At 33.8% G+C, this 288,358-nt stretch overlaps 2 protein-coding genes across 3 annotated transcripts; one reads left to right on the top strand and one right to left on the bottom strand.

Annotated features, from left to right (window-relative positions):
* Positions 1–74,169: 74,169 nt before the first annotated feature.
* Positions 74,170–191,469, bottom strand: LOC111413261 (araucan). Of its 2 annotated transcripts, XM_071197857.1 has the most exons (8): positions 190,848–191,469; positions 173,237–173,278; positions 107,051–107,386; positions 88,510–88,625; positions 78,774–79,087; positions 75,536–76,136; positions 74,913–74,985; positions 74,170–74,259 (listed from the first exon to the last, which is right to left on the bottom strand). In XM_071197857.1, exons 1-7 carry the CDS (start codon positions 191,139–191,141, stop codon positions 74,946–74,948), a joined length of 1,743 nt encoding a protein of 580 aa, XP_071053958.1. In that variant the 5' UTR covers positions 191,142–191,469; the 3' UTR covers positions 74,170–74,259; positions 74,913–74,945. The 2 variants fall into 2 exon arrangements, with proteins under 2 accessions (XP_071053958.1, XP_022899933.1); XM_023044165.2 differs by lacking the exons at positions 173,237–173,278; positions 190,848–191,469 and adding an exon at positions 115,975–116,372.
* Positions 191,470–212,317: 20,848 nt separating this feature from the next.
* LOC139430654 (ankyrin repeat domain family member sosondowah) lies at positions 212,318–287,918 on the top strand. Its single transcript, XM_071197847.1, has 5 exons — positions 212,318–212,459; positions 226,926–227,515; positions 242,205–242,240; positions 242,743–242,847; positions 287,813–287,918. Exons 1-5 carry the CDS (start codon positions 212,336–212,338, stop codon positions 287,879–287,881), a joined length of 924 nt encoding a protein of 307 aa, XP_071053948.1. The 5' UTR covers positions 212,318–212,335; the 3' UTR covers positions 287,882–287,918.
* The last annotated feature ends 440 nt before the right edge of the window (positions 287,919–288,358 follow it).

The following is a 288,358-nucleotide window of genomic DNA, read 5'->3' as shown; positions in this document are numbered from 1 at the left end:
CCATAGCCAAATGATGTTGATAATACGGAGCAAGGTTTTTCAGGATTAACTTCAGTTTCACGGACTCACGCAACGCATGACCAGCCTGTTCCAACCGCTCGAAAAACACATTCATGACGGCTAAATACATGCCAATCGACTCACTCACACCTTGTGTACGTTGCCTAATTTCCTCGAAAAGTCGTTCCTCGTAATCGAAGGGCTGAAATTCCTCACGCAAAAGCTCGACCAATTCTTTCCAGTCGGAAACGCGCTTACGTGTAGACTGATACCACACCAAGGCCCTGCCACTAAATAAATCATACGCAGAAGCGAACAATTCACCCGCACAAACATTCCTAGCCACTCGAAGCTCCTCCACCTGAGATAAAAATGCACTGAGGGACAACCCCGAAGAAGAACCATCAAAAGTTAAACCCCATTTGGCCACCAGTATCGATTTCCTAGCTGGCGTAACCATCACACCAGAAGCACCACCTGAAACGTTTCGAGAATCAGTATCGTCGTCGTCGGAACCAGAACCTTCAGAACTCGTTGGCAATTCAATCAGCGAGAGATCCAAGACCCCACCAACTGCTGACGTACTACGTACGGAAACCGCTTTCGCTCGAGAATCCAGATCCGCTCGAAGCTTATGAAATTTAACCAATAATTGAGTTCGAGATGTTTTCTCGGTGTTCAAGGCCGGACGTGATCGCTCAATCCGCCCAATGTAATGCACCAACTGAGCAGCTAACCTCCTGTAAGACGGCGAAGACTTAAGATCAGCGAAGTCAGCCACCAACGGTCTAATTTCATCGTAACCCTCATTAAGAGCCTGTAAATCAACATCAAAAGAAAACGGGTGAGCGGGGTAATCCATTTTCCGTCCAGTTTTCTCCAAGGAAATCATACTTCTCAGCACACCACGCATCTCTTTCACCGTGGCGACATCACTCACACCCCTTACAGCAAGCTCGTACGTTAACATAGACTGAGTCAAACGGGAAATATCTAAGGGCTTTGCCATGGCTCCTGTGTGAAAAAATAACAAAACCTCTACAAAGGAAAATCAACAAATAGATTTCCGGTGCTTTCCCCGAAATACCAAAAGAACAATCGTCCACCTGAAAGAACGCTATCAAAAAAAAAATTGTACCTGCAAAAGTGGCCCAAATGGCCCCCAAAAAAAATGATATCGCCCCACGTTGGGCGCCAAAAATTGTGACGACTTATGAACACAAAAAAAAAAGGAACGATACAGTCGATTAGCAATTTAATAACTAACGCAGGTCCTCGGCCGGCCCAGTGAAGACGGGTAGGGTTATTTATAAGGCGCCACACAGTTAACCCTGCGTTGTCCACGAACTGTGACGTGAGGTGATAAAATGATGCTATCGACACAAGTGGACACAAACACAAAAAAAAATAACAAAACACAAAAAAAAAGTTCGAGATATTTTAAGTTGCAAAAAAAAAAAAATATTTATTCGGTAAAAAAAAAAATAATAATAATGTAAATAAAAAAATATTATTATGATATACGTAAGAAAAAAAATGTTGTTGTCCAACGAACGTGAAGCAACAAAAAAGGAAACGAATTGTTGGCGTACCAAAAAAAAAATTGTAATAAATGACCAAAACAACTACGCAAAAAGAAAATAATAAATTGAATTGAATTACGCGTACGACCCGTACCCCTGATATCAGTGTGGCGTCGAGAAAGAAAATAAAAAAAACTAATTCGTGAAACAAAAAAAAGTACGCCAAAATTTTACAATAAAAAAATTATTTTGTTTGAATTAACAGACAACAATACTGAATATTCTCAATCTATGATAATTTTATAATATAATAAAATATATTTAATTAATTTAAATGATTTAGATTTTAATGAATTTAATTTAAATTGTACTAATTAATTGAACAAAAGCTCACCGGGAAGCGGTATATAACAAAAAAAAAAAAACGTTTAGGTCTGACCTTGTCTTGACCACATGTAGACGATCCAAGCAAATTCTTCCAGCTCCAGCGACAATCTCCTCCGATTCAGGGAAAGGAAAACTTAATAGGTGGTGGCAATGCAACCTCGACCAAAATCCTCAAGGAAGAACCCCTCCGAAAAGGTAGAACTTCGAAAATGGATTGAAAATCTCACAAAATAACCAAACTTCTGTCTCGAAAATGTTACAGAAAGGTTGCCAAAATTTATGCTCTTCAATTAAAACCTTAAATGAACACGAGGAAATTAGAAAAGAGAAAAAAAAAAGTAGAAAGGATGGAAAAATAAGATAAAAAAAAAATGATGATAATAGTTTAATTAATTCGGTGGTAAAAGGATGTATGTTTGAATAAATGAAGGTATGAATGTGTAAGGGAAAATATAAAATGTATTCAATAAAAATATCTTACCTCAGATCTTCGAGGTTTAGTCAGAAAACTTAGAAAAGTTTCAAAATACGGTTTAATCCGGAGTAATCCGATAATTGGACGTGCAAAAACGTTACCAATAAGTTGCACAACACGTAGATGAATCCCAAAAATTTGGATTAGGAACCAATCACCACGCGAAAAATTCAAAATGGCTTTACCAAAAATCCTAACTCTACGTGCGTACACGTACTGATCTAACTTGAAAAGAGGAAGAGAAAATCTTACACAGACGATAAATATCCTCAAAAATTCACAAAAAATTGATACTTGCTCACAAGCAAGAATAACGAAAGAATTAACACCATCTTTTAGGGGAAACGAAGAAGTAAAATAAGTTTAGAGGAAAATAAATTGAAAATGAAAAAGGAAAATTATGAAAGGAGATCTTCGGAGAATTGTCGCTGAAAAAGAAAAATTAATTAAACAAAAATTCAACAAAATAAACAAAAATAAACAAAATAAATCATCGCGAAATTTATGCAACTCAAAATACTCGATAACAAAATAAAATATCTAACCCAAAATAAAATTAAAACGAAGAATTAGGAAAGTAAAGGTTAAACACTCAAATGAAACATTAAGGAAAAATACAACCGTAACAGTATGTATGCGTGGAGTGCGTAATTTTTACGCGCGCAGTTTAGGCACCAGTGGGCACCTTGTGCATTCTCCCTTGGAGGCTCGAGGTGGTATGAGAAGATATCGTTAGGTTAAACACATGTATAAAAAATCATCAGTTGTGACACCATATCAACGATCTTGTCATTGCAAGTTTCTGGCATAACCAAAACACTAATTTTTATTGCTGGACAAGTTTTAATTTCTTGGAAATATTGAATGGTCAATATAGTCTGTGCCCTACCAGTTGTACATTCATAGTCAGATGGGTGGCGATACTATAAAATTACTTATAAGTACTTTTTTAGCCCATCAATCATTAGACTTTAAATATCAGCATCTTTATTTATACCATGTGGGAAATGTTGTAGTTTGTCAGGGCAAGCCCACAGGGTCGACTGGCTAGAGTTCAATGTTGAACAATCAATGGCAGGGCTAGTCCAATGCCTGGAATTTCTTAATTGCGAAGTTGTCTGATGACTTGGTCATATTGTTACCAAAGGACGATAGTGTTGAATGCTGACATTAATATAGCTTGAATCTTCATTTTGGTTTGTCTAACAAAGTACTCATGAGTAGTCTTTCAAAAATTTTTGTGTTTCGATGACACAAATTTACCAGAAATGTCTTCGTCGTCCTCATTTTAAACTACTTTTGGCTCAGTTGCAAGTTTTGCCATTCTTGACATGGTACTTGTGGCTTCTTGCAACTACGAATCAACATCATCTGGTTTCAGCCTTTTACCTTTACCTTATTGCTGTTTATTTGGGATTAAATTTAATGTTATAATACTGTCTTAATGTTATAACAGTAGTAAATCTGTTTGAATTGAAGTATTAAGAACATCATTGACCGACATCTCGTTTCGCTACAAAAAAGAAGAAATCATTAGACATAGAAATAGTAGAAGAAAAAATAATAATATGAATTTTGTTATAGGTGCCTCAAAGTGAAAAAGAATTGGGAGGGCCCATGAATATGAAAAAATGCCAAAGATGGCATGGCCATCATCATACATTATAATAAACTAATTCTTTGTACAAAATTTCAACAATTTTTGAATTTTTTCAAAATGTTTTCCCGCCAAGTTTTGTAAGGCTCGGTTATATCGTCATCATTTTAACTCGAAAGTTTTAACATTATACGTTGAAATTCTCAATACTTCATCAATGTCATTTTCAACATTGATCAACTTCATACATTTTTATAAAACTTTAATTTAATCATTACTATCATTATTTAATCTATGTAATCATTACTGTCTGCGAATAACCGATACTATTAATACACTTATTGATTTGCAAAATAAATAATATATTTATAAAATACCAATCTTTAAAAGATCCATTTTTTTTCATACAAAGAGTTAACGGACTTCACCAACTCACCAATCCGACGTGAACGAAAAGCGTACCTCACGTTTCTGTTTGATAAAAAGGATTCTCGCAGGCTTTGGGATGCCTTTAGAACGGTTGGTATTTCTGGTAATAAAGGAAAGTCTGTCCCACCGTCGCGCGTCGGTGAGAGAGGCAAACGGTATAAATAATTACTTTCTTTCATCTCAAAATCAATTTGTTTGCAACCCTGACTTATTGTAACTTGCACTTTTATAGCAGTGGTAGACTATCGACAATAACTGACGAGCTTGCTGTTTGAGAGAGAGGTGCTTCGGACACTGAATCGAATTATAACAGGTGGTGTTGATAATGGTGGAATAACAAGGCAAATGTTCCTACTAAGTTAAATGTTCCTGTCGTATTGCCCTATGTTTGTCATATAGTAAACATTTACATTGGGAATTCTATATTTCCTGATCAATGGTACACTTGTAGTTAATGTTGGTAAGATTTAGATTAGTATTTTACCAATATTTTCTAAAGATATAGAAAGAATCGTATTGACTGGCTTATAGGAATTACTTTTCAATCGGGCTTCCGTTCTAGGTTGAGTTACACGATGGCTTTTTTGAGTATCAGTGATAATGTTCTTTGTGGAATTGATAATAGATTGGTCATTATACTTGTTCTTCTTGATTTTTCTAAAGCGTTCGATACCTTGTATGACCCGCTAATGGTTGCAATCCTTCACTATACTGGATTATCGCAATGTGCACTTAAACTTATGCAGAACTATCTTTGGAACCAATCATAGTAAGGAACTTTTAATGGAGTGTTATCTGTACAGGGTAGTATCATGTCAGGTTTTCGATTTACAATTCTCTGGAGCGTTGTAAAGCCCATATGTATGTTGATGTATGATATTCAGCTTCATTACATATTTCCTACTTCAAATTTTGCCACAGCCCAATACAATGTAAACGTTGACGTTCGAGCGTTGGTGGATAAGGCGTACAAGCACTGCTTAACTGTTAATCCTACGAATTCATCGGTTTGGTGACCGGGGAGTATTGAGCGAGATCATTGACACTTTGAATGTACGGATTGGCTCTGATATTTTGCAAGTTCTTGAGAGGTCGAAGAATCTTAATGTTACTATTGATAGCGATTTAAGATTTGGATCACAAACTGGTAATCTTCTGCGTCGTGCATATGCAACCTGAAAAATACTTTATAATAGTAGACTCTTATTGGAACAGAAACTCCGGATACGTTTATGTGATGAGTTGGTTCTCTCAATCTTTAATTATGTTTTGTACGGACCGTCCATTAGAACAAGGATACAAAGAGTTCAAAATGCTTCTTTACGCTTTGTCTACGGCATTTGAACGTATCAGAGAATCTCACACACAATAACATTTTTGATTTTCTAATTTCAATCTTTTTGCCATCGTTGTTTAGGTCATTCAATAGTTATTAACAGGTTGACTGCCACTGGTATTTTTATTGCCTTGCCAAAATTATTTCGTGTACGTATGTGGTACACGTAGGTACTCAACCTAAAACACTTCAAATATGTGATGCTCCTAGAAAGATACACATTCAACATTTTTTTTATAAGGGGAAATGAATTCTGTGGGCCTCACGGAGTATTCTGGTGAGTTCAGCAATTGGCACAACAAGTACAAGAGATTATTAAAAAATATATTACAAGGTATGTACCTTTTTCTAACAGACTTTCTGTTAATTGTACGCTGTTATACCAATTATCAACATAGAGTGTTCTGCCAAAATTTAAATAGACACGGATATCCCTTGCAATACTTTCTTCTCGGCATACAATTTATATTGCAGGGTGTAGACATTTTAAAAATCTTGCCTTCTATTCTGTAAACATTGCGTGATTGAAAGACGACCATTTCAGGAATAAGCGTTTGATTAAATTTCGTAACAATTAAATCAATTAGGTGTTGTACCTTATAAAGTCTGTCACCGATAGGAGCTATGTAATAGGAGATATGTAAATATACCTCATGGCCTCAAAGACAATACTGAAAACAGAATACAGTGGCTTGCATAAACCAACGTATGTGTACCAGAAACGGTGCAAACTATATAAAAGAGCAATGTGAAACAGCTGACCATATGGGAATGCTGACTTAGTTCTTTATATAGCGTTGCATGTACAGTAATACATTCTTGTTGTCTTTTTTGTTTACTTATCTATGTACTATTAAGTTACGTTGTTATTCTCTTTTGCTGTAATGTTTCGATTTAATAAATATTATTTTTAAATTAATCTCCAAAACCAGCCACGTAATATTAAATAAATCTATAAGCAGTACAAACAACACATTGTCAGATTAAATGGCATCATGTTTTCAAACATTGTTTCTGAAAAGGGGTGGCAGTTTTCTATGTCATTTTAATTCTAAGCTTGATTTAAAAAAAATTAATTTTTTGATGATTTATACAGGGTGAGTCAGAAAGAATGGGAAATCCGAATACCGGAGATACTAGACACCAAAATGATGATTTAACGTAACATCTCTTATACAACTGTCAGTGGTTTTCGAGACATAGGGTGTTGAAAGTTAAATTCTTATTTCGAGATTTCTTGATAATTTTGAAGGTTTTTGTACTATTTACATAAAATTTTGTAGTTTTATGTTTTCGAGCATGAGAAATACGAATTTGAAACTTGTTTTGTTATTGCTCGTAGAGGGCGCTTGATACACGCTGCTCGTTTGATAAATCAAATCATAAGTTTTTTGGCTCGATAGCTACGACCAATAAGAGCTGCAAATCACAAAGAGCGTTCAATTTTACATAAAAAAGGTACTCTTATTGAAATTCTCTAAGTCTATCGGTTTTCGAATTATTTACTTTTAAATGTATTTTTTCTTCTAAAATATCTATTTTTTAACATAAGCAAAGTTGGGTTATTTTTCCGCTTATGTTTCGACAATTGCCTGTTAATTGTCAACATTGATCTAATTTCCGTGTGCAATAATCATTTTTACCAACAATAAAGTTATTACCAAATTTGAAAATGCCACGACAGAATGAGTTTTTTAATAGTGAGAAATCCAGATTTAAGTCCACTGGATTTTTGAAAATGGTCACAATAATCTATTGTTATTAATTAATTGTTATTGTTATCGATTATTAACGTTACTAATTGCTATAGTTACTGTGTGTTATTGATTTTAAATGTTAGCCTTAAAATTACTTTGAAACAATTAAAAGCAGATAACTTGGAAATCAGTAAACTTAGACAATGTAAGTAAGAGTACGTTTTTTGAGCAGAATTGAAAACTCCTTCAGATTTCTGGTTCTAATTCACCATATCTCAACTGACAAAATAATCATGACTTGATATCTCAAATGTGCAGTGTGTATCTAGCGCCCTCTACGAGTAATCACAAAACAAATATCAAATTCGTATTTCTCATGCTCGAAAACATTTAACTACCAAATTTTATGTTAATAGTACAAAAACCTTCAAAATTATCAAGAAATTTCGAAATAAAAATTTAACTTTCAACACCCTGTGTATTAAAAACCATCGACATTTGTAGAAGACATGTTAAGTTAAATCGTCATATTTTGGTATCTGGTGTTTCCGGTGTTCGGATTTCCCGTTCTTTCTGACTCACCTTGTATATTACGCCTCATCAATTAAGATAAACATTTATTTAATATTATTTATGTAATTGTAACGTGTTTTAATGATGAATTATAACGTACAACTTTATGCCTGGGGTCATAATTAAGTAAACTATTGCCCTAAGTATTTCTGGCATCTCCCATTATTAACCAGTCAAACATAACGTGTGTGCTCCGTTCGGCGCTTAACGTTGTCGTGTGTATTGATAAATTATGCCTACCCGGGAAGATAATTAATGCCTGTTTTGACTACAATGCGAGGGCAGAAATATTCGATTTCATTAATTATCGTTCAAGGATTGCTCCTTGAACGTTTGGCTTAAGCACTACATACAGTGTTGATCAAAATTTCTCAACTCAACTTATAAATAAGCTTACAATCTTACAAGAATTTTTGTGGAAGTGAGTATATTAATAAAAATAAATAAAATAAACTTTTGTTAAGTTGCGTATAGACTGGGAGCGTTACGTAGCGCAACATTTCTTATTAATCAACACGGTGCCGCCACCTATGGAGAAAATTGCACACCGCATGACTCCCAGACAGCGCTAATAAACAAAAACACCTCGATGGCCGGCCGAGCAGGCAATTGTCCACGCCGCCTTATAAGTAAAGGTGCTTAGCGCACTTGTTGACGGCGCAGACGCAAACCAATCGCGGTTCGGCGAAGTGATCACGTGAGCCGCGGTAGGTGGGAAATCGGACGCGGATTTCTCCGGATTTATTGCACCCGGGGAGTCCGGGGCCGGCACGTTCGTAAGACCAGTCCGCATTGTTTTCTCAGCTAGTCGCTACGCGCGGTCGTGGCGCTCATTAACCGCCATTTTTTCCCACGGCGACAAAATGGTGGCACGGCATTCGAACTTTCTAAATCAAGAAAGCCTCGGCTTCGCAGTAATCAACGGCAACTTGTTAATTAATTTCATGTAAGGTTTGTCCGCTTGCCTTATTCGTTGAGAAATGCAATGTGTTTCATTTAGAAATAGGATATAGAAAGGTTAATTGCTATTAGATCTACAAGGAGGTTTTACCACGAAGTTTCAAGTTTTCCTCTTATTCTTTTTCTTTTTTTTTCTCTAATTTCCTTTTTTTAAGGTCGATCGGTTAAGCGACACCGATCTTTTTAGAACAAACTTAATGTAACTTTAGCAGTTCATTTTTCTATTCAAGTCGGTATGTCATTCTTCGGCCTCCTCTTTAACGATGCGGACGATAGATTTTACGATCGACGATAAATCAGAAACGGTAATAAACATTCGGGAAACGTCAGGCACGTAAGGAATCGAAAAGGAAGGAGGCGACACAGTTAAAAATTTCTTCTTTTAACGTTCCCAAATATTTCTTAAAGTCTCCGCGTCAAAGACGCGGCCCCGTCAGAGTATTCTCCAAAAACATTTTAACGACTAATTAAGCCCAATTAAGAGTGGGCGCGACAAAAATGAAACGACCAGTTTACACACCGTCAACGACTAATAAATTTTTACGATACTTCTCATCAAAGGATTTTCAATTTATCATTGAACTTTTAACATGTACAGGAAATAGTTTAGTATTATGAGTTTTAAGAGAACAAAATCTTTTTTTATTTTAATTGTTTTTTTTAACACAAAAACCTTAAAAGTATTAGTGTCCAATTCCGGTCCTGTTTCGTTGGGGACTCAGAAAAAAATCTTGGGTGGTCCGAGATTGTGAACCAAAAAAAAGCACACGACACATTGAGTGCCCTTTGCATCCCATAACCGATACAATTAATAGTTTCTTTTTTTTTGTGTTAGTTGACACGATAAGGAAATGGCGTTCGTTCTTGCGTTTTCCCGGTTGTTTGGAGTTGTACATTAGCTATATGGGACCGTAAACGCGTTACTGAAAAGCGTTAATTTTTATTGCCCATTAATCGAGAGTTGCCTCGACAACAGGTAATTTCCAAACGCCCACACCTGGTGTTCGTTAGGTATACTATACGTGATCCTGTGGAACGAGCGTGTCCGAGAACAATGGTCACCGTGCGTTGTTCATGAGGAATGTCACGAGCTGATTGCGCGGGCGCACGTTCATTAAGCGTTCGATTTGAATGACTGAGTTTAAAGTGTCAATGTTTAGGTTGTAAACGGCCGGTGTAAGTTTACACGAACGTTACACGGCAAATACCGTTCAACTTAAAACAATATTAAACTTACTCCATGAACAGTTTCCTTTCGAATGAAGGATGAAGGAAGTGGGTTTAAAATTACATAACTTCAAATGACTTCGCATGAATTATTTCATTCGATTTCTTAAGGTCCATAAAAACGTCAGTTTACATTTACAGGAGAATTTATTTTATTATCTGGTTACATCTGACGTACACTATGACCGGGCTGGGTCAAAAAATAATGAATACACAACGAGAAATTTTATAACGACACATAAATAACGGAATATGTACAGTAATATTACCTCAATTTGTTTATGTCACCGCGATGAAAATATCAATGGATTGCTGTGCTGAGGGTGTGAATCATGTATACGTTCATACGTTTTAGATAGAGTGTATAGACGTGATTGACAAGACAAATAGGATAGTATTACCACATGTTTATTTTTTTATTTATTCGCGGTTGAACAGTGGACAATAAATTTTGAAACAAATTTGTTAGAATTAATCAATCATGGTTTTATACAGATGAATACTAAATCAATTTTTTATAGCAATAAAATAATCGTTGATTGTAACTATCTAATTGTAATTTATCTTTTTGCATTAATTCTAGAATCATTTGTATCACTAATAACTATAAATTGATATTTGCATGTTATATCAGATGTTGATTAGAATAATTTAATCGAAAGAATAGGTACTAGAAATATGCCTTATGTGGTAGATTTTGGTGCTGTAAATAAGATGATATTATCGCTGTATAAGTATTAGGACACTGCAACGAGGCTGATTCTCAAGATGAAAGTTTTTTTTCTATATCACCCGCGGAAAAAAAAACGATTTCACAGATTTTAATACAATTCCTAAACATTTGCTGCATCATTTCAGAAAAACAGTATTCGTGTTACCATTTTGCCATGGTCTAATTATAAAATTGTCACCCGATTAGATGTTATTTTGAAAATGATGCTGATATTGCTAATACTTTCAATTCATACTTCCTCAATATAGCAAATAATTCAATAGATAATTTATCTCAATTTGATTTATCAGATGTGATACCCCGCAATCCAGATTCCTTGTTTATTTTTCCTACTACTCAAGAAGAAGTTTTTACTGTGATCTCACAACTTAAATCTAAACGAAGTGCGGGCGATGACACATTCAGTTCGTTTACAATTAAAAAGATTGCACATGAGCTATCGAGGCCACTCTGCGTAATTATTAACAAAATATTTCTTGAAGGTTATGTTCCATTAGCTTTTAAGAGTGCGATTATAATTCCGATACATAAAAAAGGTCGCGAAAAGATGTAGAGAATTACAGACCAATTGCGCTTATCACAATTTTTGCAAAGATTTTCGAAAATATTGTTTCCCATCGAGTTAATGACTTTCTAGTGAGGCACAATATTTTATCTCAATCTCAGTTTGGATTCAGGGGGGTAGAAGTGCTTCATCGACTGTCGCGGAATTATCAAAATACATATATCAGGGCCTTGATGACTCATTATGTACTATGGCCGTGTTCTTGGACCTGTGGAAGGCGTTTGATACAGTTGATCACAAAATATTACTAGCCAAACTTGAACATTACGGAGTTAGAGGGTTGTCCCTCAAATTGTTCGAGTCTTACCTGCAAAATCGATCACAAAAAGTAACAGTAAATGCCTGTTTTAGTTTACCGGGACATTTAACTTGCGGCGTTCCCTAGGGCACGGTTCATGGCCCAATGTTATTTATTATTTATATTAATGACCGATTGGAGCTCAATTTAAGTAGTAACTGATATCTTAAGCAGACGATATGGTCTTGGTATTCAAAAATATGTCTTGGCCAAACTTATTTTCATTGGCAGAATTTTGCTAAGATGGCTTGAAAGCAATAAACTAACCCTTAACTTAGCAAAAACGAACTTTATAACCTTCTCTACATACAATAGTACACAACCGTCATTGGACGGTATTGTGATGCATGCTGATTCATGCCAGTCAATTGATTGCCATTGTTCAAAGATTCATAAAGTAAGATCTGTAAGATATCTTGGTGTGACACTGGACCAAAATTGCAGGTGGGATGAGCACGTCGACAATGTCTGTAAAAAATTAAGATCGGTGATGTTTTAATGAAAAAATTATGGTCGCACGTCCCACGCACATTTTTAAGATTATACTATTTTGCGACAGCTGGTATTATTGGTTGAGGAGGAGGGAAATATATACATTGCAAAAGCTAATATTAAAAGTTCTGCTTAATGTGAGTGTGAGGTTCCCCTCGAATGAAGTCTTTAAGAAATCGAATGTCATGTCAGTATACATAATTTATATCCAATCTATTCTACAGTATATATTAAAATCACCGACCACTATGCGGAGTGTTGATCATGGGCACCATATTAGATCGAAGATTCGTATGAACATTCAACCGGCAAGGGGTTCTAAAACGATCGGTCAAAAGTGCTTCATGTTCTATGCACCAAAAATATGTAACTTGAACAAGAGTTTTATATCAGTACATTACCAGTTTATGAGCTCGCAAAACACCAACTTTGTTGTGAGGGAATGGTTAAAAACCTTAACGAATATTAAGTTAAGGCAAATTAAGTGATATTCTACAATAGCATTCCCTGTAATTATTTTATAATTGTTTTGTCTTATTTTTCATATGTAAGTGTTTTCTTCAATTTCTTTTAATTGCTGCTTATGGATAAATATGAGTATACTACAATCCCTGAGTTAAAGTAAATTGTAAGCCTGTAGGTCACTAATTATTGTAAATTTTTCGAAAAACCACTCACAATTTTGTTCGGCATAATTAGTGGTGTGTTCTCAGTTTACGGACGGTCAACATGGTTGAGGTATAATTGCTTCATAATTTGACTGTGTGAATGCTGGGATATTACCTTTAATATTGTTTCCTTAATTATTTAGTTATACTTATTTGTTTGATTTGAACTATTTTAAATTAGTGAATTTCTTTTTATTTTGATGTGTATTATATGGAAAACAATAAAGTTTATAATTATTATTATTAAGCAGTCTTCGTGTAGGTTTACTTTTTGAAGACAGTCCACAAAATGTTTTGCGATTATATGTGCAACATCTTGACTTACTATTGGTCAATCCAGTACACGGAAAAGCTATTTGGAATGTTTGAATTGGAAATTTCATGGCAATTTATCAATGCAGCTTCTCAGTCTGTTCTTGTAGATAGTACAGTTTCAAAAGTAACTATTATACTTGTTATACTTAATCATACTTGTTGCTTGCGACGGGTGCCCACCTTATGATTTTGTCAACACATTACACCGTATCGGTCATAAACGACCATTCAACTTAAGACGTATAATTTATGACTTAAAGTGATTAAGGTTGCAAATGACCTTTGCTTAATTAGGCGAAGACATAGATTCACTGCCCTAACTATAGCGCAAGTCACAATTTGTTGGTCACCTTTGGTAACAAATTTATAGAGGTTATTATAAATTTAGCAGAGGTCAAGATTGATTATCAATTTTGGTACTTTGAAGACATTTAACCCGAAAATTAGAAATATTTGGTTTTATGATTTCTAGACTATAATTACAAATACTGCACAACTCAATGCTTATTACTTTCTGAGTTCGTCATATCTTCTATTTAACATATTCATCATATGTTTAAAGTTTTAAGAGCGCTTTCATATTTCTTAACAGAACACTTAGGAGAACCTTCTTGTGTCATGTCTAATTAAAATAGAATAAGGTGAACAAGAACCGATTAATATCGAACAATGTTTGAAATTCCTACATCATCATTTTAGATGATATCTAAATGAAGGCTTAATCTGAAACGCTGAGTAAAATATGCCAAGAAAAATAATTCTTAGAAGGGCTTAAAATACCGCAATGGAATAATGCTGTCAAAATATCAAAAGAAATCCAGACTGAAAAACTGTTATGTACCTAAAAATAGAACAGCATCGAAGAACCAGGCGGTGTTGTTACATTACAACATACAAATATCTCTTACCGAGAACAAGGGTGACAATGTTAAATCAGCTACATAAGAGAAAGTAAAGGCTAAATAGAAAGCTATTAACCTGAAGAAAGGCTTTCAATACAATTGATACAGTCAATACACAGTTGGATTGCGTTATACTTACCAATCTGTTCACTAATTCTTACGTATTCACCTTCTTTTCTTGGCTATCGTAAATAATGTACAAATAGTAGATTTAGAGACGATGAACGCTGGTTTACTGTCAATTCCAGTTTTTCTCATCGACTGTCTCATTGTCAGTTCCACCGGTGTGACTAACCTCTTAGATCAAAGTAACTCTGTTGTTAGAACTGATTGAATTTGTTTCTTTCAATCATTAACCAGAGCAAAAACCGTTTTAACAGCAAAGAGCAGTTTGGATGACAGTAAACACCTGCTCCAAAACCTCTGGTCGTTTTTGTACCGTCTGTATCATATAGCGAGTTCCAAGAAGGATTTGTTATAAATCCAAGTTTGTCTCTGCGGAAGCAAAACTTTGACTAGTGGTAGTGTTCTCGTCAAGTCCATTGGCAATGATAGAACCGCATCAGAAAAAATCTCGCATAGATATCCGTCACTGAAATTTTTTATTCGTGGAAAACTAGAACATATATGCCAAGCAAAACGTTAGTAACCCATTATTATAAAGATTTTAGAGTTAGAAGTTTAAAGAAAACTTTAAAGACTTTGGCAACTCAGCGAAAAAATCTAAAGAGGTAAAATGTCACCAAGTAAGCAGAGAATAATAGAAATGGATTGACAAAAGAGCTTTACACATTATGCGTTATCGACGTGGCGCCGTGCATATTCTAAACCTGATTTTGATCTTGGTTACAATTCGAGCTACTGGATTCGCACTGATAAGAAAATAATCTTGTTGACTTCAGACTTGCAAAACTCTCGAATGTATAGAACTGATATAACTTTGCATCGTTCAGACCACAATGATGAATCCCTCAAGTCTCCACTTTTCTCTATCCTTCTAAAGATATCTTCTGTTTCCTTTTCTTTAACTTCTTTATCTATTATATCGCCTCCCATTTGGCATTCTTTGGTATGTCCGTAACAACATAGTTGGTTTACTTTTATATCGTCTATTACTCCCATAACCTTGCGGATTCTGTTGTTGATGATCCTATCCATTTTCAAATTGCCCGCCGCTCTTCGTCAGTAATTCACTTCTGTTGACTTCAGTGTTTTCTCCGCTTTTTCTATAAGTGGCCATTCGTCACTACTATATGTAGTTTATACTCTTTACAGTCTTTACTATCGTGTTATAGATTTGATGCTTATTCCTACTTGATATGTCTTTATCCCAAAATACGCTATTCATCACAGCTATTGCTTTTCTGCCTTTGTGTTCCCAAATATTTGTACTTGCTACTATCATCCCACGCACATATAAGCCTTTCTTGTATATTAACTACACATACTTTTAAGCCTATTCAATGTGTTTCTCTATAAGCTCTCTAGTCATATATTCCAATCTTGTTGGTCATATGCGATTAGTATTTGGTCGTCTACGAAACATAGTGTGTAGAATGTGCCCGTCATTGCTGTACATCTGTAATTATCGCAGATTTTGTGGGCCTCCCTTTTTATGGACAGTGGATATAAAGGCGTTGTTCCATTCTTCTGGAATTGGTTTACCTTTAAGGCAGTTTTGAAATAATGTGCTTAATGTGTGAAGTTGTTGCTGGAATGTTACCGGTGCTTTCTTATTTTTTGATGATTTACATACTTGAATCTTTCCTTAGTTCTCTCTAACTTTTTTTTGTGCCCGTTCCTTTTTCGTATTTCCTCTGGAACTATATTTGCTCTTAACGAGTGGTGGTCACTACCACATGTTGCTCCTCTATAAGCTCTAAGGTCTGTAAATTTAAATTGGTTTTGTTGTTTCTCGTTGTTATATGTAGGCTATTATGGACTTCAGATTCGTGTATCCTGCTTGTATCCAAGTATATTTTTGTAGGTTACGATGTGAGTAAAATATTTTGTATTTTAAGATTATTCTGTAATTAGCCTGCTGCCTTTGTTGTTTACCATTTCTTCTCCATATTGGCCTACCATTTTATCATGTTGTTTTTCATCGGTTTAATTCTACAGAGTTAAGTTCATCTCGCTCATTCGCTCATTTATTTGTTCTCATGTTGTTATATATCTTCTAAACTCTTTACATAATAGCATGGGCAATCAATTTGTTGTATTAGTTTTGAGAGTACTTCATATATTTTTGTTGAGAGTCAAGTCATCCTTACAAAACAACATTGGCAACAACTTTATGGTACTCGCCAAGGTATAGTCTGCGATTGTACATTTCATCTTTCGGGAACATCGATATTGTGATATGTTAAAGATCGTCTTTAGATATAAATAGAATAAACTTGATTATATGGACAATATTTGGTTTCAACAAGGTGGAGTAAAAAACTACACTGTTCACTACACAATAACATGTTCGGTGGTTGAATTTTGTTGGGAAGTGACGTCGGTTGGCTTGAGTGAATTTAAACCAAATTGATTTTTTCGTAAAATATGTTCATATATAAAATAAAATTGTCTTTTAAATAAAAATTTGTCAAATTATAAGATGTAGCTATTGCCATTTAAGATTTTTTAAGAATGTTAATGTTAAAAGTTCGTCTTAAATTGATTTTTCATGCTTGTATCTTTCGTATCTTTCTTGTAGTTTATACTTTCAACTGCTTTAAAAATTGTGTTTTTTGATTTTCTTTGATTCTATAGAATTGTAATGTAGAGGACATTATCGTTTCCAGCAACAATTATTTTTAATTGTAAAGAAATGTATTTGAAATGATCCATTTATAATATCTTCTCACTAAAATACTTATGTTTATAATAATCAAGTTCTTTCAACCAATTCGACTTTAAATTTAAGATAAAAAATTCTTATTTTCTTTGATAAGTTCTAAATAATACAAGGATGAGTACATGGGTCAATTGAGGTAGAATCGTTTCGAGTATTAAGCGTACAACCATTTACAGATAATATTACCTAATAGCGATTACTCTCCTGGTCAAACAAGGCCCGGTAATCTACAAGTCCGATTTCGGGCCGTGTAAAACATCCTTTCGATTTTATAACCTGAAACGTTTTTACTCTTTTCAACTGCCGGCATTGGAGATACGAAAATTAAGGACGGCACCGCCGCTAATGGACCTCGTCTTTTGATCGTTACGCGGAAGATACTTTTACGAATGCATAATCATTTAGTAATAATTAAAGAGAGTCTGTTTTTAGAAGGTTTATAAGTTGTTTATAGAATAAATTGACAAAAAATGTTTCTGTCGTATTTTGCATAAATAATGAACTGGTATAACTTGTTTACTTCATTTCTAAATAGAACACACGGAAGGTACCCAAAAAAGTGTTAAAAGTGTGAAGCGGTATGTGGAGCAGGATGTGGGCGTCGCCGACGAATACTTTGTTGCGACACGCAGACGTTGTCTAACACACTCTAGTGATTAACATATTTTGTACGAACATTAGTTCACTTCGCCATGACAAGAGTGCAAAATTACTGTAAATTTGTCCGGGCTTCTGCCAGAACGTTGTCAGCGCTCACGTTGGACGCCAATTTTCCGGAGTGTTTATTTAAGTAAAAATATTTCAGCCGCGGCAATCCTAGAGCTTAACTTTACAACGCGACGAATAGTTTAGCAGCTTTCCAACGAACACACAGCGTCGTTTATTCTCCTATATACACGTGTATACACGACATGTTTTATTTCCGAAACGAATTACAATTTGATTTTTTAAGATACCAAGCCAAGAATTCTGTTTAAATAATGAAATTTAACAAACTTTAACAAATCTGTTTTTATTGTGTCTAATAAATTCGTTATAATGGGACAATCAGAGTTTGGATGAACGAAAAAGGTCCAATCCCGTTCATAGTCCACGTTGATACCAGTTTATTCTCAGGACCACAAACCCCCAGGTAAAATTTGTGGTTGGCGCCAGACGTTGCGGACTAATGAAGGTCCGGTAATCCGACTCCGGGCTGGTTCCGGTTATTATGGCTGCTGGACCGCGACAATCATAAACTGTGGACAGTGAAAAGGTGAAGTGTAACCGGAGTGCGGACCAACACGAGGCATCGTACCCATAATCTCGACGTTTATTGCTTGGTTTTTTGTTATTCTACTAAAAACGTCGACCTTCCATGCAATTTGCTCCGGGATTCCCGAAACGATTTTCGAATTTCCATCACGTTTTAGCGAGCTTTTCCCTGAAAATTGTTTTGAAAGAAAGAACAAGGCATGTGTTGGCCAAGAGGTGTTGTAACTGAAACTATTTGCATGAAAACGACTTATGCATACAAAAGGTTATTTCTGAATATTTTGTGTAAACGTTACGATACTGCAAATTAGCAGTTGATGACGAGATGATTCGCATTCATTATTTTCATTATAGCAGCTATTAACCTTTAAACAACAAGGCGTCATTTTCCCCATAAGTTTAACGTACCCGAATATAACTAACCGTACTAAACTGGCCGTTTAATACGCACACTAAATCACGATGCCTTCTTATAAATAGCAATGATGAACTCAACTTATAGAACATAAGAAAACTATAAAGTCAATCACAAATTTTTATTGCTCTTCAAATTAACTATTAACACCGGAATTCACGACATCAACTAATCTATTTAAGAACCACGTCTAAACGAGCATTTGAAAATTAGGTGTAAGCAGATCCCTTCGTACACCAAAATACTTTGACGTCGTGTTGATGCGCCAATTTATACTCGTCTAGTAGATACTCCTTTGGTGCTAGCATAGACGAGAGCGTCTTGTGCAAATTTATTTGGAAACCTCGGACGTCCTGGCAAACAGCCATTACTCACGGTCGCGGCCAGTCCGCCAGCGCCATTAACCAAGCGAACGCTTATAAATAACACCGCTGGGTTCGCACAATTTCATAATGACCCCGAATTGAAATATGGCTGTGCCTACGGTAAACGTTTCGATGTTTATAAACCGGCCAGCAATAAAATTACAATTTATATTTGAGCGTAAGTGGGCCGTCTCTGAAGACTTGAGTCGGTGTAGCTCATTCGTTTTAACGCACACATGCGACTTTTTATCTTAACATTTTTTTAATGGAAACGATAAAAGTGGGATAAGGAAGGTGGTAAGATAGTGTAAAAATCAATCTTTAATGATTGAAAATAAAATATATTGATAAAGAATTGTTTATACAAACTAATGTTTAGATGTTATATTATACACATATTGATTATATCAATTAAAAAATTTAATTTACCCATTGCTAACTGTTAAGGATGCACTTTGTAGATGAGAGGTTAAATGTTGGACTTAAATCTTAATTAAGAATCCGTCTTAATACCCAAGTTCCTAGTTTCATTAACGAAGTGGCATTTAAACCAACGAACATTTATAATCTGGAGTTTTTCACGCTCAAAATTGGATCATCAGAGTCAAGATTCACGCGCAATAAGTCCGTCCAGATTATTAAATGACATGGTCGAATGTCCAATCTGAAGGCTTAGACCCCTCGCGATGGGATGCCTTAAACTTTATTTAATATTTCATATTTATTACTTAGATTACCTCAATTGTAGTCTTTAGAGGATCATCCTATGTGAAGGCTCTTTTCATTCGTTTTTTTGTAATTTTTTGGCGAACTAATTAAACATACAACTGCGAACTTTTCACCACATATTTATTCATATTTTAAAGCCACTTTACAATTTTTGCAGCCCGAAATCATCGCTCACTGCTGAAGGACTCACTTAGCCACTCATTTTTAAGAAATAGTGTTTTGTGGTGACCACGATTGACGGCAATGTAATCTGTAAAGTATGAACTAATTTTTGAACTAATTGTAAGATTAGTAAAAAATATTGGAAATTCTTTGTGACTTTTTCATCACATAAAAAAGAAACGGCTTGACGAATCAAAATTATGCAGGCTACGGCGAATCTGTTCAATTCTGTAACTTCTAGCAAACATCTCCTAGATTTACTTTGTTCCAAAATATTCATTATCAATATTTAAGTGAAAAAATATTTTAAATATCACTTTTTTGACTCAATGAAACTTCATTTGGTCAAATTTGTCGACGAGGTTGATTTCAATGTCGTAATTTTTGATACCTTTTAGACCTTACTATTAACCATCAAGTGGTAACATTGCTTGAATCATTAAAGTTGAATGGAACATGTATGTACAAAAGAGTTAACTTAATTCATGAACCTAACAATTACACAAGATAACCGAGACTGATGTACGTTAAGTATAGCCGAAGGTTTATTACCGATCTTTAAATATCATCTGTCATTGGCTTCATTACAATTCAAGCTATTTATAATAATTCTCTTTTTAAAGTTGTAATACGAGAAGTGAGTAGAATTTCTAGATCTCTTAAATTCAGTCCTCGCTATTTTGGCTAAAGAAGCGGCGAAATCCACGGAATGTTCCATGGAATATTAGTCAGACGTGCTTAAAATTTCAAAGAAATAGAGAGAGTTAATTGTTGCCATAATAAAAAGAAGAAAATAGGCAGCAATATCATGTACAGGCAGGATTCCCTTAATATCCATTACAATGAGCGATAATATAAATCATCATGGCATCGTTTCTAACTTGAAATGAGACTGAACGAGTACAGAAGCCTCAATTCACCAACTTCAAACAAGAAATCGAAAGATTGAATTAACGATGGAACGAAAACTTTAGTATTCCCCACAACATCAGTGTTGCGAATGGGTTTATCAATAATCCTGCTAGAGCAAGTAAAGCTAAAAGAAAGGAGAAGAGGAATATATCGATATTGAAGACTCCTAGGAAACCAAGTGGAAAAATAATAGAAGAAGTGTCAATGCTATAGACGTAACTGTTTAATTTTAAATAAGGGCTGAAAGTTCATAACTGTCTCCTCAACAATCACCTCGGCTTTGTGTCAAATTTCTTCATAGAGACCCACTTCATTCCCCAACGATCGATGATACCGCGTATTGATCCACGCTGACATTTTTGCTGCATACAAAATACATTGGGTAACCTATTTTGAAGTCAATCGTCAACAAAAGTGATGAGTTTATCTACTCTGCTTCTGACATAGAATTGTCAAAAACATAGACATAGAAGTCAACTACTATTATTAAAACAACTGTCATAGGTATTATCTCCACATTCCTTAGCAGTACATAAATATATTACGGAAGGACTATTTCCAAGTAAAATAAAGCTTCCAATATTCATTCCCGAGAGTCATAACGCTGATCATAAATGCATCGTAATAAATTGCCCAATTCAAATGGGTTTGCAGCATTTGCTGAATAAGCTTAACATTTGTAAGGTACATGATCTACAAGATACTGAAATCATACCTTAATGACCGAAGACAATGTGTAATCAAACACTCTTCATCTAAGACACTAGCGGACGAGCATAGCAATGTTTTGTTCAGGTTTATGTGTGTCGACTACATTGTGTCAGGATAGAATCAGTTGCATCGCTTAATTAGGAAAAATCTTACAATCTTTGTTTTGAGCTTAATATAAAGTCGTGTAGATTGATGTCATCAATTGCAATGCCTCTGCTTAGTACAACAATTGACTTTTTACATAAAAAACAGCAATGTTCAGGATAGATTTGATTTGATGTAGTATTAATATTTCTCGGTTAACCAGAAATCGCCTGCATGTAAAACCCTGTTATATGTTGATCACTATTAGGTTAATATAATCTTAAACACAGCGTTTTGGCAGCAAGCTACCTCGGGTTATTTATTCAAAATCATATGTTCATATTCTCGTTCTATAAATGGAGTCAGAGTAGTATCATATATTACTAGGAAAGATGATCCAGAGTAGTATCAGTTGCAGCGACTCGGTCGCATGCCACCTCGGCTTAATTACATAAAATTATATATTCACATTCTCGTTCAATATATTGTCGAAGAAGTAGCAATTGTTTCACAGCTACACTTAAATGGAGAATGTGTTATTTCGCCTAATTAAATAGAAAAGTTGCAACGTATTTTTTAATTGGTAATCCTAATCAAGCAATTAGAAGAAACAGAATCAAATAGAATCCTAAACACTTTGCTCTGAATTTACTCGAGGCAATCTGCTGCTGAGGAGTTGCAATGTAATTTGACACACTTTAGTTTTTCTCAACAATGGTCTTAACAAAAATTACAAGTAGGCAAAAAATTGTAAAGCTTTTTCTTCGTCCGGAAAAGTAGAACCTGCATATTTTACATTGCCAGATAGTTATTGCTCTAGCAACATCTGCTCGATGTGCTTTATTTCTAAATCAAGAAAATGGAAAAATACAGAGCAAGAACTTTTCATTGGAATGAATTTACCCACGAATTTCATATTGATATCTTTAACATGTTTTAGGCTTGAGGATTATAAACCTTTAAGTAGAAACACTTCTGCAATCGTAGAAATTAGATGAAACAATTTTTTCTTTGGGTATATTGATTCAACGATGTTTATCTTTTTCCATAGACAAGGAATGAAAACGATTTTCATATTATTTATATTAAAAGGCATATAATCGATCAAAGTCGGGATTTCATGTGGGATGTGTTCTTGGTATTTATCACAAAATCAAACGAATAAACACGTCGATTTTATCTAGAGAAGTTAATTTATATAAGTAGGAAGGCTTTCACGGCCGGTGTTAATTAAACTAAAACTAGAACTAACACTAGACCTAGACCCTGAAACTTTCGGGTTAAGCCGTGCGTCTTTTGAAAAAGTATTTGACGTTCCGGATGCTATGTCGCAACCTTCATCAGAAATAAGTTCGATGTGATACAAACAAGTTTATCACTGTAAGAAGAATATAAATTTCTTGCAATCCTCTGAACAAAATAAATGGATTAATTTTAAAGGTTGCATAAAATATTTGTTTTTCTCCGTTGGTAGCTGAATATTGCCAGAAAAAGTATTAAATGTAACCAGTATCGTTATAAAATGAAAAACCACTATCAAGTACAACTGATTCTGCGAATTCTTAAACTTTCAACGTTTTCGATATTTAATCTTTAATCTTACGAACACAACACAAGTATAGTCATAAGTAGAGCATTGCATAACATAAATTTTAAACAATACATATTTATTGAGATATAATCGTTTATTAGAATACATTCAATTTATTCAAATAAACTCTCTCCTTATAATAAGAATATGAGATTGTAGACGTTCGAATAATTCTATTTTGAGAATATGTGTTACTCGCAATACCCGTATTTGGACAATGTCCGAATTTTTTACCTACAACGCGTTGTGGATAAGTTTAAATGATTACAATGCGTTCTGAGTAATTTCTTCAGTCATTGAGTAGCGGAAGATACTCACAGCGGTACTTTTTAGCCCGTTTTGGTTTACTCATTAGCCGAAATTAACCATTTTTGCGCATTGTGGACACCAAAAAGTATCCACATCGCGTTGTGAGTATTTCACGATTGCTCACAACGTGTTGTGGCTCTTCAATATTTAACACCATTCGATTGTGGACATTTTCAGCCAATAAACATCCCAGGCTAACAGTAATGAATATCTATATGTATAGTGTAGACATATAAATTGTTTTTTTTAAATTTATTATTGCTTAATTAACCAATTGCATTTTATAAAGCCTTGCTTTGATTCCGATGAAATCATTGCTTCTTGTCGAACTGTCACTTTCTTGTTCGAGACATTAGTTACATTTATAAACTTATTAGGAGCTAGTTAAAATTCATTTCTTGAATATAACTTATTCAGCGTACCGTTATTAGTCGCAATGGAAAATATATTTGGATGAACTTCTTCCGTTATAACAGCTAATATATTTCGTTGGTATAATTATTCACAGGTAGATCTCATATTTTGAACTATCAAGACCATTTAACAACGTTTTTAGTACAGCGTCTACTAAAAACAAAGACTACTGAGGAAGTAGCAGATGTCATTTTGGATATATTTTGCTTACTTGGAGCTCCTAACATTCTTCACAGTGATAATGGCTGTGAACGACTAACCACATCTGGAATGTCTATCAAAATATTGTCTCCGACAGAGACTGGTGGAAATTTCTTGTTTGAATTCTCGATAATTTTTCTTCCTTGTTCCTCTAACTCGAGTTTACAACTTTTTCGAGAACTACTAATCGCTTTTTTATTAGCACAAAGGTGACTTAAAGGTATATCGGATGCCGGTACAGAAGCACATCCTAAATGAAAAAGTTCAGCGCACTCAAAGGAAGATATTTCTTCATTATATTCCTTACTGCAAAACTGGTGATAAATTTTCATTGGTGTCTTTGTCTGCTACATTCTCTATGTTTGATTCGACATTTTGGTTAATTTTACTTAAATGCTCTTCAAGTTCTTCTTCGGTCGTTAAATTTTGAACTATATCACTTGGTAAGCATGAATTCAGAAGTCCAATTTTTTGTGCAATTCCAAACAAAGCTTCGTACGGGCTTCTTTTTATTCCACTGTGATAACTCGAAATATTTCGAACTTTGAACAAATCGAAGACCAGATGACCAACTCGTCGAATTATTATCTCTCATCCAAGCCACCAAACTGTTACGGACATCTTGGTTAGCTTGTTCAACAGAGCATTGGCTTGGAATGTTGTGGTTTTCCGTGTACAATCTTAATGCCATTCCATTTAATGGCTAACTGTTTTATTAGCTGAATCAAAATACTCGCTTAGAGGAAAAATAAACTCAAGTATCGAAATAAAATTAAATTATCTAAAATTTGTCACCTTATTCGAGAATTCACGGCCATTGTCACTATAAAGAATGTTAGATGCTCCAATTAAGCAAAATATATCCAAAATGACATCTGCTACTTCTTCAGTAGTCTTTGTTTTTAATGGACGCAGTATTATAAACTTTGTTGAATGATCTGGATAGTTCAAAATATGAGATCTATCTGTGAATAATTATACCAATCATCTATTTAAACTATTTTCGTTATAGCAATTATTTTATTAGATTTTTTACCAAATTAATTTAAAAGTTACATGGGAAGATAGGTTAATTGAGTTAAAAAGCAAAATATAATTACACATTTATTTACTTACTTGATCGTGAATTGAATTCAGATATCACCATTGGTTTCACGACAGCTCGTGTTCATTTTGCTTTCTTCTTCAGCGCATAACATTCACAGAGGCTTAAATAGATATCAATAATTTGTCGTTTTATGTTACAATATTTCCGATTTATTTCTACTCCCATCGCTTTTTTGTTTTTATGACATAATTTTTTATGTGTAGAGTCTAAAATGTCAAATACTTCCTCGATTCTACAAAAGTATTTTAGTTCTTGATCTAGATCTTGAGAACATAAAGCTATTCTGCCTCTTTTATTTGATTTAATATTGTATTATAATGGTCATCGATCATTAAAGATGACCTGTCACCTTTAGCATTCAACATTTCACGTATTGCAGTATCAAATTTTGCTTGCATCGCTATTATATTTACCAATGTTAAGCTCAGAATAACAAAACAGCAGAAACGCGCACTGTAACGGCAAACGACTGCAAAAATGTTTAGAAATAATTTTGCTAGCTGCAAAATGAACGCAATCGATTGTGGGTGAACATCGAATAGCCACAACACGTTGTGAGCAACCGTGAAATACTCACAACGCGTTGTGGATAATTTTTGGTGTGCACAACGTGTTTTGAGTAAACGTTAAATACTCACAACGTGTTGTAGGTACTTTTTGGTGACCATAATACGCAAAATTGGTTAATTTCGGCTATTGAGTAAACCTAAAATCTCCTCAATGACCGAAGAAATTGAATTCATTTAAGCTTACCTACAACGAGTTGTAGGTAAAAATCTCGGATAATGTCTGAATTCGGGTATTGCGAGTAACATATGCAAAGATCAAATAATACAAGATTACGAAAAAGACTAATAATACTTAATGATACTTAATAACTCATTCACTGGTGTTTAATTTCATAATTTATGTAAATTATTTAGTTACATAGATTATTTTCCGATTTAAAGTTTATGTCAAAGGAGCACACAAAAATTCAAGGAATTAATAAAACCAAGAAAGTATATAAACTCAAACATAATTCAGAAATTATTTTAAAATGTACCAAAAAATAAATAAATATTGAACCCTCCGGTATAGAGGATTATAGTGAGTTCTGTGTGGAAAACTGCCGGATCCCCGGACCCCGGAGTCGCGCTTCATTTGTTTTGCGGCCCGTCATCTATCTAGTACAGATCGGACCGCGATATAGCGGACGTTTTAATGGCCAAACCGTGTCTCGGCCCGGTATTAAGCAAAACAAAAACGACACATCAATTAGGCAGGTTTTGGACACTACGGGTCCGGACCCGGCTTTTTCCTCCGGACATGGTGACGCGTCGGCGGATTGCCCGGTACATCTCTGTGCGTCCAAGGGACGAACGAAATTTGTGAGTTTGTGTTCGTGTCGATTCCAATCCCATCGTACCCCCGGCGTATGCGAAACTGTGGACAATTTTACGAAACAAAACAGAGACACCAAAAAGTTAACAATCTTAAAATTCTAAAAGAAGTGCATTAAAACCTTTTTTTCGTTATTTTATTTTATACTATTAGATGTTATATGATTATCTAAAAGGGCTTTTTTTTTGTTTGGATATAAAGAACGAAAATATTGATTTGAAATATAGAGGGTGTTTAATCAAGTGTTATGAAGTATTAATATGTTTGATGTGAGTTAATATGTTCTGGTTGAAGTACGTTTGGGTACTTCTGGCGTTCACATTGTCCTCCCCAGTTTTAGAGAGCGTATATTCCCACACGAATAAAAAGCCACTCGGAAATTTATTTTTGCTTTCTCCCATATACAGAGAGCGGGGCTCAGAGCGTGCTTTTTTGTATGGCGTGGGGTGTACTGAGAAAGAATTATGCGATCGCTGTTTTTAGGTGTGTTTTGTGGAAAAAACACGCCACATTGTGCTAAATCTATCATCCAAGTTACCCGGCTTTTGCGGCTACATTAATATCCCTAACAAGCAATTTCTTTTTCGATAAAATCTGGCGAGACTTCAGAACTTAAAACAACAATTTTATTTATTTTCTTTATAAATCAGACCTCCCATGTGTGTGTAAGTGATAGGGCGATCAAAAACTTCTTAAAAGCAAACCCCATTAAAAATATCATTCACACATGTTAAATTTATTGCGATATTATCGCGGGCGTTCATAAACGTTATGGGCGTGTGGAACGCGCTGCGTACCAAGTGGGAGCGGTTCTCGTGCTTTACTGCCAATATTAACGTATAGCTTGGGGGTTCGTAAAAGAAAAACGATCGTTTCTACACGGCCTGATATCGTGGCTAGCTTTAGGTAACATTTAATTTGACGTTTCTGGTCATATAATATAAAAACTTGCCAGGTTATAAACGACGTATTAAGGTCTTAGTACATTACGATATACTATACGGGGTGAATAGTAAAAATGTCATAAATAAATCAACTGTAAGAAATAATTACATACATTACCCATCAGAAAATGTAGTGATTTATAAAATTTAATAAAATGTTATGTTTTTCTACAAGAACAAGTGAGATGAGGTTTTCCGCGATGAAAATCAACCGGGTACCCGCGTATTTTAGGGTATGATTGATGCGTGAGACGTCAGCGTACCAACGCCCAAGCGGAGAAACCGGTGATAAATCGTTGTTATAATTGATTTTCGCATAATTATTCACGATCCGGCGCGCATCTGTGCATTGACGTACGTCGAACGAGGGTCCCGTTATAAACGCCAGAAACAACTGTTTTAAGAAGAGCGGGTCCCGATGACAGCACCGTTTCAAAATTCATAAGGACGGGGGAAAATACCATACATCAACGTGTCCGAATGCAAACGATGTGCTAACGGAAACTAAACGGGCGTTAGATTACTCGAACATCTCGACTATTTTTCAACAAAACACTTCATTTTTGAAACTTCCTTTCATCTATTTATGTCTAGTTTATCTCATTTTAGAAACATATATTTGAAAACATTATATTTGGGCGTTTTCAGATGCACAGCTAAACCCGGAACTTTCTAGTTCTGGATGTAGTATTAGTTTTCGTTTCAGTTGTTAATCAGCGTCAGGTTATTGTATATTTTTTTTTGAACTAAAAGTAGAATAAGCACTGGACCTAACCTAGAACTAGAACTAAGCGGGTTTCTTCAGTCTTAAGTCTTGGCCGTCTTAACAGACAACCCGAATGTTTCTAGTTCTAGATCTAGTGTTAGTTCTAGTGCTAGTGTTAGCTCTAGTTTTAGCTGTTATTCAGCGGTAAATTCTTCTATATTTTTATTGAACTAAAAGTAGACCTAACAGGAGATCTAGAACGAGAACCATTTGGGTTTAGCCGCCTTGAAAGATGGTCGGCTTCTTGAGTCAATTCTAGTACTAGTGTTAGTTCTAGTTTTAGTTCAATACATTAATTATAATGAAAGTAGTAATTATTGTGTAAATAATACTACTTTCTACTATACATAAATGGGTTAACTTATATGGATTTAATATAAAAAAGTAAATACATAATAAAATTCGGATAATAATCTTTAAGGTTAATAACTTCTAACTAACACCACGCCGTTCTATTGTTCTGCGGTTGTAAGCGGGTGCAATGGAGGTTAAATTTGTAAGTTTACAGAAACACAGAGAAAAATATCTGTAGTAAGAAGAATTTCACAACATCATTTAAGTATAAGATTTTGACCAGGACAAGACTTCATCCAAATTTCGAGATACATAGCTTACAAATATTGTAAAATGCACTGAAACTGGTTTAAATTATAAGTACGAAGGCTTTCACGGCCGATATTAATTAAACTAACACTAGCACTATCACAAGAACTAACACTAGACCTAGAACTAAAATCTTTCGGGTTAAGCCGTGCGTTTTTTGAAATAATGTTTGACGTTTCGGATGCCATGTTGCAACCTTCTTCAGAAACAAGTTCGAAGTAACACTGCACTTTTGTTTCTGCATTATTTAATTGCATTATTTAAATAAATTATTAATCGTATATTGTACAAAGCTACAAAAAAAAATCATAACAGTTTAACAACAATACATACATTAAATACAAGTTATTAAAACGAAAATAAGGAAAGCTACTAATTATTTGCCTCGCACAACCGCCGTGCAACAATTCAGGAACAACGACCTAATCTTCCATTGTCACCCTGACACAAAAGAAAAAGAAAAAATAAAATATACAAAATAAAAAGATTCGATAATACTAATAATAAAATTAACAGTAATTCTAATTCACATTCCGATTACTTAAATTAATCTACCATCAGATACAAATAAGAGAAAAAGAGAAATGCGCATATGTAAATTTTACAGACTTAATGTAAAGATATCAAAACTGAAAAAAAAACAAAAATGCCAGACCGCCAAATAACCACCCAGTGCTACCACCTAAAAGCGTCGCCCAAAACATTCAAATATCGTCCCTGATTGATAATATAATCAAAGTTTAACTTTCGAGCAGTCCATCATATCCTAAGCTCGACAGGCAACTCATTGTATGATTTGTATACATTAATTTATTATAAAATAAGAAAGTATGAAGTTGGCTTCTATTACCTATTGACAACCAGACCGCTTCAGTTACTTTATGGGTTGTAGAATCGTATTGTTTTTGTCTTGAGCAGCAATATATTCCTCAGGTTTAAAATAATAATATAGCTGAGTATCATCAGCATACATATGAAACTCATTTAATTTAATGCCTTTAAAAATAAGTGAAGTGTATAAGGTATACAAGAGTGGCGCGATTATTGAACCCTATGGAACACCATGCTCTACCACCTAGGAGCAGACAACTTATTATCAATTTGAACAGCTTGGCAGCGATCATTTAGGTAAACTACTAAGGAGTTGCCATCCAGACTTATTCAGACCAAAGTATTATAAACTTTTTAACAACATTATGTGGTTAACCGTACCAAACGCCTTACTATAATCCAACAGCATCATTATTGTAATATCGTCCCTCTTTGTAGCCTCCATAATGTCGTCCGTAACAGCCAACATTGTCGCAAAAAAAAAACATATTCCACAGACTAAGTAGGTCTGTGGAGTATGTTTTTTTTTGGCCAAAATAAAGAATTAACATATGTGACATTTAGCAATGAACCAACGTTTCTTATTTTTAATAATATATTATTCGATAAAGATTGCGCATTGTTAACTCTCAAAATTGAGATAATATAATCATTGTTGCTCATTGTGTGTAATGTACTAATATCACTAATATTTAATGGAATACTTAAGAAGATGAAAGAGCCAATTAAGTCAATCAACAGGCTACCCTAGGAATAGAAAACTCTGATTGTACATGCACCAACAGCATCAAGGGTCTGCAACTTATCATAAGCCCAATTAACTTACCTTCAAACTAGCTTACGAAAGAGCTAACATAAGCACCGTTGTCCCTTTATAGAGACCATCTAAGACGAAAGCACATGTAAACTTGTAGAGATCGATGACAGTCAGCATCGACCTAAATTTGAATGGAAAGTTACAATGAGGATACAATGAGAAAAAAGCACATTATCAGATATCTCCAGCTACATCCAAAACAAAAGATGTACTTTCTACTCTTTTCAGAAAGCTGGGAGACTTTGCGACTGGAAAAGTTTGAAAGACGAAGAACTATTTCTAATTGAAGGTACTTCATAAGAATGGGTATATATCGAGGAAAGACCCAAGGATCAACAAGGAGAAGAAGTAACAGATAAGAGAGACGGTTAGTAATCACCTTCCTGTTCCAAGGTTGACCACTACCTGATGGAGCACAAACATTTTCAAAAACGATATAAAATGCTAAAACAGTTACTATTACCAGAGAATGCCTGGAGAGGCTAAAGAAACTATGAACAATAACGATAGAGAGTATGATACATAATATTACTGGACTCAATGAAGGTTTCCCCCAATCACATTAATATTTAGTTAGTAAGATATCCATTACTAACATTTCCACTGCGGCGCAAAGCATTAATTGAATAAGTTTCTAGATCTGCTTTAATTTCTGACACATTAAAAATTTTGGAAATATGTGTTAAATTTATATTTTAATGTTATTTTCATTTTTTCTTAATCACTAAACAAAATTTTAAAAATCAGAACCAAGGTAATGATATTTTCTTCTCATTCACCGAACATCGACAAGCATGATGAATACACGGCTTTAATTTATTCATGAGTTGGATCTGTATTAAGTAAAGATCATTTGGTAAAATCTTCCTTAAAGTTAATAGACACAGCTTCAATTGCTGTCTATTATTTGCTTCATACTAACATCTTCATAATTTGCGAAGTAAGTTTGATCAATTTGAAAATATTGTTCTCGAGTAAGTCAAGTATTCATGATGAAATGGCAAAACATTTTTAGTAGTAATTAGCTAAGAATTGTCATTTTCTGTTCTAGAATCAGTATTAGCCTAAACAGGGTTGGGCATTTTTGCACTACGACTAAATTGCACTACCACTCTCTATTCAGTGGTAGTTAAACCGCAAAATTCATTATTACTGAAAATTTTGTGATAGTGAAAAAGAATTGCATTATCACTAAACTTTTAGTGAAACATGTTAACTAAATACATTTCAATTTATATTTTATGTCCGATATTAGTTATCAACAAGTTTTTTGATAAAAATGCTTCTTGGTGTATAGGCGGTGTAATTATACGATTAAACGATGTCATTAAGCCAATCTAGCGAAATAAATCACGACTACTTTTTTAAACGACTTTTCCACGACTTTGGAATACATTTCCTTATACAGTCTCAGCTTATATGTATAGTCTTACTTTTATTCTTCAAGAAGCAGTGTTATGTTACTGAAAAATCTTATTACTAAAGGTTTTCACTATCACTAAATATTTAGTGGTAGTCCAATTTTTTTCACTATCACTAAAGATTTAGTGATGATGAAATTCGTGTTTTAACTACCACTGAAAAAGTAGTGGTAGTGAAACGCTTATTACATTTCTTTTTTAGTGCATTATGCCCAACCCTGAGCCTAAACACAACTTGCAATAGTTGTAGGTAACTGTTACAATTTATATATGTATAAAATAACACATTTCTCGCAAATAGCCTTTCCCAACAACCTATAAAATATGATTGTTGAAAAAACACTGAGAAATCACTGGGGGGAAAATAAACACAGCACAAAAATACACGCGCCGCTCCACTTTGCACACACAACCAAATCTTCAGCCCCTGTAGAGTATTCTGGTAGAGGTATTACAGAAATATTCCTTTTTGCTGCTACAAGGACTCTTCCTCCATCATACTTAAAAGAGTCCGAAAAATTTGTATCTCTCCTGTAGATAATATAATCGCTGCAAAGTATCTCCCCATCATAGATTGAGCGTTCAAGTTCTTTTCCGTGAGACAAATCAGATCATATAAAAAGTGCATCGAGACCACGAACGTTCTCGGATAGCGGATACTATTAATTATAATGAAATTAAAGTTTTTGCAAGATAGTTTCGGGTTTGATTACAAAAACCTTCGCGTGATCATTTTGCCGTACATGGATAACACAATTTCTCAGGCATATATATTTGTACTCCTTTACTCGATAAGCACCTTTTGTGGATTTGAACAACTCAGCATTATTAGACGTAAAAAGCTCGTTGACGAACAACCTATTGGCAATATTCGGTATGTTTAAACCATTACGCTCGTTTCCGTTGTTTTTGCAATAAGTTGTGTAAGCTGTCAAAAATTGGTCTCGGGACAAAAACTTAACGGTTATATTATTATGGCTTGTATTAGCCGCCACACCCAAAACACAAAACTCTTCAAAATATCATTTGAGTCAAATAATCATTTCCTCGAGTTATGTTGAGAAACAAAATAGTTATAAAATCGTAGGAAGCCAAGTCTGGTGAAAGTCATCATAGTTGAAAGTCATCATAGTTGTCTTCATTGAAGCAGAATCGTCTGGAAAATCTCTTTTTTTTAATATTTATGGTTTGGTCTTCAGCGTATACTAATGAATTTAAGTTCAATTAACAATAATAACTGGACATACACATTTTTACCGATTTTGCTTAAAAATGTACAAACGTTACTTTGAAATTGAGAGTCGTATCTACTTATATCAGTCACTTCTTTTATGAACAACAAATAAAGTAGAAATTTTGAGCTTTTATAATATATATTATTAAATAATTATTATATTTATAACACAATATTTTATCTACGACTGCTTGGATAAGTCATCATTACCACTCTCATTTGAGTTACGTAATGAAGTTTATTACCGTACTGATTTCATTACGTATCGCATTTTTAGCCCAATTAGAACAGACTTAATTTATTGAAACGAAAATGCCAGACATAAAGTTTCGATTGATATATAAAACATTAAAATCCGTCAAACCGTTCTCTAATTATAGTCGATTTAGTTTAAATTAATTTTTTTATATTGGGGGCTAGACTTTCGGGCGTTCATATGTGCATAAACAACGAGCCGAACACGGTGTCATTCCGAGGGCTGTACAATGTTAACGGGAGAGAATTGAAATCGGGCATTTTGTGGTTTCGATAGAAGAAACTATGACGAATCGAATGAAGTATAGATCTTGATCATCGGGTACATCGTTTGCGAGTTATTACCACTTAAAAAAAGTAATTTTTCTGTTATTTTCGTGTACCTTCGCATTATTTTGGGGTTTTAGTGGAATTCGAAAGAGATTTCGAATCGGAAGATCATTTCGTCTTTCGAATTGCCAAAGATTAAGCTTTCGAATGAGACATTGCTTATCGAAATCGGTTGACTGGTTCTCTTGTTATAATCAAAATACTATACATGTAAAATCCTATCTAATTGGGGGCTAACTTCGCATAAGTTTATTTCAGATGAGTAAATATGTTATTGATACTGACATTAATTCAAAATTGTCAACAATCATTTAAAAATATTTTTATAAGTGTCAAAATAAACCTTTTTAAAGAAATTGATTTTTAAGTAATTTTTAGCAGTCGTAGATAAAATGTTGTATATCACACATGGGCTAGAGCATAATTACAGTACTCGTGTGATTAAACGATTCGGTCTACGACGTTATGTTTCTAGCCCACTTGTAATATAAATAACTATTATTTAAAAAGATTATTGGAAATTGACTTTTTGAATACACCTTGTAAATATAATGCTTATGTGTGACCGTCGATATCAAATTAAGTTTTATAGCTTAACGTCCGGTATATACGTACCGATATTCCGAAGTTTATCATAAAACGGCGGACAACAGTTTATAACTCACTTAAGCGGGTGCTTTAGTGCGTTCTTATATTGAAAGCGTATTATTGATAATAGAATCGGCGTATGGACGTCGTTAACTTTTTACTCCGAACCGCTTACACGCTCGTATTGTGTAGTTTTGCGACGGCGAGTTATGTATTTGCCCGGTTTTATAGGAGGTAGTTTTACGCCAATCGTTCGCGTATCGCTCGTTTACTATTCAATGCCGCATTAATTGAAGTGTTTATCGTGGTATTAAATAAATTAACGCAAACCGAACGACGTCACGTGACACTTTAACGATATTGTACTGTTTGTTACATATTTTAAACGCAATCGTTATTTTACAAGCACGTTCACGTTTTTTATTTATACCTTTATATTTTTTTAATTATATTCTTTTTATTTTTCTCTCCAATCTTGTAAATGCCGGGATTTAAAAAAAAGACAGAAAATATTTACCGGCGAGACGATAGCAACAAACCGCTCAGCAACAAACTTTTTCCTTTATATTTCCACCTACTTCTAGGGCCCATATCTTCGTTATCTAGAAAGATAGCGAAAAACTAACCACACGGTTGGAAAGCTTGGACTTTTCTATATCTTAAACCATGTTTTCGTCCGCCGATATATTAATAATAATAAGACCAGAAAAAAATAAGAAACGACACACTGCATTTAAATCACCCTAAAATTGCTCCACTTAGGCTGTGTGCAGCCGTTATCAACCTATCGATAGCCTACAGACAACCTGCAGGTAGCAGAACGCAATCACTTCTTATCCTAACTTTCTTATTTGATGAAGGAAAAATTGGGACAAAGTATTACCCGAGAGAGAATCCTAACTTCATTTCATGTTGACAGATAATTTTTCATTCACTCTTAATTTATTTAAAATCATTTAAAAACATATACATAAGTACGAAGGCTTTTACGGCCGGTGTTAATAAAATGTTTGACGTGTCGGATGTCATATTGCAACCTTCTTCAGATAACCAGTTTGAAGCGAACCCGAAAGTTTCTAGTTCTAGGTCTACTGTTAGTTCTAGTGATAGTGCTAGTGTTAGTTCTAGTTTTAGTTTTACGTTTAGAAACATGTTAAACTGTTCAAAACGGAAAGATTATTTCATGTTACACCTATATTATCAGAATCTGAAATTGTGTTTTGATGGTTTTGAATCTGGTAACTTTCAATCAATTTAAAAAACGCGTATGCTAATGCGTAAGCGAAGTGCGTCGCACACCCTTGGAAAGAGCAGAAAATTTCCCATAAGATGAATATAGTTGTAGAGTTTTCTCCCTGTCAAATAGGAAAGTTATTAGTGCAAGAAATATTTGCGTGTTTTCTTCGGTAGGGGCTTTTTCAGGTGCGTTTTTTTTACAGACTCCGACAGATATTGACGGACGAAAACTCGGAATAAGATAGTCCAAGGTCGGCTCTTGCCGAATATGTAAACCATTTATTGAATTTCGATCTGATAACGGCTGCACAAGGCTGTGAAGTTTGGTAATTTTGAGGTAAATTGAATGCAGCGCGCCGTTTCTTATTTTTTCATGCTCTTATTATCAACATATCGGCGGACGAAAACTCGGTTTATAATAGAGAAAAGACCAAGCTTTCCAACCGTGTACTTAGTTTTTCGCTATCTTTCTAGATAACAAAGATATGGGCCCTAGAAGTAGGTGGAAATATAAAGGAAAAAGTTTGTTGCTGAGCGGTTTGTTGCTATCGTCTCGCCGGTAAAATATTTTACTTTTTTGTTATAAAACTTACCGCAGACGTAATTTAATTATGGAAACTACTCTTTCGAGAGGCAAAAGAAACTCCTTGAAAGTGTAGAAAATGATTTATTTCTTCCCAAGGGGGATTGTTGAAAACTCAACTCATACTAAGGGTACACCGTCGTAAACAAATAAGACAACTATCTTGAGCAACATTTTTGATTGGATTTAACAATCCGGATTAATATAAAAATATTTGTAAATTTAATCAAAATTTACAATCATCATTAATTTCCTCCAATTCTTACTCTTCCATTGTAACAATTTTTAATTTTTATTTTATATTCAATTTAACACAGTTAAAAAAATTAACGTGATTTAATCGATCTTTAAAAAGTCGTATCTCAAGAACGGATTGAAATATCTTCATGAAATAATAAGGATTTTGAAGCAAATTTAATTGATATTTAACTTGTACAAAATAATTTCTTCACTCCTATAAATCTTAGCATTATGATTTATTGAATGCCATTATGTATATGAAGTAATTATGGAAATTAGATTCTAAACGAATAAATTAAAAAAAAAGTCATAGCTCAAGAACTAATTGAGCTATCGCAATAAAATAAGTTCCATTTTAAGTTACACTTCATAAAGATTCTATACGTCGAGAACCCTAATCACAACAAATCCATCAATCTTTAAACAATCGTATCTCAAGACCGGATCGAGAAATCATTATGGTGTATTAAGTTATTAGAAATAAATTTAATTAATGTTTAAGTTGTTAATAACCATTTCTTTACTCCTATAAATCTGTAGTAATTAAGGTTGTGTTAAAAAAATGAACTTTATGATGGCATATCTCAGGAAGTACTGGAGATATCGCAATAAAATAAGATCCGTTAAAAAACTCGTACATTCTTTAATAAATTCTGACGATTTCATAATAGTAAATTTACGAAATAATTTTTTATGACTTTTTAAAAAATTATGAGAAATATCTCTCTTTATTTATAAAAAACCTCATTAAAAAATAAGTACATAAAAGTGATTCATCAACAGTTTAAATTTCTTTAGAATTGTATTGAACATCTGTGACTTTAATCTCAATATTGAATAGAACTGTCTATGAGCAGTGACAGGAGAAAAAATATTTTGCAAATGGGGATGGGTATTGGAAAGATAGCCAAAGAAGAGACATGGATACTTAAATTAGGTTGTCCTCCTATTTAGTAACACTGGGTCATCACTCTTTGTCAGATCGGCTATTATTATGGTTCGAAAGCAGGCCACGAAGCCCTGGACAGGACGATCCGTGTATTTACACAGAATATCTCTGTTGACAAACATTTTCCAAGCAAAATTTCATGGTGGCCTCGCAGCCAGAGGTCCGCAGGTTCGCACGGTTGTAACTGACCCTTTCAAAAGACGGAGGTCCGTCTCTTCCTGCCACGTCCGTTTGGACGGACATATTTATTAGTTTTGACCAAAAAATTGTGGGTGGCGCTCCTCTTAATGTCCAAAGCCGCTACTGGAACGTAGACGTTAAAAAGGCAAAAAAGGAACACTTGTTTCTATTTTTGTACCCTTTTGTTTCGCGATCGTTCTTTTGTGAGACGACGTGAAATTGACTAAGAAAAGGAAGTGATGGAATTAGGGCAACTTTCTACGGCGCAACTTTTTGACCAATTTGTTACAGTGGGTATTGTTAAGCGATGTTAGTCCCTCATGGTTATTAACAAGACTACAGTAGTTATTGTTGGTTAAGTTGCGGTTAACATTTGGGTTCGAGCAGTCCAATAGCGATTTTACGGTTTGGTAGAAGGTATTGAAAAAAACTGGGTCAAATTTGCTTAAGGGCTACTGTAAATTTGTTGTACGGATTAGTTTTGGCACTCTAAGAAAATTTATGGTTTACTACTGTAATTGAATTTTTTTTACTTGGTATCCTAAATAAATAAATCTTGCATGTCGTGTCATACTTCAAAACTTGTCGCAATTAGTTGATGTATCGTAGTCTGCTTCAATTTCAATCAGAATCGACCAGATACACAGAAACCATTACCTAGGTCTCTGAAATATGTTATCAAACCACAATTACCGATTCCATTAATTACCGTCCTATGCCATTAGTTGTTGGTTGATCGATGGGATTGGAAAAGGCAACGAAGCAAGTGACGTATTAGGTGCAATGGGGTGCCCACGACTCTTTAAAGATGATATATAAACGTACGCCCGCTATCAATCTATCGGAGGGTTCGATAGGAAGGGACTCTTCCGTTCGACGACGCTGTTGCCCGCAGTAAGACGGCAGTGGCGTGCGGTGCCCTTTTAGAGAGTCGAAGGGGTATTCGGGGGGCTCCGGTGCACGCCAACAATTATACGGGAATAAACAAAGTGATGTCTCCGTGTTTTATTTCCCCCATTGTTTCATTGTTTGTGTGCGCGCTCGTGAGACGCCTGGCGGGGGCCCCTCGTGATTTATCGGGGCACGTGGGGAATGCAGCCGGCGCCACTGGGGGGGCGCCCCCGGGTTCCCCCCGCAGCCCGGCACGGTTATTGTATTTTGTCCGTCGTCGCCGCCGCCTAACCGTGTACCGACTGCGCGAGACGACCGACTATTTCGGAATTTCTATTGTTTTGCGTGATGGTGAGCTCTTGCACGTACGTCGACGATGACACGGGGCGACTATTTTCGCATGCGCCGCGTGCGCGCACCCCGATGATTGGACGCCAATGTTTTGACCGGCGCTTGTTTCGGATACACGTGGATTGAATTTTAAAACTTCTTTATAATCGTTCCAATTACACAGAGTTGTTCTTTGGTATCCACAAGATTGAACTTTAAAGTCAACCACTTTAAACTGGCTCATGATTCATTTGCCTTTTTTATTTCATTTTTTACATTTCAAGTGTATATGAAAAATGTTAAAGATTTATTTAACTTTTATGACTTTAACTGAAAAGGAATTTTTCTTGTTAAGCCTAATTCCATGACATTACATACATTTTTTTTAACATAATAATAATTTTTGTGGTAAATCCACGAAATGTTATTTTTGAGGCGAAGTTAAACAACAACATATTCCTCGTAATATGGTTTTGGTTATACAGTCATCGTATAAATTACTATTTTATTTCGTTCGTCAGTATTCAGATTAGCAATAAACTTCGCAATTCTTTGAAAATCTCAAGAAGTTATTCTGCAACATGTCGATCCTTAGATTACATCCTTAAAATTCATCCTGAAATTATATCGATTGTCAGATGAGATTTTTTTGAAATATGGGGAAACACAGCAATTCAGTACTAGGTAAGCACCAAACAGTACGGTTTTGAACGTCATTTACTAATATAAATAAGAGCTAAATTCAGAAATGTTAATGTCAATTTTAGCAATAAAAGGCTATTATAACACAAGCTACAACTATAGAACGCATACTATTGATAACAATCAATTTTTAATTTTTAGAAGCTTCAGAAGTGTATGTTCTTAGTAGTGGTAGAACGGATATCCGGAAACTATCCGGTATCCGGCCTATCCGGCAATTTTCCGCTTTGGCCGGATATTAAAAATCTGCACCGTTCACAGGAATTAGTATCTCTATTAGGTATTGGACACTGCAGAAAATAATCAAGTTCAACCCTAATAGGGCTTTTTTCATTGAATACAACTTTTTTTATATCAGGTTTGTCATTAGCAACCTCATTGTAACAATCCCAATACGATATATAAAATCTCTTGTTGCAGTTTCGTCTAGTTTTCTTCTCTTCGCGTGTAATTCATCATCATATTCATTACTAACAGAACTGTCGCTGTTATCACTTTCGATTATTAATTAAAGTATCCTCTTTTTAATGCAAAAAGCCGTTTTGAAAAATCATTTTCAGTTCTTGAGAAATAAATTTTTGAAGTAAGCGACAATTTTTTCGAAATTTGCAATTTTCGCCGACTAACCTTTAAAACTTCGTATAAAATCCAGTTCTTGGAATATGAGTATGAAAATTTCCCAAAGTGTTAATAAAAGTGTCCTCTTTCCAATGAACCAACACGTCTTGAAAAATAACTTTTTGTTTTTGAGAAAACAATATTTAAAGTTTTGATAAAATTTTCGATGTTGCAATTTTCATAAAATTCATTTCTTAAAGGATCCTTGTGGAAATATCACCAATTATTAATTAAAGTATCCTCTTTTTAATACAAAAAGCCTTTTTGACAAAACCACTTTCAGTTCTTGAGAAAAAAAATTTTGAAGTAATCAACAATTTTTTCGAATTTTGCAATTTTCGCCGATTAAATTTTAATAATTCGTATAAAATCGATTTCTTGGAATATGAGTTTGAAAATTCCCCAAAATGTTAATAAAAGTGTCCTCTTTCCAATGAACTAACCGGTTTTGAAAAATAAGTTTTAGTTTTTGAGAAAACAATATGTGTAGAGTTGATAAAATTTTCGATGTTGCAATTTTCATCGATAACTTTCAAAATTTCCTATAAAATTAATTTCTTGAAGAGTCCTTGTGGAAATATCACCAATTATTAATAAAAGTATCCTCTTTTTAATACAAAAAGCCGTTTCGAAAAATCACTTTTAGTTCTTGAGAAATAAATTTTTGAAATAATCGACAATTTTTTCGAATTTTGCAATTTTCGCCGATTAAATTTTAATAATTCATATAAAATCGATTTCTTGGAATATGAGTATGAAAATTTCCCAAAATGTTAATAAAAGCGTCCTCTTCCCAATGAACCAAACCGTTTTGAAAAATAACTTTTAGTTTTTAGAAAACAATATTTAAAGTTTTGATAAAATTTTCAATGTTGCAATTTTCATCGATAACTTTCAAAATTTCCTATAAAATTAATTTCTTGCAGGATCCTTGTGGAAATATCACCAATTATTAATTAAAGTATAGTAGTTGCTTCGTTAGTTAAATCAGCATCAAAAAAATTCATTTAAGTATCTTGGATCCAAATAAGTTGACATATCTTATCAACTTTCTTATTAATTTCATTTTTATTCAAAAATCGCAATAATGTTTGCCACATTATTGCACATTATACTATAGGGTATCACTTCAGAAATGCACCAAAAATTATAACCATAATGGCCGGATAGATATGCCGGATAACCGGATATCTAACCGGATACTATCCATTCCATCACTAGTTCGTAGGTTGCTCAGAAAATAGACTAGTTTTCTGAATAAGTACACCATTTTTTGTAAATTACGTAATCAGACATTTACATCTTCATGACATCAGTTAAGCAACCATTATGTGATCGTCAGAAGACTGTCTTTACGCTTCCCAAACGTCTATATTTTCTAAAAGCAGCCTCAGGATACAGATATACACTTTGATAATTTATGGAATTAAAATGGTGATGATAATCTCATCGTATAAAATCGTCTATGATAATATCAAATATGAAGCGATACACTGCTTAATCTAAGCGTCAAACATGCAAAATCTGCAAGCAATCGAAAAGAATTTCTTTTCTTTTTAAAGAAGAACTAGAAATTGTGCACCTTCTGGCTAGTTATAAACCAAAAAAGTGAAATCAACATTGTCAAATATCAAAATTGCGGGCCGGAAGTACCACCAATTGCACATCAAAGCTGTGATAGCGTACCAATTAAAGCCATTATATAAATTAAAAATCAACGATTTATGTATTGTACATGGTTGCCAAAATAAACGTGCAAGGTACTGTATCTCGAAAACTACTCATTGTAGACTTGCGGTAAAAAATGGAATAACTAAAGTGGCTAAGAGAAAGTCCTGGAAATTATTAAAATGCGAGTTTTCTCGAAATTTCGTTATATTAACATAAAAATAGGTATATGTCTTTAAAGCGTATACATATAAATTACGTTTTTTTTGTTAAAACACTTTTTGCCCTATCTACAAATCCTACCTTATTTATAGTGAATGTAAGTTAGTGCATCGGCACTAGAGAGCATTTTTTAATATTACAATAGATATTGTGAATTTTCTTAGAAAAAAAGCAACAAAATAAAGCCCAAATAAACCTTAAATATCGGTAAAAAAAGATTTTATGAGAAAATTCAATGGATTTCGATCAGTTTTTTTATGTGCCTTAGTTTAGGATATACTTCACCTCACTTTTGAGACCATTCCTCATTCTAGTGTTTTTTAGTCCATTTAGAAGCGAAAATTTGGCATATTGACAAAAATTAACATAATTTTAAACACATAATAATTGCAAAACTAACTACTACTAATAACCCTAAAGAAATATCTTGAACTTCTAAAAATTTGTTTAATGCCTCCTTAAATACTCAAATTGCCACCCATCACATTCTATCCATTGCTGGAGTCTCTCTTACGTAGAAAAAACGTACATAGGTTGTGAATGGCATTCCAAATTCTATTTTCTATGTCTTCTCTGGGTGTAGGTGGAGTATGAAACACCATTACTCACCCCATAAATAAATATTCAAACAAGTTAAGTGTGGGGATCTGGCTGGCCATGGAAATAGGTCTCCTCTTTCGTTTCATCGCTGTTGAATCACTGAGCTTACCATCCAGTTGTAAGAACAAATTTTGCCGTGTTTCCAAGATCTTCTAACAAAATCAGTAATTGATTGGTCAAAACTATTAAATTTTTTCATTAAATCTTCTTTCACCGATATTTTAGGTTAGGAACATGATATCGAGGCGCGGCTTTCACTAGCTTATTTGGCCTTCATTTTGCTATTTTTTCATGAAAAAGGTAATACCAATAGGTTTAACTTTTCTAAGGAATCTCATAATTTCTATTGTAATATCGTAAAATGCCCTCTAGTAGCTACATACCAAATCACAATCACCACAGATAAGGTAGGATTTGTAGTCCAAGAAAAGCTCTTTTCAATGTCACCAAGCTTATTAAATTCCGTTCAGCAATTTTGAATTTTGACCATTTTATTTTTAAAGATAGAGTACCGCAAGTCTCTACAAGGAGTAGTTTCCGAGATACAGTACTTTGCACGCTTATTTGACTACCCTGTACATATAAAAATTACTGCGTTTAAATATTATAATTGAAGCCTGAGAACTAACTATGAACAAAATTTTAAAAAGAAAGTTAGGTATAAATATATACAGTTGAGGAAATCTTATAAAAGTCCAACAAACTGTATTATTTTTCTCAAGAATATGAATACATTGCAATTTAGTTATTTTTAATTGAAGTATGGCAACAATAATTTAAATGTCCACGTTGAAAGGATTTTGAAATAGCTTGATGTTTGCAAATGCATTAAAATCAGAAAAACCAGATTCAAACTTGTGTTTCAAAGCACATAAAACTTCAATTGCAATATCTATAGAAAATTACGTCTTGTCTCATTGACAAAAAAACTTGGCAACTATCGAAATGGTCAAATCATTTTTTGTTTTAATTGTGATTCGAACAGAATCGAATTTTTTTGTCGAAGAGACAAATATGTATATAAAGCTGGTAGAAGCTTGGTAGAAATTAATGTTGTTCATATGCTGAGGTTTTTCAGAATAAAAAGTACTTTCCATATGCATTATAGTTCGCCCAATTGACGACTCTATATTAGGAAAGTTTGGGTAACCTCTCAAAGCTCAAAATATCTTATAAAAACTCATTTTCTTTTATTGTTAGTAAACTATACAATGTAAAATTTTATTGTTGATACTAAACGCACAAACAATGGTTTTAAAAAAATACATTTTCGACATTTTTGAAAATATCCCCTCCGTTTTCCTACACTTATTAATTTTCATTTATTGCTCAAATACAGTGTAACACCTGAACAGTATCAGAAATGTCGTTTTTCAAACAATTACGATTAGATATTTTCAGCTAATAGTTTGAATATTTCTACTTTTTCTGAACGTAACTTTTGCTACTGTAATTTGGCACACATTTATTAATGGACTTGTGCATTACAATCCTTCATATTTTTCTGACAATATAGTCCCTGTATATTTGTTGTAATTGCTTCCATAGTTTGTATCATAATCGCGTTTAATATTGTAATCTTTTAAACAAATATAACCTCATTGCAAATGATGCATAACAATTTGATTCAATCATAAAATCTGAAACTCCACAAAAACCCAGCACTCATCTGTCTATTTCTCGTTTTCTTTAAATGTCGAAAACATTAGCACATATTTATTTACAGTGTCAATAAGGGACGTCGCTTTAACCTACTTGGAATGTCAGCACTGCTAAACTAAAATCTTGGGGAATCTTAAGATCGATATTGGTAAATCCCCTGAAATGAAGTATGATCTTTGGGAATCCCCACTATCACTATGTATGCATATTTATATTGCAAAGATTACAAAGTAAAAAAAACCTTGCTGACTATTTATCTCTAATATTTGGGGTTTCCCAATAATTATTTAATAAATACACGCAATAAATATAAATTTCAACATAGATAAAATAATATTTATTTATTATTTTAATAGCCTCAATATCAAATTACCATCTGGTGTAAATACCAAACAATTAGCTATAGGTATCTAAGAAATTACCTAAGCTTTTCTAAACGACAATCAATTAAGCCATTTGGTGCCATAAAATAAGTGTAAACACACATGTCGACGATAATGACCAGCAAAAATACTTACTTTTCTTACGGCTAGGCCTTTAGACAAGTTGTACGGTGTTCGGTGTCCCCGCGGTAAAAGCCAATACGGTTAATTGAGTCTTGTCAGAATGATAAGTTATTGCAGCGTTAGAAAACGACAATAAGTAATTGCCTTCTTGGTTGGGATTTCCGTACACGGTGACATGTGGACAGCAGTACGGTCGACCCGATGGTGTCCTTTTTCCAGTAATCCTCTGACCACCCTAACGGATATTTTACCCCAACTTTTACTATAGCTTTTGTTATGTATGAACTGGTAAATGGAAACTCAAATTTCATGGTTGGGATTATTTGTTGATTAAATATAATAATAATGAGAGTAATGCTTTATTGATATTAACGAACCGTAGAACCGAACGTTTTGAATAATTAATTAGATACACCGGATTGCTATCTGTTGCTAGCTTTAGAGTGGACGTTATATAAAATGTCCTGACAGGTGCGATAGATTTAACGTGAAAATTTATGCAATTATAAGTTTTAAACTGAACCGTGTGATGGACCGACAGCTGACAGCTGTTGATTTATTAAATTTATCGATAAGCTAATTGACTTAATGTTCTGCTTCATCGGATAATATTACCGTTTTTTATGCAACGTTTTAGTATCGTTGAAAAAATTACGAAAGTATATCTTGTTAAATTGGATAAAAATTAAATTTACAAAAAAAAAGAAAGCTTTCGTTAATCGTGTTTGCAAAACTTGTTCGAGGTTTTTTTATCCATAACATAATAAATAATCAACAATCACACTATTCCATTCCCAGTGTATTATTTCAGAACGCGGGCAAAGTGAAAGCACAAAACCACTTTACCAATTGTCAAAATCGATGTGTTTAAAAACGGCCCCGGGGCTAATTGAATATTTTATCTCGCAGCTTTCATCTCCCCATTTAACTGTTTATGTCATCGGCGCTAGACCTATCTTCGATCTGAGGCTTTTCAATTTATATTTGTTCCCGGGGACTGGGTGATTAATGACTTTTTATCTAATTCGAACCCGTAGATAATGCTTAAGTGGCGCAGGTAGAACATAATGGCCATTACACAATTACCTACGCGGTTATTTATGTTATACGCGTTTAGTTTTCTTTCGTATAATGATATCACCGCATCACTGTAACCGGTCACGATTCGTAAATGGATTACTGAAAAGTCTTTTTGGCAAATTAATGATCTACTATAACTGTGTCTAACATTTTTCGAAACTATACCACCTACCGTTCTTTTAAAGTACGGTATAATCTCGATATAACGGATATATTAAATTATTAGTATATTTATGTTAGCGCTCAGAGATAGAATTCAACAAGAGTTATTCTCCAAGTTGCTTTATTCCATGTTCATAGATAATTTCGGGGTATTCCCCGAGTTGTCTATACGATGTATAAATCAAGGTCGATAGTTCCAGTTTTAATTGTTATTCAGTGCTAGATTGAAGTTCTTCTTGTTGTCAAGTGTTAGATTCGCACAGGTTAGTATCCTACTGGAAATGAGTAGACTTTCGGAAATATATCCTGATTTTAGCTGTTTCAATCTACAATATTGTGGTTTTTTTTTTTAGAAATGTGTGTTAACAGCACACTCGAACATCAACCATTGCTGGAAGGTTTACAACAGATTCTGTCAACAATTCAGATTCTGCAAATTTAACTACGAATTTTTGATTATGAAGTCAGTAATTCTGCTAATGCAGAAAATAGTGACTGGCAGATGTTAGAATACTTAGTTACGGATGATGGACAACTAAATTTAGTTAGTGAAGTTCCTAATTCTAACGAAAGCGTGCATAGCAGTATTTCATTACCAAGTATTACCTCATGTAGTGAAGAAATTACTACTATTTCTTTACATAAAAATCCAACTTCCATAGCTACTACGACTGCAATGACACCAAAACTTTTCAAGAATACTTTACATACAAGAAAAACTAAAGGTAATACAGCTATTACGAATTTTGTTGATACTCTGGATAATCATGAAGAAATAGAATTAAATAAGTCTATCTTAAATCTTTCATTTAGTGTTGTTGAGTCGCCACATTTTAAAAATTTAGTAAACAAGTTGCTGGACAATATTTATAAACAGAGCATAACTGAAGCTTTTATTTTTGTTACAAGTGAATTTGCTATGATTATTGATGGATGGAAAATACGTTCAGTAATACAAAAAAAAACAGTTGTTTGTGTGATGCATAATGGAACTTTCAGGAACAGGTGAGAAATTTTCCGAAATAGTAATTTCTGCCATCAAATTAGCCAAAGAAACTTTCAATGCGAAAGTATATGCCATTGTATCAGATAATGCTTCTGCAATGGCGAAAATGGGTGTTAAAACATGTTGTCTGGCACAGCACTTGCAGAAATCATACAGCTAACTTACTTCTAAAAAGTGTACTTCATAAAATTCTAACAGATAACGTTACAAGCATTTTACTGGAGTTCAAAAATATTGATCTGGAAAGAAAAATTATTGAAGAAGGTGGTCATAGGATGAAATTACCTTGGCGAATCTCGTTGATGCTCCTATAGGGATGCTTATGTTTCAGTTTAAAAAAACTCCCTATGTGAAAGCTGTTGCTGCCGATGTAAAAGGAAAACCTTTAAAATCTGTATCAAATATATACAATGCAGAATTCATAGAAAACGTTAAAATCTATATACAACTACTAGATCTCATCTACAAATTTATTAACACTTGCCAAAGTGCATCGTGCTCTAGTGCTGATTCCGCTAAAGAATGGTTAAACTTGGAAATTCCTGAGGAATATCAAGAGTAGTGATGGAACGGGTTATCCGGCATATCTATCCGGCCATTATGGTTATAATTTCTGGTGCATTTCTGAGGTGATACCCTATATTGCCACATTATTGCGATATTTGAAATAAAATGAAATTAATAAGAAAGCTGATAAGATCTGTCAACTTATTTAGATCCAAGATACAAAATGAACTTTTATGATACTGATTTAACTAACGAAGCAACTCTAAAAAGAGGACACTTTAATTCATAATTGGTGATATTTCCACAAGGATCCTTCAAGAAATGAATTTTATAGTGGATTTTAAAAGTAATCGATGAAAATTGCAACATCGAAAATTTTATCAAAACTTCAAATTTTGTTTTCTTAAAAAGTATGAGCTATTTTTCAAAACGGGTTGGTTCATTGGAAAGAAGACCCCTTTATTAACACTTTGAGAAATTTTCATACTCATATTCCAAGAACAGGATTTTATACGAATTTTTAAAACTTAATCGGCGAAAATTGCAAAATTCGAAAAAATTGTCGATTATTACAAAAATTTATTTCTCAAGAACTAAAAGTGATTTTTCAAAATGGCTTTTTGCATTAAAAAGAGGATCCTTCAAGAAATGAATTTTATAGCGAATTTTCAAAGTTATCGATGAAAATTGCAACATCGAAAATTCTATCAAAACTTCAATTATTGTTTTTTCAAAAACTATAAGCTATTTTTCAAAACGGGTTGGTTCATTGGAAAGAAGACACTTTTATTATCACTTTGGGAAAATTTCCAACTCATATTCCAAGAAATGGATTTTATACGAATTTTTAAAACTTAATCTGCGAAAATTGCAAAATTCGAAAAAATTGTCGATCATTTCAAAAATTTATTCCTCAAAAACTAAAAGCGGTGTTTCAAACGGCTTGTTGCATTAAAAAGAGGATATTTTAATTAATAATTGGTGATATTTCCACAAGGATCCTTTAAGAAATGAATTTTATAGCGAAGTTTGAATGTTATCGATGAAAATTGCAACATCGAAATTTTTATCAAAACTTCAAACATTGTTTTCTCAAAAACTAAAAGTTATTTTTCAAAACGGGTTAGTTCATTAGAAAGAGGACACTTTTATTACCACTTTGTGAAATTTTCAAACTTATATTCCAAGAAATGGATTTTATACGAATTTTTAAAACTTAATCGGCGAAAATTGCAAAATTCGAAAAAATTGTCGATCATTTCAAAAATTTATTTCTCAAAAACTAAAAGCGATTTTTCCAAACGGCTTATTACATTAAAAAGAGGATATTTTAATTAATAGTTGGTGATATTTCCAGAAGGATGCTTGAAGAAATGAATTTTATAGCGAATTTTGAAGGTTATCGATGAAAATTGCAACATCGAAAATTTTATCAATACTTCAAATATTGTTTTCTCAAAAACTAAAAGCTATTTTTCAAAACGGGTTGGTTCATTGGAAAGAAGACACTTTTATTACCACTTTGGGAAATTTTCTTACTCATATTCCAAGAACTGGATTTTATACGATTTTTTAATACTTAATAGGCGAAAAGTGCAAAATTCGAAAAAATTATCGATCATTTCAAAAATGTATTTCTCAAAAACTGAAAGTGATTTTTCAAAACAGCCTGTTGCATTAAAAAGAGGGTACTTTAATTAATAATCGAATGTGATAACAGCGATAGATCTGTTAGTAATGAATGTGATGATGAATTACAAGCGAAGAGAAGAAAACTAGACGAAACTGCAACAAGAGATTTTATATATCGTATTGGGATTGTTAAAATGACGTTGCTAATGACAAAACCTGGTATAAATAAAGTTGTATTCCATGCAAAAAGTCCTATTGGGGTTGAACTTGATTATTATCTGCAGTGTCCAACACCTAAAAGAGATACTAATTCCTGTGAATGGTGAAGTACTAAGTAATAGGTAATAGGTTTTTAATATATTTACTAAATATATTTTATATATCCGGTATCCGGCCGGATAGTCAAGAGATAATCAAGAGCAATTTCGAGACGAACTAAACTACTTACATCCTGCACCCGATTACGCTAATAAAAAATTGTTAACTGAGTAAGTCCGCAAAATTAATCTATTTTTATTAAAGAATTTGAATGCTGAAAGTATTTTCCAAATTCTTTTAGAAAAGGGAATTTTTAAACAGCTTGTGTGCTTTCTAAATTTTTAAACTTGAAAGAGTTTTTTCTAAATGGTCACTCATACACTAAGTTTAACTAGACAAACTTTTGAAAGGTTGAAAAAATAATGAACGTTTATTACAACCTAAATCTTCATGCATCATATAAATATCGACGATGATAACAATTTCGAAAAATGAAGTATTAAGAATATGAACAATATTTGAGTTAATGTTTAATTTATTAATAAATATAATACAACCGAGTTAAAAATAATTAAATCCAGTAATAAAACATATACAAAATACAACACCTTGTCGCAATGAAAATTATTACCTTCATTAAGTTCCATACACGTTTCATATCATATCAACATATTTTAGGTCTACATGTTCTACTCGATGTAGGAAAAGTCAGTGTAGAAAATTGTTATTATTTAAAATATCGCGTATTTTACATCAGAAACTAGAATAGATAGAAAATGCTAGCGTTAGATCTAGTTTTAGTTGTTATTCAGCGCTAGATTGTTGTTTATTTTTATTGAATTAAAAGTAGAACTAACTAATAAAGTTACGTGTGAATAGCTGTTCGAATTACTGTGCATTAAAATTATTCATTCAAATTTTTCATATAACAAACTATATTAATCCGTTATATCGAGGTTTTACTGTATAGTTTGTTATCGTTTAATATTATGATTTGTGGTTGGTCATATTAAGTTTATTTAGAAAATAAAAAATTAATTTTATCGTAAAAGAAAAGGTTAAATGAGTGTTTTATAGTTGGAATGAATTTTGATAGTGTTTATTTTAGTCGTGACGGTTTGGGCTAAATCTTAATTTGACCCCGGCTCACGGTTACCATTGACATTTTACGTATTTTATGGCTTATTTTAGAACAGGCCTCGTGCTGTAACCGTAGGTGGACATAGGGGGGCCCCATCTGCAGGGGGGCACTTCCTTCCTACCGCAGGGGGCCCACTACAGGATTCTAAGAAGAATGCCATACCCAGCCGTGTCACTACTGAGAGCCTTCTGCCAACAAGCGCCGGTTACCAGCATGCACCAGGCTTAACCTATGCCATACGACCAGGCACCATGTCACTATTGTTACCGTGATCTAGTAATGATCATCGTAGCGGCCAAAGGAATTTGTGAGTTATGATCGCTTATAAACCTCGGCGCCAACTTGATTCAACCCGTTGAAAAATCTTTCGTGTAAGCTCTATAACACAAACTAGTACGGAACACTTTATGGTTGGCACGAGACGTTTAGAGTGGGTTTAGAGGTGGTGTTTTAAGCAATTATGACACCCGTGATAATTGATCTGTTAAAATAAGTTTAAGAGGCTTTTAAAGAAGGTGCGAATAGTAATTATATCTGTATAAAAAGTCGGTTTTTACTCAAAAGAATTATATAAAAAATTGTGTTATTTAAATAAGGTTTATATCGGATATCTAATAAATTGAAAATCCCCATCTTCCGAGAAGCCGTTCGAGTAATTTATTTTAATGTCCACCCTGTAAACTCGCCGGGCTATCAATTGTGTTCCTGATACACGGCGCAGTCGGCGGCGACCGTCATAATAATTATACATCCTGGTTATGATAGCGCTGACTGATTCACAACACACCATGGCACCCAAGTTCTCGGGTCCCGCAACAAACATAAACGCTTGAATAGGAATATAGCCATCAACGGTATCGTTTTATGGGATGTTAATATTCGTTCCACTACCCGGATAACACTCCATTCCATTCTATGATAAGTTACGTTAAAACCTAATAAATCTATTACATTGTGCTTTCATAAGATTTTTTTTTAAATACATTTCTTATTTATTTATTCGTTTACTTCTTGGGGGATTTCTAATAAGACGTTAGCAACCTATTTCTTTTCTCGGTATTGAGCTATTAGTATTGGGAACAACAGGATGCCACAAAGGAAATCGTCCCAAACGCACTATGATGTCGGGTAGACCACACAGATTTACACTGTAACAATGGGACGCTGCGAGGACCATTTCGAAGAAGTGAGTTGTGAGCAACAGTTGTATTCGTGACAGATTAACAAATTGCATAGGTCCAAAGATGGTACAAAAGTGTAACAGTCAAGGAAAAAAGGGATGTCTGACTCTTGTCAAAATGTTTCTTTTTGGGAGGATCCTCGCTTTTGTATTCCAACAACACAATAGGTTAAATGTTAAAATATCTCGACTTTACTAACTGTATCTATCTATCGATTTTATGTTGATGTATAATTTATAAATAAACAAATAAATTAAATCTAGTAACAGAACAAATGAAGAACCTAAGAGGGTCGGTTAATAAATCTCGAAACCATGCTGTTGATGGGATCTTTTTTCTTAGGATTAAATGCGCAACCGATAAACAAACTGCGGATGGGTCGCCGTGACTGCAGGAAAGGCTTCTGAGTTTCTCGTGCCAGAGAACCATAAACACTTTGGAGCTGTCAGCCAGTAGTTCCATGGCACTCTACAGCAGTCATACTGCGTCGTACGTTTGGACACGCGAAAGTAAGAAAATACTACCTATTCACAAAGCTATAATTCTTATCCTTAAAGCTTGTCTTGGAAACGCATTTGATTTTAATCCATACCCCGGCGGCCATTTTACCCATATTTACATATCACATCGATAAAATCATTCATTTAATCAGTAATAGATAATATAATCTTATCTGGGGAGTAGGAGGAGTTTAAAAAAAGAAAATGTAAACACGAACAAAATCGTTTACTGTAACCTAAGAATTTTTTAGTGCACAACTAATTTTAAAACGCCAAAAGAACCATATCTCAAGTAGTGACTCGTGTTTTCGAAACAAGTACCACTTCATTCTTTTTTTATAGAAAATATCAAGACGTGCGAACAGCTATTTTGCAATAAATAAAACACTTAAGTGGTTAGGTAAAATAAGTACTATTTACTGCTGTATTATTAATGGGAAAAAAATAGAAAGAACATTTTATCATAAAATTGAATAGAATTATCGTTTAACTAGGTACTCAAACATTTTTATTTGTCTGATAGAGTTATAATGTTGATTCAATGACTGTAAAAGTTACTTTCGAACTATTGAATGAACCCCGTTTTGAAACGTCCTGTAGCGTAGCTAACACAGAACAAATTCAAAGCTCATTGTTCCTTTCTTCTTAACCTCGTAAAAACAGCGGCTCAACAGGCGGTTTAAAATTCTTTAAAACGTCACCTTTAATGAACCGGATGGTTCTTTCTTTTATTTGTACAAGGTTATGTACTTTTTAAATTTCTATTTTTTTAAATTTTTTAGTATAAAATAAATAGAAGTACGAAATCTACTTTTATTAAACAGATTGATTTAGCTCAAAAATTTAAATCAAAAGTATGATTTTATTAATTAAAAGTAATATATTACACAACTCACTTTTTATATACAATTAAAACAGAAATCTACATTGACAAAATCAGATTTGAAAGCGGATTTGGTAATTCTCCCAATGTTAATCTGTGTTTTGTCCTTAGCGTCAAGGTTTAGCCACATAAATAAACACTGAAGAGAATGACTTGATACATTGACATGAAAGGTCTATCTTCAGAAATAATAAAGTTCCAGCAGATAACTTGGAAATACTAAAAAAGGGAGTTGAGATTGATTGAACCTGAAAGAGAGATCATTAGAATAAGACCGCAAAACCATAACTGCGAATAAACAAAAATAGATGAAGTATTTGAACTTAGCAAAGAGATTGAGATTTTAATACAGCATTAAAAGATCTGGAAGTGCAGCAATAAGCTATTTGGTGAAACCAGGTAACTGTTATTATAGCAGGACATAATTTGGGCATTATGATGCCAGAATTTCCAACAATGTAACGATGACATAGTGGCAATGTCCACAATTACAGGATTTAGAAGTTAAAGTAGGTTCATAAAATTATGATAAATTGTTTTGTGCCAATCATACAGAATGTAACTCTTTTATCCAGATATATGACTGCAAAAATCAGTTACTATCATCAGTTGAGAAGGTACATGTGTTCAACAAATTACCAAACAAAGCACAGAAGAAGTGCAGAAAAGCAGCTAATTGATATAGGAAACGATTAATGATAGATACGGTTATTAGTAACAACGCTTTCTTCTTTGGCCATACAACATTCCTGTATACAGCATACATTAATTACATGAAGGTCGCACTACTGATTAACAGAAGTGTTGAAGATAGGTTCTACATAATATAAAAGTACCAAAACCAAACACAACTTTACTCCAGATTCAGCTTAGAACCTTATGGTCAATACCAAAGTAAAAACTAATTAATATAGTAAATTAAATAATTGTTTTCTCTTGACCATTTAATTAAATAATAGATCAGTAAAATATAAAAATTCCCGAACTTGTCAAAATGGCTTTATTTGCACAAGATTAACATACAAATAGTCAGATTCGAATACAGCATGAACAAAAATACTATGTGGGAGAACGGTAACATCTCTTATGAACTATCTATAATATTCCAGATATACACCCTGATAAATTAGCTGACACCAAGTGCCAAGAATGCTACAATCGTATTATCCTGGATTTTTTACGGATGGCAACAAAATATGTTTCCTTGTCTTCGTAAGAGTTAGCACAGGATAGATAGGCATCCTATTGGTGCTGTCTGCTCCTCCTATTCGGTATTTTCTTGGCAAGCTACTAACTTGAAGACACTAATTCCCTCTGGCAAAGTATCACCCTATCATTTTTGCATAATATGACAGAGTATTTCGGAACGAACACTCCTGACATAGCATTTTCAGTACACATCCGACTGTAATTCTGAAAAACCATAGAGCTTAGTACCGCAAACGTAATTCTGGATCATCTCCTATTATTAGAAATGCTTATGAATATTCTTAAATATACGGATGATATACGGTTTTTGTATCCTCTATCAAGAATGATGTACCAGCTAATGCACCATCTTGAATGATGACCACCGTCTTGAATAGATTTCCTCGAGTCTAGATTCAAGTAGTTAATCGTTTCGCATTCATAATGACTTGTATGGTTAAGGAATTGATGAAGACATCGCCTATATTCCTAAAAATCCAGTTGGCCCTATTTTTGACCTCCCAAAGTTTGCAAATGACCTTTCGAAGAAAGCATCGAGTATTTCTCTTCAAAACAATCATCACATAAATCGAATAGAAAAATAATATCAAGGAAGAGAACGAGACGCTGTTAACACCGTAAATGTAAGCTAATTTGATGCAAATTGTAAAGTTGTACAGTTATATTACTGTCATCTAGTAGAATCCCCAGCGAGTGAACCTATCGAATTTTACAGACCTCTATGGTTTACATACAAACCAGAAACTGAAGAATGATGCTATAAAGGTAGAAATTTCTCAAATGCAATAATAAATTTTTGACCTCATTCCATCGGCGTTAGACATAAACAGATTTTGAATCAGATGTATAGAAATTAATAAATTATTTACTACAGACTGAAACTAGACTAAACAATGTTTTGAGTAATTCTAGTGATGAACGACAACCTAAGGAAGTTATGATTGAGAATATCGATTGTTCATGAATGTAATGGTTTAAGTGTCAATGAATAATTTCTAACACAACAATAAATGTCAGTAATGCCACAAATTCTTAATAATAATAATAAGTTTATTTTAAAAAGGTACACTAATACAAAACAAAAATATATAAGATTAGGCATTAGAACTATTAAAGACTGTTAAATTATTAAAACAGTAATATGCAAATCAAATTATTAATTTTGAATAATTTGAACACTTCTCTTTTTACAAATATAACGATAAATCACACAGGATTTATCTATAACAGTTTCGAGATAACTACAAAAATTCCCCCATTTCAGGTTAGAGATAAACTTTTCAATCTTGATACAAAAATAACGATTGTGTTTCCATCTACCTTTTAACTTAAAAATTTATCTAGTTAGACTAACATTAAAGAATGGTTTAAGTAAGTGGTTCACACTAAACACAAATATATCAGTAAAAGTTATGCTACATACTTAAACAAGTAGGTATATGAAGGATTCAAGCGTAGATAAGATCTAAATTTGGGATCAGGTTCAATTCATTTCGAAGTTCATTCTTTATTTTTTTATTTATTTTCACCGTTGCAGAAAATCCAGTTGACAAAGGTAAGTTAGTCATCAAAGGGATTAGGCACATCAAAGTGTTTTTGTTTTCTTTTTTTGTAAACTCTATTTTTAAGTCTCCATCGTAATATAATTCTATTAAAGATTTAATTTCGTAGATAAACAACTTGTTTGGGATTCATTTTGAACAAATAATCTTCCTTAAAATAGTTTTGTTTGTTCTATATTGCCAACAAAATTATCTTCTATGTTTATGTTGTATTCAGTCGATTTGTCTTTGAAACAGCATTTACGTTAAACGGATTGCAAACTAATGTTCAGAAACATTCATCTCAAAATTTGATGCAACTGATATAACATTTGAATATGGTCACTGGTAATTACAATTTTGAAAGTTAAACCCTCCACTGATTCTATAATTTATTATATAATTCACGCAAGAGAAAACGTAGTAAAATGTGGGCTACGACTAAGCTTTTTTATAAAACCAAATAATGATTAAAATAATAAATAATTAAGTAAAATTGATAATAAACTATAACATTTAGAAGAAGTTAAATTTAAGAGTCGTAATAACACATTTTTTTATAAATAAAAGTAGCTTAAATAACAAATTTTATTCTTAACAATATTGTTTTTTTTTACAATTTTGCTCTCAAATGCACAAATATCGAAATCAAAAAGGTGAAAATTAGATGAAATATGTGATATTTTGTTGGTGCAGCACGAGATTCGGAACGATTTAGACGAAAAAATTCAGTACAAAAATTGCAATAAATTTTATTTTTAACAGTATAACTTTATTACACTTTTGCTCTCAAATGCATAAATATCGAGAAAATTCTAATAGGTGAAAATTAGATGAAATCGTGGTTTTACATCTTGTTTCTTGTATTAGAAAAAAAGTTGTAGTATAAAAGTTGTAACAAACTTCATTCTTAATATGTTGACATTTAAAACCTTATTACAAGACATCAACTGGGCACCCATATACTCAAAAACAAATACAGCGGAAATTTGTTTTACAATATTCCATAAATATATTATGAAATGCTTTCAAAGTGCGTTCCCTGAGAAGGAAGTTAAAAAATCTGCAAGGGGTACAAATCTAAAATGGAAAACAAAAAACAAAGAACAATAAAAAAATAAATAAGACGTCTCGCACATAGCAATTGAAGTCACGAAAGATAGTCGTTTAAAAGAACTATACAAAATATTAAAAAGTATATAAACCAGTCTGATAACAAAATTTTGGCGACCTGGAAACTTGTCAAACAAGAAACTGGAAAATCCAGGAAAACACCGGGCTGTATCAAAACACTCTTCGACCAGCTGTGTTGATGCAATCAGTTTGGACAACTCGATAAGCTCGGCGATGGAGTCACTAGGTGAAGTAAGAGAGGGATTATCGTCGCTCTAATATCATACATTATGCTTATTCACATGACCATTTAAGTAAAAAGTGCACTCATCACTGAAGCAAATGTTTTTACTAAATTTGGATTCGCAATGATCATTTCGGTCATAGTTTCGCAAAATTCTAGTCGTCGTCGTAATCGCCCTCGCTAAGTTCTTGCAATATCTGTATCTTGTAAGGGCGACATTTGTGCAGCTTTGTCGCAACCTGACGCAAAGAACTGGTTGACTTCATGGTAAAATTTCCAATTACGTCCATCTCGCCAGTTCATATACTACCTTATTAATAGAATATGAACCTATATACAGCCTTTTCTTGATCTCTACCGATTCAGTTGCTTCAAATGTTTGCATAAGTTCGCGAATGTATGCTTATTTGGATGTCTTTGATTAAAAACTCTCGCTGTGGCACGAGCACATTGCTGGACACCATAAATGTAAAGTAAAGTGGATCTATTTTTGGAAATTTTCAATTTCCTTTTAGTTTCTGCAATATCTCAAGCAGATCGTTGTCCAAAAATCAGCCTGTATTGGATTTACAAACGAAAACTAACCAATTACATAAATATCGAACCATATACGGCAAAATAAGATGCGATTGGATCGATTAAAAAATGATGTAAACTATTATTGTGTTCAATTGTTTAATGTTTTACACAGCCAAGAGAGAGAGCTATCTCCAAACGTTCTTTTAAGGCGCCTAAAAAAGTTCCTAATTGATAAGGCTTAGTTTGATATTGAAGAGCTTTTGGCTAATCCGACAGGGACAGTTAGACTAGCGGACTCGCCTGTCTAGAATTGTCTTTAAGTTCTGACTCTGCATTTCTATGTTTTACTTAGATTAGATTTATGTCTATATGCTACATATTACGGAGACACCTGCATACCAATTGGTTTGGCATAAATAATTATTATTATTACAGTAGTTCATCGTTCACAAGTTAAAACCACCTAAAGATCATTGAAATTCAAAAGAATTTTCGAATCAGGCATTTCTTTTGTATTGACTTTTGTATTAAGCTTTTGAATGATATATTGTTCATCGAAATCGGTTGAGGGGTTCTTTTATTATAACATGTCAAATCCTATCTAATTGGGAGCTAATTTATTAGCTCACCATCAAACTTTGACATATGATAACTAATCCAATTACCAAAAAAAAAAAAGTTAGTGAACATATGTCCTATGTCAATTATTTACGAAATTATAACACGTTAAAGTTATAATTTTTATATCATAATTAACTGCAACATTTTTTTTAAACACATAAATATTACAAATATTGTTCAAAATAGCCTCCTTCTGCTAGAATCCATGCTTCACAACGACGAATTAAAGAGTTCTTCAGCCGAATTAAAAAGTCTGGTTAATTTCTTATTTCAGTAGCAGCCATTTGTATTCTGTTTAATAACTGTTAATAACACAATTTGTTTCATATGACCCCATAAGTAGAAATCCAATGGATTAAGGTCGGGGGATCTAGGTGGCCAAGCAAATGGACCATTATTATCAATCCGCTTGTTTGGAAAATATTGGTTTAATCACTCGACAACTACTCTTCCGCGATGAGGTGGGGCACCATCGTGCTGGTACCACATAGTTTGAATTAAATTAATATATATATCTTCAAGTAAATCAAAAAGTGTATTGTTCAAAAAAATCTATAATTTACAGCGTCCAAACGTCCATCAAGTACATGCAAACCTAGTAAATTGTTGTTAAATATTTCACCCCAAACGTTGATGCTGAAACGTTGTTGAAATTTCCTTGGTCTAATCGCATGCTGATTTTGTAATTATTTATACCATCTCGTGTAAAACATGATTCATCTGTCCAGAGAACATTTGAAATGAAGTCATTATTTTGGGCATGTTGTTGCAATAACTATTTACAAAATGCTAACCGTTGCTGATTATCTCCTAGCTGTAGAGCTTGAACATTTTGTTTACGATACAGATGAAGGACTTCGCGGTGTGCTATTCTTCGAGTGCTGATGGAAGGATTATCAATGACAGCATTAATTACAGCTTCTTCGTCCTTTGCATTCACTACATGCGATCGAATAGTTTTTGCTGGAGCAGGATTACCTGTTTCTCGAAGTCTTCTGAAAGAATCGCTAAAAACTGAATAATATGGCAAATGACGCAAATGACAAATGTTGAAATTCATTATGGTAATTATTTATACCATCTCGTGTAAAACATGATTCATCTGTCCAGAGAACATTTGAAATGAAGTCATTATTTTGGGCATGTTGCTCCAATAACAATTCACAAAATGCACTGATTATCTAATGGCTGTAGAGCTTGAACATTCTGTTTACGATACGGATGAAGGACTTCGCGGTTCAATACACGCCATGCAAAATTTTGCCTTAGATGTGTGTTGTGTGCTATTCTTCAAGTGCTGATGGAAGGATTATCAATGCAGTAATTACAGCTTCTTCGTCGTCTACATCAACTACATGCGGTCGAATAGCTTTTGCTGGACCAAGATTACCTGTTTCTCGAAATCTTCTGAAAGAATAACTAAAAACTGAATAATATGGAAAATGACGCAGTGGAAATTTTTCTTGATATTCTCGTACGGATTGTTATTTTCCATTGCAAAAACCATACACGAAAATTATATCAGCATACTCTTCAGTGCTGTAAGCGTACATTTTGAGTTTCTTCTTGTATGTAATAATTAAACCTTACAGCAAACTGACATATTACAATGATAACTTTGTTTTTGTTGGATGTTTGATTTTACTGACTATTAATAAATTCGCTGCAGAAAACTTTAAGTGTTATAATTTCGTAAATAATTGAAATAGGACATATGTTATAAGTACGAAGGCTTTCACGGCCGATATTAATTAAACTAAAACTAGAACTAACACTAGCACTATCACAAAAACTAACACTAGACCTAGAACTAGAATCTTTCGGGTTAAGCCGTGCGTTTTTTGAAAAAATGTTTGACGTTTCGGATGCCATGTTGCAACCTTCTTCAGAAACATGGCATCCGAAACGTCAAACATTTTTTTCAAAAAACGCACGGCTTAACCCGAAAGATTCTAGTTCTAGGTCTAGTGTTAGTTCTTGTGATAGTGCTAGTGTTACTTCTAGTTTTAGTTTAAGGACATATGTTCATTAACATTTCTTGTGGTAATTGGATTAGCTATCATATGTCAAAGTTTGATGGTGAATCACCTAATAAATCACCCTGTATAGTTCTCGATTCGTTAAGACTTGGAATGGTTCAATTTTTTTATTCTTAATGTTATTAAGTTTTATATTGAGTTATTTAAAATAAGTAAACTTTGCTCTATAATTTAACGTTGGTTGGCTGGGGAATTTAAATGAGAAAGTATCTACTAATTCCGTAACATTATTTTTTAATTAAGTAAATAAAAAGTTGTCAGAGAAGAAAACCGGTTGTAAATAATCATATGTGCCATTTCTGTTTCAAGTAGGTTAAACTTGTTCCCGCGGGTATTTATTATGTCGACCAAAGATAGTAATCAGTTACGGCCGCTTTCGAGCCAGGCAGCAAGCACACACCAAAGGGGGAATATATAGTTAATATAGTGGCAAGCGGGGCGTCTACCCCTGCATTGAACTCTTGGGCACTTGCAGAGTTATTTATGGCCCACTCCCGGACCCACTACCTCATTGTTTGACTAACTATATAACCTTTGTCACGTTTATCTACAGATGTATCTCTGTTTATCTTTTGTAAATTTAGTGTTTAAGATATTTAAGGCATTTCTCGTATCCCTTTCTCGAAGGCGTTATGACGCGACCGCTGATTTATGCGGGATATTTTAATAGAAATGTAAATGCCGCGGACCACTTGATTTATGTGTAATGACCTGTATAATAAAAAAAAGGATAGGTGCTGCTTCGTCGTTCCTATTCAAAGTCCACTGAAAAAACGAACGTAGTAAATTATGTCCTCGTTTTGTTTGACATAATACACGCTTGTCAGAAATTAATATGTGTAGTTAGTATAGTGTTAATGTCCTTTAAAAAAAAGTTATTTAGATATCTTTTTAAAATTAATTTTTTTATTTTCTGATAATTAAATACACATAAAAGAACTTCCTCTTTTTGTATCTATTACTATACACGTGCACAATTCGACAAATAACAATACAAAAGTCGAAACAATTAGTGAATGTATAGTCGATAGTATTCTATTGTATTCTATTTAGCGGCACGTTCCAACAATAGCCATTACCTATTTGTATTCGTAATTTATTTGAAAAGCTTCGAACGTTCCCTAAAATAATGATTCAAAAACAACACTTGGAGCTGCCAAGAAATACCCAACACTTGACACACGTAGACGATGTTGTTACAGTCTGGGAATATTAATTGGCTTTTACGTCGTAATAAATAATCGTTTTTTGTGCAGAAGAATGTGAAAACGTAACTTTTATAGTGTTAATGCGTCGTGAACATGAGCAGAGCAAAACGAGGTATCTCCCAGTTTTTCAATGCGTGCCCAAGACTTATTAGTGGACATGAATTGCAAAGTATTTCGAAAGGAATTTAATTATGCGTTAATTAGTCGTCCGCTAAGGCTTACTGCTTCAAGAATAATTTATAGAGGAAAATATAATTTTAACATAAACGGACACGCATGTATTCTAATTAGATTAATAATATTAATTATGTTTCGCAGAACTTTATAACGCCGTTATACGTAAAATAAATAAAAGTAGACGGCGGGTGGTGTTGGCAATAAATTATGATTTAATTTTGTCGACTTTTATGTTCATACCACTCTCGGTACACATTATCAAATTAGATCTAGTATTGTGATACACATGTTATAAAATGAAGCCGTAAAACACATTTTCAATTAACTTTACGAGGTAGAAGTCTGAAGGAGTTATGAGTGGACGTGAGCTCAATTTGCATATGCCCCGTTTATTTAGTGTAAATAAGCGGGTAATTATAGTTTCGGAACAGCGCTTAATTGGTGTTTATCGGCAATAAAGTTGATAAATATTGATCTGAGCTTGGTCCACAGAACGTGTTAATTAGTAAGTCAAGACATGGCACTTTTACGATATCTTCGTTTTTATGTCTTTTGATCTGCCGCATATTATAAAGATACGAATTAATAAATATAAGTAATACGATAACATTGTTGTCTACAAGATATTTTTAAAATTGAATGAAAAAGGAATCAATTAATATGGATATTGCGGTCGTAAAATTTTTATTGTTTTCAGTCTTAAAGTGATTCTAAAAAATCAATATAGTAGTCATTTTATTTGGACTTATTCGAAAGTATACGAAGAGTTTCATCTACCTGAGGCGCGTGTGGGACGCCAGGATCTCCGTTCCGGACGCTCATTAATATTACCACTTGTCCGCACAATTAAAATATATAATCGCATTTGGACAATTTATATTATTGATCGATAATAAAGTGCCCGTGTAGATCATTTATCTTCCCGTGAACTGTTGTTCTGCGTTTTACAGGCGGTTTTGAATATAAGGACTGCCAACCTAAATAAGAGAGGCCTCGCGTATCTCTGTATTCGGCCACTCGTCTCGATCTTTTTATTTGTGTCCGTCGGCGAACTTGGGCAAATAAAGTAGAACGAGACGGGTTCGAATAAGAACGAGGGAGGTGAGATAATAAGCGGGGGAATCGGAGGAGTCAGAGGATTGGAATTTTTTTCGGGTTTTCGTCGCCAAATTCGAATTTAATTAGATAAATCCTTGAGTAAAACCATTTATAACCGTTAACGACAATGTAATATATCGAGTTAACACCTTATATGTATAAAGAATTTTTCTCAGAATCAAATTTTTTTGAAACTAAAATAAATCGGTTTAAAAAAATTTATTTTTTTAATTTAAAAATTGGGGATTTAAAATAACTAGGTGAAGATTTAAGGATTATTAGATAGAGAAATGATGATTACATCAATTTTTTGGATTCATCCAATTCATCATTATTTCAAGATTATCAATACCTTTATTTAAGATATGATTTGTTCGTTATTATTTCCTGGAAGTATGATATCAGTTTTTTGATGACTAACGTTTTTAATCTGTTTCACAATTTGAAATTCTTGGGTTATTAACCTCACCGTTAATAGATTATGTTGAGCTTTGTAATAACGTTCTTATTACCGTTAAAATTTAACTTTAATAAAAGTTTAAAAATATATGTGTATCTTAATTACAAATGTTGGCGAACGACAATAGGTGGCGTGTAGAGACGAGATGTACGAACTAAAACAAGTCAGTGTGCATCATCGGAAGAAGAAGGAAGTGTTGTGTGGACCAAATAATGTATAGCGTTTAGTTTAATCATATTCTTTTTTTGTGTTCTAAGTAAAACCAATATATCTGCTACAAGAAAGCTGACTTTAATTTAACGAATAACACAAATTATTTCAAATATTAGTTTACAACTTGCTCAATAAAGTTAACAGATTTAATAGATACACAGTTTTTTTGTTCTCCCACAAACTTATTTTCAATAATGGAAGTCGAGCCTATAAAACAAATGACAAGTTTTAAATATCTTCGCGTTAATATTACGAGCAGCAGGAACCTCCAAGTTAATCGAAGTTATCGCTCAAATAACGAAAGGAGCTTTGATGTCAAGTTGCCTGAGGAACATAATATGACAAGAATCCCCAGAACAGCGGAGATGAAGACCTAGTAGATGTTACCTACTAGGACCATATAAGAAGTAAAGATATCAGAAAGATATGCGATATTCACGACATTGTGATGGGTCGGTATAATAAGACGAGAATAGAGAGATCATGTTGAATGGAAGCCTCAAAACTACCATAAACTCTGAAGAGCAAGCAGACCCCCTGGAAAACCTCCTTTACGTTGATATGAAAATCAACTTGCTAGTATAGGTTATAAGTAATTAAGAAACAAGGGAAATGTCTTAAAATAAGAAAAACAAAAAGCCATTAACCTATAAGTAATATGTTGGGGTCTATGAGACCCCAGGATTTTTTTTAATATGATGCACGTAATTTAAAATCGGGGTGGAATAATTTGCAACTCGATAATTTGCAAGTGTTGCTAAAGCAGATGTGATTTCAGCGGATTAAGCAGATTAATATCGCATCAACCCAAAACTGATAAGCTGAAGGTAACGCCTTTGTCATAAATTTAGCAGAGGTCGCTCTAATGTATGTTGTCTAATATGCTGCAATTAATAACCAATACTAAACTGAACAATACATAATGTCTCGAACGAAAGTGACCTCGGCTAAAGTATTGGTGAAGAAGATGTGATGTCAGCTGATTACAAGTAATATTGTATTAACCCAAAACTTATAAACAGATTATTAATAATACATACTAATTAAAAAAAACTTCACTTTTGAACTAAAACGTTATTGGTAAAGTCTGGACTCAACTCATATTAATGTAGCAACAAGTTGCAATAATGTAGTCGAGGGGCATAATCCACTGGTAGTATGATATGGTTGGAGTTAGCTGTGCCTCAATATTCGCCAAATTGTGGATTGTGTTGTTGCTCTGCAAGTATTCTAATGCTTTAGCCAGGCTGCTCCTCGACAGCCTTCAAAATCTCTTCCTCAAGTTTGTCAATATGTACATGTCTAACTACTCATCCATGTTGCCCAAGCCTGGATCGAATAACAAATTTTCCTTACCACGTTGCAAAATACGTAAAAAGGATTAACGTATCAGATGATTTCTATCTGGAAACCTTATGGACATGGTCCATAAGTCCTTCGTTAGAGAAATTATGCGCCATAATTTTTATAAACTTAAATGTGATGACATAATTTATGTAAATGTCACAATGCAACATGCGCACAACAGTTGTCAAAATTGTTTATCGCCATTGTAATTTCACGTAATTTGTGTGTATTCTGGACTTGAATGTAAATTTTACGAATATCTCGAACTTTGACTACATGTTTTCTCACCTATTACTCATTATTTGCAATGAGCAATAAATCCACAAGTTTACTGAAGGGTGATCCAAGAGTATAAGTTGAAAATCACATTTTGAAGCATGCATCACAGTAAATTCTAGTTGCTCTATTATCTGAGCATGATTCTCGTGATTTTAGCTCTACTTTTCCGTTTTCAAAAGCAAATGATTTTTCCTGAGGCAGTTTGGCAGTTCTGTCTTATTTTAGCTGATGGTTCCATTTATAGAATATTACCACTAAATAGTTCAAAGAGCTTCAAAATGACACACCCAATAAAACATTGTTTCATTCTTTTCCCAGTATAGAAACCGTTTTACAAGATATTTATTTTTTACATTATTTATTGTTACAGGAAATGAAATAATGTTGATAACCTGTAGGGTTATTTATACTACAAAACCCGTAAGGCCTTTCTTGGTAAAGCAAAACTCTGAAGTGTCGTATCTACTGTACCGGTCGGTAATACAACACACAGTTTCTATCCTTCTTTAAAAAATGTAATCGTGAACAAGGAGAAAATTTATTTGACGCTTCTTCCTCGTTTTTCTATATACAGGTTATGTAATCCAACTATTCCTCCGACGATAAAGATCCTACTTAACGTAGGATTTTGCATGCTGTTATCTTACGGGTTGAAGAATTTTTTATTGGAATCATAGTCATAGCGTTCTCCACCGTATCATCACCAAAGAAGTAATTGTCGCCTTGTGGCTTCGGTTTTAATTATAATCCGACGACCAAAATAACAGTTATTCAGCTCCGAGCAATCGTCGGTATCGTTCCATCTGTATAACGTTAAGGTTAACACGTGGAAATATGTCAAAGGTAAATATCAGGGGTAGGTACCCTATGGGTAGGTATTTCTCAACCTAAAGATCATCTCAAATTGAGACTATTTCGTTATTGGGTTGTTCGTTAACAATAATAGTTGTGGCTGGTTAAACCTGTTAAAGTTTTGATCTGGATTGTTTTCAATGAATCTCCCAAATATTGCCTTTGCCCGTTTTTCAACAATTTAGTCTCATGGCATTCGAAAAAATTAAGCATTCGAAAGACTCTATTCTTTTGCCACTTCCAATTCCGTACATTTTATAGTGTATGTCCTTTTGATTATATCTTTGAATATACCTTTGAGTTAGGTTGAAGAGCAGGCGAAGTTGTTTCGATCTTTTTTCAAACTGTACCATAAATAACAATTTCAATTACTTTCTTTACTGTCATCTTCAGAATCTGCCAACAACTTCATTATCTTTCGTGTAATTGCATTAATATCTTCCCTTGTTTTTTAATGTGTGATGAGTAGTTTTCATAATTTATGTAGATGATCATGACGGTCACTTTGGACATATTCATCCAAGTCATTTGCTCTTTCACTATGTGAGCCTTCATCAATCTAGCAGTATGCAGGTACATATTATGTATGTATATTTAGATACAAGATGAGCTAGAGAAAAATGATACCAAGTATACAGGGTGATTTATTAGCTCAACATACAATAGGTAATCCAATTACCAAAAAAAATGTTAATGAATATATGTCCTATTTCAATTATTTACGAAATTATAACACTTGAAAGTTTTTTGCAGCGCATTTATTAATAGTCCGTAAAATAACACATTCAACAAAAACAAAGTTGTCATTGTAATATGTCAGTTTGCTGTAAAGTTTAATTATTACATACAAGAAGAAACTCAAAATGTACGCTTATAGCACTGAAGAGTATGCTGATATAATTTTTGTGTATAGTTTTTGCAATCGAAATGCTCGACAATCAGTACGAGAATATTAAGAAAGATTTCTACATCGTCATTTGCCATATTATTCAGTTTTTAGCGATTCTGTCAGAAGACTTCGAAAAACAGGTAATCCTGCTCCAGCAAAAGCTATTCGACCGCATGTAGTTGATGTAGACGACGAAGAAGCTGTAATTAATGCTGTCATTGATAATCCTTTCATCAGCACTCGAAGAATAGCACACAACACACATGTAAAGCAAAATTTTGCAGGGCGCGTATTGAAACGCGAAGTCCTTCATCCGTATCGTAAACAGAATGTTCAAGCTCTACAGGCATTAGATAATCAGTGCATTTTATGAATGGTTATTGCAGCAACATGCCCAAAATAATGACTTCATTTCAAATGTTCTCTGGACAGATGAATCATGTTTCACACGAGATGGTATAAATAATTACCATAATGAACATATTAGGGCATTACAAAATCCGCATGCGATTAGACGAAGGAAATTTCAACAACATTGCAGCATCAACGTTTGGGGTGGAATATTTTACAACAATTTACTAGGTTTGCATGTACTTGATGGACGTTTGAATGCTGTAAATTACAGATTTTTATGAACATAAGTCCATATTATGAACATATGTTCATTATCATTTTTTTTTTGTAATTGGATTAGAACTTTGACATATGATAGAAGTCAAAGTTTGATGGTAAGCTAAAAAGTCACCCTGTATATACCCAGAATATAACATTTCTTCTTCTTCTTAAGTAAAGACTTTGACGTGTGTTACTTATGAGTCGTTGAATCATCAATTGCGATTCAAAATTGACCAAGGATATCAACCTAAACTTTTCTAAATTGTTGTTCAATACCTGACACTTTTTTACCGGTTATTATCCAAAGTGACCCAGACTTCGAAAATCCTCCAAAACATTATAGTGGTTGATGTCCTGGAAGAGCACTTTAGAGAGCGCATTCTGTCTTTGGAGTATCTAGACTTTTTTTCTGGTCTCAATCGTTGTTATTCAGATTGTTTTTGTGGGGCAATATTAAAGACAAAGTTTACGCAAATAACTCCGGAATGAGTTTAAACCACCCAAGTTCAAAGGCTATCTAAGAACTCAATCATCGAATTATGTTGCTAATCTGCACCACAATATAGCCTTTGATAACATAATTATATGCCATAAAATTTTTCAACTCAGTAATCTTTGATAATTTTATTTCTTTAAGTCCTTAGGCACGTCTATCTCTTAATATTAAAGTAACCAAACTGTATATTAAACAGGATATTATCAAAACTAAAGTCATAATCTAATTCATAGCTTATCCAATACACTTGAGACAATCATGTTGAATCGAGAAGATGATCTTATATCTATCTACTTTCGAGTGCTAACAGTACTTATTGTTGGTGTTATCTCGAAGATAAATCGATAGAGCTTTTTTGGCAATATATACTACTTTTTAAGAATTTTGGAGTACATTACGAAGTACTCCTATTATAATCAGATCATTCAAATTTAGACAAAAAAATTTCGATCTTACACCTTGTTTTTTTTTATGAACAACTTTAGTTCTAAAAGGTAGTAAGAATTGGTATACGAATAATCGGTTGATTTTTGCTTAATATTCAAGTATTAATCAAATAAAGAGAGGCACATTCTTGAGAACTGTTCACTTTTACATTGATATGCCATCGATTTAGCGATTATTTGTACTGAAAACGTACTTAATACAACCGTATCATGTGGTAGTTTTGGATCCATTGTAAGTCCCACTCTTTGATAGCACGAGAAAGTTGCTCAATTCTCCATTTCTTTATAACTTTTTCTATATGATAAGTTATGTGGAATACCACGTTTAGAAAATTAATAAAAAGTTCTCCAAATCAAGAAAGCAAAAAACTGAACAAAGAAATGGTGGAAACTATATAAAGCATAAGATCCAATCCAAAATATAATATTGTTTAAAGGCGTTTTAGTGTGTTATTTCGATATCAACTAGACGAACATATACGGAACACGAATGTAGGTACACGCGACCGTGTGTTCAAACAACTGCCAACGACAAATCTGAATATGTTAATTTGTGGAAACTATTCGGGTAGCAGATTTATAGTAATGGTTTTGTGGTGGCGAGGGCAGAGCACCGTTTCGGGCACGACCAAATGGGGTGTCGACACGACTTTGTCATTTTTAACACGAAAAGGTTAATCCAGAAAACCCTCTTTAAAAACATCACCACACCAATAAACAGCCATTATTTCATAAAAAAAATTGTCACCATTCGAAAGTCGTAAACGAAATAAAGCTAAAACTTTCGGATATAAATTTTTGTAATTTTTTTGTTATTCAAATGTTTGAGCGTACGATCGTTTTTATTTAGCACCATATAGAGTGAGCTTGAGTCATCCCATAACCACCACCAGTCGAGACAGTCTTTGAATTTCTCTCCCGGCCTAGCAAATATCCTGTTGTTTTACGGTTATGGGCGGTCGTTTAATAAAAGCTCGACGGCCGACAAACTCCATGGAAAGGAAAAAATCTCGCATATAGTCCGCGCAGTGCGGACCGAACGCTTTACGATGTCACATACCGTGTGACGGCATATTGCCATGGATATGACTTGAGCCCGGTCGTACAAGAGTACCATCAAGAAGTCGAGAGAGATTTTATGCCAACCTTGCACATTTTAAAAATATTTCTCTCAAAATTCACTTCTTTTAAATTTAATCGCAAAAAGGTATAAAATGTTTTAATTCAACTTGTAATTCCATTTGGTTTATGTCCAAGACACACCTCAATTGGGGTGTTTAAAAAAAATCTTATCTATATCGAGTCAAGACAAGAAAGATTTAAGAGATAATTCGAACCCTGCGATTGAATAAATAGATTTCTTAGATAACGGGTAAGTTAACGCTTATAGATCGGCGTCCGTTATTGTGTAAAAGTCAGCTTATGTCCCCTTTAACGCTTTATTACCCCGAAGAACAAGTTATCAAGTACGGCACTACTCGCAATTACGTGCAATAAAATGTAGTAAAAAATATTAATAGACGTTTTATAGGTGTTGTAAACAAACTCGGCGACGTGACACAGCGTGCGACTTTCTAATGCACAGTTCTGCGCAACACCATTTCAAATTAATTCGTAAATTAAAAAAAAAATTTAAAATAAAAAATTAACCGGAACAGATTTTTTAAAATACAGTAAAACTTTGATAGAACGGAAGTCAGATATAACCCGAATGTTTCTAGTTCTAAGTCTAGTGTTAGTTCTTATGCTAGTGTTAGTTCTAGTTTAGTTGTTATACAGCGTTAGATTGTTGTATATTTTCCATTACTTAAAGAAGACGCACGGCTAAACCCGAACTTTCTAGTTCTAGGTCTAGTGTTAGTTCTAGTTTGAATTGTTATGCAGCGTTGGATTGATATATAATTTTATTGAACTAAATGTGGAACTAACACTAGAGCTAAAACTACAAACATTCGGGTTTAGACGTCTTAAGAAACGCACAGCTAAACCCTACTGCTTCTAGCTCTAGATCTACTGTTAGGTCTAGTTTTAGTTGATGTTCAGCGTTAGGTTGTTGTATATTTCTATTGAATAGTGATGGAACGGATAGTGATTGGTTATAATTTCTATTGCATTTCTGAAGTGATACCCTATTGTCACAATATTGCGATATTTGAATAAAGATACAAAATGAACTTTTTTGAGGATACTTTAATTAATAATTGGTGATATTTCCACAAAGATCCTTCAAGAAATGAGTTTTATAGCGAATTTTGAAAGTTATCGATGTAAATTGCAACATCGCAAATTTTATCAAAACTTCAAGTATTGTTTTCTCAAAAACTGTTGGTTCATTGAAAAGAGGATACTTTTATTAACACTTTGGGACATTTTCATACTCATATTCCAAGAAATGGATTTTAAACTAATTTTAAAAAGAGGATACTTTAATCAATAATTGGTGATATTTCCACAAGGATCCTTCAAGAAATGAATTTTATAGCGAATTTTGAAAATATCGATGAAAATTGCAACATGAAAATTTTATCAAAACTTCAAATATTGTTGTCACAAAAACTAAAAATTATTTTTCAAAACGTGTTGGCTCATTGAAAAGAGGACACTCTAATTAACACTTTGGGAAATTTTCATGCTCATATTCCAAGAAATGGATTTTATACCAATTTTTAAAACTTAATCGGCAAAAATTGCAAAATTCGAAAAAATTGTCGATTATTCCAAAAATTTATTTTACAAGAACTATAAGTAATTTTTCAAAACGGCTTTTTGGATTAAAAAGAGGATACTTTAATTAATAATTGGTGATATTTCCACAAAGATGCTTCAAGAAATGAATTTTATAGGGAATTTTGAAAATTATCGATGAAAATTGCAACATCGAAAATTTTATCAAAACTTTAAATATTATTTTCTTAAAAACTAAAAGTTATTTTTCAAAACCTGTTGGTTCGTTGAAAAGAGGACACTTTTATTAACACTTTGTGAAATTTTCATACTCATATTCCAAGAAATGGATTTTATACTAATTTTTAAAACTTAATCGGCGAAAACTGCAAAATTCGAAAAAATTGTCGATCATTTCAAAAATTTATTTCTCAAGAACTGAAAGTGATTTTTCAAAATGGCTTGTTGCATTAAAAAGAGGATACTTTAGTTAATAATTGGTGATATTTCCTCAAGGATCCTTCAAGAAATGAATTTTATAGCGAATTTTGAAAATTATCAATGAAAATTGCAACATCGCAAATTTTATCAAAACTTCAAATATTGTTTTCTCAAAAACTAAACGTTATTTTTCAAAACGTAATGGTTCATTGGAAAGAGGATACTCTTATTAACACTTTGGGAAACTTTCATACTCATATTCCAAGAAATGGATTTTATACGATTTTTTAAATCTTAATCGGCGAAAATTGTAAAATTCGATTAAATTGTGGATCATTTCAAAAATTTATTTCTCAAGAACTAAAAGCGATTTTTCAAAGCGGCTTGTTGCATTAAAAAGAGGATACTTTAATTAATAATCGAAAGTGATAACAGCGATAGTTCTGTTAGTAATGAATGTAATGATGAATTACAAGCGAAGAGAAGAAAACTAGACAGAACTGCTACAAGAGATTTTATATATCGTATTTGGATTATTACAATGAGGTTGCTAATGACAAAGCTGATATAAATAAAGTTGTATTCAATAAAAAAAGTCCTGTTGGGGTTGAACTTGATTATTATCTGCAGTGTCCAACACCTAAAAGAGATATTAATTCCTGTGAATGGTGGAGTACTAAATAATAGGTTTTTAATATTCGCCGGATTTAGAAAAATGGCCGGATAGGCCAGATACCGGATAGTTGCCGGATATGCGATCCATCACTACTATTGAACTAGCACTAGACCTAGAACTAGAATCATTCGGATTTAGCCGTTCGTCTCTTAAGACGGGTAAACCCGAATCTTTCTAGTTCTAGTGTTAGTTCTAATGCTAGTGTTAGTTTTAGTTATTATTCAGCGTTTGATTGTTGTATATTTTTATTGAACTAAAACTAGAACTAACTAATACAGAACGTAACGATGTGGATAGCTGTTCGAATTTGTGTTTAATTGCCACAAATTCGAACAGCTTAATAATAGCTTAATTATTCACTCACACAGTTTAAAGGGTTAATCCGTTATATCGAGGTTTTACTGTATTAATAAAAATAAATTATTTCATCAATTCACAAGATGAAAGTGTAAAATTAATGTAGTTGATTAGTTCTTTAAAAATGACTACAACTTGTAGTAGGTATACTTACCTTCTCTAGTGCTTTTACCTCGACGGTACAAAATTAATGGTTCGCATATTTTGAAAAACGACCGAACGTGTTGGAGGACTAAATACTAAATCACTATCGGCCATTACTTTCATCGGGAAATATTCGAAAAATCCGGGCCATTGAAAGGTATATTAATGGAACATTTGCATACACGCTCTTCGTCTGCCATCTAAATATACACAACGAGACAGCGTCGTTGCATTGTAGAGTGCCGGCCAATGCACGGGACCGTGTTCACTGACAATCATGTGCTTTTCAGCCCTAATGTGTATTAATGACTTGTTATCGTTTGCCGTTTCAGAATAAAAAAAAGAACCGTAATACTGACTCACTAAATATAGGGACAAACGACAAAAGGAAAGGGAAAGCGAAAATAAAACGAAAATTTCATTTTTTTTCATTTATAGTCTCTGTTAATGATTTAATTAAGACAATGATAATTATAATAATATCCTTCTATACACACAGAACTATTTACAAACAGATAAAGTTAATAATGTACAATTTATCTGGTCTGGGACCAGGCAACTAAAAACTGTTAGTTCAATAATAATAAATTTTAAAAGGTGTTTATTAAAACAAGAATTTAAGCAAACTGTAAATTTCATTTTATAAAGAAAGTCTCAAAGCTTATAGCTTATAGAAATAGCAATACAGAAATTCAATTTTGCTTAAACATTTTTATTTTAATACACACCGAATATAATAATAATACAAATCCATGATATGATCTCTTTATACACAACAATTTTCTAATAATAATTAATTAATTAATAATAAAATAACAACAATGTGTCGGTAAAGGTTTTTTCGTATCGTCTTAGTGAATCACGTATCATTTTTTTTATTACTTTGTAGCGGAATATCTACTTCGATATTATTGATGTGTTTTTCTTGTTGTATCTTATTTTGTCCTGTTTCTATTTATAGGTGCGAAATTTTCCTATATTTTTTTTAATTCACTTCATACTAAGACACGGACGAAATCGGAGGGGATCAAACGACATGGGTGATGGAGCAATCGTTGACTGAAAACTACGGTTAAACAACACTGCTCAAAGTCCTGCAAATATTCCCAAAACGGTCTTCGTACTGTTCGTTTTCATATTTAATTATTTTTTTTTTGTGTGCGGACAACAATTTTTTCGTTCATTATCACAGATACAAATAAATGCATTTACACGAAATATACAAAAAACTGATTGCACTCGATGTTTTCACGTGAAATGTACATTACTATTTTTTTAACACACCCAAACACTCTTGTACCCAACGGTCTTTGTATACATAAATAAACATCTTCCATTTTCTTCGTTCACGTTGCACTTTGCCCTTCTTGCGAACCTCGTAGCTCTAGCTGCTGGACAACATCTCTTTGCGCCTCAAAGGTAACTCTGCAACGGAAAAGAGACAAGACAGTTAGTAAAAGTCCGTGATTAATGACGGTACGTAAAATAAGCAATCTTTTATCAACGACGAGTGGGTCTTTGAGTCTGTGTGTGTGGTTTGGAGAGAGCGGAGCTTAAGCCTCCGTAGGGAGCCCATTGTTTCGAATCAATATCCAGCTCACACCGCACCCTTTCCATTTCGAGGTACGCCTCACCGTTATTAAGTTGCCGACCCCTACGCAACCAAGTGAATCCCGACTGCTTTTCCCCCTACGTAGGGAGTTAACAGCTTGACAATTACTTTCAGGATAAAATCTCTCACTCCATCTCAAAAGAGTCAACATAAACATTAATAAAGTAGCATTAATAAAGCATTAAATAAATAAAATTTATAATCAAAGAACTTTGCTAAATTGAGTATGACGTGAAAAGATTTTTATTCAATGTTTGAAAGAGAAAATCTGGTTGTGGGTCGGTAGAGAAGAGAAAGGGGAAGACGGAGTGGTGACTGCGAAGACCACAACCGCTTCAGATCGGGTCTACGTGGCGGTCTCGGTCCATTCAGCGATCTGAACGGACCGTCATTTGTCAACGTCAGCAAGGTGGCGATAGCGGGCATTCCTCATTCAGCGTAATTTAGCGTGGGCACCTCAACTTACCTCAGCTTGGCGGATGGTCCAGCATGGAACGGCTCAGACCGGCGACACGAAACCCCCGTTCATGCTTTGAGGGCTGTAACAAACGAAAAAATCGAGATAAGCCCAAACGAAAAGCTACAACAAGAAAAAACAAATAAAATAAAAGGATTTAAAAAAAGGATCTAAAAAAGGATTTAAAAAAGGCATTTAAAAAAAGGGTTAAAAAGGTAAAAGGTGAGAGAAAAAGAAGGAAAGAGAGGGAAAGGGATACGAAGGCTACGACGACTAACGAGAGATCTTGTACGTGTATCTTTTTCATTCATTCATAGTGGCCGCGAAGGCTCCAGCACCTGATTCATTATGTGTTTGACCGGACCGGCCGCGGTCGAGATGGTTTTATTAGTTCTTTTGCCTGCGCCAGCCCCACAGGATCGTGAGTTGTGGCTTTTGGCGCCCGCCTTTATTCGATTGTAATCGGTCCGTTTGGTTTTATTGGCGCCAGAGAGGCTAAGTGGGCGATTCAAGAAAGATTTAAGGAACACACATAAAGGTGTTCATTAAAATGATAATAAAAAAGAAACTTTCAGATCTGGATTATATTACTTCTATTATCACATCATAACTTTTTTTATTCATGTCTTTACCTTTTATAAAATGGTTTAAAGGCAGCATTCTCCGTACTGTTTGGGTTCATTTGGTTCGACTGGGGTAGTTGAGGTCTTTGAGGAGATTGTATCCTATTAAAACCACCCAGAAAACCCGATTGCGCATAGCCGCCATTGCCTGTAGACGCCCCACCTATGCAGGACCCCTGCCCCGGCAGGAGGTTACCAGTAACGCTTGGTAACTTCATGTTGGGCGGCGTCTGGGGCGGCGTGTCCGTCTGTACTTCCGGGAAACCCTGCTGGCAATGGCCGGGAAGGAAATTACCGCCGCCGCCGTACCTCGAGTTCGGCAACGCAAATCCATTACCGCCTCCCATCCATTGGTGTTGTTGTTGCGAAGACGGTGGCGGCGGCGGCGTTTTGCATGCTGCCGTATCCGCCAAAGACCATATCTTCGGCTTCGACGGCGGTAAAGGTACACCACAATCCGATGACTTCAGCTCGGGTTTCATGCCAAAACTGTTGCCGAGAATGTGGTGCATGTGGTTACCCAGCAGGTCGTCTTTACGATCCTCATCGCCCATGTCATCGTCGTCTAATTCTTTTCCACTCCTCTCCGATTTTATCCGTCCGTGTATGTCTATAAAAGAAAAATAAAGAAAATTAACCTCTAGAATACACCATACTTAAATGATTTTTAAATGATCGTTAATGGTTAAGGTGTTAATTATTAAACTAAGGAGTGGCGTGGTTTTAGAAAGAATACAGAAAAAACTATATCCGGTTTATTCTTAATTATGACCACGAATGTTTAACCTTGATTCATATTCAGTAGTTAACCACAAATGGCATTTCGTCTTTGAATTGATTTATGTTAATCAATAAGAACACAAGTCGAAAAAAAAGGAGATGCGGACACATGATATTTCACAAACTATCAGGGAGATGTTTCAAGTGGGTGTTCTCTCTAATTGAAATCTCCTCCTCCGGCTCTTCGTGACGTTTAAAGCTATGGGGGTGGCGGCGGGGCAGCTGTAAGTGGTATCTCCGATTTCGGGGTCCACGGACATTAACTGCTGATCCGATTAGTGGAGAAACGGATCCCGCCCAAGAGAGGGGAAAGTGAGCGTCGACGAAGAGCGGGAATTAATGCGGCCCGACACTTTTCCGAGTGCGATTTAATTGTATAATACCCCAACCTTTCAAACCCCCGCACTTGCGCCCCTTTGCTCATTTAACAGTCGAACGGGATCCCTTCTCGGTTTTAATGGTAAGTGATAGGCGACTCTCGAATCTCTTTTCGTAATCTCCTTCGACGGAAACGGTAAAAAGCCAATGCTCCCATTAGATATACTTTATAATTTGTTCCGTGAACTATATATTTATACTAATAAGTGGTACCATCGCAGTTATTTTCTTGTGCATGTAATAACTAGTCGTAACCACTAATGGTTTTTAATAGCGAGCAAAAAGCTTTTGGAATGTCGATAGAAATGAAAGGAAAGTGGAAATTCGCTGTGAAATTACAGACATAACCTTCACATTTAGTGATAAAATTTAAATTGAATTTGCATTACGTTTTTTTAATTCAAAAAAGTACCCGATTATGAAATAATCAGTAAAAATAAAAATCAAATAAAAAAATTAAATTGTATTAGTAAATATTAATTAGTTATTAATGTATGAAAATTCATTGCATTCCAACAACTCATAACACCTAAGTACTATTTATTTATAATTGCACAACGTTGTACAAATTGTTACATAGACCGCTTTGCGTGTCATTATTTTTGCGACCAAGAGTGTACATAGTTTTCCGTGTCATTAACTCTAAACTAATAACCAGCACGTCAATCATAAAAACATAACTTCTCATACGTAGACACTAATTGCATCTCATTAATTCGAGACGGAAAACGAACGTGTAGTGAAAACACCTAACCTTGCCTGTTTTGCCTCTTTTCGTGAAACTCGATCATATAACGAATATTATAATTACTACCTTCAATCGTAATTACGTGTAATTAATTAACTACGAAAGATACGATCATAATTATTTAATCGAATTTAAATACAGTTAAACCTCGATATAACAGATTAATATGTGAAAGAAAGTCTTCGTTATAGCTTTTAATAAACTTTTAATTTGCACTTTAAAATGTTATGTTTAATTTTTATGGACACAAATTAGAACAGCTATCCACACCGTTCTAAACTGCTATGTTTCTAGTTCTAGGTCTAATGGTAGTTCTAGTTTTGCATTAGCACTGTCACTAAATCTAACACTCGATCTAGAACTAGAATCATTCGGGTTTAGCCGTTTTTAGAGACGTGCGGCTTAACCCGAATGTTTCTAGTCTAGGTCTAATGTTAGTTCTGTTTTACATTAGGACTGTCACTAGAACTAACACTAAACCTAGAACTAGAATCATTCGGGTTTAGCCGTCTTTAGAGACGTGCGGCTTAACCCGAATGTTTCTAGTTCTAGCTCTAGTGTTAGTTCTAGTTTTGCATTAGCACTGTCATTAGAACTAACACTAGACCTAGAACTAGAATCATTCGAGTTAAGCCGTCTTTAGAGACATGCGGCTTAACTCGAATGTTTCTACTTATAGGTCTAGTATTAGCTCCAGTTTAGGATTAACACTGCCACTAGATGTAGAATTAGAATCATTCGGGTTTAGCCGTCTTAACAGACGTGCGGCTAAACCCGAATGTTTCTAGTTTTAGGTCTAATGTTAGTTCTGGTTTTGCATTAGCACTGTCACTAGGATTAACACTAGACCTAGAACTAGAATCATTCGGGTTTAGCCGTCTTTAGAGACGTACGGCTAAACCCCAATATTTCTAGTTTTAGGTCTCATGTTAGTTCTGGTTTTGCATTAGCACTATCACTAGAACTAACACTACACCTAGAACTAGAATCATTCTGGTTTAGCAGTCTATAGAGACGTGCAGCTAAACTCGAATGATTCTACTTCTAGTTCTATTGTTAGCTCTAGTTTTGGACTAACACTGTCACTAGAACTGACACTAGATCTAGAAGAGCAGTAACATTTATATTTAACTATATTGATACATAATATTAATAATAGTATGACATAAAAATATTTTGTACGTTATATCCGAAATTCTTTCTAACGAGGTTCGTTATATCGATTTTTTACTGTATTAACTTTGATTAAAATAAAATAAAACGGATTTTAATGAAGGCGAATGAATGATTTAAGATTTTACCTCATTTTCATACTAGAATTGGCAACTCACTATAACTCACCTGTATCGTCTCTCTTGTCGTCATCGTCTTTTTCTTTGTCATCGCTATCGGAGACGCAAGCGTCATCGTCATCGTCCGTCTTGTTCTTCGGCTCCCACGTCATCTTGTTTTCCTTCTTCAGTCGCCGCCTTGCGTTCGCAAACCACGTGGAAACCTGCGTCAAAGTCATCTTCGTGATGATGGCCAACATTATTTTTTCGCCTTTGGTGGGATATGGGTTCTTCTTGTGCTCGTTTAACCAAGCTTTCAACGTTGCCGTTGATTCTCTTGTGGCGTTCTTTCGCCTGGCAGCTAAATCGTAACCAGCACCGTACCTAAAACAAAAAATTTAAACATTATTAAAAGGTAAATTTAAGTTACGGTCCTGTTTTTAGAAAAAGAAATATAGGAAACATTCAAGGCGTGCACAGACGACTCGATTTGACTTTCATGGGATCGTAGCCGTCTTCGTGACTGATCACGAGACAGCAGTCGACATTGATCGCGCGATCTGATGACAAGTACACGAACCAAAGTATCTAAAACTAAGGTACTTAACTATAATTTTAAACCAGCTCTTTATTATAAACACTGAAAAATGTTTTATGTTTAAAAGCTAAAGTGATTTAATTTTCTATTGAGTTCCGCCTCCATTCGGAGCCATTAACCCCATAAGCACCGCTTGACTGATTATATAAAAGTTCCAGTTAATACAGCCGGAAACGCTGACGTGAAATCCTGCGCTCACCGTGTATACAAGCGACGGCAGGCGTCGAGACGCCCGAGCGAATGGAAACGAAAGAGTGAGCGAGAGAAAACGAGGGAGAAAGATGGAATGGGCTTTTCTAGCTGTTGAATTTGTTCCGGAGGCAGCGAGCGAGGGCCGTCTTTTGTGCTGAGCCGTCAAGTTGAGGTACGGCCGCCCCAAACCACCCCCGAACCCGCTCCCTTTCACTCCCCCGAAGAACCCCTTAACGTCGTAGGGATTTGATTACGGCTAGAGTGGTTTCACCCCTATTAAACGGCGCGCTTTTTCTCCCCCCGGAGTAGACAAGGGAAAGGCGGCCACCGATCGTCAATAAAAGCGGAAAAATAAAATCGGCTACGCGTCCCCTCCCCTGGATCGTAACGTATCTGCTCTTTATTGATATACTCCGATTGGTTACGCCTTCTACTCGACCGTTACATCGGTGCAATTTACCCGGAAGTCAGCTCTTTTTGGACAAATTTATATCCACACGTTTGAATTTGTCAAAAACAACCACAAAGCACTAATAAAATTGAGAATTATACTGGAAATCCACTTTACCAGTATTTGTTAATGATTAGGAGAAATAATATATAAAGCTTTTTGTACTTTCAAAACTGGTCTTTAATTAAATAATAAACATGAGTAATAATGCGTAGTGCTTCATGGATGGAGAAGTACACTGTATGAATTAATTATCGTACCCGAGTATGCAACCAATATCGCGATGTGCATATCGCAATACCAATACTGTGATATTGGTTGCATACTTGCAATGATGACGTCGGGTACGATAATTAATTAACACACTGTATGTGTTGTTGTGGTCGATCCGAGATTTCATCCGTTCTTCGTGCTGGTTCCCTTTGGAAAGGGGCGGACGTTCGCCAAGATCTCAACTTGCATCTTCAGTGCGTTGACGTAGTCTCAGAACGTTCTAAATTTTTAAAATGTTCACGTGCTCGTACCTAACGGTGACTTTTCTCAATTTCTGGAACAACTCGAATTGACACTCGAGCTGTTGACCGGACCACTTCGGAGGGTGATTATGTCGGGTGATTTTAATGTTCATTTTGGCTCAGGCGACAAAAGAGCCGAGTTACTTATTGACACTTTATTTCACTACTTTTGATTTTTTCATCAAATTTCATGAACTTATCATATGGCATTTCATAGCGCATTTCCGGAAAAAGCAATTGTGCAAAGTAATAAGAAATGCACAAGCTGGTTTCCTGCAGAGCTCAAGGGTATGAGGAATCGTCTGCATTTCTTAAGAGATATTCACAATGCCACAGGTTGTGAGAAACTAAAGCGAGAACTTAACTTTCTAACAAAAAATTATAGAGACAAGATAAATGATGCTAAAGTTAGATATAATTATAAGATTTTAAAACATAAAAAATATTCATGTAAGTATATGTGGAAAATAGTATCGAATTAGCAAGAAAAGTAATACTAAAGCAATGTTTGACTCAAATGAAGTAAATGATTACGTTATATATGTTCCCCTAGATCTTGTTAATAAAATTCGGCTGGGTTACTTTGACAATTAACTTTAATCAGCTACTATCGAATGTTACTGTACCACCTGGGAAATTCTGCCTGGAGTTGGTTGGCTTAATTGAGGTTCGTGATATAATCTGTTCTTTAAAAAATACTTCTTCTAGGGATGTATACGGATTAAATGCTGTAATATTAAGAAGGTAATTAAATTTAATATTCTTAGTATTGTACTTTTGAAACTGGTTTTATTATTTTTTTAATTAAGTCTTACTAGTTTCGGCCCATGGCCATCTTCAGAGACTAATGTCATAAGAGTTAACTAAGATGTCATATTGCAAAGTATTAAGTGTAATTGTAAATACTGTTGTTTGTCGTAACCTCAAAGTAATTTTATTTAAAATATTTACAATTACACTTAATACTTTGCAATATGACATCTTAGTTAACTCTTATGACATTAGTCTCTGAAGATGGCCATGGGCCGAAACTAGTAAGACTTAATTAAATAAATAATAAAACCAGTTTCAAGAGTACAATACTAAGAATATTAAATTTAATTACCTTCTCACGTATTAAACAACTGGTATAATGGATTTTAACTATAATTATCTAAACTGTAATATTAAAGCTGATAAAAGATGTAATATCATCGCCTATAACAAAATTAATCAACCAATGCTTGAGAGAAAATACTTTTCCAAATGCTTTAAAGTTAGCATTAGTAACTCCTATCTTTAAGAAAGGCGATCCTCTTGTAATAGAAAATTATTGGCCAATCTCACTTCTGCCTGTATTCTCAAAAATGTTTGAAAAAATCATAAAGAAAAGAATTATCGATTTCTTTGAAAATAATAACTTGTTCGCGTCATGTCAATACGGATTTCGTCAGAATCGAGACGCGATTATGGATTTTGTACAACAGGCAACTGTTATGAGAGAGGCGAGTATATGACAACTACGTTCTGCGACCTCAGCAAGGCCTTTGATTATATGAACCATAATTTATTAATAAAGAAGCTGAGTAGATATAACTTTGGTGACAGTAATATTAAGATAATTCAATCGTACCTTGGTGGCAGAAGATAAATAGTCTGTTGTAATGATAGTTAATCTACATCAGAGTGCATATCTATTGGAGTATCACAAAGGTCAGTGTTGGGGCCTCTGCTTTTCCTCATTTACATAAATGACTTGCCTGCTTCAATATCTAAGTCTTCAATCATATTCTATGTTGACGACACTACTTTAATCAGCAGACATAAAATCCTCATTGATGCTGTTGCAGTAAATCGGGCATCGCGCTCTGAGACTGAGGAGTAGTTTGCGTGCAACGGCTTAACTTTGAATTCCAACAAAACAGCTGAAGCTGTCTTTACACTGAGAGGCGATCTGCCAAATCTGATGGGTAAGCAATTCGTAGATTTTTTGGGTGTTTGCTTGGACCCCACATTGAAATGGGAGCAGCATGTAAGTATACTTTGTGGAAGACTGAGCTGCAACATTTTGTCTGGCAATGTGTCGGGCCCGGTTTTAAGAACTGCTTACTTTGCACTGTGTGAATCGCTATTATCATAGCCCAATTCTCTGTTGGACTGGGGGAACTCCTCGGGTTGGTGTAGGGTTTTTCGGCTGTAGCGACATGCCATTCGTGTCATATGTGGTCTGAAGTATCGAGATGAGTGCCGTGAATTCTTTATAGATCAGGAAATACTAACATTTCCCTCGCTATTTATATTAGAGTGTCTGTTGTACTTGCACAACAATGTAGATAAATATACTGCCCACAGTGATATACACAGCTACAAAACGTAACAATCATAAACTAAAACCTAAATTTTGCAGACTCTCTAAGTCCCAGAAAGATGTAGATTTTACTGCGCCTTTAACGGTTACACTTTTACATGTGAGCAAGTTTGCAACATTGATAAAGCAATTTCTGCTGTTGAGAGGTTTGTATTCTTATTCGGCGTTCCTTGAATATGAATTTTTTGAAAGGGTTTTTGTGGCATTGGGCGTCGGTCGTGACAACATCAAATCATGGAATGATATCTACATGTGATTTTACAATGTATTATGTGCTTTGTTCTTTTTTTCTCTTTGAAAGTTTTTTTTCTATATGACAAGTGTAAAAAATGTATATTTTGGATGCGCAAATAAATAATATTATTATTAAATTATACTTTAGTCATTTATATTTTATCTAGAATTTTAATAATGTAAACTTGTTATGTGATACTTTAATCTACTATTGCATCCTAAGAACTAATCCCTGAAGATGGCTATTAGCCGAAACTAGTAAAACTCAATTTTATTATTTAATTAAAGACCAGTTTTGTAACTACAAAAAAGCTTTATATATTATTTTTCCTAACAATTAACAAATAAAATAGGTTATATTCAAATACATCGAAATTTTCTTATTAAAATTACTCCATTAAATTACAATAAAGTGTGGTTTCGTGACCGTTTTGTTGTAAAGTAGTGAGGGCGCCACCGGTTCACAGAACCGTTGCATGAGAATCAACGATACCTAGCGCGCACACAATAACAATAATAATGGTAACCAAGCGCCCTCTGGTCCGCGAATGGTGCTATAAAAAGGCGTCCGGGAGATCTATTCCAGGAGATACGGGCCTGATATATCAGGCGACAGAGTCGTACACTTCCGCTTGGTAATGCTGCGGGACAGTTCGCGGTCTCGCCGCTGCCAACAGCGACACCGTTGTCGCCACAACCGTAACGAAAAACGAAACCAGAGTCGACTCGTTAAATATTCACAAATTTATTTTTCCAGTAACAACTAAAAATGAAACGTTTTAATCATAACAATAATCAAAATAATAAAATCTAGACGAAAAAAAGACTTTTTTTTGTGAATTTATTGAGGTTTAAAATGTATGAACGTCAATGGAGCTATTCAGGACCGTAATCGGTGAAATTAATTGCGCATCGACGGGTTTCCCTTCGTGTTTCGCGTGCGAGTTCACATCGATTTGTCGCGCCGAACGGGGCTCACGACGAGTTCGGTCGTAACGTTAGTTGTCCGGACTCTATTATAAATTTCAAAGAACGGAATTATTCGCCTCGACCGACCATGTGTCACTGCTATCTACTAGAACATCCATCTAAACATACGCCATCAAATTTAACATCAAAATAACCACCTTAGGAGATAAATAGACGGATTTTATGGGATGTTTACAATCGGGATTATAACCGGAAGTATGTCAAGAATAACGGGTACTTGTAGAATAAAATGCGACTGTGCAAGATCGACGCCGGCAGCCGACAGAATGGCTTCAAGACAAAATGGCTGAATAGCGGGGTCGCTATTGATTGGCGAGTTCTGTGCGGCGTCGCGGCGCTACCAGGTGACGACCGACGCCGTTCGTACTTGCGGCGTCGCGTCGCTATCCGTGTATAATACGACCGCCACGCCATCGCACTGCACCATTTCTATTTATAGTCGATAAAATCTCTCTTTCTCGAAACGCTTTCCCTACCAGATTTTCGTATCCGTTTACAAACGGTAGAACATATCGCTATAATACCAGCAATTCTCAAAACAAATCGATTTAATGCAAATAAGTTGTTAAAGAAATCGAATCAATCTAGTTTTAGAATATTCGAAACTAGCATAGCATCAACCTGAAGATTGTTGTTGTGGTAGAAGCTAAACAACGTCGTTGAAGATCATCGGCCGATGAAAACTCAACATTGGCTGATTTGGATGTCGCCCAGAAAGAATGTAAAAAGAATTCTTAATGTAGAATATCTATTATGAAGAGAGGCAAGAACAACTTGAAGGTTTATCAAATGGACAAGGTAGAAATACTACTTCAAGTCTAATATAGTACTAATATATAACTCAAATCTAAAAAGAAATCGTCTGTCTGACAAAATTTTCTCAAAGAAAAACTCAAATTCAAAGTCAATTGAATAGAAATGCAGAAGCCAAAAAAAAAGGCCACCTTTGTGGAAGTAGCTTTTTGCAAGAACTCTTCTTGAACATGCTAACCAAGCTCGTGATTAAACTGAATTCAATTTAGGAATACCCACGACCTTCCATTGCAACCACGTTCAAACATTTGTCGAGAAATTCAGAAACTCCCAAGAGAAGACAAGAAGCTGAAATAAATCCACGCTGATTATCACAACGATCACGATTAAGCCGAGGACTTTTTAGCTAATTCAGAAGAACGGATGGAAGAATAAAATTCCCGCGACAGCGAATAAAATAGATACACTGCTTCCTCAAGGAATTTAGCTTGATGATAAGTATTTTAGCATATCATAAATCGCAGTTTGAGGTTTTGTGAAATCCAACAGAAATAGAAGACAACCAAATTGTACGGATAACCACTATTACAGGATAAAATTCTGATTATCAAGTCAGGAACAATGACTAAAACATAGTATGCACTGATAAACAAGTTAAAGACAGAATTTCGCCAAACAACATACAGCACAGTTTTACTTATAAGTTAGTAACTCGAAAGAAAGGCAACGATGAGACAGAAATTGCAGCATGGGGCTATACAATAAGAAAGGATGTTTTAATCGACTATATTAAAAACACTGTTTTGTATTCTGCAAAAACATGAATGAGTTTTACAAAAAAATATGATATTTAAGCAATCCTAACGGAATCAATGTTAAAAAAAAGAATGCCAAAAAAGCCGGCTAAAAGCAAAGTCAGACTGAATGCGAAAAAAGGATCTTGAATACAATTTTGCTCACCAAGAGGTTTGCAAGAAGATATTCAAAACGTGAAAACAATGTTTTAATAAATGCATGTAAACTCAAAGAAACTTTTGTAGTGTTTTACACAACCGTTTAAACTTAGTCTTTGGTGTACTAATTGGAAAATAATAAATCCAAGGTTTTTATATCCAACCTTTGGTTTAATATAGAACGCAAAAGCATAAGCGTAGTTAGACTAGACAATCTAAGCCATCATGAGGACAGAGTTTTAGAACGAAACTAAATAGCTACCTAATTCTAAGAACAAACACATCGAATTCGGGTCTTTCGAAGAAACGTTAGAAAAAGATTTTCAAAACTTAACTTCAAGATTATTATGAAGATATTTGTTGCTTTTAAAATTCTGGATTTTTTTAATTACAACGTTTATCAGTACATTAACATACTGTCAATAAACACAATCTGGTTTCCGGAAATATCATTGTTGTGTAACATCGTCATTCATACTATAGATGGTGTAACAACTAGCTGTGGATATACAATGCATTCAATACACCTGTCATTCACTTGGCATTTGATACAGCAAATCACTTCCTTTTATGTAGGTTTCTTTTTGCATAAATGTCAACTTAAATGTATGCAAAATTGCCAACAATACTCATAAATTGTATGTTTTATGCTCCAAAGTTCGACTTTAGTCCCTTTAGTCCTCTTTATTTACACTTACACTTTTAACGTGAGACGTAAACTGTATGAAGAAGAAAGTACTAAAAGGGGCGAAAGCAGAGTTTAGTTTGGTGAGATATATGATTTTCTTATGGAAAGCAGGCAAAAATATCAATACTGCAGTCAGAAAGCAAAAACGACAAGAATACATTAATCGACCGAAATACGAAATTATGAAGACCAAAATTGGAAGTGTTGGACAAACGTCTACCAAATTGGAGAAAAAAGACAACAATCTGATGGATCATATTTAATTGAAACATAGGTTTGAATTAATTCATGCCAACATGACAGAATGAGCTTTCTAAAATGTGATTATCAATATTTAGGTGTTATCTACAAACACTCACACATAATTTATCTCAAATTTACTATACATGCTATATAAATAAAATGTATTCAATTTTGACTGAATTTTGCAAGTATTTCAGGTAATCTGAATAATTCTAAATGAAATTCTTAAGGCAATCAATAGCTTGAAAATGTTAGAAACAATGACTGTTGAGAATCTTGCTCAATGACAATTTTGAATCGTTTAGTTGAGACTTTCAATTTAAAGCTTTCTTGATTCTTTGCGATCTATTACACTGGGAAAAAGTTAGACAATAATGAGGTTCGCAGGAAATGAAATCTAGGCAATGATTCAAAGAAGTAATTTAAATTAGTAGTTTTGATTTTTATGAGTTTGTTTATTTTGATCAGGTCTTGTGTTCATTTTCTTAATTACCATCAGTTTTTAGATTTTGTTATTTGATAATTTTGTTCTGGGATTTAATTATATCGTAAGGTTAGATGGAAGAGAGAAGTTTAACGCTATATATAGGGTTGGAAAATCTGCAGCTGCACACTCCAAAGCTTCTTGTTTTTTCTTTCTGTTAAAGTTATAGTTTCTTTGATATTTATTGGACTCGGCATTTATGCAATAAAATGATATCCGCTTACCGCTTATTTATATCGACTTAGAAACATATTTAGCTTTCGATTTGCTATCTAAACCTTCTTTTATTATATATTACATAATAAATTATATATTAATTACAAGTTTTGCGTTAAGCTCAGTTCTTCAGATTTCATTCGATTTAATAAACGTTTAGCATTAATCTTAATGGCTATATTACTATCCATTCTTAATTATATCCCTAGTTGATTCGCATAAATATATAAGCATTATTAGCTAGAGACAAAAATAGAAAGGAACAAGTTGTGAATAATGAAGTAATTATTAAAAATATAGGTCCAAAAATAACCCAAAAAGAATAAAACGCCTCCAGTCAAATTTTTAAGATTAAATTATGCAAAACACGACGTTATCTGGTGTTTAGGATCTCAAAAATGGTAAATAGCTATGAAAACGGAATTATGATGAAAATTGGAACTTGAACCATAATTAATAGATTTAGAAAAAAAACTTTTGATCTCACCCGCCCAAATTAAATCCGCAGAAATGGAGACCATGTAACTAGAAGTGTTAAAATTGTGATTTCATCTTTACAACGATAATTTACACCATTCATAATTTGTTAGTATTGTAAGTTTCCGTAGATCAAGTAAATTGAAATGTATTGATTTTGTATCGGCTTTCGTTTGAAGTTATCAAAGAGTCGGCATCTCTTTGAGTTTCTTTAAAGTAAACTTGGTTTTGTACAAAATTAAATCGAGATAACAAAAGTTAACATCCTGATAATTGTTTTTCATCAATAATCGTCTGATCGGATCTTTTTTCGACAAAGACGTGTCAATTTATTCCAAGTACCGAAGGTACCAAAACATTACGAAAACATCTTGACGTAATAATAAATGAGTGTTGTCGTTTCAAATTGGTTCCGGTCATCAACGAAGCGATACAAGTTAAAGTTCTCAATACGCACAAAGAACTTCATTCTTGTGTAGATCTTCGTTGTGCCCATTCTTCGCAAACGAGCGTTAAAACACGTTTACAAGTCATGAAAGGGCGCCACTTATTGTCAATTACCGGTAACGAAAACCTTCTCGGAAGCGTTTATTGACCCAACCAGCATACTTCTTGATACTTTAAACCCCACGGTTGGGGGTTTTGGTGAATAAACGAGGACTTACCCGTAGGCTAAAGCAGGATCATAAGGATAATAACCCGTGGTCGGTTGAAGTCCTGCGCTTGTCCATGGTGACATGTCAGCTGCGGCACCAGTTGCATCTTTTAGATATGGATTACTCTAAAACAATAAGAAAATAACTAATACAGATATTTGTCAAAATGATTCTCTACAAACAATGTCATATTTAAGTCAACCGAAATACAAAAGCAAACAACTTAGAAAGTTTTCAATCCGAGTACACATAAACTTTGTAGCAGTCCCTAATCTCAGAGTCACTTCGCGGGAGAAAAGTGATTCTCTCGTACCACACTGAAATCGATACTTTCTCGAGAGGGCGAGCTTTAAAAAGCCCGAAGCTTTTTTTCTCGTCCGTGATAAATTTTATATCACCATCGACCGTTTTAATTGCTATTTTTACGCCGTCGTTCTAATGTTAAGAACTGTAAACACGTCTCTCCTTCGTGGCGGTGGCGACGACGACGACGAAAGCGGAACAAAAAAATGGTCCTGATAAAAAAGCTCGGTTGTTAACAGGGGAATACATAAAAGCCACCCGTTGTTTCATTGCTGCAGTAGGGTTTTCGGTGAAGGCTCCGTAATGGCGCCATCAAGCGAATTAAGTGCTATAATGTGAGGTCTACGTTTTAATTATGCCAATTTAATCCTCAAAATCAACTAATATAACGGTAATATTTTGATGGAAAGGTTTCAATAACAAAAAGGTGAGAATGCGACCCTATTCGCTTTCGCATATACAAACATTAACGGTGTTATATGGAAATCACATCACACATAAATCCAAAACAAATTAATTTATCGTCCATTACGAATCTATCGATAGAAAAAGTGATGTTAGCCAACACCACAAACAACAACCATTTGCGACATGTAATGTGTTTGTCATTACATATTAATTCGTGGAGTGCTCGAACGTAATGCATTAGGCATATGGTGACAAAATTACTGATAATTGTATACCTATCTGAACGGGTCAATGTGTCGGCAAATATTTGATCTCTCCTACAAGAGTGGGGGGGGACTGAAAGATCAAAGGATTTTGCCGCACTTATTATTAAAGTATTATCGTACAACAATATTGTCCTTCTGACGTATATTACAAATCGTTCAAATGTTTACTATACGAAATTACATCAGTTTGAATAAACACTTCGATTTCAAACAACTTATTTTGTTATAAATATTCAGCAAATAAGTTAAAGTATAACTAAAAAAGTAATCGCTAACATAAATATCCGATAAACACAAGGGACGACCCAATAAAGTCCCCAAGGGCCAGAAAATATTGGCGAACATATTTTCTCGGAAAAATCTCCTCTAAGCTTATTTATGTCACCCGTTCGATATACACACGGGGTGGGGATTTTCTGGACGTTCACGATCAATCTCGTATAAAGGCCTCCAATCAATGCAAACGTGGAGGCAATGGGGAACGCGTAGCAATTTCGATGATATATGTAATTCCGCTTTGGTGGGGGACGGCCGTGTTTCGATGGGGGGAATGAATCGAGCGCAGGAAAAGAATTCTATATTTATTCAGGAAGCGTAAATCTCCAAGCAGCAGACGAGGGGAGGCGCAGAACCGCGTTATGGACTGCTCAGAGTGGAAAAAGAAGAAGTGCCCGATGGCCGAAGGGGAAAAGCTCCCCCGAAAGACGAATAGGGGAAAAACCGTAAAAAAAGCTCTCATTCCCAACCGCACCTCCAGTAAATTATGGGTATTATCCGACACTAAACACCAGTCAATTGACAGCGCGAATACGATGAATTGGGGGCTGTTTCAGTTTATGTGAGGAATCATTTCCTGGCAATTAAGTAACAATTTATCTTAGAAAGCTAAGTAGGGAATAAGTATCTAAAGAAATAAAAAGATTAATTTAAAATGATGGAAACAACATTCCAATAGATGTGATACTAACTAATAGCCGCAAATTAATTACAGTTTTCCTGCACATTACTAAATCGAAATGTAGGTGTATATATAACTGGTTTTCATCGTATCTACTTGTTTTAAATTTTCGATTAGAATATAGAAAGCAGAATCTTGACGATGGTCGAAAGCCGGCCATTTTGAAAAATATTACAAGCGTACGAACGTCGAACAGAACACACGTTATCAACGTGTAAAGACGCGTTATCAAAATCGTCGTTGGGTACACAATTTGTCAACGATAATCTGCGGCGTTACGTCGCCATTAGAAGCCGACAAAAGGCCGCGTACCGATCGCTCATCCGACAACAGCTGAGATAACGCTGTTCTGTTATCGTTGTTCCCTGTGTGAACGCGCCGCAGAACCAGAACCAATGTGCGCCTAGAGAGACGAGAAACGGTGCCGAGAAAAGGTGCGCGCGTGTTCTGGCCTGTAAACAAATCGGGAAAAATCACAGACGGGCAAACTAATCGATATGAACCCAACGCGCTCTAATCTAATCGAAACATGTCCGTGTACAAACTTCGACAGTACTTTTACATACAAAATCAATTCTTTTAGGCAAACAATCAAATATTGTACTTTCGGGGTTCTTCTATTAAAAATCCGTGGCACTTTTAGGAGGTTATCGCGTTTTTTGAGTACCACCAACAACAACGTCCAAAATTTCAATCAATTTAAAAACCAATATTCTTATAACACACAATGTACTTTTAAATGATATCAAATTTTTTGTTGAAACAAGGAAGAAACAACTTTGATGTGGACACGCCAGCAATCAATGAAAAACTAAATTTAAAAAGGATAGCTAAATTCATGGTAATAGTAACATGACTAATTTTATCAATGAGTTAATTATGTTTTTGTGTTATCGGGTTTGTATATATGTCGTAGGAAAATGGTTGTTTCAGGTAAATAACTTTTGCCTAGTCAGATACTATCTGTTTAGGCAAATAGTTTTATTCCATTTATTTCAGTTTAAATTCTACTTTCCTAGGCAAATAGCATATGGCTAAAATATTTTCAAGCAAATAACTCATTAAGCTTGTTTCAAACTGTTTCACAAATTAGATGATGTGCAATTCCAGCAACAATTGTCAAAACAAGTAAATTTTTGTATTCAGTATTTAAGTATTCAAGAAATAAATCGTTTATTTGTATTTTTATTGAAAATGATACGCAAATAATTTGACTCTTTTGACAATCATTAGTGACTTTAATTTAAGAAAAGTAGGTTGATAACGATAGGAACTACTTTATTTTATTGTGAACAGGTACCTACTCTATATTGCATTGTTGCATCCAAAAAATGGTATTTGCCTAAAACAAGCTTAGATAGATACTATGTGTCTTGTCCAATAGTATTTGCCTAGACATTTAATGATAAAACTGAAACGAACTACTGTTTGCCTAAGCAGACAGTATCTGACTAGGAAAAAGCTCTATCTACCTGAAATAACCATTTGCCTGCGACATATACAATAATAAGGTAATGTTAATGCGTAGTGCTTCACGGATGAAGTATGAGAAGTATGTGTTGCTGTGGTCAGTCCGAGATTTCATCCGTTCTTCCTGTTAGTTCCCTTTGGAAAGGGGCAGACGTTTCGCCAAGATCTTACCTGGCATCTTCAGTGTGTGTGCTGGATATCAGTTCAGTACTGGATATGTGACACATATCCACGAATACTTCTTCACTTATCCATGTTAAGGTTTTTTTAATACTTGATTGTTAGATTAGTTTTTTTAAATGCTCTAGGTTTTACTTTAGCACCATCAATCATTACGTCCCTCTGTTTAAATACATATCTATATGGTGATAATTAGTAATAATGAAATATTCTTCAAGATTACGTTAGAAATATGCCATTTAGTTTTAGTTTCCGATTATATCTACTTATTACAAGTCATAATGTAACAATCTCTAGTGGGTTTGTTTGAGATTATGTTCAGAGTTATGATTAATACAATTTTGTTATGAACTAGTTAACATTCCAGACCTCCACACCATCAACGTAAGCTGTTTCTCTTCCGAAGAACTTGTTAGTATATATTGCTGGGCATGTGTTTTTTTCTTTTAGTAAAGTGATTATAATTATTGTATGATAACAATTATTTCATTAGCTTTGATGTTTTTCATAATCAACCTTTTTACTTATTTTACAACATGATAGAAGTTTCTCGTACTAATACTGAACAAAATTTCAAAAACAACGTTGAAAGCCAATTGTAAAGATGAAAGATGGTGACAAACAACAAAGCACAATTTATCATTTTAAATCGAGGTTAACACGAATAACAAACATCTTAAATGACAGTGTTGGAATATTAGCAACGCTATGACATGAAGAGTAAAGTTATTTTAAATGAAAGCAATTTCAATCACGAAAATATCTTCTGCGATGTGCTAATTCTGCAAAGTACACGATTCACAATCTTAAAGTTCAATTCTAAAATTTTAATATATGCGTAAGATGTATTTTTAATAGACGTAAACATGCAAAGTCTTTTTAAATTAATTTTCTTTTATACGGTTATAAAAGAGGCAACCTTGGATGTTTCGTTCAATAAACATTTTTTGAGATGCCTTTGCTATATTAGCTTTGCACCAAGACCTTCAGGTTCTCGCATACGTTTCTAAGAAGGCAAAAATCTTGTGAACAAGTGATATGTTTAACTCGCTGCGCCAATTGCAATAAGCACAATATTCCCACATCTTTTTGAAAAAGTTAAGAGAATTGGAAAAAACGGAAATACAAACGTTCAGATGCAAGATGAAATTCTTATATGAATTTTATATGTTGGTATAAAATAGGAGTTGAAGTTATTACCTCCAAAAGAAGACTTTCAAGGCATTGTTGTATATGATGATTTTATATGATGACTGATATGATTTATCAGTAAAGAGGATTAAATTTTTTGGTCCAGGTTAGTAACAATTGCACCAAAACGTCAGATAAAATTATTCGAAATGGCGATAAGATGTTCTTTAATTCATTATTGATCTCGTTTTATTTTTTAGTAATTACCTATACTTGTATTTTACTCAAGGTGCATAAGTTTATATGGAACACAATAATGTTAAATGAAACCTTACAACAATATACACGAACCAAAATGATTGATTAAACATTTTTGAATTCGAGGCGGTTCAAGGTTTCAAATCTGTAATGGAATTAAGCATGCCAGTTGCAACAGGTAACTTGTCATTCTTCGTGAATAAAAACGGTAATGATTTAGCCTTCAAGTGGTACACTGAAGAAGTGAATGTAATGAATTTAAATCCAATTTTATTTTGTGTACTGTTTACGTTTGTTGTTTGCAATGTAAGTCATCAAATTTAAAACATAATTCAGATTTTATCACATGAACCTTCAAAAAGTGAATAGGGATGTTTGTTTGGTGACAACTCATCTGCAGATGAGAACAGTGGTGATGGTTCTGAGAAAATTGGTCAATGTGAAGAATCCTCTATACATACAGCATCTATACCAGGTGTGTATAAATGCTAAAGGTGCCCGAGCTGTTAATTTGTAGCTCACAATGATACAAATTTCCTACAACAGCACAGCGTATAATTATGATCAACATATCGATACTTGTGTCTGGAAGCTACGATTGACAAATCGTGTGACAAACGACGAACGACCTTCGAAAAAGATTGAAAGTAGCGATTTACAAGCATTATTTGATGAGATGATGCTCAAACGCAACAACGTTCGGACCGGTTAACTGTGACACGAGAAACCGACTTCATACCATTATTCCACATGAGAAACCATTTGCGAAATGCTACTCGTCAAGTATAAAAGAAAATCATTTCTCCATCGATTTGTGGCTGGAGATGGAAAGTGAATAGATATTTTGAGAATCCTAAACTGCAAGATCAAATCGTTATGGATGGAAGACAATTTGGTGGGACCAGCTGGGTGTAATCTATCATGACCTGCTAAAACCCGGCGAAACCATTAATACTAAACGCTACCTACAACAAATGATCGATATGAATCAAGCTTTGCGTGCAAATCGACCAGAATATCAAAAAAGGCAATACAAAGTGATTTTCTTTCATGATAATCCACCATTGCACCCAGCAAAGGTGGTTAAGGAAACGATTAAGTATTTTCCAAATAACTTCTACTTGGGAAATATTTTTGCATGCGGCTTACTTACTAGACTTGGCTCTGATGGAACACATCGATTAGAGACTTGCTCAGAGCCAAACTTCTTACGAAAATGGCTCGATGACTGATTTGCCTCAAAACAGCAACAGTGTTTTTGCGTGGCATCCACAAATTGTCAGACAGGTGAGAAAAATGTATATCATTTTTCATATAGTAAACGGGTATGTATATTTATGCACTTGGTATTTACTGGTTCTTACTTAGGATACTAAATACCCAGCCAATATATGAGACGAACCATAAAATACAACTAATCATTAACTAATAAACTAACAAAGTTCTTGGCAGTAAAACCTGAAAAGAAATCTTTTTTTTGCATTTGATTGCAACTTTGTGTCGCAGCGAAAATGTCCAAACCAAATATTCCCTGTTTTACAACTTCACGAAAAGCGAAACACGAATAATTTAATGAATTTGGAATGTTTTGAAATTCAATTTTTAATAGTAAAAGTGATTAGCAAATAAATATTAATTTCAACATTACAAATTCATAAACCTTTTATCAAAAAATAAATGTTAAAATAAATATATTGTAATTCAGATAAAAATGTTTAGTATACAAAAACTTTCAATCAAATTGATTCTTGTAATACATAAATTGCGAAAGCATTTTAAATCGAGTTGATATTCTTAGATATCATCAGTACACAAGATTTCTATTTCTTAATAGTCTTTTGTAACATGGTGAGAAACATCGCTTACCACTTTTTTGATACGTAATCTTACATGTGTATGTTTATTTTTATTTTGTCGAAATAAGAAAATCCACTTCAAAACCCACAATTAACAAAATTAATAAAAATAGTACTCGTACAAAAAAATTTACATGTTTATAACAATTTCGATCGTTAAGATATCTTCTTTTAGATTCTTATTTACGTTTTGTTAAATGATGCTTCAAACATCTACCTTTTCCAATCTTAGATTTCAATGCAAAGATTTCGATATTATATTATTTTTTTAATTTTCTCAGAAAAGAAGCTGAAATATTTTTCAATTAACAAAATTATTTTGATTGAAGATTTATATTTTTTTAATGGCCCCTGTAACACGGTGCTAGATTCAAACAACACTCATTTCTTAATCTTAGATTTCGATTCCAAGATTTCAATACATGTGTACTTATTTTCATTTTTTTCAAGGAAATAAATCGAAGCACTTGAAACAAACATCCCAAGTCAATTTAGAAAATGAAAAAAAGATATTTTTTATTCTAATTTTATAACAAATAAAAAACATTTATGATGTTTTAGATTATATTTTATGGATGATTAAAACTTTAATAACAAAAACAGGATGTACTTATCCTCTAATGAATTTCTTAAGCTTTCTTAGTGTGAAGTTGTTAAAAAAGGTTTATTCTGAAAGGTATAAATCTTAAAATAGCTTATGGTGTTCCTCGAAAGAAACTGTCTTTTAGCCACGAGTCACACACTCGACCGTCTTTTTGCATCAATTCAGCTCTCAGCTTGCAGGAAATGTACGACCGCGCGTTTTTCCCTGTCAACGCGTCCGTAAAAGTGTTTCTGTGTTATTTGTTTTACGGTCGCCGTTGCGTCTCAAAAGCGTACATCATGTTTAGTGCGTACGACGTCCCGTTGAGTCCCTCACCATCTACTTTACGTATACGGCATCACTCAACCTTCCTGACAGTTATGAATACAATCATTTTTAAATTTCTAACAAAAAAAATCCTGATGATGTGGTTAAAGAGAATTTTCTGCCATTTCTGAAAACGATTACGTTCAATTTAAATAACAACAACAAGACAATTTGTTCAGCACGGCTTCTGACGCGCCCCGTGAGATTCTCTCAGTTTGTGGGCTTGTTGCGTCTGAACGAACGATTTATGTACTCATCGGTTTCTTTCCTATCGTTTCGTACGGGGCAAAATAACGACTCGTTCGTGGAACCCGACCCGAGTAGATCGTGTGCAGAATAATCGATCGCCGTCCACTCTAGACGAGAGGTGTTCGAGCTAACACATACTTATGTTAATTCGTCGTGAAAAAGGGACTAGTTACTTTGAAAAATTCAATGCTAATGGTCTTGCGACTTCGTGCTTTTTCCCGTGGTCATTCCGACGCGTAAGAAATCAGAAATTAACACATTGCGTGACTTACAGCCCACTTATACAACGGTCGCGTTATGTAAGTCACAAAGTTTCTCGGCAATACTATATAATTTTTTTTCATTTCAATTCTAGTAGTTTACCATAGAAATTGTAATTATTAGTAGTGGAACGGGTATCCGGCTTATCCGGCCATTTTTTAAAATCCGTCCGGATACCGGATAGTTTCCAATTAAAAACCTATTACTTAGTTATCCATGAGGAATTAGTATCTCTTTTAAATTTTGGACACTGCAGATAATAATCAAGTTCAACCCCAATAGGACTTTTTTCATTGAATACAACTTTATTTACCATTAGCAACCTCATTGTAACAATCCCAATACGATATATAAAATCTTTTGTTGCAGTTTCGTCTAGTTTTCTTCTCTTCGCTTCTAATTCATCAATGAATGTGATCATTACTAACAGAACTGTCGCTGTTATCACTTTCAATATTAATTAAAGTATCCTCTTTTTAATGCAAAAAGCCGTTTTGAAAAATCTCTTTCAGTTCTTGAGAAATAAATTTTTCAAATGAACGAATTTTTTTGAATTTTGCAGTTTTCGCCAATTAAGTTTTAAAAATTCGTATAAAATCGATTTCTTGGAATATGAGTATGAAAATTTCACAAAATGTTAATAAAAGTGCTCTTTCCAAGGAACCAACACATTTTGAAAAATAACGTTTAGTTTTTGAGAAAACAATATTTGAAGTTTTGATAAAACTTTCCATGTTGCAATTTTCATCGATAATTTTCAAATTTCGCTATAAAATTTATTTCTTGAAAGATTTTTGTGGAAATATCGCCAATTTTTAATTAAAGTATCCTCTTTCTAATGCAACAAGGCGTTTTGAAATATCTGTTTTAGTTTTTGAGACATAAATTTTTGAAATGATCGACAATTTTTTCAAATTTTGCAATTTTCGCCGAATAAGTTTTAAAAATTCGTATAAAATTCAGTTCTTGGAATATGAGTATAAAAATTTCCCAAAGTGTTAATAAGAGTGTCTTCTTTCCAATGAACCAACCCGTTTTGAAAAATAACTTTTAGTTTTTGAGAAAACAATATTTGAAATTTTGATAAAATTTTCGATGTTACAATTTTCATCGATAACTTCAAAATTCGCTATAAGATTCATTTCTTGAAGGATCCTTGTGGAAATATCACCACATATTAATTAAAGTATCCTCTTTTTAATGTAACGGGCCGTTTTGAAAAGTCGCTTTAGGTTTTGAGAAATAAATTTTTGAAATGACCGACAATTTTTTCGAATTTTGCAGTTTTCGCCAATTAAGTTTTAAAAATTCGTATAAAATCGATTTCTTGGAATATGAGTATGAAAATTTCCCAAAGTGTTAATAAAAGTGTCTTCTTTCCAATGAACCAACCCGTTTTAAAAAATATCTTTTAGTTTTTGAGAAAACAATATTTGAAGTTTTGATAAAATTTCTGATGTTGCAATTTTCACCGATAATTTTCAAAATTCGATATAAAATTCATTTCTTGAAAGATTTTTGTGGAAATATCACCAATTTTTAATTAAAGTATCCTCTTTTTAATGCAACAAGCCGTTTTGAAAAATCACTTTTAGTTTTTGAGAAATAAATTTTTGAAATGATCGATAATTTTTTCAAATTTTGCAATTTTCGCCGATAAGGTTTAAATTAATTAAAAAAAAAAGGTTTAAAAATTCGTATAAAATCGATTTCTTTGAATATGAGCATGAAAATTTCCCAAAGTATTAATAAAAGTGTCCTCTTTCCAATGAACCAACCCGTTTTGAAAAATAGCTTCTAGTTTTTAAGAAAACAATATTTGAAGTTTTGATACAATTTTCGATGTTGCAATTTTCAACGATAATTTTCAAATTTCGCTATAAAATTCATTTTTTGTAGGATCCTTTTTTTGAAGAAATAAATTTTTAAAATGATCGATAATTTTTTCGAATTTTACAATTTTCATCGATAATTTTCAAAATTCGCTATAAAATTCATTTCTTGAATCCTTGTGAAAATATCGCCAATTATTAATTAAAGTATCCTCTTTTTAGAGTTGCTTCGTTAGATAAATCAGCATCAAAAAAGTTTATTTTGTATCTTGGATCCAAATAAGTTGACATATCTTATCAGCTTTCTTATTAATTTCATTTTTATTCAAATATCGCAATAATGTGGCAATATAGGGTACCACCTCAGAAATGCACCAGAAATTATAACCATAATGGCTGGATAGATATGCCGGATAACCGAATATCCGGTATCCGGCTTTTCGCAAAATCACTAATAATTATTAAAGTTAAAGCCTATGGAAGTTAAAGAACGCGTTTTTAAAGTTGAACGTTTTGACTTGAAAACAAATACGTCGGTGTGAAGCCGTTAAAATGTCCTGTCCTGAAATGGTGTTATACGGCTGCTCTCCCAATTAAATTTGAAAGAGAAAAGAAAATTGAGGTTGCGGTCAAGTTTAAATAAAAAAATAATCTGCTTAATTTTTTTTTGTATGTATCTATCTAGATACAAAATTACCAATCTCCGCAGGAAGGATACTTTCTACTATTAATACAAATGACCTACTCATAATTTACTTATTAGTTTATCTCATCTTCCGGCGATTATGTTATAATAATTTCTTTACCTATATAGATAGTAATAAACACTTGTGAACACCGTTTTATTTAAGATTCTCTAAAAAACGTGTACAACCGGTTTGACGTTACAAGTGAACAGACATTGCGGTATCGAGTGTTGTAACCATATACAACCTGGGAACGTGGTCGTGTTGAAACTTGGCGAGAAACGCACAGAGCGAGGATCGGGACGAATGGAGAGACGAAGAAACGTATGAAGCGACTAATTATGTCCGTCGTGTCCGGATTCGGATTGAAAAAGTACCCGGACGACGATGAACAGCCGGAGACTCCGCAGGATACCAGAATGCACGAAATTTTTCTTTGTATCGACGCGTTCAGAGTTACTTTTTCATGGTACATACCTGGTGTAAACGCGAACGAACAAACCGAGGTTTGTACGTAATAAATCTCACAGAGGATCTCTGTTAAGATAAATAAATAAAAAATAAAATTTATTTACATTGTTATTTATACTTAATTTCAACACATCAATATTGCTGCATGAATACTACAACGTTTATTTATAAATATAAATATTTATTGCATAACTGTAACCTTACATTTTTACTTATGTTATTATTGAATTACGTTGCAAATTTATGTAAATGTCATGAACAATAATTATAATATCACCACACAAAAATTACTTACTACGCCACAATTAACTTAATAACATCTCTTAAAATATTGGGTTAACTACCAAACAATTAAAACATTAAATTAATTAAAAAAAGAACTTTTTATTTATTTAATTCGTTTTTTTTTTATCCCGGAAACCAAAATTTTCCAATGGATAAATATAATCGTATACTTCACAGATAAAAGTATGAATATAAATGTAATCGAGTTTAGCTAAAAACAAATGATATTATTATCTGTGGACTGATAATGAAATAATTCGATAAACTCGTGATTTAGAACTCGAGTGTGATCAGAAACAAGAAATTTTAATCTCCGCTTAAAATTTATTAACAAAGAAAATTATTTTTGTTGCACTTGATCACTAACAAGTTTAAAATTTATGTAGATCAGAAAAAAAATTAAATAGTTTGGGGAATTGAAAGAAGTAATAAGAAAAATACAACTTTGAGACACAGATGCTTATCAATCTATTGTTCGAGTCCCAAAACCTCCCAAAAGTGTTGATTAATTCAGGGTTTTGTTTTCGCGTTTTGGCGCTCATTGTTCTGCCGGGTGTAAATCTGTCAGGCGCCGGTAAACAAAGGTGGGAATTTGTCGTTTTTCCCTTAACAGCGTTTGCACCGTCAGGCGCTTTTCATCGACTTGTTCAAACAACAAACCGTACACCAACAAATAAAATCTAGAATATAAATTTTCCGGAATAAAAAAAATATTTCGAGTGGTGTACAATTTTCCTACTAACAAAATTGTATCGTGTAGATTACCTGGGCTTTTTGTATTGAGTCACTTGTTGAACGTCTCAGTGTAGCCAAGGCTCAATAAACACACCTTTCAATTTAACTTCTGACAGATTCTTCTCCTTAAGTTTCGAGTCAAGCAGTTCAATTTTCACTTAAGTTCTTCTGACAAATTATAATTTGTCAGGAATTAATTTTTATCAGCTTTTAAACTGGTTTTTGACAAGTCTATAAACAAACGCCAATTATGTGGTTCAAACTTAATATTTACCAAGTTCAAGACCGAAATAATACATTGCAATAAATTGAATTTCCTTCTTGTGAAAAGTATTTTATTAGTTTTTCATCACAGCTATGCAAAACGACATAGCTTAGTATCTGGATGATGCAAATTCCATTCTTTCAATCTAGATCCTAGTAGTTCAGGCTGCGCTTTTGACAATTTTAAGTCGCGAACCAGATCGTTAAGAAAAGCTTGAGTTAGTTCCTTACCGCGTTCCTTTTGCCCGGCCTATAAGATTCTTTACGCATGTCATACAGCATATGTCAGGTACCCAATCCTTATCTTGATGAGCCACAAGGCCAAAAACAGAGCCGATGATTTGAAAGTTAAAATGATTGATATATTTCCTTCGCATATTGAGAAACTAACAACGATTACCTATTGTACAACTATTTAACACTGTTTTAAATGAAAACTTGATGCAATTCGACCATACGTACAATACTATTAGCGGAATAAAGTGACTATCACAACAAATCTGTGGGTGACAGAAACAAAATTATTTTTGTTTTGTAATGGGGTTATGTATTAAAGTAATAATTAGCATTCAGAATCCGTGTGGCAAAAACCTTGTCGATCAGTGTTATTAGTTCTTTTTCTGACATAAACATATCACTAATTTTATCAGTCGACAAGCACAAGTAACATTACCCAAAACTTCAGGTGGTTTAGAAAGATTTGTGCATTTAGAAAACTTTATTATTTTCTTATTTTTTTAAATGTAACCGGAACAAAAGTAAAAAATTATGAAGCAAAAATGTTGTGTCCGAAAATTATTCGTATAGAACCAAAAAAGCATAATCCATAAAAATTTGCTAACCTAGCTATTACTATATTTTAGTAATAATGTGAAAATCACCAAAATGTCAAAATGAATAGTTGCTACTTAAAAATCTATCACTACTCAGAACCGATAGAGAAAAATGTTGTGCACGAAAATTGTTCACAATGAAAAAAAAAAAAAAGGATAATCTATAAACAAGTTCCAACCTAAGAATCACCATCTAGCAATAAAACGAAAATATTCAAAATGTCAAAATTAATATAATAACAAAATTATAACAAAATCTAACAAAATTTCAATCTAGATATACCAAAATCATCATTTTCTAGTAATATAGCAAAAATCACCAAAACTTTCCATTTAAAAATCCATTACTACTCTCCCTCTGTTTGTTTATGAAGTTAAGAAGAGATTGATATCTCAAAATGAGGTCCAGAGGCAAACGAATGGTGTTAAGATGGTTAAGGGAGGGTGGTGTGCCGAACAAACAATATTCGTGTTTGTTCCGAAACTGTTGATAAGTACATCTATTAGTAAGTATATCTAGATATCTGAATTTAAAAATAAGTGTTTGAAACAATAATTAGTGCAGTCTTCCTATACACCAACGTTTAGTTATGTATTGCATTTGCTCAGAAGCATTTTTAATTAAGCCATGAACAAAGAACACAAATCATCATTAATTTCAAAAACCGGAAAGCTTCTTACATTTGGTCACCATAAAAGTGTTAAAAACTGTTCTTTAGATATCATCAAAAAAGTTTCATTGAACAACAATACAGCGCTGAAAATCATTTTTGAAATTAATTGAAAATTATATGTCTGTTGGTTTTCAAAAGATATTCCCTCAAACATTTTTATAACCTGTTTGACTGTAAATTACAATTATAAAGTAAATACTTAATTGTAACTGCTTTTCTGGGAAAGCTTTTTGCCATCAAACAGCGTCTACTTAGAGATAAATGCAACTATTTCTCTCAATGTTATCATATATGCCATAATTGAATCAACTCGGATTTTGAATCATTTCAGAATACAAATACAGCTGACACATCAAATTTACAGGAAGTATTAAACTCATTTCATAAATGGATACCAAATGTTCTTGTTTTAAAAATCATTTAAAAGAAGTAAATAAAATTTCAATCAAATTGCAGCTATATCACATACATCAAAGAACGACCGGGAAATAGAAAAACCTTGTGGTGTCCGTTGAAATAACTCATCGATAAGAAATACATTCAGGTTATTTAACAAAGGCAAAGCATGTTAATAACATGTGTGTCATAACTTTTTTGTGTTTGTCATCAGAAAATAGCAAAAGCTTATTGGTGTGTGTCAAAATGGTTTTAATCAATTAGCCACATTCCCGCGATACTTAATAATGATGAAAAATCAAATTGCAAATTCAATGATGGTCAATCTGTTACACACTTTTATCATTTCATTTAATTGAAGGATACCAGACCGATTGATGAATCAGTTGCTTACCACGACAGAATATAACACCATATTAATTATCAGCAATTCGATGGTGGACGTTTTGCAAATGATGGAAAATTAATTAGTGCCGTATAAAAATGCGGTTTAAAGCCAGATAGCGGTATGGAGACGGTAAGAGATTGTAACCAAGGTAAGATTCTGGTACGAAATCAGATATTATTCTTAGTACAATACATGTCCCATTAAAGGTTGTACAAGTTCCTAGAGTCTAAAAAGATGCAACTAGACCTCTTGAAAGGAATCCAATTGTTTGGATTTGAAAAACAAAAAAATATTTTATACAAAAGTTGTTTGACTCATAACTTTCTATTACGTAAAATTATTTTCACTTATACAGGGTGTTCCATTTAAGCGAAAAGGAGAGTACATAAATTTATTTAAATGGTACACCCTGTACATTTGACCATATTATAAATACAACTAAATTTGTTTATACAACCGTATATGTTATTATTTCACAGCATTCATAGTTCCTGAGATATTCAATTGTTCTTCCAAAATGTGTCCATTACAGGATCTTTTTAAAAGCGATGTAAAAACGACATTTTTTTCGATTTTGCCTTGAAACTACGTCAGGCAGTAGTCGAAGCCAGTAGGTAGATGATGGTATTTAAAGATATCAGATATGTTTTTCAAATGGTTTTTTCATAAGTTTTTTAAATGGAACATCCTGTATGTCGTGTGCTAGTTGAATTGCTCATGAAGTTCTTTAATAGTTTTCCTGATATTTTGAATTTAAAGAAAAATGTGTAATAAAATGTCATTATTGTACTTAAAAAACTGACAGAATGTAAATATATTCTGTCCTTTTTTTTTCTTTTTTGTTTGTCTGTTATTAGTAAATCAGTAATATTGTATTAAAATACAAATTAAAAAAAACTTTAATAAAGAAATAATCAAAACGTGATAAAAATATCAAGAAATACAATTAAATGGTAGAACAATAAGTCCCTTTTTTAATTACTAAGTTATTTGAATGAAACGCAGCAACAAACTATAAACAATTACTAAACGTTCCTCAACAAGTAGATATTAATTTAATTAATACTTAGAAGTTGTTCAAAATGTCGCACATTGTGTACAAGATCTTGATGTATCTCTTGACATGTGCATCTTATTTTCTCTAAAGTCGTAAATTATGTGGCAGAACAATTGCATATTTTATTATTTACATCTTTTTAAATCTCATAAAGTACCAAGTCGCATTAAAATCTGGTATATCGGAGCAAAATTATATTACATTATAAAATATTAATCAAATAATAAAAGGAAGAACAAAAAAACTGATAAAAATAGACAGAATATAATGTTAAGTACAATAACATATATTTTATTACACATTATTCTTTAAATTCTAAATATCAGGGAAACTACTAAAGTTAGATATATGACATTCTTATCATTAATTAAAGGTAAGTTGGTTTGCAATTCCACTAGCACGCAATATACAGGGTGTTCCATTTAAAAAACTTGTGAAAAAGCCATTTGAAAAACATCAAAAGTAACTAAGCTTTATGAACACGCTGTATAGCGTATCTAATATCTTTGGTTACTATCATTTATCTACTGGCTTTAACTATTATTTGACATAGTTTCAAGGAAAAACTAGAAAAAATGTCGTTTTTACATAGTTTTTAAAAAGATCCTGCATTGGACACATTTTGGAACAACAATCGAATATCTCAGGAACTATGAACGCTATGAGTTAGTAACACGGTTATATAAACAAATCTAATGCTATTCATAATATGATAAAGTGTATAGAGTGTTCCATTTAAAAAAATCTACATACTCTCCGTTACGCTTAAATGGATAAGTGAAAATAATTTTACGTAATAAAAAGTGGTGAGTCAAACAACTTTTGTATAAAACATTTTTTCTTTTTCAAACGGTTTAGCAACTATCATCCGCCGGGATACCAATAATAATTCACTCTGTATATAAAAATAAACATATAACATCACAAATTATAGGGCTTTATGTAGATAAAAGAGAGGTTCTTCTTCACAGCCGGTAGAGTTGATGGCCAATACACTATAGAGAATGTTGCATGTTTATCAAATGTTAGTGATCACCTTTCGTGGAAAGAAATTCATATACACTGTTTTATAACAGCCTTTTATAATGTAACACAGAAACGATTTTGTAACACAACATTACTCTAAATTATTTTTTTAGCTGCTCTGAGGTATTTTGTGTAGGAACTTTCTCTCAAGCAGTTGTTTAGATGCATTGAAAAGCTCAAAATAGAATTATATTTTTATAAAGATTAAAAAATCGAGTAAATAAGAATCATATAAATAACCTCCTATAAATAATTAAATTTCGTATTTGTGGAACCACTCTTTTATATTTATTTTTAACTCCTTTCGTGTACCTCATATACGGTTAGTTTAATTAAGTGTCCGCGAAAGACGTAATTACGAGGAGACGTGAGTTCGGTGAGAGGGTCGAGTCGCGCAAGATGAAAACGAACGAAACGAAACGAACGGACGGCGAAATGTAATTTACCATAATTCATAATTGATGTCAGTTAGTGAGAGGCGGCTCACGCCCCTCGGTAGACCGTATAATTAAGGCCCTGTTAGTAGCCGGGTCCGATTGGCCCCGGTCATATATCATCACGGCTAATCGGGCGCCTCCTATCTCTCAATATAGCCATGAGTTGGACCATGGAACGCACAATAAGAAGAAAAATCAATACGACGAAGATGGTAATTTGTTCTTTGCTTCTTCTGAAGCTCTTTAGTTAATGTTTAAATAAACCCCACGTGGAAGATCGTTACGTTAGATTGACAGGATAGGTCTAGTTTTACCTAGTTGCTTTGGCTCATTTGCATGTCACACCTAATAAAACAACGCAACAAGATTGTCGACGTTAACAGTCCATTTATACAACACGTTTTTAAATATTTTATAGGTGTTCGCATAATATAAGTGATTAGCATAATATTAAACTGGTTAGTTTTGCTATTAAAACAGCTTTCTTATTATTACGTTGATATCTTCATCTTTCCATTGAGGGAGTTTGGGCTGCATCGCAAATTATAATGTAAGTACGTACTTGTAAAGTTTAAGTAGTAGAAGCCGTTTTCTCCCATTGAATTTAAACGTCTCTACTAATTGCTGTATGTAATCTAATCTCAGGTCTTTATTAAAAAATAGAAACTTGTCAAGTTTAAATCAATTTTTTTTTAAATATCTTATGTAATTATGTACATTTTAAGTATGGACCTAAGGGAATTGAAAAAGATGTTGAAATATCTTATGGTATAAATTCACCAATGCTCAATAACCTTTTATACGAGCATATCATAAATCGCGGTTTTGCACAAAGGCCACACCTTCCTCATGACACATATTCACCATTCAAAGCGATTTCAAAACGTCTTAAACGGCAATATAAAGTTTTATAATGTCGTCGTGATTGACGCGCCTAATACAGAAACCAGACGACCAGATAAGAATCTAACACCCCGGACAATATTTACCTTTTCCCCTCAAAGGAAACTTCAAGGCAACTCAAAGACTCCCACACAAGCCCAACTCTATGTATGTGCAAGATAGATATGGACTATAATTACTCACGTTTTATTTTGAATAAAAAAGATGGATTTGATATTTCTTTTAGTGACATCACCGTTTCACATTGAATTTTATCGAAAACGAGAAACCGTCGTCGATGAGTTCTTTAAAAAGAGCCGAGTGTGGTACTTACAAGAGGCGAATAGAAGGCCGAGCTCTCCACTCCTATACTGGGGTAGGGATTTTGGTCCGTGGAAGGATAAGGCGTGCCATACACGCCCACGCTCCTTGGATATTGCAGGGCCGCCAACCGCGCTGAGTCGTACTGGCAGGAGCAGACACTTTGACCCGTCACCGGATCCGTCACTAGAGGTCGACCCGATTCACAACATTGCGTGGGACCTGTCGATGATGTTCCACCAGGTGATAACGCACCAGGCCCTCCTGCTGAACCACCTGGACTTAACGAACTTCCACCGGATACCGGGGATGAACCAGAATTTGTTGTTGGTTGACCAGAGACTAGAAGCTGTAAAGAGGAAATTTTATTAGATTAGCTCAACTATAAGTTCTGCATTAATAATGATAGGTTTGTAAGCCTTTCACTTCAAAGAAGTGTAACATACAACTTCCTTCATAAATATATATATAAAACTTATTACATTTTCAAGACACAACGTTTCAATTGGATTATGGTTGATTTGAATGGTCTCCTTTTAAGTTTTGTGTAAAGTTGTTAATTGGTTACTATGAAGTACAAATAGACGATTGCGTTATTAGCGGGAAAGAGAATTTGCCGCACCGACACCGCTAACAAGTGGAAGTTATAAATTACAAACTACACTTGGAGGCATTTGCATAAAATAATTAGTGCGCCAAGTATGTTAGAGGAGTTATTTCGCCGTCATCTGCGCGTAGAACGTATTAATACACCTACTTAGCCACCGTTGAGAAGAGAGATGGAATACCAAAAGAGAGGTTACAAGAGAGGAAGATAGGGATGAAGTGGGAATTGGAGGGGTTTTATCTGGCGTATATGTACACAACGCTTAAATATAGAAGTAACATCTGGACGGTCGACGCAGGTCCATTATTAAAATAATTACATCGTGCTTTAATGGACGTTAAGAATATTAAAAAGCAGTCGAAAAGTGCACGCGAATATACGGGCTAGATAAACACCGGCGTATATGTTTGCCTTCTACTCGACACGTAGGTGAATTATACCATCGTTTCCATTGCACGTTGATGCTTATATGGGCAATCTACCGGTCTACTATCTTGACAGGTTACCCAAAATGATTGACAGCAAGGAAATTCTATTCCAATCTTAGTTCAATAACCAAACAATATAGTAATCTAATAGTAACATAAATCATTTTCTCAATGTTTTTTAAATCATAAGCACAAATTATAATAACAGAATACAACAAATTTCCCATTCCCATAATATAGGTAATAATAATAAAGGCTTATTCGATAGTTTAACAAAATTGAAGACTTCTATAATTTTTTATTTTTCAAACTGGGCTTAAAAAAAAATAATGTAAATTTAAAAAAACTTTGGTGACGTCACCGTCGTTTCGTATGCGATTGGTTGAAATAAAAATCAATAAAAAAGATGCCACAAGAATCTTATGCGCTAGAAGAAGAGATCCGAACGATGCACGTTTGTGTCTTCTTGATTTTACACGAAAACTTAATAAACGTCACCAAAGCTTTTATAGAAGGGATTTTGAATTTTAATATTAATTATTGCAAAAATTAAACCATTTTAGGATCTGAATTTCCATTTTTACACTATTTTATCTGAAATGAGAGTTATAATAAACGTTGTATACTATACATATATACTAATTATTGTCTTTTCGCCAGTTTTAAATGAGTAAACGGAGAAGACGGACGAAGCTACAGTTAAGTAGACCTTTCTTATACCGCGGGGAAACCCTAATTAACGGATTAACGACGGTTTAAATTTTAATTTATACTGACATTACGTCGGCAAACAACCTTTGTTTCTCGGCGATGAAAAACCTTCGCAAAAAGCGGTACCGAGTTTACTTACTACTATATTTTCAAGGTAAGTTATAAACGGCTATAAATTTTCCAACGGTTATTTTTTTATTAGAAAATTGTAACAATGGTGTAATTAACGAGGTGATAATTATCTTTGGTATGCAAATTGGGTTCTTTTAATTTTTTAAGTTGAAATTTAAATTTCTTTGTTGTTCAACAACGATCAAAATATACATAATAATGTAAAATTAAATGGTTCGAATCCGATTTACATAAGCATGTTTTTTTTTAGATAAACAACGTAAAATAAGGTGATGATGAGTTGATGTATTTGGAGGAAACAAAAGTTGTATTAAAAGTTATTCTATTGAAAAAAAATTAATAAGAAAAAATAGATTTAAAATTCCTTATTAAAACTTTAACATCAATCAAATTAGCATAAACAAGTCTTATCTTTTCTATATACAGTTAGAGGGAATTTAAAATTCTCGTAAAACTACTTCAGTTTAATACTTTTATCTCAACACACGAATATATTATGTTTTAAATTTATTTTAATCACGCTTTTAATTATAGTTTTACGTTAATTAGATATATTTTAATGTGGATGCTCTTTCTTAACATTTTTAGTACTAAAAGGATTTTATTTATGGAAATATAACTGTTAACCTGTTTTTAACACACTAATTTAATTTGTATGTTTTTTAATCTTTTTATGTCACATTTTTTTTTATTTCGAAAAAACTCCTATTTATTGTAATATAAATTACAAACATTACATCAAATAAGAAGGCGATTTTTTAAATTCTATTTTCTTGCAAATAATTGGTGTGATTATGCATATTTCCATACCATGATTAACTGCATCTTTTTATGTATGATTTCTATTCGAAGAATTCTTGTGGCTTTCAGTTGTAGAAAGTGTAGAAACATTTTCTTGCTACCAGAAACATTTAGTAAAGAGCACTTACATTGATCTAGGAATTAAAATGGAAATTTACGGTGGTCATTCACCATAAAAAGCGTGGAACTTTTAGCACGTTTGAAGAAACCTTCAAGATTACGATTTAAAAATCGCCATAATTTTCATAAAATTCATACCGATTAACTCAACATTTAATTACACTTGTAGCCAACACACAATTAATTAGCGAAGTTACACTTGTTTATTGTAATTTCAAGTTATTCAAAGTCGTGATGAGGAATACTTTAATTTGCTGATTGTAGAGATGAAGAACCATACAAATTGTGATAATGACCATTCAATTAGCAGTTAACTGTTGCAAACTTCTCTACCACAAGTCGCACGGTATTCATAGGCAACATACTATGATTATGTACTCAAAAAATCCGTTTGTACAAAAAACTTTACTTATAACAATACTCAAATTTAAACACTTGAAAAACATAATATAACATTGTGCGCAAAATATGGAATTATTGGTTCATCGGCCCACATTTCATACAAACATGCTTTGCAAACAGAGGATTTTAAGAAAGATTTTAACAAATATCGTAACTCTTCCAGAAATTTCTAAACTTTTTCTTGCATTAAAAAAAATTATGCCTAACGAAGCACTCCAATTATTAGCCCCCACCTAAATGTTGATAGTGATGATATTAGAAAGTGATAATGAAGACACTGACTTTTCTCACTCTAGAAATGAATACAAGTTCTTGCCTACCCGCCAAAATATATGGCCAAAACAATGCAGTATGCAGTATTACGGCATAATTGTGTATTACCAAATGGATAAATATCTGATGTAAAGGAAACAAGTATAGCTAAATAGTAAAAGTGGAACAAGAAATCGTAAACACTCACCACAACAAATGACAATTATGGAATAATTCTCAACAAAACACTTCAACAAAAAATATTTTTCAACATTACATTTATTACAAGTATGCCAAATGGAACACAACAAAAGAGAATGACTCATACATTCCCAGACTGCAAATACAGCATTTGATTTTTGTTGCAAGGTGTTTACACTTTATATGTTGCAGTGTGTTGTCAATGTTTTGTCAATTTAAATAATGTAGAACGACAAAGTTGTCGTCTAAATAACTGTTAAAACAAGTTATGATTATTATGAAATCGGTGTACAAAAAATTATGTCAAATTAAGTATATCTAAAGTGACAAGATTAGTGAAGATGGCAACGCGCTAAAACAAGTTAAGTCACCATTGCTTAGAGTATAATAAGTCGATAAAATTAAAACATAATTGCTTTTTATTTGTTGAAGATTTTGGCTTTCTACACAAGGAGATACTCGTCATAGATAAGTAAGTAAACAACCTCGTGAATTCGGTTTCATTCTTGGCCCTTTTCTTAGACCTATCTTATGCAAAAGACTTCAACAGAATTAGTTGAGTAGTTTCGTTAATTTTGTATTTTAATTTTTTATATCTGGAAAGTTTCATAGATTTTGTGGTTATTTTCTGTCAAAGGATTTGTCTATAATATCATTTTTTTTTTCAGAGAAATTGTTCAAAGCAAATCGGATCAACATTTTCTAATGTACCGTTACCGCTTTTTACATATTGGTGTTGCATCAAGTTTAGTTTGACTACCAGATCAGAATTTAGAATAGTTCTCTAATCACAATAAATCAATTTTTTACTGAATATAGAGATGCACCATTTCGTATTATTTATTATTATTTATTACGACGATGAGGGTTTTAAACTTGATTCGATCATATACACGTTTATGGCGATAAGCTCCATGAGCAGAAAGGTCTTAGAGGAGCTATGTAAAAAAAAACCTCCAGATTATAGTAAACAACCGTGAGGCTTCTTTTAGGTTCAGGTTGGGTTTCGTGCTCATTAAAGTGTAATTTATCTTGTATTCAGCTACAAATTTTACAAATAACTAAATATATTTAGTTGCACATATTTCAACATTTAATAATGGATACGTTGTATGAAATCAAAATGAAAATTTTTAAATATTGTGGGATTGTTTCAAACTAAATATTATTCTACTATAACGAGTGCACACCTGTCATTAGTCATCAGAACAAATATCGGTAATTTATTGTTATACAAAGATTAAATCCCTCTTAAAAAATCTATATTAAGTTATCAGATTATTATATATTTAGAAGGTATATATAAAGTAATGTAGTATTTATAAATTAAAATAAAATGTATTTTTGTGCTAGTCGCAAATCTAATTTAATTTTCACACAAGTCTTTAATTTTTTGTAATAATTTTTTCATATATATTTTCCGGTAGGTGAGATGTGAAAGTTGTAAAATGTAAGTGACATGTATATACTTGTTTTAGAATTTGAATACGATAATAATACAGATTATTGTAATGAATTATTTATAATGTACTGCTTCATCTCGCAGAAATATTTTCATGTTAATATATTTAATGGCCTAATAAAAAAACTGTAGATTTCCAATGATCCAAAGGTAATGATTATGGCAATCACAATTAATTATTAGTTAAGATATTTAATTATTGCAATGAAAAAAATAATCATTCTAAATGAACTTAAATTGTCGTTGTTTAAAAGATTGCGCAAAAAGTACCAAATTATAGTTTTAAGTATTGGTTAAATTGTACAAATTAAAAAATTAATTGCTAAAAAACCAAAGCAAAATTGGACTCTTCCAAGATTGACTTAAAAAAAGTTGTTGATGAGTTATTTTGAAATTGTGTTTTTTGTCAAGATTTCAATCGGCAAAAAAAATATACAATTTATGCTAAAGTAGAAATTGATGATTGGCTTCAACGCCCTACCTGTTATGCAAGATGTAATAGATATGGAATAAAGATGAATCCAATGTAGCAATGATATCGTGCAAAAAAGAACTAATGTATTGGGCAATACAAAACGACTAACAAAAGCTTTAGCGGAAAGGATCTGTTAATTAACCGAGAAAGATATGAGGAAATTTATTAAATATTGTGGGTTGGGTATAACAAGGAATTTTTGTTTGGTTGAAGACAAATTTTCAGAATTAAGTTTTCAGAATCATCAAATTTTAATATCTGGACTTCTCCCGAACCCCGTTCGATGAGAAATAAAGAAATACAGTTGAAATAGTCCTTCCTTTTTTGAAATTGGTATTTTTAATTAAGAACGAATCATATCTATAACGAACATTATGGGCATCAATATTTGCTTGAAACTGATTTATATAACTATAACTTGAAGTGAGCAAGGTGAGCAGGTCTACTGCTCCAACAAAAAACGCTAGAATTATATGAAAACAGAAATTAATGGCAGAGTAATAGCTTTTTGAGAAAAATAAGTTAAAATAGTCGCAAGTGATAATTTGGATTCCATGAATTCAAACAAAAATTTTTTGATTTTTTTATTTTAGACCATCTGAATAAACGGATAATCACGCCCAAAAATAATAAACTCGTTAAAATTGGTTGTTTTGACAAATAGACAAATATTGTTAATTTGAAAAATTTCCATTCTTCTAAGAAACCACATTATTCACTTAATTCCTATTATGTTAATAGAAATTAGAAATTTTACTGGTTTAGGACTGTGATAAATTAGTGTCTTATGCGCATTCTCAAATATCTCAATTATATTTATATATAAATCGACTAAAGTTAGATTCAACATAACCGGCTCACTCAGAATGAATTCTTTGCGATTTAACATATCAAAGAAGTCTTTTCTGTTGGTATATAAAAAAGATTATACATAAAAATGCAAAGAAAATAAGTATAAAGATTCTTAGAGTGTAAATCTTTGTGTGGGGTGATTTAGCTTAATGGTTTAATTTTTAACAATTAAAGTATAATTATGTATTACATGCAGAGACATATCGTAAACTACATATAAAAGTTTGAATTACATTTTCAATTTGTAAAGTTCGCTGAAGATGACACAATGCGTCGAAACGTGTAAGAACGTATAATTGCAAACATCTTGGTGCTCAGTTTTAGACTTTGCGACAATTTTAATGGTCGAAAATGGCCCAAACCTTAATCCTCTGTATCTTTCATACTTGGATATAGACCTATATATGTACATTTTCCGGTAAGTGAGATGTGAAAGTTGTAATATATATATGACATGTATGCGAAATGATTAAAAAATTACTATTTGTTTTCGAATTTTAATAAAACAATAATACGGATTATTGTAATGAATTATTTATAATGTACTGCTTCAACATCTCAGAGAAATATTTTCATGGTAATATATTTAATGGCCTAGCCGGTTATTTTAAAAGTGGCTTTAATAAAAAAACTGGAGATTTCCAAAGTTCCAAAGGTATTTAATTATTGCAATGAAAAAAAAACAATCATTCTAAATGAACTTAAATTGTCGTTATTCAAAAGATTGTGCAAAAAGTACCAAATTATAGTTTTAAGGATTGGTTAAATTGTAGAAATTAAAAAATCAATTGTAAAAAAACCAAAGCAAAATTGAACTCTCCAAAGATTGACTTAAAAAAAGTTGTTGATGTATTTTGAAATTGTGTTTTTTGTCAAGATTTCAATCGGCAAAATTTATGTTATTGTAGTGCGAATTATAGTGGAAACACAAGTAAGATGTAATAGAGATGAATCCAGTATAGCAATGATATCGTGCAAAAAAGAAAGAATGTGAAAAACGGCTAACAAAAGCTTTAGCGGAAAGATGTATTAATTAACCGAGCAAGATATGAGGAAATTTATCCCCAAAAAATGACAAAATTACAACATTGAAAACTCCTTCAGCAAACTTATATAACGCCTAATTTCCATAAGTTTATTATCACAATACACATTTATTTATTATTTGCATACAGAATAGATATGAGTTTTTGAGAAACATAAGTTTAAACGCAAGTAATAATTTGGATTCCATGAACCGAAAATTAAACCTTTTTTCAAAACCTTTTCGACAATCAAACTCATTAAAATTGGTTGTTTTGACAAATAGACAAATATTGTTAATTTGAACAATTTCCATTTTTCTAAGAAACCACATTATTCACTTAATTCCTATTATGTAAATTGAAATTAGAAATTTAACAGGTTTAGGACTGTGATGTATTAGTGTCCTAAGCGCATATTTTTAATTTCATCGAAACGCATTCTCTCAAATATCTCAATTATATTTATATATATAACATATCAAAGATGTCTTTTCTGTTGGTATACAAAAAACATTATACATAAAAAGGCAAAGAAAATAAATACATATAGAAATTCAGAGTGTAAATCTTTCTGTGGAGCGATTTAGCTTCATGGTTTAATTTTTAACAACTAAGTATAATTATGTATTACATGCAGAGACATATCGTAAACTACATATAAAAGTTTGAATTATATTTTCAATTTGTAAAATTCGCTGAAGATGACACAATGTGTCGAAACGTGTAAGAACGTATAATTGCAAACATCTTGGTGCTAAGTTTTAGACTTTGCGACAATTTTAATGGTCGAAAATGACCCAAAGTTACGGCAAATGTGTACATTTTTAGGGAAATCTACCGTGACCAAAAAACCATACTTTGGTGAGATGGCTTTTTCCGGAAATCCGAATAACACAACAATTTTTTGAACTTTTTGCAGGTTTCTATCCGCCGGGCATTTTACAAAAATTTCTTGTTAATATTTAGATTTAGTACATTGAAATCCCCAAAAAATTACAACATTCAAATCTCCTTCACCAAAGTTATATAAAGCCTAATTCCCACAAGATTATTTTCACAGTACATATTTATTTATTATTTGCATACAGAATAAATATGAGTTGATTCATAAAACATTTATCTACAAAAAAAAGTACTTAAATAAGATCTGAATGGATAACATCCAAAAGTTTTGGACAGCAAAAAATATATATTTTAAATATCCTTAGATATTTTGTCTAAAATATGGCAAAATACTTAGAAATTTTGGCTATGTTTCTAAAAGGCAAATTTTGAATTATGCAATAAATCTTTTGATAATCACAAAAAAAGTTGTTAATATTATCACCTCATCCATTGATAATAACCTTATATCAATGATAAACTTCATAATCCAGAGATTAAATAAATATCGAGTTACCGTCGGTAGGGATAAAATAAACGTTACATAATTTGGAATAACATAAATAATGCATAAAGATAATTCCTACCTGAGATGCTGATGGATAAGAGTAACCAAATTGTGTATAAGCTGCCATCTCTCTTATAAAACAAAGAGTCTATCGCGCCGGTCATACACAGTTCCAAAAAAAAACAAACTTAAAAATATAAACTTAACTTCAAAGAAAAATTTTATTTGAAAAAACCAGTCACAACACGCAAAAAAAATAAAATTTATGTTTCTAATATATTCGCGCACCTCACCGCGTAATCATGGATAGCGATGAAAATAGTCTTTTAAGGGGTTGTTCATATAAGTACGTAACGTAATCTACGCGGTGCGCACCACAAAAACGACACACACCACTGACGTTCGACGTGAGCACCGCGGAGTGCCAACAGTGACTGGCGAAACGTTCCTACCCTCTTCTGCGACGGGAAGTGTGTCAGCCTCTGGATTTTGAGTCTGGGGCGGAGCTCTCCATAGCGACCAGTCGGTACATGGAAAAGGTGGATCGACGCGTGATGCGCGCGATTCCGTTCGTTCCCCACCAAAACTACGACCGATAGAAGGCGGATCAGTACCGCCCATTAACGCTTTAAACAGAGAGGCGATCTTGAGAGTTGAACTGAGAGTTTATGAGAGTTCGCGGATCCGGACAAATCCCACCTCGTCGGTCCTCCCGGAGTCTCTTTCTCTCTCTCGGGGCGCCTGGCTTTAGGGACGGGGATAACAAAAACGCTAACGGAATTTATTAGATACAAGGTGTTTGTCTGAATGAATCGCTCGCGTCATTTGTATTCCGATTTGGACGAATGATGCTCCACGGTTTTTACACGAAAACCCACTTTACACGTCTTCAAGAAGTGGGCCCCGTGTGGAGACGATCGTCCACGTGACAAGATTTTTTTTGGAAAACGTTGTTGGTTTTTAAGATATCGGACTTTTTAAAAGATATGTTTATTAAATGGACACGACATCAAAATCACACTGTTTAGATCTGATGATGAAAGGAATCAACATGAAAGCTTTTATGTAGGTTTCTTGTTTTTCTAAATTGATTATTTTTGTTTTTTTTTATGATAAATCGTTTAAGAGATTAACTTCATAATTTTTAATGCAATTAAAACTGACTTTACACGATTACTTAAAATGTATCTACAAATTAAAACATATTAACTTCATTTATTTTTTGCCTTAAATTAAAAATGATAAGAGTTTTTTTTTTAACAAAGTCAATCAAATATTAAACAAAATTTATATTTCTGACAACATTTAATTTCTTCTAATAGTTTTTTATGTAATGAGTCTATAATTAAAGTTTTGAATAAGTAAAAATTAGTTGCAAAATAATCAAACAATCTTACAGTAATCAGAAGTTTTCGTTTATGTGCAGAAATTCAGTCTACCCTTTGCTATACGTCAGTAAATTGTTCTTGTAGACAGCGGTAATTTATGTGGAATATAAATCATTCGCTACTCGCAGCTAACTAAGCACAGAGTAACTAGAACTGGGATTTGGGATAGTAAAGTGAAGCCCAATCTCTGTCTTTGTCTAATGAATGGAAATCCATATAGTCATTGATCTTTTTGTCGTCAAGTCTAAAACTACTTGCAGATGGCGTTATGTCCACTATTAAAGTTGGTGGTAAACACAAGATGAGTTAAAAAATATATATTTTGAACAAATATTTATAGGACGAAGATTTTTCTATTTTTTATTTAAAATTGTAACAATATCGCACCTTTTCTTCATAGAACTTATTATCAATTTAATTTAAGGCAGAAAAGTAAGTAAGTATTTATGGATATTTTATTTTTGTTTCTCTACCGGTTTCGCCACATAATTATGGCATCTTCAGGAGAATACGTCAATGGTTACAAAAGCATCCTATGATATAAGTTACTGGGCATTTCTTTATGTCTTTTCACCCTTAAACTACACTAAGAATCTTATAAAATTGCGATTAGAGATTATTAAATTTTATGAAGCGTTATTGTGTTGTGCACCTTGCCGTCAAAGTTGATTTGATGATAGATCCATTTAAAGTGCAAAAACGAATTTTATTTACATCAAACATAAAATGGAAAGAAAATCATTGAATAATATTGATAAGTTTAATACTAGTACATCAGTTCAACAGAATCATAAGTATGTGCAAGTTCAAGATTATTTGCTAGCTACCTAATATACCACTGAACATGAAGCCATTGACACTGTATATCATCTACAAACAAGACAGGAGAAAATCGATACTAGGCAGAACATTAATATAAATAATAAAGAATCTTATTATATTTTTTGAGGCAAACCAATCTAAAGATATTTTACATCACCGCTAGAATATTTCCAGTGTTTTTTGAATGTTTTTAGCAAAAGTTGGTGAAATAATGATAAGTCTGTAATTAATCATTTTTTTAAGTAGTGATATAATTTAGAAGGATTTAATCTTTCTAATTGAAGTTGTTATCAAATTAAATTTTTATATTTAATGTTTCCTTATTCTTATTTGTGCAAGATAGACAATGTTTTCATGCACATCTTCTATGTGTTTACCTCAAAAAACACTTTATTGCATCCGATGCCTAATTGGAACTTATGGGAGATAGGAGATGTTATTTATCGGAATCTTATTGATATTTTCTAAGATTGGTTAAGTAAAATGTTTGCCATAAGCTAAAAAAATTAAGACTTTTGGATTTGAGAACCCAAATTCATAATTTTATAGCTTCTGGAAACTACTAAAAACTAGCATAGTATAGATTTTTAGTTTTAATTAGAGGTAGTGTTATCACATTAATTTATCTAGATTACTATCTGATCTATTTCAGGTTACGTTGAATTATCGCGGTTTTTACAAATATTTATTTAGATTTTCATAACATGGTTTGTAACTTCACATAACACGTCATTAAATAGGTATCTATTTGAGGAAATAGAGAGATAATTTTAGAGTTAGGTACTCATTTAATCATGTTACGAATATGGCAAGTGCCTCAAAAACAATACAGTGAAGATAAAATGTATCCAGAAGAATTTCTGCGGATATCAACATACTTATCATGTAAATTGATACAATATCAACTTCTTTTACCAGTTTCTTATCTAATTGTTAAATTAAAAACTGTAACTAGACTGAAATGCCTTTGGCGATGGTTGTTGGTGTAACAAATTATTCTGATAATACCATCACGTCTTAGATTAACGATCTCGAATAGGATGGACTTATATGGTGGGCAATAAAATTGGCAGCAAGGTAACCAAAATTTACATAGAGTTTGGAGCTTCACTAAGATGATTAGCATCGCATTAGCTAAACAATTTAGCAGACCATGAACAATACTAGTGGGAAAGAAACCTGGATCGACACAGATCCGTGTTAATTACCAACCGCAAATGACTGTATTAGCTAATAGAACATGAAGCATAAGTTACGGCTCACTGACAACAACTTTAAGCGATTAATAGAAAGTGTCTTAAAAGTTTTATCGTGAAGAAATTGTCGGGTATATCAGGATGTTGTAATCGTGACAGTTTAGAAAGCATTTATAAAATTTGGCAGGATTCTGTTATGCATCAATTTAAAACTTACAAAAATATGTAGCATCTTGCGTTCTGTGTAAATATTTAAAACAAATGAAAGCAATTTGGCAAAACTTACAGTTGTCCAAAAGCTTTTATGACACATCGTACTCTTTACTAACACTAATAAATAGATGATAAGATGTATTACTAATCCGTATAAAAATTGTTACCTAAAATATGACTTCATGCAAGTCCAACGTAGTATCTAATAATAGTTTTGTACAAAAATTTGTTGTACAACTAGTAGTAATTTTTCGCTATAGACATTATTAAATCAACAGTTTTTAATGTTCGCAAGCAAGCAAATTTGGAGGTGTATGAAAAACCGTTATTAATCACTAAAATATGTTAGACTACAGCTTTGCTTATTGCATATTAACCAAAATGATTTTATTTAGCCCTACTTTGTTTTAAATGAAAGTCGGCCATGTTAAAGTAGAAAAAATATGTATACATGTTACCAGCAATCTCCGTTACACCGGCACACCTAAGATTGACTAGATTGACGAGCATTTTTGACCAAGTCCGAAATAACTTTTAATTTCGGGATTTGCCTAGTATGCAACTAGGCAAACTTAGGTGTGCCAAATGAGGCGCAGGCAAAGTCCGAAAAGTGTAAATTAACTTAGGAGTTTGCCTAAAGTGGGTCAGGCAAACTTGGGTTTCATGTGTTTACCAGGATCATCTAACTAAGTTTATAATTTTAAGTCCATTAAAGACGAAGACAGAAGAGGAAGTGGCTTACACATTATTAGATATTTTTTGTATTTTGGGGACTCCCAGCATGTTGTAGTCGTACAACCGACGAGAGTTTGCTAATCGGGTAGTTGACGAGTTAAGGGAAGTGTGTTAAGGGACGTAGAAGATATGTTATTTGCGTGGTTGGAAAACAATAAGACTAAGCATTAGAGCGAAGGTGATCGTTTTTGTCAGCTTCAGAAAAACAATGCACACCATAGCGGAATACGACAAACACCATTTGAAGCGATGTTTGGTAACCGATAATTACAGTTCAGTACAAAAAAAAACAGTTTCTATTTCATTAAAGGAAGAAACACTCATATCGGAATACAGTCATTGCCTGAATCTATCAAAAAAGTTCTTAGAACTAAAGATCTTGAAGAAGCACTTGCAACTACTGTGGAGCAGGAGAATTCCACTCGTGGTCCTAATGTAAAAAGTTTTGGAGGATCAACTCCGTTTCCTGATGGTGAAAATACTAAAGAACAACTCCTGCCCTTGATGTTGACATGGCAAAATTAGAACCTGTTTGTTGCATATGCGTAAAAGAAACTTTAGGAGTCCACAAGTGTTATAGCTGTGCTCAAGATGTTCATGTCGTCTGTGCCCAGAGTAGAAGTAATACCAACGAGGGTTACGGAGCATCAGTTTTATGTCTTCGGTGTGCAAAAAGAAAAACGATGACTTTTAATCAAGACTTTGGAACCACTGACATTGGAACCAAGAAAGGAATTATTGTCTCGCTGTATTTGAGAAATCAAATTCAAGCGTGTAAAGACACACTTTTGAAAATTTAAGACATCCCAGAGACTGAATTCTCTCTGCGTCAGATTAGTAGCCAAAACTCTGCCTTCGGGGGGCAAGGGTTTTTGAAGTGTAACTGCAATAGGAAATGTTAAACAAATTTATGCAAATGTAAGAGCGCTAAAGTGCTTTGCAACTCGAAATGTCACCATTATATATTTCCCATATAATTTTACGTATTGTTATTTTTGTATGTTGTTTTTTATTTACAGAAATAGAGGAGTATTGGGAAAATTCCAATTCCGTTATTTTTGATGTTAGTTAAGAAGCCAAAGGGTACGCACACATAGACAGCTTGTTGAAACGCTGATAGCAGTAAACAGTGTTTTGAATATGCGCACCCTAAATTTGCTTAACCCACTGAGGTAAAGTCCGAAGTTAATTTACACTTTTCGGACTTTACGTGAGTTTCATTTGGCACACCTAAGTTTGCCTAGTTGCTTACTAGGCAAACCCTGAGTGATTAAATGTTTTTAGGACTTGGTCAAAAATGCTCAGGCAATGTGCGAATTGCCTAGTCAATCTTAGATGTGCCGGCGTAACCGAAATTGCCGGTAACATATAAATTAAAGTGGCCACCTGGAAATTATGATTTGAAATAACCCGAATTCAAACAGTTTTATTTCTTAATTCCTGTCGTTTTGGAGAAACCTTTATTTAAAATGAAGCGGTCACCATGAAAACTTATAATTTGGAATAATCTAACCTCTAACGTTTCCTTATAGCCTCAAAAAGTTACATTTCTTGATTTCTTAATTCCGATACGATCTGGAGAAAAATATGTTCTTTAGCTACACTTGTAGCAAAAGTCAAATTAAATTTTAAAAGTTAATACAAGATAAAGCAGGTCATCAAAATACAAGTCATCTTGGAAGATTATATATCCTCAAAAAGTTTCGCTTTTTAATTCCGATATGTTTTGGAGAAAAGACATTTTTTTAACATCAATTTTTAAACTGATGTATAATATAAAAGGAGAATTTTGAAAGATTATAATTTGGCATAACTTCACCTAATATGTTCCTTTATAATCTCAGAAAGTTTTATTTCTTAATTCTGATAAGTTTCGGAAAAAAGGATTTCTTTTTCAACTAATCTCAAATGATATCGGTGGTTTTTAAAAATATATATAAAATGACGGGTCATCAAGAGTTGCGGGTTTAACATCAAAAAAGTTCCTTAGAGCATTAGGAAATGTGCCGGATTGTTTTAAAGCTCTGCAGTAACACTGCCATAGCTGGCATAGCCTGGTATAGGTGACGGGGAAGTTCAAATCCAAGTCCTCCTTTGGTTCTTGCTTGGAGAGGATCTGCTGGTTTATTCCTGGTGGTGCGTTTTCCTTCCAGTCTTTTTCCTATTCAGAGCTGATATTGTAATTATTACTAGTCAGCAAGATTTAGTGGACAGTGTCAGAATCTGAGACGATTCTTATCAAGATAAGGTCCTCATGAATCGGCAGCAGTGAGTTCTCGGTTATTTTCTTCAACTCTTTTAGAACAGCATTCGATTTGCCGCGGCGATATTACTTAGCGTTGGGAGCCAGTGAGGAGGAATGTATTTAAGACATCCTGATATTGTTCTCATAGTCGAGTTCATTTGTGGGTTGAATACTTTTCTTGCTAATATGAAAACTGAGGAAGTAAACAAAAGTTTTTGGGCTATTTTCTACATTCGCCTCTGTAGTGAGAGTTGGACTTAAAACATAAACTATTTAGGGCCGGTTGTATAATATACCGATAAGTTAGTCTGTACTGTATTACAATGTACGGATATTTTTGTCGGTAAGATTATCGGCAGGATAACTTATCGGGTACACAGTGGTGCCGATAAGACAGTTATCCGCCAGATATTTATGGTTATCAAGATTTTTATATAAAAACTTTGTATGGTTACTGCATAGGTTAACTTATAACGTTAATCGTTAACTTTATACGTACGTTGTGTTAGTTGTGTCGTGAAAAATGTTTAAACAATTGTTATTATTTTCAAAATGATAATTCAAACTTCAAAGAAAGACGTTAGCGTTACCAACCTACGGCACAAATCACTAGATATGGGGAAAAACTACTATCAACCCACTCTTATTTCGTCGATAGCTATTCTACCGACAAAAACAGTTTGTACAACAGCGAATATCTTTATCCTCCCGATAAATTTATCGGCCGGATAGTTTTCAGGTAGATTTATCAGTATATTGTGCAACCGGCCCTCAGTTCCTTTGTAATATTTTTCAAATTACAGAAAAATTTTATCATAACAAAAGTTAACTTTGATCTTAGACTGTTCATAACACTTTTAGGCTTGATTAGAACATATTCTTGATTCCGATGTTTCTTCAGCTTTACCAATTTGACATTTTTTTATGAAAAGTAGTTTTTTAAGAGTTGTATTGTCCTAAATAATTATTGCACTATTCGTTTAGCTGTAAAGGTTTATAATAATTAAGCTTTTCTTCGCAATATCATGTACCGCATTCATAAAATCACGTATGAAACGGCTTTATAATATTATATTTCTCAGCTGGTTGTGTAATACTTGTTATTCTACTAATTAGCAGAATTCTATGCCACCATTTTCAACTAATTTTTCTGTTCCCAAATAGAACGACGGTTTACATATATTTCCACATCGTAATTCATTAATATGTATATGCCACTTGAAAGATTATTTGCAATTAAAACTTAACTATTTTTATTCTTGTCAAATGTAAATAAACATTTAATTTAACTTTGAAATTTGTCAACGATATTTCCTTGAAATATCCATTTTTTTAAACTCACATTCTAATTATACATTTCCGACATGTACGACTATTGTTTTTGTTCCAAGACACGCCAAAGTGTTGATACAAAGGGTGTATACTCGCACGTGGCTCTATCGTTGCCGCCGTCCTACTCGGAGAACATTGTTTTCAGAAAATAATAAAATCGCGCCGGAACAATCGACGACAAGCTTCGTCGTCCGGTTTTTCCCCGATTTCTTATTTAACACCCCGCCGCCCGGCGGCCCCATTCAATCGACGCCCGCCTACCAAACAATGACTCCGGAGCGTTCGTAAAATGAATTCAAATGACCACTTCTTTAATAATCCGTAAATAGACGTTCCGACAACTCGAAAACAATACGGAAAGAATAGATAAAGAAAACTGTGGAAGAGACTCGAAAAGTATAGTGTTATTAATGGGTTGAGTGAGAAAGTAATAATTAGTTTTTATTTTTCTTTTATTAAGTTCTTAATTTCCTGTTAAACATAATCATTTAACATTATTTCTTTTGCAAACATTCAAAAGGAAATGTTTACACAGCTCATCCGAAAGGCTAATATTGACGGATGATTTTTCATTTCATGTCACATCATGAAACCACCCGAGGTTTGGTTGTCAAACCGCTAATATACCCTTGAGACTGATTTAACAATTGATCTTTGAAACGAGGTAAAAATGCAGGTAGATTATTATGCGGTTAACCACGTGAGAGAATACTTTTATTTACTTTTAAACCATTTGTTCTTTACGGAGAAGTTAATAACGAGCGTGAAAACTTTTTTGTCGGCATTTAACAAATTTGCAGTATCGTAACGATAAAGTTTTGGTGGTTATTACTCAGGTATAAAGTTTTTAACTTTATATCTTGCTTCTTCCTTCCGATTTGGGGGTTGTTTCATCATCTTTAGCCTGCGGCATTTTAGCTAACAAAGTTTCGAACGAACAAGGAGGGAGATGTGTTGTAATTTCTAAGGGTTTTCGACTTGCTTTCCTAATTAGTAAACTATATTAGTTTCTTGTATTATATATTTTAAAATGTTATAGAAAGAAGGACGAATTAATTTAAATTAAATCTTAAGGAAATCATTTTTGTTTCTTTTTTTAGTGCTGACTTGTTTGTAATAATAAATTTAATCGCATGTTAATCCTCACTTCAGGAAAACCAGCACTAATCATCAATTAGCGATATTCTTAATTAACATCAGATTTTACATACATTATACGTCTCGATTTATTACAATTAATGCTCTGGCGATTCAAGGGAGAATTATTAATATGTAAAACACGACTCGGGCGGGATTTTTTTATTAAGATAATTACAGCTGCCTACACTTTCATGTAGGTAAAGTAAAAACAGATTTGCATCGACTTAAATTTATTCGTATTTAACATATTAAATTTTTCTCTTAAGATTTCGACTTTATCTAGAAGTGATTTTACCTAAAGTATTGATTACCGTATTACGAAGATCAACATAACATAATGTAGCCCTCCCTTAACATAATTAAATATAATATTACTTAACGACTTCCTTTTTTAGCGCCGATTTCGCTGCTCCCCTATTGTCCTTAATTAATTTTCGCAACTCCATTACCGTAATGACTGTAATCTGTGCTCGAAAAACGTACCGAGCAAATTCACATAGCCATATATAATAATGGATATGCAAATTGGGTATAATGCAGGAAAAATTACTGAAGTCTTATGGTCTCGGAGTAGAATTAATCAACCGCGTTCGCCGTACACAATAACAACCTCTACAGAAAAAAATATGCTCATTATACTACAAATGTCGTACGTTAGACTCACTTTATATAAATTTACATATTTAAAATAAATTGTCTTTAAGTAAGAACACCGTCAGAGATAATTTATTCCTTTAGTACAGGTGTTAAAGTTTAATTTTAATGACTGTACCGTTAGAAACATTCTCAAAATAAATATGATTAAAATGTAGTAAACGTGTGTCTTAACATGGATAAACTATCAAAACACGCAATAACAACTAAAACTAGAGCTCACACTTGCTGTAGAACTAACGTTAGACCTAGAACTAGAAATATCTGGGTTCTAGTACTGTCTTAATAAAATTAACTATAACGTAAGTACGGATAAAAATATTCCTAATGCATCAACAAATCGCAATACAGAGTTATTTCATATTTATCTATTACGAATTTCCAGTGATAAAGCATAAATCACAAAATGTCAAAATTGGCCGATTTTCCTTCACAAAATTAACTATAACGTAAGTACTAAAACTAATGGAGAGAGACGTTATGGATAAAAAATATTCCTAATGTATCAATAAATCGTAATTCATAATTATTTCATGGTTATCTATTACCAGTTTCCAGTGATATAGCATAAATCACAAAATGTTAAAATTGGACGATTTTTCTTAACAAAATCAACTACATATAACGTAAGTACTAAAACTGATGGAGAAAGACGTTATGAGTCAACAATATTCCTAATGTATCAATAAATCGTAATCCATAATTATTTCATGGTTATCTATCACCAGATTCTAGTGATACAGAATAAATCACAAAATATCAAAATTGGACGATTTTCCTTAATAAAATCACCTGTAACGTAAATACTAAAACTGATGGAGAAAGACGTTATGAATAAAAAATATTCTTAATGCACCGCGAAATCATAATCCATAATTATTTCATGGTTATCTATCACCAGATTCTAGTGATACAGCATTAATAGCATACTTAAATTACAAAACGTCAAAATTGGAAGATTTTTCTTAATACAATCAACTATAACGTAAGTACTAAAACTGATGGAGAGAGACGTTATGGATAAAAAATATTCTTAATGTATCAATAAATCATAATCCAGAGTTATTTCATATTTATTTATTACCAGTTTCCAGTGATAAAGCATAAATCACATAATGTCAAAATTGGACGATTTTCCTTAACAAAATCAACTATAACGTAAGTACTAAAACTGATGAAGAAAGACATTATGAATTAAAATAATTCCTAATGTACCAAGAAATCATAATCCATAATTATTTCATGGTTATCTATCACTAGATTCTAGTGATATAGAATAAATCACAAAATGTCAAAATTGGACGATTTTCCTTAACAAAATCAACTATAACGTAAGTACTAAAACAGATGGAGAAACCTGTTATGAATAAAAAATATTCTTAATGCATCGGGAAATCATAATCCATAATTATTTCATGGTTATCTATCACAAGATTCTACTTAGTGATATAGCATAAATCACAAAATGTCAAAATTGGACGATTTTCCTTAACAAAATCACCTATAACGTAAGTACTAAAACTGATGGAGAAAGATGTTATGAATTACAAATATTCCTAATGTATCAAGAAATCATAATCCATAATTATTTCATGGTTATCTATTACCAAATTCTAGTGATATAGCATAAATCACAAAATGTCAAAATTGGACGATTTTCGTTAACAAAATCAACTATAACGTAAGTACTAAAACTACTGGAGAAAGACGTTATGAAATAAAAATATTCTTAATGTATCAAGAAATCATAATCCATCATTATTTCATGGTTATCTATCACCATATTTTAGTGATATAGCGTAAATCACAAAATGTCAAAATTGGACGATTTTTCTTAATAAAATCAACTATATATAACGTACGTAGTATGTAAGTACTAAAACTGATGGAGAAAGATGTTACGAATTAAAAATATTCCTAATGTATCAAGAAATCATAATCCATAATTATTTCATGGTTATCTATCACCAGATTCTAGTGATATAGCATAAATCACAAACTGTCAAAATTGGACGATTTTCCTTAACAAAATCAACTATAACGTAAGTACTAAAACAGATGGAGAAACCTGTTATGAATAAAAAATATTCCTAATGCACCAGGAAATCATAATCCATACTAATTTCGTATTTATCCATCACCAGTTTCCAGTGATATAGCATAACTCACAAAATGTCAAAATTGGACGATTTTTCTCAACAAAATCAACTGTAATGTAAGTACTAAAACTGATGGAGAAACACGTTATGAATAAAAAATATACCTAATGCATCATTGCAGGAAATGTTATGTCTTATATTAATGGATGGCTTAAAATATTTTATCCGTTACATCGGATGTCCGTTTTAACGAGGTTCATTATGTCGAGGTTTTATTGTATTGAGTTTTACTTTAATTTATGTGCGTCATTTCATGATCCAATTGTATTTAGTTTTATTTGAAGGTATAAAAACACCAATTTTTATTAAGATAAATAATAATAATAAATAATATCTTTTTACATGAGAATGCACTTTATTTTAAAATTGATGTAGTTTTTAAAGATTATAACTTGTCGACAGATAATTTAAACGTTTCAACTAACCTTTTATTACCAACTACATTTCAAATCGTCATGTTTTCACGAAAATAAACTTAATCATATCTCGATTAATTACTAAAAACATGGATTAACAATTTATTGGTAATATTACTTATGATTATACATTGGTCTACAAACTTAAATTGCCCCTTTTCAAACTTATCATTATCTATTTAGTGTTATCTATCTTTATATTGTCTCACTATATGTAATTTTTCGATTTCCTTTTAAAACGTATTAAATTTTTTTTTGAGTCACCCTCTAAAAATTCAACAGGATACAGGTAGAACCCGTCTGGCGCCACCGGTAGCAAGACAACTTCCCCCAAAATGTGACTAGAAACTTGCGCAAAGACGACTTTCAAACAATATTAAAATCGGGGGTGTTACGCTGCCGTCGCCGTTTTTATTTTTATTGCCTGCGCCGTTTCCCAAGGATCAATTAGGACTTTATAGGTTTTTGTGGCCCTTATTGCGTCCATGTGAGAAATTCGGCCCAACGCCGTCGCCCGAAACTATTAGGTTACGTTTTTCGGGCTTTACACTCCGAAACGCCCTGAGTCGGTGGACCCTAAGTGGTAATAAATGAGCGGGGAGTTGACTCCACTCGAGCTTCTATTGAAATGTGCTATACGGCGCCACAATAAAATGACAGGCGTAAAGGATGGAACGCATTTATACGCGTCGGCGGAGATAAATTCGACGGTAGTGAATCCGAAAATGTTTTGCTTTTTTCGACGAAAAATTTTGGAAATGCGATACACAGTTTTAAGTGGTTAGAAGATAATTATTAAACCCTATGTAATTGAGAAGACATCACAAAACATCTAGACTTAAGAGGTTGTAAACCCTGCAAAATTGATTATTTATTATATAGTTGTAACTGTCATAAAATTCAAACAAACCTATCTTTAAACCCCTTTTTATCTCATTTTGATATCTTAATCCGTTTTTGAGATACAATTTTTTTAATATCCATACAATCAAATGGAGATAAATAAGCATAGTTGCATTTAAACATTCACAAATATTCGATTTATGAAAAGTAAATAAAAAGTAAGTAATTGTACTCCAAAATTTGATTCAATTAATTCATTCATCAGTTTTCATATCCTAGTTATCGCATCATGGTACCACACTCAGTTTGATTTTTTAAATTACACCCTTTTGAATGCAACTACTAAGATTAGCTTAAATTTGATTTACAATCCTTTTTGTCCCATTCCAATATCTCTGTAAGTTCATAAGATACAAAGAGGTAGATGTAATCAAAGAAGCAGATTTGGATTCATAAAATCCAAATTTATAATAGTTTTTATGTTATTATGATATCTGAAGTATTCAGATACTATAATAACATAATATTATTCAGATACGATTTTATTAATATTTATTTATTTGAATGTCAACAAATTATGTAGTTGAGTTAGATTCAAAAATATCATAACCACATTCTAAAATTTGGTTCTAAAATGTTCACACCGTATTGGATTGTGGTAAACAACTAGAGGAATTTCTTCATAGTTGTCATAAACAACAAAAACCGTTGGATATCAAAGAAATTATGGCTTGCTTTACAAAACAATTTGCAATCGGTTCTTGTGTTTTCGCCGTTGAATGCGATAGTTTTAAAAACCCCGATGCCCAATTTCGCAAATATGTCCGCAAAGCTTTAACTGCCAGTTTTAAATTTCAAATGAGAAGAATCTTAATGACGATTTCACCGTTTTTAGTAAAATTCCTCTGAATACATTTCGCCGAAAAAGACATCGTCGATTTCTTCATCGGTGTCATACGAGATGTCGTTAATTATCGCTTAACAAAAAATGTAACTCGAAATGATTTCTTCCAAATTCTAATAGACACAGAAAAACAAGAAGATTCAACCTCTACAATCGAACAATTAGCTACACAAGCTTTCGTTTTCTTCATAGCTGGGTTTGAGTGATGACTTTCGGTTTGTATGAATTAGCGCATCACCAAGAAATTCAAGATAGACTTCGCAAAGAAATTATTGAGTCCATTCAAAAAAATGGCTAGCTTACATATGAAGGAATCCACGAAATGAAATATTTAGACCAAGTTGTATTCTAAAATTAGACAAAATTTGCTTTAAAATGCTGTTTATCTCATTATGATATCTCTATTAATTATTGAGATATGATTTTGTTAATATTTATCTTTCTGAATGTCAAAAAATTAGTCGAATTAGATTCAAAAAATCATAACTACGATTCTACAGGATTTAAAGAAATGATTTAAGACATTTTGAAACTAGATTAAATTTGCTTTAATATGCTTTTTATCTCATTATGATATCTCTATTAATTATTGAGATACGATTTTATTAATATTAATCTTTTTGAATGTCAACGAATTAGCAGAGTTATATTCAAAAAAACATAACCACGACTCTTCAGGAATTAAAGAAATGATTTAAGGCATACTAAAACTAGATTAAATTCGCTTTAAATGCTTTTTATCTCACTATGATATCTCAATTAATTATTGAGATATGATTTTGTTAAAATTTATCTTTCTGAATGTCAAAAAATTAGTAGAATTAGATTCAAAAAATCATAACTACGATTCTTCAGGATTTAAAGAAATGATTTAAGGCTTTCTGAAACTAGATTAAATTTGCTTTAATATGCTTTTTATCTCATTATGATATCTCTATTAATTATTGAGATACGATTTTATTAATATTAATCTTTTTGAATGTCAACGAATTAGCAGAGTTACATTCAAAAAATCATAACCACGACTCTTCAGGAATTAAAGAAATGATTTAAGGTATACTAAAACTAGATTAAATTCGCTTTAAAATGCTTTTTATCTCACTATGATATCTCAATTAATTATTGAGATATGATTTTGTTAATATTTATCATTCTGAATGTTAACAAATTAGCAGAGTTAAATTCAAAAAATCATAACTACGACTCTACAGAATTTAAAGAAATGATTTAAGGCATTCTGAAACTAAATTAAATTTGCTTTAATATGCTTTTTATCTCATTTTGATATCTCAATTAATTATTGAGATATGATTTTATTAATATTTATCTTTTTGAATGTCAACAAATTAGCAGAGTTAAATTCAAAAAATCATAACTATGACTTTTGTGGAATTAAAGAAATGATTTAAGGCATTCTAAAACTAGATTAAATTTGCTTTTTATCTCACTATGATATCTCAATTAATTATTGAGATATGACTTTGTTAATATTTAACTTTCTGATTGTCAAAAAATTAGTAGAGTTACATTCAAAAAATCATAACCACGACTCTTCAGGAATTAAAGAAATGACTGAAGGCATACTAAAACTAGATTAAATTCGCTTTAAAATGCTTTTTATGGCATTATGATATCTCAACTAATTATTAAGATATGATTCTTTTGATATCAGTCTTTTCGAATGGAAACGAACGATCAGAATAGGATTCAAAACGTCATTACCATGAGGTTCTTGGAAACTAAGAAATAATTTAAAGCACTCTAAAACTAGATTAAACTCGTTTTATGATATTCTTTATCTCATTGTGATATTTATTTATTTATTGAGACACGATTTTTTTAATACCAATCCTTTTGAATGAAAAAAAAATATATAACAGAGTTGGAGGTAAAAGATCATAACCAGGACGTTTATAGAAACAAAGAAATAATTTTAGATACACTTAAACTAGATTAAATTTGTTATCAAACGCTATTTATCTTATTATCGCATTTCAGTTAGTTTACGAGGTAAGAGGGCATTTTAAAAACATTAAATTTGTTTTTAAATCGTATGAGAATATCAGGGTAAATATTGATAGATATTAAAGCTAAGAAATATCAATGACGATGTTGATAGGTGTTCGTAAATATGTTGAGGGGGTAGAACATTGTTGAGATGTAAAGGGCGATTTTAATGCCATAGAAGATATTGAGAAAAGACTGGAAAGCCTATTACGAGGATATGATGTTGAGAGATTTTATTACAAAAAAGTATATCGTAGGTTTTATAAAAAATAAACAACAAACCAAAACATGAAGTGGTGAATGGGGATGGATTGTATACATGAGAGAGTATTTAACTTAAACATTAGCTTCAATCAATTAGCTTTTGTTAATTTGTCATAGAGAATTTATTATGTATTTATATATCATAGGCATCATAATCGGTTCTTCAAGTGACTCTTAAGGATATCTTGACTAAAGCATCTTTAAACATCGTGTTGAGTATACTTCATGGGTTCTCAAATTATTCCGATGGGTTTCCAAGAAGTCTTTAACTTGTACTTGATCGATAATAATATATTGGTTTTAAAATATTTTAATAAAACACTTATATCCATAACAAATGTTGATCATATTCGTTGTTGATGAATTGTTTTTTTAAACAACAAAGTATATGGGGAAACACTCTAAAATACTGCTTATAGTAAAAAGTTATAAAATCACTCTGAGTTATCAACTCGTCATATTGCATCTAATTTGAAAAGTACAAAAGAATAAATAGTTTGCTTACTTGTCTTCTGCGCGATTAGTTTCGCAACTATTATATACAATTGATACATCTTCAGGAGCTATGTTTGTAAATATAGAGACTTACGAAAAAAATGTATGTTTAAACATTGTTATGATAAGATTAATAAATTTAATTTAGTCGATTTAGTTGTTTACAGTCTCACATTCTTGTATGGTCCTGAATTTATTTGTAATAATCATCTGTCCAGTAAAAGTTAAGGACACATCATCAGTGAACTAAAAATTCCATTCCGTTTGTTACGTTATGTATTTTCAATTTTAGTTCTAATAGATTTTCTTAGATGGCGCACCCGTAATTACGATATTGATGTTTCCAGGAAAACTCCGATAGTGGATCTCCGAAGCTAGTGTCACCTCTTTTAAAAAGAAAAGAGTCACTCCCGACACTGTCTTTTAATGATCATTCCGTCGCCAAACAAAAATGAATATGCAGTTTTCCATTGAGCGAGAGATTGTAGTGTTACAACTATGAGCACGGTTTTGTGAAAAATGACTGATGAATATTTATGTTCAAACTTTCCGTTTTCATTTCTGAAAAATACTGTTTTCAATGGGTAATCAAACGAAGGTTGCTTTTGACGTAATCAACAATACGTTTTCGAATAACGATCGCACCCGTTCTATCGGATCGCATTGTTGTGTAAACCGCTTCGATGCAAAGCGGAGGTTTTGCAACGCGAATGTGAAAACACGGGAGAGCATCCGCGGAATGTTTCAGCTTTGCCGGGAACGTCGTTATTGAATTAAGCAACAATTTCCAGTGTGGGGATAATGAGCCAAACGCTATTCGGTACTGTTTCAAATTGTCTTTATTTTATTAAACCGTTTATGTTTATTAATAATTATCAAAAAAATGTATAAAATTTAATTAACATAATAAATTAAATTTCAGTTTCTTTTAATTATCTTTTCCACAACTTCTGTTTTATGTAAATTTTAATGAGATAATCCTAATTATTCTCTATAATGTGTAAATATAACAAATCCTTTGTTCTATAACACCATAATTTACACGTACGCAAAAAAAACAATGTATACAAGAAAAATGAACTTGTTTCAGTATAACTAAAGCGGGAACTTATAAATTCGTTTACAAGTTAATTAAAATGTCACGACGAATAACAGGCATTTCCTCCAAGAATATAATACGCAAATATGCGAACCCTTTTAGTGGCTCGAATACTGTATAAGTTGGGTATGAAGAATGTTTTAAGTATACCTACACGTGTTGTTCGGATACCTAAACGAACAGGTGCAACCCTACGCTAATTTAAAGTGTCTCTTGGTATTATTGTATAAAATATAACGGTAAAATATCAACGGTTCGTAATTATTTGGAGATTTTATGCGCTTTAGTATATAAATATAAAAAAAGTAATGATGTTGTGAGGGAAATCGTTGCGATTAACCATATTTAATAAGTTTATTTAAATGTGCAGACACCGAATAAAATAACCGCTGATTTATACTTGGACAAATTATGATTATTTAATTCGCTGACCGTGAACCAACTTCCTGTCCGATACTTCGCCTAGATAACACGCGAAGGACCCGTTTATTAAATAACGGCATTACAACAATTACCACTGGTAATAAATGTAGATGCGATTCTCATTTGCAACAACCAAACTGCTTCCTGAAAATTTATTGCGATTACACAGATTTATTGAGCGTAAAGAAGCCAAGTTTTAGTGTAAAAATAAGTCGCAATCAAAAATGAATGCAGTATTTAAAAGAAATAATATACATATAGAGGGTTTTTATAATTGCAGTTATTTTTCTTTGTATCATGAACGTACAAGTGACGTGAACGGAAGAAGAGCAACACAATTCTGGGAACTTAACTTCTGCCATTAAAACCAGATTGTCGTCGATAGAGTCTACTGACAGTTAAATAGTGGCTTGGTAGTGATTTATTTGCGACAGGTTTTTAAAAGATATTCGGTTTCTTCTAATTTTACAGTTGTTAAGTGGACCAACAGCTGTTTAGTTATTTTTAATGGTAATGATAAGCCTAAGTAGTTTAAACAACTTCCGATGAGATTCTATGATGGATTTTTATAGATGAGTTAAAGAAGAACATTCAAGTTCAAACAATGATAGGAATTTGAAATGACAATTTCACATTATGAATGGACACAGGGCGGCAGTGCAGAGCCCCCCGAGGTTAATTCCGATAACAGCCCCCCGCAGTGAAACAATGAGGTGTATAAATAATTTTTGAACGTGGCGTTCATTAATTTAAAGCTTGGAGTCGTCCGGGGCAGCGCTTCGCCCCACTTCGTCCAGGGCCCCCCGCGAAGTGGGGCCCGCACGTCACTCACCGTCGAATTAGAATCCGTGTCCGTCTTCGGGCCAATTGTTTATCGCGGCCAATAGGTAATTTATAACGTCCACGACGTTGGGGCCCCGCCGCCGATTGGAGAACGCCGTACATAATAATACGTCCGTGGAAACATTATTTAATATGGATGAATGCGCGCACGCAGTTTACATAATCCGGCGCCCGGTGAATTATGGACATGGGCGGAGTGAAATATCCTCCTCGATGCCGCTTAGATTTGTACGGCGACTTTAGATTATTGCCATTGGGTATTTATTGACGTTCAGGATCAGTATGGGAATCTATCGAACTTGTAAGAATGTTTAAATAACTAAAAAGTTTATTCAAAACATCCAACAAGTAAAGTTTATTCATAATAATTTTCTGAAAATAATTGGAAAAGATTAATCTACATATTATGGCGAATATGTGAATACGCGTAATTCATTGGGAAATGTACACATTTACCTAAATACCTTACATTCGCAGTTGATCATAATCTCAATCTTTTGTTATCAATCGTTTTCTTTAATTACCTTTCTTTTATACCTTCAATTTTTATTTTCGTTCAAATTCACCGATCTACTATGCTTAAAGCGAATTCAATGTACATTTACCTTCCAAATTTTGGGAAATGTGGGTTGAACTCACTTTGACCATAATAAAACCATTTGACTAAAATCGAAGGCTGCTCATTATCCGAAAACGAAAATCAATTGCAAAAATATTTATATTTTTACTTCAGTCTACAATCCGTGTTTCTACAACATTTCTACGGTTTTATTAAAAATAATAAAATATGATATAATATACATAATTTCCTATATGTTTTTACTACATTAACCCTTTCATTTTAAACTATAGTCATCTATTCGGCTCATTTAGAGCTGTCAGTACTTTCTACTATACAAGAAGGAATCTGTATAAAAAATAACGCAAACCGCACTGTAGGGTTTTTGGTGGTTAGAAGTTTAGTGAAAAGTGGTGTTGCTGAATATTGTTATCCAAAAAGGCATTTCTTTGATAAATGGTTATTAGTAGTGTGATTTGTAAGCAGTTTCGTGTATTATTTACGTATTGCAATTACAATTTTCAAACATTTCTTATTTTTATCCCGAAAAAAGTTACAAACATAAAAGTACCGTCAGAATAATAGTAGGTACAATATTGAGATTGACGTAAAAATGAACCAAGCGAATACAGATACGTTTTGGTACTTGAACAAAGCTTTGACTGATGAAGAACTTTTGGTTGAGGTTGAAAAAGTTTATGTTGAATTACAAAATATCCCGTTGGATAATTCTGAACAGACAGACATAGAAGATGACATTGTTATTACTAGTGTTAGTGAGATACCTATGCTGGAAGATGAACAGGTAGAACAACTAACTAATCAAAATGAGGAAAGTGACACTGAAGTAATAGAAATCCGTGGCAAAAGGCCCAAGAAGAAGAACAAGGCAGAAATTGATAGAAAATTGAGAAAACGGGAAAAACAGGTGATTGATACGATTATCCAGAGGGAATAATTAGTGACACTTTTGCAACTTACAAATAATCCAATAGATTATTTTCTAACACTGATGGGTAACTGTGTGAAAGATATTACCCTTCAAAGTAATTTGTAGAAAAGTTGCTGTGTTTCTTTGGCATAAATTTCTCATCCATATCATAGTTTGCCAAGCTATAAACTTTTCTGAAGTAATGCTGAAGAGTTGGGCGTACCACTTGCCATACGATTAATGACCCGTAACAGGTTAAATGTCAGGTTAATGTCAACGAAAACAGCATTATTCGTACGAACAATACGGATAAACTATACAAGATCCGTCCGTATCTTCAAACACTTAACCGTCAGTTATCTAGTTATCATCATGGAACTAAGCAGTTGGCTATGGATGAATCCATGATAATCTTCAAAGGGAGGTCAAGTATGAAACAATTCAATGTCATGAAGCCCATAAAAAAGGGTTATAAGCTCTGGTGCTTAGCAGATAAGAAAGAGTACATAAAGAAATTTGTTGTGTATCAGGGAAAATCTCCTGAAACCGAAGAAAAATTATGGGTTAGGTGAAAGGATTGTCCTTCAACTTAATGAAGAAGAGTGGAATAAAAATAGAATGATTTATTTCGATAACTTTTTTACAAGTATCCGTTTTTTGGAAAAACTGAAAATTGAGAAAACCTTAGCTTGTGGATCAATAAGGTCTCACAAAAAAGGTGCACCAAAAAATTTGATAGATGATAAACGAATAAAAAGAGGAGATTATGATTGCCTGATCTCAAATTTAAATATAAATTATTACAAATGAAAGGATAGTAAGTACGTGAAATTTTGCTCTAATTTTCATGGAACAGAAGAGACCACCGCATAAAGGAAGCAAAAGAATGGAACGAAAATTGATGTAGATCATGTTCTACCAAAGCTATATTCAGTCAAGACCCCACTCAAAATGGATTGCGTGCAATGTTTATTTATGTTGTAATGAAAGAAAGAACTGTTTTTCTGAATATCATAATATGATTTAGTTAAAGCAAGTGTTACTTATTTTCTAACGTAATAAAAAATGTATTATTTTCATATTAGCAATAAAAGTTTTTGTATACTGCAACATCACTAAAATATATTTCAATGCCTGACGGTACTCTCAAATACCACTATCCCCCTGGAATGGGGGGATTGTCATATTTTGCTAAAATTGATTCCAAAGACACTGAGTGTATTTTGATAGCGTTTTAATTCTGTCACAATGTTTCAAAATTTTTGACTTCTTGGGACATAAAGGGTTAAATGATCGATTTGGTTAGTGAATAGACTAGTTTTTGGTCTACATATATTATAAGTATATCTTGCACATAGTCTTAATACAACATTTCTGTTGCTAGCCCTTCTTTTCACATTTTAAATATCTATCGAATATGTTTAGCCAGCGTTATCATAAAGCTAACAGATCTGTAGACCGTATTTCAACAGCTAGAGTTTGATTCCATATGTCACTATTAAACAAATCTTCATTAATCAAAGTTTTCACATCTTTACATACAATGTTGTCTTATTTTTAGGAGTGTAAGGGGAATATAAGGAGAAGGGACAAGTGACTCCACCTAAGCAAAGTCCTGGAAGACACTCATTAATTGCTGATTATGATGAAACTGTCAAGAATTTTTTTTACATTTTTTATAAAAATGAACTTCTTACCCTAAATAAAGTATTGGTTGAAATGAAACTGAGTGATGATTTGTCACAGATGAGTCGTTCAACATTGTACAAATTTATGAAAATGATAAACTTTAGGTCAGTGCCAATGTTCTAATCAACATAAAAAAAATTTCGAGTAAATTTATGTTGTAGGTACCCTGATATGATTAAATATGATATAGAAGTATTAATTATTGTACGTATATGAAGAGAGATCGAAAGAGTGTGTTAATAGAACGTGATGATATAATTAGGTGGAGAAGAAAGTATTTGGTAACAATTAAAGATTATCGTCGTCAAAATCGGCCAATAAATTATTTGGATGAAACATGGCTAAACGAAGGTCATACCAAAAAAAAAATTTTGGTGCATGACAGTATAAAAAGTCGACAACGAGCGTTTACAGAAGGACTGACTCCTTTTCCTATTTTGCATATAGGATCTGATGCTGGTTTTGTGGAGAATGGCTTATTACTTTTCGATGTTAAAAAAACTACCATGAAGAAATGAATGCTGATGTGTTTGATCAAATATTAGCAGTACTACCAGGCAATACTGTTATTGTCAGGGATAATGCTTCATATCACAGCCGTAAAGATGAAAAAAATTCCACAACAACATCTAAAAAGCTCGATATGCAAGCTTGGTTGACATCCAAAAATATTCAGTACAATGAAAAGATGGTTCGCTCTGAGCTTATTCACCTAAATCGAATTAATAAAGACCAATATAATACTCACGTAACAGATGAGATGGCCAAAAATTGCTACAAAACTGTTTTGAGTTTACCACCTTATCACTGCGAACTCAACCCAATTGAGTTGGTGTGGGCTCAGATAAAATATGAGGTGGTAAGTAACAATACTTCATTCAAATTAGCAGATTTAAGGGTACTTTTAGTACAGGCTATCCAGAATATCACTCCGAACAATTGGAAAAATGTCTTGAACATGTAATTAAAGAAGAAAGATGAATGTGTGAGTTAGATGGGTTAATTGATGACATAATCGTACCGTTCATTATATCATTGGACAAAGATAGTTCAAGTGAAATGGATAGTGAATAATTACTTTATTAAGGGCCGGTTGTACCAACTCCCGATAAATTTATCCTATAGATAAATTGGCGCACTTAGCCAATGAGAGCGCTTAAAACCGCTGTATCCATGGTAATTATCCGTTAGATAGTTTATCGGAAGGTGGTACAACCGGCCCTAAGTTATTGTTTTATATGTATGTAGGTATGTATATGTTCTAACGTTTGTCTAAATTGTTGTTCGTTTGTAATCATATAAAAATAAGGATTATAGCAGAATAAAGTAACATTCAAAAACTTTCATTAAAAAATGTACGATATACAGCGTGTCCCGTATCTTCCGCATCAGAGCATTATACGATTGTACGATACATTATTCTGAAGCGATCTTTCTAATAAAATTTTTTCGAAATGTTTATAATAACCGCACGGGAACTGTTTAAACGAACTGTTTTTCGTCCAATCAGCAGATCGCAAATCAGCCTCAGGTAGTCGGTGCCTCCTTCGGCCGGTCCGCTACGCCGATGATAACTCGTTTCCCACGTGTACTCACCAATAGATTCGTCACGGAAAGAGAAATAAACTTTTTCGGTGAATCAAAGTCGTCCGTTATTGGTCGTTGTTAAACAGTTCCCGTGCGGTTATTATAAACATTTCGAAAAAAATTTATTAGAAAGATCGCTTCAGAATAATGTATTCTACAACCGTATAATGCTCTGATGCGGAAGATACGGGACACGCTGTATATGTATATTTGAAACGTAATATGATGTATATTTGGTCAATAAACAAATATTCTGCAGTGTCTTTTATATTCATAAATTAAAACTTCGTTTTTTGCACTTTAATGGATTTTATTTATTGTTTCTCTCAACTGGTTTCGCTATATTTACGTAGCATCTTCAGGAGAGTTACGTCAATTTGTTACAAAAATATACTTTAGCTTGATTCATTTGGTAATTCCTTGTTTATTTCTATTGTTAAACTATATAGATGATATTTATTAAGTATGATTGAAGAGGATTAAAATTGTTTAGATACGTGATGTGTCATGGAATTCGTTGTCAAAGTTAATTTTCTATATGTCAAATTAAGTTTGACATACATATAGAAAAATAAAATCCATTAAAGTGCAAAAAACGAAGTTTTAATTTATACACATAAAATGGAAAGAAAATCACCTAAAAATATCTTTTATATTTAATTAAAAAAATAATAACCGTCTATAAGTACAACAGTGTCTGTGATATGCGCAAATATTGTCCTTCAATATTGTTCTTGGGGTCGCGGGATCTGCTGGTTCTTCACATATAATTCCGAACATCCCTCAATATTTTTGTCTTGATGTTGTTAAACACCATCCCGGATATTTCTTAACGTCGTTCCTAATATGCAATAATGTCGTAGATCTTCTTCAAAATAAATCACTAATATCTCTTAATACTACTACCCTGTTCTCTTCAACATCTTCCCCATCAATATAATTCTGAACCTTTCTGCGTATACATATTGCATGTATACGTATGCGTGAAAAGGTTCAGAACTGTTCGGAATTACAGAACTCTTGAACCAAATTAGGCATGTTATTTCTGATATATCTCAATATCATCCGAGATATTTTTTAACATCAACCTTGATACCCTCGTGATGAATCGGGTAAATATTGACGTTTTTCATTTCTTCACCGCTTGTGGATTCTCACAACAAATGCAACAAATGTAATAAAAATTCGTAAATGATATGATGTGACTTGAGGTAGTTTTGAAGTCTGTACCATTTAAATTCGGAATAAATTAATTTTGATATGTTTAAAACATCTGCTTACACAATTATTATAGATTATATTTCCAACTTGGTTTATTGCATAACTTTTTACTCATTTTAATTATGAAAATGGCCGTTCGGCTGAACAATTTATCTTTAAATACTAAACTCTAAGTACTAAACGCATGCAAAAATATATTTTACATTGAGAAAAGCAGATTCAATTTTATCAGCTATTACGATGTCATAAAGTTTTGATGTACTCGATTTATTGCATATATTGCAAAGTTAATAATGTGCGAATAACAGCCACGATTCATTTATATGATTGGCAATAATCTCGTTGAAAGTTTTCTCTATTGACTTTTATTACTTTTGCAATTATTGGGCGAAAAGAATAATAGATTTTACTGTTAATAACTTTCGGGTTCACGCAACATTCCTTCATCGCTTGATTTGTTTACTAGCTGTTCTTTAATCATAGAAGTTGATTATACACTTGGCGAAGACTAACGGAAGTGGACGAAATGCGTTGTACGCAAATAAAGAAAAGTGGAAAACCTCCAAATCGTGCTATATAGACTCTATGCAACATTTGTCCGTAACATGTTGTACTCCAGACAGTTATCGAATTATAATCACTGTTTGCTTATGGGAGAATGGTACTCAGAGCAGTGGCGTTTCATGTTTTCAGAATATACCTTTGAGAAAAGGAAACCCCGAAATTGTTCAAAGTACTTAATATACCGTGCATCATAGCAACTATCATTAGATCAGCAAATTTGGGAAAGTCATTAAAATTATATCTATAGAAAAGTCTGATTTTGTTAACTCTGATGAAACACACCACTTTAAAAACTATCAGGCTGTATAACATAACAACTTTGTCCAACAAAATATCAGAATTGCGATTTGACATTTCATGAAATAACAGTGTCATTACGATATAATGGAGCAAAACACGAAATTACTTGTATGTTAGTAATTCTTAAAAACTCACTGGCCCTTTCTCAGACGTATCACAAGACATCACAACCAATCGACTTATTCTTGTTCTATTTTGTTCGTTAGGTTAGATACAACGAAAAAATTTCATGATTGCAAACAACTTATTATACAAATAAGTGACAGTGTCGAACGTGAGTACGATATAAAAAATTATAATAACAAAAAATAAAATAAAATTGCTTTTATTTATTTCGTGTCATGATCATCACAGCTGCGTGATTGCTATGATAATACAAACGATGAAAATATAGTTTTGATAAATTTTACAGAGTCAGACCATACGGAAAGAAAACTTTACCGGTAGAGAAGATTATCTATGTAATTTTAAAACCTATCTAGGTAAAAATATAAATCAACCGGAAATAGGATTGGATGAACTTGTGTAATGCTTGACAGCACTAAACATTTCTTATCTCTTTACAAGAAAAGCAAGTTGAAACATGTGGAAGTGTACACGCAAAAGTGTATTGAAATGAATGAAGGAGTTTTAGATTGAGCATTAAACTAAAGGACAAAAGAATTATTTAATTGTTACAATACATTCGCCTCTATTCGTCCAACAGTTAATTGTCTGGAAGCAGTTATAAACAATTGTAAGTGTATGGGACGAGTTTAAATGTCTTTGAGACTGATTTACGTCGTTTTAAATGTCAGAACCTTATTTATGGTTGATTATTAATCGAAAATTAATGATAGTTTTATGTATAAACCTCAAGGAAAATATTATTATTATCTTGATTAAGTTGAAAAATGTAAATTTTGAAAATCATATCTCAAGAACGAATTGAGATATCAGCATGCTAATATCTAATGTATTGAGTATTGATATTTTCGCTATTCCCAAAATTCTTTATTATATGATTTATTTAATCAAACTCTATATCTTTAATTTTAACAGTTTGCATTTAAAGATATCAATTTAAAAAAAAATATCTTGAAAAGTAATTGAGATATCAACATGATTTAAAAACCATCGTATAATAAATTTAATGCAGTATAAACACAAGAAAAATATTTCCTTTGTTCCTATAATCCATGCTGATACATTTTTTTAAATTCGGCAGATAGTTTATTCGGGTTAAGTTGGAAAAACGTAACTTTTAACAGTCGTATCTCAAGAACGAATTGAGATATCAGCATGAAATAAAAAACATTTTAAAGGAAATTTAAGTAATATTTAATGTGTTGAATATCTTATCTCTATTCCCAAAATTCTTTATTATATGATTTGTTTAATCAAACTCTGTATATCCAATTTTGACGGATTGTGTTCAAAGATATCAATTTAAAAAAAATCTATCTTGAAAAGTAATTGAGATATCAAGATGATTTAAAAACTATCTTATAGTAAATTTAATGCAGTTTAAACACAAGAGAAATTGGTTCCTATAGTTCTCAGTTATACGAATATTTTAACTCAACATTTAGGTTGTTCAGGTAAAGTTTGGAAAATGTAAATTTTAAAAGTGATATCTCAAGAATGAATTGAGATATCAGTATGAAATACAAACCTTTTTAACACAAATTTAACTAGTATTTGATGTGTTGAAGACCTTTCTTTTATCAATTAAATTTTCGATTGTATTATTTTTTTAATCAAACAGGTTTCGTTTGCGGATATCAATTTAAAAAAAATCATATTTTAAAAAGTAATCGATATATCAAGATGATTTAAAAACCATCTTATAGTAAATTTAATGCAGTTTAAACACAAGAAAAATATTTTTCTTGTTCCTATAACCCTTGCTGATACAAGTATTTTAAATGCAACATTCAGTTTATTCGGGTAATGTTGAAAAAACGTAAATTTTAAAAGTGATATCTCAAGAACGAATTGAGATATCAACATGACATAAAAACCATTTTATCGAAAATTTAACTATTATTTAATGTGTTGAGTACCTGAATTATATGATTTTTTTAATTAATCGCTTCGATGGGTTCCGTTTATAGATATCAATTTTAAAGAAATTGTATCTTAAAAAGTAATTGAGATATCAAGATGATTTAAAAACCATTTTATCACAAATTTGATGTAGTTTTAACATACGAAAAATATTTCCTTCGCTCCTATAATACTCGGTCATTTGATTTTTTTAGTTCAACTCAACGGTTATTTATGTTAAGTTTAAAAATTGTGTCTTTAACAGACGTGTCACAAATTCTTTGAGGGTGTGTATATCAATCAATTTTTTTTAAAGTGTGGGTAACCTCAACATTTAGAAATTAGAGTTCAACAAAATTTGTTGTAAGTGTAGTGACAAAAACTGGGCCGCATGTGTATAAATATTCAGTGTGGTTCAAAAGCACTTAGTTAGAAGATATGGCTTTTTAAAAATTTAACGTTTGTTAATGAATTATGGTTATCTTTAAAAATTTGAAAAATTATAAAATTTACATTTTACCAGATTTGCTTACAAAGAAATCTAATCAACTTACTTCATGAAAAATTTAAAAAGTAAATTGCCTGTTTTTATTTTTCTGCCGTTATCTGCGGTAATAAACATACTCCGACCTGCCCCTCCAATTAGTATGAAAATTCAAAATCGATGGTATCGTCTTGGCGAAATCTCCCTCTTCGAAGAAGGATAATGGGACCACGCGTTGGCGAACGTATACGTACAACATACGGCACGATTAAAAGCAATTAGTCTTTTTGCTGTCGCGGGTATCTTGATAACGCATACGTCAGTTCCCGGCTTTCCTGGTATGTTAATACGAACACCGAGGATTGATGATCCGAGAGTGAGTTGTGCGAATGTGGTCTCTCCGTTGCATGCAAATTTTATACTTACTGTGTGCAAAAAAGAATTAATACTTTCCACTGTAAACATCAAAAGATTGAAGTTGTCGTTTCTTTAATTTCATGTTTAATTTCTTCTTACTACTACCTATTAACCAACGAGATGTTGCATAAAATTAATTATTTCTTAGGTTCTCTATGACAGAAAACAGATAATTTATCATATCCGTTGTCATAAGAGGTTATTTGCAACAAAGTTTATAGTTTTTATAAGTAACATTATAACAATAAGAATTTTTTGTTGCGGAAAATAATTACGAGTTTGAGTTATTATTACGCTATTCACCATTAAGTTTAATTATCTAGTCTATTTAATCATGCATTATACAAAGAAGTGTGTATTTACAAAGTATGGTGTACTGTAATAAAACAACCGCTAAGGGGGCGTCGACAGTTAATATCTCTTTTTTCTTTTAAATTAAACGAATTGTAAGTTGCGTGAAAATCTAAAAGTTAAAGTTGCTCGAGATGCGCTTGGAAAATATATCACACCGCGACGTTTTACACGTTGTGAAGCTTGTAGGAAAGTGAATTTTCATAATGGCAATAAATCGCGGCGGGTTACACTTGTTACACGTTACGGTTGTTTCGCGCAAACATAGAAAAAAAATACATGTGCTGAATATGGATTTATTTATTAAATAGTTCGAGCGAGTATGTACTCGGCTGCGGGGAGGGAAAACGCGTCGTTCCACTTTCGTAACGTGTTATTTTTTTGCTATTCGAAGAAAAATGTCGATAAATTTCCCCGTTGCGTTATTAGACGTTTTCCCTGCACGGTTATTTCGTTATCTGTCGGCTATACTTTGTGAATTTGATTTAATTACCGTGCCTTGCGTTGTTTACATTTTTAAAAATGTTTGAAGTCTATTCGTGTATTATTTGTTGAAAGCGTGATGTCGTAAAGAATTTTCAATATTTATCGACCTTGTATTAATGAACATAAATGGTATTTATATTTCATTATAATAAACATAGTTCTATTACTTATGTTTCATTATTTATGATAATTGTTTTATATTATTTATTAAAAAAAAATATTTACATTAGAATGTTTAGAAAACATCATTTACGCTGAATACGATTCATACTTAAAATGTTCCGGTGTCAACGATAAAATATTATTAATTAAACTCTAGTTCTAACTGGTTTGTTTCAGTATACATTAGTTAATGCGCACAAATTCCAATAGTTCTAAGTCTAGTTCTACTAAGTAAAGTTCTACTTTTTGTTCAATAAAAAATATACAACAATCGAACGCTGAATAACAACTAGAACTAACACTACCACTAGACACATTCGGGTTTAGCCGTGCATCTCTTAAGACGGCTAAACTCGACTGTTAGCCGAACTAGTTGTAGAACTAAACTATACAACAATACGAGCTAACAACAGCAGTAGAAACATACAAAAGTATGTATTTTTTAAATAACGCGTTTTTTGCAGAAAAACAGGTAATTATATTTTTTAGGAAAAGAAAAATAGCAAGTGTTATACCATTTTGGAATCTTGACTAAACAGGTCATCTTTTAAAATAACTTGCCAAGCGTGTTGTACTACTCCTGTTGTTAAGAAATCGTGTGTCAAACTTAATAGACATAAATTCTTTCAACCTTAACTCAATCAAACTCATACTTCTTTTTGCAAAACTAACGACTTTTGTTGTTCGATTTGTGATTGCTACAGTAGCATGGTTCATTAGGAATACATTATTAAAAAAATCACTATTAAATTGCGAACATTTCTGACCATAGTACCTAAAGATATGATGTACGGGACGATTTTTAACATTTTCAAAAATATGTCTATTACCACCTAACTAAGAGACAGAATTTTTTTCTTATTTTTACCAGAACAGGTATGGGTTGGCCTCTCACCCGGTGCCCGCTTGACGTTGAGTTTCAGGACAACCTGTATACAAAAGGAGGCAGCTTCAAGTGCCTTATCACTGAAAACAGTTTCTTCACTCAAGTTGATGCAGGGTAACCTCATAGGACACCTCGAAATCTTCAAGGACCCATGTCTATATCACCTGATTGAAATTAAAACGGACCGTATACCGACAGAATACAATTTCAATCAGCCGTATAAGGTCATATTTAGAAGCAGGGATGATTGGGCGAAGGATGGGCCTCAACTAAAAAGAGGAACACTAGCCTGGTACACCGATGCTTCAACGACAGTTAGATCCGGAGTAGGTATGGGCATCAGTGAACCAAATAGCCACATTAAACTGCCCCTCAGCTCGGACATAACCATTTTTCAAGCAGAAGTTCTTGCTATAAACTTCTGCACTACTTTGAACCTACAGAAGAGACAAAAAGGTGCATCCATAAACATTTTCACAGACAGTCGGGCAATTCAGGCCTACACGTGTGACTCCGTACTGATCAGAGAGTGTGACCAGCAACCTGAGAAAACTCGCTAGGGGCAATGATGTTACTCTATGGTGGGTTCACAGCAACATTGAGGGCAATGAGAAGACGGAGAAGCTGGCCAGAGAGGCAGCGAACACGCTGTTCATTGGACCCCAACCTGGTTGTGGACTACAAAAACGCAACCTAAAACAAATAATCAATATTTGTGAGGTCTCAAAGGTAACCTTACGCTGGAAAAAACATTCAAGTCACAGACAAAACAAAACCAAAGAGGTTTTATGCCTCAGCAAAGGGGATCTAAACACGCTCTCAATTTACCTGACCGGCCATGCATCCTAAAATACCACTTCTTCCACATTGGACAAGTTGAGGATCAAACTTGTCGACTTTGCAACGACGAGTCAGAAAAAGCTGAACATATACTGTGCAATTGCGTCGCCAGAGGCCGTCTAAGACACAAAATTTTCGATAAAACTCTCTTGACACCTCCCGCCATAAAAGTTCAAGACCTCAGGGCAACACTAAGGTTCATCAAATATCTACATTTGCTCTAAACTTTTAGAGGGCGAAAGTTACAATAGATCTCATAGGTCGCAGTAACGAGAGGGGCCGCTCTCCTCGGTCCGGCAATAATAATAACACTAGTTGGTCTAGTGTTAGTTCTAGTTTTAATTGTTACTCAGCTTCATATTTTCCTATAAGCATGTAACGCAAATTAGTGTAAAATTTGTTTCATTTTGAACGAGGTTTGGGTAATCATACAATGGATCCGCGATATAATAACAAAATGTTTCTCTAATTATAAGAGCATGACGATGACGAAAGTTTGATATCAAAGCTAGATTCGTTCTGGAACATTCCATATCTCTCATGAAAAAGTATTGGAAGATGAAGCTTTTCGTCTTGGCCAACATATGATGATATTAAGAATATTTTATGCTCCAATAGCGGTTAAGCCTGATGCAATTATTATTGTAATATGCTGTTTACACAATATGCTACGGGATGAACATCTGCAGATAGGAAATCAAGTATATAACCAAGAAATTGAAGTGCTCGTGAAGAACATGTTCGAAATGGAAAAATCCTACCCAAAGAAAAAATTTGTAGTTTTAATCCTACAATTATTTTCAGAAGTAACGAAATATTGGGGCTAAAGTATCCTCTTGAGATGGATCTTATAATTATTTTAGTATCAAATAGATATAGTCAAATCCAAAATGCCTTCCTTCATTTAAGAGACAGTATCCAGATGCTAAGTGCAGATTCATGTTCCAAAACTTATAACTTTTTATTTTTCAACTTGGTAGAAGATTCCTAGCCTTAATATGATCAGAATTAACAAGATATTGGGAACTAAAATGCTCCTTGCATCAGCAAATCAAATGATGTGATTATATTTAAAATCACTTTTATCTACTATGACCAAAATATAGAGATTTCAAAATCTTCAGTCTTAGTCTTATACTTATTTTTAGAAATAATGGGAAATTGGAGACTATACTATTTACACTGGGAAGTGTTAGGATGGATTTTACAGCTATTTAGTTTCAAATAGACACTCTTAAGTCTGAAATGTGTTCGGTTTACTTGAAATAAAATATCCAGATATCAAATCCATATTCATGACCGAAACTCAGTCAGCTCTAATTGTTAAAGCCTTAGCACCGATATTTGTTGAAGATTGCCAAGATAACAATAAAGACTAAACGTTCTAATCATTACCAACCTAAGTCTTGAGTTGGATTTGAACACCATTTTAGTCTTATGTCAAATTTAGACAAAACATAGAGTTCTCAAGACGAAATTTATGTTTCTAGACTTGTCGAAATCCTATATGTCATTTAGAACATTTAGTTGCAAGGTCATTTTAATTTGAAGTGAACACAATTAATTTCAGTAGTTACATTTTCAGTTGAAACGTACAGAATCGAGAACATACTGAATATTTCAATAGATGTGTCTACTTCCGAACTGATCTTCTCCGCCCTAAATTGCCTCTTTTCATTTTTGAGTAATCGTGTACACATGTTTACTGTCTGGGTTGGTTGTGGATTAGATGGGTTTGGTTTAGTTTGGGGAGTTTTGGTTGGGTTTGGTTTCAGTGTAAGGATGATTTGGTATAGATGTAGTTAGGAATAATTCTTATAGTTATAAAATAAGGATCCACTGTTCTTTGGGTACAATATTCTTATGTGTTTGCCATCAATCAACCCTATGCAATCATTTTAAAGACTATTTCAATACACTATAGGGCTCAGTAGAATGGCAAGAGAATTGGGTACAAAGAGATTTAACATAGCCACTTTATATAAAATATTAGCTTACTTTTATACCATTTTGAATTCTAGCTTCCATTTGTCCGTTGTACTCGAAGTCCGTTATAATGAGTTTTTACTGTATTTCTTTAAAAAAAGTTTGTCTTCAAAAAAGTAGTTAAGTTCTTTTCTCCCTTCTAGTGTAGATTAATCTTTAATTTGAAAGTTGAAATGAATGTTGATTCTGGTTTGAAAAAACACCGGCTACTTAACAAACGGTCCCCGACGATTTCATTATCTTTGGACGACCCCTTTTGGGTCGGTTTCCCTTTCCCGGTGATTATGTGATTGTTTCTTTTATTTGAATTTAATGAACGAGGTTTCGGTTAAGTGATGCTTCCACCACAGTCGACGACGAGTTGGATATCTTTGGAACAAGAGGGAAAAGCCGCATAATCATATGTTCACGATTTGTTGACCAAAATGTAAACTGGGCAATTTTAGATTATGACAGATAAAAAAGGGTTTCTCTAAAAGCACCTGTTTGCCGAACATCGTTCAGAAGGATAAATTTAATATACTCGCTCCTCGGGCGTTTTATATTAATTTTTATGTGCTGCAGAAATAAGATACATTAATTTTAAACGTTCCCTTGTAAGTACGGCATACCTAACGGGTAAATCCATAAACATTATCCACAAGTCCATGCGTGTATATAGCGTACAGTCGCTTTGTATTTGTGTATTTTTTCAATTAATCCCGTGATAATATAATAAACGTTGGCGAACACGCAACGGACAATGCCGACTCGGAATTCCTACATTTTAATTAACATTCAGTGAAATAAAGAATGCTGGATCTGCGGAAGCTTTTTTAATAAAAATTCCGATTCTCTACAGTTGGAAAACCAACAAATCAAATAAATGCGCACCGCATACTTTCCATAAAAAAATGCCGACTTTCAAACTCAATCTTTTAAGTTATGAAGCTTATTATTAAGTATACGCTCAGTTTTAGTGCGTGTTTATCGCGATTGTTGTTTTAAAGCTCTACCGCGATACGTTCAAAGTAAAAGAATTAAATAAAATTAATCCACAAATGGAAAATTGTAATAAAAAGTTTAAAAATTTGTTAAATATATAATTTTGTATAAAAATTTTAATGAAATGAAGGCTCTATACCACCAACACTATAGATATAAAAAGTAGAAATGAGACACACCAATACCTTCGCATATAGAGGATACGAGGATGCGTGGATATATTCTGAGTCTTATGCAAAATTATTTTAATCTTCACATTTTGATCATTAAATTAATAATGTCATAAATCTTGAAAAATTACTGCAAAAGACTTTTGTGGAATCAAAAGAACATCAATAAGGAAAGGTGTTTTACCTTTATGGAATTAATTAAAAAAAAAAGATCCATTACTGTGTCATAACTGGTAACAAGTCTTAGATATTTAAGCGTCAGAAAACAAAAGTCAGAGAATGTAATAACACACTTCATTATCTCTGACTTCCAAGAATGCCAGAATAAAAAGCTGAAGATGAAGATCAAATACGTGTTGTTTTGCCATAAAGTTCATTCATAAAGAGTTTAGTTTTTTAAAGAGTCATTGAAAGCAATCTTGCAATTATCTTTAGAGAAGTCTTTTCACTTCTTCGACTGCATGATCAGCACACCTTTGAAGACTCGCAGATGGTGAGCCAAGTTCACTTATAACTATTTCTATTATTTTCTTGGCATCTGGCAAGGAGGGAGTCAGTCTGTAATACTATATAAACCTTATTATTTTTTATATTTGTATTTCGCACCAATTGTTTTGAAAAATACTTTTTTGACTCGTCTAAATTTCACTCAGTGTATAATTTAAGCTTATTTAATGGAATTGTAGCTTACCACTTGTTTTGACGCAACAAATTTTTTAGCAAATACGTGTCTATGTGAACTTCGTATTAGTATTAACATTAGTAAATATCGACGATGAAAAATAGGAAGATGAAACAATCATTCTGGCATCACAAAATAGATAGCGTACAAAGCAAGTAATTTGAAATAAGAAGGGATTTGAAGAAACTATGAAAGAAGCTAAAGGTAATGAAATACAGCAACATTTTTGTGAAGGTAAAGGTGATATGACGCGGTAGAGTAAACATGTGCCAACAACATAAGTGAGAACTAAGAAGGTGAACACCATAAAGATAAAATTATATTCAATATTCCACAAAAATTATCAGTGTGAAAAAGATGCTAAACGTACAGATCTCCAAAACTATAGGCATTTTTGGTTTACTCTGGTTCAAATCCTATATTAATTCATAAAAGGGGCAAACAGAAATGTTTTAATGGTAACTGGAGTAATTAAATAAGACATCATGAAGCTTTCTTCTGGACACCAACCTTGGTCAAGCATGCATTATTATAATAAAATTCATAATGATATAATCCAGAAAAGATAATTGCTTATAATTTTACAAAAAGTGGCGATGAAGTTTTACAAACTATATGGCAGATATAATTGTGCTACAAGCAGATGGCCTATGCAAAATTCCTGTAGAACTTATTTATAGAAGGTAATAAACTTAAATAAACTGGGATACCTTTTTATTAATTTAAGAATTGACTATTTTTTGAACACTTCCCATAAATAAATTCAAGTAGGAAAAATTCAATACGGGCTTGTATTATTCACATTTACTAATAATGATGGTTATAGTTATATTATGCGTAGTAGGATATGATTAGATTAACTTAGATGAGGTTAACATAGACTAAGATATGTGCAACAGAAAAACTTGCAGTTCTTCAATTTCAGTTATATCTATAATTTTTGGATGAATATGAAGAAGTTATGATTATGTTAAATGTGTCTCTCTTTACTCACTGCCAGTGACAAAGTTGCAGGTAAGTTGAATTTTAATAAAACATTTTAACATTTATTTATTAATACTTTAACCCTATAGAGATGGAAAGCATCAAATTTAATTTGCGAAATTCTGTGTTGTTGGCAAATACAATATATTACATAGATACAAAGCGTCAAAACAGTTATTTGTGTAAATTATAGAGATTGGTCCTAAAATTGATCCCAGAAAAACGCCAGACAGCACAATAGCATTACTAGACAGGTCCTATTAGAAGACATTATCTGCTTTTACTTGCAAAAACCAAATAATGGAGGAGAATAATATAGGAGAATACATCCCAATATAAATTATTTTTTCAGCATTTGTTTCGTATTTTAATATCAGGATGCTCTCTGATAGTCATGATAACGCTTATATGACATTATTGCTGTAGAAACGCTTGAAGTTGTGCACTCAAATTTTATGTTCCACGAAAAGTATGTAGATTCACAAAACCTGTTTTGGATCACGTCAAATGTTTAGCTAAAGATGAGTAGATAGTTTTTCACCAACTTATTGGAAGTATTATGATTTGCTTTTTGGGATTGCTATAGAGTTCTCATTTCATTCAATGAACATCGCAAATATCACTAGAAGATTGCTGTTTAACTATTTGGCCTTACATGACCCATATTTTTAACTGTTGTTTGGTAGAAAATGTACTTCGAGGTTCGGCTCAGCTCCATACCATTCTCTTGCTTGATGGTGGTTGAGGTGGCTCCTGGAAAGCATTTTTGTCTTATCGAAATATATCTTATGGCATCGTTTCATGTGGTTGCCCAGGTACGTCGTAGAACTTGTAGAGTTTTTGCAATAGATAGCTCAAACAGCTTCATCACACCACCACGTACAACAGAACATGTCCGCAATTCGCATCCTTTTTTTTTGAAAGGCAGGGGATTATGCGAAAACAAAATTTGAAGAACGACTGCTAAACGACATACTCCAGAAAACTGACCAACGAGGATAAGAACCGATAGAGCACAGATACGGTAAGCAGTGAACACAATGGTTTAAATACTACGTTATTCTAAATTTTGACACAGTTGATTACTCAGTGTAATAGATGTTTATGTGTGGTGATTTTAGGTGTGAACAGTGAAGCGTTTACCTTTGTGCTTGGTAAAACGCAAAGAATAAAAGTAAGTAAAGATGTCTTTGTGTTGTTATCTTTAATGTTTAACTCATATCTGTCTTAATCCAAAGGCGAAGTCAACATCTGTATAGATGATAAATAATTTTATTATTCCTTTAATAATTTCAACGAGGTAGAAACTGTAATTAACCGTGGTTTGTGATAATTCGAATGTTAATTTTGAGACATCGATTTCGATGTACTTTATGGTCCTACGTAATGTGACTGAACTTGACCGGAATATAGCATTGGGAGAACAGATTAAACATGTTCAGGAAGTGAAACGTTTTGAATTACTGGTAGACAACACGTTTCGATGTAGAACATAATCAATAGGTACACTAAGTATCGCCCATATTTGTGTACTAAAATAAATAAAAAGCTATAGAATAACTGAGCAATACAAAATTAACATTCTTACGACCTATTTTATCAGAGTCAATAATGATAGTTTTAATTGAGGTTTGTAACCATGACAAAGCTTATTTAATCAATCAGACATTTAGGGATAGAACATTGGTTTTGTTTGCAAAGTATTCCCTCTAAACATCATCTATAAAATTACGTAATTTGTGGTAGGCATTATTTTCATGTTGATGACTTCTTCTCAGTTTGGAGTTGGTCATGTCTCAGTTTTTCATCACAGGTTTTTTTTTGAAGTGAAGCTGTATTGCTGTATTGAGGAAAGGTATATTAATATCTGGAGAGATGTTATTCTTAAAATCATCATTACAAATCTTGCAGACTGGCTAGGAAAGGACCGTCATTAACTTATATTGGGTTAAAAGCCGAATAAGGGATGAAGTGCTATACGAATAAAACACTCATTGGTGGATTGACCAACAAGATATAAATTTTTGAACGGTTGAGATATATTTTTGACTGATTATACTTCATACTGATAATCTTCCAAGTCAAGTTCAGAGCGTGTTTTATCTGCTTGGATGATTGGGGTATGTGTCAAAATAATTTCATTTCAATTTGAATTGTAGCCTAATTGATTCTATGATTTTTTTCAATATAACCTATACATTTTAAAAAATTTGTGATCTGAACGAATTTTGCCAATGAATTATAAAAAGATATTGTGACATATTTTGACAAATTTAAAAAAGTGAAATATTAAGACGAATTGGTGTGTCTTAACCATAAGTTTGTTGGTGAACCATCGCTACTACAAACGGTCATAATGACAGATATCAAGGACCCTAAGTGATTATCCCTTATACGTTCGTCCCCAGGAAAGCGGTCCTCATAGAACCCGTAATTACCGCGGCAGGTGTGAGGTGTCTTTTACCTTTTTCTTTTAAATTATGCTTGGACATTTAACGGTGTTATTTTTCTATAAATACGATAAACACATCCGCTAATACGAAATACATTATTTATTGATTGCCATATCTTAAATTATTATGTTCGATTTAAAATATGATAATGAACATAGTACATTATTAGTTAGAATTTACGGAATGTTGAAAAAAATATGTAAATATTTAAATATGTAAATGATCGGAGTTTTGTAAAACACATGTTCGCACCTTTTCACCAAACGATCTCAATACAAATTCGGCTATCGTTGCCGTCTATCACACCGTAATACACTTTATTGCTACGAAACCTAAAATATATGCGTACCAGCCGCATGAATATTCATCCAATATGCATATGCGTACAAGACATACGTATGCGGGAAGATAACAGTGCTAATTGTTTTTATACTTTAATTACAACCGCATTAATTCGCGGCACCTTTAATTGAAAAGTCTCGTATAGAGACGCGGTTATTTCCTTCGTCGTGCAAAAGCACCTTTCAACCTCGCGCGTTGGATACAGTGTAATTATGTAAAAGTTACACGGGAAGATAGGTTCAAGTTATGGGAAAAACGAAACCGTTTTGAAACGAATCGAATACTCTTAGGATGCTTTATAGGGGGCTTTATAAATAAAGCAGTTATAAACCATGACTTGACTGATGTTCGTACGTCGCATCGTGACGTTTTAATGCACTTGTTAGCGTAAGAACTTCATTTGTACGTTTTATACGATAACTTAGAATACAGTGTAATTTATGGAATTACTTGTTTTCAAAACAGAATTATATTTTAAAAAATATTTTTTATATATTTTTTCCGTTATTATTAAACGACGTTACATGATAAATACCCTGCCATTAATTCAAAACGACTATCTGATATTCATACCAAGTATATTAATAAAAACATCTGCACCTCATGATATTAAACGCCTTACTCCATATACGTTCAATAAGTTGGCAGGGTGTTATTTATCTTTTTATAAGATCTTACGACATTAACATGTAAATATTTATAATAGATCACTTCAAAAATTTTTTAATACAAAAATTATTTTAATTCATACAAATTTGGACAGTTATTATTCGGACTATCTGGCGTTATATTTATTTAGCGCTGAATAACAACTAAAACTAGAGCTAACACTACCACTAGAACTAACACTAGACCTAGAACTAGAAACATTTGGGTGTAGCCGTGTGTCTCTTAAGTCGGCTAAACCCGAATGTTTCTAGTTCTAGCTGTAGTGTTACTTCTATCTTTAGTTTAATGGAAAATATACAAGAATCTAACGCTGTATAACAACTAAAACTAGAACTAACACTAGACCTAGAACTGGAAACATTTGGGTTAGCCGTACGTCTCTTAAGACGGCTAAACCCGAATGTTTCCAGTTCTAGGTCTAGTATTAGTTTCACTTTTTGTTCAATAAAAATATACAAGAATCTAGCACTGACATTCATACCAAGTATATCAATAAAAACATCTTGCTCCATATACAATCAATAAGTTAGCAGGGTGTTATTTATCCTTTTATATGATCTTGCTATATTAACATGTAAATGTTTATTATAGATCACATAGATACTGATAAAGAATCTTGCGAAGAATTGGGATCCAATATTTCCAAACATAAATATAAATTAAGAAAGTACTTTATAAACTTTATACAATAACGTAATAGCCGCTCAAACGGCAATAAATTATGTGTAACCGTCTACGACGTCCGACGTTTTAATACTTTGATTGTATCTCGAATAACATAATTAAAAATAACAACGCCACTGCTTACAATAACTGACACTTTAATTTCACAGTAGATGGCGCTTAAGATGCCCCTTTTCCCTACCCGTATGGAATGAATATCTTTTACCTGACTTAATTCAATGTGAGCAATGACGTGTTTATTGATTGCATTTCGAGTATGTACATACATGGTTCCTGTGCATGTCCGTTCGTAATTGCATAATAGGGGTCAGTAGCGTTGGCGAATTAAACTCCATATTAAATGGGGTTAATAAATCTAATACTAGAAATTTACAATCTACCCTTACTAATTATTATAAACAGCTTTTTTTAAAATATAATTTGCATAATGTATTATATTTTAATTTTCTAAAAGTTTTTGTAGGTTTTTATGGTAGATAATAAAAATACAAGTAAGCTAATATGAGAATGTCGTGAAATAAAACCTGCGTAAGAGGGATTAAAATGAAGTAGGAATATCTAGATAAGTTTTAATTAAAAATGAAAACAGTTCTTTTCTTATATGTGAAACGTATTCATGTACTGTTCATTTTCTTATCGATCACGCAGCGCCTAGTTGTTGTTTTACATGTAAAACATGAATAATGTAGGGCAATACAGGGTACGCCACTCTCGGTTATATCAGAATATACGTTATAAAATAAAAAGTTGCATTCAGGTATACGACAAAATTTAATTTATGCGCATAACTAATTTTACCCAATATCTAAATAAGTTAAATTTGCAAACAAGCGCCCATGCAGGTGTTGCGATAAAACCCCTATAAATTTCTTCTAGTACGTAGGTATTTATGGGATTAACGTAAACGACATTGTAGTCCCTTTTTTCTAATTAACAACGTATCTAGGTGACTAATCTTAACGGTGTGAACATTCTTCATATGCTGGTTTAAATAAGGTGGTAATGTAGAAAATATGCTAAACGTCATTGTAGCGGGCAGCGCGCCCGGCCTAATGGCTTTAAAAGCTGTTGCGTTTTCATAAAAATAAGAACTTCAGATGTCGCGTAAAGGACCCATTTCGTTTGCAAAACCCACGAGAAAATCTCTAGAGTCCCGACATATCAGAGACCTGACAGATGCATCACAGCCACATTTTCATTACTATAGTGCTATCCCAACGGCAATTTTTGAGCACCAACGTCTTTTATGTAGATGAATATAAAGTGTACTCTATGTCGTTTCTTTACAAGGTAACAATATTTTATCATATTATGTATTAGTGATAAAAATAGGGTGTTACAGTTTCTTTCTTTGTTATATAGATTAACACTTTTAGATCAGCGAAAATAAAATAGGGAACAATACTATTAAAAACCATAGCTGACGAGGTAAAGAGGCAAATTAAGATTATACCCACTTGCAAAGCTTCAAAGCAAAGTACTCGTAGTTAACTAATCGTAATGGTTACTTTTCAAAGTTATCTGAATATCCAACTAAAAATTAGTAAGAATTAATCATTAACCAGCGTTTTATGACAATGATATGACAAATAGAAGTTTGTTTTTTTCAGTCTCTTATCGTGTTAGAGTTATTGCACATAAGCACTGAATACGTCCAAATACTTCAACCCTTTAAACTGAATTTGCATAAAAAGATTGCTATGTTTACAAAAAATTTTTGTTTTAGCTATACAACCTGCATTTAAATCGAGTATGGTAGTACAATACATATTGACCTCCATGGGATTTTAAAAGATTCAATTTACATGTAGAAGAGGTATGAGAAAAAGTTGTGTTGGGTTGGCAGGTCTTCAATGTAATTCAATGAATTCAATCAATCAATTTATTGATAAACGATCTGAACTCGTCCTGTGTATAATTAAAAGATAATCCTAGTCTAAGATTTACCGCGAAATATGGATTCCCTGAATGGATCTTCGATCAATTAGATATTTCAAATTGATGATCAGAATGAGTTTTACAGTTGCAAACTAGGCATTATACTTTTGACTTCGCGCGACGAGGTCTTTTTGATTTATCATTACATTTTCATGTTATTAATACTCTCATATAATATGTTGCACGATTTTGTTAACCACGAAAGTCATAACATTATGTGGCTTCACAACCATGTTTATAAATACGTTTCCATTTAATTTTAAAGTATCAGATTTCAAAATGTTTGGCATCAACTATGGTTACAGTACCGAATAATACTTTTGAATTTTTAACAACAAGGCTTAGTATTAAATCCTTCATCCCAAGCTAGTCATCATCTATCCTATTTCAATACTAGCACATATCGATTAATGGACAGATCCAATTCTTGGAATTTGACAACGTGTTAGATGAAGCCAGAACAGATGATGTTAGAGCCAACATTTTATCATTACCTTTGAAACTAAGTAAATATCAATCATTTGTCTGTTTAATTAAGCTTGGTCCAATACTAATATATTCTACGAAACATTCCAAAAAATAGTTATCTGAAGTTTCTGTTCTGCCGATGGATGAAGAATTAAAGTGGGCTCTGGAAGTGTACAAATGGCATTTGCTAAGCCGTAACTACGATACATACATAAAGTCGAGTTTTATTCTCCTTGTTAACACCTTCATGGAATACCTAGGAATCATCTTTAACTTCCCCTCTAGTAAGGTTAACCCACGATCCCATTATACTTACTTCAGCATTATACCATGTGACGTGTCTTCGGACATGCTTGGTGCTTGGGAAGCAGTACTTTCAAGATAGTTTCGTTGGGCTAAGAAGTCAATATTCCAGCTCCCATAATTTTGGAGACATGGTCTGATTGAAGGTGACAGCATGCTGCACAGGAATCTGTCGTATTTCTAGTCAAAGTGTACAGGTGGTTTATCAACAAGGTTATCCTAAGATTCTAATATCTGGTTAATCTGAAAGTCTTGCACTTAGCAGTATACTTGCCAAATTTTGAACAATTCATTTTAAACTCATTCTGATCATCAATTTGAAATTTCTAATTGGTCGAAGTGATTATCGCTACTAAACAGTGCAAAACCCAACCATTTCCAGTCATTTCAGTATATTTAGTAATATCACCTTGCAAGTAATTATTCAATCTGGTAACAACTTTACTCTAGTATCCCTTTAATTATACACGGGAACATTTCAGATCGTTTATCAATAAACTGATTGATTCAATTTATTGAATTACATTGAAGACCTGCCAACCCAACACAACTCTTTGTCATACCTCTTCAACATGCATTACAATTACATTGTGCTACAAAAAACTACTACCTGAAACGGAAATTCAAAAACATTAGAAATTTTTTGTAAACATAGCAATTTTTTTATACAAATTCAGTGCACAGCGCTGAAGTATTTGAACGTATTCAGTGCTTATGTTCAATTTAATCATTTAGAGTTAAAGGCATGATAAGAGATTTAAAAAAATTAGAGACAAAACTTAGTCTGTAATTACTCCTCAATACCCTTTATACAAATTTCATTTTTTGCAAGCCCCAACACAATAATGGTTGTATCACAGCCCAATTAATAAGTACTGAGGATACAGTTGTGTTTTTGGACTATAGTATATTATCATGTCACATCATGTTTGGATGGTGAAATTGAATTAGAAATCTGCATACTTCTTACACATAAGTATTGAGTGCTACAGTTTCTGTTAGCACCTCTTTAATATTCTTCTTATACGGGTAATTATTATTATTATCTAAGTGTGTCAAGCACATAATTGTGTATATCTACCATGGTAAAATTCAGGGTCGATGAATTATTAATCAAAACTTAAGCAATGAAGTTAATCGCGCTTTGATAGCGAACAAGGAAGCATCTGCTCAGTTTTATGATACAATGTAACTTATACCGATGAAGAAGGTGAAATAATCAGCTTCAACAGTTTCAACAAAAACACAATATTATATGATTTCTTAATACTACTGCAAGATTGCACACCTTTTATAAATTATTAATTTAACACCGTTGATCATGTATTATAATATGGTCATAATACATCAAAGACCATCCATATCAACGCAAATACGTGAAATCAATGACCTTGTACCTAAATATGAAATCAGAAATTCAAAAAAATATTCCATTTTATAATATATAAAAAATCAGCTGGGAGAAAGTCTTAGATGATTTACTAATGACGCAGTCTGAGCTGAACAACAACAACAGCTTAAAGTATCGGAAAAAGGAGTTAATGGAATTTGTCCAAAGGCACGAATTGGAGTTATTTAAATCAACGGAGCTCTGTAGTAGTCGATATCGCCGCAATGAAAGGTCTGACCATGCCCTATTAACTCTACACTATCCACAATCTGACATGGGACCACGATCTACTCCTCTACCACAGATAATGGTAACAAACACACTCGTCGCTTGTTTAAAAGACCATTTCCTAGTTTGTGTTCACGAGCGTTTTGTTTACATGTCAATAGGGTGAAAATACTGATTCAAGAAATGACTAGTCCACACTGATCGACACCATCGCCCAACTCAACAGTGCAATGTAAAAACTCCCTAAAATATACTGTAAAGCCTACACCAACACTGCTCCCGTTAAATATACTTTAATTTGGGAGAAAAAGAGGTTTTAAAAGGCAACGGACGCTGTTCCCCAAGACGAAGTCATCGTACGATATTCCGAAAATTGTGGAATCTTTTGGAAAATTATAAAAACACTAAAGAACAGTAGAACGAATATACCATATTGCACACTATATACAGTGTGTTAATTAATTATCGTACCCGACGTCATCATTGAAAGTATGCTACTAATATGCAATACCAATACTGTGATATTGTATTGGTATTGCATAATATGCAATACCAATACTGTGATATTGGTTGCATTCTTGCAATGATGACATCGGGTACGATAATTAATTAACACACTGTACTGATAAATATTTTGACACATGTAATAGAAAAGAGATATAAACTTTATTTATATTTAGTACTTGATAGAACCCTACGTGCGGCAGTTCCAGCTTCAACCTTTCTTGGCATGTGTTTTACAAGTCCTTGTATAATTGCTGCTGGTATTTTCTTCTACTCGGCTTGGAAAAGACACGTAAATTCTTTCACCGATATTGTATGGTTGTTGCTGCCCTTAACTCTGCGATCCAATTCGTCCAATTATGATCATGATGATTTTAAGATGAATGGTAAAGTTAACGATTTACTAAACGGCGTACAATCTTGTAGTAATACAATATTTTAAAATTATTGTTAAGAACATAAACGATATCATTATCAGGTTATATGTTCTAGCTAAAGAACATAAAGCTCGAACTAAAGCTAATAATAGCTTTTCTTTTCAACTAAATCGTGTTCATGTCACGGTAAGTTCAGACACATTTCTCTAACATTGTTTTTATTACAGTGAATATAAGCTTGAGTATCTGCGTATACATACGTTTTACCCTACCCTGAAACTAGAAAGTAAGAGGTAAACAATAAGGCAGATAGAATTTTAACAAATACCGCATTGGGTTGCTGATGTATGTGAATAATCCACATCCCACCTCCATTTAGAAAGCTTGAAAATCATAGCAAACAGATTCGTCCAACCCCAAATAACTTAACATCATCCCATGATAAGTTTCATCGTCAACTCTATTAACCTGTTTTCGTTAACATTTAGTACACCATCTTTGATCTTCAATAGTGCAGTACAACAGCTATGATCTTTAGACAACAAAGTTTGAGAAATGAAATGATCTGGTCATTTTCACAGTAGTAGACAAATACGCAATTCACCTAGCGGCATTAAATCTGCACATTGCCTTATTCTAGAACTTCATCATGATTTTCAAAATGTCTGTAAGCAAGGGAGTAAATGATGTGGTAAAGGACTACTGACATACTGGAGATCATGGATATTTAAGAGCATGATCATTTGATGATTTTAATGACCACAAAAAAACTCATAAAATATAGTATCATGATTCGAGAAATGACGACATTAATATCTTCAACTCCATTACTCAGCTAAACGCAAACCACAACAAACTGTTTATGGCAGCTGCAGATTTTTTGTAAATTTTTATAGATAAGCGTTTATTTTTGGCAAATTTACATGAAATGCTATTTCAAAGAGTTTTGTGTGTGGCAATCTTTTTGATAAGATTCGTAATTACTCATGAATGATTTACTCAACTTGATTTATTAAACCAACTACGCCATCCTTAACTTTAAATATTAGACGAGAATCGGAAGTGTAAACTTTTACATAATGGAGTCTTATAAGACCTGCCTAATTTTGTTAATTATATTTTGCATAAAACCTCCTCAGGATAAGGACTTTGTTGTACAAATTAAATTTAGAGAAATATAAAAAACTGAATGATGAAAAACTTATTACAAATTTAAAGTTGCTGTTAATAAATTCGTTCATTAAGAAATTAAATTTAAATATAATATTGTAATATTAATATGAATTCAAGAAATTAATTTGTATTTTAATTGAGCTCATAACAACGATATAATAAATTATTTACAAAACACAAAGTATTACTTTTAAAAGATTAATTTTATTACATCAATTACCATAAGTCGTCCATTTAAATAAATACCCATACGGTGAACGTCAAGGCTAATAAACAAAATTTAATTGAATTAAATTATAATAACGGCTTAGTAACAACTAACGGTATACGTTTTTAAGTGACAATCAAAAAAACGAATGTTATTTGTGTGGGCATCTGCATTTTTAACAATAAGACGTTAAGTTCGACAAACAAGATGATAGCGTAAACGCCAGGAAACATATGTAAAAATTACAATTAACCCTTGTAAAAGAAGCGTTTTTACAACAGTATTATAAATATTTATGCCGCCAATTAGTGGTAAAAATAATTATTTTTTGTTGTGTGGACGCGCCGGTAAACGGCCATAATAAGCTCTGGGTCCCCGAAATGTGTGGCCAAGAGTGACAGAGATGGTCGATGCCCACGTTTATTATAAAGTGAGGTTCTGTAAACATCTGCTAGGTCGAAAATGGATATTAAAAGTAACTTATAATAACTTGTTCTATATTCATGAACGATAATTTTTCGAATTTTATTTCGTCTTTCTTTGTATAGATGCGTGAAAGAGATGATGAGTAAGAAATCTTTTACAAACTATAAACAATGATAATGAAACGTTTACGATGTGGTGGATGGATTCGAGAACAAAAGATTCGTGGTTATAATTTGCGTATAAAAATGGGTGCTTTGTGGGTTCAAAGGAAAGGTGTTTTGGGTTCGTTAATGTATTCGTACGGGAACAGTCATAATAACTCGACATCAGAGGAGTTTCATATGCTGCTGAAACCGTTCTTTTTCTTTTTCGTTTATTTTTTGAAAATATTAAATTAATACCCTTGTTTCCGCTCTTTATTCTCCGCTAATAAATTTTTTGGCAACCTACCTGCCAGCGAGTTTAGTAGATCTTTCAAGTTGAACCGTTTCCTCTTTGGTTTATTATAGCCGTAACGTGGTACACGTGCTTTCAAATTAGGAGGTTTATTATTAGGTTTTTGAATAGGCCATAAAAAACTAAACGAGAATTGAAAATGAAGGAAAGAATGAAGTATATCAACTTAATGGTTTATTTCTTAGATATTATAATAAATTTATAATTGAGGTGTTACGTAATATGATATCGTGATCAGTGTGGAATAGAAAACTGGTTGACAGATGATGTAAGGACCACCTATGTTCTTGAACAAGGCATATACAGTAATCCGATTATACGCAATATAAAATGGTACATTCGTATCTAATAAAAACAGGGCCGTTCGTTCGCAGCTGAAAAGAATTAGACGCGCGTCGTCGGGCATAATCCGGCGTTTCAAGTTTTTTCTCTCTCTTTCTTCGCGAGTGTTATTGTTAATTAAGCCGCTTCAAGTAAAATATGTAGGTTACATATGTATTCGTGGCGGGGCACATGAATATTCAAACGGATTATGGTTATTGGGACTTCTTTCTACGGAGTCGGACGTCAAATTTCTTACGATTAACACTACTAACTGAAACCGCCAAATTAAAAATGCCACTTAATATAGATTACGGACGAGGAACCTTATAATTGCCCAGATAAAACCATACCGCTTGGATGAGAATAAATTAAAATACCATTAACATACAAAAATAGATTCTCATAAATATTCCATTTTGACTTTGCAATTATTGGTAGCATTTTGTACACGAGGCAATTATTAGCACACGTGGTGCAATTTTTCACAAGACTATTATATAGGTTTATTAAAAGTACCACGGATCATGGAAACGTCCGGTTTAGAAAATAAAGTAACTTTCACGGACGCCGCGTTAACAACTTACCAACGTTTCTTGCAGACGGATTTTTTCCCTTTATGTTTTATGATTACCCAGCGTAATGCAAATCCGCAACATCATGATTGTATACGTTAGTGGAATGAAATTACTATCGCTAATAATCTATCGCACTTTTTAAGATTAATGGCAAGGTTCTTCAAAGTGCAATGAGTACCTTGTTAGCGGTTAAGTGATTTATACTTAATTGAAAGTGAGTTACTTCACTTTTCATTCAGGGTCGAATTATTAAAAAAAACTTATTTGGCATTTTAAGTCATAAGTGGTTGTCTGTTGCAGATTGATATTATAAATGCTAATTATTTCCAGTATTTATTAATGTATTAATTTTCGAATTGCAATTTCACCCAGATTTCTATTGGTTGGGTTTGTTCAGGAATTTGATTGGGTTTGGTATCTATGGGGTTCGGCAAATTTTTTAACTCCTTGTTGTAATAATATCCTGTACTACTACTTCTATATATATTACTCAATTACAGAACAATTGAAATTTCAGTTCATATTTTAATAGCAAAAGTTAGTGTTTCTTATTTTACAAAAAATATTAATGAGAGTTTATATTTTATATTTGGATATTTAACGGTGGCTAAAGAATGCGAAAGGGTGCAAAGAGGGCCATAGTGCTTAATCAGGAAGAATTTGGAAAATTATTGTTGCCATAAACAAATATTCTGATATTGTTTCATTTTGTTTTCAATACTATGGAGGCGGCGACTTTATCCGGACTTTAATACAAATACATCTATTTAATTGATTATAGTTAATCATTGTTTTGCTTGGTTGAGATTTAAAAAGATAATATCTTGATTTAATAATTTTTACGTTATTCCTTTCTGTTTTACGTTTCAGTGAGAGGTGGCATAAATCTCTCGCTGATTGTGAATTTAAAAAGTATTTAAGTAAATACTTTATTTAGTGTAGCATACTTAACGAATATCATAGACTAGGTTCATCAAATTTATGCGTTGTTATAGAGGTGCTTTGGGCGGAGGTGTGGTAATTTATATAAAAATAGAGTAGATTGGTTTCTTCTATATTAGAATTAGACCTTTAAAAAGAGCAGAAGTGGATTCGTTTCTGGTTGACAGACGTAAGTTTTGCAATAGGGTGCCATATAGAATACAAAAAATTGTAAATACTTGTATTAAATAATCAATTATTGCATCAACTTAATGTTTAAAGTGTATGTACTAGAATATAGTGGTGTTAACTCTAATTAGGCTATAGATAAGGTACTATGGTAACAATTGAATACATTGTGACAAGCAATAATGTATTCCTACAAATATAATTAAGGCTTAGAGAATGCTTTTATCATATTACGTTAACCATTATAGTTGATACAATTTTGCCCAACTCAAAGAGGACCAATATCACAGATCGTTAGAGTTGCTGAGCAACTTCATTATTTATTTATTTATTTATTGAAATACACAGGTTTCCCTAATTATATATTTCAACTAAGTAATCAAGTTACAAAAATAAAAAAGAAATCATTTAACTTAAACGAATAACAACAACAGCAATTAAACACATTCACGACTCTGCAAGCGCTAAAAGACATTTCTCACCGAAGAGTTTGTAGGACAGTGAAAATATCGGTAATACAAAGTTAACCGCTAAACTGTTGTATAACATAAGTATCTTAATCAATGTGGAATTTCTTCTCAATTCGGTAGAGAAACGATTCACAAAAAACAAAGGCTTTGAACGACCAGAATAGGCAGGGACATAGAAACCACTGAGTAGATTGTAATATTGATGGAGCGTCTATTTTATTGCTTAATATTTTATATAAAAATCTAAGATCCAGCAACCTCCGTCTAACGGACAACCGTACTATATCAAAGTGCTTCCGAGCAAACTAATAGGATTGAAATCCAATCTGTTATATTTCTTATAGTAAATATATCTAATGAACTTGTTTTGTACTGTCTCCAGAGCATCCGAGTGTAAAGCCGTACCGGGGTTCCACACCACAACTGCATATTCCAACTTCGACCTAATTAACGAATTGTAAAGTAATTTTAAAATGTCAATATTAAGAAAAGAGTGAGCATTTCTAATAATAAAACCCAAAAGTCTTAAAGCTGACGCAGTTGTGGCTTTAACGTGCTCATTAAAATAGAAATCTTGTGTATATATTACACCTAAATTCTTCTCTCTTACGATGTTCTTTAATATAACATTATCAATATGATAATAGAAAGTTATTGGTTTTTTCTTTAATGTAAATGTAATTTTTTCACATTTTGTTACATTGAGGTGGAGCCTATTTTCATTACACTAAGTCAAAAATTTTGAATCATCAGCAAAAAGCAAGCATTCGGGCTCTTTTATGATTGTTGGCAAGTCATTAATGAATATTAAGAACAGTAAAGGTCCTAGGTTACTTCCCTGCGGAACACCAGATTCTATTTTAAATTTCTGCGACTCATTATGCTTAAAAGTAACATAGAAGGTTCTCTCTCTTCCTTAAATAAGACACAAAAATGTGCAAAGTTGATTTAGCAAATCTGTGGGAAGCCAACTTATTCAATAGCACATCATGGCTCATTTTGTCGAATGCCTTTGCAAAATCTGTTTATACTACATCTACCGGACCTCTTCTATCTAATTCAAATCTTCCATACTCATTTAAAATGGTTAAGTTAGTTTCTACAGATCGGTGAGGAATAAAACCATGTTGGTTAATGTGTAAGGATTTTTTGATATGATTGAATATAGTATTGTAAACAATGTGCTCAAAAACTTTTGCAAAGCAAGATATAATAATAACTGATATTGGTCTATTATTGGTTATTTCACCTATAGAACCTGATTAATGGATGGGCATGAATTATCAGTAGATCACAAGCAGTTTTAGTAGGTGGTAAGGTATATTTTGCATTATTTATTAACAATATTATGCGGTCGAATATATCTCCAGATTTTAATATCAATACTACGATGTTTTCGAGATATATTCGACATAACAGTTCTAAGCTGATGATAGCCAACTTTACTATTTATGCCAACTTGTGGACAAGGAGGTCTTAGCGTTTCTTATAGACAAATACACACTTTAAAATATTTACATTATCTAGATCACTAAGTTCAATCAAAACTGCATCGTTTTTGCATGTTTAGTTTTGATACTTCTCTTGACTTCTCTGTGGGATTTTTCTCTGAGACCAATAGAGTGCAAAATATGGTTCAAATTAGTAAGTGATGATGATTTATCATATCAAATGATGTAGTATAATCCGATAATGAAATAACAAGTATCTCAGTCTTGTCGACACGAAGTAACATGTCATCAAAAAGAAACAGCAGTATGTAAGAGTAATGTAAAGTAAGAGATGATCATGTAATTGACAGAAAACTATTTTAGTAACTATCAAGTACCTTAAAGAGAGGACAACGTGAAATTTGTATATCTCGCAGAAGCAAGAGTCTTCGGAAAAGGAATAACTATGAAATAATAATAATAAGCCTTTATTTAGATAATGTAGGTAGGAGATCAACTGGCGAAGTTTACTCCAAGGCTATTCTGTACTTAACCAGTTACTTTCCCAAACAAAAGGAATAATAACATGACAACACTTTTCTATCAAATAAAAGTATAACACTCCAAAGAACTAAAACACAATACATAATAAATTACATAACAGCGGAGCTTAATCACCTAAAGTAAAATTACTTTAATTCATACAAATCGCTAGTATTAGTCTTATTCACATCTATGATAATGACAAAAATAATTGCTTACTGGACCTAGAAAAACGTGTTAAATTCATTTGCTTTAAATCAACTGGAAGATTATTATATAATTTAATGGCATTTTAAAATAAAGATCTCTGAAACATTGCCGTAGTATGACGAGAAATTTCATGTTACAACATGTTACAACAACGCGTAGAAAGCCCGCTCACTGTATTTCTATCAATGAACAACTCACGCAAACGTACAGGAGCCGTAGGGGAAGTCAGCAAGCCATGAACAAAACAGACCATATGATGCTGCCAGCGATTGTCCATTTTTATCCAGTTCAACCCTTTGCATGCATGAGAGATATGGTCATATTTACGTAGACCCAATATCAATCTTGAGCAGCAGTTTCGAATTTTTTGCAATCTCAACTTGCATACCAACGTCTAACAAGGGCCATAAATGAAATCGCAATAATTAAACACTGAGAGTACAAGTGATTCACACAATGTTCTTTTCAAATTATGATTTAAAAAACGACGACTTGAGTACAACAATCTCAACGAAGCAAACGACTTTTACACCAAATTTTTAATAAGTTCCTCAAATCTCAATTGGAATCAATTACCAGACCAAGGCTCCTCGCTGCATTTACAACAGGGATCAAACTACCTGCAATAACAATATTTGAGTTTCCGGAAAGAAACTCAAGAGCTTTTTTGTTACCAAAATATAGTATAGATGACTTGTCCGGATTGATTTGGAAACAATGTTGGTAAGAAATCAGAGCCATCAACTCTAAATCACGATTAATCTTAGTCAATCATCTCAGTCTTCAGACAATCTAAATTTAGAATAAATCTGAGTATCATCAGCATATGCTTATATACTTGAGTGTAGTTTAGGATTTAAGATAAGTGTTGTGTAAATTGAAAACACCAGCGGTCCCAGAATTTTATTAAGATGGAAGGAGAAATATTATTATTATATTTAACAGAAAATGTTTACAATAGTCAGAGAAAATCAATTATATCTATCTATATATCATGTCGTTATTGATTATATGCCTCAATATGACTACACTTCAGTGCTCGTTGTAGTATGAAATACAAATAATTCTTTAAATTTCTTAATTATTTCTATATATGTTTCCATAAATGTAAACTGTAAATGTTATACAATTTCATTATATTTTATAGTATTCTTAATGCCTTTAGTCTCAGTTTGAAACGTTGCAATACTCTATCTCCCTCGTTTCCATCATATTCTGAGATATGTGTTGTTTATTTCTGCACAAAACTGGTGCAGATTCTAGATAATGCTTATTATTAGATTTCGCTGGCTGCCTATTGCACATTTAGCAACAACACGTCTTGGCCCCAAGCATCCTTTAATTATGCGAAATTTCACATTGTCCAGTCTCAGTTAAACCGAGGTCTCTTGCGGCCGAGGCGCTACATAACCTGTTCACCATTTTTGTATCTACATGGTATCAACTGCAGTGCCACGTCCTCAAATCACTTTGACTTAATCGTGCGAAAGTATAAATTGTCCGATCTTATTTAAGTCGCTTACGGCCGAAGTGCAACAATTGATACCATATTGATACAACATTAATTAACACGTAAAGTAACGATAAAGCAAGAATCCTCGGCTTTTTAGACCAGAAAATGTATGATTTCGCATTATTAAGGTCACTTGCAAGTCAAGCGTTACTATTGATGCTATATACAATGTTGAAGAACACATATCGTAGCGTCGCTAGCGTGGCTTAAATGGAAATAGACGAAATGGAATTATTAAGCCGAGATCTCTTGCGGCCAAGGCGCTATAATTGATACCATATTGATATAAAATTGGTTAACATGTGATGTAACAAGTGATCTCGACTTAATCGTGCTAAAGCGTCCATTCTCGTTTAAACTCATTCTCGCTAGATCATATGTTAACTTATCTTGTATTGATATATTAGCAATTGTAGCGCCTTGGCTTACAATTAGTGAGCACATAAAGGAGAACTCGCCTCAAAGGACAACAGATAATTTAAAACAGATTTCGAGTAATTAAAGTTTGGTGGTTTACAGCCGATGTATTTCATCTTCAGTGAAGATAAAGTCAGGGATTTATTCATGTACACATTGCGGTTTTATTTTTAGAAAGCAAATTCATATTTGTGTATTTCCCTCGTTACTCTTCAGTTTCGTTCGTAGTTTCAATGCAGCAAGTGAACATAGTAATCACGAAATAGCTTCATAGTTTGAAGTTGATCAGAAGAAGAAAGTCAAAGTCAAGTTAATGCTAGTGCAACTACTGCACAATGCCACAAATTCTCCTTTAAGGACTACATCTTCAAATATAATTCTTAATCTGCCAAGATTAAAAGGTCCAACAGCAAGTGCTTCGCTTACAACACCTTTTGATGCTTGGTCTCTTCTGTTTACCGAAGACATTGTGAATGAAATTTTAGTACCAGCATCTAGTTACGTAGGACATTTGGATACAATTGAATTAAAAACATTTTTGGCACTTTTGATTTTGGGTGTAATGTCCGAAGACCATTTTTTGTTTCTTATGTCAACAGTCAGATTTGACGATCAAACTAGAAGGAGTGATAGAATTGACAATAGCGATAGACTTGCTGCAATATCAAATATAGGTATATATAATATTTTTAATAACAACTACCAAAATAAATTTAGTTGCAGTAAATATAATTCCAACAATTGATAAGTCGTGTAATAATTCTAATATGTTGTCGTCGCTGGAATGCTCATTGAATTTAGGGGCCGTTGCAGATTAAAGGAATACATTAAAAGCAAAACTAAGAAATATGGCATCAAAATAATATATTTATGTGAAAAATACACTATGTACTCACAGGGAAAACAGTGGAACTTAATTCTATAAAACCAGAAGTTTTAGCAATTCAAAATACTAATCGGAATGTTACAGAAGACAATTCAATACAGTTGTTAGATAAATTAAAACAAGTTGGGCTGGCATATGTTGGAACACTACCCAGGAATAAACGAGCCCATCCTCAACAAAAACTCAGAAAAGTGCAAGTACTGTGGTGATAATTGTTATTGTGATAAAATGTTATGATGTAAATTGGTTTTGTTAATTCTTGTTTCTGTCGACTTTACTTCTTTATTAAAACACGATTTGAAATGTGCTATTTTCTGTACAACTATAGCAAAAATTTAACTTTTTTCAAATCTTCAAGCACGAGGCGAATATCTACTAACAGCAAAGAATAATCTCTTTAAATTTTAAATAAAGCTGTTATGAAATATCCTGATCTCCATGGGGATACTTTTCTTTGATCTTTCTGAAACCGTTTTGCTGCTAAAAGAGCTCTGCTTAAGCTCTCCTTATAGTTCCTTTATACGTTTTAATAAAATTATTATTTATACGGTTGTTAAAAAATCATTATAATCATATTTAGTGAATTTAGAAATGTCATCGAAATTATCATCATCGAAAATTTGACGATTATGTATTTTTTTAAAATATTTTTCGAAATATTTCTTGTCGTATTTAAATATAAAATATGTACAGTTATAAACATTACACGCAAACGACTACTTTAAAGGGCGTTTTACAGCTTTTCATTTGCGTTTACAAATAGAACCGCCTTCATTATACCAACCATGCTACTTCTACAGACGGATTGCCACTTAAACACAATCATTCCGGGCAGGGTAATTTTAAGGTGGACGTAAACCCACGGAAGCCTCCAATAATTATCGGTTGCTTGTAGAGAAATTAGCATAATAATTAAAGTAATCTATACTCACTTACAAGTGCGTTAACAACAAAACTAGTTACCATCGCGAGTATTTGTATGGTGTTTTCACGGTTGAAGATTATTACCTAATTAATTTCCCTTTTTGTCTCTATTAACACTATTTATTACAAGTCATTGTAACGATGTTAAAATGTTTCGCCTCTGGTCGTCGTTGGTATTCATGTAAAAAATATATACTTGTATAGTATGTTCGTTATGAGGAAACGCGACGCGCACGTGTTGTTTGAAAGGAATCGGCGTAATTAAACAACTTCCGGAATGGACACGTATAATCCCTCCCTTTCCAACGCTTTAAGACACCTGCATTAACTCACCCGAAGGAATTTTACATGCTAACTTTCAAGGTAGAACATATAATATTATTATATTGAAGAATTTAATATTTTTTAAAATTAATAAGATAAGAAAATATTAAGTCATTGACTTGCCCGTTTTATCCATACTGAATTAGAACTGTTCCAAGAAGTAACGTATAAATTTTCTACTCGCATTTCTCCATATAACCAAGCGTTTAAGAATGGACTCGTACGTTTGAGTGAACAGTTCCGTAGGGTTTGCAGCGGTGGAAACAATTAAAGATGTTTTAAGAAACCATTTAGACGGGGTTACGACGGGATATTACCACGAGAAATGCCACCCGCGTATTAATCTAATCGTTTTATGATGGAAACTTGACACTTTGTTTACAGCCCAGGATAATGAAGCGGGGAACATTTAATAATTAAACTTTTTACCTGTCCCGTTTCATTTTTCAAATCAACTAACTGTTTATGAGTCGTAAACATTTTTAAGTGTATGGTAATATCACTTACCTCTGAAGAGACGCAATAGGGACTGAAGCTAGCGAGGTCTTTCTAGAAAATAGAAACTTAGTATTACTTGGTATATAAAAAAATAATGATTAATAAACGTATATATTACGGTACATTTATCATTAGTCAATGTTTAACAACGAACGTCTACGTTGTTTATGGCCCACGGTTGTATCTGTCAATAGTACTTCCATAGGATTTTATTTCCCGGGAGAGAAAACCGATCGTATTTCAGATAAACCCGGACCGTGCTAATTATCGTAAATTTTTTATTTCATAAAAGTCTACCTTCATTACCTATATCGATTTACAGCGCTACTCTCAACGACCTAATCAGTAACCGACGGCAGGAAGAAATAAAAAATTAAAAAGAAAATAATAATAATCCCTTGGCCGAACGAAACACAACTATACATAAATAAACACGTAGGTACGGGTAATTACACGAAGGCTAATAAATAATTCCGTTAGCATTATCTTCGGATCTACAAGTGTGTCCTAATCACGAATTCTGTCGGTAGTGTTGTACGGCAGCGTGCTTTAAACTACCTTTAATAATGTTCCTATAGATAGATAGTTGAGAAATAGGATAGATAAAGTTTCCATTCATTAAAAGAAAGAAATCATGATATTTTTGCAAAAATGAGTATTAAGCAAAAACGATCATGTTATCTTATTATTTGTGAAGAAAAATGTTTGAAGTAAATAAAACATGGGTCATAACATCAAAATTAAATTATGAAATACACTTCAACACCTGGATTCATTACTATCATCGTGTTTACCTTCGGGGAATTAAAAGGTCCAATCCAGATTAAAGTTGATGTTTTTTCCTGTGTATGATAATTGATGATGATTTAGCGTATGTCATTACAAGTAAATATTTGTTTTGGTGAAAAACTTGATATGCGCTGGATGATTTATTCAGGAATGATTATCCAGCGCATATCTGCGCAGATACCGTTACTGGTTTCTATGTCGAATATTTAGATTACAAACACAAGAATTGGATCCAGCGTTAGAATGAGTGATTTGAAACACTTTGGTCATTACCTCTAGTCTCATAAATCTAACTAATATGTAAATTAATAAAATGAAAAATTGACCAGTTATTGAATTAATAAAATGAAAAATTGCAATGTGCACTTTCATTAATTTGTTTATTTAAAATCTTAGTCTTACATGTTTCGATATAACATCATCATCAGAGACGCTACAAAAGATGTAATTAAAGTATTAAACAATTTGTAAAAAATTAGAGACACGTGTTAAATAATTCTTCTAAAAAGAAGTTAAAAATGAAAGTGAAATTAAAAGTTACTTACTGCGTCAAATGTATGTTGTGAAAATTAATATGCAAATAATGAATATGCAAATACCAAGATTGTACGTTACATTTAGTTAAGGGTTTATTAAGCTGTACCACTATTGATTGTTTAACCCAAACTCAAATTGAAGAGAAAACTCAACGTTGCAGAGATGTTTTAAAAAAACTGCTTGCAATTGTAACATTTTAAGCATGTCGCAGTATGGCCTGCAGAAGTCATTAGTTAATATTTGACTCAGTTTCAAGTGAGAGAAGCGGCAATTTTACATATTTAGTAAAGTTAATAACCAGATTTTATCCAATATAGTAATTATACTACATTGGGTAGTAGCCATTAGGCCATTATCTCGGAAAAAATATTCAAAGTGTTGAGTAACTGTCAATTATTATAACATTCAAATACTATACAGGGTGAGTCGGGAGGAACGGACCAAACTTTAGGAGTGTATTGTACGCTTGAAAATAATGTAAAAAAAACTCATATGTTGTTATCCGATTTTCATTTGTTTTCAATTGATTGCATAACTACAGTTAAACATTTAACGTAGATTTGACAGCTTGATTTGCATTAAGTGCTATAAAATGCCAAGTACTTATTCACATTTAGAATATACAGACATGTTATTTGTATATGGTTTTTGTAACGGGAGTGCTGCAGCTGCTGCAGATGAATATCGTCAACGGTTTCCAAATCGCAGACATCATAATAAAAACGTTTTTATTAGGGTTTTTAATAAACTGCGCGAAACCGGTACACTTCCCAGCGTTAAAGTAACATCTGAACGAGCTACGCGTCAATCTTTAAATGAAGTAGAACATATTTTGGATCTAGTAGAAGAAGATGCAACGACCAGCTCACGCAGAATTGCTGTTCAATTAGACATCCCACAAAAGAAAGTAATAAACACACTCCACGAGCAATGCTTATATCCATACCATTTAGGTAAGGTACAACATCTACTGCCGGAAGATTATGTTAAACGAGTCGAATTTTGTCGGTGGATAAATAATGATCATCGTGTTGTATCGCATATTCTTTTCACGGATGAAGCAACATTTACCCGCGACGGCCTACATAATACTCGTAATAGTCACGTATGGTCCGATGAAAATCCCCATGCAACAATCGAAAACAACTTTCAACACAAGTTTTCGGTAAATGTGTGGTGTGATATGATCAACGGTTATTTAATTGGCCCTTTCATTTTGGAGAATCGCCTCACAGGAAACCATTACCTAGAGTTTTTACAAAATGAATTAAATGATTTACTGCAGGATGTTCCTCTAAACATTAGAAGGCAAATGTACTTTCAACGCGATGGAGCTCCGGCGCATTTCGCTCGTCAGGTCAAGCTACATTTGGACGAAAGGTTTCCAGGGCGTTGGATTGGTCGTGGTGGTCCTATTAGTTGGCCTCCAAGATCTCCAGATGTCACAGCACTTGATTATTGTTTGTGGGGATGGTTCAAAAGTGAGGTATACAAAGTCAAAGTTGACACTAGGGACTTCTAGGCGCATTCTAAATGTTGCAGTTAATATTAAGGAAAATCATGTAGCAATTAGGAAAGCAACAAGAGCTCTTAGTAAACGAAGCCGGAAATGTTTAGAAGTTAATGGCGATATTTTCGAACAATTACTAAAATAACGCTGATGACCAATATTTAATGTTAATGTATAAGATTTTGTTTAATTGTAGTTATGCAGTAAGAGTTATGCAATAAAAAAAAATAAAATAAAAGAAAATCGGATAACAACATATAAGTATTTTTATCTACAACTATTGAATTATCTATTCGTTATACAATTGATTTTTGACGGGTAATGACACTCATTACCCATGACAGACAAAGTGTTGAATAATGAGGCCATTATTCCACACTTCTGACACTGCCTACTAATCAAAAAATAAAATATTAACAGAAATGACAGCTTTCTTATATTGAGGTTATGTCTGAAATGTCTATCAAGTTTATTTTTTTTTCGTTTTTTTGATTTTTTTTTCAAAATTAAATAGTTTTAGATAAAGTATAGTATTCAACTTGCGTATAATGGATGTTACCCACTCAGATTACAACACTCGCTCGCTTCGCTCGCTCGTGTTGCAACTTCTTCTTCGTGGGTAACAGCCGCCATTATACGCTTGTTGAATAATATACTATTACATTATTTTCAAGCGTACAATATACTCCTAAAGTTTGGTCCGTTCCTCCCGACTCACCCTGTATATATAAATTCAAGTTTATAACACCTTACGTCTTCCTGTTCCCATCATCCAGCCTCTTCTGTCTACCCAGCCTACTGGTCTAAGGTTTCTCTCCGAAATTGCCCTCAGAATGCTACTTATCCACCTAACATTTGATCTTCCTCGTTTATTCCTGTCTGCCGGTATTGGAATTTTTTGTTCCGACATTACTAGATTTGCTGTTTTTGTCGAGTGTTCCTCATTATTGTTTCGTCACCTTCATTATTTTTCTTATTTAATGACTATTTGATCAACAATCAGCAATATGAAGTATATAGAATATACTCAGAATGAATTCCCATTTCTTGACAAGATCTTCTCCATCGTCATCGTTGAGATAAATTTTATAGTGTTAGAAACAAGTAGCTATAACACCTGGACGAAGAATGAGTAGCTCAGAAATCGAGATCTTTGAGTTTTTTCTATATAAGATAGCCTAATATATCTAATGATGTTAACAGGTAGTCACTTCATTATTTTGCCGAGGCATCACTCCACAAGGAACTCTGAAACGCAACTTTTCTCCAAAGTTGCGTTTCAGTAGCAATCCAACCAGAAAATAAAGTGAAGGTTTGCTGCTTTCTAACAGATAATCCTAACCATGCGCGAAAGAAAAGGCAGAAGAAGGAGAATAATGTATGAAGAAGAAGCTATGAGCAGTCGAAACAGAGGATTGTGAAAAACACGCTTTTCAGCTTTCTATTTCGTTCATTGGCTAAAGCATGTCCTCATAGTGAAGGGCTTATTCGACAGTTTTCGTGACCCCTGGTGAACCTCACAAAGATCACCACGTTCAAATTAAACACCTATTGAAATGAACGAGTGTCCAACTCCTACATCTTTATCAATTTAACCTCTCTTTGTTCTTAATTTAGGACTTTGTCTTCTATATACTAATATGCGCTTCATTATGGTCAGATTGTGTTGTTGACGTACAGCTTTCCTTTCAGCGCTTCCCGGGTTTCCCGGCTTCCTGCTCTTATTTTACAATTTTCGCAAATCTTTCCATATTCATTCTGTAAACATGGTGTCTCCAACCCCTTCTGCGCTATCTGACCCTCTTCGCTTCATTATCTTTCTCTTAAAGTATTACATTTTCCGCTCTTGTATCTACGACATATGTCATGATGAGTCTTATGCATGTTATGATTCTAACCGTACTTTTGATGCTCATATATTTGTTTCTCCATATTATGTTAGGTAAATACCCCGATATAATTGCTGCTTTAGTTGTTTCAGCGTATACTTTTGTTTTCAAGTTTCTACTACTCGTTAAGCAGCCTCCCAGGTATTTGAAACGCATTACCTGTTGCACACTTTGATTGTATATCGCTAGTTTGCATCTTCTTGGTTCTCTAACACAGTAAGGGATTGTGCTTTTTCTGTAAATTGTGTTCGTCTTCGGATATTAAGACGTAACAGTCGTTAGCGTAACATATTATTTTGATATGTTTATATTTCATTCTGTACTCGTCATCAATGGTCTTGATATTTTTGATAATTTCGTCCATGATGATGGACGAAATTATCCTCTCTAAACTTCACCATGTTTTCATCCATTGTCAACAATTCTACCAGTGTTTGGAAGTATTGAATTGTGCACACAGTTTTTCATATTACTTTGACCAGCGGTTTTATTATTGCCAAAGTGATAACTTTTAAATAATGATGGACATTTGATTCTAAGCATTATTCAAGGGTTATTATATCTACCCTAAATAAGTTTAGAATGCTTTTTCTTGACCAATGTTAACGGTCTTTGCTCAGATCAGAAATAATCCAAGACACTGTCACTTTGAAATGACAAAAATAGATTGTTCACCTTCAAGGAAATCTACCCTAATATGTAGAGAGTAACGTTAGTTTAAATATTTACATGGATGGATCGTGCAGATCTATGGACACTACTACTAGGCACCTCATGGTGCACGGGGGTGTTCTCCTCCAATCCCCAGTGTCAGATACTCGACCTCCTAAGGGTGAGTACCATTGCCGTATGGCATTTGGATAAATGGTAATAATTGCTATGAATCTTATAATTGCTTCTAATATGCAAAGTAAGGATTGTCTTACTAGTGAGCTGTCTAAGAACTTCTAAAATAGGCTTCTGCTAAAACAATGCGTTCTGCAATGCAACTCTCTGTTACTCACACAGGGTCCTTCAAAAAACCTAGCATATTTTATTCTACTCTGAAGGACGTAAGAAGGCGTAAGACTTAAATGCTACGGATATTAGTAGAATCAGGGACATATCTGTGGCCTTTGAAAATTCTAGACTGTTTTATTGATAGGCATCATAATCCTACATATTAATCTCTGAAAATAGGTCAATGAGTGGCATTATAGAACATACTTATATGAAATTCATCATCTGTGATAATCTAGTAATAGTGCAATAAAGATAACTACCTTTTTATTGCTTAATCATTAATAAATGAGTTAATGAACAAAATTACTTAAAATGCATAACCATTACATTACATTTATGTTATTGTTTTCTATTCATTAGATAAGATTCCACAACCTTGGTTTGAGATCCCTAGCACTCAACAATATTCTAATTTTCGGGACAGTATGTCATGGTCTACTACCTTATTCAGGCAACAAAAAATAATAATTTTAATTGAAGATGTCACATTTCAACCGTGTTTACAATCGTGCTTAGTCTTAAGATTCACCCGATGTCTGGTTATTCTATTCATTACCTTTCATAACAATTAACTGTTAGACCATATATCTTGAGTATCCTGTAAGAAATCATTGTGAAACATCATTAAAAACACTTATTAAATAATACCATTACAAATCCTAGGAAATTGTGGAAACTACAAACACAAATAAGTCATAAAAATAACAATGTTCCATGCATATGTATTTTCGTTTTAATTTTTTTTGTAATTTATTGCGTCAAACTCTCAACACACATGTACTTAATTCAAGTAAGTACACACAATAAATAACCGGGTTCATTCATATTTTGCTAGTATATTAAACGTCCAGGATGCATACGCCATGTGTACTTCCCCTATACACTTAGGAAGTAAAATGAATTGCACAACCGTACAAGAACGAATATAAAATTGCAGGACGATAATTAATGGGAACTATTGCCCGGTAAAACAGTTCTTATCTGGTGCGGAAGACAATACCACGCAGACGGTGTACGAAAGGCAGGATAAAAATTATAAGTAATTATGTAATTGCTTTAGTTTTTTCTAATTAATGAATACGTGTGTGTATACGGATGGACCGACCGCGGCGATTTCCATAAAAAAGTTAATGCATCCGATCGTTTACGCCTAATTAACTAAATTGTGGCCGTTCTCCGCCACAAGGAACGATCGTAAATTGCTGAATTTATAATCTTGACGGATAAACTGGTATTTAATGCAGGATATGAGAGAATACAGATGAGCCAGGACAGTCATTATTATATCTTCGTCGTGTATCGTACCAAGATTGAATATGATCTACACGATTACCTTTATTATACCCAATATTTTTTATATTTTATCGGTACTACCATTTTAGGATTAACAATCTGTTAGATATGATATTAATTGATGTCGATATTATGAAAGGTTATACATCAAAAAGTGATATGGTAATTTTAAATTATTTTACAACCCATCCATCTTATTACTTACTGTAATGAAAATAATTAGATTTAAGTAGGTAATTACAACTTTTTTTTTTTAATAATAGGGTAATTACTCGTTATAGAAAAATTAATGAAACTTTAATATTGCTGAAAATTATTGCTTTCCGCATTAATTTCCTAGAAATATTGGTAATGGTGTTATTTCATCTTCTTTGGTGTAGTAGTAATATGAACACGTATTTTAGTGCACCCAGATGTGATTTATAGTTTTGAGGGATTTATTATTATCACGAATTAGTTATTAGAAATCTAAGTAGATCAAATCTATTCTATATTTAGAATATAGGGTTGCCATTTTCATGTTATGTAGTTTCCTTGAAATAAAATCGTTTCAAAGAGAAACTTAATCATAGATGTAATATATTCACATCTAGAACAAACCACAATAATGTTAAACGCTAAAAACTGTTCGTTTAAAGTATGAAATTACCTATACTTATTACATTGAATGCTGTTTTTCGTTATATTTCTTTAGCAATTTTAGATAAACGTAGAGGCGCCTTAAAATAAATTCATGGTTATGACGTAGGGTTTATAATGATGGAGTTGGAGTATAGAGAGTTATTTAACTTAATCATTTTTAATTTATAAGCCAAATTACAACAGTTTCGATTTTCGGGGATCATCTAATTGCCCACGTCGTAAATTATGTTACGTGCTCCCTCTTCGACCAGCTGAAGTGGCCGAAGTGGCCCCAAAATCGAAATATAATGAAGTAGTAGGTAGATAACAAATTTGGCGTTTAGCGGTTGGAAAATTGACTTTTACGAGGGCAATTTTACCGCATCCACCGTAAAGCACCACTGTAGTAACTAGAGGTTTTCGTATTCTTCTTATTCCTCGTCTTCTTCGCACAGCTTATGATTACATCGTATATACCATAAACTACACGTTTCGGATCGGTGTGCTTGTTAAAACAAATCGACCTCCGTCTCAGACAGCTTCGAGTTCGGTTGCTGAAAAACTTGATTGAAAATCCCTGCCGGTATGCGTACACTGAACGCGTTTAATCGGTTTACAGACGTCTATTTAATTTTAAACATTGTCCAATTTCGCGTAACCACAATAATTTTATGGAGAATTCTGCTCGCGATAGTCCCCCATAGTACAACAAGTTACCGCGCTTAGAATGCACCCGTTTAAAGAAATTGAAATCGTTTCAATCACATCAGATCATTATAAATTTATTTAAAAAGTATATAGTTGGTTTATTGCTTTCATTTTATACAAAATGGATTTACGGACATAAAATACAAGAGTACTTAGCGAAGTTGGCGTGAAATAGCTTCGAACATAAAATAACAATTCAGAATAACACAATTCCCTTAGTTTATTTATCCAATTGTCGGTAGCCAATTGAATCCATCAAATAACGTTTATGATGAAAATTTTAATGTAGGCTGTATAGCGAGTACTAGAAAAGGAAGAAGTTTCATCTACACCTTCGCAACGACTTTCACGGACATCAACGTTTTCATTTATTTGCTAGTATTATATTAATTAGTATGGACGGTCACGTTTGCGATACGTAATACCACCTACAATTTCTTTGGAAATTGTAAAATGTACTTTTTATATGTGAATTAATTGAAAACATTTATTTTGTAATTTTATTTTTGTTTTAATTCTCCACTTTTTTTAATGATACTTAAAAAAACGCAACCTTACAAAGTGTATAATGGTACTAAATCGTATATTGAAACGAACACAAATGATTATTATGATAAGAACTTAATTATAAAGCCTCCTACAACAAAACGGCTTTTTAAAACCTCTATAGTTACAACTCAAAAACCGTCCCGAGATTATAGGTAATCCCGAAAAGTTATAAAGTCCGGTGTACGTGTGCGATTACGCGGTACATATTCCCATAAGGAACGGGTTTATTACTTGAAGTAATTGCCAGAGAGCAAGTAGACCGTGCTTTCATCGAGTCTCACCAAAAACTGACGGCAGGAAAAAATAAAATAAAAACGGTTCCCTGAAAAGCATATTTTTGATAACATCACCGCCTCTGTGGAAAGTTGTCAGCGGTGTAGTTCGCCGCAATACAACTGTTAAAACGCAATTAGGTGTATGACATTCTGGTGTAATAAATGGACGCGAGCGTTTACCTCGGCCACTTTTTTTCGGCTCGGTTTTTCAGTAATGGTCGTATTAATTACACCCGTACGACACGACCTGAAAAAATGTCGTTTTGGTAATAAAAGAAAACTGGTTCGACATGTTCGTTTTGTGCGTAATAAAGAAAAAAAAACGCTAACTATAGAAAGTAACTATTTTGAAACCAAAAAACAAAGTAACAACGTTTATACATATAAGTAAACCGAAACAACATAAAATATCTGTAATCGCGCTTTTAAACAGAGTTTTTAAAGTTAAGGTTTCATTTAAGTGTAAGTTAACACGCATTATCAAGACCGTGTACCTACACGAAACCTGTACACGCTTAACTATACATACACAAAAAAATAACACATTTAAGTGTGCCGTTGTGTTATAACAAGAATAACTCGTGTAGTTAATTGAAAAGTTCGTGTGTAAACAGAAAGTGTTTACAAGAATATAATTTTGATAAATTTTTTGAAAGATTACTACACTGATATTAGTTAATGTTTACTTTATGTATTATAACATTTGCAACCTTTTGATGTTTTTAGCGAATTTTTCTTATATGAACCACATTTCAAAAACTCTAGTTAGATGGCATGAAAATATTTAAAAATTTATTTGTTTCTCTGATATTTGCAGCACCTATACAAATGAACTTCCACATCAATATCCTTCTTTCCTAATTGTTTTACATATAGCTGCTTTACAGGGTTCTGTTGCATCTCTAATCAGGGGTTGCATCATAACTAGCAGTCGTAACCATCATTAAAATAAATTAATGTAACCCTTGTTTACTACTGGAAACACTTTGATGGCTTTACATTTAAACTTGCAAATAAGTTTTGAGCAAACCCACCGAAACAACGCATTAGTAACTCATCGCTGGTTAACTCAATAGAATTGCAATGTTTATGTATGGCTAGTCCATAATATCCACCACATCAACCTATATACCTTACATTTACTTTTCACATCATCAACTGCTTTTCCATACTATCACTCTATAAACAACATTATTCCAGTAAGTGATGAAATCATAATTTATCACCGATTCCGCCAGAATTTATCATTTGAGACATTCCTGAAACATTTTTCATCGAGAAAGAACAAGCAGTTTCAGCTGCCTTACGAATAGTGTTGAAATTCGACCATAGCTGTTTAAACGCATTACTTGCTTGACTTTGATGCTCTATACTCTATACTATTTTCTGTATTACGCTGTGGCTAATAAATAAATTATTAGCAATTTGTCTAGAGTTATCTGGGTGCGTATCGATGAAATCTTTCTTCAACTGCTACAGTTCTAACTTATCCACACTTCTTGAAATTAATGTTTTTTCACATAATCGTTGATCTTAGTAGAAAGATTTTTTCACTCCAATTTTCGATTGACAACAAAGTATTTACTTTTAATTATTCGTTTTTCACATAATTCCATTCCCTAAGGCTCCACAGTCCTTCTTCTGGATCTTTTTCCTTTGATTTTTTCCTGCATAATACCTTGGAATGTATTCTCCGATATATCCATACCTCCAGTCTCTTTGTGTCGATTCCTTTCAACGCCGATAATGCGTAACACCTCACTTGTATTTTTAATTTAAGGTTTAGATCTCGACAATTGAAAAGCTTCTCCACTTTTGTAAATGTACTTCTTGCCCGTTTGATTCTAATTCGTATTTCTTGAGAGTTGTTGTTTTCATTCACAGTTGTAATTGGATATTTGTATTTTATACTCTTTCAATAGGTTGATTCTTTACATACATTCTACAGTTGTCTTGAGTTGCATTTGTTTCAGCATATATTTTGTTTTACTTATGTTCAATGATAGCATGTTCGAGCACTCTTGCTAAAAGAACCGTATTGCCTGTTCACGGATTAATAATAATTACTTCGTGAGCTCGATCTCGAGTGTTTTCACACATTCGTCTTAATTATATGATGATTTCCCTAAATCAGTTTTAACCTAAAATTCTAACAGCAATAATATTTCTATAGTGGTATAATGTTTGAATTGAATTTCTGTATTCGCTGAGTGGTGGAAACGTCGTCGTTAATTAGGCGTTTGCCTGAGATTCTAAAAACGTATAGCAGTTAAGAATCTTAGACCTACATTGTCTATTATATTTAAATTTAAATATTATTTACAGTTTTTGGCACAGATTTTAGGATACTTAAAGTTAGCAGCGAACTCCGGTTATTAATTAAAAGTTATCTGACACATAGATGTCATCTCGTGAAGACATAAACACTATTAGTTGTCCGTCTTTTAAACAGGATTCTTTCAGCAAGTTGCAAGATGATTTGAATGATATGAATGATTTTAAGTGGATATAATAAATCGACTGAATTTGTAAGATTTGAAATTACAGGTGTTCTGGTACCATTGATTGCTGACTTTAAAATATGTTTCTTTTTATCTACATAGCAAAAACTATGTTCGGTACTTATATAGCACCTATCCATAATCGTTGTTTGGATGGTGCCTATATGATCATCGTTCAATGAGTATAAAATTCTTGTCTACGAAACGTATAGAATTAGCAAGTTTGAGTAATTCTTATAAATTAAAAGACGTCCTTAGTCTAGTTAGTAATTAAATAGACGAAATTATCATTTTCGTCTTTGTATTATCTGTGTATCGCTTTTAAGGCACCGTGATATGGTTATAACCTAATAAAATTGGGTACGAATGTGCATGGATTTAACACCCAATTACGAGATTTCATCAATTCAATCTTTTAAATATCATTTATATGTATATAAAATTTATTTAATGTTTAAAAATTGGTGACAAAATAAAGCGACTTCCGTATGCACAGTTTAAATGGAGTATAGTTTATCCTGTAGATCCTGAATTGTTGACATGGGTGCGCGGAATATAATGAGTGAAACATTCTATATCGTATTATTTCATTGTTGTAATATTTGTTATATATTTGCTTTTATTTCCGAAAAAGTACTTTTATTGTAGGCCCTACTAATTTATGTTATATCGCTTGATGGTACTAAACAGTTCCGTATGATTCTTTTATATAAAAAGGGATAGAATTTTATAAATATCGGTAGAATATCTAGTTTTTATTTAAACAATGATAGAAAATTCAAAAAAACGTATCTATTAACAATTTATGAACTGCATTTAAGACCAATGTCACTCAAGTTACGCCAGAATCAAAGTAAGTTGAAGAACAAGCAGAACAAAATATCGGCTAAAAAGACATATCTTGGTCAAAATGATTTTTAAACACTCTTTATTTTACTCACATCATTTTTTTATTTTATTTGGTCGCCTAGTAATTGTGCAATTCTAGTGAAATTTATTTTTACTTGATGAGAACAAGATTAAGGGTGACAGAAAATATTAAGTTCCAAAAAATATATTTACAAACCAATCTAAAGTATACAGTTCATCTTAGCCGAAAAAATCACCATTAGACGTAATAGAAACATATTACGATAGTTTTGTAAGTTAGTAATGAAGAAGCTTTGAATAAAATCTTTCCTTGCACCTACAAAGAAATGTGAAGTCATTTTTGTGGCTATAATTCATGGAAAAATAATCTAATCCATCACCTAATCATGACTTCGATAAAAATTTGTTGCTTTATGATCAATTGTTTATGTTCTGATGAAAGATTTACAACAAAAAGTATACGCTAAATATCTTTTGGTTACCTTAGTAAATCAACGAGAACTAATGGAGTTGCATTGGTATACTATCTTTCTGCATCTGATTGGTGGTAACAGTCGTAGCAATAACAGAAATGTAGCTATAATCCAAATCTTACACTGCAACAACAAATAGGGAGCTGGGTGACTCTAGAGGGTAAAAATTCTTACACCCTACCTAACTTCATTTTAACATTAATAGAACTTCCAAAAACTAAACTCCGTTTGTGGGATAAAACAGTAGAATATTTTTAAGACAATTCCTTATTATATTACACAATAAAGGTGTGGAAATAAGTTGATTAACTGTAACTAACACCTGCATTTTAAATATATATATTTTTTTATTTAAACTAATTTTAGGTAAGAATTGTCAGGTTCTTACATGCCACCAGGTGTTTACATGCCTACCATTGATGTTGTTTAAAATATTTCGATAATAGAACATAAGTTCGCTGTAATTTGAATTATTTAGGGGAATAAACCAAAAATTCCTCTATAATTATTACATAATCATAAATCTCACCAAGCAGATATGTTTATGTAGGATGACAATATGATATTGATAAGCCAAAGAATCGCGCATCAACATTCGAAATTCAATCCAGAAATCATCTTAAAATTTAACAAAAGAACGCTGTAACCTGAACACTGAGCAAATCCTTTTGATATGAATCATCGAATTATAATCATAAAAGTAAATTATTATAGTAATTATGTAAGGTGACAATATGATATTGATAAGCCAAAGAATCAACATTCGAAATCCAAACCAATCATTTTAAATGATTGAAAAGAAGCTACTTTGCACCGAATGAGTCAAAAAATACGTTGTAACCGTGCAAATTCTTTTGATATGAATCAACGAAATATAATCATAAAAGTAATTAAATAATAACTTAAATAATAAAAGTAATTTGTAGGAACCTCTATGAGGCCACAGTTTGTGATACGAGTCCATGAACAACTGGAACCTTGATGACTATAAGAATAATAACCTGAAATAGTCACCAAGACCCCATAATTAAAAGAAAAAAATAGTCAGTGTAATAAGCGTACCTCGGCAATGTAAACTTGTTTTTCATTTCATTCATTTAAATCAACAATGTTCTTGTATATATTATAACAAAGTGAAATCAGATTTATTATGTATATTTTATTAAAAAGTTTGGCATTGGTATTTAATATGAGACGTAAACGTCAAGTCTTTTAAGTAACTATTATTTATTTATGTTTCAGTTGTTTTGGATGTGCTATATTCGACTCAGAGAATGACTATAAATTATTCACATTCCCTACCATATCGACTCGTCTAATTAAATAGATTATTCATTCAAATATATAGCTAACTGACGTTATTATTTTTGATAGCAAATTCTTGCCGCTTTACCACTTAATTGATGAATACAAGAAATGACCTAACTAAATAAAATCAAGAGTGGAATAGATTTTATACTTAGACTTTATTATTTTAAAGAATTATATTCGAAATCCATTTTACAAGTATTTGTAAATAATTAGGAGATATAATATGTAAAGCTTTGTTGTATTTTCAAAATCCAACATATCAGAACGTTCTAAGTTTTTAAAATGTAACGTTGTAAATTATTTTTATTCGTTTATATTTTATTTTATAACTTTAAAGAATTTAATAATGTAAATTTGATATTAATATTTTAATCTACTTTTACATCACTAAAAACTCTGATGATGGCTATTAACCGAAACTAGTAAGACTCATGTTTTTTTTTGTTTAATTAAAGTCCAGTTTTGAATGTACAAAAAGGCTTTACATATTATTTCTCCTAATTATTTATTATTTTATTTTTTACCATATATATCTCATGATGTAAAATAGTCTTAAATAGAAAGAAGAAAACTTAACGAATCAGATTTGCGCTCTGATTTCGAATTCAGCGTATTAAAAATAACTGGAATTTTATTTTTCGGTAAAAAATTTTGTCGGTCTCTGGAGTATTAAAATTTTAAAAAAATTTAATTAAAATTATAAATTTAACATGAAAATTGTGTTGTAACCATTTACGTCTTGATTATTATTATTTCCGGCATTCCATTAAAATCATAATCAAAATTCCAATTATTTATTTCTTCATTTTATATAGAAAAATTATCATTACTTTAAAAAAAGTAAACAGTGACCGGTTTCCTGCTGACTTACAGATTTTGAGATTTTGTTCTTCAAATCAAACATTTTTCTGGCCAGAATACATGTGACAATTTTCGAAGAATAATATCAAAAATGTTGTGTATTTAGAACATACCAAGAAAAATTCATGTTATTTTACTTGCAAATCATGAAACTTATTGTATCTATCTGAAGAGGTAGTATATCATTTCTTATTCCATTAGCATATTGCAATTGGTGGTAAACGATGCAATAAGTAGTCAGTAAAACATGGCTCAAATACCTGCTACATCAAGATTTTAGCTCAGTTTCATCACACTTTACGCGCTTAGGATAAGCTGAAGGAACATTAACGCGAGGTTGGTTTTTTTATTCAGCAGCTTAGACTTAAACTTAGAGTTAATTTCAAAAGTTAGAGTAAGAGATAAGAGATTCTAGCAACACTATTAGATCCCTAATATGGTCAGCAATGTTTTTTAACTGAAAATATTGCTGAAAGCTTCAAAGGGCTTAAAGTTAAGACGATTAGCAGCGATTGTCAGACTGACCACATGGATACAAAACATAATTCTAGTTTTTCAGGTAGAGTATACAAACAAAATTATAACTATGTCTCATCTAATCTTGTAAGAATTACATTAAATTAACCTACCTTTTATCATTATTATAAGATTTTATTTCTTAATAAAAATATATGAATTGTTAAGATATTGAGTATTAAGTATAAATGGCGATAAGGATATCATTAATTTAGTTTGTTAAGTAACTACTGTCTATTTTATTTCTAACCTATCAACCTGATAAAATTAATTGTAATAGGTAATCCCAAAGTCCCTACCATCCCTTTTAAGTAACGTTGAATACATTATCGCCGGTTTACAGGGCCGTGCGTTTGTTATTCATGAGAATCTCGCCTAGTGGTCGCTTTAATGAAACCAGAGGCGTAGCTGAAGTGCAATAAATCTGAAACTATGAAATTGTCCGGTTGGACGTGCCCCTGTATCATCGTCGTTGTCCGAATAGATGCCGCAGATCGGCATCCAATTAAATTAAAACCGACGACGACGTCGATGCGGCGTCATTAATTCCGGAGTAGGTGTTTACGTTTCAGTAGAACTTTTCAAATTTATTTATACAGCGTCCGTTCGGGAAACCAGTTCCCTTAATTTCTTATAGCTCGGATTGCGGCATTCTGATACAAGAGAGGCATGAGACCCGCGCGCGTATTTTATCTACGACCAATCAGAGAGGGACGACATCCTCCGCAGCCGTGCACAATTTGATGGCCAATATGTCATAATTAACTTGTAATCAACCGTCGACGTCCGCTTTTGCGTCCCGCTTTATCGCGGAACGTGTTTATTTTATATTACCTATCTTTTTATTATTTTTTTTGTGGAGAACACATCAAAAAGCGCGCTCGACAAGACATATCAATTAAGAACGAATGACACGAGCACGTGAGTTTATTCCGTATCAGCGGCTATACCGTTTTTGATGATAAAAATCAGATGAAACAGACGATTCATATCTAAACAATTTACGTCCTCCCAGACGATATGTCGCCACCATTAAATAATGGATTAAGCAATAATAATTACATCTTAAGTGATGAGGAACTTTTTGATTATTGAATCATCGCTAATTATATTAATATTTTTAAGCTTTTTCATTCATTGATAAGAAACGACGGAAAGCCAAAACATGTATATACATTTATTGAATCTTTTGTATCTCTCGATCTACTTGATATTGTAATTTAAAGATTTCTAATAATAGTAGAGAAAATTGCCGAAAAGTGATACTAATTTTATCTTGTAACATTTTTAATACACTTTTGAAAGTATTCCAAATTGGATTCCTTATTCTTAAATTAAATTTTGTCTAATTATAAACGGTACTCATTAATATTATATGCATAATATTCAATTAAAATGTGTTAACCCAACCCATTAAACTGATACACATTAACAATATACGTTGCATATCAAAACTGTTTACATAATACAAGTAAAAAGCTTGTACATAAATGTTAACAAGGCGTTTGAATTGATATATTTGTAAATGCCATTTTTACGCATGTATTTAGAGGTTGACTTACATATAAACATGTAAAACATTTGTTTATAAGTAATTTAGAAATATTATCTTGATGATGTATTTATTAAAAGAGAAATAATTAAAAATGTTTTTCAAGATGATAACGCAATATCAGATCAATTATACATAGAAACGCCGATGTAAATAATCATTTTTAATTATTTATCAATGAAAATTTAATAGTCAGAAGATTTGATAAAAAAATAATTTATCTTATTGATAAATTTCTTCAAAAATCTAATTTGATATTGCCGATAAACGTGAGTAATAAAATTAACGAAAAGCTTTTTCATAATCCTGAAGAAATCATTTGACATCTATAATTCTTAAGATACCATTTATCAGATATCCTACCTGACTGGTATAATAATCACCACCACCTAGAGTTGCGGTAACATCCTGATGATGATGAAGATGTCTTCTATCCATTTCCTGCTGAATATCCTGAGCGGAGGCTGTAGCTCCCATATCCTGCATATCCTGGTGGTGGTGCATAGGGTGGTGCTGTTGCTGTTGGTGGACGTCCCTCGGCAGGTCCTGGGCCATGCACGAGGAGGTGGACGGCATCTCGCCCATCCCCCTCATATGGTCCTCCATCCCCACTCCCATCATCAATGGGGATACGTTTGATTCCCAGGTGTCCTCCATCTTGGATCTCTCCTCGCAATGAGAAGTCGGTTCCCACGCAAGAAGACCTAACGAGTTCTTTAAGTTTTCTAAAAATAATTCACACTGACAGAGTCAACAAACGAGAATAATAGAAGACGGTCCTCGATTCTTAAACTTTGAATAACTTTATCAAAAAAGAACTTGTTAAATTATTAAAATCATTAAACAGTACATTTTTTTGTTATCAAAAAATATACACTAAGAAAATTAAAACCACACTAAAGAACCACTTTTATTGATAATTCCAATAGTTTATATATCCTAGTTCTTTGATATGTCACTCGATAAAGTTTTGTTATTGCGCGCGAAAAACTGAATGATGGTTGTTGAGGTGGTGGTCCCCCTTTGGGGAAGAAGTTCTGTTTAAAAGTAGTTTTTGGGTGATCCGTTGGAAACACTATTCGGAAAAGTGTGAAGAGTTCGAGCACGGGCACTTGGTGTTCCCGACTGGCCGCGGTGTGCTTCTATGCGCCCATGTGGGTATATGTAGGTTGAATGTTACAATGCTGAGAGTGGAGTGGGCCCCGGTGTGTGTGTATGGTGTACTAGCGGGCAGCGGTGCCGTCGAGCGCACGAGGAGACTGCGTGCGGTCGCCGGTGGTGTGACCGCCTCCCCCGTTACCCCCACCGTGATCCGCGGGGCCACCCCCGGAACTCCATTATAATTAGCCTACGTACGTATACGTATAATATATACGTACGAACGGCGTGTTACCGGCGCTTAGGAAAACGGTCTTCTTGTAAACGAACGTTTTGTACGGAAAGCCCGATGTTTCCGACTTCGTTTCGTACATCCGGGTAACGTTTTCACCATTCTAAACCAAAAGAGAGAAAAGTTATTCGAGCATTTTCTGAAAAGAGCATTGTAGACGAGCTTTAACAACAAAAAGTAGTATTATTTAGTTTTTATTTCTGTAGAGTAACATAAAAGATACGTTTTTGAACATATTCTTTAACCCTAATTCGACCGGTTTCGAAAACTGCTCATACATCATCAGGATTCTCTTACAACATTCATAAAGAAGTCGTGAATTATGATTCTTGATTCATTGTAATTGATGTCATATTCAATTATAAACACCAAATTACATTTTTGAAAAATATTTTTTGTATGTAAATGTAGTCGAAAAAGATATAATCGAAGAATATGTGAAAGAAACAATTAATGATAAAATTAAAGATAAAATCGTTTAGAATACTACTACGACGCAGGTCTATCCACAAGCTTACCACATAGTGGTTTTATATCTGATATTTTCCTCAACATTATTAATAAGCTTATTAAAAAAGTCGAATATACAATCATTTATCTGTATATACAATCTAACAAACGTTACAGAGGTCTTAAAACAACATCTATTTAAGAGCCATCCATTTTAAGGTAAAGTTTTGAAATCAAATTTAACATATTTTTGAGAAATTAATCATTAAAACATATAATAATTTAGATAAAAAATATTATGAATAATAAAGATAAAATTAATATTCTGATTGCCTAATTGAGTTTATTACCCGTGAAAATTTAAAACATAAAAAAAACTTGGGAATATTACACATTTACTTGCTCGAACCTCACTTTTTTAAATTTGAGTCGAATGAACGACGAATTCCAAGCTAATTGCTTACGCTTTACAACAATTAGTAAATCTGAGTTCGGATAAACCTTTAAATTGCTTAAAAAATAACCTCAAAAACATTATCATCATAAAAAGGTTGCCAAATAGAGAAAACTTCGACAACATTTTCTTCGCGCCAACTCCGCTTGGGTTTCAAAAGACCAAAATATTGCCTTTACTGAAGGCATGTTTAAAAGTACAAAACATGTAGCACAAAATGTTGTCGACCTAAAAAACCATATAGTTCAAGCGGTCGAATAAACCAAAATATAAAGATCTCGACATCTTCTGCAATTAATTGGTGAGGAATTGAGACAATTTATTTACTTAGCAATACCTCTATAATCTCTCAAAGCTATGATTTTCTTATAGACCACACCATTTCGCGACTGTGCCAAATTGAGGAAATCAATCAGAACATGTCTATAGCTCAGACTTCTACTTCTACTCTCTACTTCTATAGTCCCTTTACAAACTTGGTATTCTGTAAACGATTTAAACACCGTAATTTACAAAAATTCAGTTCTTGTTTCAATAAATATTGCAGAAACTTCTTTTTGCTACAGAATCCTCTTTGATGATAAACACTAAGGTTAATAAAATAAACAATCAAATTAAGGCTAGATGCGGATTTGGCGGCCATCAAACTCTAAGCTATCTTTTACAATTTGAAGAACTGCCGATGAGCGACCACGATTACCTTAGGCTAGTTGCGCATTAAGTGGCCAGGTTGTGAGGCCAAATTGTAACGGCCATCAAAATCCCATAAGCATAATGTAATCGTGGCCGCTGGCCACTTGTTGCCAAATACCGCGACTTGGCAGCGAGGCCTAGCCGCCTTTTGCGCGTTTAGCCTTATGGTCTTCATCCTACTCAAATTCTTAAGAATCCAAAACTCTTTACAAATTTCTGTAAATTCGAATTTAATACGATAGACGGAAGAGTTTTTAATGCTGCCTCGTCTTGCTCGTCGACCCAAGCATGTTACTTGTGTGGTGCAAAATCGAAAGATATGACTAATGCTGATATCATGTTGCAAAAAAAAGGTCCAACAACAAGGAGACGATTACACGAAGGAAAAAAGAAATACAATAGAAATTTAAACGCATAATATAAACCTTGTATCCGCAAAGTGGTAACACGAACGATGGCAACACAGCTCGTAGGTATTTTAGGGACCCAATGAAAAAATTTTGCTGTTTTGCAACATCTACTATTTGTGACTGAATATTTGATTGCTATTTTTTATCAGATTCTGAAGAAAAATCAGAAAGAGTCAAATCTAATTCACTTGATATAAAATCCAATTCGACATCAGCAAAGTTGTGAACTACGACGTTGCTAATGTACAGCACATAGGATCGTTATGTAATAATGGTCTTCGTCTGTTTTGTACACGTGATTGTTTTAACCTAGATCCATTTTTACGCACAAAAATAACCTCTTCATTTTTACAAGAAATATATCCCCAAAAATCCATCTAAAATTAGTGTACAAAAATTTAAAGCTAATTACTGAAAGCTAATTACTGAAACTAATTTCTGACTAAATATAATCTGAAATTTAGTCACTAACGTGTAATGACGTAGTCGACGTATATATATCGTTATTTTTTTAAGTTGAAATAGAGAGTTCTGTGTACAACTTCATTGTGAGTATTTTCGCGTTTAACAAGAACTTTTAAATGATTTCTCGATAGCATGTCTGCTACTAGCATAGCTGCTTTTCCAGATGTTATATTTTATAAATTTCTACATTATTCTTTAAAGTCGAGTCGATGTTTTCTAAAAGCCTTATTTTTTATAGTGACTAGAAGTTTGTGGTCTGAGTAAACAGTTATTTGTCCGTCATAAATATTTATTAGATAAAATTTTTCAATCTGAAAGTATTCTTATTCTATCTTTATTTTTTCATTTCAATATTGCTTATTGAATTATAAAAAACTTCATCAATTAGAGGTTAATGATAAAAAACTTCATCAATTAGTCCCTAGTCATTTTTCTTTATTTTGTCAATTAGCAATTATTAATGTTATCATTGATAATCCTTCCATCAGCACTCAAAGAATAGCACACAACATACATGTAAGTCAAAATTTTGCATGGCGCGTATTAAACCGCGAAGTCCTTCATCCGTATCGTAAACAGAATGCTCAAGCTCTACAGCCAGGAGATAATCAGCAACAGTTAACATTTTGATGAATGATTGAATTTTGAGATGGTATAAATAATTACCATAATGAACATATCTGGTCATTACAAAATCCGTATGCGATTAGACCAAGGAAATTTCAACAACGTTGCAGCATCAACGTTTCGGGTGAAATATTTAATAACAATTTACTAGGTTTGCATGTACTTGATGGACGTTTGAACGCTGTGAATTACAGACTTTTTTTTAACAATACACTTTTTGATTTACTTTAAGATATACCTCTTACTGTAATTCAAAATATATGATACCAGCACGATGGTATCCCACGTCATCGCGGAAGAGTAGTTGTCGAGTGGTTAAACCAATATTTTCCAAACAAGTGGTATGGTAATAATGATCCATTTGCTTGGCCACCTAGATCCCCTGATCTTAATCCATTAGATTTCTACTCATGGGGTCATATGAAACAAATTGTGTATCAAGTGGAAATTAACACACGAGAACAGTTATTAAACAGAATACAAATGGCTGCTACTGAAATAAGAAATCAACCAGACATTTTAATTCGGCTGAAGAACTCTTTAATTCGTCGTTGTGAAGCATGTATTCTAGCAGAAGGAGGGTATTTTGAACAATATTTGTAATATTTATGTGTTTCAAAAAAATAAGTAGCAGTTAATTATGACAAAAATTAAAACTTTAAAGTGTTATAATTTCGTAAGTAATTGAAATAGGACATATGTTTAATAACATTTTTTTTGTAATTGGATTAGCTATCATATGTCAAAGTTTGATGGTGAGCTAACAAATCACCCTGTATAGTCTGAAATTTAGTCACTAAAGTGTAATAGTGTCTAATGACGTAGTCGACGTGTATATATCTTTACTTTTTAAGTTCAAATAGAGAGTTCATTCATTCTGTGTACAACTTCATTGTAAATATTTTCGCGTTTAACAAGAACTTTTAAATGATTTCTCGAAAGCATGTCTGCTACTGGCATAGCTGCTTTTCCAGTTATGTATTAAGCATTGATGTTATATTTTATAAATTTCTACTTTATTCTTTAAGGTCGTGTCGATGCTTTCTAAAAGCCTTATTTCTTATAGTGGCTAGAAGTTTGTGGTCTGAGTGAACAGTTATTTGTCCGCCATACATATTTGTTAGATAAAATTTTTCAATTTGTTCAAAGTTCTCGGTACAAATGTCATAGAAAAGATGTTTTGATTCAAACAACATTCAAAACCAGTGCTGCATTCGCTTTTGAACTTTACTATTCACATTCTATTATCTTTTAGAAATATTCTGTTCAGTTCAGTTATTTTGGATAGATTCGTTATAAAACAATCTAAACAGCTAAACATATTTATAACATGTTACAATTCTTTCATATTATTAAGTGGTTCCAAACTGATTTTGGCTTTTTTTCTTTCTTAATATGTATTTTAATAGCTGGTCTCATTTCATTTTGTGATGTCTCTTGTGATATTCAACGTGTATATTGATAGCAACTATTAAATCATCAAAATATGTTTTCATTTCAATTGAAGTATAAAGATTTCATCACTTAACTTTCGTCAAATATATATGTTTTTTCAATTGAATGCTTCGTGTTATTAATAATCCATATTTGAATTGAAGCTGATTAGTCACAGTATGTGATATTTCATTTTCTTATCATCCAATTGCGAGAGAAACCGCAGCAGATTAAAACACAACAAGCCACCAAAATGGATGGCGTACTTGCAACAGGTGATGCTATAAAGCAAATTAGTGCCAAGACAATGAACTTAGCGATCATATTAGTGAACAATGTACTTATAGGATACAACATGTACAGCAGATCTTGATGCAGACTTATTCAGAACATTTTGAGATTAGCGCTTTTTTATTATTCTGTGACATGTCATGTTCTACCATTACTTTTTTTAACTTGTTAAGGAGGTTTTCAAAATTCCAAAACATTTTCAAGAAGAATCCAATGTAAATTCATCGAAGTAAATATTAATTCAATGAAAATCGTCTTATGCTTGCAAAACAATATAAAACTTTCCTGGAAAGATGTCAATTATCAACTAACAAACGTTCCTACAACATCAGAAACCAAGTTTATGAATTTTCGTGACCTTCAATTCTATCATGGCAGGATAACAAAAACATTCAGAGAACTCAATCTGTGGATAAAAACAACAGAGGCAATCACCAAATTATTGCTCTTCATCTCCAAAAGCAATGAGCAATAAAGAATTTTTTATTTGTTAATAATCGCTCTTTGCTATTCTCTTGGAGACGTATATTTGTTGCGCATAAACTGGTTATTAGACCATTAGACTTATTATTAGTTTATACATATGTTTACGTTAAAAATTACCAAGAAATGTTTACAAAATAGTTTAATTACTATGCCGCTAACTTGCCGTTGTTGCAACACAAAATAGTTTTCTGCGAAAAAGTTTACGTTGTTAGTGTAAAATAAACACTTTATTTGAAAAAGGAATGTCACTTTTAGATTAGCGAACTGAGATAAAGAGGATTTTTCCAGTATTATATTTCAAATAAGAATTCAAAGAATGTTAATTGATACTTTTCTTAACTAAATATGTGACAACGATATGGGTGGATACTTGTACGATGATAATCGTATGCTTACGGTATGCTTATTTTCCAATTATAGATGTCAACCAAGAAAATGACAACTTTTCTGAACGCACCTGTCGCTCTTTTACCTTTCTTAATGGTTAGTTATCACTCTCTGTATACCGTTTCATAACTTTATTCATTCCGGATACGGGCAAAACTGTGCATATAAAAAGCGATAGTCGATGTTTAGAAATAAATTGTAATGATTATGAAATACAAATTTCGTTTTAAGATATAGGTCACTAGGGGCAATAAAAAACGACTAATATTAAAATAATCGGCGGGCTTACAGCTGAACCACCTTGACAAATTGGATTGCGAAACTTTGACCGCTTGGTTGGTACTTCAGAAGACCTCAAAACAGAAACTATCGCATGAAAAATGTGGAACGGAGAGCTTTGTCCAGAAGCGACATTAAGCAATTTGTCACGCAGTTGTTTTAGAGCAGCAAATAAAAATGTCAACTTGATTGATGCCCCCTTCGCGGGGTTATTTTGATATAAAAAACAACAATGTCAAGTGCTTTTCGCAATAACGCTCTATTAGCTCCTATTCAAAAACATAAATTAAAAAAAAGAGAAAAGAAAAAACCGAAAACTTATGAAAGCGAATAGCAAATTGCCTTGATAGAAATCGGACACGTATGCGCGAGCAAACGTCCGTCCAACGTATAGACAATGACGACGACGACGTGGTCAATGGCGTAAGTGTTGGTCGTTGTTTTCTTCGTTAAATTGTGTCGCCAATTAAAAATACATGACAATTACATTAAAAGTCGAGTAGTTTTCCTCGTTTCCCTTTTTAGTTTTTAAGACGCTCCACTTGGTTTCCGTAGCAAGCAACGGCACCGCTATAACCGGCATAACACACACACACACGTCACATTGTGTTTGTTCCCTTGTGCCTTGCGTTTCGTAATAGCACCGTTAATGCTTCGCAATTACGCCGGTTTTTTTATCTAAATGCCACATTGTTTTATGCAAATATCCCGTAAGTAAATTGCTTTATCGGCCTAAGAATTTCAACTTCGACGAACCTCCACAACTTTTTATCCACCTGTAATTTTTCAAATATGCCCACCTGATTCATTGGCATTCTTGTGTAAATATTTTCTGATTTGTTTGTTTGCCCCATTCCATATTATTATAAGTTACACAAATAATATTCAATTCTTTAAATGTTCTTCATTAATATTTATTCATTACCGGTCTTTAAATGTTTTATTTGCATCTCTTTTATTTTAGAAGTTGGTAAAATTCCGTTTTTTAAAACGAACGAATGAAGAAACAAACAATTTATTGGACAATTGTGTTGAATTTTAAAATCCGAACAGATTCACTACTCTTTAAAAGCCTTTAGAAAGTAAATTAAAAAAAAAACATTCATTTGAAACACTGAATATTACACTTACACGTTTACAGTAGATATGATCCAAACTAAATTTATAAGGTGAAATATTAAACTGTATATACAATCATTGCGGATCACATATCTTTAAATGCATAAGGAGATTGTGGATAACATAGCTTTAAAAGCAACAAGGTTGCATAACAATTTTTATGTGAATAAACGTAGTGCATAACGTTTATACTGATAAAGATCTTAAAAAATCTTTCTTGAATATTGCACATACAGTGGTTCATGTCCAAAATCGTATCAATCCAATATATAGCAGCAATCTGGCTTTGACTTAACCGCAAAAATCATACACTTTTGTTCTAAATAGTGCCGAAATCGCATGAGGCCGACGGTTTGTAGTTTTTCTCGTGTAAAATTGTATCAATACATCAATTGTAGCTCCTCGGTCGCATGCAGCCTTGGCAAAGATTAAAGGGTAAATAAAATGCGACGCTAGAGTGAGAAACTCTAGTTTTGAAAAGAGATAGAAAACATTCCAATTTAAATGTCCTGACAATAACAAACCATTACAATTTAAAAGTCCATAACGTTCAAGGTCATAAAAAATGCCGACATGAAGCGTCGCATCTTGTTTACTCTTTAATGTTTGGCTTTGGTTTAACCATAAATTCATACACTTCAGCTTTAAATGGTGCCGAGGTCGCTTGCGGCCGAGGCATTGTAGTTTGTGCTGTCTAAAATTATATCAATACATTATCAATTGTAACTCCTCGGCCTCATGCAGCCTTGATTTAACCGCACAAATTCATACACTGTAGTCCTAAACTATGCCGAGTTAGCTTGCGGCCTAGGCATTATAGTCTGTGATGTATAAAATTATATCAATACTTAATCAATTGTAGCGTCTCGGTCACACGTGGCCTCGGCTTAACCGCACTTTCGTTGTAAACTATACCGAGTTTGCTTGCGGCCGAGGCCTTGCAGTGTGTAATGCTCAATATTGTATTAACCTCAGTTGCAAGCGTTCATACCTTTGTTTAGAACAAAAGTTATTTTATTATTACGACAACGTACCAACAACATACGCCTTGTTTTCGAAACTATGCCAAAATCACTAGCGGCTAAGGTGTTGCGGTGTGTATTGCCTGATATTGTATAGGTAGATATGATTAGAATACGGAATATAGCATTTATGCCATAAATACCATCAATTTTATCGAAAAAAGTTTCAGATAAAACCTTCATCATATGAAGGGGGATCAAATTTTTTAGAAAAGGAAATATATACTAGAATATAAATAAACTAGTATAGTATATATAGTATAGAAATATATAGTATAGATTACAGGTTACATTTTAAAAGCACCATCTGTGTCGTTCAACTTTTAAGTAAGTTGTTTTAAATGCATATACTTTTCCATTAATATGCTATATTATCCATGACAAAATAAATAACCTTTATTTCAAAAATTTTTTTATTTAATGAATATTACGCATAATAAAATTCAAAATGCAACCAGAAAACACAAAAATTAATATCAAGTAGGTTGGGAAAATGAAGGTGGCCATAATATTCTCATTTGTTATTTTTCGAACAACCCGGTTCTATTACCCAACCTCGTTTCATAATTCTTCTTATCGGCATGTTTGAATTTGATATCTTACAATATTCGGCGATTTGTGTAGCTATTCGGAGATGTACTTTACTACCGCGATGCGGCTGTGTCCAAAAGCAGTAGTAATATTTTTTCATTTGGAACAGAGCTTGGCAAAAGAATGCATTGCCGAATAGTAGACTTAGTCGAGTGGCAGAAACTCTTCGAGCACAGTTTCCTTTGGAAAATGCTTTTGCCAAAACTGGAAAAAAGTTTTCTTAAAAGCACCTTTAAGAGTTCAATTATTTCGAGAAAGAATGTCAGATGAATCACTTCCTCCTGAACCGATTATTACAAGATAGGGTACATGGCTAGATGCTGTCTACTTTTATACAGAGCATTTTGAGTCTTTTTATGAAATTTTGTTAGAACTTTCTGAATATGTGTGCGATTGCAAAGTGTCAAAGGATTGTAACAAATGAAGAGCTGAAACAAAATTTAGCGTTTTTTAAAACAACTACAACTTTGTGAGTAAAGCCATCACAAAACGGGAAAACCAAAATCTTTCTCTAGTGGAAGCTAAATGAAAGTAAAAATATAGATTTTTAAATCAAATAGAAAATGTTATTAAAGGAAATTTTGTCGAAGATCTTGCTATAGATGCAACTATTATTCCTAAATTGAAATACACCCCACATACCAGTGTTGATGTTGATAGGAATTTTTCCTACTTAAGACACACAATTAGTGATAGAAAAATCTGCTTTCCCATTAACAATTTAAAAAAACAGTTGATTTGATTTTGTAGCAACATGCAAAGCTAACAATTTCTTCCAAACTGATACAATATTGGAGAGCATATACCGAACTGTTGCAAATACCAGAAAGGTAAGAATTGAGAACTATACGTAGCACTCATTCTTAACTGGCTTAAATCTAAGAAAGTATTTAAATATTGAAATCCGTAAATAGTCGCTTTTATGTTTCATTATAAAGTCCAAAAAAATCTAAGGAAATTCAGTTCCAAATTATGGATAAACATAAAAATTCAGTATACAACATATAATTTTTTACAAAATCATACCATACAGGATGTTTCATAATATATGCTGTACGTTTATCGTACAGAAAACAGCTTTTGTAAGCATTCTCTACTCATAATAAGCTAAGATTTGTTCGAGAAAAAATATTTTAAAGTTTAAATAATTGGTGAAGATATTGATGGGGTAGTGGTTGCTTTTCTCCACAACTTCTACGCCAGTGGAAAAAGTACAGTTTTGAGACGTCCATTTAAACCGCCAATGTTTTCGACACAAAAAAGGTACTGAAGGTCATGAGCTCTAAATTTGACCGTTTTCGAGAAAAATCAATTTTTATGTTGAATAACATGGTCAATTTTTTGAAATAAAAACTTTATTTTACTAAAACGTTAGAACAAGTAACAAAAGCAAACCTTAACTTCATAATTGCATAATTAAAAGAAAACAATTACAAATCATACACAGTTAAATTAAATGTTGGAAATGTCCGCCGTTAGCTTCAATGCACGCAGCAATTCTTTGACGCATTGATTGTCTAACACGCAGGAAAATTCCCGGAGTATTCCGAATTATGTCGCAAGATACAACAATGCGCTCTCTTAATTGGTCAACATTTCAACTGGAGTAGTGTAGACTAGGGTTTTCAGATGACCCCAAAAGAAAAAATCTAAACAATTAAGTTCGGGAGATCGCGGTGGCCAAGGGTGCGGACCTCCTCGACCGATCCAACGGTCTGGGTATTCGTCGTCCAAGTATTGGCGAGCTACCAAACTAAAGTGTGCCGGAGCTCCATCATGCATAAAGTACATGTTTTGTCTTACTTGAAGCGGTACATCTTCCAGCAGTTCCGGCAGTATTTCTTCTAAGAATTGTCGATAATCTGGAATTGTCACAGTTTAATCTGTTCGGTAAAAAATGTGGGCCTATCAAATGATTACCGACGATGGCAGCCCAAACATTTACGGAAAGTTGTTGCTGATGATGGCCTTCTGCAATTTCATGTGGATTTTCTTCTGCCCATATGTGATTATTGTGAAAATTGAAAATACCATCCTTCGAGAAAGATGCTTCTCGGTAAACAGAAGTATTGTTTACACTCACGATTATGACCTATTTTGTCCATGTACAAAAAGCCAATCTTGGCGGAAAATCTCTTGGCAATAAGACTTGTACTCTTTGGATATGGTAGGGATACAAAAGTTGCCTTTTCAAAATTCTCCAAACCGTCGAGTGAGATAGGTTTGAGTTGAGGACAGCCTCTTCTACTTGGGGATTTGCAACTTTCATAGGCCGGCCATTATCAGCAGTATTCCTTGTAAAACTTCCATTTCCCCATAGTCGTTGGTGAATGCGTAGAAACAAATTATGGTGTGGTACTGGGCGATCAGGATGTCTTTCTTGATACAACCGCCTTGCTTCTGCCGAATTACCGCACGTCATTCCGTAAAGGTAATGCATTTCGCACATTTCAGCGTTTGTGTAATTCATTTTTAATTTTGTAATACAAGTTTACTTTTTGCAGGTACAAACTAATTTTTATTTTGACAGGAGGTAGCTTTTGTTATAAAATTTAAAGGCTACTTGTTAAAAATAAATTATACAATTTTTTACACAAACGCTGAAATGTGCGAAATGTGTTACCTTTATGGTTTGGAGAATTTTGAAAAAATAACTTTTGTACCATTTTTTCATTTTTTTTATTTCGCAATTATGAAGTTAACGCTTACTTTTTACTTGTTCAAACATTTACATAAATTTTGTTTAAACACCCTGTATAAACACTTAATAAATATATTCCTTTATTCAATTTCCATACAATTTCTCGCCGATTTCATTTAACATTTAAAGATGGGAAAGATTTGAAATTATGTTGCAAAAGAATCTTCTCAAATTTATTAATTAATTTGACATGCTATCAGATATTTAAATATTTCTGAAAACCTTCAACCTACACATACCTGGTTTAAATAACATAACACATTTGTCATCTATTTCCTCTGAAACTTCGTATTTCAACACTTGATATATTTGGGCCATTAATTTCCGACAGCCAAGACGAGTAAATATGAATACCTCATCATGACAAATTATCATACAGAAGAAATAGAATCTTTAAGACAAATATTTTTCTATGACACAAATAAGATTTTAAAAATATTTTTAGCCAATTTCTGAAATGAGAAATTACTTAATAACTAAATCATAATCAAAAAGCCATTTTATTAATATTAAAGTGAACTATCCAAAGGAAACATTAATTATAGTAGATAAACGCTATAGACCGTATCAGAAAAAATTGTCAGTAAAAAGACCAGCAGACGGTGGGGGCATCTTAGGCTCCGTCCATCAAACCCATTTAAAACCGAAATTAGCCCGAAGGAGCCGGGTATCAGCAGCGTTTATCAGATTAAAATATATAATATTACAACGGGAAATGCATTTAATTAAATATTTCGAGGGGGTCGGGTAATCGAGCTGGGCATCTGAGTTGTACGCCTCACCTGCAATTAGTGACGCTACGGCGCGCCACTAAACGACCACTATCCCAACCAACAAACCAAACTATCTAACCAATCAAACACCCATCTCTCCCAATAATCACAATAAAAACTAGAAAGTGATTGTTGAAAATTAAAATTGGTGATCTCATAATAAATCAACTGAAGCTCTTTAAAATTCCATTAAAAATCTGTTTACGTGCTAGAAAGCTTTTAAATCTCGAACCAGAACCTTTTTTTATTCACCTCCTAGGTAGGTAATTAGCATTTTTGCAATGTAATCCCCGCCTATCCATTGTTTCTAGATATCCATCCCACTCTTGAAAACGGCCAACCGGTGCGACGCGACAAAGCAATCTGTATCAGATATGGAGATGATTTATCAGACGACGACTACATCCTCCAGAGTAATTATGACATTCGATATGTCCATTCTGCACGCGATCTTCGGCAACAATCAACCGCCGTGGTTCCTAGACGGGGTCGAGTCGTCGCACAGCACTTCCGGTGCGAAAACGGTACATAAGAATGATGAACGACCAAAGAGGGGGGCCGTTTGCATATACATAACGTACGTACAACTCGCGACCATTGTTTCACTTTTTGTATTTCGAAGCCGTCCGCGAGTTAAATGGCTTCATCGTCACAACTCACCCCAGCGGCATGCAATGTATAAGACATGACGAAGTCAAATCGTGCACAAGCCACACCTTTGACGTTGTATATTGTTTATTTATGTTAAAGAGGTTTTTAACGTTTATGTATCTGTTAATTACGCAAAGATAATGGTCTTTTTTGTATAATTTATTTTCAAACGCTGCTGTCTTGTTTATCATACCATTCTTTTTATACTTTAATTATAAGTTTTTAAAGAATGTATGGTAATTGTTAGAATTTTTTAATTCTTTCATAAGAATTTTATTATGAACTAAAAAAGTTGCTAAATATAATTGCAACTAGTTTTTCAATTAAACCTATTACTTCTATTCCATTAAAAAATAAGTTTCTAGAATACATCATTTAGTTTAATTATATGACTCTTTTTAATATGTAGTTTCGTAATACCTTTATTAAACGAAAATATCCTTCATATTTCCTCAATTTGTGGTGAAATTATTGGAAACATTTTCAAGAAAGAAACCTTATAATCTGTTTTGTGAAGCAGCATTGTTAAACAGAGGAAGGTTATTTACAAAATACACTGTAAAACGTGTATCGCAATGTGAACTGTCAAGAGCAACATCCTGCTAATTATAAAAGTTGTGCTTACTATAAAAACTTAGACCCCAAAACCAAATTCTAACCCGTACATAACTCGTACACATAACCTAGAGAGTACAAATCCTTCCAGAAAATCCTCTTCAACTCCCACTTACCTCCTTGGTATACCTATACGCAAGCAGCAAATCAAAACAATTCCTCCATTAATAACCATTCACAATCAATTATTACCATACTAAACATACTAATGTCTCTCATAAACCTAATATCCCCATATTTTCAGCAATTTAGACAATTGCTAACATCCCATTTGATCTCAAAAATGTTTATTTCAAATAATTATCTTACACAGGTACTGTAAAATAAGCTGGAAACCATTACAAGAGAACTGTGCAACCAATCTAGAATATCGTTGCCCCGTAAGCTCTAAATTATAGATTGACGCAAGAGTTGCAGATATCTCTCAGGCTACCATTACTCCAACCGAATTTATGACATTGATTAAGTAAAAGCATAGGGTCTCTAAAATGTCTAATAGAGTGAAAAATGAAGTAGAAATCCATTTACTGGAATGATACCCACAATATCTATGCATTATCAAAATAGGTGAACAAGAAATGTGGAGTCACCAGAAGTGAAACTAGTGTCACGGGCATCAGTAGAAATCAGACTTGATTGATATGGAATTAATTTCAGTTCTGCGGTCTATGATCTGCGATCTATATATAATTTAGATTTATGTCTATGATTAAATTTCTAGTTCGCTCCTTCTTCAACTTCTATTTTAGAGAAGAACATAGTTCATCTAACTGTTATAAAATATTCCTATTTTTGCGGTAGAGCCAAATCACAATTATAGTATGTCCAACAAAACCACTAATTTATATTCTTTTCTGAACAAACATCTTTAGGTTAGGTTGGTTGTTAAAATATTTACAAAATATTTGTCACCCTATCCAACCATTTGGCGATTTACTTATAACCCAGTCAGGTGGAGCATTTTTCATTCTGACATTTTTGAAAATGATGGTATTCATAAGTATATTATCACTATTGAGTGAAGTTTGATAAACGCATTAGCCATTTTCAGTAGTATTCTTATCAATTATCGTCAATAATGGAACAATATTTCAATAATGCACCATCAACTAACAATGCGCATTTCTCAGCCCATTATTGCTTGGAAGAAAAGCCACGTTCTAGTCGTGTTTGTTGATCCTAATGGCAATTCGTTTTTGCAATTTGCAAAAAAGTACATATAGTATTTATATGATGGAACTCCATGACATTGTACACATTAAAACATTCTCTTAACATTCAAAGTATGACACTTTCCTCCCTAACATTGAAAATTTTAATAACTTCTGATCAAGTTTACAACGCTGATGAAGGTGAATTGTTCTGGAAAGTTTCACTAAACAAGACATACATTTCCAAAGATACAGTCGTGCCAATGTTAATTGTACACATAAATAGAAGCGTATATTTATAGGGAAAACAAAATCATCTAGGGCATTTCAAAATGTTAATCTTCCACTCATGTACAAAAATGAAAACAAAGCATGGATAACTAGAGAAGTATTTGTATAGTGATTTCACAATAAGTTTGATCTTGCAGTACGAATTTTTTTGAAAATCAAGAATCTTACGACGAAAGTGCTTCAAGAGCTTCTTTTACCTCCCAATAGTACATCACTGTTTCAACCTATAAATTAGGATGTAATCCAAAAGAAAAATGTAACCAAATAAACTTCAAAGATACGATTTACCATAACATCAATAATAGTACTTAGAATCTGAGTTATCAATTGCAGATGAAAATACAAGAAGCAAGTTTGAAGAAGACCCGGACAGTGAATAATTGATGACTGAAAATGAACTTGAAGCGATCAGCACCGAGATGATCAGATGATAGTAATGTAGAAGAGGTTGCCTCCAATTTTCGAATGAACTCTGTGAAATTCGAACTTGCCTTACAAGAATTCCATTAATTCATTGGGTCGAATACAAAAGACAATTTGCCAATCTGCTGACACTGCGGAAACTGATGCAAAATATATTTAATAAAATCTATAATTGTAAGAAACAGCCAAAAATTTCTTGATGTTTTAACGTAAACAATACTATGATATTTTTATAACTATTCTTTTGCATTTACTTCCTAATAATAAACGATAAACATTGAATATATATTTTGTTTATGATCTATTAGTTAAACCTTTTTGCTATATATCCAGGATTAATTTCGTGCGAGTGATTTTATGGTGATGCATTATTGAGTTTGTACTGTTTTACAAACTAAAGAAGGTGGTGCTAAATAACAATTAGTCAGATTGGTGTCCTTATATGTGTTTTATGAACGATTACGTTTAATGTAAATATTTCAACAATGAGTACAATACGCGCGTACCAGATCCGTTTTCAGCGGTTCACTAAGAATTCACTAAAGAATCACCCCTTTAAGTTTGTTGCAGTCATTCAGATACACCCTGTATAGTAAAATATATTATATAATATATAATTATGTATATATAATATATAATTTTAGTATAATTTTAAAATATGCATCACGGGATCAATGCTATTCAGAAAAGTTATTTCCTTAAAACTTTTTTATCATCTCATAAACCCTTAAATTTTACATTTAAAATTATTTTCAATCTTAAAAATTTTTGTTTAAACGCATCGTTTTCGAGTTATTTGCAAAAAGATGCAACCTCGATTATGAAATGTTTTCATTAGTCGTAGGTGCCTATGAAAACAAATTTTAACTGGAGCAGTAAAGCAACTGTCAAATCATTACCCAACATTCGTCAGTCGGTAATAGTTGTTTAAAATGGCAAATAATTACAGTTTTAGTGAGCAAACTGACATGCATTTAATGTTGGGAAAGTGTTTAGGCAATGTTAACGCAGTGGTGAGATGATATTGCAAATAACTGATGATATTGTTGACATCAACAGTTCGGACATTTCCGAATATCTAATACTACGGCTTGATGTTTGCCACACGAACAGCAATTGTATCCATACCATTTATCGTCAGCACAAGAATTAAAAATTACTGATCATCCATTGTGAGTACAGTTTTGCCATACTATGATGGAAAAATGTACTATTGATGCTGCGTGTTTAGAAAAAATACTTTTTGTCGATGACCATTAATTTGACATATTAGTTTACTGCTTTTCTTATGATTTATTTTCATGGGTGCCTATGATTAATGACATTATTTCAATGACGAGGTTGTATCTTTTTGTGAATAACTCTAGAACGATGCGTCTAATCAAAAATTTCTAAGAGTGAAAATAATTTTAAAATAAAATAGGCTTTCAGAATCAGTTGGAAATTTTAAGGGTTTACGACATAATAAAAAAGTTTTCAGGAAATAACCTTTGTGAACACCTGTATAGCATTGATCCCGGGGTTGCATACTTTCAAAACTGATCTTAAACGATTTCTCATGCTAACATTGTATTGTTTGCCAAATTTTATTTTTCTAAGACAAACCATATTGAAAATATTTAAGAAAATTTTAAAATTTTTTTTAACTTTGAAGGTCTGTATCTTAAGCTCTGTCTAAATCTTTGGGTTTAGACCAAAAATTTTTACACGAATCGTCATCATTCTAACTCTAGTATTTGTGAATAAAGTTATGCCACGACTTATAGAAACACCCTGAATATATTGCCATACTGAAATCTGGTTTAGAATACAGTATTCAATTATGGGGCACCGCTAGCAAATCAAACGTTTTGCAGCTGCAGCGATTTAAGTCTAAAGTTCTTCGACAAATATGTAACGCATCTTGGTTCATACCTAAGTACATCTTACATCAAGACCTCAATATGCTTACTGTAAAAGAAGTAATTGCCCAGTAAAGTTTCAAGTACCTACATAGGTTGCAAATTCATACAAACCGACTTGCAAAATGTTGCGTCGGGCAACTATTAAAAAATTGAAGCCAAAGGACCTACCAGAACTATCCATGTCGGAATAAAGAACGTACCCAGTGTTGCCGTTTCGGTACAATTGTACTGAATTCAGTACGATTTCATGGATAAAGTATGTGAAAGTAGCAATTCAGTATAAAATTTTTAATCGGTTCAATCGTACTGAAAGCAGTACATTTTTAGGGAATACACAGTACAGGGTGTCCCAATTTCGATGTCCGCATAGGCTATCTCCGAAACTAAAAGAGATAGAAAAAAAAGTGGCTCACATGTCATGATCTCCTTTTTCCAAAAAATGCTAATGCCGAAAACTGCGAACAGCTATCGTCTTTTGTTTTCGCCCTATCGGCAAAAAGTGAAAATTTTGCGAAAACGACAATCGCGAATATCTCACTTATTATCAACGATGGAGTATTATAAATAAAACATTATATGGGCAACTTTTTACAAAGAATTCCGTGGCGTAGGAAGAATTTTTTTCCCATCTTTTATTTTCGAGATTTTAGACGTAACTTTATTTTTTTAAATGGAAACCATAGTTGGCTATGACCTAAAATAATTTGCTATTTTCTTCTGATAACAAATATATATAGTTTGTGGGGTATATTTCTTATAGTTAGTGAATAATTAACAAAAATTCATTTTGTTCTACCTAAAACTAATGTGTGTATTTAAAAGTTAATGTTGCTATGGTGATAACCATACATACTATGATGGAACATAATGTATTAATTTCTTTTGTTCTTTCTGAAACTATTAATACTATACAATAGTATGTATTTAAAACTTAACTGTTGTTATGGTGATAACCATACCATGATGGAAGACATTGTTTCCAATTATTGCCAAAGTTTGTAGCAGTATTTAAAAATTCACTAACAACTCTGGTATTATGTGCTGCTGCTCCGTCATATTGAAAATATATCATTTGACACATATTTAATGGCAAATTGTCGACCAAAGGCTCAATGTGCTGCGTTAATACATTGAGGTATTTACCTTAGTTTAAGTTTTTATGGTAGATACTATATGCCAAAATTCTATTATCTAAAAGGGCACACCATACATTGAACCCTAATCTTCTTTGAACACGCAGAGACTTCATCCATCCAGATGACATTTTGAACAAACAGCAGATTATTTAATTTTTCTAAATATCATCTACAAAATTCTAATCTTAGATTGACATCTCCGGCACCTAAATAATGAGTTAGCCAAGCTTTGTATGGTTTATACTTATTTTTCTTTCACATTCAGCGGCTTTTGGGTCAGACGTCTTGTTCAATTTCTCTGCAAGATGTTGATGGATTTATCGCAAGTGAAGCCAACACATTGACTTCATCCTCTTGCAGGTCATTTTGGTATGTTTTTGCACGTGGCTTGGGGAAGGACCAAAAATCTATTAAATTTTCTGCTAATCGGCTGAAGGTTCTTACGTGCGATTGTCTTCTTTCCGGATACCTTGTGAAATATAATTCCGCGGCTAACGTCGCATTCTTATCTGATAACATATAGCATTCCATCATATTACAGTTTTCATAATTTTCGAAATTCATTGTAAAGTTTTATTCAGTTTTATTATACTTTGACACTTAACATGCTGGTGCTTCGTACCAGCACATAATGCCAGAGTTGTTATCAAATTATTAAATTCAAACTTAAGCAATTATTTGATACATTATGTGCCATCATAGTATGTATGGTTATCACCATAGCAACATAACTTTTAAATACATACATTAGTTTTAGATAGAACAAAATGAATTTTTGTTAATTATTCAATAACTATAAGAAATATACCCCACAAACTATATACAGTGTGTCCCCGGATAGGTGAAACGACTCTTATAAAACGTAAAATTTTTTTTTTCGATATTAATTGTCATTTTTTGGGGTTTGGCTCTGTTTGATTAAAGACTAATTTTGAACATATTTTCAAGTTTTAAAAAACAAGTGCCCCTGGACGGTGAAAGAAAAACTCTTTTTGTGTCAGGTAAAGTACCATTTCTGTTTACAGTACGTGAAAGTGTTACTAAGAAGTTTTGTTCAGAATGAAAAATTATGGCCATATGCAAATTTTCGGAATGATCGGCCTACTTTGGTAAAAATCTTTTTACCTGACACAAGGAGTTTTCGCTTCAGTGTCAACACTCACTTGTTTTTTAAAACTTGAAAATATGTTCAAAATTAGTCTTTCACCAAGCAGGGCTAATCCCCAAAAAATGACAATTAATAACGAAAACATTTTACATTTTATAAGAGTCGCTTCACCTATCCGAGGACACACTGTATATTTGTTATCAGAACAAAATAACAAATTATTTTAGGTCATAGCCAACTATGATTTCCATTTAAAAAAATAAAGTTACGTCTAAAATCTCGAAAATAAAAGATGGGAAAAAAATTCTACCTACGCCACTGAATTCTTCGTAAAAAGTTGCCCATATAATGTTTTATTTATAATACTCCATCTTTGATAAATTAATAAGTGAGATATTCGCCAATGTCGTTTTCGCAAAATTTTCAGTTTTTGCCGATCTTACCACAATTTTATCATTCAATCGCAATTTTCAGTACTTCTTGCAAATTTTGTTTTACCTTATTACTAAAATCCTCCTCAATTTTCTCTCTCAATTCAGTAATTTTTTTTCATTTTCATTTAGAATTTTGGTACATTTATTTTCTTGCGTGCGGCAACATTGAACGTACCTATCTTTCATTTATTATTGTAAGAATGTTATTGTTTTTCATAACCATACATTAATACGGTTTTCTTTTGGACTTACTAGTGAGCGCGTTCCTACTGTGTTATTATTGTTATTTTTTTTTTGTATTGTCAGTAATAAAATTAAAATTAAAAAAAAATCTCTTTAAAAGAAACAGTTACTATTTATACTACAAAATTTCCTTTTTTAGTCTATTTATAACCCCAACGTAATAAAGTAACTAGGATATCCGCTCGGACCCTCTCATATTTATAACCCGTGACATCCTTTCGACCGCAGAATGGAATTTTAAAAGTCCCGCTCTTCGCATTCCATTCCGAACGCACTGGCGGGCGTCGTTCGGCTAACTTCGTTACAGATCGTCAATAGAAGTCATGGCTGCAAGTGAACTGTCAATAGAGCAAATTCATAAGTTTTTATTAGAAAAAGGTGGAATTGTGCCAAATAGAGACGTTGTCAGACACTTTAGGGGATACTTAACCGACCGTGCATCCCAAGGTAAGTAATTTTAACCCATTATCGCTCATGACACGCTAGAAATCACTTTGTTTACATTGGCTACCTGTGGATACTTCATGTTGGATAGGTTAGAATTTTCGAACGTCTTGAGTTTTTAGTACGATTGTGAGTCACTGTGACCTTTAAAGTTCTTTCAAGTTTTTATTAATAAAGAGAAAAGTTCCTTTTAATATCATTTAGGTTAGAAAATTAGTTATAAAATTTCTAAGTAATCGCTAATGAATTGATTAGTAAATAAATCGTTTCAGTTTTAATCTAATCTTTTTTATCATTTTCCTGTATTTATTTAACGATTATTTTTTCATATAAGTGAAAAAACCAATAACAAATAAATCTTCTTTAACATTTAGGACTTGTTACCTAATCACATTTTGTAATTGGGTCATTTTACAATATCTTTAACGTTTAGTAATAATTACTTAACCCTTGACATTTCATCAACACTATCTTAATTGCTTAAAAGAAACGTTGATATTCTATTACAGTTACACCGCTTTGATATTAAATATTGTTAAATCAAAAAAAAACAAAACATTTATGATTCAAAAGTTCAGTTAAACTAGATAAATAATTATGCTTGATTTTATGTAAACAAGTTGCCAAATTTCAAGAGTGCTGTTGTTTAGAACTAGATATCATTTTGTGCGGATATCAAACTTATTTTGTTGATTGAATTCATTTAATTCGTTCAAATAATCGTATTACACAAAATATGTAAAGAAAATAATAGTTATCTATATTTAAAATTATACTTAAAATCACAAATCAAGTGCATTAATAAGTATTCGAGATAGGTACGTAAATATCTTGTGTCTTTGATTTGTTTCCTGAGATGGTCTAAAATCAGTAAACATTACCGAATGAAGAAAAAGTAGAGGTATTTATAAGTTTTGCTTAAACTACAGTAAAACATTTTTTGAATACATCATTTTTCACAAATTTAGTCTTATTTTAACCCGCAGGTACTATCGTTGTTTTAATACACGTAAATACTATAGTGGGGTGTTTAAACACCCCAATATACAGGGTGATTCACATAAGAACCGACACAGAGCAGGGACATGTATAGGACAATAAATTAAGATGATTTAACGCAACTTATCTCTATACCAAGTTGTACTTCTGAGGAGTTATAAGCTTTCAAAGTTGGGTCTTAAATTTTTAAAACATTGAATGTCTTCGTAATACATTAAGCTAGAAAAACCAAATTTGGTATACGTTATGAGTGTACCGAGGGTATTAATTGGTAGCAAGTAGAGACCAATTGAAGCATTTCAAAAGGTTGATTAAGGGTGATGGTTCCCTAAATTTTGGCAGACTTTTTTAACCTTTTGGCGGATTTAATACATTACTACTTCATTTCATGTGGAATTTAATTCTAAAACTTTTTTTACTCTTACTATTTTTTAAAAAACATTGTCGTTTTCATAAAAAATTCAAAAAACTAAAGACGCGTATCTTGTTAATGCTACTTAAAATCATCGAAAATTCAGTAGTCGGCTGTGAAATTGTACGTAATTGGAGGAATAAACTGTTTATTATGAGCTAATAAGACATCATCCACAATCAAATTTAGTTTAGGCATAATAATTTTTTAGTGATAAAGAGAAAATCCTCAAAATGTCAAAATTAAGTATTTGTGATTTTAAAATCGATCATAACTCAAGAATGAAAGGTGACGACGAAAAGTTTTTTAGGAATAAATTGTTTATTATGAACTAAAAAAACATCATCCATAAACAAATTTAGATTAGGTATAATGATTTTCTAATGATAAAAAGAGAAAATCATCGAAATATCAAAATTGAGTACTTTTGATATTAAAATTGATCATAACTCAAGGATGAAAGGTCATGGAGAAAAGTTTTTTAGGAATAAGTTGTTTATTGTCAACTAAGAAGACATCATCCATAAACAAATTTAGTTTAGATGTAATGATTTTCAGGTGATAAAGAGAAAATCCCCAAAATGTCAAAATTGGGTACTTTTGGTGTTAAAATCGATCATAACTCAAGAATGAAAGGTGATGGAGAAAAGATGGAGAATACCTTGTCGTCAAATAACTTTATACCCTATTTGTCAAGTTTGACGTAGTTTCATAGCCGACTACTAAATTTTCTCTTATTTTAAGTAACATTACGAAATACGTGTCTTTAGTTATTTAAGTTTTTTATGAAAACGACAAAGTTTTTTAAAAAAGAGTACGAGTAAGAAAAGTTTTAGAATTAAATTCCACATGAAATGAAGTAGTAATGTGTTAAATCAGCCAAAAGGTTAAAAAAATGTGTCAAAATTTAGGGTGCTATCACCTTTAATCAACCCTATGAAATGCCTCAATTGAGTTCAATTTGCTACCAATTAATACCCTTGGTACACTCATAACGTATACCAAATTTGGTTTTTCTAGCTTAATGTATTACGGAGATATTGAACTTCTTAAAAATTTAAGAGCCAACTTTGAAGGCCTACAATTCCTGAGGTGTACAACTTGGTATAGAGGTAAGTTACGTTAAATCATCTTAATTTATTGTCCTCTACATGCCCCTTTCTGTGTCGGTTCTTATGTGAATCACTCTGTATATTTAAAAATAAAAAAAATATGGTTTGCAATTTTTATGTTTTATGACATAGGTGTTCACGTTGGATGTATATACAGGATGATTCAAAAAACCGCTGACAGACTTTAGGGCGGGTAATACATCAAAAATTAAGATGAAAAGTCTTAATATACATGGGGTCGCAAATGTCTCGTTGGCGAGATATAGTGGATCAAAGTTTCTTTAAAATTAAACATTATGTGCAATATAAAGCACTTTTTTAAAAATATTGTCTACGCCATTGCTCTCTACGCGTGTAAAGTGATCAATTATCTATCAAATGGTCTCTTACAAAACTTTGATCAAAGCAATAGTTTTTAAGAAAAACACGTTTGTAGAAAATTTGTTAATTCAATCAAAAACTGTTCCCTTAATCAAAGTTTTGTAAGAGACCAATTGATAGATAATTGATCACTTTACACGAAAATACTGTACGTTTGACAAAAGTAGCAGTAGAGTTGAAAATATTTTTAAAAAAGGGCTTTTTATTGCAGATAATGTTTAATTTTAAAGAAACTTTAACCCGCTATATCTCGTTAAGGAGGCATTTGCGACCCCATGTATATTAAGACTTTTCATCTTAATTTTTGATGTATTACCTGCCCTAGAAGTCTGTCGGCGGTTTTTTGAATCACCCTGTAGAAACATTATAAGCAACATAAAATTTATTGTCATTACAGGGGATCGAAATAAATAAACTTTGATAACTTCATATAAATACAAACAAAATAAATGGTTACCTTCTTTAATATAAAAATACTACATAATAAACTAAAAATATTGTTTTATGATGTATTGCATATGAGTTTAGGAACATGTATCCTAGTCTTTGTAGCAAAAAAATAAGGTCAACATAAAAAACAAAAAAAGAACGAGCATGTTTGAACTGGAAAAAGCAACGAAAAATCGAATATTACAGTGCATAAAACTATTGGAATTGTTTTTACAAACATTCTTCTTGCATATTTGACATGTTGTTTTGATTTTGCTGTGTTGTTTCCTAGAACACATATAGCAACGGCCATAAGAACTGGAACATCCACGGTTTACAGGTCCGGGTTGATTTGGAAGTTCGAGTTGGCTTCTGTTAGGTACACCATCGTCCAGTATATTTTTAATTATACACCTTAGATCTCTAGTCAGTTCTTTTTCTTCAAGTCTACATTTTACATGATCATGAATCAACGATTTGGCAAGATCAATTGTGAATTTACGTCGTGATGTTTTGATATTTGCTTGGGAAGCCTAGGTAAAATATAAAACTGTTCGATCTTGCAATGTCAATAATAGCACGAAATACAGCCATAGGCCACCTTTTAGTTCTTCTTTGATAAGAATAAGTCGCGCAGTGTTGATCTAGAGTGTCCACTCCACCCTTTATTATAAAAATTAATGATCTCAGGCTTCCCGTTTTCTTCTACATTTGACGCATGGTGCATGGTTGAAACCAGTACAACCTATCTATTCTTCTTAGGTACATATGATACTATTATATCATTACGAGTAATTCCAAAAATAGATGATCCCTGTTCACGATCTCTGCTTCGGAGGAGTTGCGGAGGAACCTCTCGCTTGTTCTTTCGTAAGGTACCGACATCCGTTAGACCAATATCTCTCAGTTCCTTCATTAATTCAATGGAACTAAACCAGTTGTCTCCCGTGATATTTCGGTTGGTGTTCCTAATAGGTTCTACTAACTTTAGAGTACTTTGAGTGGGGACTGACAATTTCTTTGGATTTGGTTCTTTACATTTTTTGCATCACATAAGCACATTATTTTCGATCCATATTTTCTTGGTTTCCTTTTAATGAACTGTCGGAAGGAGCGTTTTCCTCTGAAACCAACTAACATTTCATCTACCACCGCATATTCACTACATGAGTAATTTTTTTTACATTGGGTGTTAAATATATCATATATTTTGGAAATTGCAGCTAGTTTGTCCCCACTTTCAATTCTTTCCTGTCGGGAAGTCCAGTCATCAAAGCGATTAACAGAAATAAAAATCTCTCCTTGGGCATAGTCCCGCGAAATATATCTCTCCCTAAACTATCGGTACTAAAAAGAGAGTTCACGTCTTCATGGTTGGATTTGCATACTCCTGTTAGGAGCATCAAACCGAGGAATGCTTTCAATTCTATCTCGTCCATGTGTCTCACAAATGTAGCTGTGGGACCGTAGCTTACACTTAAATCTGTAATTTTAGAGTTGGTGTGTTCCAAAATTTCAGATATGATCGCATCTGTTATCAAAAGTGACCAACATTCACAGGTGCGTTATCTTTTAGGCGTGGAAGATGTATTATGTTCTCCTGTCGAGTTCTGGAAGAAGCCGGTGGAACTTTTGACCACTTGCATCTATTTTTGCCATAAAAAAATTGCTTTCCCTGGGAGATCGTAAACGGCTCTACTCTTTTCGTTTACTTTATCTTCTGCTTCATCCGTGTCGGTATTATGACTGCTATGTTCACTCGATGCATCACTAAGGTCGCGGTCTTGTTCATTTTCAAGTTCATCTTCAACATCCACATCATCATAAAAGTTCTTGGCAAGTTTTTCAACTCACGAACTTTTTCTAGGGACAAAACTTACAACGAAACTGCGAAGACAAAGATTATATAATTAATGCAGAAATCCTTATTACATAACCTATGCGAAGTTAGCCTCCATTTTTCTATATCATTTTGATTATAACAAGAGAACCACTGAACCGATTTTGATAAACAATGCTTCACTCGAAAGCTGAATCGTTAGTCAATACGAAAGTGGAAATGCCCGATTCGAAATCTCTTTCGAATTCTGCTAAAACGCCATAATATTGCGAAGGTACACGAAAATAACACAAAAACGACCTTCTTTAAGTGGTCATAACTCGTAAACGATGTACTCGATTATAAAGATCTATACGTCATTGGATTCGTCATAGTTTCTTCTATTGAAATCATAAAAAGATCTCGATTCTTTCCCGTTAACCTTGTATGTACAGGTTGTTCAAATTCGATGTCCGAATAGGCTATCTCGGAAACTATAAGACTTAGAAAAAAAGTAGCTTACATGACATGATCTCATTTTTCGAGAAACTACTAATGCCAAAAACCTCAAAGCGCTATCGTCTTTTGTTTTTCCCCTAGAGGCCAAAATTGAAAATATCGTAAAGCCAGCAAGTGCAATTATCTTGGTTATTATTATAGGTGGAGTATTATAACTAAGACATTATATGGACACTTTTTTACAGACAATTTGATGACGTAGTCAAAAAAAATTTTTCGGTTTTAGATTTTGCGATATTATGACAATTTTCGTTTTTTTAAATGGAAACAATGACTGATTATTCGCTTATTAAATTCGTTATTTTTTTCTGATTACAAAAATATAGGGTTCGACAGGTCTATTTCTTATTGTTTTAGAATAAAGCTAAAAATAAACTTTTCTTTTAGTAAATTGGCAATTGTAGCCTCCAGGTTCATCATGGTGAGTATTAATAGGATAAAAAAGAATAAATCCACGATGATTTTTTTCTGAGAAATTTTTCCACATGATCGTTTTTTCACGTGTTCATCATTCTTAGTTTTTGACGGTCAGGTCTTTGTTATAATTTTTAATTTTATATCACCAACTTAAAAAAACCCGTCAACTAGTAATAATTATCTTTCATATTATTCTAGTCGTACCTAAAGACGCTTTTAGAAAAAGCGAAACATTGTTGTACCGAAATTAGAAAAATAAAAAAATCATCGTGGATTTATTCTTTTTTATCCTATTTTCTTTTAGTGTCGTCATAGAAATTAAATTTACAGTTTCCTGTAAATTATAGCTAAAAATTAAAAAAAACATATTTCTGATATTTGAAACAAATACATTTGTTGAACTATTTAATAATTATATTTGTTGTACACAAAAGTTGGAATAGATTGCATTATTTCACATTTTTTATTAATATTTAATATTACTATTAAATAATGCTGGTTTTACGATATTTTCAATTTTGGCCTCTAGGGGAAGAACAAAAGCCGATAATGCTTTGAGGTTTTTTGGCATTAGCAGATTCGCGAAAAACGAGATCATGACTTGTAAGCTACTTTTTTTCTAACTCTTATAGTTTCCGAGATAGCCTATTCGGACATCGAATTTGAACCTCCCTGTACAGCCCTCGGAATGACACCGTGTTCGGCTCGTTATTTATGCACGTATGGACGCCCGAAAGTCTAGCCCCTAATAACAAACAATTAATTTGTATTAAATTGATTATAACTAGAGAACGGTTTGACGGGTTTTAATGTTTTATATCTCAATGGAAAGGTTGCGCTTGGCTAAATGCAGTTGTTGAAATGCCCCTTTCGACATTTTTAAGGATTTAGATTAAAACGCAAAAAACTAACTAATCAAACACATCAATTGTCTTCTTAATTAATTGATCAATTTTAGTCATCTTTTTTTTTTAACACATCTTGATCGAAAGTGTGATCCACAATGAATGTGAAGGCGGAAATGCCCGATCTCAAAATTTACTAATTACCTACGTACGGCTATTTAAATGCCCCCACGTATCTACCAACTGGAAGTCTAACTCTCAATAAGAAAAAATTAATTTTGATTAAATTCGCTATAACTAAAGAACGGTTTGACCGATTTTAATGTTATATATCTCAAATGAAAGCTTGCGTCTGGCTGAATGTAGAAGTTATAAACGTTAAATTAACAAGGCGTATACACGCATAACATTGTAGTACATGAAACTAAGTGCATTTTTCTCGAAACATCCTTTTTTTATCTGGTTAACACGATTCCTAAAAAACTAGTCATTCGATTGACTTGAAATTTGAACTGCACTTTCAAAAAGCATCTTTTTGTTGTATGACCTACAGAGAATTTTTATAATTTTACAAGCAAAATGCAAACAAAATGCAAAAATTTATTGAATGGTACAGTTTTTCAAGCACAAATTCAACGAGTAGCGTTCAAACGGTTTTTATCTGGCAACATAATACCGTTAAAATCGTGAATTATCCCGATATGTTTTGGTAAATTAATAAAATTGAAAACGACTCACCGAATGGGTGTTGTTTCCCTTGGCTTTTACTTCGAAGCTCAGCTGGAAAGAAAAGATAAATTAATTTATTGTGACAAAAAAAATGAAATAATACGATACCTTTTAACATTCATAGATTCAATGATCTCAACATCACTAATATCACCTAACACTTAGCATATAGTATATAGCACGTATTTATCACTTAATCCAAGTAATAAGTTTTATTTTTCTAAACTACTTTGTCACCTTTAAATGCCCGCATATCAACTAAAATACGTTATTAGTGAATCAACTTCCTTAAGGCTCCTTAACCGTGTCTGTCACCGTAGATTTCGAATTACTTCCTTATTTATTAATGGATTGGATTAATTTATCATTTGTCATGTTTCTACAATAGTTATGAATCCGGGACAAGAACAGAAAATGAAATTTGAAGAAAAATATTGCTTTATTTTTGAAAATAGTAAGATTTTTACGATTTTTCTTCTTGGCCCGTATGTAAAACAATAAAATAGAAACATTATTCCTGTAGCACTTTTACGAAATATTAATAATAAACCCGTAATTAGTAATTTACGGTTTTACATTAAATTTTAATATTTTGGAATATATTTTACTTCCCGGATCTCACGAGTGATGATTGGTTAATGAAAAAAACATGTGGGCTGGCTATGTGAATCTCTGGCGAGTGGTTTGTAACGTAAAAAAACCGCAGACATAGATAAAAAACAAGTTTGTAGACATAGTTCTTGTCTACCGACTGCATACTATGAAAGGGGAGGAAGCTTACTTTTTCTGATATCGTGCTATAGAATGTTCTGATTATCGATTTGCGCGTAAATACGAACCAAAAGTGTATTTTTATATTATTATTATTTTATATAAATACAGGGTGATTCTCAACCTATACGCATAAACTTGGAGATTTACTACTCACGACGAATAATGACTAATAGGCAAAAAAATTTGTAGTAAAAGATTTTTTGTTTCATAGATATCCGTGATATTAACTATCAAGAATACATAGAACATTTTAAAATAACATCACAGCAAGTGTTCGAAGTGATTTCCCATATTTTCTATCAATTGGCCTCCCGGAATCCACGATCTCCCATTAGCGCGGTCTAAACCAGGGTGTTGGCGAATTGTCTGGGCAGCAGCATGTAAATGATTTTGCAATATTGGCTCAGTATTAACTTCCGTTACGTACACTTTGCTTTTTAAGTGACCCGACAAGTAAAAATCAAGAGGGTTGAGGCTGGGCGATCACGGTAGCCAGGTCATTGGACCATCTCGACCTATTCATTTTCCAGGAAACACATTATTTAGATTTAGAGAAACTAAAAAACTTTTACTAATAATGAATAAATCCTCGAGTTTATGTGTATAGGTTGAGAATCACCCTGTATACTTTCAAGTAACACTAGGGAAGTGCCATACGGCGATTTTCTTGAAACTTGACATACAAGTAGGGTGTGGAAAAATATTCGACACGTGTATTGTCATTTCTGCCCGATCGCCGTTTTAAGGGTAGAAATCACCCTTTCCGATTTTAGAGATATGTTCGATTATTTTACGAATTATTTTTACGATTGTTGAGAAATTATGTCACTAGGGGTTTTTCTTCTATTTTCTTCTGGTTTACTTCTGTTTCAAAAACTGCAATAACTTGTGTGTACTCTGCAATGATATTGCAATAATTAAATATGCTTGGTATTTGACATCAATGTACATGCAGCACTTCTTTGCGGTAACAAACGGCAACCTTTCAAATTACTGTCTGTACTAATTTTAAAGTATAGGTCAAAAAGCTCCCGGATTGCAAGCAACTATTTACTAATTTTGGGTTTCACCGATATTTAATTTATTATTTTTATTCAATATAAATTTAGTTTAATGAATTTTAGGTACCCACAGTTCTTAATTGTTTCAGGTTGTAAATACATTATTCATAAATCTATTTATTCATTCCTTCATTGATAAAATGCATATTACCCAATAGGAAAACAGTGGGAATGTCTTGCCAGTATATGCTATCCTTTTTTGAACTTTCGTTTCTCTGTCGTCAAACATATTCTCATCAAGCGGTTAAGGAGCCTTAATGTATTGTGTGAATAAGGAATACTGGAGGTGAATAAACAAAACATGTAAAGGCGACGGGGCGAAGCAGTTTTAAATCGTTTTTTGGTTTTAAAACTCAACCTTTCAATAAAAAAATTACTCGTTTTTTCGAAACATTTCAAATAAAACTTACGTACGTAATTTTCCTAAAATAAAACGCACTAATCGAATTTCAATGTTTAACACTTCCTGCAAAAGAATCAGGTGCCCAACAAATAATTAAAACGAATCAGCCGAGATGTTGGATTATGCATCCCTTATTTCTTGTATCATGAAAAATAAAATTAAAAAAAAATCGTATCTCAAGAACGAATTGAGATATCAGTACAGATAAAGTACATTTTAAAGCAAATTTAATGAAGATTTAATCCAATATATATCATTTGTTATTTTCTATAAACATCGTTGTTATGATACAGCCGCTCCGTACCCTTAACTTTTGAAAAAAAAGACTAGAAAAGTAGTAAGAACAACAATAAATTATATTAAAGGTAGAAATACTAAAACTGTTTCTGTTTTAGTACAAATACATTTTCAGTCTATTACATTTCAGTAATCAGTCTATTACTTTGTTCGTTTGTACGTTCGTTATACCTTATTATGATTAGTAGAATATTTAAAACATTTTCACATTATAAGTACGACGGCTTTCACGGCCGATATTAATTAAACTAAAACTAGAACTAACACTAGCACTATCACAAGAACTAACACTAGACCTAGAACTAGAATCTTTCGGGTTAAGCCGTGCGTTTTTTGAAAAAATGTTTGATGTTTCGGATACCATGTTGCAACCTTCTTCAGAAACAACTTCGAACTTGTTTCTTCACATTAGTTTGTTCTCTAGTAGTAATCCGTTTACAAACAAATATTTTTTGTGTAATTGGGGAGTGGACTTCCAGGCAGTAAAGTCACCGGAGTCGTTTACACAATCGTACGTACTTAATTAGCAAATTTAGAGATTGGGCATTTACATTTTTGCATTCACCTTGGATCATACTTTCTATGGGGATGCTGACGACTAAAATTTGTCAATTAATAAAGGAGATAATTAACTTATTTGATTAAGTAGTTTTTTGTATTCTAATCAAAATCCTTATATATTTCGAATCGGCGTACGCATTCCATTCAGCCAGACGCAACCTTTCGTTTCAGATATAAAACATTAAAATCCGTCAAATCGTTCTCTAGTTATAATCAATTCAATTTTCGGTCGTCCATACTTGTATAAACAACGAGCCAATCGAATGACCTATATATCTTGATAATCGAGGATATCGTTTACGAGTTTTGACCACTTAAAGAATGTCATTTTTGTGTTATTTTCGTGCACCTTCGCAATATTTTTGTGTTTTAGCCGAATTCGAAAGAGATTTCGAATCGGGCATTTCCACATTCGTATTGGCCAAGGATTAAGCTTTCGAATGAAACATTGTTTATCGAAATCGGTTGAGTGGTTCTCTTGTTATAATCAAAATACTATATATGTAAAATCCTATATAATTGGGGGCTAGAAAAATAGGAGCTAACTTCGCATATGTTATTACATACTAGCACAGAGTGTAGGAATGATGGACTGAATATCGATCCGAACAAAATAGAAATAGTCCCATCCACTCGAAAAAGAAAACTACAACTGACAATGAAAGCATCCCCCATTGAAGGCAGAGCTATTAACCTCAAAACAGATGTCAAATACATATGAGTAATACTAAAACTGGAATTCCCACATTGCTAAGGTGAGGAAAAAGGCCATCATGGCTAATCAGATCTACCATACTCTGATTAGCAGAAGAAACTGGGGTCTTCACTACGAATGGCTTACTCGGCCTTTGTGGTAATAGCTGACACAAATCCAGCGGCTTGCATGTCTTAATACTAGGTGACTCTTGAGTCCTATCATAAGATGCTATAATTTTTGCAAATGGGGCAAATTCAATTCTGCGTTGACATTTGTGAAGTAAACAGATACAAAATACACGACTACAAGACATGGATACACCTCAAGAACGTGAAATAATTGTTTCGATTTTTTACGGAATAATTCGTTGGTGGTTTTGGCGCAGCTACGAGGGCCATATTTTTTCGAAAACACCGTGGCCCAAACGACTATTGTGATATCATTTTCTCGGCCAGTCATCAAATAAATCCAAAAGCAGAACCAAAGTTTTTCATTCATAAAGAAAATTATAGTCAAAGAACATCGGGTGACAACTTTTGTGCCACCTTGTATCCTTACTCGGACTCACACAACCCCACTTGTACAAAAAGAGAAAGCTTTGCTTGAAAGCCTTTTCTGTCAAGCAACCTCAGAGGAAATATCGAAATCCTCAAGGACCCATGCCTAAACAACTAGATTCCAATTAAAACGGATCTTATACCGACAAAATATAATTTCGACCATCTAGATAAGGACAAGTTTAGAAACATGGAAGAATGGACGATGGGTGAGCCTCAATTCAAAAGAGGATACACCGATGCATCAAAGACAGCTGGATTCCAAGTAGGTATAGGTATCAGCGGACCAAAAAGCCGCATTAAGACGCCCTTAAGCTCGGATACAACTATTTTTCAGACTGAAGTTCTTGCCATAAACTTCTGTACCGTTTTGTACCTTGAGAAGGGACAGAAAGGGGCATTGATAAGCATCTTTACGGACATTCGGGCCGCCCTAAAGACAATTCAGACCAACACGTGTGAATCCACACTGGTAGCAATGTACTGATAACCTGAGAAAACTCGCCAGGTGGGTTCCAGGTCACAAAGATATTGTCTATAATGAAAAGACGAGCGACCTAAGATGATTAACACATGGGAGGACTCTAATGTAGCCTTGCGCTGGACTCCATCGCAAAAGAAAACCAAAGAAGTTTAATGCTTCAGCAAAGTGGATTTAAGGTTACTCTCAGGTTTCCTGATCGGCCATGCGTACCTAAACTACTATCGCTACAACATTGGACAAGCTGAGGATCAAACTTGTCGACTTTCCAACGACAATACAGAGACTGCGGAACGTATTCTGTGTGACTGCATCGCCAAAGGTCGCCTAGACACAATATTTTCGGAAAGGTTTGTCTGATACCACTGACATAAAGGAACAAGAGGGAGCAATACTAAGGTTCATTACCTAGATCTGCCCTAAATCTTTGGAGGGCATAAGTTACAATAGATCTTATAGGTTGCGGTGACGTATAAAGGGTCGCACCCCTCAGCCCAGCAGCAACAAAAAAAAATTTTAATATTTAATTTAACTCAAATTGAATTGTATTTCGATTTTTTTTTACTTAATGTCACTGAATTTTTTCACTGAATATGGAAACAGTTTATTTTTTTTATTTTAACATATAACTGTGGACGCAATAGTACGTACGTATAAACAACGTAATAGCAGCACGTGGACGCAAGTTAATCAAGCATATATTATATTAACTTATAAAGGGCGCTCAGCAACCCTATATTTAAACCTACCCCACAGCAGATTAACGTCGGGGCGCATTTAATTGCGATTTAATTGAAGCGCAATACACATTTACTGTAACTGTTTTTAATACACTATAATTTGTATTTTTTTTTTACCGTTCATAATTTGAACCCATAAATGCTTTTTTATAAAGCTGCTACCGTTTGTCACGTGAATATAGGGTTCATTTTAAATTAAGAGAAAAAGAGTATATTATGTGTGAAAAACAGAGATATTTTTATTTTTGTAAAAAGTACAAAGTCTGAGGTTAATAACGAAACATAATATCTGAAAAATGCCCTCCTCGGCTTTGCTTACGGTCATTCTTTAATTACATGTCCAAGAATTTCTTCACGCAATAGAGTAATCGTTTCACGAGCAGTACTGAATATATTGACGTAAATAAAATCATCCACGTCCATAGCAACAATTTTTGTCAAAAAAAAATTAGTAGTATTTTCAACGAAATAAAGTCTAATCCTTCCGATAACCCAAAAACCGCACCAAACTGCCACTCATTGTTGATGTGAAGAGCTCTATCACTTGTCTTGGGTTTTCGGAGCCCCAAATCTGAAAAGGGCCTCATCACTTAGAATAATTTTGTTCAAAAAATCGTGATCTTCAAAATGGCGTGAAATTTAAAATGAAGCCTCTTGTTGGAATACCTTTATTACATCACTTAATTTTTTTGTTCTAAATACGTATGCTGATGTACCGGAGACAAGTGGACTTGTGAGAAAAATTGCAATAAAATTGTACTATGAGTCTAGTATATAGACAATGCACTTTATAGACGCGGACTATTGGAAAAGAGATAATCTTTACACATTTCTCTCGATGGTATGTGAAAAAAGAAGCTTAGATTTTTGCTAGATTTAAGAATTCTTCTGCCCATAGATAAACATGTAGGTGGTAATAAACTATTATGGTCTAATAAAATCTAAACTCTTGCTTTCTTAATAAAATGATTATTACTTTGCCGATTGATTTACAATAGATTCATGATAAAATTCTTAATATCTTGAATGTCAATTACAACAATGCCTGTGTATTGGTTTATTAATGAATAATTATAATGTATAATATCGTATATTAAATATACGATATTGTTTATGTTGATGAAAAAATTTTTCTTTGAAATAATTAAAAAAAAAAAAGAAGTCAGAATGTTATTCTCTATATATTTTTGATTATATTCTATCATTAAAAAAGCTTGAAAATATTTTTTATTTTAGATGACGCAAGAATTAAATTTAAACGTTACGTTAATGTCTTGGCCACAACCAAATCTGAAGATAACGAAAAGTTCCTCATACTTCGCCCCAAATACAGCATGCCATTGGAAGATGTGATGCAATACTCGGTATCTTCATCTCCTTCACCACAACTCGATCCTCGAAACGCAATCGGAATACCGGTGTCTCCTTCCTTATCAATTCCCGAGTTTATTCCTAGTCCAAGTAATTCGCCAGCTCCAAGGCAACCTCCTCCGTATAGACCACCTCCCCCGGTAACTCCAACATCTTCGTTGGACAGCATCTCGATAAGTTCCTCATGCGTTTCCATCAACGATGATGGACCGGTGGTTCCTCCTAGAAGGAAAATTATTATGAGAAAATCGGAAAGCGACAGTGGAATTGAAGATAAGTTATCAGTAAATATGAAGATGAAGGTTGAAGATGAAGAGGAAACTACTGAAAATGACAAGTCCTCGGTTAGTGTGAAAGAACGCACACAGAAATTTAATCGAATGGCCTCGGTGGATGATGAATTGAGTCCACACAGACCACATAAAGAAAAGAAGAAGAAGGAACAACCGGAAAAGGTATAAACAACTTTATTAACTTTTTATTAGGTATATCTATTTTTACAAAATTAAACGATCACGTTTTTAAAACTAGAAAACTGCGGTTTCGACTATGTTCTATCGGTTGGAACATGACTAATAGCGACGAGCGGGGTAAATTACAAGCGGGCAACATACAGAATTTCGCGCACAACTAACTAATAACGGTGATATACCGCTGAAATTGTTAACACAAATCCAATATGTTGCTAATTCATATTAATCGTTACGATACACCACCGCTTCTATACCGGGGACATCCATTACACTATTATCGACTATAAAAAATGATGGATTGTCGCCCAATATAGAATGAAAAATTTTATTTGGTGTGTATTTGACATTTAAACATTATGTATATACTGATAAAAAATACTGGATTTAATTAAAACATCTTATATGGTGAGGTTGAAATTTTCTTGAAAAGATTGAGTAGTTAGAAAAATATTTCTTGATCAGAACAGTATGTATACGCAAATCGCCGAGTCACGTGACGGACAATTATTGATATCGTACAGGCGCCGTAAACGTGCTGCGGCGTTTCGAGACAACGGCTTTACGGCACGTGGGTCCCGGTAAACTAATTTGTGATCCCAGCGGGGTTATACAAATACGAATCCCATAAAAACTAAATGAGTGAATGACTGAACACATTCCACCGCGTACGGTCATTAGTCATTTCCGATACGTTATCGCCTGGACTGGCGAGGTGTACGAAGTACAGTAATACACCCAGGGTCCTCGTTGTTGTTGTTGTTGTTGATCCCCAACGGACGCCCAGTGTGGGGGTCCTTGAATGTGTGCTACGCACGATTAACGCGTTCCTAATTGCAATAATAGAATGTACATATCGCAGATCGAACGAAGATCGTGTTTCTTTAATCTTCACGAGAAGAGATCGATGATTATGTGGGTACAACTTGTTCTGAAGTTAGTTTGGTCTTATTGTTGGGTACCTTGTATTGTAAGCTTTTTTTTTTGGTATGAGACATGAAACAAAACTGCGTTTGAAAACTTTTTGATTTAGCATTATTTAATTCAAGCATCGCCGTGACAACAGTGTGTGTTCTGGGTGTCGGCCGAGGCCGTTCCGAAATTTTACAACGATTGTCACGGGGGTGCCGTTGTCGAAACAGGACTACGGTGCACGCGCGTGTCGGTCGCCGCCTGCGGTTGGCACGTTTCAATCGCTTTGTTTTATTATAATGATACGTGGCGTCGGAGTAATTGACGCTTGTCAAAATGCGAGGGCGAACTTTTGTACGCCGCCCCGCCTCGGGGGGAAAAGGTTACAGTTTTGTATTGTCTCTACAGGGCGGTATTTAGGTCTAGGTATTACAACTCGATCCTAATAATATTTTTCAAGTTTAATTTAATAATGTTAAACGAAAATTGTGTTTGGTTTTTTGGAAAATATAAATTTGTTTTGATATGAATATTAAAATATTATTAAAAGTTTAATTATTTTAAATTTTGAGATCAAAAAGCATAACAAGGTTTAGATTTATGTGTTGGGAACGGTTCGGAGTATTTGCATTATTTTGGTCGATGGAGTGGCAGATACGTCCCTGTTTTCGCGAGGCCCGTGTTTATATATGTATGACTGTGTTGTTTCGGTTCGGGGCAGCGCACTTTTGTCACTCGTTCGCTTCGTTTCGTTTGTCCCGTGCGGCCATATCTCATACAGATGGCCCACTCCTATTTATTTATCGACGCGAATTTGTTTGTCGCGAATCGCTTTCGCGATCGAGCTACACGCATTCGCGTCGCCATTCGTTACCCGTCGGATTTATTGGCTAATTATTAATCGCGGCGTGCATTTGCTATTTAAAATTTACGACCTTACATCCCCGCACGCGGGTTAGAAGTCCCCGACAGTTCGCGGGTCTACAAAATGTATTCCCGTTACGCGCATCTATACAAATTGCCTAATTGATAGGCGATTCGAGTGGCCATTATGTGGCGCGCGTGCGAGTTCATTCTGCGTGGTAAAAGAGACGGCGAAGGACCCATTGTTACCCTCGTGGTTACCATTGTTGTCCACGTGCGCGGTCTCCACTACCGTCGGGCGAAATCATTACGAATTTTCAATGCGAACGCACACAATTGCTAATTACATCCGCCCTCTAGAAAACGAATAACCAATATTCAGTAAAACCTCGATTAAACGGACAAAATATTTTATCATAAAATAATTTATTATAATAATAATCACTTTATTCGGGCAATTTTATAATTACAATATTGTGTACAATTTTGTGAAGTAATATAATATACAGGTCTCCCAAAACTCCCGGGACAGAGCTATAAGTTTTGAACGAGTGAAGAAAAAAATTTGAAAATTTGGGTATTAATAAAGAGTCGTAAAAACTACATTCTTAGATAGTTTAGAACTTCCATGCAATGTGGAGTTTTTTTTAGGGGATGACCACCCCTGCATTTAAATTTTTAAATAGCAACCCCTGTCGAGTTGTACCTTATTTTAAAGGTAATTAAAAGAGAACCACAACCCCATAAACCAAAACCCGATATCTTAATTCTTTCAAGAATAATGAGGAGATGACTACCAAATGGGAAAATAAAATGCTTTCATGTTTTTTTGCACGTTTATTACGATTTTTATAACAAATGTTCAAATTGTCTACCGTCTTCGGTCTCGCAATAACCCAAACGCTCATAAATGGAATTTTGAACCATCACGAGCATATCCCTAGTGATTGGAATGACGAAAATCCACGTTTAATAAGAGAAGATCATACTCAGAGATTACAGAAAATTAATGTATGGGCTGGTATTATGGGAGAGAACGTAATTGGTCCATTTTTTATTGATGAAAATTTGTACGGAGACAGATATCTGCAACTGTTTGAAAATCAAGTGGTTCCAAGTGTATGTGCCGTATACCCTAATGGTATTGACGATAAGTGGTTCCAAAAAGATGGTGTTCCTCCACATTTTAGTCGCGCAGTCCGAGACTTTTTAAGCCGCACGTTTCCAAACCGTTGAATTGGTAGAACAGGTGAGATTGAGTGGCCACCACGATCTCCTGATCTAACACCACTGGATTTTTTCTGTTGGGGGTTTCTGAAAAGTAGAGTTTATGCAACCAAACTAGAATCAATAAATGATTTGAAAAATCTCATATTTGAAGAAACCACCAATATCACTAGGGATATGCGATGGTTTATGAGCGTTTGGGTCATTGCGAGACCGAAGAAGGTCCTAATTTGAACGTTTGTTATAAAAATCGTAATAAACTTGCAAAAAAAAAATGAAAACACTTTATTTCCCCATTTGGTAGTCATTTGGTGGTTTTGATTTATGGGGTTGTGTTTCTTTTTCCATTGCCTTTAAAATAAGGTAAAACTCGATAGGGGTTGCTATTTAAAAATGTAGGGGTGGTTATCCCCTAAAAAAACTCCACATTGAATGGAAGTTCTAAACTATCTAAGAATGTAGTTTTTATGACTCTTTAGTGATCCCCAAATTTTCAAATATTTTTCTTCACTCGTTCAAAACTTACAGCTCCGTCCCGGGAGTTTTGGGAAACTCTGTATAAATAATATACCACATTCGATACAAGAATGATTTACAAAAGAAAAATATAATAATAATAAATATACAAAAATAAGACAAAATATTATAAAAGAAACTTAATTTAGTTATTAATAAAAAAGCCCGAACATATAGGCGGAGTTCAGGTCAACTCTAATCTTCCACTCAACCTAACAGAAAGAAATACCATAAAAAACAACAAAACAAAAGAGAAAAAAGGATACTAATACCAATTGCAAGGAAATACCGTCACCCACCCATCACCCAACACTTCAATGCTCTTTTAAATCGGTTCAGGGGTCGTCCAATCAGGTGCTGAGGCAAATTATTGTATATTATGGCGTATATCTGATAAGAAAAACACCCTTTGAAAAAATCTGTCCGGTGGGAAGGAGGTGTTAGTCTACCCCTGAAGCGAATATTAACATTATGTACAGGGTAGGCAAATTTGGGTGTTATTATAGGCTATCTCAGAAACTATAAGAGATACGAAAAAAGTAGGTGCCATGTCCCGGTCTCTTTTTTCGAGACTAACCCAATCTCGCAAACACCAAACGTCTATCTTCTTTTGTTTTTAAGTTATAGCCAAAAAGTCAAATATTCGTGATTTCAAAAATGCTTATATTTTGTTTATTTTTGAAATTAGAGAAATGGGGTTGACACATTCTTAAGACACTTTTTAAGTAGAATATACTGCTGTTGAAAAATTTTAAAAATATTTGATGATTTTTGAGATTCAACACAAAGTTGTATTTTTTTTAATACAAATTATAGTAGATTATGGTGTTACTGAAAAGAGCATATTTTTAGCTTTCCAATGATCTGTTGCACGCATGGTGTATTTGGGGAAAATAAGCGTTATTTTTTAATTCTCAAATATTAAAGATTAATATTCAAAATTTTAATTATAGTAGGCGAGGAAAACATTAAATGCCACTTAGTTACTATAGTAACGTGAGTTTACTGATCATTTGATTCATAAATTCTTCGAAACGAGTTTCCAGCTTAAAAATTCCCCATTATCTTTAAATACATAAAGCGATAAAATTAAAAAATGATTCTTTAAAAATGATAGACAAGGCTCCATATCCCATAACAACATCGTTTCAATGGAAAGTCCGCTGGTTGGGGAAAACTGGGAACATACTACCAAAGATTTCATTCGTTGATACCCAACTGTTCTAACCTTACAACCAGTAAGTTTAGTAGAAAAAGATGACACAGTCTGTGACTGTTTAGTTCCTGAAGTTGTTTATATTTAATTATTCATTAATTAATACGTTTCTTGTATTTTTAATAAACAAACTTTATCTACAAATCATTTTTTATTGGTGAACAAAATCAGGGATAATACACTGAGAAATGGAATTATTGGAAAGCTATAAATATGCTCTTTTCATTAACATCATAATCAAGTATAGTTTGTATTTAAAAAAATACAACTTTGTGTTGTATCTTAAAAATCATCAAATATTTTTAAAATTTTTCAACGGCAGTATATTCTACTTAAAAAAGTGTCTTAAAAACGTATCAACCCCATTTCTCTAATTTCAAAAATAAACGAAATATGAGCATTTTTTGAAATCACGAAAATTTGACTTTTTGGCTATTACTTAAAAACAAAAGAACATAGAGGTTTGGTGTTTGCGGGATTGGGTTAGTCTCGAAAGAAGAGACCGGGACATGGCACCTACTTTTTTCGTATCTCTTATAGTTTCTGAGATAGCCTATAATAACACCCAAATTGGCCCACCCTGTACATTCGTTCTGAATTTAATCCTATCGTACTGTGATAACCGTTGATGGTTATTTGAATAAATTAAATATTAGATGGTGATAGAATTTAAAGATTGTTTCATTATAACGTTTTATTTATTCATTCTTACTCTACGATTACATATACTAGACTGAAATTTTAAAACTTAATATTATTCTAATTAAATATAAAGTAATAAGCAAGTTCAACATTTTTATCGAATGTCCTCAATTCGTAGGTGCAATGCACCTTCGAATTGCACGCATCGATATTTATCGATTTAAATTTCGTAATCATTTTCTGTATTCCATTACATCTTCATCCCTTTTTTTTTGAAAAAATTATGATCTTATTAGTTTATCTTTAATCTGTTTTTCTTTATTATCTCCTTAATAACTATTGTTTTATATTTAATTTTCACTTAAATCACTTAATTTTAATTTTATTTGTCTTCACTTGAAATATTTTTTCACTCGATTTTTATGCACTGTAACTAATTTATTGTTTATTTTCAATGTCACATTTGGAGTGTTTTCTTTAATTACTTTAAACGGACCTTTGAACAGTTTGTCTAATTTATTTGTTGATTCATTTTTTAATAGTAACTTCTACAGGTATAAGTCATCGTCAATACGATCTTCTTGTATGTCATCTTCGTACGTTTCGTAATTTGTTTCAGCATAACAACATCTACATTTTTTTCGACTTCAGCAGCCTCTTCTAAAGCAAGCTGCAGAATGCGATAGGATTTACCTTGAAACATCTTAGGAAGGCCTAAACATATTTTTTTATTCAAAATGAATTCACAAAAGTACTTATCAAAAACGACTAATTGTACACAATGTGTACATTAGTGTTTACAGTTAATATTGTGGTTATGATTTTTAGATAATATGTTTAGTTGAAATAATAATTATTACTTACCAAATAACAAAATTTAACAAAAGAATTCACTAAAAATACTTCAAGAGTGAAATACCACAAATATGTTATAATTACTTTAAAAGATGGATTTGTTTGAAACAGTACGAATTTATATGAAATTCGCAAAATAGATTTTGTGATTTTTTCGGGTACAGCAACCTTTCTAAAACTAGTTTTTGTACTTATATGAGTATATTAGGATCAAATGGGTTAAGAGACGCATTTCTAAACTTGATCAAGATCTTTATTTTATATTATTATGAACCTTAAGACTCAAACTAACAACATTACAAAACACAAATAGAATAAATTAATCATTTGCTAATTGTATGAAATAGGCTAAAGTATGAAATAGTAGTTGCTAACATTTGTGTGACGTCATGAACGGATCTTCGAACTGTTCTCAGGATGCAACAGTCCTCTTAGAATTCTACCATCCTTGATATAAATATAAAGTCAAACAGTTTAAATTGCAAATTTAAATTTTTCATTTAATGGACTTTTGGCTGTAACGGACAGTCCATTCCCCATATTAGTCCGTTATATCGAGGTTTTACTGTACTGAAATAATTCGAATAAATACTTAAACCTTTTTTCCAAACGTATATGAGTATATAAATTCTTTAGAATTGACTTTACCGTTTCTTAAGTGCTTCCCAGATCGTATGGTCCCCGCGATGGGGCCAGCGTAGAGTTGCGTGCGTAATAAATAAGAAGATAACTCAAATTATGACTGTCATGACACGGGACGGCAATACGATACTTGTAAATCATACGCGCGTTGTTTTTTTTAACTATTTCCCCCCGACGACGACGACGACGCGCACACGTACACAGAGGGAGAAACATATTTCAGCGTCGCTGATAGAATCTGTTGGCCGTATGCATATTAAAAAAAAACAACGGGGAAAAAAGCCGGCGCCCCGTACGCATAACCGCGGTTCTTTAATTCGTATTTGTTTCGTGCCATGGCCACGAAGTGAGTTACAGACTGCACGTATTACACCTAAAAAGGAAACCAAAGCACGACGGATTTCGCCTGTCTAATCTGAAAATACTGGCCAACCCCCGGACACATGTAGGTGTCAATACGTTACTTAACGCCTGTCGTTCGCTGTGCGCATATTTGCGTTTCTTTTCCTCGTTGTTGCCGTGAATATATTCCGCGGCGAAATGACCCGTTTCCGTCACTTGTCAAGCCGCACGTGTCGCGGTCATAAATTCGTCGCATTTTAATTGTAGACTCTATACGGGGCGTCGCGGCCGTATTTTTTCGTCGCGTCCCTTATATGCAAATTAACAAACCGGCGCATAATTTGTAATTTCCTAGAACACCGACGCGCGGTCATATTTCGTACTTTAATCGGTTCGCCGGCACCTCGCCGTCCCGTTATTATTGTTATTAGGTTCACGCCACCGGTAACACAGCAGGTTATAGCGATCCATCGAAACTGCATCCTTGACGCTCTTTGCATGAAAACTATAAATCGATTGAACTATTTTTAAACAACATTCTGCTATTATGCTAATATGCTTCTATTTAAAAAAATTTTGTTAGATTACCAATTTCAATGTATTATGTTTGCAGGAGTGGAAAGATTCAAATGTCAGTAAAGCAAACTCTAGGAATTGATTTCAAATGGTATAGAATTATCTTTTAAATGCCAGAGTAGCATTCCTGTATCATTCCGCCCCCGTTGGCTGTGCACGAACGGCGGAAGTCCGTGTGAAAATTCCGTCCTGGGCGCCAGCCCGCCGTGGGGCCCAGCAACGGCGTCGGGTCGCGGCCCAGCGGGCCACCGCGCACCGATGTTATCTCCCTTGTCGATCTCCATTGTGTCGTACCAATAACATCTACTAAATTGAAAAGATTATAAAATCAATTGCGGTCTGCAGGTGACAGTGCACGATTGTAGTGACGCGCGTAGCGGCGCGCGTCGGTAATGAAAAATTATGTTCTTATCTCTTCGGGCCGCTTCCAGCAGGCGTTCGCCGCCGTCCGAACGTGCGTCCGTCGGGGGCCGCGGGTGGTACAGCGCCTCTGTCACACAACGGCGGGAGAGCCGATTGCAACATTTTTACGTCCTGTAAAAATTCGAATTTATATGTCCGAAGATGCGTCGGCGCCGAACCCGACCGGCCGTCTGACAGGTGATTTACGGTCTCAAAAACCTTCAGAGACCTTCACCGTTTTTTCCCCAAGATTCGAATTACCAACTAACACTTTCACAAAACCCAACATTTATCTCAAACACCTTTTAAATATTTTTAGAAGGGCTGATTTGTGCAAAATTTATATCGCGTGGCGAAACATTAATGATAGGTCGGACTAACGCGGTGTTTTCGTACAACATCGGCCAACACTTCCTTCCATATTTTACTCGCTAACGAAACACGGAACGCAAATTCGCGTCGCGAAATTGAATTTGCATGCGGAACATATCGATGTCCCGCGCCGTTTCCTTCATTATGCACCGTAGATTTCGACACGAACCCGATCCTGCTCACGCTACAACGAAGCGCGACTTTTCGTCGGTTCGCGACGGAAACTTCCTGGTTTACTTTTAATTTGGGACGCGGCGAAGGGGACCAATTAAAATAAAACTTGTAATTATCGTGAATAAATCAATTGCGCGGACGAGTGGACGGACATGATGTACGAGCACCGGCGAGCGCGCGAAGAAAAAACTCGACCATAAATACGGGACGCGTCAAAACACGCAGTTAATGAGCAATATATAGCGACTTTTTTATATCACCTCAGAATTTATGGTGAGCGCCGTACTTTAGCAAATGCACTCGGGCGTTTGAGGGATCTACTCGCGCCTCTATTAATATTCGTGTATGTATGAAGTATGTGGATTCTCGTGTCAGCTCTAATTTACTCCTTTCGGGAATGTATGTACGACGAAAATAATTCAATCAAAATATAAGGATGTCATATAAATGACAATTTTTTTACTTTCTTGCACAGATGAAGGAAGTATATAAATAGAAAGTATTGTATTATCATAGAAAATTTTGACCACGAGGTTTTGATTCATCCATACTTCTGTGACTTCCTAAATAATTTCGATTAAGCTTGGCATGCCTGTGTGTGAATATGGTAACTTTATAATATAATACAATAAGTAGCCTGAAAGATAACTTTGATGAAATTTAATGTCACTTATAGTATGAGTTGTGGAAATGAAAGATATGATGCATATATTACATGATATTGGCTGTGCTTATATTAATATTATGATAATGATGTAATATAGTATATGAACTGTGGTAATCGTATATTGCGTTGAGATATGATGAATAATATCTGACGTGAGTAAAATCGGTATGATATAAGTTATGATCTTATTCATAGTGATATATGTTAAATATATTTAATATCATTTGCCCTAAGATAATACGGTGTGGTATGATGGCTGCGGTGTTTAGTTACGATAAGATATGATTTAATTATGATATGATATTTAGCAGTAAAATGAGTATGATACTTTAAAAGCTTATATTTCCGTGTACATAACAACATATCATAACAATTTGTAATATGTTATTTGTTTGATATGGAATAGTTTTGAGTTAATAGGTTTCGAAAAAATATTTATCAGATAAAAACATATACTGTGACTTGAGGCGTAATTTAATAAGAGGGTGGAAGTATTGGTTGTACAACGTTAAGAATTAAGTTTAATTATTGGAAAATCAACCAAAAATGGGAAGGAATTGAAAACCTCCTTTAATTGAACCAAGCTTTCGATACTTATTATAATCTTCTTTAGGGTACGCTACAAGAAATGGGAACATTACGGGAATGTGTTGTACCTTGGACCATTTTATTTCTAAAGCTAATATTTCAAAATTTTTTAGTTATTAATTAAATGTCTTGGTTTAAATCGATTCTGTAATGCTTAAACTGATAAAATTTTATAGTCGCAATCGCAAATTACTAAAATTCTTCAAAAGGAAAAATGTGAATTGATCCAAGGTACAATACAGGATTGTACCTTGAACCAACGTTGAATGTACCTTGGACCAATTAGTAACTACACCTAATTTTATTTATCTATACTATTATTAACAATAATAAATAGATAATAAATTATCAACAGGATAGAAATAATCTTTGAAAGTATTTCATAGATATATTTTTAATTACAAAACATTGTATTGACTGAAGTCAATACAAAAGGAGTGGGAAAACGAACCAGTACACTATTACTATCAATAAAAGAAACATCTTCATCGTTGAGAACAAAGTTTCGAGCTGCTTTTGTGCCAACTATTTTTTTGTGAAATTGCACGTTGTACCCTTCATCAATTTTATTAACTATTCTGGCCACAAAATGTTTTTTCGACTTTTCAGTTGCTAGTTGTACTAGTACATAATCTTTTTCTTGAATAGAGCAGTTGTTTACGACTTTCATCTGATGAAGACTGACAAAGCTGAATATTTTCGTAACTTTCCTCTTCACTACGTTCTTTCTTGTTTATCTTTAAAACTTTTTTGAATTTTACTGCTTCTCTAGCAATTTTTCTTTTAACATTTTTTTAGCAATTTTTTTATTCTGTTCAACTTCCTTTAACATCATTTTTGCTTTAATTAATTTTGATTATTCTTCCCTTTCTTCTATCTCTGTTTTGTTTCTTTCTGGGAGCTGCTTTAGAGAATGGTCTAATTACTTTGGGAGATATCAAGAAATGCTCGTTGGCAATCGATTGATTTTTTTCTACATAAATTACTTGATTAATTCCTCCGTTCTCGACAGATTCGTTCATGGATTCTTCTTCATTACTTCTGACTTGGATACCTTCATCGTTAACAGGTAAGAGTTTGATAGTGTGTTGACTTGTGGACGGTTGACACAACTCGTTTTTTGCTTCCTTAGGGCTTTTTTTTTTTCTTAGGAATTCTTTTTGAATTTTTAATTGTAAAAGCTTTCGCAAAAGCAATACCGATTATTTCGGAAGCATCGTAAATTCCAATAGGTTTGCCTGCATTATTTTCAACCACTGGTTTGAAGCTTGGTTGTAATTAGTTAAGTAATAAGGTACACGTTTGTTAGATGTACCTTGGACTGGTCCACAGTACAAATATGTTATTGGTCTAAGGTACACACTTGGTAACATTTTTCAAAACTTGTTCCTGTTTTATTAGATTATGTTTACAAGCATCTTCGTTGGTTTTAAATCAAAGAGAACTGAACACAGAACCTACCTGACCAAAAATTTTTAACTCAGCTCTTAATGTAGATTCCAAATACTTTAATCAAGCATAAAAATTTACTTTATGATACTAAAAACGTTAAAAATAATGGGAGTTCCAAACCTTCAAGTGGAGTAAATATTAATTAAGTTTGTAGATTCTTGTTTTATAAGTAAAATTACTACCTGTCCAAGGCACATTCGATCCAATGTACAACGCATTCCCCTACTATAAATCCAGCTAAACAACCAAATGACTTACATTTAGAGATTAAGAAAGTAAGAAATACATTGATGGTAACTTAAAAAATCGTGTAGTTTACTGTGAGTAATGATGCAATAATAGTATATGAGTTCCTAGTATATGAGTGTAATATAGTATATGAACTCGGGTAATGAAATGGGTGGCGAGACAAATGAATGTGATATTATTAGGATGTGTAAAATGCGAGGTGTCATGCGATATATAATATGAAATAATTATTATTTCAGTGTAATTTACTGTTCTCACTTTACTCGTTCAGCACAATCATTTTGTTCGGAAGTGCAGAAATGGATAAGTTACCGAACCTTTTTTATTGCATATTACGCCAGTAGCATTCCGATCAAGGAGGCAGTTGTTTACATGGTCACGTGTGTTAATTTTGTTTTTGCAGCTATCAACCAAGGTCTTCACAGCTTTTACTTCTTGTAGCTTATGAAAATCGATTTGATTCTTTGAAAAAAAGATTTTTGTTAGTTTACTGTTTAAAGGATTATCGAATTCTTTTTCCAAAAATATGGTACACATCCGGATTACAAACTTTCTTAAATAACAATATAACCGTAGTTTCCGATTTCTGCATAGGCTGCTACTATTCTGCAGCCACCTTAGCAGAACAGGTTTATGTTCAAATCAACGATACCCACCCCCACAATAACGGTCAACGATTTTTAACTTATGTATAGCAATAACTGCTTTCAACCTTTATCTGGTTCATTTTTATCTTCTTTCTGTGTTGAATAACTTCTTCACCAACAATAAGACTTGATTTTTTATTTCAATTAGACGGTCGGATTCTCCCGTTCTATATCAGTTCTGAGCTGAGGTTGTATATCGGCCAAACTGAATTAATCAAAATCAATGCTACCTCGTCTATATCTAGACAGTAATTTCAGATGTAGAAAAAGGTGTAAATTGTAATCCTAACTAAATAATTTTTGTTAAAATACACCATGAAATCCGAGCTGATATATGGACAAAAAAATGGTGTTCACGGATTTCTTGTTTGCATCCCCAGTTCTTTTGAGTTGTTTCGACAAATTGTTTTGTGAGGGCTCCATATCGAAAAACAGCATCTTTTTAGTAAATACTTTCAAAACTATGTGAACATCTCTTTTCCCCAAGACTTAGAGCTGACTCTTGCGCAAGGCTATTCTACAGAAAACCTTTTTTATGTTATTTACAATTACCGTTGGCTGACTACCAACAACGATTCCAAACAAGTCCACATTCTTTATGTCCACCGTTGTGGTTCTTTAGTTTCACTGACTGCGCGACGTCTTTTTTGAATATTGATGTATCTTCTGTAATTTCCTGTAGTAATATCCGCATCACCTTGGTACATAGCACCACATCTAATAGTATCTTCCGGAAGTAATTTTATTTGAGGAGATTATGTTAGACGAAAGGCAATATTTCAGCAGACTACCTGTCATTCTAACTGCTATCTCAATGAAAGCAAGATTCTGTTAAATGAGTTGCCATGGTACTTTCTGGTATGTTGTACCAGAAATGCAGGAATCGCAAATTCGGCGTTTCGTGATCATAGAAATTATTACAAACACACAGACCTAGTATAGTCTTTCAATATTCAGCTTGGAATTCTTCCTATAACGCCAAATATTAATCTAATACGATAACTTTCTTTTTGTGGAGAATATTCTGCAACTAGATATTTCATGAGATTGTTTCTTTTTCATTATTCCTCAACACCAGGTTACTTAGGAAGCAACTCTCCATTAAAAGCCACTTATGTAACCATACAGTCAATATTGAATCTTTCACCTGGAATTTTAATCATTTGAGAGCTGCTGAGGTTGTTCATAATATCTGCTTCGTGACTAACAGTCTTAGGAGTTTTCTTGTTATAGTTCGTTTCTATTGATCCCATTCATTTGTTGAGCCAACAGATTTCTAGTTGTGACTCTGTTATTATTTCTTGCCTTAAATAAATTGCTGTCATGATAGGCTGAATGTGGAGCCACCTGGCTAGTCATTGTTATGCTAATTGAATCAATTATATTAACTACATAATATGCGATTATATCACAAGACCAATTTTAAATTGGTAGTTTAGATGAAAGATTAGTGACGCGATAATTCCGATTAATAATTAAAGAACTTGTTTTTTCTTTACTTCCGCATTTAGGAACTATATAAAGAGAAAATAATTGTGCAAACTTCTATATTACTGGATTTCAACTGCACCTGAATTCTTTTTGAGTATTTATAGTAATAGACCTGTGTGTGTATGTATGTAAGTATGTTACCATAAACTGGATATATGAAAAACTCGATTAGTTGTAGTGACAAAATTTGTTAATGGTTTATAAATCTATACTACATTTTACAAATGTTTTTAGTTAATACCACATAGAAAGGTGAGAATGTTTAGTATAGGCCACTCGAGTTGATTTGATTTCGTTGTAGAAATTTAGTAAGATATAATTTAAAAATAAACTTTTCACTTAAAATTGAATATGCATAGAAACCCAATTAACTAACCAAGTAATTGATTTAGATAATTGTACTTTCTAACCAAAGGAAGTGTGTGCCAGTTGGGTACACGTACGGGGGGGACCTGTTCGATTTACGATCTCGATTAAACTAAACGTGGTCGGGACCACCACAATCCGCCCAATCGGCCGGACAATGGACCGAGCCGGCCGTCTAGTTTGGCATTAATCAAGTCATTACCGTCTCGGCGATTATATAAGTCAGGGTTACAAGTGATTTCCGACCGAACAGCCGTCTGTCCGCGGAGCCCCGAAACGGGGCGCGGCCGATCTCGGACCCGTCGGTGACGCTATAAAATCCATTACCGCAGCGACAGACAAATTACCTGGACGTCTCGTGTAATTCGTTAATAAAAACGGCGTGACTGGGCCGTTTAAGTTGGCGATGTTATCGCCTGGCGCCCGCTAATTTATACACCGTGCCCTTTTGTTTAGTACTGTGTTTGTCTGCAGGGGGTCGACGAGGATGACGGCGCTGCGGTCATGCTGGTAAGTATCCTATCCTCAGACATCTTCCCGGCTCGATCCCAAGTATTGATGAAGTACTACAACTCCAATGCAAGAGTTCAATACTGATTGGCGCAGCAACTAATCAACTCAACCCAACCCCTATCAACATTTACATTACTTAGATTTCCTCTTGAACTCACTTCGATTCTATGCTCACCGGTTTTCCATCAATTCCTCTACGACATTTACTCGACTTCCTTTCTGCCATTTCAAATTAATTTCGCTTTCCTTCTTCGTCCAGAAACCCATAAACGGGGATGTTCCACCCATTGTATGTCTTCGCGGCGGCGACGATCCCGGTTACCTCTCTCCTAACCTCCTTTTACCTAAGAAAAGGAGACGATGGACGTGTCGCCGCACCGACGCCGGCGACCCGTTTTTATCGCTCTTTATTGCCGGCGCAAAAAAGCGGTTAGCGTCAATCAGTATCGAATGAGGACGGGCCGACAAGTCGTAAAATAGAGAATATACGCCGTTTCAGCTCGAGCCGAAGAGGAGGGCCGAATGGTACGTGACGGCCGCAAAGGGAGACTATCACCTCCTCGTGAAGCTGGCCTCCGAGGAACCGCGATTCGTCAAGCTCAAGGTAAGTTACAAAGCTCTAACAATAAGATAGATAAACCGAAAAGAACTCGAATTATGTTGAGATTTACTTCCTTGATTTTTTTTTGTGGTTCTTAAGAATCGCAAAACTTTTAACAGCTTTTTTAAAGGTTGTGTTATTGAAATTTCGATAAATTTTAAAACACCATAAAAGTTTACGTTCTCTTAAATCCGGTAGTTACCCTAAAACTAGCAAACTTTACGGTCTTGTTTTATATTTTTGCATTTGATGCGATGTAGCTTTAATGCCTAAAAATCGTTTTGTTTTTAATTTTATTGATTTTCGTTTTGGTAAAATAACGGGTTCGAAAAAGCAAGCATTTAAATGACATGGCTATCCGATAGCCATGTCGGATGGTCGCATGGTTGAAACGCACAGAAGCGAGTTATCCTGGGGGACTGGTCGACGAAGTAATTTACGAACTGGCCGGCTACTTAACTCTAATTAGAATACGGCCGAGTCGAGCTTGAGCGTATGACACTTGCGTATACGGTACCGCGTATCTTATATGCAAATTCGCACTGCGACGTTTAAGAGTTTAAGCTACCTGTGTTGGAGATAATTTTGTCACCTGATACGCTAACGGACCGGTTCTTCAACGTGTGAAAATGGCTTACGAATGGCGCATCTTTTTGCCGAGGACCTCTATCCTCCAACGTTGTGTGTATTAAATAACCACTACGACCATCGCGCTCCTTATTAGTATGTAGAGCGAGTGTGTACCGCACTTAGGAGATATATTATGCGATGGACGGACGCGGGGATATCGATTAAATTAATGGTTTTGCCTGTCACCCGGGAACACTAGGAAGTGTTCGTGTTTTGCTAATTAGATTATTACGGAACTGCTATCTGCGCAGACTAACAACATCCTGTTAAACTTACTATTTGAATAAAACGTATACATTCGATGAAAGCCACGTGTTACGGGAGTAATGGTTCTTAGTAAATCTTACATCCTCTCGAAACGGAAGATTCTACAAAAAATTTCACCACATTTGGAACGACGTTGTCTGCAAAACAAATACAAAGTAGCATTATTCCTTCTTCAGATTACCTTGGAAATTGTTCGTTACTATTTCTGACAATTCTTTGTTTCGTAGGATTTACCTGACTTGGAAACTAATTTGATCCTAAACATGTGGATACGTTTTATAATACAAGAATATTGTTCTACGCAAGCTTAACGAAGCTTAGAGTAGTAAGTAATTATCATACTGCGATATTATCTAACGAATAACAAAGGTTAGGTTTCAATTAATCTTTAGACGGCACGTGTCTTGCTAATTACGTGACTGTCTACCAACTAATAACACACCCAGCTAAAAATAAACAATGAGCAAGTACGCGTTAATAGACGTATCTATTATCCAATTGGTCGTTCGGTTTCCATTACCGCGCCATCAATAGCTTCTCCAGTCTCCATACAAAAGTCATCGTAGAATAACAAATTGCCTAGTGGAGGCCTAATCTGCACCAGACCAAGGAGATTATGTATTCAGCTATCCGAGACAAGATCAAGAGTTGTTGGCCGGCGTCTAATGGAATGACTCTGCAACTGCTCGCTCTCACAAAGAAGTACCCGTACGCGTGCACCACCCGTATATGTTTTACCTTACCTCTTAGCAAACTATTAGCTAACTATAAGAAAAATGCAGTAGGCGCCAAATATACTCAGATACCAATCGGGAGACGTACAAAAAGTGAAATGGGAGACGTATCAATCGCGACATCTTACCTGGCTTCCAAAAACGGACTTCGAGATTATTATCTATCTTGAAACGACTTAAAACAATAGGACTGTAAACAGAGTGTCCGTTGGAGATCGGTTTAAAAGAGGGCGGGCTCGCTAAATGCTAGCAAATGAGGCTTTCAACTTACCTGAACACAAAAACAGATTGATAACAATAGATTTAAAATATACTATATTATTAAACTAATTTATATATCGTTTTCAGCTACCGGTGTTGGCTCCTTATCGAAAGAAATACGTGCCGTGTTAGGGCATAATTGGAAACATAAAACGTGTATTTTTGATTAATTCAAAGAAAGGTCTCTTAAGTTCTTCAATATCTCTTTCTGTTGCGGTTGTCGTAAATTTATGTTTCGACATGGACTCGAATATATTTCATTACCTATGCACAAGATCGTGTTAAACGTAATTCGTGGATTTATGCCTTCTCGAATGTGGACCGGGGTCCATATTTATCGGGACCGAAGGGCTAAATTATATTTGTTTAGAGCCTGGGGAAGCCGCGAGCCGTTAATTCGCTAAACCGAGTCGTTAAGTGCACGGACCGGGCTAATGAATCACACACAGGGGTCGAATAAAATAAATTCGGGTCGTTTTTTTTTCGCCTGACCCGTCGGCGGCGGTGTCCCTTACGTCCGAAAAAAAAGGCGATATATCAGCTCCGGGTGATCGCCCACCTATGTCCGGGCCCCTTTACCATTCGGCTCGTAATTAAGATAATATATTATTGATCGTAATTAAAATCTATTTAGTGCGGGCTATTTCGAACTACCGGTTATAGCCCTACCGTTAAACCGACGAATATATAATACAAAGATCTTGATACATTGTAGAAGTAATTAAGATTATTTATGAATTTCTCTTAGTGGATAAAGAATGCTTACGCTGAAGCTAAATCAAATTTTCCATATGAAGCGGTAAATTTATTAAAATTCTTTGCTGCCAACACACTACCTAAAGAGTTATAATCCTTTTTCGGTAGTGAAAAGGGAATCTTGCTTAACCCGAATACTTTGTAAACTCTGCACAGCCAACAACTTTGCTGAGCTTCTACACTGGGCGTTCATCGTCCAAAGATTTATGTATTTACTTTATAATTATGTAGAATTTGATTGTAGCGATAAATCCCGTGGTAATTGGGAGGACGCCCCTGAGTGGATTTGCTTTCGCCCTGTGTGCCAGTAATGAGAATATTAATATTAATGTAAAAAACCGCTAGTCGATTTTGTTATTGATACTATGGACTGATTTATTTTTATTTTTACTTGCGCATATCTGACAATCTAAATAATTCTTTTTATAAAACTTGATTCGCTTTAACGCATTGATATCTTACTCGAAACCGTCTAATCAACGTGCTTTTAGTTAATCATCTAACCATGTTGGAAGTTCGCCGAATGGAATTTCTGTCCGATTCGGTTAATAAATTAGAAGTTCTTCGGAAGGACGCTACATATATGCGTGCACACCGGCGTTCGTAACGGCTCACGTACTTCAGCGATAATGTGCATGCGTGCGTGCGTCCATTCGGACAGGGCGAGGCGAGGCGCTACCAGAGAGCGCGGACCACCCGGGGGCCGCTGACGGCGGCTTACCGCGGTCTCCGTCCGCCAGACACGCGTGACACTTTGCGAACCCTCCGCCGCCCCCGCACTCTCCCGCCTCACCGCCTAACGATCCCGGTAAATCTCGCAAAGTGCCACTTAAACCTGATTTAGGGATTGTTAATTTCTTTCTTCCCTAATTAATTTAGCGGTAATTTCGACCTTAAATTTCCAATTCCGGCCCGCCGGCGACGTCTTAACGCTACCGTACGGTTAGCATATCCATTTTCAATCCATGCCAAAACGAAATACAAGAGGGAACGCAGAGAAATAATTTATCATGGAATTATTTTTTAAAAATAATACTAACTAAACATTTAATGGATCTTTCTGAACAATTAGTTGGAATATAATTAGGACAGCCCATAACCCAAATTTATCCAACATGAGGGGAGCGAAACGGAAGGAACCATCTCGCCGATGCACCGGAGGGCCGTGTCCACGCCTACCCCCGGGGAAACCTCGGGACAGCTGATTGCAGGGCCGTGTTTCATTAGCGATCCATGTACCGGTATCAATACTGCTATCGGGTCCACCAGGACGCGTGTAAATTAATGAACGTGCGCAGCACCCGTGCTACTACAGCTCGCCCGTTCGCTCACGACCCGGGGACGCGACGCAAAAAAGCCGTAATTTCAAAAATTAACTCTTCCGCCGCAGGGTCAGCTCTCGGTGCTCCGCAAAAGTTATAAATTGGGGACCGCAGCAGATCTCCCCCATAGTTACGAGGGAGGAACATAACTAAAATCGTTGATGAAATTCACACATTTCCTGGTTTATATGCGTAAATAAATAATTTTCAAAACTTAGTAGGGTAAATACACCGGTGTTTGACCTGTTAAGGATTTTTTAATGTCAGTGTTTGACCGAGCCATATTATTTTTCTTGTAGATCCTTCTGCCTTTACATAAAATGATCAAAATATGATCAAATACTCATCTGATTCATTTAAAGTTACTTACCCTACATATAAAATATAACATCATGAAGTAATATTTTTTTAAAATTAAAAATTAAAACAGTATTTCGCATTTAGTGTTTGACCACTTTGATTACATTACTTGACCAATAATATCTAGTCTTTGACCTTAAAACCGTAAATGTTTGACCGATTCTTAATATAATACTGGCGCACGCACTGAATTCGAACGAGCATACAATAAATATACACTAAGCTGTATGAAATACAAACGGGCGAGAAGGTATCGCCCCAGATAAAAATATAAACATAATATTTATAAGTGGTACATTAGATGCGCGAGAGGGTCTCGTTCGAGATGCTTAAGTGGTTAAGAACATCTTTTAAAACAGGAGCAAAATGTTATTGACTTAACTTTTCACCCAAATTTTGTGTTTTCCAACTGGGTTTTTGTAACAGGAAAATCCCTATCTGCTGAATGAAACAACCATTCAACCAGTAGTTTTTCTTCATCAGAATTTAAAAACGCTGATGGGTCCATTTTCCTCTGCATTGGTGTTTTTCCTTTTTCTTTATAAATAAGAGTTGACTTTGGTACATTAAACATCTTGGCTGCTTTTACATAAGATAAACCCCTACTTCTTGCATCGAGAGCCTTTTGAAGATTTTTTTCACTATATTTAAACTTAGGCTTCGTTGTCATATTGGTACTGAAAAAAGTTAACCTGATGCATATTTGCTAAATTTTCCATATAGATTTTCCATTTTTTGATAATTGACCACTATAAGGTCAGTGTTTGACCAACCTTTTATCCTTTTAATTGTACAGATTGATTACTGCTTCAGTGTGTTCAATTACTTTTATTGTTATAAAAAAGATTTAAAAAAATAGAAAAGAACCCAACATTTACACTTATATTTATATTATGCTTAAATATTTATAAAAATTTAAAATCGGTTAAAAAACTCAGTGTTTCATCTGTTTGTGTCCTATAAATGACCAAAAGAAGAATCAGTAATTGGCCACATATTTAAACTGATTCTATCTTTCTTTTAAAGTATAAAAGTTTTGGTCAAATACTAAACAATTTAAAGGGAAAGATACAAGTTTTAAAAACAGGTATTACACATTTTTCCATTTTATTAATCAAATATAAGTACTTGTGAGATTAAAAACAACCAATTCGTCTAGTATTTGACCAATTGGTCAAACACTAATTTTTAATTAAATTTAGATAATTTTTTAATATAACCAATAGAAAACATTATTAAATCACTGGCAAACAAAAAAAAAACACCATACACGCAAAAACGGCTGAATAGTACTACCTTGTTTGGGCGAAAACATAAAAGTTACCAGTTAGCGCGAAATTAAACAACAAGAACTCAAGAACGGTCGTGGAGGATTTTGCGTAGTAGGGGGTGGAGAAGAGACTGGTGGCTATTCATGGATAGATTTATATTTTTTTAGATATTCCTTGGATCCTTATTTTTTACATTTTTTTACAAAAAGGGTCAAACACTGACCAACGCTCAATTGCTGGCGTTTTACCCTAATCTAATTATTAGAATCGTCAAAGATCTCACGGATGCCCATGATAATCATGAGAAATCTAAAATAATTTGTTGTAATCTGAGTCGCACCTTTGATACGGTGGATCATTCCATTTTGATGACCAAACTTCTTTATTATGGTATCAGACGAAGCATATCGACTCGGAGCCTGCAATATCTCCCAACTGTTGTTATACTAACTTTTCAGGAGAAGCTAATAATGGTTTGTTACACTTATTTTTATATTTATTTTGATTTTATGATACTTTTTAGTTATTATTATACACTTCATAATAAGAAATAAATTAAACACCCAATGGTGTCATTATTATATTTTTATTACGAGTTAAAAGGTATTGTATTTAAGTTAATGTAGCAGAGGATTTTTTGACTCAAGGCTAAAGAATCAAACTAAGACAGCAAAGTAAAAATAAACACTATCTTTATCTTTTTAATATGAAAGTAATAAACCTAATATAATTTAGTATTTGTAGTAAAAGCATAACGGAAAACAAAATGCTTAGTAAGGTAAATTGTCGTAAAAATGGTGGACATCTCTTGGTAGGGCTGACTTGAGATCCTGGAGATGTTTTTGCTCTCACAGGTAGATCTATCCACTCGGCATCTTAATCTAGTTTTACTTGAACTTTTGCATTGTCGTATTTTATTGTTTTTATATCGGTAACCGTCGGATCATCTTTTTGTCTGCCAGGGCGAATTGATGGGTATCTAAAATGTTCAGTCAAGGAAAAGTTGGAGAAAAAGCTGTATGGAAAATCCACGGCTTTATAAGGTTTAGGGGTTTGACGTGCTTCTCTGGTTATAGAAAGATTTTTTAATTTTCGTTCTATAGCTACATGTATAGAATCGCACTCCATAAAGGTGTGTCGTACTTTTTAATACTTTTGAAAAATGGTCACTTGGTGCTTTATAGAAAAGTTAAGAAGTGCATTAGCCATAACATTGTTGCGATTCTGATATGTATTTCCATCCGAGTAAATTATAATTGGTACATTGCTTGGAACACATTTTTTCTCCAGATAATCTAGTAGACACGAAACAAAAGTTGAAGCTTTTAGCTCCTTGTTTTGGTCTTATGAAAACCAATAACAGGTAGCGTTATGGGTTTACAGGTCATAAACTATAAAATTATGAGTACATAGTTTTGTTTTATAATAAAAAGCACCAGCTTCTAAATACAGGCTAATTTTACAGCCTGCAAATCTACACACAAAGCAATACATTCACCTTTCATAGCAAAGTTTTTGTCAAGTTCTTTTTCTTTACGTGCTCGGTCTTTTCTATTTCCATATTTAATGTATTCAGCTTCAGAAAGATTTCCAGTGTTGTATGAGCAACCAGTATTGCACTGATCTTTTTTGAGAGTGTATACTATACATCAATTTTTGTCTTTAAATCGTTGGTAGAGGTATTTTTTAGACAAAACCTGCAAATTGTTATCTTTACAATAAGTTCTATGCACTATGTTTCAAAAACAGTTTTGAGGAACTTTTCCTGGCATAGTGCGATGGTAGTTTGGGCAGTTCATCAAAAAACTTGTCCATATTTTGAGCATTTGAGGCTATGCAAGTTTGTACAGCTTGTAGTGGCTGTTGTTTACCCGTTCCTGCACTGTCGGTAGTTAGGAGGTATTGTGCGCAATAATAGCGTGAATATATTAGAAGGTATTGCATTAGACTGATTTAGAACTGTGATTGGTTACAGGCTAACAGATACAGGACTTTTGATTGATCCTGCATTAAACTGGAGTGATCATATTGATGTTTTGTGCAGGTGCCTAGCGAGTGCGGTATGTTACATACCATACTAAATAAATCCAATTTCACAATAAATTCACATGAATATAATACACGTAATAAGACATTGTTTGAGATATCCTCACATCGCTTAAGAGTGACGCAACAGGGAGTAGATTATCGCGGTGTCAAGTTCTATAACAAGTTGCCCTCGAATGTCAGAACTTTAAATCCTATCAAATTCAGCAAAACTGTTAATGAAGCTCTACTAAAAATATGCTTCTATACGTACTGATGAATATTTCAAGTGCAGCAGTATTTTCTATTAAGGCTTTTTCTTTTGTTTTTACTTTCATTTCTTTTTTGATATTTTTTCTTATTTGTTTTTTTTTCTTGGCATTTTTGTATTGTATGGACAAACGATTAACATAAAGATTACATTATTATAATTCAAATTTGTATTTTTATTATTTAATGTGTTTATTCTTGTATATTACTTGTCATATATCGTATATTAAGTACTTCACATAACATTATTGTCAACGAATGACGAAGCGATATTTTTCAATTAACAAACGGCTAGGCAGAGGCCCCTCGTTCGAAGAAGTCGTGATTGCGGACCGTTACGAACGAAAATCGACGAAAACGAGGGCGAATTATTAATCGGTCGGTCATGATACGGCGGCGGGGCGAGCCAACCATTATTAGCCATAATAGAGGCACATTAAAGGCCGATGTAAACTTCGGGGCCATCATTTAGTCATGACGCAAAAGGGACGAACGGGCGACAAAAAAATGTAGTACGCACAACTCCCACCGACAGTGAAAGTAGTAATAAAGTGCCTCCATAAAAACGAACGGGGAAAGATATCAAAACTGATAGCGCGCATATGCCCTGTAAATTATGGAGGTTGACGGTAGTTGTACCGCTTGCGCAACGCAAACGCCGTTGCGTGCAGAAATCTGGGTCACTCATCGTCCTGCACGTGCGATTATAAAGAACCCAAATCCAGAATGGGCGTTACTGTGTCCGTTTCAAGCCTATACGGTTTTAAACGAAACACATTCTCCCTTATTTAAAGGGCTGGTAGTTGTTGCGGTCCGCCCAGATAACGGATATCTTGTTTCTTTGCGAAATGTCAGCAAACGTTTCCTAAATCGTGGTTGACGAGGGATACCAGCATTCTTTCGTCTAGCCATTGACTGCCATATTCAGTAAGCATTTGGCGCCGCGCCGAAGCCATTTGTAGATTCCGAGCCTGATACCAACTCTTATATCTTGGTATTCTAATTCCGAACCGTCCATGACGTAATTAATTACCTCTTAGTGAACGTCACCGACGACATATTTTCAAAACTCTTTGCCGCAGCTAAATTAAAGCAGTTGAAAGTTGTTGTTGTTGTTGGCGCACAGGAAACGTCTTTAGTCCCTAGGGTTTTTGGGGTCGTTCATATCCTTGGTGTCGTTATAGAAAAGTCACTTTACCTAAGTGGTCTTCACCAATAAACATGTCACTTTACAAATCGTTAAGCGGTAAACATATGTACGGGTTTTGGGAAGCGAGAGTTTTTGTGGTTCAAAATGTGCACTTGTACAGGATACACGTGTATCTTTTTGGCGGAAGTTATATACATATACGTTGAAATTTTCTGGTGTAAATACATAATTAAGAAAGCTTTGTTGTAGACAACAACTTGTAAATTTAAGTTGTGGATTTTGCGCCAACATTTCATCACTGTAATTTTAAAATGAAATTAATTCTTCATTATTTCAGTTTATTTGCGTTATTGGAGCTTGTTAAACACGACGCGACTCAGGCCACTAAGAATGGATTTGACTCATAAAAAACAAACTCTTTAGGTAGGCATATAAATTTTATTTTTATCCGCCCGGAAGAAATATCACTCGGCAACACTGGTCGTATAAACTTATATTTAGTTCGGGATAAGTCACCTTCCTTCCTTCTCCGGTTGAAGGATCGGGCGGATAGACGGTCACATTATTTACCCGGCAATAATCATAAAAATAACGTCACAGTAAACGCCGGAGTTCATTAAAAATGGTTCTGGAAAGCATAAACTCGGCTAAAGCGGTATCTCTCCGCACCCCACCCCAAGGTCCGACACATTTAGCGTCCTTCTGTCTCCCGAATATCCGTAATTAAGACGAAAATTATCTCATTAACATCCGGTGGTAACGTAATATGTTATTCCCTCCTCCGTGCTAAGAAGACTTGTATAGTGTGTGTAGAACGGGGGTGTTCAACCCTGATGGTGATATGTGTGACCCATAGTTTTGACACTTCTCGGAGTTTCGAAGAGCGTTCAAGGTTTAGAGCTGGGGCGACCAAATTTAGTAATCCATCTCACTTGGACTGTAAACGGATATCTCCGGCGCGCAACATATGTTAGAGATATGTCTAATTTATGTCATTTAGGCGCCGGGTCATTAAGAAGCGTATCTTGGGGGTCGAGTGTCGCGGATCTGTTGCTCGAGATGATTTATTAACTGCTGGTCGTGATGTGGCAATTTTATGGAGGATTCTTTCCCATTAAGTTATATTTCAATACGGTTTAGAAGTAAATAAATGACTTTAGATTTGTTGACATATTTTGAAACATTTTTGCAAGTAGTTAAGTCATTTAATACATTGAAACTTGTTTGTCGGTAAATAACAATTGTTAAATAATAAAAATATTTAAAATAACAGTTATTTTCCAACAAATTTAACATTACACATTTGTTATTGTGTTTGGTAGTCCTGTATCTCGACAGCAAAATAACTGAACCTATTAAGCGCTACAAGATTTCGCCGGGTGTCCAAAAATATACGTGGCACCTGCTCGATTTCGTCAGATAGACGCCCTGATACAAATTATAGAATGTGTTAAACCTGCCGAAACCTAATTTTCTTCAGATAAATAACCACTTTAGAACGTTTTTAGACCTTTAGAGCAAATTGATTTATATACCACTATGGTAGCACAATTTAAAATCGAAACATATAAATTACGCATGTGTGTATACGTAATAGACGGCGAGTGTCCATTCATTTTCCGACGATTTATGACGCCGGAGTTTCAACGTCAAGATATGCAAACAATCTCAGCTGTGGGCTGCAAATTAAGCCCAATCGCCTCCAGTTCTTACAACTCCATCTGTCCCAATTAGTACAATGATATCGTTATTATCGCTTCGGACGTACAATTGCGACTAAAATTGCTACCTGTGCCGCCTCCTTAACTATACTAAGTATTATTTGGACGCGAGATGCGACGTGACGATGCGGCCTAACATATGTTTCATGTGTTCGAACGTCGGTCATTTCTGCGGCATTTTAATGGCCACCGGTAGCCCGCGGGCCGGCTACTTCTTCACCTGTCATTGTTAAACCACCGACCACACGAGATGTTTAAGAGAAGAGGGCGTCGTTTTGAAAATAATCGCAATTGTTGTATTTTAATTTCTTGGGTTTTTAGGGATAACGTACAAAAAATTGAAAATGTTTGTGTCAATTCTCAGGCTAATCTCATCTCGAAAAGATCTCTCGTGGTCGTGAACGCACACATGTGCTTGCATCCACATACACTTGTGGACGTAGTAAGAGACAGGAAGGTTGTCCGCAATTTACCTCGGCTTCGCAAGAATAACACATTCTTCTTGCGGTGTATCAGATAGCGGCTGCGGCGGGCGCCCTCTCGGTCTCTCTCTTCGGTCGGGGGCTTTTAATTAAATTTACAATTAGCGTCCGACGTGCACCCACTAATTAATAAGGACTGGCAAATGCGGCCAGACCTACGGGAAAGCGGTACGGGGGGAAGCCGCCCCCGGGGGAACGAAACGTAAGACCGCGACGACGTCTTCTCGGATATGTTAATAGAGAGTAGCGGGCTCGGGCCGAAAGAGAAACCCGGGCTCGCTACTACATCTCCCGCTACTAATTGCATACAAATCAACGGGCTGAAAGAGGCCGCGAAATTTATGTTAAATATCTGCGAGATGCGATCTTAATCTGCCGTCTGAGAGGGGCCACGAGACGTCGCCGCCGACTTCGCAGACTGCCCAATCTCGGAATTGGATCGTTTGTTCTCATCGGAGACTGTTTCGTTTGGACTGCACTGTTTCGTTCACGTGCCCGCATGCATAATTCGCCTAAATGTATACTTGGAGGAGGCTAATTTTTGGACGGCATCGTTAACGATTGGGTTTCCAATCCGACTTTAAACCACAATGATGGCATATATTTTTGGTCAGAATAAACAACGTTTTTATATCGAGTTTATACAAGCACTACAAATTTGTTGACTTAACCCATTGCCTGTCTATATTAAACTACTGGTGTTTTTTTATAAAAACGTAAAGAAATGTTGTAATAAAAAAATAAAACAAAAATAATTATAATCCGTCGTTTATGTACCCAAGAACAGTAACTAGCATATAGGCACACCAGCCAGCGGTGGTATTTATGACTATGTAGGCACGTGAAGTTGCAGGTTGCAACTCCGCATTGTGGTTAAATAACGGCGTTGCCCTCTGGCGGTTGCCACGGTCGAACGCGATGCAGGACCGCGTTATGGGCAAATATAATTCACCCTGGTGGCTGGTATCGATTTATCGACAGTTTTGACTAATCTCTATTGTATCGGATTAAAAGCCGTTTGGTGTAAATTGTGCCACATTTAAGTGGTACTAAGTGGGCGCTATTAAACAGATGCACATTAATGTCGGCTATTAATTCGGTTGTAAATTAAAGAAACGCCATCCGCTCCGTGCTGGTTCCGCCGCGTGCGTTTTAATTTATTTGCCGAATTTGTATTAATTGTTCGCATTTTATTGCATTATTGTGCAATTGTGGGTTTAACTCGATAAACTGGATAACGTAATGTTTGTGTGGAAAATTTTCAAATAATATACCTAATTTGATTTCCGTTTAAAAATATAAAAATTTTAATTTTATTTTATTTTTCAATATTAACCTTTGACTTTAAATCGGTTAATTCAACATTTGGATGGTGAAGGGGGATTTTTGTGCTTAGTTATACGGCTAAAAGGGCATTTTGTAAATTCGTAACGCGCGGGACAGTTGCCGTAGGGAACGACGTAACAAAAAGAGCTTTGCAGGAGGTGGTAATGTGTCGCAGGGGAGCCCGGGGGTGCCCCCTGGCAGGAGATTTTCGAGTCGCACGCGTGTAGCCCCGTACAGATGTGTTCTGCATAAGTGCATTCTTGTAGGCTGTCAGAGCGACCCTGAGCCGGATCCTAAGTGCATTTACGTGTAGCCGTGATCCAAATATGCGAAAAATATAGCCTGCTTAGACATAATACGACACGAACGGAATCGATCACTGTGTTTTCCTGTCGGATGCGCTGTTGCGTTCGTGTTTATCTTCCTTGTTCGCATCTTCGCGTTACACTCGTTGAACTTACTAGTTCACAACAACTAAGATTCTGTCTAATAAGGGATCAAAGATTTTAACCTAGTTTGTCATGGTTTTGTTTTTAATGGATGGTTTGTTCCTCTATTTGTTTCCGACGGTACCAGCGGAACCGTGTCAATTACCTTGATGATGATTTTATCGAAGTTAAAAGTATTTTTACTAGAGAAGAAGTTTAAAACTAAAATCGATGTACAGTTTCCCAGTGGAAAGTGAAACCGATGATGGCGAGGCAACAACTGGATAGCGATTAATAAGCTTTGAACCATTTGATCGTACCCATTTGTGGTAGTGGACAGTGTCGCCGTTTCGGTACAATTGTACTGAATTCAGTACAATTTCATGAATAAAGTACGTGAAAGTAGCAATCCATTACAAAATTTTGTAATCGGTACAATTGTACTAAAATCAGTACATTTTTAGGAAATGCAGTACCACTTTTTTTGAATTTACCGTTTGTGATCTTTGAGCGTTTCAGCCGTGGAAAGTGTACTGCTTGCAAAACAATTAATCAAAAATTCATCGTGTCACCAATAAGCCCAGTGATAAACTAATACGTTTTACAAGTTTTATTTTACCTAAAAAAAGGTCATTTTCAGTACGAATTTTGATACAGTTATTTTCTTCGGTGCGGCAACAATGGTAGTGGAATCAATTAAGTTGTGCGTGAACAATTTTGTTTCATAACGAATCATAAAACTGTTGTTCAAATTGTCTTATGTTCAAATACCAAAAACAGTACTAGTTCACGGCGTTCGTTAAACTAGAATCCAAAATGCTCTAAAGTTTCTATTATTTTTTATATCATATGTCTGAAATATAATCTGAATTGCTTTTCAACGACATAAAGGCAAATATATAGAGATGGATAGATATTCCACTTAATTAGATATCAAATCAAAATTCTGGTGAATCTATGTAAATGTTAACTTTTCTTCTTATATTTGGTATCAGCAACATTGTAAGTATTTAGCAATACCATTGGGATCATGGAACCATTGTACGGCAATTAATAGTAGTAATCATAAAGTAGTTTGACTTTAGGATATACAGGGTGTCCCACAACGATTGTACAATACTGCATCAGCGTATTCTATGATCGAAAATAAACAAAAAAAGCCTAATAAACATAGATCAGAAAATGGACCATTTTCGAGATATTCAAAGATTTAGTTTCATAAGTTGATATTGTTAACATCATGAATTTAAATTTGTTTTTATAATAATTAAGTCGTTACTATGAAATAATACTTCACGAAATTATTATTTTACTATTTAATTTAATAAAACTATTAAGTATGGCTAAATTCTGCACAAGAAAACATTAACAAAACAACCGTTCACCGCATTTTAAGGGTGCAGTTGCTTTATCCTTATCATTACAACACCATTCAAGCTCTAACAGAAAATGATAGCGAAAAAAGAGGGATTTTTTGTAGGTGAGCCATATAGGAAGAAGGTAGTAAACGTCGACTTTCCCATAAACATTGTATTTACGGATGAAGTAACTTTTAGTCAAAGCGAAATTTTTAATATTCATAATGCGCCTGTTTGGAATGATGAAAATCCCCATGCAATACTAGAAACTCATCATCAGTGCCGATTCACTGTTAATGTATGGGCTCGAATTATAGGTGATCAGTTATTAGGTCCATTTTTTGTTCCAAAGAGATTGACAGCCGATGCATACATACATTTTTTACAAAATGACCTTACAGAGGCATTTGATGAATTACCTCAACAAATTCTAGAAGATTGCTACTTTATGCACGATGAAGCACCAGCATATTATGCACGCGCTACTCGAGCATACTTAAATAACAGATTTGGCAATAAGTAGATTGGCCGAGGAGGTCCTGTCCCGTGGCCACCTCGTTCACCAGATTTGAATCCGTTAGATTTTTGGTTTTGGGGACATTTAAAACAAATAGTTTATTCTGAAGACGTTCAAATTGTGCAGGATTTGAAGAATAAAATTAGTAATGCATTTGACACAGGAAAACAAATTATGACATGAATCTTTTCCAATTTGTTAAATATTCATTGTTTTTATGCTGGTTGAACGATTTTCTTCGACAGTCTTTGTTACTTGTTTTGTTAAATTATTAATGAACTGTATTAATTAACTTAATATTATCTTATCATTTATTAAATTTTATCTTAACCATCGTAACCATGGTAATCATATAATTACTGCATCTAAATCGTTACAATTAATCATGTTAACAATAGGTCAACTTATGAAACTAAATCTTTGAATATCTCGAAATGGTCCATTTTCAGACCTGTGTTTATTAGACTTTTTTTTGTCTATTTTCGATCAGAGAATACGCTGATGCAGTCTTGTACAATCGTTGCGGGACACCCTGTATATTATGAAATCGGTGGACAGGGTTTATGCATAACCAAAATAGCTTATTGGTTCCCATTCCAGAAGTTTAGGAAAATTATGGAGCAGATAGATTCGGAATTGGCAGAGTGAATGATTTGATTTTTGTCCTAATCTCTTACTAACGCAGGGTAAAGAATCGACAGAGCATATGGACAATATGGTAGTTACGGTGGTTGCGTTAATAATATGAATAGTGTTTGACACAGGAGTGGAACGCATTATGTTATACTAGACTACTCATCTTGATTTTCCCTAAAATTACAGATGACAAAAATGAAATTGTATACTTCCTATTCAACAACATCTACAATTCCTTCGATCGGTAATCGTTCATGGAGATATCAAATCTCAAAGTGGGATGTGATTCGTAACTTTTTTATCGCGATTGAGTGAAGATAGTCATCTTACTAGGTTTGAACTTGTTAAAAGTTCTTTATTACGATCATTTCTGGGTTTAGTTTAATTGTTTTTTTAGCTTTAGAATAAATATGGTTTTCCATTCTGCTTATATGTTGATCTTTTAGTTATATTTGTCTATTTCAGTGGTAAATGTTAATATTAATGTCCAGTTAAGATTTTGATCCAGGTATCTTTTGCCATTTGAGTTGTTCCACAAAATACTGTTGTAGGTGCCAAATTGATATGATTACTTATTAATTACGGAGTAGAGTTTGACTGGGTATTTGAACATATTCAGTTTTGCATGTAAAGTTACACCAAGATATCTCGTTTATATATTTTTTTAAATCTCGTTGTCATTTATTTAGTTTTTATCCGGAACATGATTGCGATCCTCTTTGTCTTTGAACAACACTGTTTCTGTTTATATACATTTATTGCCTTGTGCAGTCAATTCGTTCTATAGTTTTTTTGTTGTATTTTTTTTTGTACTCTATTGTTGTTACGTAGAAAATATAATTATGTTGAATAGATGAACCTTATGGAACAGCTTGTTTTATACCTTTTAACATTTTGTGGTTACTGATTGTATTTGCTTTAGGTCGTTCTAGTCCTTTTGTTTGGCGGCGTATTCTTGAAAACTTTCCCTACTTTTTTGTATTGTTGAGGAGATTAGAGTAAACTGGAGTTTAAAAGTTTCCACTTATTCGTGATTTCATCGGCGGGTTATTTTCTTTGGGTTCCTTGCCCTTCATAATTGCTTTCATTTCCATAACGATTAATTTAACTTAAACAAATTCAATTTTTTCCCCATCTTTTCTATTATTCTTCTGAGTTCAACAACACCCTAGTTTTGGTCGAAACGAAATTATATCTCAATATTCACTTAAACAGTTCTGGAACAAAACATAAAAACAATTTGTCAAAATTTTCGATGTTTACATTGTTCCTAAATTTACTAAGCACCTGTATCAGCAATAGTGTCTTTCTATTGGTGTACCTATATGATATTGGGTAGTTTATTCCCTATTTCAAAGCCACTTAGTGATAATTTAATTCCGTGATACAACGTTGTATCTTTAGCAACATAGAGAGATTAGAGTCCTGGATGGCTTAAATTTCTCATTGCAAATTTTCTGTGCGTGGTCAAAAAATGGTTAAGTTACTAAGTTGCTGAGCCGACGTTAAATTATAGATTTGTACACTTTGTGTATCTCCACGAATCCCAACCTTAGTCAAACCTTAATGATACAGTAAGTTGTTTGCTTATTTTAGGTCCAATGTGTAGTACTTAAAATTTTCATCTGAAAAAAATTAGTATCTTGTAATCGGGTATCTAAGGTTGTTAGCTCGTTAGTATAATTTCGTATAATTGAATTTCTTTTCTTGATCAGGTGATCAACAATGTTTTACTTACTGCTTTCTGTTATTCTTATTGGCGTAATTTTTCGAGTGGTTTTCTTTGTGTTCTTCTGATTCATGTTTATCCATCTCTTTTTCGTTTTCTTGATTAACAACCATTAAGATTGCTAAAATAGGTGGAATTTCAAGTTTTGTGTATGTAATTATAAAATGAGTTTATTAAAAGAATAAAGTCTTTGGCCAACTCCGTAATGAATAAGAGCAGTTGGCAAGTAAATATTATCCTCCCCCGCTTGGCATGGATTCGGTATAAAACGCAACCGCTTTGAGAAAGCACAGTGTGCCATTATTATTAGTCACGGCATCGCTTTGTACATTACACCGAGTATTACCACGGATTAACTTGAACACGCGCAAGTTAACAAAAACTGTTTTTATTGGTACCGAGATCAAATAGAACAAGGTGTATTGCGGATCCCCTACAAATCTCACCCATATTTGTATACGAGATGACGTAGCGTTTATATACTTTTTTTTGCCATTTCTTATATTTACGAAGAAACCGTTCCGGATTAAAAGTTTCTTTCCCCGTTCGGATCACGATAAATCTTCTGCTAAATATATAAATTGCCTCGGAATGTGACTATTTACAAACATAGATGCGCCCATTTTAACATCTATAAATCGCACACCGCCACCACCACCAAAACACTCTACGCCCATCCAGAAGACTGCTGATTCATTTCGGGAGATGAAACCTCCAAAACTGCTCGTCACTCGTCGGGGATTATTAAGTGTGTAATTTATTCCACTGTTTGAAAACCATGTATCTTTTGGCGTAATTCGACATGTCACATTTGCTAAGTTATCGTTGTGGGATTTTTGAATGGATTTGTATTTTTGGTTTGATTCCAATTAACGCAATTATTTTGAAAAAGATTTCTTAAGAAAATAAAAAGAAAGTTATTTTTATGGCTTTCTTAAAGAACGTATGTATATCGAATATCAATATGTAGTTGCGGTGTGCTTTGAGTTTTAACAAACCATGTCTTTGATGGATACGGGGGCGGTCGCCCCCTCTTAAATCGCTATCGGCTCGGGTCGATTAATCGCGAAGCCATTTGTTAGGTCCGGGAATCGGCGGCTACCACCGCTTAATCATATTTACATTTCAGTGAATAATGCGCGGCCCGCCCATCGGCCGTGCGGGTTCCATTGATAAAAAAGAGGCCTTCGTAAGCCGAACGGAAGCGCCCGGCCCGTGAATCCGTCGTCGGCGAAAGAGGCGCATGATTGCGGTGCCGTCGATGGAGAGCCGCGGCCATAAATTAGCTATTTCATAATTGGTTTTCAACGTTGTAATTAAACGTCTTCTGGCCTCGCCGATCGCGTGATTTATACCGGAGTCGTATCGGGAGAAGGAAGGGACCAAGGGGGTTTGTGGGGGAAAACCGTGGTCGGTCTACTCCTATACGCGGCCCTCCGCCACACAGAATCGCACTAAAACAAACAAGCGACATGCGCGATCACTATCTGTCGTCAGCCATGGATATACACGTTTACGCACGGCTATTAACGGCCTCAGACTGTTTTAGTATGCATGGGGTTGCTAGTTTTAAACTGCGTAGAAAAAGACTTGGATTTATATACAGTTTATCCATGTATATCTAGTTAGTATTGATTTGCTAATATTGAAATTAGTTGCTCAAAATCGGAAGAAACAGTTTAAAACTATTTATTAACTTAGCACCATAATAATTGGTGTAATTAGAGATTATAGCATCCGCATTAATGAAAAATATACTATAAGAGACCACTTCCTGGCGGGAATGTCCGAGTGTGGATTATGTCCTATCTTTAACAGTCATTCCAGAATTAATGGGAAACGCTGCGTAGACAATGTTTTCACAGATAGATATACCCATCCTATTGTAACATATACCATGAACTTGCATCTTGGAGATGACTTGGCACAGATTGCTACTTTCCAACTATCTTCTGAAACAGAAAAGCAAACAGAAAAAATGTAGAAATATGAACACTAAAAACATGTTGACATTTAAAACTTTATTACAAGACATCGGCTGGGCACCCATATACTCAAAAACAAATACCGCGGAAATTTGTTTTTCAATATTCCATAAATATATTATCAAATGCTTTCAAAGAGCGTTCCCTGAGAAGAAAATTAAAAAGTCTGCTAGGGGTACAAATCTAAAATGGAAAACAAAAAACATAGAACAATTAAAAAATAAATTAAACGCCTTGCACATAGCAATTGAAGTCACGAAAGATAGTCGTTTAAAAGAACTATACAAAATATTAAAAACAGAGTACATCAAAAAAATAAATCAAGCAAAGATAGATGAATGCTTATGGAAAGTATATAAACCAGTCTGATAACAAAATTTTGGCGACCTGGAGACTTGTCAAATAAGAAACTGAAAAATCCAGAAAAACACCAGCAGAAGATCCAGCATTAAATGTCGAAGACTTAAACCTTTTCTTCTCTCAAATCGCGGCTGTATTGAAACACTTTTCGAGCAGTTGTGTTGATGCAATCGATTTTGGTCAACTCGGCAAGCTCGGCGATGGAGTCACTAGGTGAAGTAAGAGAGCTACAGATCAGAAATACAATAAAGAGTCTAAAAGCAAAAAATACCAAAGATATATACGAACTCTCCACAAAGCTAATAAAAGAAGTTGACCCAATTATTAGCAAACACGTATGTTTTGTCATAAACAAATATCTAGAGGAGGGAGTCTTTCTGAAAGAGCTCAAGCTTTCAAAGATAACACCTATATATAAGAAAGGAGACAAAGGTATATGCAAATAACTATAGACCAGTATTTATTTTACCAACCTTATCAGAAATTTTTGAAACCCTAGTGAATAAAAAAATAGTAGACTATCTCAACGATAACAAATTGCTTACAATCTGTCAACATTGGTACAAAAAACAAAGGTCTGCAATAACTGCCCTACTCAGCGTAATAGAAGCTATAATCCACGGTTTTGATCAACAAAAGTTCACTCAAATTGCATTTTGCGACCTAACCAAAGCCTTCGATTCGGTGAATCATTCAATATTATTAGGCAATCTACAAAAATATGGAATAAGAGAAAATGCATTGAAATTTCTACCATCATATTTGCAAGAAAGAAAACAATCAGTTTTTTGTCGAGCTCAACAATCAACTTGGAGAGAAGTGGCAACTGGAGTACCCCAGGGTTTGACCTTGGTACCGTTACTATTTCTCATATACAGTGTGTCCCAAGATAGATGTTACAAGAGGTATAATGACTTAAAAAATTTTGAATTTTATTTTAAGGCTGAGCAATTAAGCCCTGCTTGGTGTAAAGAGAATTTTAAGAATATTTTCATATTTTGAAAACAAAGTCGGCCTTGACAGTGAATCCAAAACAATTTTTAGTTTAGGTAAAGTAACCTTGTTATTAAAAAGTTGTTCAAAATGAAAAATTATGGTCCTATACAAAATTTCAGAAGGATCTGTCTACTTTGGTTGGGTTGAACTTTGGTCACATTTTAGTTTGAATAACATAAATATTGTATAGTTTTATTTTATTTATAAAAAGTCTAACGTAAACATAACTGTCGTTTATTCAACATAACATCTACCTTTTGTTGCACACTTTTCTATATAATGCCTAAATTCTCTAAAGCTAATTTTCTATTGTAGTTATATTTCTTTTTTTCTCTCTTAACGTTAACAACGCTTCCCGAAGTAAGAAATTTCTTAACTATTCGCATAACAGTCATACGTGTAAGATTGGTATTAGGAAATCTCTCGTTAAACAGCTGCACCACTGCTCTTAGTGCACTTTGCCCCAGCCCATAGCACTGCACGACGTAAATTTTCTGTTCTAATGTTAATATAATGCAAGAGTAATTGAAATGTGAACTAATACTGAGGGATAATACATTTTTTTTATGGCATTTTTCATTGTTGTTTTTCTTCACGCTGATCTAATCTAAAATATGGTGGTTTAATCAATATAGGTAGATCTTTCTGAAATTTTGCATAGCGTCCATAATTTCTCATTCTGCACAACTTTCTTTAAGAAAATTTTGCCGTTTCATAAACAAAAAGCTTACGTTACCTGAACTAAAAATAGTTTTCACTTTACTGTCAAGGCCTAGTTGATTTTCAAAATATGAATATACACTTAAAATTCTCCACACTACGCAGAACTTAATCCTTAAAATAAAATTCAAAAATTTTTAGTTCATTATACCTATTATAACATCTATCCTGGAACGCACTGTATATTAATGATTTGCCAAAAAGTATCCCAACAGAGCTAATTTGTCTTTACGCGGATGGCACAGCTTTCGTTACAAGAAGTGGTGATATCAAGGAAGTTAAAGAAAAAATAAAACAAAACATTGAAAAGGCAGAGTACTGGGTTTCCATAAACAAATTAAAACTAAATAAAGAGAAAGCAAATATACTCACCTTTTACACAAAACAAAATCATGACTGATAAATGCATAAAGCTCCTTGGAGTTACCATCTCCGAAACGCTTAAATGGTCCCAACACATATCCGTCTTAAAAGGGCGACTAAAAAAGACTGTTGCAACCTAACACCAGAAACACTGCGTAGCGTATACTTTGCATATTTCCATAGCATAGCGACGTATGGGATTATTGCGTGGGGTACATCAAGAGAAATGGAAGCCATTTTTATAATGCAAAAAAAAGCAATTCCTATATACATATACTAGCTGGGCTAAAAATTCATGAGAGCTGGAGAACTCACTTCAAAAAACTAAAAATACTCACCTTGTCTTATTGTTTTACACTTACCTGTCTTGAGTATATTCACAACAAAAAAGATTCGCTACAAAACAATGCAGACAATCACGATCAACACCTGTGTACATTACCAGTACATAGCCGTGAAATTGTATAATGCGCTACCATATGAAAAGTATGGAAACCAAAGAATTTCGAACTTCTGCGAAGAATATTATCCTGGAAAAGGAGTTTTATTCAGTCCAAGAATACTGCGATTGTTTATAATTTTAACCGACTCATTTTCTAAATGCATGTTATTGTAATCTATTTTTTGACGTAATATTGTATCGTTTTTGTACTTTATTTAAATAAATATGAATATTCTTTGGTAATACTGTTCTTTTTGAAGAAATATCAAATTTAAGCTATCCGTTCAAGTAAAAAATCAGTTTAACTTCGTATTAAATCGAGTTGTTGGTTGACTGAGGGCGAGCTTCTGTGGAAACCGCATCAAAGCACAAAGCTTTGCGCCGCGTCCGCTCCTGGTTGGCCGCCCGAGGGTTACACGGTCGATCCGCTTGACTTTCAGGAATTTCAAAGGGAAGTTCGTGGTGTATTTCATATTTCTTTGGTTGTCATTTAGCTCATTGTTCCGCCGTTTTGCGCGTTGTACGCGTAATTCTGTCGACCCCGAAGGCAACGACTCGTCGGCCGCCTTCACCTCCTCGAGTCTCTCTCCTGCCCTACTGTCTCGGCAACTCTACCCACTGAAGAGGCTAAACAGCTCCATTATTTTACACTAATTGGCGAACGGAGAGCAGGCGAACTCACCGACGAAAGTAATACGCCGCAGGGTGGTTTACAAAAAAGCACATTATTTAGTTAACGGGATATTTTCCCCTCATTTTGAACATTATTAGGTATTTGGTATGTTATACATTTTCTTTTGTTTTGTATTATGCTTTATATATTTTTTTAAGTGGTTGATTGTCGGATATTGGTTTAATATCGTGCTTATAAGAGAAGATGAAGGTATTCTTATAAACGTTGTCATAACACTACAGAATTACCCTCTTTTGTAATAATTATAACACCGTCTAATTCACACGTTATTATTTCTGCACCAAAACGCAGCAACCGCGGTCGCGCTTAATGTAACGAGTAAACGTCGTGCGTCCGCCGGTGTATAATATATGTGAACATTTTCCCATGCCATAGCTCACACAGTAAATATTAACTTAATTAACATTTAAATGAAGCAGCGCTGCGCGATAAATCTTGGAAGCGTAATTAATTAGGTGGTGATGTCTATTGGCACTGGCGTATAGAGCTCGGCACCCGGTTAAATTACTGTACAGACTACAGACCCCTGGTTAATTTGGCAGTCCCACGTTATCTAGGGGCCAACAATTCAATAGTGGAATAAGATCAGGGATGAAAGCTTCATTGAAATTAATTTTTTGCTTATTATTGAAATTATTCATGATGAATTTCAAAGTAGAAAGAAGTAACCTAAGCTATGTTAGCCTCGTTATCATCTGTTATGTTGAGATGTATGCGCCGATAACGGTGGCCCGCGCTGCCAGCCGCGGGCTATTTCGGATTCTTCTTAGACGGTCGTGTTCTTCGGCCGGCGGCGGCAGACGTTGGGGGCAGTCGTGAGAACCTCTGGAAAGTTCAACGGGCGTAAAATACGGACCGGGGAGAAACAATGGGCGCGCATTCATCAGGGGCCAAGTGCGAACCCCTCGGCGGCGCCGAGGCGAATTCCCGGGCTGCCTCTTCTTCTTCTGCTTCTTTCGGCCGAAACATTCCTCCTGGAACACATCGCAACCGAAGAAAAAGTGTTCGCAAAAAACGCGCATACTCGCGTGCCACTGAAAACTGCTTGACAATACTGTAATTGTGTCTGTTTAATTAATTTCCTTCTAAGCGCATTAGCCAATAATAGTATCACTCATACCCCAACATATTTCAAATGAGCCTCTTCCATTTATCTAAAAAATAAATCTTTAGTAAGATAAGGGAAAATTTAGTAGTATTATAATCATAGATGGTGTCGATTAAGCCATCAAGGAAGCCAATTAAACGGGAAAACTCTAAATCACTTGTGATGCGCATCGTTTAATTAACGACCGTTTCGTTGGTTGGAGAAGCACTGTTTTTCGAATAGGCCGTATTGTAAAGAGTTATGAGCTGAGCGGGCACGCGGTTTAAAAGTCAGCCTGGCGATAATTTTCAAAGAGGAAATTGAGCCTCAAAGATACCGATCGGTCGGTCTCTGGGCCGCCGAAGACCGCCTTCCATGCACATGCTGCCCTTCGTATTTGCGTGCGAATGCTTTCGGCAGCCACAAGGGAATTCTACTGCTTCTTTTAAAACAATAGCAGCGACATCCAATTTTATTGTATTAACGCATTCGTAAGATATTTGATAATTATTATAATCATTAATAATTATCATTTTAGAGATATATGTATTTTAAGGAAGGGTAGATATTTTTAAAGTATTTTCTAGAATATCATTACATCTACGGTGGACACGTAGCGGTGGAATATTATCGTAAAGGGAAGATCTTGTGGTCTTCATTGTTTCGGATCGCGGCGACTAACAGAACGAAAATGGATACCATTTCGTTCGCCGAAACGGTGTCACCTCCTTCAAAATTAGTAGACCCCTCTTAATATTTATTTGCCCTTGCGCATTCCTTTTGATGGTAAAAATTTGTTGACGACATTTTTACGTTGTGTAGCGCTCGTATATCTCCAGCCGTCGCGGACGTCGCTCGCTTTGGTCTTTTACTGTTCCCGTTTGTTCTTTTGGGCTCTATCCATGTCCAAATATATTCGTATTATAACCAGTGTGTTCAAGTTTTTTAAAGACAGGATGCCTCAACTACCACATCTGAATTTTAATCTATGGTGGTTATATGATGAACGATCATTTTAATGGTTATGATGTTGCTGTTGGCTTTAATTAAGTTTAATTTAGTATCATATTTGATGTTTTTCTATATACATTTACTGAATTCTAGTTAGTTTAGTTTTTTAATATTAACTTTATAAAGTGTCTGTTAATTTACTATTTTCATTATTTGATGGCATGTATCGAAGCCATATTAAACGTTTCGTATTTTTTGAGAAAGTCGTTATGCATAGCAGTTATATCAAATAATAAGTATCTTGGGTTACATATCTTAGGTTAGAAGCATGCAGTGTTTTATAATGTGATATAGGAGGTTGAAACGATTCGACATGTTCATGGCATTTAGTATCATAATATAGTTTATTAGTCACTGTCTATTGAGGTTGTAAGAGCTTTTTAATATGGACAATACAGTCATATGATTTCTTGTATCACAGTGCGGCTAGGAAACGCGTTTTACAAACAGACTGCATAGCACCAGCCACGTCATTGCAAAAGTAATTAAAAATACCATAGTATTTTACCATAGACTATATCTATGCGTGATAAAGTATCGAATTCTTAAAGATAAATTTCGATCGCTGTAATTTAAGAGTCATATCCTTTAAATTATGTAGTCAACACAAAAATTTGTGATCAGTAACTAAATAAAATTTTGTTCCGTACACATAGGGCATGAAAGTCTTACATTATACTAAAGCAAACACACCATATTCTATTTTCTACATTCTGTTTTTGAGAGTGTCGGCGTAGCATAAAGAATGGGTTTTTGTCACTTCCAATTTTTTCTTGGCTTAATGTTGTACCTATAGTTGAATGCATCGGTTGTAATCACAAAAGGTTTATTAAAATCGGGATATTGCACAGAAGATTTTATTGTGTTCAAAATCGATTATTCCTTGATAATTTGCCAAAAATTTTGTAACAGATTCGAGAATCTTTGCGTAATCTTTTATAGATTTTCTGTGGTATTCCAGCAGTCATGTAAAAGCTCTAATTTCTAGCTTTGGGTAAAGAATATTTTTTAGGATCTATTTTTGTAGTTTGTGTTTTACACCTTGATTCGTGATAAGATGACCCTAATATTGCTATTATTTCTTGAGAAATGTACATTTATCTAACGCAATCTTGACATTACTTGTTCTGAGGCGGTTGAAAACTCTCTGTAAGGTGTTCTCTCGTCTCAAAATTGTTTCGTATTTAATGATGAAACAAAGAAACTATGTGTGTCGAAAAAACTCGATAAGTACTTGATTATTGTGTGAAACAAAGTTGTGCAAAATTTCATCATGATCAGCCCAGCAGTTGCAGAGATATTTCTGGTACCGATTTTGAAAACACTGTTTCGAACAAAGTATGTTTGATAATATGATAAATCTTCTTTAGATGTTGACGCATCCATTGGGCTTTTTTTGCCATATCGATCTCATGCTTCTTTCTATTGATGCCCTTATCGCAACATTGTTAGTTTCTGCCTATTTCGTTTTCCAACATTTGCATTATTTGCACCAATTTCAACAATTTTAAGAGCGGAGTTCACTTCGTTTGATGTCATTTTCCAAATGACGTAATTGTACTCTTTTGAAATATCATTACTAAGATCGATATAACTGGTCTTAATTGCAGCCAGAATCACCGTAGGAACTGCTGTATAATTGTGTGTGTAATCATTCAATTCGGAGGGGATGTTAAGCCGTCGGTCTCGGCACCAGTCGATCATCTCTGATGTCGTTAGTGGTAGTACCACCTCTCCTTCTAGGGTGTTGACCGTGTAATTAACAACCTCACGTCGGGAAAAAGGCACATTGTTACGAATCCTGTAGAGTTTAGGGCAAAAGCCTAATTTCTAAGGAGGCCAGAGCCCGCTTCGGGCTGAAGAGCCATAGATAGATATATACTTCTATTCATTTGCTCTTGTTCCTCTTGATGCTGATTTCTGGGTTGCTTCCTTTGCCTTTCTTTACATCTTTTCTAAATTCCTTAGACTGATGTAATTTGCGTAATTCTTTCGTCGTTTTGATTTACCCAGGTAATAACAGTTTCGATCAAAATTTCGCAAATATTATTTGGAATTTCACGCCATGATTTGTAAACAGCTTTCTCTAACGATGCTGGTGTTAGTATCATAAATCTGTAAAGATGGTGTTCCTTTGCTTTCTTACATCTTTTCTAAATTCCTCAGACTGAAGCCACACGCCAACTATTTCTTCGTGCCCAGTCGTGTCTTTAATCACAGCAGCGAGACCAAACAGGTAGAATCAAATTTTTGCAAAATAGGATTTCGTTATTTCAGTAATCTTAGTTTTTATATTTGTTTTTCAAATTCGAATCTTCCTAAACATACTTTATACAATTTAGGTTCAGTAATTGGAGAGCTGTATCAGTACATTATAGAGCAACCAATGTTTTGCATTTGTATCTATGCTTCAATTGGAGTCATTGTCGTACTGTCATTATCGCGTAATATGTTGATATATTTCCTGTACCTTTAATACATATGATGTTACTTCCTTCAATGTATTTACTTTCATCACTAAAGATGGCTTGTTTCCAAAAGTAATTATCTTAATAAGCTTATCCTAATAAGTCAATTTAAACGTGATTAAAATTGTACACTTTCAACAATTACTATTATATGAAGACTTTTTATGAGATGTGTTGTATATACCTAAGACATCTTTTTAGAATTTTTCAATATAATGATAATGTTATATAAAAACAAAACTCAAAATTTTGTATTTGAAGACTTTTATAAGTGTATTGTTCATAAGTCAACATTCAATTGACATTACCTTCACATTTACTACACATAAAATGATTGATATTTGCAGAGAGTTTTACACAAAGCTAGACTATCCTTGTGGAGTTGTCGTAGTCCTTGTAGAAGAAATTGAAACCCCTGAAAGACTGTATTGGCTCTATGTGGTTGTGGTTAGACATATGATCACATACAGAGCGGCAACCTGATATAGGAAAGTCCGACAAACTACAGTTATCAGTAAACTATCACGAATTCAACGAATAGCTGGATTGGCAATCTCTGGTGCGCTAAGCACAACGCCAACACTAGCAATGGATGTTCTGCTTGGCCTATCTCCTTTGCATTTACATATAGAGACAGTAGCTAGAACTACCATTTGCAGATTTAAGCAATATGCTCAAAACTGTTCCGGCACTGATATGGTGCTATCAATGTTGTCCGATTTGACTGGATCACTATCAGTGATTAATGCTCGATACCAAATTGTACTGCTTGAACGGCAGTCCTGGATCGAAAATGAGAATTTTCTGGTTCAGGCAGATATTTGCTTGTTCACAGGTGGATCAAAACGCCGGAAGGGGTTGGAGCAGGAGTATACTGCCAGACACTCCGGATTAAGCAAGCTTACAACCTGGGTACGTACTGCACTGTATTCCAGGCGGAAGTATTTGCTATTAACATGGGTGCTAAAATCCTTCTTGACACAGGGGTGAACAACATGACAGTACGATTTTTCTCAGACAGTCAAGCCGCTTTCCAGGCGCTGCAGGCCGCAAAAAAGGCGTCGGCTCTGGGTAATGTCTGTGAAAGAACTTTAAACACACTGAGTTGTGATAACAGAGTTTCTCTAATCTGGGTCCCAGGTCACTCTGGGATTGCTGGCAATAAAGCGGCAGATGAGCTAGCACGAGAGGGCAGCACTAAAGCGTTTGTGTTGGTATACCATTTGCGATTACGGGATTGTGAATCATTAAGCAGCATTAAAGTTCTAATGGATGTCTTTATTGGACACTGCCGATTAAAGGTACACCTCTACTTGTTGGACCTAGCCGACAATGTTGAATGCCGACTATGTGCGGAGGACGAGGAGACAGTTGAGCATGTTTAATGCCACTGCCCTGCTCTTAATCGTATCAGGTTCTCAATCTTTGGGTCGCAATTTATCTCCCCATGTTCGTTAAGAGCATTGGACTGCACGGTGAAATTTGATGTTACCTTTAGGGTCGCGGTGTAAGGTTGGTTGGTCCTCCTATCCGATATGTATACTATGTAATGTACTGTAACACATAAAATTACTGCAAATACTTGCATTATAGTGTATCATAGATAAAGGCAGTATCATCTATTTATAGATCTTTAATAAGTAATGTTATCGCATTTTTGCTTAATATGGCATATAATATATTTAGAATAACTTTTATTCAATGTATTTATGTTGACAGAATAACTGCCTCTTCAATTAACTGGTAGGTATACTCGTACTAAAAAACTAGCAGCTTCCTTGTCTTTATACATACATATCTATTAACAAAACAAAACTTGAAGTAATAGTGGCAAAGAAACACCGATCATAATTATGTATTAAATTAACCATGCAAGTTACAAGGCAAGTGCATAATACATGTTGGATGACGCCTCCTTCCGTATTGTTATGTCTAATGGGTTTCGGAGACGCGGTCGTCACGGTAGTCTAATGAAACGCGCGACTTCTCTCGTCGGACATGCAGATAAATGGCGTGACTTAGCCGGTGCATTCCGCGTTGTACGGGTCGACTCACCAATTTGTCTGCGACCGACGATGGAATTAAGCCGAGCGCTTGATTGAAACGCGAACGTGCGAGTTGAGACGCTCCGCACACAAATAACTCAACTGAAATATTCGTATTGGCCCGAGACTCGAAAGGTGGCCACAACGGCTTCGTAGCACTTCTTTGGACCGCCCGCGAACTACGTGTACGGTTCGTACGCCTCCTCCTACAGGATCAATCTTTCGGAATTAAAATAGATCCTAAGGATTTTTCTGGAGGTTTACTTTTCGGAAGGGGTTAATGCCGCCAATTTCGTAAGCGACAGTACTAATTAGTTTCTGGTGGGTGAAAATAAATTCTAAGATGATGTAATTTATTACTTACGGGATTCTGAATCAGAAGCTGTTTGCTGGTGGGATTCTTCAGTTTGTACATGAGATAAAGCTTTGTAAAACATATGGTAAGATTGACGTCATTCATTTAATTCCGCGTACCTTCTCTGTGTATGGTTTGTTAGATTTAATCATACAGTAGAAGTACTAGTAAAAGTACTAAACATTCCAATCACTGGTATGGCTATGAATGGAATTTGTCGAGAACATAGTTTGTAGGATTTTATATGTGAATATTACAGGGAATACGATTGTTGCGTTTCGTAACTTAACTCCTAATAAAATTTCCTGGTCATTCTGACAATTGCATTCCTTTAATTTACCAATACGTTTCAAACAATAGGATTAATCACAAAATGTGAATGTGTTTCAATTCGGAATTCTTGAAATAGTAAATATGATTTTGCAGCAACCACACCTTGCGTGCACTTGATTGTTGAGTAAGCGAGTACATTGTAATTGGTAGAGTTAAAAACGAGCGAACTAATTATAACACGATTTTAAAAGTGGCGGATCGATTTATTTTCAATAAAATAAATGGCAGCGAATAAATCATCGGCCGCTAATTGCTTTCTGGCCATTATTTACGATCGGGTTTAATTAAGCGTGGTACGATTAATCTGGAAATAAGGTGGACGTCCGCGTCGTCGCATCTCGGCCAATTTTCTCTCCCCCTCTCGCCATATACGCTACTAAGAAAACATTCAATATCGTTGTGGGATGACCAAGCTTACTTCTTCGAAGTAGTTCGAAGAATTTTCGAATTCGGTGGTGATGCATAGGTAATAAGATTTCTCACCGACGTAAACGTCGCGTTTTCAAAGGACGCAAACGGACGTGGAAGGCCGGAACCATAAAGCGGCCTTAGAAACGGTTTACGATTTTTCGATTTGGAACACTTAGAACCCGTATAAACCTATTGTGTTTCCTTACAGCGAAAAAGGCGATTTCCCGGTAAATCCATAAATAATACGCTCCGCCGCGACCAGCGAACATCTGGGCTCGCACGAAAACACAATCCGAACTCAATCAACATAAAACAATAAAATCGGTAAACAACCATTAAGCCATCGCCGCGTTCAAATATCCGTTTGCGGATCGTTCCACCGTTGGGCTAAATGTAGCTTTATGTATACTATAATTTTCAATAATACAATTGGTTGAATACAACATTTTTAAAGTTATACAATCTGTACAACAACAGTTTGACAAACGGGTCTTCCGTTCTTTTTTTATGTAGCTTTTTTTCCCCGCTATACCCATTAAAGTAAAATGAACGAGGGAGAGATCACCGATGCGCAACATATGTACCTAATTAGGCATATGATCTTAGTATCTTCTGGAGGCATCTTAAAAATGTGTTAGTAACACAATCCATCACGGTTCATTAAAAAAACTCCTTTTTATAGAAAATATTATGCAAAAAATCACAAACTGTTGTACAGTTTGCAAATCGGTTTGTCAAGGGATCTTGACGATTTGTCATGTTGGAATAATGGTAGACCAGGTGACGGGAAATAACAATTTTTAATAAACTCGTACGCAGACCCTGAAGGGAAGACGTTATGTCCAGCATTATGCCACATCTGCTCAGACCGACGAGGTTTCGTCTGCAACTCTTATGCCCGTGCACACCTCGTACTCGCCGGAATATTCTTTCAGGTGCAAAAATCTTTCTGTTCCACCAAGAAATAATACAAAGAGAGACATGCGAATACGATTAACATTACCGGAAGTTGCATTGTTGTTTGAAAAGAATATTATTATTTTTAAAATGAACGTTTCCTTCGCAAGTTGTTTCTTACTATCGCATAAACAAAGAAACGGCGGCTTCTGTTCTAAGAAAAACTCAAAATAGATCGGTCGCTGGCACTTACTCCGAACCAAATTAAATCAAACCCCGGATTGAAGGGGATAAATGCGTCCGGAAGACGCCGGAATTTCTCACCGTCACCGACGGGCACACCCCGACCATTTTCATTCGAACTGTTCTGGGAGTGGCCCAGTTTTATTGTCGCGTTTTTTCGGTGTCCCACCGGTTCGAATAATTTCCACGTTATTTATCCGCTACATCAAAATCTGGCCGTGTGCCACGCAACATTAAACGACGGCTAATTTATCGGTCGCGGCGCTGGGCGTCGCCGGATGTCGTCGAAAATTCCGTGCGAAAACGGGCGACGTCTGCACCCTTTTCGCCTCCTATAAATCACCGGTCGATTTCGCGGTTTATTAAATCTTCGAACAGCGCGTAATTGCGCCACACACGGTTACATAAATCATACACGCAACGGCTACTATCGAGTTTATCGCTTGAATGAACCCATGACTCAAGCATATTCTTAATAGGTTGCATCGTTTTAATCGGATTAACAGTAAAATAAACGCAAAAATACTTTCTCTAAATCTTTACCATTAAAAACAACCTTTAAACATTCTTGTTTAAAACGTCAAGTGTTAGAATGAGCAGTACCAACATCGTACACATGACAAACGTTTTTTTCCGGTGAAACGTCGACACCCCGGGCCTCGGTCGGACATCGGATACGGGCCTTGTTGTCAATGATGGAGTGATAGATATAAATGGATCGTGGGACGACAGACTGTGGGGACCTTCGGGGGACCCAGGGGCACGGTAGCGGGGTCCGAGCCGAGGGTGTGCCTAGGTGTCATGGCGCCAGGACCAGACGGGACCCAATTAGGCCCGTGCACCTACACCCTGATTTACGACACCCCCGCCACCGCCACCACTTCCTGTTCGCGCTCTCGATTCCGCCCCAGCGATCCCCTCGCGCCGACGCCCCTCGCACCGCTCCGCACATCGCCAACGCGCTACCATTTTTAATTAGCGCATACTTTATGGAAGCGTGTTTCCGAATGATGGATTGCAACAGGTAGTTTTTCCACTTTCAATTCCGGCTGGTGTCTGCATACACGATGATGACGCCATCGATTCGATGCCTGATGGTCGAGACTATTGATTTTCGATTGAAATTTATGCTATGGATTGATTTATTTAATAACATGTTTACAACTTTTCGTAAACTTAAATGTTATACAGTAAAACCTCGATCTGTTATAGCCAAAACTCCGTTATATAAAAAAATTTAATTAACACTTCAAACTGTTTGAATGAATCATTTTAAAGCACACAAATTCGAATTGCTAGCGTTGTTTCTTTATTAGTTAATTTAGTTAGCTTATTAGTTAGTTCTACTTTTAGTTCAATAAAAATACACAACAATTTAGCACTGAATAGTAATTACAACTAGTACTAATAAAACGACAAAAACATCTTCCTTGCTATTTATTAGTATATATTGGACTAGTTTCGGACTAAATGCCCATCTTCAGCCAAATCTATATGCAGATGTTTAAAACATTATACAAAAACCCAATTAACATGATCACTGCTTACTTACTGTCAAAACGGAACCAATAGTAAAACTATCTTGGTTAAAATTTTACTATAATAACAACATTTATGTTTATCTCGATCGATCTTATAAATTAACACTTTAAAACTATCGACAAAGAACCAATAAAACAATTAAAACACACACATTCAACGTTGAGTACTTGTCGAAAATTGAGGTTATGTTTGCTACATTTCGGAAATATTCAAAATAAAGGTTTATGTTGTATTTCTAACTGTTCGTTAAATAATTCGTCCTTATTATTATTAAATTTATGTGTATAAATTTCGAGCATGTAGCAAGGAAATTGAGTGCAGACTTTTATTACATATATGTAAGAGTGTCGCAGTTTCAAAATTAATACTGTCCTGTTTCCAGTCCATGGTTAAAAACTTTTCAGTTGTGTTTAGTTTTGTGCTCATGTATTCGGGTTTTCAAGTCTTCGCCCTGTTTGAGCAATGTAACTTCCATCACAGTCGGAATATCCAATTTGATAAACTCCATTCTCCTTCAAAATGTCTTCTTTATTTTCTCCATGATAATTTGAAAAAGTGTTAAGTAGGTTTGTTCTATTTGAGAAAGCGAGTGAGATGTTATACTTATCAAAAATATGTCTAGCATTATAAGAAATGTTGTTGTATGAAATGGGTTTGTAAATCTTTGTCTCTTTATCTGGTTTTTTATATAGGGTGTCAAATGACTGGAATATAGCCAATAACTTTGCCATTTGTGGTTTTAAAGAAAAATGTTTCAAGTACACGTTTCTTTATTAATCGTAGCGCATGTTTTGGCTTATATTTGCTTGTTTTTATTGTTTTTTGTTTCGTTGCTATGGCAACCAACATTTTTATTTTAAATGGAATGCATATGTTTTTTTTTGCATTTCCTGATCAAGGATTAATCCCTCCATGCGATAAACTTTAAATGTCAAAAAAATGATAGTTTCCACAATTATGAAAAATTACGGTGACACACATTTAATGTAGTTTCGTCATTGGTAACTGTCTTCGGCCGTCCACTTTTTGGAAAGTTTTTAACACTTCCGGTGTTAAAAAAACTTTTTAATATTTTGGATCTGTGGATTGTGTAATGGGTGTATCCGGGGAAATATTATTGAACAGTGTACAAACTTTACTTTGAGTGCGTTTTCTATCACTGTACCTATACCACAGAACAATCTAGCGCTTAATAACAATTAAAACACCGCACGTCTCTTAAGACGGCTAAACCCGAAATGTTTCTAGTTCTAGGTCTAGTGTTAGTTCTTGTTTTACACTAGCACTGTTGCTATGCAGAACTAACACTATACCTAGAACTGGAACCATTTGGGTTTAGCCGCACGTCTCTGAAGACGGATACGTTCATAACAACAGCGTTCATAGGGAGTTGGATAACGTTATACAGTTGAGTTCGTTGAGTATGTTTACTCAACGGACGACAGCATCATTTCTGGTTATTCTATGCCCATACATCATTAATATTTGAATTCTTTGTCGTTCGCTTAATTGCGTCATATTTGTTTATACTGTCAATTTTTTAACATTTAAAGCTGCCAACGGCGGTGGCGTTATTTCGGCTCCTACTTTGAATGTAATTTGCTGATTTAAAATTTTCAGAGAACGCATTTTTTATACAACCATATGATTTGATGTGTTCATCATGTAGAAGGAAATTATCCTATATCAAAATATGTAAAAAAAACATATGCTTCCCATTTAAAATAACCACAAATGGCGAAGTTACTAGCTATATTCCAGACATTTTACACACCCGTATAAATGATCTGTCTTCCTTAATATTCTATTAATCAACTTATCAATAATATAAAATCGAAACCCGTTTTTACATGCTAGTGTTTTAATGTAATTAAACTCTTTTACCTTGTTCTATTCGGATAAAGAATATGTTATTGCCCTATTTATTAAAATACTAAAATTTGAAAGCTTTTGATTGATTGGATGTGCAGAATCGTATAGTATAGTTGTGGGTATCATTGTTGGCTTCCTGTAAATATCATATTCAAGGTTTCGTTCTTCACTATATTTCAATTTTAAATCCAAAAAGTTTAGATAGAGTTTGTTGAATGTTGTTCAAATAAATCAAAAATTCAGGAAGCGCAAATCAAGCAATTCAAACGCAAAAAAAACATCGTCAACATATCTTCTCCATTTGAATATATGTTTCTTAAAAGAATTGTTATCATTCATTATTTCAGACTTTTCAATGTGATTTAAAAAGATATCGGGTAGTATTAACAATTATTTAAAGAGACAGTAATTTTGTTCTACTATGTGCTTTAAGATATTATTAAGATGCTTTATTTTTGTATTATTATTATTAAAAAATGTCCTAAACAATTTATCCGTTAATTCAAGTGTTAACTCTATGCGAACATTTGCATATAGATTAGTAACATCAAATGAAACCATAATTTTGTTATTGAATTTTATGTTTGGTCGATAAATTGTTGGGTGTTCTTTATTGAAAAAGCAGACACAAAGAATAAGATCGATCGAGATAAACATAAATGTTATTATTATTTGACAGTAAGTAAGCAGTGATCATGTTAATTGGGTTTTTCTATAATGTTTTGCATATAGATTTGGCTGAAGCAAGGAAGAAGTTTTTGTTGTTTTATTAATACTTAATTAAGTTACAACGTGGATATAAATATTAACTAAAACTAGAACTAACACTAGAACTTGAAACATTCGAGTTTAGCCGTGCGTCTGAACGTTTTAATTATTATTCAGCGTTAGACTGTTGTATATTTTTATTGAGCTAAAAGTGGATCTAACACTAGTCGAAGACGCACGGCTGAAGATGCACGGCTAAACCCGAAACTTTCTAGTTCTAGATGTAGTCTAGTGTTAATTCTAGTTTTAGTTCAATGAAAAATATATATCAATGTAAAGGTAAATAACAATTTATATCAATATATCGATGTTTTACTGTAATATCGTTTAATCTTATAAAATATGATTTAAAACTAAACATTTACAAAAACGCTATGATATTTTACAACTTGAATTTGTATAAAAGTTTAAATTTGAACGTAAATAAATATGATCTAATTTATCCTCATATACAGACGAATACCTTTCTCTTCTTTTTCTGAAAGTCACATAATTCTCAAACTGGTTCGAATCGACGTCTCGATGAATTAGTGATAGGGTTCCGTGTAGCCCTTCTAGAGTAACATAGTACATCGGAGACGCGGACAGTTTCCGTAATCAATACGTAGCCGTGTTCGGCCCCACGAAAGGGGGTTAGGGGCGGGATGCCTTAAACTGGGTCCGGCTCTGCCGTGACACATGTCCGGCCTGGCGCCAGGACCGCATCACCGGGTTAATTTACGACAGACCTGACCATTCCCGGTAAGGGCGCAAGGCGCTCCCTCGGGAACCCCCGAGAGGTCTAAGCGCGTCCGCTCGCGGTAGGCCATAGGAACCGCACTCCGAAGGATGCATAATCGGGATGATGTATTGCTTCTCCGTTTGCTAGCTTTAGATACGTTTTATTTTGTCAGGCGCCGCATCGCCGCCTACTCCTCCGACTGTATTCGGACGGCGTTCGAGCTGTCTGTGGCCGTCTCGGCGAATTGCTCCCAACAATTCCCCAAACGACGCAATTAACGTCCTACAAGCTTCAGTTGAAGTTCCGTTAATTGCAACCGTTAGATGGATGAGTAAATCTTCACACCCTCGAATGGCAAATGGAACACTAAAACGGTTCCATTTACTAAATATACACCAATTTGCAAAAAAGGAGATTGCGTTTAGATGATGATTTTTATATGGCATGGATGGTCAGTTTAACGTGTTAATATTTGAAATAGTATTGGCAACAACTATTTAGTGCCCTAAAACAAACGGTTAACACGTGAAATAATGCAACATACACCTACACACTAAATAAATCATTCACTGTACGCGCACAAGTTTGTACGTTAGTTCAGATGGTGTCGCGGGCAGCGCATATAATAATCCAGGTTAATATTGATGCGGCTGGGACAAGTAGGACGGCTCCTGCATAGTTTATCAACGGCATTGTGCACGTCAGGAGCACGATCTTCAATAATTACTGGACGTTAGGAATTCACAGGCTGTCAGGACGTCTACGCGAACGGGGCACCAGTCACCTCACCCAGTCCTGAGACGACGTCCAAAGCCCGTGAGACGCCTTGTACTTGCTATCATAATACAGAAGTGATGTGCATTATACATCGTGTGCACGCCGAGCCCGTTATTATCGCATCAGACGGCTGCCATCGGCAAACGGCGGTCGTAATAACTGGTTAATTGCATGGGAGCTAATCTACGACAGATTGAGTTGTTTATTTTATGTGGAATATAATAATATTCATGTGAATAATCTGGTAATTTCTTCTCATATTATAATTATCTATTAACGTTAATACCTAGATAGTTATATGCATGATTATTTTCACTTAAAAACAAACAGATGTTAAAGAGATGTCTTAGGGCAAATACAGTCATGTTATATATAAGTAGAGGTGGCGGCAGTTCTTGTTCTGCCCATAAGATAAGAAGACTAAAGGACGTGTTACTCATTAGCGTTCGCGCCTGGGTATTAATTATTTTGGGAGCTGTCAAAGCGCGTATCGCCTTATCCAAGAACATCCTACTTGAGGAACGGGGATGATAAGTAAATCTGTGGGGGCGTGCGCCTGTGGGTTAAGTACCGGAGCTTTTAAATAAATCAATCACGGTGTCAGCGGCACGGATTCCACCCACGGTCGACCCCGCTCAGGGCACCAAAGTCACGTAAACAAACACGCATGTAAACCTAGGAATTTATAGGATTCCTGCTGAACAGTTGTGCCAATCGGTTTCGATGCTTAAATTAGTTAGATTTATTGTATACGTTTAGCCACTAAACTGTATTTATTAACTATTAAATTTTTATTTCACCCAAAATTTATCTGATTACTTTCAAGTCTATTCTATTACTTCCTGCTTTTCAAGCAAAATATTTATGGAAAACATGTCGGTGGTGTTTTATGGCGGCGTCATCCCAATTTGTATCTTGCAGTGTCCCGGGTGACTAAGGACCGTTAACCTCGCGGTTAAGTGATTTTTGCTGTCGTCCGTGACGCGCAAAATTTGTACCGTTCACCCGGTAAGACTGTATCGGTGTACCGGAATCCCAAAACACCATCAATCAGACGAGCAAGGACTCTCGCCACGTACACAGGCGAAAGTGTCGCCCGGACGATCTTAATCCTTTCCGCGAGTTTTACAACCGTCCGATACCACGTTCTGAGAACGCGGGATTCCGAAGCTCTCGCCGCCGTTTTACATATGTAAATTTGACGAAGCTTTACGCGAATTGTTTTCATATCGTCCTGACAGACAACACGCGCTCACTTCTACTAGTTGAGACGCAGCTGCGTCTACTTTATTTTTGGTAGACGATACTTTGTCAACGACCGAGCGGTCGTTTTCCAACTTATTTATGGATCTTTCTTCTACTAAAACCCAAATCAAAGAAAAGTGAGCGACAAGGAAAATGTTATTAAACTTTTGTGATCTATGTTCTAAATTTGTTGCGATATTCAACATTCTAAGTTTAAATTAGCAGCTATATACTTCTTTATGTTTTCTTGATGAAGGAGTATTATCTTTATCATCTAAGCTTCCGTAGTTCGACAGAAGCTAGAATGTTAGTCGTTTCATGATAATAAGTGTCTTATTGCTACCTCTATACTTACTAAACCTTCCCACACTTTTCTCGTTCGCTAACGCAATCAACTCTTTGCGGCACCCTTAACGGCGCAATCATATCGATTTTAATAAGATTCTCTATAAGCAGCGTATACGCTATTACGAGTAAAACGTAGATTAATGGAACTTATAGGTCGCCTACTGGCATTAGGGCGTCTCTTCGTATTGTATTGGTTCCTGCCCCTCGATCGTGTATTCCGCGCTTTCTTAATCGACTGATACTTTAATCGAAGTCGGGCTCGGACACCTGCGAACCTCTCGGCTCTGGGTCCCTAAGTGACCATAAGTATAGCAATCAATACTGAAATTGAGTATACGCTCTCGACAGCCGGGGAAACGCAAATTGCGTAGAAGGAAAATTAATTCGAGCGATGAAGCGATCGGCGGATGAGCCTGATTCTCGAGGACGGCGACCGACGTCAAAATCGACCGTGGTTGTTCCTGGTTATCTGTGGGGAGTACGGCTTATAAAGTGCAGACAATAGAATTGCACGGAGAGGCCTAATGGCTCGGTAACCCTTGTGGGCGGCCCATGTGACCACAGCTTCCGCCGTCCTGCCTTGTAATCAGTGCAAATCGAGCCTTTATTGGCAATCAATAACCAACGGTCGCCCAACGGTATCCTTAATACTCGATTTTGGATAATTTACCACAACCACGATTAATACTCAAAGTTATATCCTAATGACCAAATTTGTTATAGTACTTATCTACAAATAATGGAACACATCGATTAATTTGTATCTTACAATAGGATTTTGATATAAAGAAAGAATTTCCTTCATTTCTTTTTGTTTTTAGTATTCTCTAGAATTCTCTTAGTATTGTTCTAAAAGTGTTATGTAACCTTGAAAATACAAAACTGATTTTAAATGAAAATTAATGAATTCTATTGTTTGCAACTGTAATAATATGATTCAAGAATACCATTTTAATTTTATCAAAGCTTATTGATTAAATCTTCTGAAATATTTAATTTTTTCCACAGTCCATTGTCAAATGGAAATTTTTGTTTCAAAAATATTATATAAAAAAAGGCTATCTCAACATCTGTTTGAAAAAGTGATATTATATAAAGATGGTACATAATCTTTTCCATTAAGAATTTACTAATTCTTCTTTGGTGGCTTGTTTTAACATTCTGGTTCCATGGAGTTTTGCTTGTTTCTCATGTTGGCTATTGTTACGTGCTTACCATATAGCTTCTTCCCTCGAACTACCTATGAGCTTTACCGTTTACATAATTAATATACTAGTTAATACTTGTTACAATAGAAAATACAATTCCTAAATTTTTGCAGTACCAAAGTATACTTTTGAAATCACAGACTAATTAACAGCCTTGCAACTTTCATTTTCATTCAGAGTATATCCCTTCTAATAGCATTCTAATAACTGTCATTTGATAATTTTTCTGCTACAATTAATTTACAAACTTTTTGAACTACTTTAGGATGTATATTTCTGTGCATATAATAATACCCTAAAGGCTCTGACTTCTGATACTAATACCAAATATCTTTGTCAGAATGTCCTACTATCTACATTCACCTGTACAATCACATTTTACATTCCTTCAATTAATATATTTGTTTAATATACTAGTAAGATTCACCCACGTTCTACATTGGTAATCATTACTTTTACCTGCTCAACAGCATTCTTCATTGAAAATGACTGAAATGTTGGTTTATGATTCCTCCGAATTTGTTTAATCTCTGCCATCGATGAAAGAATATGTCTTTATCATCTAAGCTTCCGTAATTCGATAAAAGCTAAAATGTTAGTCATTTTTTGATAATAAGTATTAAAATTACCTCACATAATGCACAGTTCATTGCGAGTTTCGAGCCACAAGTGCGTAGAGTAATTCCAGTAAATTTTACATCATCGCCATACTCTTACATTTTACCACAACGCTAATGGCAAACAAAATGTTGTAAAATTCAAAGAACCAATAAGCGAACGACGTATAAACTTCATTGTTTGAAGATCTGCACGTAATAGTGTACTGCTCAACTAAGACCTCACACGGAGCTAACATCCATGCGGGAGTAAATGCGAGCTGTATTCACTTCAAATTGTTTTATTAAACTAATAATATAGATAAAAACCATGTAAAAACTTCTAACTTGCATTTATTTATATAAAGTCGTACTAGTTTCGAGTTATCCCATCATCAGCGACAAAGTCAATGAAGCTATAATAGGTGTAGACTAGAAATCGGATAAGAATTTCTGATGGATACACAAAATGAAGATAAAAGATGAAAAATGGCGACGTTAAAAAGTGTGGAATGTTAAAAATTAGAAAACTTTAAGTGGATGCGTTGGTGGGATGAAATGAGGCGACACTATGTGTATCCATCAGATAACAAAATGCTTTATTCTTATCCGATTTTCAGTCTACACCTATTATAGCTTCATTGACTTTGTCGCTGATGATGGGGTAACCCGAAACTAGTACGACTTTATATAAATAAATGCAAGTTAGAAGTTCTTACATGGTTTTTATTTGATTATTAATCTTGCAACATGGATAACTCTTTCAATTTAATAATATAAAGTAATACAATTACAATCCGTTCCTTAAACGGCGACATTCCTTAGATAATCTAACAGTAAGGCGTAAATAATGATAGGTCAGAGCACAACTGTTGTTGTATCACGAGCATTAGATTCAAAAGACAAGCATATATTTTAGCGCATATTGAAAGTAATGTAGGGCTTAAATTGCATCTCTGAAGCACCCCCAACAACTACAGATTTTCCGCATCAGATTTAACGACAAAACTCAGTTGCCAATGAATTTAGTAAATACCATTCTTGAGTCAAATTTTACTATGTGCGTATAGGTTAACCAGGGTTGAAACCAGATTCTATCATTAGAAGATTATCTGGGTAGACAAACTCCCAGTGGTCCCCACAGCGATGCAAGTTTTATTTACATCATTTTATAGATAGAATCTACACGTTAACTTGATGATATATGATAACTGGACTTAATTTTATGCCTAAGCACTTAACCTATGTATACAGTTTAAGTTAGGTATGGCGTGAATAAAAAAGTATTTTCATTTTCTTAGACTTGACAGAAAGAAATTAATTATTAGATTAACTATCAGTTAGATTGAGTGCTCCCTGCATCGCATCAATAATTGTCAGTTCTTCCACGTATCGTAACGGTTATGAATTCACCTAGGCTAAGGAGTATTATTACGACATTTTACAAAAATGGGGATATGCACCCTTACAAATAGGTTATAGTAACTTCTTCATAAAGTGTATCATGCCGAGTCCTTAGCTTAACGGTTCTTTGTCTTAAGGTGTTCTCGATCTAGATACAAGTGGCTGGGGTGCATTGTGTTCTAATTTCAGAGAAAAAAGTTTAAGTGCCGGGCAGCCCTGGAAGATTATCTTTTGGTGCAGTATTAGGTGCTAGTATAATGGATTGGTGCAATACCATCTGGTCTTGGAGTTTTCTACGGTGACAATTTATTGCCTAACTGATTTTTTCCTCCGCGCAGATAGTTTTGGCAAGTAACCATAGATATTGGTCTAGGACCTGATGTATAGGTTCAAAGTAGTCCGTACAGAACCTGAGCAATGAAGTTTACTTATAGAGAAATATTATAGTAAGTAAATTATAGTAAGTTTGTTCATGTGGACGTTGTGAGTAGTGAACTAAGAGGTTCCAGTCTTAGTTTTTACCTCTAATAGGCAGCCCGTTTAAGTTTTTGTTTGATAAGATTAAGGAATTACTTAAACAATTTACATAATCTTTTACTACGCAACTATCAGCTTGTTGTAATGAATCAAGTTTAGCCAATAACCCGGTTAATGTTGATCGTCGCTTATCTACATCCGTTCTTCTGGAATTCCGACATTGATTACAAAAATTCGTTCACCTTTTTGCATTAGTGTTATTCATCATTATAACATTGTTCATCATGTCGCGATGGATGTCGAGTGATGCAGGTTTAAACTACCCTTAATTCGATGCCAATCCTTTGTACATCTTCTTTAGGTGTGTTTATCATGACGTAAAGGTGTTATGTAGGGTTTTTGTGTTATTTCCCGAAGGTGATAAGTGTAGGGCAGATTTAGTCAAGGCGTTTAGACGCCTAGTGTCTTGGATTTTTCCTCGAGGATCATGGTAGTCATCTACAATTGAATCCCCCCAAGTTTTTATTGTTGCTCATCATAAACATGGAATCCAACTTAGAATTCTTGATATGGGGAACAGCTGATGACCAGCTAACATGACGATGTTTATTTTAACTTAGGAGTGAGCAGCACCATAGTCGTCTAGATTCCAGATTACCGTCTAGTTGTCATTGCAAGTGATCTATAAATCCATCAAAGAGAAGAGGTCGGCGTTAGCATGTCGAATTATTCAACTTTTATCTGTAACGAGTTTAGACCTCGATAGCATCAACTTTTAAGTACGCCAGTTTAAGTACTTTTGGGGTCACCACTGGCTTTTGCATCCAGTTTATCTTGGGTGGTAGCATACTTCTTCATCCTCAAGGAGCGATCAGAAGAGATGGCAGTTCGTCTTAGGTTGCCCCCTTTACTGGCTGTCCCAATAATCGGATATTGATGAATATTGTTTTTTCTGAGCGAACTCCCTTTCTTTCTGCCTTCTTGTATGTTTGACGCCATACTCCTTATAGGGTTGTCTTTGACGATGATGGACGTCAAGGAAGTTTTGACAAGCTCTTCGTGGTAACGGCATTCAACCGGGGTTGAGGTGATACTCTTTGAGGTAGTGTCCTCTGAAAGAAAAAAGAAACTAGTAGAAATAAAGCTTGTGGAACGACGATTAATAAATACAACACAGAAAATCATCAATTATTACTATTTTGGTGAAACAGTCTATGTTCTTACAAACTTAATGTTTAGATTATGAAAAAAAAAGTTAAGAAAAGAGGATTAATTATGATGTTATGAATTAACGAAAAAAATGGATATTGTATTCTCATGGTTATGTAAATTGAACTTTAATTTTATCGGTCCTGACAAGAACTTTCCGTTGGTATCAATGAAAGTTTGGTTGACAGTTTTGACGTCATACACGCACGGCCGTTCTCGATTTGTGCGCAGTTAGTTGTTGGCGGCAAATGGCGATTATTTTATCTTCGAAGCAGTATGTCACTGGCGGTAATTAGGACCGCCAGGATCATTTATCATTTTCACTCGCACTGCGAACCTTTGATTTGTCAGCTGCAAGACGAATGGGCCGACGCTTTCGATGATATTAATTAAGAGCGCTAAGTATGGAGTTTGGCATACTGATGAAGCAGTTCACTAAGGGTTATTAAGAACGAGCACGGAAATCCATAGGAAACACCTGCGGTGATTTTGACGGCGACGTTGTGTAGCCGTTGGGAAGTCACTGCCACGATGAAAATGTCGTTAAAAAATTTAATCAATTTTGTATTTTTTTCTTATTATGTAAGTTTATAGTTTTGTAGGAGTGTTGAGTTAAAATATATTTTTTTTTATGTTTTTTCGCCACAAAAGGTCGTTTTACCATTGACAATGAATTCAATTAATGTATTGGTTGATTATTCCATGTATATAATAATAATTAATCACGTTTGTGTGCTAATGACAGAGAAATCTAATACATCCGTTAAAATTTTATTGTTTATTTTCGCGATTAAATGAAACTGATAAAATATACTATAAGAAAAATGATTTAGGGTTAATTACAAATTACTTAAAATCATTTTAAAATTCAATTAACTTTGCGAAGGCGTCTTATGTGATGAATTCTGTTAATTGCAATCAGAAGATAAATAAAGTAAATAAAAATTGCACAAGCCACAAACTCATTTCAAAATCATAATTATTTCCTTATAGGTGGCGGCAACCCATGATATTTGTAATTGAATTAAAAGTTATTAATGATATTAATTCAAAAATGCTAAATTCTTAATGGTTTTTTTGTGCTAAATGTACCAAAAATCGTAGTATGTAAATTTTGCTAATCTTGTTTTCTTCTTTGCTTGTTTCAGGACCCGTTCACGGTACGTAGGCGCATCGAAACGGACGATATCATCGTCCGGTCGTCCACTTTCGGATAAAAAGTCCGGTCCGTAAGTCGCACTTTCCTACGCAAAACAGATTGGCCCATTGTTCGCCACATACACGTCGCTAATTTGTGCTTTCACCCAGATCGAAGTGATAGCCTCGTTTCCAACGACCGCACCAATTAAAATGGCAATTTAATTTCGAATCTCATTCATTATTCTTATATCGAGCATTTTCGAATGATTCCAATACAAGCCGAGGTTAATACGCGAATTACAAAAAAAAATAATTTAATTTCATTTATAAATTCAAAACATGAAACATTTACGTGCATAGTAAGTTTGTTCATGTGAACGTTGTGAGTAGTGAGAAGTCTTGTAAAATATATCGAAGAAATGCGTTTTTAATTGGCGTTCGGACGCGTTGGCAATTAGGCGAACGCCGGTAAAGACAGCGCAACGGTACTGGGATCAGGATATTTTGTCACATGGTCGACCGCTGAGTTTTGTAATTCTGCCCGCGGGGATTCC

Source organism: Onthophagus taurus, chromosome 1, assembly GCF_036711975.1.
Source record: "Onthophagus taurus isolate NC chromosome 1, IU_Otau_3.0, whole genome shotgun sequence".
Lineage (NCBI taxonomy): Eukaryota > Metazoa > Arthropoda > Insecta > Coleoptera > Scarabaeidae > Onthophagus > Onthophagus taurus.
Note: the sequence above shows the minus strand (reverse complement) of the source record. Positions and strands in the feature narration are given on the sequence as shown.

What these genes read in the sequence shown, in the direction of transcription:
- LOC111413261 (XM_071197857.1), bottom strand. Translation starts at nt 191,141, where the DNA reads ATGGAGGACACCTGGGAATCAAACGTATCCCCATTGATGATGGGAGTG. An exon ending in CCTATTGCGTCTCTTCAGAG is followed by an intron (nt 107,387 to 173,236) that starts GTAAGTGATATT and finishes TCCTCTTTACAG; the next exon opens with CTTCTAGTCTCTGGTCAACC. An exon ending in CGGCCTTCTATTCGCCTCTT is followed by an intron (nt 88,626 to 107,050) that starts GTAAGTACCACA and finishes TTATTGTTTTAG; the next exon opens with AGTAATCCATATCTAAAAGA.
- LOC139430654 (XM_071197847.1), top strand. Translation starts at nt 212,336, where the DNA reads ATGGCTGCAAGTGAACTGTCAATAGAGCAAATTCATAAGTTTTTATTA. An exon ending in AGAAGGAACAACCGGAAAAG is followed by an intron (nt 227,516 to 242,204) that starts GTATAAACAACT and finishes GTTTGTCTGCAG; the next exon opens with GGGGTCGACGAGGATGACGG. An exon ending in ACGGCGCTGCGGTCATGCTG is followed by an intron (nt 242,241 to 242,742) that starts GTAAGTATCCTA and finishes ACGCCGTTTCAG; the next exon opens with CTCGAGCCGAAGAGGAGGGC.